General features: G+C 47.4%; 13 protein-coding genes, 2 long non-coding RNA genes and 1 other non-coding gene across 80 annotated transcripts in view; 8 read left to right on the top strand and 8 right to left on the bottom strand.

Annotated features, from left to right (window-relative positions):
* Positions 1–3,339: 3,339 nt before the first annotated feature.
* Positions 3,340–12,690, top strand: Nr1h3 (nuclear receptor subfamily 1 group H member 3). 7 transcript variants are annotated; one of them, XM_021640886.2, is made up of 10 exons: positions 3,340–3,455; positions 4,587–4,666; positions 5,493–5,675; positions 6,186–6,452; positions 6,849–7,057; positions 7,157–7,336; positions 7,513–7,612; positions 11,697–11,810; positions 11,992–12,086; positions 12,265–12,690. In XM_021640886.2, exons 2-10 carry the CDS (start codon positions 4,624–4,626, stop codon positions 12,409–12,411), a joined length of 1,338 nt encoding a protein of 445 aa, XP_021496561.1. In that variant the 5' UTR covers positions 3,340–3,455; positions 4,587–4,623; the 3' UTR covers positions 12,412–12,690. The 7 variants fall into 7 exon arrangements, with proteins under 7 accessions (XP_021496561.1, XP_021496562.1, XP_021496567.1 ...); XM_021640887.2 differs by having other exon boundaries at positions 3,374–3,523; XM_021640892.2 differs by having other exon boundaries at positions 3,386–3,455; positions 4,592–4,666.
* Positions 12,691–13,771: 1,081 nt separating this feature from the next.
* Madd (MAP kinase activating death domain) lies at positions 13,772–54,561 on the top strand. 44 transcript variants are annotated; one of them, XM_021640838.2, is made up of 36 exons: positions 13,772–13,912; positions 17,240–17,381; positions 18,255–18,851; positions 19,221–19,524; positions 19,984–20,115; positions 20,370–20,483; positions 21,525–21,605; positions 23,862–24,040; positions 24,362–24,597; positions 24,742–24,898; positions 27,203–27,306; positions 27,397–27,587; positions 27,891–28,144; positions 28,382–28,521; positions 29,394–29,495; positions 30,829–30,888; positions 31,241–31,343; positions 31,838–32,024; positions 32,120–32,270; positions 32,516–32,722; positions 34,312–34,365; positions 35,356–35,456; positions 36,358–36,441; positions 36,705–36,863; positions 38,995–39,097; positions 39,791–39,853; positions 40,101–40,221; positions 40,325–40,430; positions 42,039–42,149; positions 45,218–45,325; positions 48,701–48,865; positions 49,090–49,162; positions 49,268–49,374; positions 51,427–51,496; positions 53,239–53,285; positions 53,588–54,561. In XM_021640838.2, exons 2-36 carry the CDS (start codon positions 17,323–17,325, stop codon positions 53,690–53,692), a joined length of 4,935 nt encoding a protein of 1,644 aa, XP_021496513.1. In that variant the 5' UTR covers positions 13,772–13,912; positions 17,240–17,322; the 3' UTR covers positions 53,693–54,561. The 44 variants fall into 44 exon arrangements, with proteins under 44 accessions (XP_021496513.1, XP_060227934.1, XP_060227936.1 ...); XM_060371951.1 differs by having other exon boundaries at positions 36,358–36,429; XM_060371953.1 differs by having other exon boundaries at positions 28,409–28,521.
* Positions 54,562–55,449: 888 nt separating this feature from the next.
* Positions 55,450–73,052, bottom strand: Mybpc3 (myosin binding protein C3). Its single transcript, XM_021640862.2, has 33 exons — positions 72,992–73,052; positions 71,751–72,017; positions 71,180–71,284; positions 70,986–71,093; positions 70,758–70,906; positions 70,327–70,444; positions 69,888–69,936; positions 69,702–69,731; positions 69,491–69,544; positions 68,828–68,842; positions 68,431–68,594; positions 67,469–67,601; positions 67,251–67,253; positions 67,029–67,153; positions 66,836–66,941; positions 66,596–66,762; positions 66,208–66,373; positions 65,570–65,676; positions 65,432–65,461; positions 63,048–63,187; positions 62,726–62,806; positions 61,099–61,258; positions 60,535–60,639; positions 60,255–60,443; positions 59,238–59,372; positions 58,964–59,131; positions 57,698–57,786; positions 57,389–57,584; positions 57,070–57,209; positions 56,752–56,911; positions 56,520–56,656; positions 56,056–56,242; positions 55,450–55,872 (listed from the first exon to the last, which is right to left on the bottom strand). Exons 1-33 carry the CDS (start codon positions 73,014–73,016, stop codon positions 55,862–55,864), a joined length of 3,819 nt encoding a protein of 1,272 aa, XP_021496537.1. The 5' UTR covers positions 73,017–73,052; the 3' UTR covers positions 55,450–55,861.
* A 2,395-nt stretch (positions 73,053–75,447) lies between these two features.
* Positions 75,448–94,006, bottom strand: Spi1 (Spi-1 proto-oncogene). 2 transcript variants are annotated; one of them, XM_021640810.2, is made up of 5 exons: positions 93,174–94,006; positions 90,722–90,821; positions 77,309–77,496; positions 76,405–76,570; positions 75,448–75,767 (listed from the first exon to the last, which is right to left on the bottom strand). In XM_021640810.2, the coding sequence occupies exons 1-5, from the start codon at positions 93,216–93,218 to the stop codon at positions 75,448–75,450; spliced, it is 819 nt and encodes a 272-aa protein (XP_021496485.1). In that variant the 5' UTR covers positions 93,219–94,006. The 2 variants fall into 2 exon arrangements, with proteins under 2 accessions (XP_021496485.1, XP_021496486.1); XM_021640811.2 differs by having other exon boundaries at positions 90,722–90,818; positions 93,174–93,974.
* On the top strand, positions 75,747–81,894 carry LOC132649093 (uncharacterized). The gene is made up of 3 exons (XR_009587528.1): positions 75,747–75,851; positions 80,907–80,995; positions 81,217–81,894. It is a non-coding gene; the product is annotated as an uncharacterized LOC132649093 (long non-coding RNA).
* A 2,323-nt stretch (positions 94,007–96,329) lies between the features above and the next one.
* LOC132649092 (uncharacterized) lies at positions 96,330–106,856 on the bottom strand. The gene is made up of 2 exons (XR_009587527.1): positions 106,700–106,856; positions 96,330–99,320 (listed from the first exon to the last, which is right to left on the bottom strand). It is a non-coding gene; the product is annotated as an uncharacterized LOC132649092 (long non-coding RNA).
* Positions 106,857–120,391: 13,535 nt separating this feature from the next.
* Positions 120,392–127,936, top strand: Slc39a13 (solute carrier family 39 member 13). 2 transcript variants are annotated; one of them, XM_021640898.2, is made up of 10 exons: positions 120,392–120,734; positions 122,119–122,427; positions 123,668–123,781; positions 124,119–124,240; positions 124,776–124,877; positions 124,979–125,068; positions 126,076–126,126; positions 126,325–126,453; positions 126,600–126,699; positions 126,793–127,936. In XM_021640898.2, the coding sequence occupies exons 2-9, from the start codon at positions 122,127–122,129 to the stop codon at positions 126,660–126,662; spliced, it is 972 nt and encodes a 323-aa protein (XP_021496573.1). In that variant the 5' UTR covers positions 120,392–120,734; positions 122,119–122,126; the 3' UTR covers positions 126,663–126,699; positions 126,793–127,936. The 2 variants fall into 2 exon arrangements, with proteins under 2 accessions (XP_021496573.1, XP_021496571.1); XM_021640896.2 differs by having other exon boundaries at positions 120,528–120,734; positions 126,325–126,457.
* Positions 127,937–130,918: 2,982 nt separating this feature from the next.
* On the bottom strand, positions 130,919–136,648 carry Psmc3 (proteasome 26S subunit, ATPase 3). 3 transcript variants are annotated; one of them, XM_021640881.2, is made up of 13 exons: positions 136,500–136,648; positions 136,329–136,406; positions 135,995–136,078; positions 135,318–135,443; positions 134,843–134,947; positions 134,693–134,755; positions 134,340–134,477; positions 133,338–133,481; positions 133,087–133,235; positions 132,303–132,399; positions 132,029–132,174; positions 131,231–131,312; positions 130,919–131,100 (listed from the first exon to the last, which is right to left on the bottom strand). In XM_021640881.2, the coding sequence occupies exons 2-13, from the start codon at positions 136,401–136,403 to the stop codon at positions 130,990–130,992; spliced, it is 1,320 nt and encodes a 439-aa protein (XP_021496556.1). In that variant the 5' UTR covers positions 136,404–136,406; positions 136,500–136,648; the 3' UTR covers positions 130,919–130,989. The 3 variants fall into 3 exon arrangements, with proteins under 3 accessions (XP_021496556.1, XP_021496554.1, XP_060227993.1); XM_021640879.2 differs by having other exon boundaries at positions 136,329–136,645; XM_060372010.1 differs by lacking the exons at positions 136,329–136,406; positions 136,500–136,648 and having other exon boundaries at positions 135,934–136,071.
* A 7,952-nt stretch (positions 136,649–144,600) lies between these two features.
* On the bottom strand, positions 144,601–154,337 carry Rapsn (receptor associated protein of the synapse). Its single transcript, XM_021640882.2, has 8 exons — positions 153,895–154,337; positions 152,974–153,312; positions 148,608–148,766; positions 147,469–147,567; positions 147,272–147,394; positions 146,586–146,639; positions 145,171–145,370; positions 144,601–144,884 (listed from the first exon to the last, which is right to left on the bottom strand). The coding sequence occupies exons 1-8, from the start codon at positions 154,084–154,086 to the stop codon at positions 144,812–144,814; spliced, it is 1,239 nt and encodes a 412-aa protein (XP_021496557.1). The 5' UTR covers positions 154,087–154,337; the 3' UTR covers positions 144,601–144,811.
* Positions 154,338–161,221: 6,884 nt separating this feature from the next.
* On the bottom strand, positions 161,222–239,020 carry Celf1 (CUGBP Elav-like family member 1). 10 transcript variants are annotated; one of them, XM_021640865.2, is made up of 15 exons: positions 238,852–239,020; positions 193,771–193,922; positions 182,257–182,444; positions 179,662–179,744; positions 179,239–179,287; positions 177,504–177,638; positions 176,935–177,014; positions 175,929–176,090; positions 174,006–174,081; positions 172,529–172,657; positions 171,222–171,335; positions 169,768–169,953; positions 167,767–167,910; positions 167,206–167,372; positions 161,222–164,120 (listed from the first exon to the last, which is right to left on the bottom strand). In XM_021640865.2, exons 2-14 carry the CDS (start codon positions 193,839–193,841, stop codon positions 167,245–167,247), a joined length of 1,545 nt encoding a protein of 514 aa, XP_021496540.1. In that variant the 5' UTR covers positions 193,842–193,922; positions 238,852–239,020; the 3' UTR covers positions 161,222–164,120; positions 167,206–167,244. The 10 variants fall into 10 exon arrangements, with proteins under 10 accessions (XP_021496540.1, XP_021496544.1, XP_021496543.1 ...); XM_021640869.2 differs by having other exon boundaries at positions 161,222–167,117; positions 171,222–171,332; positions 174,006–174,069; positions 238,852–239,010; XM_021640868.2 differs by having other exon boundaries at positions 174,006–174,069; positions 238,852–239,010.
* On the top strand, positions 212,783–212,889 carry LOC132649100 (U6 spliceosomal RNA). The gene has a single exon (XR_009587534.1). It is a non-coding gene; the product is annotated as a U6 spliceosomal RNA (small nuclear RNA).
* A 10,590-nt stretch (positions 239,021–249,610) lies between the features above and the next one.
* Positions 249,611–256,663, top strand: Ptpmt1 (protein tyrosine phosphatase mitochondrial 1). The gene is made up of 4 exons (XM_021640822.2): positions 249,611–250,025; positions 250,118–250,198; positions 253,258–253,449; positions 256,068–256,663. The coding sequence occupies exons 1-4, from the start codon at positions 249,678–249,680 to the stop codon at positions 256,200–256,202; spliced, it is 756 nt and encodes a 251-aa protein (XP_021496497.1). The 5' UTR covers positions 249,611–249,677; the 3' UTR covers positions 256,203–256,663.
* A 119-nt stretch (positions 256,664–256,782) lies between these two features.
* Positions 256,783–262,924, bottom strand: Kbtbd4 (kelch repeat and BTB domain containing 4). Of its 3 annotated transcripts, none has more exons than XM_021640820.2 (4): positions 262,797–262,924; positions 261,320–261,937; positions 260,038–260,144; positions 256,783–258,345 (listed from the first exon to the last, which is right to left on the bottom strand). In XM_021640820.2, the coding sequence occupies exons 1-4, from the start codon at positions 262,813–262,815 to the stop codon at positions 257,485–257,487; spliced, it is 1,605 nt and encodes a 534-aa protein (XP_021496495.1). In that variant the 5' UTR covers positions 262,816–262,924; the 3' UTR covers positions 256,783–257,484. The 3 variants fall into 3 exon arrangements, with proteins under 3 accessions (XP_021496495.1, XP_021496493.1, XP_021496494.1); XM_021640818.2 differs by having other exon boundaries at positions 262,700–262,854; XM_021640819.2 differs by having other exon boundaries at positions 261,320–261,933; positions 262,700–262,837.
* Ndufs3 (NADH:ubiquinone oxidoreductase core subunit S3) lies at positions 262,884–271,492 on the top strand. The gene is made up of 7 exons (XM_021640821.2): positions 262,884–263,023; positions 263,122–263,187; positions 264,869–264,966; positions 265,313–265,462; positions 267,691–267,816; positions 267,944–268,063; positions 271,241–271,492. The coding sequence occupies exons 1-7, from the start codon at positions 262,960–262,962 to the stop codon at positions 271,406–271,408; spliced, it is 792 nt and encodes a 263-aa protein (XP_021496496.1). The 5' UTR covers positions 262,884–262,959; the 3' UTR covers positions 271,409–271,492.
* Positions 268,554–279,546, bottom strand: part of C1qtnf4 (C1q and TNF related 4) — an 11,084-nt gene continuing 91 nt past the window's right edge. The window contains exons 1-2 of the mRNA XM_021640807.2: positions 279,419–279,546; positions 268,554–276,461 (exon numbers count right to left, since the gene is read on the bottom strand). The exon at positions 279,419–279,546 is cut by the window's right edge and continues 91 nt beyond it. Of these exons, the coding sequence (XP_021496482.1) occupies positions 275,482–276,456 (975 nt within the window). The 5' untranslated portion in view covers positions 276,457–276,461; positions 279,419–279,546 and the 3' untranslated portion in view covers positions 268,554–275,481. The remainder of the gene's footprint in view (positions 276,462–279,418) is intronic.
* Positions 273,720–274,184, top strand: Fam180b (family with sequence similarity 180 member B). Its single transcript, XM_021640823.2, is given in 4 exon segments — positions 273,720–273,797; positions 273,799–273,857; positions 273,859–273,915; positions 273,917–274,184. Coding segments are annotated over 4 exon segments (462 nt in total).

Consider the following 279,546-nt stretch of genomic DNA (forward strand, 5'->3'; position numbering starts at 1 on the left):
ATTTTAGTTTGAATTTGCGCATGAGCTTATTCACTTATGTGTTTTATGTGGGTATGCACATGAGTGCAGACGCAGCAGAGGGCATCAGCTCTCTGGAGCTGGAGTTATACAAGTGGTTGTGAGCCACTCAACATGTTACAGGGAACTGAACTTGGGTCTTCTGCAGGGGCAGCAAGAGCTCTTAACTGCTGAACATTCTGAGTTGGGAGCATGAGCTTTTGAGTCAGTTTCTGTCTGTGATCAGTTTTGATATTTGCACGTGGTCAGTAACCTCTCCCAAGATTTATCGTGAGAATACATGAAATGACAGTATGTGTAGAGTAAGTTATGCAGAAAAGCCTAAATAAATATTACTTTTCTTCTTTGTGTCCTGCCTTCTGTGTCATGTCTGTTTAGAACATGAACATACAGGTTTAGGTCTGAACAGGAGTTCTAGATTCTTCTTTATCTTGTGATTAGGAGATTGATCAGAAGTCACTTGAGCAGGTTTCCTGGGCTCTGAGATATGATTTTCTCATTCTCTACTCATATAGTGCACTGAAAGGAGAATCCAGAAACAGTAACTATCTTAGCCCTTTTCTGCAGACCTTACTTAATGGCCTGCTTAATGGGAAGGATTACCTGTTGGGGAAAGTTATTTAATGATACATTTGACCAGGGGCTAGTGAATGCTATTTCTAAGCCTAGAAGTGACCACTGGAAGTTTGGGGTGGAGGATTCAGAGCTGGGATTAGTAAGATTCCCCAAGGATGTTTCCCAGGGATGTTGCTTCCTGTAAGAGTCAAGAAAATATTGGAAAGGCCCGTAGGACTGAGACGCCTTGGCCTTAACACTTCCTGTGGGCTGCTGGAAGCGTGCCATGAGGGTGAGGCTGGTGAAGCCCGGCATGTGCTCCTAGCTGCTGATCACCTTCGGGCTTGGGGCGGAAGTACCAGTGGGCAGTCACCAGAAAGTCTGTGGAGATACCATCAACAGGTTTTAGCCTTTCCCCACTTTCCCTCTCCCTTCTCTTTGTGGCAAGCTCCCCCACCAGCTGTAACCTGTGGTGGTGCAGTACTGACAATGCTGCCTCTCCTAGGGAAGCTGGGCCACCCTGCCTTCCTGGCTTGGAGGAGGACCCAGAACCTAGTCCGGGTCAGTGGGCTCCAGTTTGGGCTTGTGTAAGTGTGTGTGTGCTCCTGAGAAGCCCTTTGTGAAGAGATTAGGCAGTCAGGAGAGGAGTAGGATCAGGAATGTTTGAGGGAGATGATTTTTTTTTTTTTTTTTTTTTTTAATTCGTAGAAGATAATGTCAGTGGGCTTCAGGCCAACATGGCAGGTTCCTTGAAATGAGGTATAGCAGGAACGTCTCTGAGTGTACCACTGTGCTGGGACTTGGGCAGGGGGAGAGAGAGCTAGATACTTGATGGGTGCTCAGACTGTGCCCTCCCAGTCTCTGTGGCTGCTGTCCTTGGTTTCTGCTTTCCCAGGGTGGCAGGTCCTTGTGAAAATTGGGGAAGGAGCACATGAGAAGAATGGAGAGCCTTGTGCTCCTGACTCATAAGTGTCCAGACCAGGGCGGAACCCTTGGGAGGGGTTGACCTTGTGATGAAAAGGAACAAGAGCAAAAGCCAGAGGCAGAAGCTGAAGATGGGGGCTGTCAGAGGGGCTTTTTCTGAATGTGAAAAGTGAACACATGGGCAGATTTTGCAACACCCCCGCAGCCTGCCGCCTCCTCACACGTGTTCCCAGTCTCTGCCTGGTCCTTTGGCTCGCCCTGTGCTTCCTCTCATCTTCACCAAGCCCCTTTTCTACTTCAGTTTTCTCGTCCTTCCCCCATCCTGTTCCTTCTGACCCGCCCCCACCACCAAGTTCACTCTTTTTTCCCCTCATTTCCTCAGTTTTCTTCCCTTGTGTCCTGTTCATCTCTGTTTTTTGGTCCCTCTGGCTGCTTGCTTGTCTGGCCCCTGTCCTATGCTTTAATGTGGACCCATGGGAATTGGAGTTCAGAGCAAAACAGGAAGGGCCTGTGAGCAGGAAACTGGGAATGGGGCAGGGGGTGAATGGCCAGCAGTAACCTCAACTCCTGCTTCTCACATCTGAATTGAGGCATCTGCAGACCTCTGCAGCCACCAGGCTTGCCGACATCAACCCTAGCTTCTTCCATCTCAGAGCTTTTCCTTCAGACCTGAGGATGCTCTGGACTCGAACACAGGAAGAGGAAAAGCTCAGAGCACCCAGAGAAAGGACATCTGGATTCTGATCTCAGCTTGGCCACTAACTGTGTGGTCTTGGGCAAGTTCTCAAGCAAGCATCAGCGTACTGTGTAACCTTTTCTGCCTCCCGCTTGGAGCTGCTCTCAGGAACTAGAGATAGTGAGGGGTTTGTGTATGGAAACAAAGATTCAAAGGGTTGACAATGTTCAAGGTCATGGGAAGACAAACCACTAAAGGAATTAGGGAGAGAATGATAACCCCTGACCATCCTATTGTGCTGACTTTTATTGTCACATTGATCTTATGTGGCAAAACCATCATCATCATCTCCATTGATTTTATTGTCACATTGATCTTATGTGGCAAAATCATCATCATCATCTCCATTTTAAAGATAAAGAGAGGTTCAGAGACATCAACCTGCTCAATTAAGATCACACAGTTGGATGGGGGCAAAGTTCAGGCAAGAAGTGCTTCCGTAGCAAAGATGATACCCTAGGTTGTAGAGCTAGCATGGAGGTTTGAATCCAGAACCCAAAGGAGAAATGATTATACTAGGTTGAAATTAACTCAAGCTAACAAGTATGGAATAGAAGAGGGGCATTTTTTGTTTGTTTACTTATCATTCAAGAATCAGAACATAGTCTCTGCTGTTTCCTCTCTAAGCCAGCTGCTGGTCCCTTTGGGTGATTAAATTAATGAGACACGATGTGTTCCTTCAGGGCTGACTCTTTTGTCCCAGGCAGCAAAGCAGGAAAGCTATGGCTTTAGATTCAGTAGATCTTGACACCACCTCCGATGGGGCTGTTCCTAGATGAGGTAACCTGCTTATCTTGTGAGGTCTACACTAGGCGGGGCGGGGGAAGGGTAGGGGCTGGGCTTCTGTCGCTAGCATCTGTTTCTCTCACTCCTCTTCCAGGCCTCCTTTTCCTGGCCTCTTCCTTTCTCTGTCCCCCTCAGGGCACCCACACACAAACTCACTGAAAGGCCCGGCACCTGCCTGCCTTCACCCTTGGAGTTCTACCCTCTTGGCTCAGGCCTGGGGCTAGTGGGGAGAGCTTGGCGCCTTCCCAGAGGCAGAGGAGGAGGGAGGCTGGGAACACAGGCTGGGGCTTGGTGTCGCAATTCCGGGCCGTGCCGGGACCTTTGCTCTGCGAGGTGTCTATGGGGGGAGGGGGGAGGGAACGCTGACTCTGGAGGCTGCTGGGATTAGGGTGGGGGTGCCTGAGAAGCAGTCCTGTAAAAGCAAAGAGCCTCCAGGGTGAGGAGAGGAAGGAGGGAGATGGAACTGGGCCGGTCTGCGGGGAAACACGACAATCTTGGTAGAGGGTAGGGGACAGGGTGGCGCCGGCTAAGGGGGTGGCCGGCTGGGGAGGAGTTAGCCTGTCGGGGAAGCTACCTCGTGGGCGGGGGCCTAAGGAGGCCAAGGGCTCTGGGTCGCCTGCCTGTAGGAAGGACCCCGGCAGTCCCTCCCCTCAGCCTTTTCCTACATTACTGCTTCTCTCTGCTGGCCCCGGTGTGCTCAGCTCTACCCACTGGCCGCCCGCCTCGAGGGCCGGGTACTGCAACACCCTCTTCTCCCAGCAAGGGGGCTCCAGAGACTACGGAGCCAGGAGGTCTGGTGGCCTGGGGATTCCTCGGGTCTGCTGCCCGATGTGGCTGGGGGCTCTGTCCTCGCATCTGGGGTGGGGAGGGATGGGTTGGGAGGATGTTCTAGGGAAGGATCTCTGGGGAGAAGGTGAGGAATTATGCTAACGGGAGCTGGGGCAAGGAGAGAGTTTTACTAGGTCTCAGAAGAACTGGAGGGGTTCTGGGAGAGGAGGCTCTGCGCTGGTGAGATTCTTGGGACAAGAACATTTTCTGCTGGGACCTCAGAAACGGCAGGGAAAAGATTCTAACAAGCATATTCATAGAGTGAGCTTGGGTCCAGTCTTGTGGTCCTGCCAGCTTTGCCTTGCCCTACTGTCAGAACAGAGGGAAGGTCCCTCCCCAGAGCCTGGAGGTGGGTGCAGAGATGACTAACTCACACAAGCCAGCATTCTGTTGCTGGCTCTACCACCTCCATCTGTGTGGCTATAGGCCGTGTCCTTATCTTTAAAATGGACTTAAGAATAGTCTTGACAGGCTGGAGGTCTATAGTTGAATGGCAGGCCATTTGCCTAGCCTGTATGAAGTCCTGGGTTCAATCTCCAGAACTGAAAAAAAAAAAAAAAAAAAAAAAAAAAAATTAAATATAAAAAGTCCTGACTTCATAGGGATATAACAAAGAAGGCTTCGCGGGCTAATCCGTGACAAGCAAATGTCAGCTGCTGATGTGAGGACAGATAAAAGGCAGCACAGGAGGGAGCTGAGACCTAGTTCTGGAAGACAGTAACGTGGCTCATCCCCACAGGACAGTGTCTTGGTAATGTCCAGGGCTCCAGGAAGAGATGTCCCTGTGGCTGGAGGCCCCAGCGCCTGATATTTCTCCTGGTAAGCTTTTTTATTCAAACCTTCCTTGAGACCAGGTGTCTGGCTCTTCTCCTACCTCAAAAATCGGCCGCCTTCGCTACCTGCATCTGGCACTCCTCAGAAGCAGAAGTCTTGCCTGTCTTATGCTCAAACCTTTTGCCCTGTGCTTGATCAGCGTAAGCCCCATGAAGTCCTCAGTCAAGGTGTGCTTCTGGGGAGAGCTGACATGTCTCGTGCTTCCACAGCTCCAGCTCCGAGAGTTCTGTCTGAGCTAGAAGATGGACACCCTCCATCATCCCCAAGGGGACAAAGGGTAGCTAGCACCTTCTTTTAAGATCTTGATGCGCTAGCTGGGCGGTGGTGGCACATCCCTTTAATTCCAGCACTCCGGAGGCAGAGGCAAGCTTGAGGACAGCCTTGTTCACAGAGTGAGTTCCAGGATGGCCAGGCCTACACAGAGAGACCCTCAATATGCAAAGGACCACAGCTCACTAGTCCTAGATCCCACAGTCTGAAATCTACAAAATCCAGGAATCTGAAAGCATGATCTGGGGCTTGGCTACCTTCTTTTCTGGTTTGTTTCTTTTGTTTTCTTCAGGACAGGGTCTCTCTGTGTAGCCCCAGCTATCCTGAAACCCACTCTGTAGACCAAGCGGGCCTCAGACTCAAGATCTGCCTGCCTCTGCCTCCCAAGTCCTGGGATTAAAAGCACATAGCACCACCATGCCTGGCTATCTTGACTGCCCTCTCATGTTGGAGTTAAGCTTATAGTTTCCCAGCCAAGACACTCAGAGCTGGAGTCTGAATAAGACTTGAACCCATACCTGCTCCCTTCTTTTGGGTTCAGACTCTGCCACAGAGTTGTGGAAGGCAGAAACCCAAGATGCAAGAAACCAGGGAGGTGACAGCTGCATCCTCAGGGAGGAGGCCAGGATGCCCCAATCAGCTGGTGGTGCTATAAGGATGGACTTGGAGGCAGCACAGCCCACAGCCCTCCTCCCCAGGGCAGGGACCTTTCTAGAGCCTACAGGTAAGAACCACCTGGATTTGGAGAGGATGGGGCTTTCTAGATCTGGGATGGCCTTTTAATGTCACAGCTAAGTCCAACTGTTGGGCCAGTGACTTTGGTGTGAACTTTGTCTGTATCTTGGGTGTTTCTGAGCCTCAATTTCCTTGCTTGTTAATTAGAATTAACCCTTATCTCATCTTAAGGATCGATGCTTATAAAAAGCTCATATAGTACTTAGGACATAATAGTCCTTGGTAAAGGACAGCAATTGTTATAATAGATTAAGCCAGGCACTATGGCATGTTCTGGTAATTCCAGCTACTCTGGAGGCTGAGGCAAGAGCACTTGAGCCCAGGAGTTCAAAGGCTACATATTGTGAGTCAGAGAGAGAGAGAGAGAGAGAGAGAGAGAGGGTAGAGAGAATGAATATGAATGACAGAGAATTTCATTCAGTGAAAGGAAGGGAATGAAGAGTGCCTAGCCAGGAGTGGTGAAGGAAGGGAGGACATTAAGCCTTGTGTCTCTATCCAGAGCTTCGTCCACAGAAGCGGAAAAAGGGGCCAGCCCCTAAAATGCTGGGGAATGAGCTGTGCAGTGTATGTGGGGACAAGGCCTCTGGCTTCCACTACAACGTGCTGAGCTGCGAGGGCTGCAAGGGATTCTTCCGCCGCAGTGTCATCAAGGGAGCTCGCTATGTTTGCCACAGTGGTGGCCACTGCCCCATGGACACCTACATGCGGCGGAAATGCCAGGAGTGTCGGCTTCGCAAATGCCGCCAGGCGGGCATGAGGGAGGAGTGTAAGTGTCCCGGCCAGGAATTGGGAAGAGCTGATGGGAAAACACTGGTGCCCTATTGTGAATGAAGGCGGACAGAGGCTCACCCCTACAGGGATCTCCTGAGTGTGGATTAAAACTTCCTCATCCGGGCAAAGTGGCACACGCTTTGAGTCTCAGCACTCAGGAGGCAGAGGGGGATCTCTGTGAGTTCAGGGCCAGCCTGGTCGACAGAGTGAGTTCCAGGACAGCCAAGAGCTACGTAGTGAGACCCTGTCTTGGGAAAACAAACAAACAAACACTATTCTTGCTATGACACACATTTTGGTTCTGGGGCATCAAACCACCCCCTCTACCCTATCTCCGCTTCTTGTTTACCCTTACTCCAATTCCCAACTCACATCTGGTTCCATCTTTTAGGTGTCTTGTCGGAAGAACAGATCCGCTTGAAGAAACTGAAGCGGCAAGAAGAAGAACAGGCTCAAGCCGCATCAGCGTCCCCAAGGGTTTCCTCACCTCCCCCAGCCCTGCCACAGCTCAGCCCGGAGCAGCTGGGCATGATTGAGAAGCTGGTAGCTGCCCAGCAACAGTGTAACAGGCGCTCCTTTTCTGACCGGCTTCGAGTCACGGTACTTGCTGACCTGGGGAGAGGTGTCTGTGCCTGAAGCACCAGCTAACTTCTTGACCAACAGCAATTTGCCTTTTCCTTCCTTGCCCACCCTGGGTAGCCATGGCCCGTTACACCTGACCCTCAGAGCCGGGAAGCCCGTCAGCAGCGCTTTGCTCACTTCACCGAGCTGGCCATCGTGTCCGTGCAGGAGATTGTGGACTTTGCCAAGCAGCTCCCTGGATTCCTGCAGCTTAGCAGGGAGGACCAGATTGCCTTGTTGAAGACCTCTGCGATCGAGGTGGCTGGAAAGGGAATGGGATGAAGGGAGAAGCGTAGGAGGATTATCATAGGGGACCTCCAGATACCCAGCTTGGAAAGTCCAAGCCACTGGGAAAGGGGATCAACGTCCTTTCGAGGGCTGCATACCAAGACCGGCCCCTTCGCCCCCATCTGAAAGCTGCTGCTTATGTGCAGGTGATGCTTCTGGAGACATCTCGGAGGTACAACCCTGGGAGTGAGAGCATCACCTTCCTCAAGGATTTCAGTTACAACCGGGAAGACTTTGCCAAAGCAGGTGAGATCTGAGATGGCCAGGGGACTGGCGCTTTCCTTCATGGGGCCCAGCACAATTAGGGAGCCATGGTCCTAAGGTTCAGGTGCTTGCACAGTGAAGACGCCACTTGTTTTCCCAAGAGAGAAGTTTGCAATGTTGGTCGGCCACTTCAACAGCTCCAGAGCCCTGTCCACTGACGTACCTGAGGAGTTTATTGTGAACGCGTCTCCTTGGAGGAGACCAGGCAAGGCAGAGCAGTGGCCTTCATCCTTGCTTTAGTCAGGATGTGCTAAACTGCATTGTACTTATACTTAACATTTGAAAATATTGTGCGTCTAGAAAAAAAAAAAAAGAAAGAAAGAAAAGAAAACTGCTGTATCAGGTCTGACAGAAGGCAAGAAACCTTTTTCAGAGAATGCTCTTTAAGAACCATGCAGGCTCATTTGACCCTTGCTCTCTATCTGTCCTTCTTCCTGAGGAGCTGTAGAGCCAGAATTGAAGCATGACAAACATGCAGAGAGCTGGTGCTGGAGTCTGAGTCTTGCTTAGGGCTAAGCAGTGAGAGTTTCTCTCACTCAGCTGTTAGTGACATTTAAGAGCCTGGGGCTGGGAAAGGATAGGAGTCTGGAGAAGACTGAGGGGGTTTGGAACCTGAGAGAGCAGGCTGTGAAATGCAGCTAATGTTGTGACTCTGTTCTCAGGCTGATAGATCCTGGGTTCCAGTCAGAATTCAGAAAGCCTTCACTGGCATCTGGTGACTCAAGCCAACCCATGAGCCTCTTGTCCCAGTCGAGCTTTCTAGGAAGAACTAGAAATTATTGCAGGGAGGAACAAGGCTCTGTCAGTCCTTCCTGCGTTTCTTTGTTTTCTGAATGTCTAGGATCCTTGTGGGCAATGTGATGGCTCTTGCCATCTTTAAAATCCAGCCCTGTCCTTCTTTTCTACCAAATACCTTTCCCTCAAATGGTTGCTGTCTTTGACTTTCTTAACCCGCACCCCGCACCTCTGTCGGAACACCCTCTTTTTGGACACTTGCCTGCTCCTTTAGCATGTGTAGACTTGTGTTATTTGTATATATACCTATTTATAAGGTTTCTTTATTTAAGCAGTTTGGATGTCATCATGTTTTTCATTTTTTATTAGCGTGTTCTTGGAAAAAGGCACAGAAGGCTCTCTTTATTTATGTTTTTTTCTTTCTTCTCTTTTTAACCATCTTTAAAAAAAAGGTTTGTCTATCTTGTTTTCTCGCTCTCACTTTTCTTTCTTGTATCCTCCGTTTCTTTCTCTAGAGGCTCTGTTTTGTCCAGTCTCCCTCCACTGTGCACACACTACCATATGTTGTACACATGGCTGACCAACGATGCCAACCAAGCTCATTTGACCAGCATCAGACCCTCACGGGAGCACAGCTCAATTCTAGAACCTTCTCTTTTTCTTTGTATGAGGGGACTTTTTTTTTTTAGCATATTTTGGAGCTTAAAATTTTATTAAGAAGTGCTTTATAAAACAAAGCTTGCCTATCGAATAGATCAACACACAGCATTTGATAGACATCAGGGTGAAAATGCAGGAAGTGACTCATCAAGAAACCTCGAATGGAAAAGTATAGCAGATGGTTGCTGAAAGAAATGTGAGAAAGCCTAGAGAACAGTGTGGGTGCAGACTTTGACAATGTGAATGGAAGAAGTGTTCCCCGGGTGTCATGGCTGCAGGTCAGGGGGCTGCGTCTCATTGTCTTCTCTGCTAGAGCATTGGTCTATTTTTGTTAGGTTTTGTTGTTTTGTTTTAATTTGGGGGACAAATATGAGGATCAGTGGTTCAAGTCCATGGGCATGGTGCGTATCTGAAAACCCCCGTGTGGAGGAGCAGGCAGAGACAAGAATCTCTGGGGCTCACTGGCCAGCCAATCCAGATGAAATGGCTTGCTCCAAGTTTAGTGAGAGACTGTGTCTCAAAAGACTAAGGTGGAGATCAATAGAGAAAGATACCTGAGGAAGACCTTTGGCCTCCACATGAGCACAAATAGGCAAGTCATTCCCTCCCCACATACATGTACACACACACACACACACACACACACACACACACACACGTCTAATGCCATCCTTGGCTACATAGGGAGTATGAGGCTAGAGGCTAGTCTGGAGTTAAATGAAATCTTGGCACACACACACAAAACCCAGACGGACAAACAAACAGACAAAAACCAGAAACAAAAACAAAATAAAAAACAACTATCCCAAACTCCAAAATAAAAATGAAGAGAGAAGCCAGGTGTGGTGGCACACACTTTTAATCTCAGCATTTGGGAGGCAGAGGCAAGCATATCTCTTTGAGTTCTGGGCCAGCTTGTTCTACATAGTGAGTTCCTGGACAGCCAAGGGCTATGGCAAGAGACTCTGTCTCATAAAAAAAGAGGAGGAGGAGGAAGAGGAAGAGGAAGAGGAAGAAATCAGCTGAGGGGAATATAGCTCAGTTGGTAGTGTTTGCCTAGTGTATATGAGGGACTGGATTCAAGTCCCACTCAATACCACACAGACTGGTTGTGGTGGCGAATGCCCACAATAGCAGCACTCATAAGACAGAGGCAGGAGGACCAGAAGTCCAAGGTCATCCTCAGCTACACAGTGAATCTGAGGCCAGCCTGGGCTTCTTGAGACCTTATTACAAAATGAAGTTTTAAAAAACGTAATGAACACATAGTAGATACCATACATACCATTTGTTATTCTAAGAAGTTCATGAGGTAGATAGTTTTATTATTATCATCATTATTATTATTTTTATTTTTCAAGACAGAGTTTCTCTTTGCTGTCCTGGACTTGCTTTGTGGACCAGGCTGGCCTCGAACTCTCAGAGATCTACCTGCCTTGGCCTCCCGTAGTGCTGGGATTACAGGTGTGTGCCACCGCACCCAGCTGAGGTAGATGATATTATCTATATATTACAGATGGGGATTCTAGGGTCCAGGCAGGTTAAATATCTTACCTCAAGTCATCCATCTTAATAAATTCAGGGGAGTCATATCCTTGCAATCTCGAAACCTCAGTCCACACCCTTAGCCACATTGTTGTATTCTCTCCAGGATGTGAAATGTCAGTGGTAACTCTAATATTCAGATAAGGCCACTTACCAGCCCAAAAAGGTTTTTTTTATAAGCAGAAGAAAGAGATACCTATGTTTTTAGAAATGTGACACTTTTGAGAATCCTAATAATATGACGACTGCTATTTAATTTACTTTTTTTGAGGGGGTGGGGGCTGAGACAGGGTTTCTCTGTGTAGCCCTCGATGTCCTGGAGCTCACTCTGTAGACCAGGCTGTCTTAAACTCAAAGGTCTACCTGCTTCTGTCTCCGGAGTTCTGGGATCACAGGTGTGCACCATCACTGCCCATCCTAGTTCAACACTTTTTACGTGTCAGACACAGTTCTAAACCTTCTGCATACCTTATCATACAACCATCTGGATTACTCTTCTCAATTCCATGACAAGATACTTTCCAAAGGCAACTTAAAGAAGGAAGGGTGGTAATGCTCTCGGTTTGAGGGTATAGTCCATCATGGAGTGAGGAGTGGCAACAGAAGATGCAGGTCACAGGATTCACAGGAAGTCAGGAAGCAGACACAGATGAATGCGTGTGCTCACCTTCTTTCTTATTCAGTCCCTCACAGACATGCCATTTATCTGTTTATCTATCTATCTATCTATCTATCTATCTATCTATCTATCTATCTATGTATTTATTTATTTATTTATTTACCACAGGTGCTTAGGAGGTTTGTCTCCTAAGCAATGTTTTTTTTTTTTTTTTTTTTTTCATTTTGTCTTGAGACACCATCTTGCTACGTGGCCCAAAGTGGCCTGGAACTCGGAATCCTCTTACCCCAGCCTTTCAATTACATTCCTGTTCCACCATGCCCAGTGCACTCGCTCTGTTAGATTCTGCTGTGACTTGCATTTCACAGAGGAGGCTTAGAGAAAGCTTGTTCTCGCATAGCAGAAACCTGGAGACCCATTAGTGACTTCCTAGCGATTCCTCTTGTTGAGTTAGAGACGTTCTCCCTGCTCCTGCCACAACCCTCAGCCTCCCTCCTTCTCCTCCAGGGCTTCAGGTGGAGTTCATCAACCCCATCTTTGAGTTCTCCAGAGCCATGAATGAACTGCAACTCAACGACGCTGAGTTCGCTTTGCTCATTGCCATTAGCATCTTCTCTGCAGGTACGGGGCGGGGAGGGGCAGGAGGGAAACTGAGTAAGAGCCTTTCACCCGGGAGGGCTGCAGTCCCTACGGTGGCTGAGAGAGGTTGGGTGGGGCATGTTCCTATTTGGGAGTTGTGATTTGGGGTATGGAACCAAGACCTTAGCCACCCCTGCTCCTCAACTCTGTTGGTGTCCTACAGACCGGCCCAATGTGCAGGACCAGCTGCAAGTAGAGAGGCTGCAGCACACTTATGTGGAGGCCCTGCACGCCTATGTCTCCATCAACCACCCCCACGTGAGTGTCCCTCTCTGCCCTTTTCTTCTGCTCTTCAAGCCCATTTTCTGATACCCACTTTCTTTCAAGAATCCTGCCCACACCTAGCACGGACTCCTTTGCCCCTCTTACAATTTCCCTGCCCCATCTCAACTTCTCTGGGGAGGAGCAACAGCTAGACTCCCCCACCTGCCCCCAGGACAGACTGATGTTCCCACGGATGCTAATGAAGCTGGTGAGCCTTCGGACTTTGAGCAGCGTCCATTCCGAGCAAGTGTTCGCACTTCGGCTGCAGGACAAAAAGCTCCCCCCGCTGCTGTCTGAGATCTGGGATGTGCACGAATGACCGCTCTTCCTCCTGTCCTCTGTGGTTTGGGGCCACATGGCCGAGGCTTACTGACTGCTCCCTGGAGTGGAGCGGACTGAGAAGGGCAAACATTCCTGGGAGCTGGGTGAAGGAGATCCTTGCATGGCATTAAGGGAGAGTCAAAGGTTTGGGTACTCTCTGGCTGCGGCGCAGTTAGGAGCCTGCTAACACTGTGCACCATCTGAAGACCATGTTGACCCAACCGAATAAACTAGCCAAGAGGGCCACTTTGCACAGGGTTCTCCAGGGCCCTGCCCATCCTGCCTCCACCACTTCCTGTTTTTTCTCACAGGGCCCCAAAGAAATTATCCACTATCACTCTGTGGCTTGGCTGTAAATGCCTCAGGGCTGCTTCAATAGATCTGGCACTTGAAACAGGAAGGCCAAGATGAATATAGAACTGGGGAAACAAATTTCTGGATCGAGGGTGGGGGTGCTGCCGTCGTGGAGGAAGCAGATCCTAATGGACCTGCTTCCAGACTTAGTGGAGAGCAGTGAATCACAAGTGACAGCTTTTGTTGCACAGGCCCAGGGCTTCAGGGAAAGGCTTAGGCTTAAGTTCACCTTCCCCTTTAATGATCCAGGAGGAGCAGGTGCTATTTCTGCGGTGGGAGGGGCGGGAGTTAGGGCTCCAGCTAGGACTCAGCAGTCCACTCCACGTGTGTGTAAAAATGTTTTACTTTTTCCACCATCATCTGAAAAAAAAAGTACAGCCTTAAAGACCCAGGGTTGGGCAATACTTTCCTCCGGGCTCTGGGCCCTGTGGGACTTGAAGGAAAGTCCCCGGAGGCCAGTGAAGAATGACCAGTGTTTGAGTTGTCAAAAGGACTGGACTCCATTTCCCAGAGGGCATCGCGGCTCCGTTCTCGCGTTCCCCCTACCTTGGCGTAGGTGATACTCTGGAAGCGCCAGCCTGAAGTGTCCCCTCCATCCCGAATTGGTAGATTCCAGCGGCAGCCTAGCTGGCTTTCCAGCCCCAGCGGCTGGGCACGTCCAAACGGCGTGCAGGGGGACCCAGATGAGGTTTAGAGAAACTGTCAGAAAGTCTTAGGGGCATTGGATCCTGCGAAGCACTTTCAGATCAGCCATCATCTCGTCGAGACGGGCCCTATGACCAAGTGGAATTGAAAACTGTCCGAGCAACCAAAACAAAACGTACCCCATTGGGTCCTCCCCCTGACACCTACCTGCACTGGGCTGGCCCAGGGCTTCCCAGCGCGTTCCCACGCCCACCGTGCGAGGTGTGCGCGCAGCCGTCGTGCTCGCGGCGCCCGGCTCGGTGCGGCCGTGCCCCCCGGGCGGCGAATGGTACGGCCCCGGCCCCCTCGGCCTCCCCCTCCCGCCTCGGGGCTGAGTGGTACGCGCCCCCCGGTGCGGACGCGGAACTGGCGCCCGCTGGCCGCGCCGCCCGGCGAGGAAGCGACGAGCGCTCCGCGGCCGGGAGCCGTCGGGCGGGCCTGGCGGCTTCCTCCGAGCGCAGGTACGGGGGCGCGCGCCGCCGGGAGCCCCGCGCGGGGCCGGGAGGGGATGAGGCTCCCGGGGCACCGGGGTTCCGAGGCGGCCCGGGAGCAGCGAGCGCGAGGGGGCGTGGAGCCTGCGGAGAGAGCGAGGCGGGGGCCGAGCCCAGGCGCCCTCGCTGCCCCGCCGGAGGGCTGCGGGCTCGCGGTGCGGGTTCCCGGGCAGGGGCGAGGAGCTGTCCAGCAGGTGAGGGGGCGGGCAGAGCTGTCCAGCCCCGGGCCCGAGGAAGGCACCTGGCTCGTGTGCGCGTGCGTGCTCACGCCTTATTTTTTTTTTCTTTTTTTTTGATTAACGTTTGGAGAACCACGTTTGGTTCCCTAATGTATACATATATATTTACACTTCATCCATCAGCCCTGGCTTGCTGAAGACTCGCACCCCCTTTCATCATTTGCTGCAACTGCTCCCTTTCCCATCCTCCTGAAGCTCAGTTCTTCCGCGTGCTCTCCTCCTCCCTCAGTCCTCACCATCACTGGCTTCATTGCTCCAGTTCTTCCCCCCATGCTGGACCAGTCTGCTGATGAGCTTGCAAGGTCACTGCCTGGGGAGGAGGAGGAAGGAGAGGAAGCCTCCCGTTGTGCTCACGTCAGCAAAGATGTCATATCGTCCTTGGGTCGGGTTCCTGTGGTTTTTACTATCCTGCCCCAGTTGAGGGACGAACCCACAGGGTTGGTAGCATGGCCATTGTAGGCTGAAAAGGCACAGATTATCTGAAAGTCCGAGGATTCTAAATGTGGATGGAGATGTAGGATTGTAGCAGAAAGGGAAGCATTTAGAGATTTGGACGGGGGACTGGAGCTAGGGGCATTACGTTAGTCAATAAAATTGAGGCAAGAGGCAGATCTGAGTGAAGACTGAATGAGTTATAGGTGGTGTCAGAGGATTAGAGTCTGGGAAAGGTAGAGAAGAACAGCTTTGCTTAGCTCCGTATCTGAAGTATCTGAGTATCTGAAGCCAGTGGCTAGAAATTGAGGCTAAAAAAATACATTCTACCACTGTTAGCTAGGATAGTCCCAAGATCTCTGGTTCTTGCAGCTCTGAAAGATGAAGAGAACTGTAGAATATGGCAACTGACTTGAATTTGGAGAGGGACTTTATCTCACCACTACTAGAGAGGCCCCTGTGTCTAATTTACTAGTAAGAGACAGCTTCAGCACCTGCTTTTGAGATTTTAGCCAGAAAATGCTTCTGCTTTTCAGTGTAAGCCGGTATTTAAAGACTTGACCTACAACTTTGGTCCGACAAATTTTGTTTTGTGGTTCAGTGCTGTAGATAGGTCTTAGGTATAGCTAGATAAACACAGCATGGCTTTTACATATGTGCCATTTCATAGCTTCATTTCCCTCTTTCATTTTTCTTAGGAGCAGGGGAGCTAAGGGTGCCCTATTTTTGCAATATGCTCATCTCAATGGTGTTTAGGAGAACCAGAGGATTGTTTGGGGGTTATTGAGAACCCCCAGAAATGACTAAATGTGTGGCATGCTTGGGAACTTGTTGAAGAGCTATTTCTATAAAAAGCCACAAGTGGGATTTAAAAAAATGAACAAATGGATGGAAGTAAAGATAACCTGATTCTTAGTAGGTACTATCAATGGAATAGGCATTTCCAGGGTTAGGGGGAATGAAATGCTGTGGGGCATGACTGACTTTGCAGTAGCAGCTGCTAGCACTGTTCGGCCACCAAGAAGGGGAGGGGCTGTGGCTCTGCTATAAATAGTTCTGGAGCCAGAGTCGCTATGGAGACAAAACTGAATCCTATTACCTATGGGTCCTCTATTGGGAGCAAGGGGGAAAAAGGGACCAGGATTTTGAGGACACCGGAAGTATTGTAAATAGGTCTTGTTTGTGGATCGAGGAGGAAAAAAAGTTATCTCAGTAGAGCCCTCGGTGTTATAGGCAGTATCTATGCTTGTAGTATGGGAGTGCACACGGCAAATGAAGTGTGCATTTAGGTGTGTGTGTACAGCGGACAAAGTCTCAGTGGCACAGAAGCACTGGAAATACCCTAGACTGGAGTGAAACATTTTCTTTAAAAGTATATGAAAATTGGATTTTTTTTTTTTTTTTTAGACGGGGTTTCTCTGTGTAGCCTTCACTGTCCTGGACTGGATTTGTAGACCAGGCTGGCCTCAAATTCACAGAGATCCTCCTGCCTCTGCCTCCCTGAGTGCTGGGATTACAGGCGTGTGTCAATACTCCTGGCAAAACGGAAATTCTTTAATATATATATTTGTTCATTTTATGCATGTGTTACTGAGTATGTGCGCTCCGTGAGTTCAGCACTGAGAAGAGTAGCAGTTCCCTGGAACTAGAGTTACAGGCAGCTGCGAACCGCCCAGTGCCGGTCCTCGGAGCTGAACCTAGGTCTTCTGGAAGAGCCTTGAGTGCTTCTAACTGCCGAACCATTTCTCCGACCCCCAGGAAAGAATTGATTTTTAACATGTCTAGAATTTCCCTTGAACACTTCCCCTGAGCTTGCAGAAACCGTAGTATTTTCAGTATCGAATTCATAATCTCTGCAAGATGAAGAAAGATCAGGCCTCCAGGGAACATACTGTATTACCAAGACCAGGGTAGAGCAGAGCTATCGGTTCAGCACCAAGGGCAGAGGTAGTCGCAGTTGCTGCTGGGAAAACTGGTTGGAGCCGAGGCAGTTGGGACACGGACGATCTTCTTGTGCGGTCACATGAGCTAGAGTATCCAGCTGTTGTTACTGTCTGAGAGCAATTAACCGGAAAGTCTATATGATAGCCACACATCAAGCTGGGTGCTGCTCAGTGAGGCAGAATAATTAGGTTTCCATCCAGACATAAAAGCACAGACTAGTGCTGTTCAAAGAGTCTGGCTTGCTCTCGCTCACCCCTGGAGTAGTCCTCAGCCCGACATTTTCGTTATCATAAAAGTATTCAGTCTAGATTAGACTGTCTAGACCTGTTTTTCAGAAACAGAGCCCCAGAAATGAGGCCAGTTAGTGCTGAGACATTATTTCCTCAACTTGTCTTCCTTCACCTTTTTGTTGTGCTAAGGGTTGAAACCAGGTCCTTGTACATACTAAGTGAGTGCTGGACCACTAAGCTACACCCTCAACCCCTTTTCTACTTGAAATTTGACTCTGGAAGCCCATAAACCCAGACAACCCAGGCTAAGCAAGTGTCAAATTCTATCCTGAGTCCTGAAGTGGAAGGCCTTCTGGCCTCTGCCCCTTGCAAGATGAAACTGAGAAGGATGATCCCCTTAGGCATAGCAGTGGGTATTTATCAGCACTTTCCCCCCCTGATTGAATTTTCAGATTATATCGGAATTCCTCCTGGGAATGCTGACTCCTTGCTCGGTGTCCTGAAGTTCTCTGCGATGAACTGATAAATTGGAACCATGGTGCAAAAGAAGTTCTGCCCTCGGTTACTTGACTACCTAGTGATCGTAGGGGCGAGGTAACCAAGAAGACCGATAATTGTCTTGTTCTCTGGGGTGGCCACGATGTCTCCTAGTTTATTTTCATGTTGCTTTGCATATCTTATTCCTTCCTATGTTTTACCCTGATGGGAACATTGGTGTTGGTAAGAATATTAGTCTGGACAGAGACAACAGAACTCAGCCTTCTTTTGTTTAAGACAGTATTTTTCCATGTAGCCAGCTGTCCTAGAACTCTCTCTGTAGATCAGGCTGGCCTTGAACTCAGAGATCCACCTGCCCTACCTCCTAAGTACTGGTCCTAAAGGCATGAGCCACCACACTCAGCTCAAAACTCAGCTTTCAACTCACCTTTTGGTAGGTGAAATGGCTCAGTGGTCTTGCCACCAAGCCTAATGACCTGAATTAACGTCTTGGTCCTACAAAGTACCCTCTGACCTCCACTTTATGTTCTGTAGCATGCATGCCGCCTCTCATAAGTAAATACGTGTTTAAATTGTTTTAGCTGATCCTCTGTGATTTTGAGCAAAATATTCTTTATAGCCAAGTTTTCATAGTTTGTAAGAAAGGGGAAAGAGCACGGTACTCCTTCTCTACCACATGTATATTTTGTGGTAATTTTTTAGCCAAGGCGCTTTGAACGGTGCCAGTCATCTTTAGGTGTTAGTGATGATTTTCCTGTCTGAACTTTCAAGACAGTGTCTTCAGTACAGGGCATACTGCATTTAGTCCACCGACTAAACTGGGCAAGCGGTCTCCAGACATCCGAGGTCCTATAGTCAGCTTGCTCTGCTCTAAAGTCTCTTTGAGCTTTAGCTGCTGTTTGTGGTTCGAGTGTGACAGTGTGTTAGAAGTTTCAGGCTGCTGAGTGTGTGTGTCTTTGTGTCCTCCAGGCACCCGAGCAGCGACAGCGTGGCTCAGACTCCTGAGCTGCTGCGGCGGTACCCGCTGGAGGATCACCCCGAGTTCCCCCTGCCCCCGGATGTGGTGTTCTTCTGCCAGCCCGAGGGCTGCCTGAGTGTGCGGCAGCGGCGCGCCAGCCTGCGGGACGACACGTCCTTCGTCTTCACCCTGACCGACAAGGACACGGGAGTCACCCGCTACGGCATCTGCGTCAACTTCTACCGTTCCTTCCAGAAGCGAGCGCCAAAGGAAAAGGCGGAGAGCGGAGCGGCCCCCCGCGGGAAGGAAGGGCCCCATGCCCCCTGTGCCTCGGAAGAACTTGCCCCTGCGAGCTCCGAGGGCACCTCGACCTTGCAGCCTCCTGGTGCTGACTCCACCCCCGACGTGAGCCAGTCTCCTCGGGGCAAACGCCGGGCCAAAGCTGGCAGTCGCTCCCGCAACAGCACCCTGACGTCCCTGTGCGTGCTGAGCCACCACCCCTTCTTCTCTGCCTTCAGAGAGTGTCTGTACACTCTCAAACGTCTGGTAGACTGCTGCAGTGAACGGCTGCTGGGCAAGAAGCCGGGCATCCCTCGGGGGGTACAGAGGTATGGTTTGCTGCCTTTGCTGGGAAGAAGCGGGAGAGGTTCAGAGATTGCTAAGATTAGTCTGTGAGAGGAGAAGAGATTTTTCTGTGCAGCTGTGCTCCCTTAGGATCGTTTAAACAGTTGAGTCGGGCCTCTGCTATAGATGGATTGGGAGAAATGCTGAGGAGATTGATGTGGGCGTGACGCTGAGTTCTATCGCATGCGCCTTTCTACACCTGTCTCCATCATCAGGCGTTTCCTCTGGTCCCTGAGCTTAGAGGGTGGGCTTTCCTAGCAATAGTCCTCTTCCAGTTACTGCCGTGGTTTTTTGGGTGGCCGCCGTACCAGCCGCTGATCCCTCCTGTCTGAGCCTTGTTGTGTGTTCCTCAGGGACACCATGTGGCGAATCTTTACTGGATCGCTGCTAGTGGAGGAGAAGTCCAGTGCCCTTCTGCACGACCTCCGAGAGATTGAGGCCTGGATCTACCGGTTGCTACGCTCCCCAGTACCTGTCTCTGGGCAGAAGCGAGTGGACATCGAGGTCCTTCCCCCGGAACTGCAGCCGGCCCTGACGTTTGCTCTTCCCGACCCCTCTCGATTCACCCTAGTGGATTTCCCGCTTCATCTTCCCTTGGAACTTCTGGGTGTGGACGCTTGTCTTCAGGTGCTAACTTGCATCCTGTTGGAGCATAAGGTGAGAGCGCCAGCTCTGTAGAGCTTTCTAGGGAGAGAGCCGGGCAACCCGCTGGGGGCGGAGACCCGGAACCGCGTCCTTCCCATCATTCGATTCCCAGGAGGTGATGCGTCGGCAGCTAGGGAGCAGGGGTTTGGTAGATGTGAGTGTCAATGTCATGTGGCCTGCTTAGTTGAGTTATCCTCTGTTAGACTGATTCCGTCCTCTGGGGCATCAGTACTTCTGCTTCAGTGTATAGTCTGAGGACAGAGAGTGGCAGAACTAAGAAGTTAGAGGTTCAAGAGAGGATTACTGCAGAGTTTGGGTTGGAAGGGTTGGTAGGACTGCAGCTGTGGAGGTTGCTGAGATAGGCTGCAGCTGTAGGCTCAGGAAGCCTGACGTTAAACTGGAGTGCTGGGAGCTATTTCTTAGCCATCCTTGTTTCCCGCTGCCGAGTGACTTCCGGTGTGGCCACGGCAGGTGGTGCTTCAGTCCCGAGACTACAATGCTCTCTCCATGTCTGTGATGGCGTTTGTGGCAATGATCTACCCCCTGGAGTACATGTTCCCAGTCATTCCACTGCTGCCCACCTGCATGGCGTCGGCAGAGCAGGTGAGTCTCAGGGTGTCTTCTGCTGTGATGTCCCTGGCTTCTCAAGGGAGGAAGCTGTTAATCAGCGCTGGTTCTCTACCGCTTAATTTGCTAGTCTAAGGACGGATTTGAACCGGTTGTTTGGTAAAACTATGCTATTTGTAGTTTCTCTTTGTTACAGTCAGTGATTGTGGACTCCTTGCCACTATGCTGTTGGTGTTCATATGCTGAAATGTGTTCCCAATAGGTCTTGTCTTTGTTTATCTTTTCCACAGCTACTCTTGGCTCCAACCCCATACATCATTGGAGTTCCTGCCAGCTTCTTCCTCTACAAACTAGACTTCAAAATGCCCGATGACGTGTGGCTAGTGGATCTGGACAGTAATAGGGTGAGGCATTAGGTTAAGGCATTCAATAGGATCTAAGCCCAGTTCTGTCATGACCATTTTTCTGGGTTGTTTCTATCGCAACACTCATTAAAACAAAAATTTCTAATGCTGCTTTGACTTTTCTGGGCAGATAACCCCTTGGTTGTCTTGTCAGAATTAAGAGCTCCAAGAGCCATAGGATTGTTATTTTTGTATATGTCATCATAAAGAGTGTAGATAATCAGGTGCTAGTTTTTCTGTAAGTTTCAAGTAAGAAGCTGTTTTTTGGCACACATTTAAAATTATATGAACATCCTGTGACGTGAGTATATTAAAGCTCTTGCAGAAAGCCTACTGCGTGTTCACTGTTAAAGTTTAGAAAATAAATGTAGGGCCAAGCCAGCAAGGTGGTTTAGCAGGTAAAGGCACTTGCCTCCAACCCTGGCAAGCTGAGTTGAACACCCAGGACCCACATGGTGGAAAGAGAGAACTGACTCCCACAGGTCGTCCTCCGTGCTCCACACACGTGACGTGGAGTGTCTCCTTCCTCCAAACACAAATAAATGTAAAATGAAAAAAAAAATTAAAAGTATAGGGGCTAAAGAGAGAGCTTAGGGGTTCAGAGTGTGCAGCTCTCTTGTGTTCCCTGGCAGCACTCACAGCAGCAGCTCAGGACCCTCTGTAGCTCTGCTCCAGGGGCTTTGATGTGTCTGACTTCTCCCAGCACTGCACTCGTGTGCGTGCCCACCTGTAGATACACATACCTCCACATAACTAAAAATAATGAGAATAAGTCTTTAAAGTGACGTAAGCGTAAAGAGGAAAGTGGGATCCATAATCCTGTTATTTAGGGGTAGTCACCAATGTTATTTATGTATATTTCTTTTCAGGCATGTAGCTATAGCTCATACGTGTGTATATATCTCTCATATGTGTAGCAGAACATATAATAATACTGTGTTTATCAAATCTCCCTGTGCATGTTATTTTCTCTTATGTAATCAGAACTCTTGGACAGTTTGTTCTAAGTTCATGTCTCCCCCCTCCCCCGCCCCACGGCAGGTGATTGCCCCCACCAATGCGGAAGTGCTACCCATCCTGCCAGAACCAGAATCAATAGAGCTGAAAAAACACTTAAAGCAGGTAGGTGAGGAACGAAAGAAAGGAAGGGGAAGGGTCTGTATGATGGCTCAGTAAGGAACAGTGCCTGCTGCCAACTCTGATGATGACAACTGGGCCCCAAGTGATAGGAGAGAGCCTGCTCCTGCAGGTCATCCCCTGAACTCCACACATACGCTTGTGGCACACATGCGCACATACTCAATGCAGAATAAGTTAAGATGTCATAAAATCTTTTTAAATAAAGGAAGTACTAGAAGATATTAGATTGCTGTAGGAAGGCAGCTGGTCCAAGAACCTTCACGTAGAGTAGACTTTCTTTGCTTCGAATGGGCTCAAGAAGAGGTATATCCAAATTTTAAAAAGGTTTCTTGTCATATGCCAGTTATGTGGCCTTATAGCATTTCTTTAGTCTTATAAGGTGGAAGTTAGAAGTTTGAACAAACTTGCTTCTTAAATCAATTCCAAAGTCCCTATAGATACCTTTCTAAGAAATCTCTTTCTTTGAGTAAGTCCTTCTACCCATGTTTTATTAATCGATTTTTTTTCTTCTGCATGCTAAACACAGTTCCTGAAGGTAAAACATGACAGGGCTCCTTTAACCCCTCTGTTGTATGTATTATGTAGGACCACCAGTAGATAGCACTGTACTTATTAGGGGTCCCTGTCTCATTTGAGGGCTTTTTAGAAGCCTTTTTTCTGTGTTGTCTGAAGCGCCTGGTAGTTCTTCTAGAATCTAGAGTCTAGACGCCCTTGAACTGAACTGGGTCATTCTTCATTATTCCTGTCCCTCTCCACTTGCTTCATCATTGCTGATGTAATGTGATACCTGGTTGCAGCAGAGTCTGGTGAGGATTGCAAGTTCAGAAAGGTCTTTGCTTGCTGTGTTTTCATTTTTGATGCTTGCTCAAGACTGACTAATGTGGGAGCTGTAGAGATGGCTCAGTGGCCAGGAACAATGGCTGCTCTTTCAGAGGACCCTGGTTCAATTCCCAGTACCCACCTGGCAGCTCATATCTGCCTGTAACTCTAGTTTCAGAGGATCTGACACCCTTACACAAGTACACACGCAGGCAAAACACCAGTGCGCATGAAATAAAAATAAATAAATTATATGTGTGTTTGTGTGTGTGCGTATGTGTGTGCGTGTGTATAAAGAATGACTAATGTGGAGCAGGCCTAGGAGGTGCACACCTTTCATCCCAGCACTTAGGGGGCAGAAGCAAGTAGATATCTGTGAGTTTGAGGCCAGCTTGGGTTTCACAGTGAGTTCCAGGCCATCCAGGGTTACATGATGAAACCTTGTCTCAAAGAGAGAGGAGAGAGAGAAAATGACTAATGTGGAGAGAGAGTGCCATGTGAGTGTATACCAGTTTACTACTGTGTAGTCGATGGATCAGCAGTACTTAGAACATTTGGCCTTATTGAAACCGAAGAGCCACGCCAGGTGTACTGATTCTGCATCCACTGTAACACCAGCCCAGGTGATTCCTGAGCTCACCTGCATTCAAAAGTTCAGTGGTTTTCAAAGTGCACCATGGAGTCTCTTAGAGGCTAATTTAAGTTGAAAACTGGAGACTCTGTTGTTTTTGGCTTTGTTTTCTTCTTGTTGTTGTTTTTTGTTTTTTATTTTGAGTCAGGGTTTCTCTATGTAGTTCTGGCTGTCTCGAGGAGGCTCTGGCTTGTTGCTGATTTGTTTGTTTTCAAGACAGGGTTTCTATGTGTAGCCCTGGCTGTCCTGCAACTTGCTTTGTAGACCAGGCTGGCCTCAAACTCAGAGATCTGCCTGCCTTTGCTTCTCCAGTGCTGGGATTAAAGCTGTGCACCACCAATATTCAGCAAGGCTCTGGTTTTTTGTGTCCTTCTGTTTTTACAATGTTCATATTTCTATGTGTATTTCCAATTGAAGATCACTTCTTCACTAAACTAAATGGAAACTATTATTTTGGACTTCAGTTTTATTTAAAATGCCTTGAGCTTGGTTGACTTAAGATGGGCAGTTATATGATTCTGGCTTTTTTGTTTTTGTTTTGTTTTGAGACAGTTTCTCTGTGTAATAGAGCCCTGGCTGTCCTGGACTCGCTTTGTAGACCAGGCTGGCCTCTAACTCACAGAGATCCTCCTGCCTCTGTCTCCTGGGACTAAAGGTGTGTACCACCTCGCTGGCTGTAGAGACGTTTTGATCAGAGAGTGACAGAAGACCCTAAAACAGCCCTTTCCTAGCAGCTGAGATTGGCTGCCTGAGAATGTCTTAGAGGAGGACTTTCTGTTGTTCCACAGGCCCTGGCTAGCATGAGTCTCAACACCCAGCCCATCCTTAATCTGGAGAAATTCCATGAGGGCCAGGAGATCCCGCTTCTCTTGGGAAGGCCTTCTAGTGACCTTCAGTCCACGCCTTCAACGGAATTCAATCCACTCATTTATGGCAATGATGTCGATTCAGTCGATGTTGCAACGAGGTGAGACCCTGAGTTTTTAACTTAGCTTTTCTGATCTCTTGGTTTTGGGGAGACTACTTTCCGGAGCCAGATTTACTTTATATATAAGATGTGTATGATATTTGGTTATATTTTCCACCTTAGCAAAAGTAAGGAGAAGAAATAGCTCACACTCTCAGCATGAAGAGAAAGGCTGATGGTTCTTTAAGCTCTCTTCCCATGATGGTGGTTGAAAGCTATTAAATGATGGTGTTGGGAGCTAGCCTAAGACATTGGATCGTGGCTCTCCTGACGATACAAGGTATGGGTCCTGGATCATCTCACCACCCCCTTCTTTCCCAGAGTGGCCATGGTACGTTTCTTCAACTCTGCTAACGTGCTGCAGGGCTTTCAGATGCACACACGTACCCTTCGACTCTTTCCCCGGCCTGTGGTCGCTTTCCAAGCTGGCTCCTTTCTGGCCTCACGTCCCCGGCAGACTCCCTTTGCTGAGAAACTGGCCAGGACTCAAGCTGTGGAGTACTTTGGAGAATGGACCCTGAACCCCACTAACTATGCCTTTCAGCGGATTCACAACAGTGAGTCCACCTGCTCTCTGCTTGCCCCTCATTGCCTTCGCCCCTCCATGGCCCTGCCTTTGCCTTTTCCCTGCCTTTGTATTGCTTCAGACTTCCCCGCCTTCATCTTTTCTCCACTGCTGACATTTTTTTCTCTTTGGGTAGATATGTTTGATCCAGCTCTTATTGGAGACAAGCCAAAGTGGTATGCTCACCAGCTGCAGCCCATCCGTTATCGAGTCTATGATGGCAATTCTCAGCTGGCTGAGGCCCTGAGTGTGCCCCCCGAGCATGATTCTGAATCTGACCCCACTGATGACAGGTGAGCAGTTCCTCCTGCTAGGAGGCAAAGCTCAGAGCAATCACAGGTGTGAATCTTTGAAGTTCTGCATTGTATTTTAGTTGGTTTTCTTTTTTTAAAAAAAATAAGACCCCTGCACAGATGTAGCCCATGGCAGTTCAGTATCCAAGTGAGTTCCATAGTAATAGGAACAGGGACTGTCTCTGACATAATCTGATTGGCCTGCTCTTTAATTACCTCCCCCTGAGGGGGAAGCAGCATTACCAGGCCATAGAAGACAATGCAGCCACTCCTGATGAGACCTAATTGACTAGGATCAGAAGAAAGGAAAAGAAGACCTCCCCTATCAGTGGACTTGGGGAGGAGCATGCATGCAGAGGGTGGAGGAAGGGAGGGACTGGGACAAGAGGAGGGAGGGAACCACAGGGGGGATACAAAGTGAATAAAGTGTAATTAATAAAGAATTACAAAAAAAGGCTGAGAAGAGCTAGCAAATTTTGGAAACTTTAGAAATTCATCCTATAATACTTTTTTAAATCAAAATATTAAAGAAATAGAATTAAAGAGTTAACAAAACAAAAAAATGATTTAGTGTGTGTGTGTGTGTGTGTGTGTATCTAGTAAGCACATGTGTGCATGTGTTCTCTAGTGTGTGTGTGTAAGCCAGAAGAGGGCATCAGATCCCTCAGAGCTGGAGTTACAGGAGTCTGTGGTATACCTAACTATTTAGGTGGGTGCTGGGATCTGAACTCTGGTCCTCATGATTGTGTCGCAAGCTCTCCTGACCACTGGATTGTCTCTTCTTCTGCTATACCTTCTCCTTCTTCTTTGAATATTTGTATCTATTATTTGACAGTTTCATATATATGTATATATACATACATGTAGAGATATGTACAATGTATCTCGGTTATATCCACCTCTAGCTCTCCCCTCCTGCTCCTTCCTTCATTTTATTTTGTTCTTGTTCTTTGTTTGCTTGTTTTTCTTTTTTAAGATAGGATCTCATATTATCCAGACTTACCTTGCACTCAATATGTAGTTGAAGAGGACCTGGAGCTTCTGATCCTCTGCCTCTCTCTGCCTCTGCACGCTAGGGTCACAGGTTCCACTACCACACTCAGTTTATCTGGGATGAAATAAGTGCCTCCTGCCTCCTAGGAAGGTGCTCTGCCACCTGAACTACATCCCCATTCTTTGTTTGCTGAGTCACTTTTTGTGGGTTTTGTTTGTGTTTTAGTATTTTTTTTTATTTTTATGCACATAAGTGTCTTGATTGAATGTTTTTATGAGCATATTATGCATGCCTGGTGTTTAGCGAAGGAAGAAGATGACACTGGGTCCCCTAGAACTGCAGTTACAGATGTTTGTAAGCAGTCATTGGGTGCTGGGTACAGAACCTGGGTCTTGTGAAGCTGCGACAAGTGTTCTTAACTACTGAGCCGTCTCTTCAGCCCCTTGTCTGTTTTTGTACTTTGAGACAGAATTTTATTGTATAGTCTAGGATGACCTCAAACAGTTTTCCTACCTCAAGTTTCTAGATGCCAGGATTACAGGCATAAGCCACCATAATCAGCTCTGACTGCTTTCCTTCATCTTGTTTTATCTTGTACCCTGAGCTTGAGTTAATTGTGTTCCTCTTTTTGTTTTTCTACGTACTGATTATGGATTCTTTTGTCTTCCCTTTTCTGATTTTCACTATTTCTATTTTATTTTAAGAAAAGGTCTCATGTGTCCTAGGCTAGCTTAAATTTACTAAGGATGACCTTGAATTCTAGTCTTGTAAGATTTATTTTATTATGTATACACCAGGTTTATTATAGATGGTTGTGAGCCACCATGTGGGTGCTGGGAATTGAACTCAGGTCCTCTGGAAGACCAGCCAGTGCCCTTAACCTCTGAGCCATATCTTGAGAACTTTAATTCTAATCTTCTTGCCTCTACTTTCCAAATGTTGGAATTATAGGAGTGCACTGTCCTACCTGGCTTATACAGTGCTAAAACTGAACCTGGGCCTTCCTGCATGCTAGGCAGGCACTCTCCCAACTGAGCTACATCTTCAGCTTCTCTTCTTTAAAGACAATTTAAAAAGAACTTCTGGCATGTGCGTGTGTGTGTTTGCGTATTTGCACACTCCTGTTTGCATTCGTATGGCCCTGTGTGTATGTGGAAGCCCGATGACAACTTGAGGGAGTTGGTTCTCTCCTTCCACCTCGCGGGCCCCAGGTATCAAACTCAAGTTATCAAGTGTGGCAGTAAGAGCTCTGACAGCCTGAGCCACCTGGGCCAGCCCCCTCTTCTGCTTTTTCTTCTTTTGCTCTGCAGTGGCAGCGATAGCATGGAGTATGATGACTCAAGCTCTTCTTACTCCTCCCTTGGGGACTTTGTCAGTGAAATGATGAAATGTGACATCAACGGTGATACTCCCAGTAAGTGTGTGCGCCTAGGAAGACTGGCCGGCACTAACAGGCAGGGCTTGGGTTTGGGGCTGAGGTGTCTCTACCTTTCTCTCTTGGTAGATGTGGACCCTCTGACACATGCAGCCCTTGGAGATGCCAGTGAGGTGGAGATTGATGAGCTGCAGACCCAGAAGGAGGGAGAGGAGCCTGGTCCAGACAGCGAGAACTCTCAGGAAAATCCTCCGCTGCGCTCCAGCTCCAGCACCACTGCCAGCAGCAGCCCAAGCACAGTCATCCACGGTGCCCACTCTGTACGTGAGGACTTAGGGGTGGGCGGGTGCTGACCGCTGTTAGAAAAACCTTGCTGCAGCTGTGCGTTTGCCTCTTTCCTGTTCTTCCCATCCTTTTCTCTATGAGCCTCTGAGTAAAAGCCTCTGAGATGACCTGGAAGAAGGTCATTGGGCTTTAAGGCGCCATTATTATCCACTTACATAGTCTGTAAGGGATCAAGACTATCAAGACTTCTCCCACACATTTCGTAGGCTAGGAGTTTGCCGGGTCTGGTCTGCTCCACTGAACTGAGGTGACCGCTTTTTATTTAATGTGACCCCTAGGAACCTGCTGAGTCTACAGAAATGGATGATAAGGCAGCACCAGGCAGCTCCAAGCCCCTCCCTCCCGTGCCTCCCAGCATTTGCAGATCTACTGTGGACAGGAGACAGACTGAGACTGGAGAGGGGTCAGTGTGCCAGCGAACCTATGACAATCCACACTTCGAGCCACAATATGGCTCGCCCCCTGAGGAAGATGATGATGAGCAGGGGGAAAGCTACACTCCCCGATTCAGCCAACATGTCAGTGGCCATCGGTGAGAGCCTGGGGGTCCTTCTTAGATGGGTGACTGAAGGGCCTCCCTGCAGTGACCCGGGGTGAGGGTTGCTCGGAGAGTGTATACTCCGGCTGTTCTGCCATCCTGAGAGGGTAGCTCTTTGAACTGGGGACTTAGAAATTACCAGACAAGAATAGCAATCACAGTGTAGCGCAAGCCCACTCCCAAGATTAGGTACCCCTTCCTGGGACTCATAGGCGCCACTGTGCATTCAAGGGCTCAAAAGCTGCTGCGGCCCAACAGCTTGAAACTGGCAAGTGACTCAGACGCAGAGTCAGACTCCCGAGCAAGCTCTCCCAACTCCACTGTCTCCAACACCAGCACCGAGGGCTTTGGGGGCATCATGTCTTTTGCTAGTAAGTACCTCAGACTTTCTCATTCCTCCGTTCCATTTTCTTTATGCTACATGTTGTTCAGAACTTGAGCTGTAGGGCTAGGTTCGCATTAGTCCTCATTCAGATCGTTGGGGTAAGACTCAAGTATTTTTAAATGAGGTAAAAAGAAACACCAGCCAAATTAGTCATTAAATACATGTGTGTGTATGTATGTATGTATTGTGTGTGTTGTGTGGGTGTGTGTGCATGAACACACACAAATCTATCAACAGGCCACAGTATGCATGTGGAAGACATATGTGTTTCAGACATAGTCAAATATTAAACATTATAAATTGTACAATTTTACATATACTTTATGGAAACATTTAGTCAGATTTGTTTTGAATCTGCTATTTTCTTTGCCTGACAAGAAGCTTTAATGCATATGCTTGAAATATAGATGCAGCTGATTTTCATGCTTGCTTTTAGCACAGGAGGGCTAGACTCACTCACAGACTGTAGACTGACAGGGGCTAGCGAGAGCCACCACGGAGGGTGATTGTGGTGTAGGTGTCCTTAGTGGCCAGAGAGCAGTAGCACTTCAGACTAAAAGTGTATATGAACCACCAGCTTCATACAGTGTTAGCAACAAACGAGACATGGACATTACCCTAAGATGCAGCCAGAGAAAAGTATTAGTTGGTTTTGAGCAGACCTGGCTGGGGTTTCTTTAGTTACCCTAAGTTACACTCATCTTTTGTAAGCTGGAGCAGAGATGATCTGATCAAGCCATTGCGGTGCTGCTTGAAAGGAGGGAATGAAGATGGTGGGACAGTCGCCATACTAGGATGCTGTGGATGTTTGTCCTCTTAACTCACGGGCATGCTCATTTCCACACCCTACTTTTGTAGGCAGCCTGTATCGGAACCACAGTACGAGCTTCAGTCTTTCAAACCTCGCACTGCCCACCAAAGGAGCCCGAGAGAAGAGTACACCGTTCCCCAGTCTGAAAGGTAGCCAAAACCTCTCCTTTGTCAAACCAGGTTTCTCTGAGAGACATGTCAGACATATAGGTGTTTGTCAGGAGCCCTGTGTACCATGAATCATTTGACCTGGCTGTCGCCTCATATTGCTTATCATGGCCTTCACTGCACACCACAGGCGTTAGGTAGTTGTGGAGAGAAATCATCTTCGTAGCTGGAGGGACATAGTGGTATGGGATTACTGCTGTTTAGGGCAGGACTTTATCAGAAGTATATGCTAACACAGGGATAATGAGCTGCCCTCAGTCATCTTCAGATTCCTACTGTATAAACTTGGGTAAACTTCTTCCCAAGGAGCCGTCCACAGGAGGATGATTATGAGCAATCAAGCAGTATTTATAGAATCTAGCCACTTACTGTGGCTACATGCCAGCTTCCGGTCCATGAATGCTATTGATTAGCTTCTAGGGTCAGTTCAGACCAGATTTCAATTTCATCCGTGATCTTTGTAGCTTGAGGAGTTTTTCTCAATTTAATTTGACTTCTGTTATTTGGCTATCATGCTGAAATATTTAATTATAGTAGTGAGTAGAATGAGAAGCAACCATTTCATTGATACAGGGTCTTTCTGTGTAGAGCTCCTTAAACTTAGAGTCCTCTTCCCTGAGCCTCCCTAGTCCTGAGATTTCAGACATGTACCACCCGTCATATCTACCTAAAGATATCAGGAAGCTAAGGAATATTCTTTAGAAGGGTGGGGATCTGGGGTAGGTGGGTGAAAGGAGATAGAGTACCAAGGGGAAAATGAAGTGCTATTGCTACAGTGAATCCTCAAATGGATAGGTAGATTAGGGATGGAAACATGTATCAGCCTCCCTGGCTTCCATCTGATACTTTGGAGGCAAAGAGCAGCTAACTCTTCATTGCATGCCATGCTTCATCTCACGTGCTGCCTTTCTACCAATGCCCCATCCTCACTGCTGCACCCTTACTTCCCACAACAGCATCTGCAAGGCGTCTCCTCCCTGTGGGGACCTCGCAGGCCCTCCGGACCCCTGTGCTAGATACTCCACAAACAAGTGTCCCCTCTTCCATGCATGTGCCTGTTCAGTATGTGAAGGCTCTCTGTGTCATTTACCTCGCCCCTGGCTTTGAGAGGTCCCAGGCCTAAGAATGGTCTTTCTTAGAGTCTTGGTCGCCTCCTGGTCACTTGGCTTTCAGCTTTGCTGTGCCCAAGAATCAAGGTTATATGCACTTTCTGGGCTTTGAGAGAGTGCTCATATGATTTGACTTACTGCTCCAACAAGGGGTACAAGGGTTCAGGTATTGTGGTGCACCTACTAATTATGTATTTTTGTCCCAGTATTTGGGCTAAATACTCTAATGGAGATTGTTACTGAAGCCGGCCCTGGGAGTGGTGAAGGTGGGTCTTCCCTGTGAGCTGTGCATGATTTTTTTTTCCTAGCATCTTTTCTGTCTGCCTGAGGGCCACCCTCCTCATGGAGCAAGTGATGTCACACAAGTGACCTGCCTTGCCTACCCCCGACAACACCCATGCAGGCCATGGGGCATGCTGCTGGTGCATGTGGAGTGGCCTGAATCTCCATTCCTCCCTCCTGCACATTGCCATGGCTGCCTTCTACCTGTGTGTGAGGCTCCGCCACCCTGCCCAGCTCTGCTGGAGAAGGGTGTGGACCGTAGCAACCCATGGGTATGATAATCTGAGCCCCTGGACTGTGCCAATGGTCTGTCTCATTCCTACCTTCCCAATTTAGGAAACAGGAGGGCCTTGGTGGACCAGAAGTCATCTGTCATTAAACACAGCCCAACCGTCAAAAGAGAACCTCCGTCCCCTCAGGGCCGGTCCAGCAATTCTAGGTAATAAATGAAAGCCTGTCTATTTCTTGAGACAGTCTCGTGTTGACTGTGCTTGCCTTAAATTCAGTATGTAGCTGAGGAGGACCTTGAACTGATCTCTACCTCCACTAAATGCTGGGCTGAGAGGCATGCGCCACCACACTCAATGGGCAGAACAGTTTTAAAGTTCTCAGGCAGAGGTGATCATTCCTATTAAGAGCAGCTGTCAAAGCAGTAGATGTAATCAATTTTCTAGCAGCACTTCCCATTTTTAACCAGTCCCCAGGCAACAGTTGATGGTGTGGTTTATGGTGTAGAAAAGAGGAAACTGCCAGAGTGTGAGGAGTTGGCCAATAAAGATCCTTGGGGAGATGGGAGTGTGGTGGCCATGAGCATTTGGAGACTTAGCTTTATGCTTTTCCCTGGGGGATATCTTGTCTGGTGAAGCAGGGTTGGGGGAGGGGGTGCGCTGCCAAGGATCAGATGACCACGGAAGTGGTTTGTCGGCCCTCTAGCGAGAACCAGCAGTTCCTGAAGGAAGTGGTACACAGTGTGCTGGATGGCCAGGGAGTAGGCTGGCTCAATATGAAGAAAGTACGCCGGCTGCTGGAGAGTGAGCAGCTTCGGGTCTTCGTACTGAGCAAGCTGAACCGCGCAGTGCAGTCCGAGGACGACGCCCGGCAGGATGTCATCCAAGACGTGGTAAGTCTTTGGGCTGGGGAGTCAGAACCACCTAGGCAGAGGGATGCGGATGTTAGAGAAGAGTTGCTAGCCCTCGGTCCTGGCTCTTGTTGCAGGAGATCAGTCGGAAGGTGTACAAGGGGATGCTAGACCTCCTGAAGTGCACAGTCCTCAGCCTCGAGCAGTCCTATGCCCACGCAGGTCTGGGCGGCATGGCCAGCATCTTTGCACTTTTGGAGATTGCCCAGACCCACTACTATAGTAAAGGTAGGGATCATACTTGCTGTCTCTGTCAGGTTTCCCAGTACCACTATGCTTCCTGTGACTCGGTGGGATTTTGTCTTCTATGTTTATATATAGGAAATACTATCCCTACCATGAAAAATCAGGCCTTAGCTGCTCTTTCTGTGTACTAGCTCCTCCCGTATTCTGGCTTTTCCCATCTCACTTTCTTGCCTTGACCCTACTTGTTAGCTCCTTTAACCACTTTCCGTATTTGTTCCTTTCCTCAGAACCAGACAAGCGGAAGAGAAGTCCAACAGAGAATGTAAATACCCCAGTTGGCAAAGATCCTGGTCTGGCTGGGCGGGGGGACCCAAAGGCTATGGCCCAGCTAAGGGTCCCTCAGCTGGGTCCTCGGGCACCAAGTGCTACAGGAAAGGGTCCTAAAGAACTGGATACCAGAAGCTTAAAGGAAGAGAATTTTGTAGCATCGGTTGGTATGTATCATTATGTCTAATATGCCGAAGTGGGCCTGGCTTCTTAAATAGTCCTCCTCTCTCTCAATTCATCCAGGATCCTGACTTTGTCTTCCTGTGCTTGCATTTTAGAGAAGGAGATAGGTCTTTGCCCATTTCCAGTAGCAATTTCCTATGCATGTCTGGTCTTCCTGCTTGCTCCGTAGCTGCCTCACCAGCATCTTGGAGGAACGATGGAAGTTTGCTTAGAGAGCATGTGATGCAGTGCGCGGAGTCTGAGCTATATTTGCCATCCTTTTTTTATCTACATCTGCGTTTCTTCACATAGAGAAAGTATGTTCCTGGGAAGTATTAGGAAATTTATAGATACATCTTTGGGATATAAAATCATCTGGGTCTCTGCATCCAGCTTTCCCCATCCAAGCATTACACTGCTCTGGAGTGTGTTCCATTCTGGCATGTTTGGGTTATAAACTTTAAAGTCATAGATTTCTGAGCCAACTCTTCTGTCTTTCCACCCCAGACTTGATTGAAATTTTGCTATTCAATAACTCTCTGGTGTCACCTATTTGGCTCAGTCCTACTCGACCTTGAGTCCCCTAGGCTACTTTCTTTTTGATTCTAGATCCCTGGTTTCTGTGCTATGCTTTCAGCTGATACTTCTTTGCCACAACCTCTAGCCATTGTCATAAGTTTTCACAGGAAAGAAGCAGCTCTCTTGGGGCATCTCCAGTTCTCTGATTGGCAAATATCCTCCTAGTGATAAAACATGGCTTTCTCCTGTCTGCTATCATGCTCTAGAAATGTACTGGCCTGTTGTCCAGAAAGTCTTGACTCTACCTGGATAGGTCACTTCCCTAATCAGGATTTCTATCGCCTCATCTAGGAAATGAAGAGATGATACTAATTGAACTCTGAAGTTACTTCCAGGAAAAAAAAAATGCTATGACTGGTATTTGCTGTGTTTTGTTTTACCGAGAAGCTAGTCTCATTTTCTGTTCTCTATTACTTCTACTGGAAGCATTTTTTCCTAGATCGTGACTAAGCATGGCTCTCCAATTTCAGCAGGCGATAGCTCTGAGGGTAAATTTTAGGTTTTTGGTAGCAACGAGAGGAATGTTAACCGAATGCTTGATCTGGCTTCTGTCCAGTCTAGTGAGTCAAGTGATTTCTGCTCATGTTTCTGAAATTCTTTGACTGCTTGACATGAGTGTCTCTCTTGTAATTTGTAAGCATGGCCATGGCCCAGCTCATTGGGTAGAGAGATCGCCGCATGGTAGGAGTCAAATGAACTGTCTCCAGCCCAAGTAGGGTCCAGTTTTCATACCAAATAAAGGGGTTTCATGAAGAGCCCATCCAGCTCAAAGATTCTATGTTGTTCACATTGGGGCTAGGATTAGAAACTTAAGAGTCTTCAGCTCATGGTTTTGGGGGCAAATTTTGGATCTCTTGATTCCTCAACCTTCCTAACCCAAGTAAAGATATCTTTGTATCTCTTTAACTGATAATGCAATGCCTGAAACAAGCGTACGTGGGCGGTGGGTTTCCAGTTCTCTGACAAGCCTGACTCTTTCTGTCTTTCTCTCCTGCTTGCATTGCATCTGGGGTAGAATTGTGGAACAAGCACCAGGAAGTGAAAAAGCAAAAGGCTTTGGAAAAACAGAGTAAGGAACGAACGCCCCTTCCTGTCCCTCAGTCTCCCATACCTGCCAACTTCCCAGGCCCAATTGGGGCAGGCTCCCTGTGTCAGCCCCACTCCAAATTTGTTCTTGGGTGGTATTTGGAGGAAGAGTAGTAAAGAGAGGTCAGAGAGTTCTTGGGAGGAGGCTGTATTTGGATTGAAAGCAGGTAGGTGGAGTGTGAATCCTAGCCATGTGGCTTGTGAGCTTCTCCTTGCCTCTCCCTTCATCAGCAATCAGGCGTCTACTGAGTAAAACACCTAAACCTTGGTTTTCTATTGCTCTGTAGCTGGTGCGGAGAACTTCCGCTGATTGTAGTGTCCCTCCTTGGCTGATACCTCCCTCAGCGTTAGGCCTGTGGACGCAGTTGGCAGAGATGGTTGCTGTCCCTCTGTGTTGAGTCTGTAGCTTCCCAGCTCTATCTAGTGACTTGCCTAGGCCCACATTCTTGCTTTCTGTCGTTCTGTCCTTCTGCCATACCATTGTGGGTGGGCGAGTTAAAATAAGAGTGTGGTTTTTGTTTGTTTGTTTTTTTCTCAAATGCAAATGGTGTAGGGTGGGGGGTAGGCATTGCCCACAGAAACAGTGTTTCTTTCCTTCTTTTGGCCTAACCTTTTCTGGCCTCTTTAGACACATTTGTCAGGAATCACTGAGCATCCTGGGAACACTTTTATGACTCAGGCACAGGTGAAACTCTGACTTTGGGTGCCATGGAATAGGGTTTGTTTGTAGAATGTTTTGTGTTAGGATGATTTGCTTTGAATTTTCTCAGGTTGAGAAGATGGGTACAGAGACCCTTGACAGGGTCTAATATACTACTTGGTTCTTATGGCTTCTGGGAACCTTTTCTTGTGGGTCCCAGTGTTGGGGAGGGCCATCTCTGGGAAGTGCCTGGGATATGATGAACAGAACTGGAGCAGGCCCTGCTGCCCCGAGCTCCTCTGAGCCGAGTAACGCAAGTCTTCCCCTACTCAGGGCAAGAGGTGATCAAGCCTGCCTTTGACCTTGGTGAGACAGAAGAGAAAAGGTCCCAGGTCAGCGCAGACAGCGGTGTGAGCCTGACCTCTGCTTCCCAGGTGTGTGACAAGTCCTGGAAATTGTCAGGCCTAGATTACTCTCTCAGGGTGCCACACACAAACACATGCTTTTTTTATTTTTTATTTTTGGAAATGGGAATTAAGTTCAGGGTAGATATTCTAGGTAAAGACTACCACTAAGTTATACCACTAACTCTCAAAGTACTTCTTACAGTTAAAAAAAAAGAAAGAAACAATCTCAACTATAACCACAGAAATGATTAAATAACTATAATAGTCATGCAGTGCAGTACTGCTAACAATTATGTTTTCAAAATTTATCAGTACTGTATGATTCTATTTATTTATTGTGTATACAGTGTTTTGCTTATTACTCATATACCTGCACGCCAGAAGAGGGCATCAGATCTCACCATAGATGGTTGTGAACCACCATGTGGTTGCTGGGAATTGAACTCAGGACCTTTGATATAGAACAGCCAGTCCTCTTAACTTCTGAGCTATCTCTCCAGCCCCCTGTATGATTCTATATGTATATGTATATGTATATGATATATATATGAGAGGGAGGCTCTTACTGAATAGTCCTGGCTGGCCTAGAACTTACTGTATGTAGATCAGGCTGTCCTTGAACCCAGAGATCCACCTGCCTCTATCTCCCAAGTGCTGGGGTTAAAGGTGTGTGCTGATCTGCCCACCTTCAATCTAGTTTTTAAATATATCTAGAAAAGACTAAACCACTGACAGAAAATATACTAAAAGTAGAGGTTAGTGTGGGTGGTAAATTTGTGGCTTGTTTTTATTTCCTTGTTTCTTCTCTTGTTTTCCACACCGTGTTACTTTATTTATGTAAGTTACATACATTCCATGTAAGAAAAAGAAAATGAATTGCTCAGGACCGCTCTAGAAACAATACAGGCTTCCCTTTGTCTTATTTCAGAGGACTGATCCAGACTCTGTCATCAGTGTGAGTCCAGCTGTTATGATCCGCAGCTCCAGTCAGGATTCTGAAGTTAGCACCGTGGTAGGGGAACGCCACATTGGCCTCCTTGTGGGTGGGCTGCGGCTTTCTCCTTAGAAGGGCTCCTTCCCTTTGGAAGCTGTGGTAGTGCAGACCAGCGTTATCCGAGTAGGTATGTGCGCACAGGCTGTCTCCCAGCCTGTGAGGACGTGTCTGGGAAAGCAGACACACCTGTCCCAGGATTCCTTTTGTGATAGCACAGGGCTCGAACTGGCACTGGGGGATCTTCTCTGGGGACCGTCCTTACTACTACCTGTCCTTTCCAGGTGAGTAATAGTTCTGGAGAGACGCTCGGAGCAGACAGCGACCTGAGCAGCACGGCAGGTGACGGGCCAGGAGGAGAAGGCAGTGCCCACTTGGCGAGTTCTCGAGCCACTCTGTCTGATAGCGAAATCGAAACCAATTCCGCCACAAGCACCATCTTTGTAAGCTTCGTTTACCAACAACAGAGTGTTTCTTTAACGGGAGAGGAAGGTGGTTTAGCACAAAATGGAAAGTTAAGAGACAGCCGGGCAGAGAGTTCGAGGCCAGCCTGGTCTACAAAGCAAGTCCAGGGCAGCCAGGGCTACACAGAAAAACCTATCTCAAAAAAACAAACCAAACAAAAAGAAAGAAAGAAGGAAAGAAAGTTAAGAGACAGTGAGAAGGAAAAGCAGGGCTGGAGGTGTAATTCAGGCAGGACGCTTGCTGAGCACAGGCAGGGCGCTTCAGAAGAAAGGGAGAAACTGGCCACAGTCAGGCGGTAAGGTCAGGTCCAGCAGTGAAGGCTCACTTCTCTTCTCGTTCTTTGTTTCCATCTGTTCTTTTCCTTTCCTCCTGCCCTCCCTCCCTCCCTCCCTCCCTGCCTCCCTCCTTCCCCTCTTGTTTTTTGAGGCGCTCTCACCGTGTAATTCAGGCTGGCCTGGAGCTTGCAAACCCCCTGTTCCAGCCTTCCACGCGGTCCGAGTGTGCACCACTGCGGGCAGCTGAGCCAACCCCTGGGCTCGGCTCTCTCTCACCCGCCTGCTTTGCAGCGTACGGCTGCTGCTTCGCACAGCGTTTCTGCTCCGACTCGTGCACCACTTTATCAGGAGGACAATGGCTGTGCTTTTCAACAGTCCTTTTTTTTTTCAGTCCTTTTGTGCCTGGAGGAAATTGGAAGTTAGGATCTAAATGAAGTCACTTACTGCTGGTGCTCATTTCTGTCTCCAGGTCCTTCTATAGGTCTGTTCCTATTAGAGTCAGTGGAGGCTCAGAGAGAATTGAGAGTTAGCAGAGCCACTCAGGCTATGGGGCTTGACTCTCTCTGAGTCTTCATAGACTGCTTTAATAAGGGTGTTAGAAAATTCCTTCAGGCTGGGTGTGGTGGCTCATGCCTGTAATCCTCCTCCTCAAAGGGCTGACTTAGAAAGATCTTAAAATTGAGACCAGCCTGCTACATGGTTAGACCTTGTCAAAAGAGGGCGGGGGCCCAGGGAGATGGCCCAGCAGGTAAAGGCTTTTGTCTTCAAGCTTTGATAACCTGAGTTCCATCCTTGGAACTACATGGTGGAAGAAGAAAACCACCTCCTAAAGGATGTTCTCTGGCCTACACATGCATGCCATGGCACATGTGTGACCCCAGCCCCCACCCACGCCACGCATGTACAAAATGAGTAAATGTTGCTTTAAAATGTCTTTTAAAAAATCCCTTCACTGTGCTTTGATTCTGGATGTTAAAACAAATACGAATGTCATTCTCAAAAGATGCTGGTCACTGTGTGCTATTCCTGGCCCTTCCTGTCACACTGTCTTAATTGTCCTGTGTTAGTGAACAAGGAGCGTTTGTACAGTTGAGGTGAGAAAGGTTACTTAAAGATTTTTCTTGTTTGATTTGTGTGTGTGTGTAATGTAGAAAGTAATGAGGATTCCTGTTATCCACTTGGGCCCTCACACACACAGACACTTGCATAGACATGTGATCATGTACACACACACACTGCATATATACATATAGTAAACAAATAAGCTAATTAATGAATTAAGTCATTTCTCCAGTCTTGTGAGGTAGATATTATAATGTTCCTTTTATAGACAAGGAAAATGATCCTCAGCAAATAAGAAATTAACAGAAAGTAGAGATCTGAACCACAGCCAGTCTGACTCCAAACTCTGTTCTTTCTACGGTGTCATGCTACCACAAAAACTTTACCTTGCTTTGTGGGGTGAGTGTGCAAGACAGTTCCCTGTGGCCCAGGCTGGCTTGAACTTGTTATAAAGGTAAGATTAGCCTTGAACTACTGTTCCTCCTTTCTCAGCCTCCCACAAACTGGGATTAGAGGCGTGGCCGGCTTTAGGAGACTAAGGAATAGAGGCAAGTCAGAACGAAGACTTCATTTCTTGCTTTAGGAAGCAGTAATAGAAAACAGGATTATCAGATTGATTTTTTTGGCCAAACGTAGTAGCAGAAGCAGGGATAATTGTGTTGTTAGTAGATGCTGCCTACTCACTGTGTAAGTCTCTCAGGGAGGTGCCTGGTTTCCTTTGCCTCTATTAGTTGGTACCTCTGGCATCTGACCTGCCACCTTGTCTTTCTAGGGTAAAGCTCATAGCTTGAAGCCAAAGGAGAAGCTGGCAGGCAGTCCAGTCCGCTCTTCCGAAGACGTAAGCCAGCGAGTCTATCTCTACGAGGGACTGCTAGGTAAGGAGACTGGCAAGGCCCCTTGCCCTAGAAGAAAGCTGGGCTCAGTCATGGGAGAGGGCGGCACCAAACAGCTGCTGCTTGGCTTTTACTAATACCAATTCTGACATCGGATGGCATTTTAAACTTCTCTTTAGTATTTATTTATTGAATGGGGGCATGTGCTGCGCACACCCATGGAGGTCGGGGGCTTTAAACACTGACTCTGTCCTTCCTCCTTTCACCACCTGGGTGGCAGGGATTGAACTCAGGTCGTCAGGCTTGAGAGCACACACCTTTGCCTGCTGAGCCAACTCACTGTCCAGATAGCAGTTTAAAATCTGAACCAAGGGGGCTGGAGAGATGGCCCAGAGGTTAAGAGCACTGGCTGCTCTTCCAAAGGTCCTCAGTTCAGTTCCCGCAACCACATGTGGCTCACAACCATCTATAAGGAGATCTGGTGCCCCCTTCTGGCCTGCAGGTGTACATGCAGACAGAGGATCGTATGTATAAATAAATAAATAAATAAATAAATAAATAAATAAATAAATCTTGAAAGAAAAAAACCTTGAGGGAAAAAAAAAAGCTGCACCAAGGAACTTATGGGATAAGCAGGGGCTGAAAACTAGATGAAACTGGGTTTTGGTACTAATCAACAGGCTATGTCTTTCTTTCCTCTTGCTACCATTTTCCTTCCTGCTCACAAATTGGCAGGAAGGGACAAAGGATCGATGTGGGACCAGTTAGAGGATGCTGCTATGGAGACCTTTTCTATAAGTAACTGCTTTTCTTTGTGTAATGTGTTCATCCCTCCTGCTTGGGAGGGGCAGGGCCTCACTTGGAGGCCTCGGGGGTTGGTGGCGAAATATATTAGATCTGGGAGAAAGGTTTGGTTTCCTTTGCCCTGGAATTTGGAATAGCCTCATTTTATCTGGGGCTTACTATCTTTTTATTTGGCAGCTATATTCTTTCAATGTTAAATAAGCCATGTCCCCCACCCAAGCAATAACATTATTCTACACAGGCAAAGAGCGTTCTACTTTATGGGACCAAATGCAGTTCTGGGAAGATGCATTCTTAGATGCTGTGATGTTGGAAAGAGAAGGGATGGGTATGGACCAGGGTCCTCAGGAAATGATTGACAGGTATGGGCCTTAGGGAAGCCGTGAGAATGTGCCCTATTCCATTCTTTTCACTTAGTGGTGCGGTCCCCCACCTGGGGACTAACTGTGTCTGGGCTTCTGCTAGGTACCTGTCCCTAGGAGAGCATGACCGGAAGCGCCTGGAGGATGATGAAGACCGCTTGCTGGCCACACTGTTACACAACCTCATCTCCTATATGCTCCTGATGAAGGTAATACTGATATTGCTTCTGTTCAGCTGTTACTGATGCCGGAAGGACAAGGCTTGCTCTGTTGCCGAAATTCTAGAGGAGTTGGAAAGCTGTCAAAGTACCTGACTGGGGCCCTCTTCCTGACCAAAGTCAAGTCCTCTATGCCAGCTTACGCACTATTTAACGGAAGCTGTCAGGCTGTTTTGTCAATGAACATTAATGAACTTGTTCACTTTGAATTTTAGGTGTATTCCCTTTGCTGAGTTACTTTAGGATACAGTAGAGCTCCCCACAGACTGTAACTGATTCAATACTTTTTTTTTCAGTAGCGTATTCTAAAACCTTCAGGTGCTCAGAATCTATTTTTCAGCAGCAGCTCTTAGTCATGCAGAATTTTCTGTAGCTGGAAAAAGCTGCCTAGTTGAGCATGGTGGTTCATGCCAGTTAATAAGTCACATGGGAGGTAGCGGCAGGAGGATCAGGAGGTCAAGATAGACCTTGGCTGTAAGTTCAAGACCAGACAAAACTATATAAAATCTTGTCAAAGAGAAAAAAAAACAAAAAAACATACCCACTTATTAACAAGTGGTGGTAGCCCTAGTCTGAGTTGTTTGTGCTTTGTATTCATAGCTGTGGAGGCATGTGTCGCCAGTTATTAAGAAGAGTTCTTCTCTGAGAGAGAAATGTGCGTTTGGATTGGTGGTGGCAGAGAACTGAGCCTCCCTGAGTTTCTCCTGTTCTCCCTAGCCTCTAAATGTGAAGAGATCAGTGTCCCAAACACAGAGACAGTTCTGTGAGCCTTTTGACTTGATTGATCTTGTGTCTTAGGTTTCTATTGCTGCTATAAGCACTGTGGCCAAAAGTAACATGGGAGCAAAAGAGCTTATTGGCTCACTGGTCACAGCCCATCGTCAGGGTAATCGGAGGCAGGGACCCAGAAGCAGGAGCTGATGCAAACACTGTAGAGGAGTGCTGCTTATTGCTCCGGCTGCTTTCTTTTACAACCCAGGACCACCTGCCCAGGGAGGGAAATGATATGTGCTGGGCTCTCTCACATCAATCATTAATCAGAAAATACCCCACAGGCTTACCTGCAGACCAGTCTTACAGAGGCATTTTCTCAATTGAGAGTCCTTCTTCCCAGATGACTTTAGCCTGTGTCTAATTGGCAAAAAAGCTAGTCAGCTTGGCTTGTATTGTAAGGTTTCTTCTCTGCTTGAATTCCACTTCACTTCACTGGACATAGATGGTAACACTTACCTGCAGGGGTGTCTCAGTTACCTGAGCTCCGCCGTTGCTGTCCCTGTGTTATTGTTTCTAAATTATACTCTGAGAAGTCCTTTTGGGGAAAATGTTGTAATATTGGTTGAGAACAGAAAGAGGTGTCCCCTTGATGCCCCGCGCTCTTCAGAGCTGCTTTTTGTTAGAAGCTAGCTAGCGGCAGAGACAAGTCTTTTATCCCCAGCACGTGGACAAAATACACAGTTGAAAGTATTCTGCTGTAGTCAGTGATACAGTCTTTCAGATTTCCATTTCTCCCAGGTAAGCGGAAACTTTGACATTTTCTTGTCTCTGCCTCACGGGGAAGAGAGCGGATCCTTTATTAAGACACCTGTCTTGGCTTTCCAGGTGAACAAGAACGACATCAGGAAGAAAGTACGGCGCCTAATGGGAAAGTCCCACATTGGGCTGGTATACAGCCAACAAATCAATGAGGTGCTTGATCAGCTGACGAACCTGGTGAGCTTATCATACCTTCCCTTGGCTTCTTTCGTCCTGCTTATCACTCCTCCCTACTGCAGAGTTTCCACATGGAACATTGCTGGCCCTGTCACTGTGCAGCCCGGTTAATCCCTAGCTTTGCGAGTGGGGCAGTAGTCCAGGTGAGGTTCTGGCCCTTCGATTCAGGGTTGAGACTCACAGTACTCCAGTTTCCACATCAGACCTCACATGGAAACCTGTTCTTACCACAACACTAAAATGGTTCTTTCGTTCCTTTTTTTTTTTTTTTTTTTTTTTTTTTTTTGGTTTTTGAGACAAGGTTTCTGTGTAGCCTTGGCTGTCTTGGACTCACTTTGTAGACCAGGCTGGCCTCCAACTCACAAAGAACGGCCTGCCTCTACGTCCCAGAGTGCTGGGATTACACGTGTGAGCTACCATGCTAAAAGGAATTTTATGTAGACTGCTGGTGCATTACACCATGTGACATTAAACCATGTGAGCCCCACCCTTCCTTCATGCATTGTTTTATAAACCAGGCATGGTGGTGGGAGCCTTTACTCCCAGCGCTCTGAGAGCACCAGCCATGCACACAGTGCGCATAAAATAATAAAATACATTTTAAAAATTAAAAACATCCCCACAGTTTCATGCTGTATGTGCTGAGGCACACCAGTGATCCTGTACTCAGGATTTAGTTATTTGTTTTAGCCTGAAACTGGGTTTTACAATTTTAAAATTTTTATTTTTGTGTGTACCTTTTTGTCTGCATGTATTTTATATCTGTGCAACACCTGAAAGAAAGAAAGAAAGAAAGAAAGAAAGAAAGAAAGAAAGAAAGAAAGAAAGAAAGACACAGTGCCCACGGAGTACAGAAGAGTGTGTCAGCCCTGGAACCAGAGCGACAGGCAGTTGTTGGGCACCGTGTGGGTGACAGGACTCAAAACCCGGGGCCTCTGGGCCCTTGACTGCGTAGCTGTCTCTCTGGACCCTGAAACTGACCCTTTAAAAATTACATTTTATGGGGCTGGAGAGATGGCTCAGAGGTTAAAAGCACTGGCTGCTCTTCCAGAGGTCTTGAGTTCAATTCCCAGCAATCACATGGTGGCTCCCAACCATCTATAATGAGATCGGGTGCCCTCTTCTGGTGTGTAGGTGTACATGCAGGCAGAACACTGTACAAATAATAAATAAATAAATAAAACTTTTTAAAAAATTACATTTTATATAATACAAGGAGGATCACAAGCTTGAGGCCAGCCTGGCCTATATTGTAAGACTGTCTAAAAAATTATTTTTAAAAAACCCCCTGGTTCTCTGGGCTTGTTGGCACATACCTTTAATCCTAGCACTCAGGAGACAGAAGCAGAGTTTGAGGCCAGCTTGAGCTACAGAGCAAGTTCCAGGGCAGCTAGGGCTGTTATACAGAGAAACCGTGTCTCAAAAAAACAAAAAACAAACAAATAATCCCTACCAGTTTTGGGACTGGAGAGGTGGTTCAGTGATTAAAATCACACACTGTTCTTGCAGAGGGCCTGGGCTTGGTTCCCAGCACCCACATGGTGGCTCACAGCCACCTGTATCTCCAGTTCCAGGGCATCTGATGTCCATTTCTGACCTTTGTGGACACCAGACACATAGGTGTATGTATATGTACATGCAGGCATAATACTCATCTACATAAGATAAAAATAAAAAATCTAAAAGCCAGTTTCCGCTATGAATGTCCTTGATGAAGCAGTGAAAACATTACATGTATTAAATTTTAATCATTGCTTATATGTCTTTTTAATATTTTCTATAACACAATGGGAATTATACATAAAACATTTCTGCTGCAAACCCGGTGTATTAGTTGTGAGGAAAAACCATCTGAGACAGGTGAAATATTAGCTTTGTTTCTGCAATACAGAATCAAATCAAGAAGATGGAAATTACCAGGAAAAGTGATTTCACAACATATGATTTTTTTGTTTTGTTTGAGATAGGTCTTACTATGTAGCACTGGCTGGCATGGAACTCAATGTGTAGAGCAGGCTGGCTCAAAACTCATAGAAATCGCCTGCTGTTGCCTCTCTAAAGTGCTGGCACCTTATTTTATTTTATTTTTCTAATGCAAAGGGGATTTCATAGTTCAAACATGGTATGCAACAAAGAATGATCTTAAACTTCTGATCCTCTAGCCCTCCCTCCTAAGTGCTGAGATAACAGGCACCAGGGCCAGCTCCCCCCTCTCTGTCGCTCCTTTCTTTCCTTTTTTAAATGGTGTTTGCTTGTTTTGTTTTTTTCCTGAGACACACTGTAGCCTTGGCTGTCCTGGACTCTCTGTAGACCAGGCTGGTCTCGAACTCAAGGAGATCCACCTGCCTCTGCCTCCCCAAGAACTAGGATTAAAGATGTGCACCACAATGTCTGGTTTTTAAATGGTGTTTTACCATATGGCTCAGGTTGGCCTCAAACTTGTGATCCTCCTACCTCAGCTTCTTGAGTGTGTGATACTATGTGTAGCCAAAGAATGTAGCTATTTTCTCCTAAACCAAATATTAAAGAGGTTTGCAAGTACTAAAACATTGCTACTTTTTATTGTTGCTATTATTAGGAGAAATACATTTTATGAAAGGTGTGTTCTTTATCACATGCTTGGCTATCAGAAAATTATTTTTAAATGAATTAATAAACATGTAAATATTGTTAATATTTCTAGAGTAGTAAGTATAGCTATAACTCACATAAACAGAAGTTCTTGGAGATCTCCAGGTTTTAAGAGGTGTAGGGACCCTGACTCCAAAAAATTCCTTGGTCCTTCCCTGTGGCCAGCAGCTAGCACATAATATGGTGCTAAGCAGTGGGCACAGTGGCCACACCTCTAATCCCAGCACTCAGGAGGCGGAGGCAGGCAGATCTCTGAGTTTGAAGCCAGCCTGGTCTACAGAAAGAGTTCCAGGATAGCCAGGGGCTACACAGAGAAACCCTGTCCAACCAACACACGAAAAGATTGTGCTAAGGAAGCTGTTAGGAACGTAATTGCTAAGTGAGGCGTTTTTACTTCCAGATCTGTGTGTAACAGAAATGTCTGAATGTTTCCTCAGAACGGGCGTGACCTCTCTATCCGCTCCAGCGGCAGCCGGCACATGAAGAAGCAGACATTTGTTGTGCATGCGGGGACGGACACAAATGGAGATATCTTTTTCATGGAAGTGAGTTCATGTTGGACAGCCAGGAGAATATTTCAGAGACACAGGCAGCTCCTAGACCAACAATAGGTTTTGTTTTCTGCTTCCTTATCATCACAATCCATTTATCATTAATTTATCAAGTTATTGTGCTGATTATTAAGTAACTAGATGATTTCGCACCATTTCTTCTATCAGTATTGGATGTGTGGCATACTTTCATTGTCCATGAACCAGAACACCATAAAATGAAATGCTTGGGTGCTGTCTGGGTCGTATTCTAATCCTCACTTACTGTCTTTGTCCTTTGCCCTACAGGTAATTGTTGTCTCTTCTATATCTTCTAGGAGATTGTAGGCAAGCAAAAGATATGAACATAACCCAGCAATATTGATGCACGCCTTTAATCCCAGCACTGGGGAGGCAGAGGCAGGCGGATCTCTGAGTTTGAGGCCTGCCTGGTCCATAGAGAAAGTTCCAGGACAGCCAGGGAAACACAGAAAAACCCTGTCTCAAAAACAAACAAGCGGGCTGGAGAGATGGCTCAGAGGTCAAGAGCACTGGCTGTTCTTCCAGAGGTTCTGAGTTCAAATCCCAGCAACCATATGGTGGCTCATAACCATCTATAGTGAGATCTGGTGTGCAGGCAGAATGCTGTATAAATAATAAATAAATCTTTAAAAAAACAAACAAGCAAAAGCAAAACAAAGCAACAAAAGATGTGAACATAAATTATTTTCCCCTCTCTCGTGGGAAGGCAGCAGAAAGCCCCAGAGTGCACTAGAGCGCGCTGGTGTGGTTATGGCACTGTGGTTTGGTTGCCTATTTACTGGCCTATACCTTGTCTTTTCACTCATTATTTTCTGACACTCCTCTATGATAGAACTTTCTTTCTTTCTTTCAAAAAATGTGTATGTGTATCGTGTGAAGGTCAAACAACAACTTGCAGGAGTTGGTTGTTGGTTTTCTACTTCCGCCGTATGGACTCTAGATATCAAACTCAGGTGTTCAGTCTTGGTGGCAAGTGCCATTACTCATTAAGCCGTCTTGGAAGCCTGTTACCCTTTCCTTTTTTTTTTTTTTTTTGACAAGGCTTTACAGCGTAGCCCGTAAACTCATTGTGTAGACCAAGCTAGCCTCTAAGTACTGGGATTAAAGGTGTGTACCCCATGTCCATCTTAGTTTTTTGAGACAGGGTTTCTCTGTGTAGCATTGGCTGTCCTGGAACTCTGTAGACCAGGCTGGCCTCAAACTCATAGAGATCCACCTGCCTCTGCGTCCCAAGTGTTGCGTTTACAGACATGCACCCCCACTGCCTGGAGATAGATATAATTCTCTTTTTTTAAATAATTTATTTATTTTTATTTTATGTGCATTGGTGTGTAGCCTGCATGTAGGTCTGTGTGAGAGTGTCAGTCCTTGGAGTTACAGATAGCTGTGAGCTGCCATGTGGGTGCAGGGAGTTGAACCCAGGTCCTCTGGAGGAGTAGTCAGTGCTTTAAATGCTGAGCCATCTCTCCAGCCCTAGATATAATTCTTAAGGCTGTCCTAACCCATTGTCAGTTATTTTGCCGAAGAAAGTCAGTTTCTGCCTTTAGGGAATCTAGACTTTGCTGATCACATCTTCTTGAATATTGACACGTTTCTCAGTCATTTGTATTTCTTATAAACTGTTAGTCCAGTAGAAATGCTTAATTTCAGATTCAGTATTTGCCAAGAGTACTTTTTAAGCCTGTAGTTATTTATTGTGCCTTCATAGGGTCATCTCTGTGTTTATAGGCTTCATCTGGTCACCTTTTGTGTGTATGTGGTCAGGATGTTTGTGACACAGGGTCTCACCGCAGCTCAGCTGTGTGTGTGTGTGTGAGAGATGTTGCTGTGTTACCTAAAGCTCTGAGGAACACCTAGCCTACTTTTCCAGGGTGCTATATTACTTCCTTCTCGGCCACGCTGCCATAAGCACTTCAGGACAGGGGTGTGCTACTCCTGCTCGACCTGGGCACCTGGGTTGATGGTGCCATTTACCACAATGAGAGATTGAGAAGGAGCATCTGCCCAAGGGGTGCTGAGCTCTGGAGGGGTGTTTCAGGTCCTGGGTATGAGATAACCAGAGAGAATGAACGGTCAGGAGCAGGGAAAGGAGGGCTAGAGTGGAGAGAGACTGAAGAGCAGCCCTATGTTAATAATTACATAGGTTGTAATTTATTTGTTAATGTGTGTGAATGTGTGTGTTACCTGTGTGTATGAAGATCAGAAGGTTGGTTCTCTCTTCTTCCCTGTTTATGTGGGTTTGGGGGATCGAAATCAAGTTTCCAGGCTTAGCAAGCACTGTTACTTGCTGAGTAATCCCAAATATTTTGTATCATAACTAGATTGTCAAAGCAGCTAACTGGGAGCTTTCTTTGTTCGAGTACCCTACTGCTGACCGAATCCCCAGACCTATGCCTGGATTTGATTCACATTAAGAATGGTATGCATACGTGGTGCCTTCCTTTAATCTCATCACTTGGAAGGCAGAGGCAGGATTATCTGTATGAGTTCAAGGCCAGCCTGGTCTACAAAACAAATTCCAGGACTGCCAGCAGTACATAGAGTGAGATACTAATTCAAAAAAAGCATAACAAAAAACCAAAACGAATTTGTGCATATTGATACATTTAATGCTGCGGTTATGACCGTCAATGAGCCCCTCCTTAGCCACGAGGAGACATCAACAAAAGAGCTGTGCAACATGATATAACTAGGTATGGTAGAGCTAGGATCTCAACCCAAGCAGGCTGGCCTCGGCACCCAGGCTCTAACCAGCCTGCTGCAGGGTTATTATGGTAACTGAAGCTGTGAGAACGGGTGAGTTCCCTGGAGGGAACTGTTGAACAAGAGAAGCAGACAAAGAGGGTCTTGCTTCGTAGTAATTTTTATGCAATGACCACTGTTCATGTGTCACTTACGTAATTACAAAAATATTTTATAGTAGAGAAGAGCTAAGACTAGAAAATGTACTAGTCCCAACTTTCTCTCCTTGGTTAAGCCTGCCCTTTGGTAACACAGCTGATTTCTCCACATGGTTGTAAGATAGAGGCAGGAGACACTCTCCAATCCTGGTCTAGAGGGGTAGTGTGAGGTGGTACACAGTAACTGATTTGAACAATGTGCCTTTGGTACCCAGGCTCCTCTCCAAGATTCCATCTCTGTCAGCAATCCTTCTAACAGGAAGTCCATCCAGCAGTCCAGTGCCTGTGTTTCCCCCTAAGGGGAGCTTGCACATTGGGCAGAAAACAGAACCCTGGGGCCGCTCCCAGGCTCACTCGTGCCATCCTTTCTCTGTGGGACACATGTAGTGTGACCTGGGACAGGAAAGGCTGTCAGAGCAGAGCCCCTGACCTGTGCTGTACATTCCAGGTGTGTGATGACTGTGTGGTGTTACGCAGTAACATTGGGACTGTGTATGAGCGCTGGTGGTATGAGAAGCTCATCAACATGACCTACTGTCCCAAGACCAAGGTCTTGTGTTTGTGGCGTAGGAACGGCTCTGAGACCCAGCTCAACAAGTTCTATACCAAGAAGGTACTCAGGGTCTCTGTCTGGGCTGGGGATTGGATAGGCATTTAGGACTTCTCACTTCTTCCCGAGCTTCTCACTGGGAATTTAAAATTCCAAGATCCATACCTGGAGCCAGACTCTGGCCTCCACTGGCTCTGAGTCCCAGCGTTGACTTTGCTAGCCCCAGGGCGGGGAGGACGGAGCCACGGAAGGGCTGCTATCACAAGACATCCCTCCCTGTGCTGCAGTGTCGAGAGCTGTACTACTGCGTGAAGGACAGCATGGAGCGGGCCGCTGCCAGACAACAGAGCATCAAGCCCGGTGAGGGGCAGGCAGCTCCCCAGGGACCACAGAGCCCTGCTTAGGAAGTGGGGCTGTGGGATTCTCCACCTTGCTAGTCAGCTGACACCTTCCTCCTTACCGCAGGACCTGAACTAGGTGGTGAGTTCCCTGTGCAGGACATGAAGACTGGAGAGGGTGGCTTGCTCCAAGTCACCCTGGAAGGGATCAATCTCAAGTTCATGCACAACCAGGTAGGCACAAGCAGCAGCACAAGGCCTCCTGGCCCTGGTGTTTTGCCAGAAATAAGATAAGTTTCCAGGCTCTCGGTGCTCTCCCAGTGAGCAAGAGGGAGAGCCTTGGGCCAGAGAGAGGTGAATGGCTGGACCAATAGAGAATCCAAAGGGAGGGCACAGTGACTGGCGAGCCCCCCCGGCTCTGAGCAGATGCAGCAGGGAGCCTGTTGTTGGGGACTGGGAAAGAGTGAGGCTTGGTGGCTGCACTGCCCGTCCATTAGACTCACGCAGTGTGAGTGGGAGCGTCTCATCGGCCCTCTGTGTGTCTCTGCCTTCCTGTATTCCCAGGGTGTGCTTCGCTTGGTGGTTTTGCTTTGAGAGTCTAGACTGGCTGATCTCCTTGTGTATTTCTAGTGCGCCTGTGTGGGGGTGTGTGGGTGTGTGTGTGTCTGTCCGTCTCTGTCCTCTCCAAGTATGGGTGTTTGCCTTTTCCTGCTGATTCTTTATCTTTCTCTTCCTCTGGTCACCCTCCTCTGCCCTGCTCCACAGGCCTCATGCCCTTCCTTTGATGGGGGACCGCTTCAGGATCCTTTTTCCCATTGTGATTCCACCCTAGGAGCTGACTTTTCTTTTTCCTCTTGGTCTTTTAACACAGTGCTACTTTTTCTCTCAGTGGACATTCCTTAAGCTAATTCCCTCTGAGGCCAGCGCATCATCCCAGGTCCGTTCCCGGCTCTGACTCCTCACACAAGTGCCTTTTCTCTCCTCCCCTAGCATCCCCAAGGCTCTGGCCTAGGTCCCAGTATGATATCCCGAAGCCCCTGGCCAGGCAACAGAGACTCAGCGGGGGGTGGAGATTTAACTTGGATGTGGCCATGTTCCTCTTTGCCAGTTTAGCTGGGAAGACGTCTAGCTGGGAACTTTAGGTGCAACGAGAAATAGCTAAGTGGCTGCCCATGTGCCCGGTCCTTCTCTTAGTGCATTTCCAGCCTGGAACTTAGCATGGTAGCGTGCCCACAAAGATCTTAGGGCTGTCCCAGGAAGGGGCACTGTGTACTATGAACTACAGAGGCACTAGAGAGGTGGCTTCTGATCGCTCTTCAGTGCTCCACTACCACCCGCCTCCTTGTCCAGCCCTCAGTGTTCTCCATCTCCAGTCTTCTTCATTAACAGTTGCACACCATGGCCAAAGTGCCCTTCCTGGAAGGCTTGGTCTCAGAAGTAGCGCCCTACAGAGAGTTGAAGGCTGGCTTCTGGCTCTGACCCCATGATCTGAAATGATGATGGAGCACTGAGTTGTGGCCTGACCCCTCTTCTGCCATACAGCAAGCAGCTGGGGTAAACAGAGCTTCGGCTCTCCCAGTGTGGTTATGCAACTTGGAGTAACAGATGGGAAAAGCACAGACTTGGAGTCAGAATGTACTCGGATCTGAGGCCCAGCTTCATTCATGAGCAAATGTTCTGACTCTATTTCTTTCTTACCTGTAATGGAGATAAGACTGTAGACTGTACCAGGCAGATAAAAATTTGTAAAATGCCAGGTCAATGCTTAGCACACGGTAGCTGTTATTGATGTCACTGCATACTTCTTGGGAGATCCTGGATCCTGTGTCAAGGAAGATAAGATCTTCTCCCACCCTAAGAACAGTTTGAGGGGAGCTTTGCATCTGTGCCAGCCCTCTGCGCCGGAGGAGGATGTATGGAAGGGTAGAGACCTGATGGGCTAAGTCAGAGATCCTGGGGCACTATGTCCTATGAATGCTGCCCTGGGAAGAGGGTATGGGCAGGCAGCCCAGGCCAGCACAGGGGCCTTTGGGTTGGGTTTGACCATTAAAACTAATGCCTTCATTTCTCTCCCATGCTTTCTCCTCCGGCCAGGAGCGGAAGGTACTTGCCCTTTCTGCTTTCTTCGCTTCTTAGCGCTTTTGATTGTGTGTGTGTGGATTCTTATGTCCTCCTTTTGGGAACTAGGTTTCCTTGAGGGGCATGGGGCCATAGCTGGGAGAGTGGGCTTTATGGGGCAGGGGTGGAGCCTTTGGGCCTTACCCCCCCTCCCTCCCTCTCTTGCAGGTTTTCATAGAGCTGAATCACATTAAAAAGTGCAATACAGTTCGAGGCGTCTTTGTCCTGGAAGAATTTGGTAATTACACTACTTTGCTCTTAGGTCTGGACTCACATGGCAGTAACTCAAACCTTGGAGCTCCAGAGGAGGGACTAGGCACAGGGGGACAAAACCTCTGCAGAGAGGTCAGGAGGACAGGGAGAGAATGGAGCCCTGAGAAGACAGAATGGAAAGGAGAAAGACAGGAATAGCCTGTGGTCCCTGAAGAGCAGGGAGCCTTGAACAGGTTTAGAGTTTAGGATGGTCGTGATGTAGTGCCCCCTTTCCTGATTTGGCCAGTCAGTGGTCAGAAAGTTCTGGGGCAGAACAAACTGGTGATCCTCAGGCTCTATTGTGTCCATGTTGCCTGCTGCCTCTAGGAGCCCAACAGTGTCCCACCCAGCCTCCCTGGTACCACGCTGGGTTCCGCCTGGCCTCTGTTCTCGAGGAGGGCATGAGGCATCCCAGGTACTCAGCTGGGGCCAGAGAAGCCTCGTGGGCCTCAGAGGCAGTCGGGGCGGGTGTATGTGGAACCAGCCTCCCCACACAGGAACTAAGGAATGGTGTAGTGGGTCCACCCTGGGGCTTTGAGCTCCTGCTGTGTTTGCGCTTCATTCTTTTGTGCCCCTCATCGCTGCTATGAAAACCTTCGTTCTCCAGCAGGTAAAGTGACCTCGGCTCGTGCTGCCTTTCCCCAGGCCCCAGCCTCGGGCTGCAGGGGGTGGGTGGGCCCCTCCCAGCCAACCTAGCTGCTTACATGGCCAGTGGTCTCTCCTTCCTCTCCCCTTCCTCTTCCTTCCCAGTGCCCCTCCCACCTGTGCTGGCTCACTGCTCCGAGTTCTCTCTTCACTTCCCTCCTCTCTTCTGCCAGAGAGATACTTGGAGAACTCTTCCAACTCAGGAGAATGATCTGGGGCTTCTTGCTCTGCCTTTGATGAGTTGATTTCATGCTAACTCTGGGTTCTGGGTATTCTACCTGCCAGGGTCAGAAGAAGGTGTGGCCAACTCTCATTCCGCCCCCAGCCCTGGGGAGGTGCCATGCCCTCTTCCCCGTCTCACAAGGCCACACTGATGGCTGGACCTGGGGACCCTACTCCTTTCCTTCCTCTGGCCGGGTACAGACCCTGCATGGCTGGGATGGGTTGACTCTTAATCTTGCACTCTGGGCGTGGATGTGTGTATTTGCCTGATGCTCCCCGTCACTTCCACCTGGGTGCTGTACTCGCCTTTCTCTCCTGCTCAGTGTGTCTGCTCCAGAGCCCTCTGACGCTCTCCCTCACACAGGCAGGCCCAAGGTTCTCCTGCCTCACAGGGAAGGACACTTCTAAGTCTGATGATGGGTTTAGTATTACCTCATACAAACCTATGACCCTCTGTGTGGGGCTTGTGGGAGGAATGATGAATGATATGATGACTAGATTTTTGGGCTCTGTTGACAAGGATGAGTTCATGGGCATCTTAGCAAAGTGAGGCACAGGCTAGTGACCACTGTCTTCCCTACTGCAACTCCTCAAAAGCCCTGGACAGTAGGTGTGACCAGGTGGGAGAATGGCCAGCCCTTCCACCTTGGGGCACCCATAGAGTCGTGTCGACCCCAGCCGCAGCAGACTTCAGCTGTCTGTCTGAGGAGTCTGGCTGGACAGGGTGACCTCTGCTCTGTCATAGCTTAAGCCGCCACAAGGGAAGGGAGCGTGGTACCGGGCGCTGCCGCCTGGGGGAGTTTGACGCAGTTGCTTTTAGTTTTGAATTTTCTGTTTTGTCTCTTGCCCGTCCGGTTTTAGTTCCTGAAATTAAAGAAGTGGTGAGCCACAAGTACAAGACACCAATGGTGAGTATGCTGCTCAGCCACAACAGGCCACAGTGCACAGGGCTCCCTGGGAACATTCGGACAGGAGGGGTGGACCCTCTTTGGGGAGTGGTCTAGATGCCGACGGTTCAACTCAAGCGGAAATACATCTTTCATCCTGGAAGGCGTACAGTGATGAGCCCCTCTCCCAGGAGAAAAGCCTTGCCTGAGGCTCGCTCAACCCAGAGGCCTGTCCTAGTGTTAGGGCAGGCCTTGTGGTCTGGGCTGACTCTCCACCTCTGAAGGTACAGGAGGCTGATCTCCTGGTCTTCTGTCCCCTGTAGGCCCACGAGATCTGCTACTCTGTGTTGTGTCTCTTCTCATATGTGGCTGCAGTCCGTAGCAGCGAAGAAGAACTCCGAACCCCACCTCGGCCTGTCTCTAGCTGATAGAGAGGGTTACACAGCTGTCCCAGCCCTGGGGTCACCCTCACCTCTTGCTGCTCCTCAGCACCGAAGCTGCTGTGCTTGAAAGGGGGATGGTGTGTGTGTGTGTGTTCTCTGCAAGCCCAGTTTTATGTCTCAGTGTGTCTTTGCGTTCGTTCTGTTATGGGGCTAAGCTAGTCCCGTTACCTTCTCTTCCTCCAATACCAGACTAGCCTACTATCCCTCAGGGCTCCAGACTGTGTGTGTGTGTACGTCTGTGGGACCACTGTGAGCCCTCCGTTGTGTGTCCTTGCAATGTTTGCACGGTGGTTCCATGTCCTTGTCCTTATACCGTCCAGTCTAAGGGGCTTCTCCATCCTCTATGGTCTGGCGCTGTAGGGCATCTGGGACAGTTCCACTCTGGGAAGGGAGACACTTGGGGACAGCCTTCCTGGCTGAGGGTTGGGGAGGAGGAAGGGAGCATTCAAGGGAAGCTGGAGTAAATGGCAACCACCTTGCTTCCTCACACAATTCCTAACCTGCGGCTGCAGGTCATGCTGCCCGCCCCAGCTCCATGGATGGGTGTTCCTGCGTGACTGCCATATGCTGAGCTGGGATTTTTGCAGTGGTCTTCCTGGCCTTTGGCATGAGAGGACAGAGGGTGGCATGATGTGTTCCCGAGAGCACCAGCTACTCTGCCCAAGAGCCGGGAATGGCTGGGTCAGGGCCAAGTTGAGTTCAGCATGCAGGTGTGTCTGCAGGCAGTGTCTCTTGGCTTCAGTGCCAGAAGAAGGACATGGACTGGGCAGGAGAAGGATGTAAATATTTCAGCTCCACGTTATTTATAGGAAAATGTACAGCTGTGTCATGTGAAATAAATGTCTTTAACTCTGCTTGAGCTCCCGGGCTTCCTTGAATAAAATACTTCCTTTCAGCTCAAACCCAAGGAAGGCTGGGCCCAGGTCATCCACATCCAGGGTCTGGCGAACTGAGGCCCTGCTCTGGCTTTCTCCTTTCTGGGCTTCCCAGGATGCCAGGAAAGTTTCAGGCTGTAAAGGCCTGGAGTGCTCTGGCCACCACGGGAGGAGGTGAGCTGCGCATCCATCCCTGAATAGCTTGATAAAAATCACAGGAAAACACAGATGCTACTCTATATGCCCTAACACGTGTGATCGTGTGTGTGTGATATGACCCAGCCTCCACGAGGCCTGCGGTCCAGGGCTCTGTGCTCTTGGCCAAGTGTGTGTCTTACTTTGAGTAGAATGTAAAGTGGTTGCCCAGGTCAAACCATCATGGGGCATCTATGCCACAGGAAACCCTGAATACCCACTGGACCACCATGACACTTCTGAGACCTGCTGGCCACAAGATTTGTAAAGAAATGTCGTCTCTGAAGAGGAGGACAGACAAAGAAGGTTGCAATGTCCTCTGTCTGAGCTGGATGGAGTCATCCTGTCCTGTGTGAGACATGGGGTCTTAATGTAACCAGTGCAGCGCAGGACTCCACTACCCCACCCACTGTATAGCACCCAGCTGCCATGACCTGGGTTCCAGGAGGGAGGCTCATGGCTGTGCCAACAAAGGAACACCTATGGCTCCTGTGGCTTTTCTTTCCATACTTTCGGGGAGACTCATATCCTCAATAGTGCTAATCAATGTCTCACAAACACAGGAAATTGTGTTCCCCTCTTTGGACAATGGCATGCCTGCCAAGACCAAGCAAATGCCTATCTGCTTTCCTGTGGGGATGAACATGATGGACAGGAAACCTCAGCCTCTGTGACAGCACTGATCTTTTATTGCCTTTACACAATGAGCCAGCCAGAAGGGCCTGTCCCCAGTCACCATTTCTGGGACCCACACACTTTATGCCCCCAAGATCAACAGCACTCCTGAGGAGCTCTGACGTCACTCCACAGAGCCCAGCAGACTTGCTTGGCATAACTGCTGACAAGTCAGTCCTTCCTGTCCAGGACGCACACTTGCACACACATTCACACATGCAGTAGCGGAAAGGGGTGCTCCTCCAGCTCCCTCTGGTACATAGGCTGGCATCCATTTGTACCTGTAGCACAGGCTGACTTGTGAGTGAACAGAGGCCCCCTGAACCCCCATTTCCTGATAGCCCTCCTAGGCCCTTGGTCTCCGGTAGTCTGGAATACATACCTAGCCATCCCTGGGGAGCCAGCCTGGTTACTGAGGAACTGTAAGAGGGAAGGAGACAAGCCCTTTGGCTTCCCACTCTTCCAGAGGCCAAGATCCACTGAACTATGCCAGGGTCGGCGCTCTAGCAGCCACAGGTGCTGCTTGAGCAAGGCAGCGGAGCCATGCCAAGGTCCCTGCTACTGTCCTGCTTTCCCCCAGCCCCGGCCCAGAAGGCTCCTCACCTCGCACCTCCAGGCGGCACTCACACTGTGCCTCGCCCTGCAGGTTGGTGGCTCTGCAGACATAGACCCCTCCATCGTAGGGGCAGGGCTTTCTGATCTCCAGGGTCAACACTCCCTGTTTGCTGAACATGCGGAACCGGGCATCCTCTCCCAGGTCCAGGCCATTCTTGAACCAGGAAATCTTGGGCTGTACATCAAGTAAAAAGAGGGAGAGAAGGAAAGCATCTTGGTGAGCGGCAGTGGTGGGAATTCTGAGGAACTATTCTAGAGGTTCCCACTGGAGCACCAGACTCAGCCCAAGGCTGAGAATGAACACAGAGCCGACAATAAGGACGCCGGCCCCATTCAGGGGGAAGACTGAAAGAGATGGAGCAAAGATGGTATACAAATTGGGGAAAGGACTACCCAAGGGGAGTCTAGTGTGCCAGCCTCCTGTCAGGCTAGCCCAGGACCTGAGTCCTTACCTTAGGACTGCCCCGGACAGCGCAGCAGAGGATGGCATTATAGCCCGCAATGATGGAACGGTTTGCCAAGGGCTGGGTGAAGCTTGGAGCCTCAGAGAAGTCCAGGGCCTTGTACTTGGGCGGCTCATAGGTGATGCCTGTTGGCAACAGGGTTTGGTACCAACTGAGTCACCCCAAGCTCGGCTTTTCTCCCTTCCCCAGCTTCCCCGCAGTGGGAGCGAGGGTACAGCACCTGGTCTTGGGATAAAGACAGGCTCCTTGGTGGCAGCGGCTCTGTCGCTGGAACCCACCATGTTGTGGCTGAAGACCCGGAAGTAGTAGCCGTTGCCAATGATGAGCTCCGACACCACACACTGAGTGCGACGGTAATGCTCCAAAACGGTGAACCACTCCTGGAGGGCGAGAAGGAAGGCTCTCTGAGGGGCCTCTGCCTTTCTCGGGTACCCCTGGTGCCTCCAAACCAGACTAATGAATCGGGGGGCAAGAGTAAGGGGAGGGCTGCTGGACCTTAGGAGCGGATGTATGTGGAGGCCCAGGAGCCCAGGCTCACCATGGTCTTCTTGTCAGCTTTCTGCACAGTATAACCCCAGATCTCTGAATTCCCATCATCTTGGGGTGGCTTCCACTCCAGAGCCACATTGAAACCCCAAGTCTCGATGACCCGGAGATCCTGGGGAGGACTTGGCTTGTCTGCAGGAAACAGATCGGACTGGATCACTGCACATCCTGAAGCTGCCCGAGCAGAAGCGGGGGGGGGTGCTAGCAAACAGGAGCCCCTCCGTCTAGCCACCTTCTGCAGGGGTTCTGAGCCTCCTAGGCTCAGGGACAGGAGACAAGCATGCTGAAAGGGAGGCTCCAGGGCCACCTACCCACAATCTCCAGGACCAGTGTGGCCTTGTCCTCCATGTTCTCAATGCGGACTGTCACCTGGTAGGTGCCGGAGTGGGCACGGCGGGCGGCTCGGATGAACAGGATGGTGTCTGTGGGGCTGTTGCGGATGCTTACCTCCTCGCCTGCCAGCGGCTGCCCCTCTTTGGTCCAGGTCACTTGAGGCCGGGGTTTGCCCTAGGGGAGGTCAGCCAGCCCAACCCTGAGCTTCAGTCTCCACGAGGGTCCATGGCCCCAGGAGATCCTTCCTCTGTGGTTCCTCCTTCGGGATGGGGACGGGGTCAACCTACCTGGAAAGGGATGAGGAGGTTCACAGGCTCCCCAACTTTCTTCTGGATGGTCTGGCGCAGGTGTCTGGGCAGTTGGAGCCGTGGTCGTTCTGTGGGTAGGAAGGGGGGGCAGTTCAACAAGGGCCCTTCTAGAGCCCAGCCCTAATGATCCCGCAGGTCCAGTCTCTTGAGGCAGGGCCCAGAGTGCTGTACTGAAAAGGAAGCTGCCCTGGGCAGACCCTCCTAACCCACCAGCAATTCCCGTGTGCGACACACTAGATGCCATACACTGAGCCTCGGGATACTGCTATCATTTGGGGGGGGGTCATTTTTTAGATTTATTTATGTCTATGGGCATTTTGCCTGTGTTTATGCGTGTGTACCAAGAGTGTACCTAGTACTTGTAGAGGTCAGAAAAAGGCCGTGGGTCCCCTGGAACTGGAGTTATGAATGGCTGTGAGGCACACATACGGATGCCAGAGACGGAACTCTGGTCCTCTGCAAGAGCAGCAAGCACTCTTAACTGCTACATCATCTTTCCAGCCCTTGTTTTGTTTTTCAAGGAAGGGCTCACAGAGCCCAGACAGGTCACAGACGTCTCATCCTCCTGCCTCCACCTCTAAGTGCCAGGATTACGGGTGTACGCCATTATGTTCAGCTGCACTGAGCATAGAGGGTAAGGATGAGGGTAAGGTTACTTGGAGTGACACATCTTGTAAAATGTGAGTAAAGGGTGTGGTTCTAGGCTTCTGGGACATCTTCCCAGGACTTCAGTTTGTTGCTTCTTTCCAAACTAGAGAACCAATCCTTCCACCTTTGTTCAGGTAAAGAACAGGAGAATGAACCAGGCACGAGCGGCACACACCTTTAATCCCAGCTCTCTGGAGGCAGAGGCAGTCTGTAAGTTTGAGGCCAGCCTGGTCTACATAGCCCCAGGACAGCCAGGACTACATAGAGAGACCCTGTCTCAAACAACAACAAAAACGAGCAACAGAAGAATGGAAAGTGTGCCTCCCGTGACCCTAAGTGGCCCTGAGGAGCCTCGCTGTCCAGTTCTGTGGACTGTATCTGTGTGCTGGAGCTGACACTGAGGACATGGAAGCTTTAGCCTACATTGTCCCTGCTCCAGAAGTAGGGGCTGATGGGAAAACCAAAAGAGCCCAAGGCAGAGATGGAGGCTCTGACCCTTTCTGCCCCCGCCCCTGCCCACTAAAGCCCACGCCTCTGGCAGGCTCTCCTTGATTGGGAAAGGGAAAGTGTCGGGCCCGGTAGCAGGAGGGCACTCACGCAGTATCTCCCGCACGGTCACTGGCTCCTTGGTGATGACAGGGGCTCCAGGCCCTGCCACGTTGTGTGCCCGCACCCGGAACAGCAGCCGTGCCCCAGTGGGGAGGTCCTTCACCAGCAGCGAAGTGCGCTCTGTCAGCCCCTGCTGAGCAGCTTTCCACTCAGAGCCTGGGTGTGGGCACGGAGCAGGGAGAGGCAAAATCACACCTCACTTCACTAGCACCTTCTGAGGGCTGGCCCCAGGGTGTTGAGGCTGGCCCCGGGGAGTACTCACAGCCTTCCTGGCAGTACTCCACACTGTAGCCATCCAGGCCCCCTGCCCCCACACGCTCTGGAGGCCGCCACTTGAGGGACACGGTGGTGTCGGACACATCCTCCACACTCAGGTGGTTTGGTTCACCGGGGGGGCCTGCACAGAGACAGGTAAAGAGGGTCTGCGTGCCAGGCAGGGAGGATGCCACGCGTAACCAGGTCCTCAGCTGTCCGCTGATCTCCTAGCGAGGCCTTCCCTTCTGCTAGCTTCCAAGCCCTTCCAGGGAACACTCCATCTGCATTAATACACGTCTCTGGATTGACTTACAAACCAAGAGCAGTTATGAAAGGAGGACTCAAAAGAGAGGCTGGGAGCCAAGAGGACACGAGGAGGCAGAAAGAACTCGCCTTTCAGTGATACAGGAGTAAGAGAAAGCCAAAAGCTATCCTGAAATGAGGGACTTTCCTGGCAAAGTACAGCCAGGTGAGTTACACAAACCAGAAATTAGTTCCTGGAAAAAAAAAAAAAAAAAGCTGCAGGATGGTGCTGTGACTCATCCATTGTAGGGACTTGTTTCTCTTGCAGAGGACTAGGGTTCAGTTCCTGGCACCCATGTGGTGACTCAGTCTCCTGTAACTCCATTTCCAGGAGATCTGATACCTACTTGTGGCCTCAGAGGGGTGGCATGTGTTTTCAATCCCAGCACTGGGAAGGCAGAGGAAAGTGGATCTCTGTGAGTCTGAGGCCAGCCAGGGCTACCTAAGTGAAATCCTGTCTCAAAACAGGGAGAGAAGATGCAGCTAGCACTCACTAGAGTGTCCGTTCTACCAGTGAGGTGACCCTGAAGCCATTCAACTTGTCCAGCCTGAGTTCCCTCATCTGTAATGCAAGACAGGTGTGCGTGCGCGCGCGCGTGCACACACACACACCACTAGAGACCATGCCTGCAAAGGCCTGATAGAGAGGTCGCCCATCAGCTAAGAGGCTGCTACCATCCGCCCCTCGGCCCAGGGCATTCTGGGAGTTGAGCATATTCACCAATAGGCATGAAGGACTGAGAGGCAGGGCTGGGCCTGGACATGCCCACCGCGTTGACCGCGTAGACCCTCATCTCGTAGGCTACGCCCTCGATCATGCGCCTGGCCTCGTGGCTCAGCTCCTTGAGCAGGTCGAAGTTGAGCCGCATCCACCGGTAGCTCTTCTTCTTCTTGCGCTCCAGGATGTAACCTGGGAGAGAGGAGAGGAGAGCTCGGGTCTGTGTCCCGTCGCTCGGGTCTGGAGCAGCGGCCCTTGGCCGTCCCTGCGCCCTGGCGCTCACCCAGGACCGGCTGCCCCCCGTCACAGGCAGGCGGTGTCCACTGTACAGTGCAGGAGTCCTCGCCCACGTTGCTGATCGTCGGGGCTGCAGGGGCGTCTGGCACATCTTGGTGAGGAAGGGGAACTGCATCAGCTCTGCCCGAGGCCTCGCGCACCCCTTCTCTTCACCACCTTCTGCCCCCCTCCACCCCCCACCCCCACAGAGTCAATGGAATCCAGAATCGGATTATGTTTCCATCCACCATCTAACTCCTGATGGCTCCCCACTGTTCGTTTTTACCTCGTGGCCCGGCTCCTATGGGCCACATCCGCCTGACCCCACCCAGGCCTCCAAAACACAACGATTTGTCCTAGGCTCATTCCTCCCAGAGAACTGTCAGTGCCACACACACACTGACATTTCTGCACATACATCTCCCCTTCAGCCAGGGCTCCTCTCGGGCAGAAAAATAAAAGTCCCAGTCACCACCACTGCCTGCTTTAGAGTGTCCCCTTAGGGTGATAATGGTGAGTAGCGGATGGGCCCTCTGTAGTGTCGGCCTGTGCCCTCCCGCCGGAAGCTCACCAATGACCTTGACTGTGAGGTTGACCTGGTCCTCCCCGACAGGGTTCTTTACTGTGACAGTGTAGACGCCTTCGTCTTCCTTCTCCGCCCCTTCAACTGTGAAGACACTGCGGTCTTTAGTGGTCTCCACACGGACCCTGCCCTCAGACTCACACAACAGCTGGAAGGGGTGGAGAGGGCTGGGGTCAAGGCCCAAGTCAGACCCCAGCCTGCACAGTAGCCATCAGCCTTCCCTGAGAGGGAAAGTCAGTTCAGGGTCTGTGGGGGGTCTGTGGGAAGTGGGGGGCACAGCCTGGGTGCAAACCGCACCCCTGAAAGTGACTAGTTTCAATTTTTCAGTGTGACACCACAGGCACAACACAGGCCAGGAGCTCAGACTCTAGTTTTATCACAGAACGTAGCCCCTATAGGGAAACGTGTGTCAGTTTCCTTATCTGTCAAGTGGGAAGAATGTGACCCCCACAGAGCTCTTGTGAAGCTTCAGGAAGACCACCAGACCAGCAGTGACACAGAGGAGAGACACAGAACTGGGCCATGTCAGGCAGCTGCCCTGGCATCAGAGTGCGAGGGAATCCACTCGCACACAGCCAAGGTCAGGCCTAGGGACACACCATCTCAGACCAATAAGGAAGTGTCCTCCCTGCCAGCTAGCATTCAGAGAGCCAGGGGAGCTGTGCAGGTTGTTCGGGGAGAAAAGTTATCAACGGTCTTACTTGCACTGAAGCCTGCATGCCAAGATGCCAGCCTGGCAGGCAAGGAGCCCCTGGTGCCCTGGCATGGCTCTATTAGGATCTGAGGCCTGCTCCACAGAAGGGAATGCCGTGTCTGCTACCGTAATCCTGATCAAAAGCCCATGGCTGAGGAGGTCATAGGCCCCAGAGCTGAGCCTGCCATTGTTAGTTTACTAAATGGTCACATCGTCTGTCGATTGCCTTCTAAAGGTTATGACTCCAGAGAATGTATGAGCTAGGGGATGGGAGGAGCGCCGTGAAATGCCGCCTCTGGCCTCGCCACCGCTGTGGCAGTCACCTGTGGCTGCCTGCACTTGGTAAAGCCAGCTAGAAGTCTGAGGCAGCTCAAGTGCTCTCTGAGGCCCACCCTGACTGAGGCGCTGTTGGGAGGGGGTTGCTGGTAGGTTGCTCTTGCTCATGGGTGGGCACAGACTCAGGCACGTTTCGGCAGCCCAGATTGAACTCAGTGTGTTAGAGAAAAACGAAAAAGTGAGCACTCCTGAGGCAGAGGCAAGCAGGTGTGTGAGTTCTGAGGCCAGCCTGGTCTACTCGGGGAGTTCCCTGTCAGCCAGAGCTGCATAAGGCCCTGTCTAGAAAAAGAGGAGAAGGGATATCGGGAAGGGATATTGGGAGTTGGAGGGCTAAAATGGCAGGCATGCTCATCTTTCATCGTGAATATGTATTAAATTTTCAAGAATAAAGAAAAATATTACTAAAAAGAATGGGGGGGGATGAGGCAGGGATCCAGGGACCATTCCTAGCAAAGTCAAGGGCACCAACACCTTGATGAGGGGTCTGTTGGTCCCCGCCCTCTGCCCGCCTCGAGAGCCCATCAGGTCGCTCCTCAGAGTAGATACCATGAGATACCACAGGCCAGAGCCCAACTTCAACCTTACCTTCTTATCAAACACCCACTCCTCGTCGGCGCCTGCATCTCCTGGGGCTTCCGGGGGTGGCCCAGCTGGGGCCTTCTTCCCCTGGGAACAGGATGGACCAGAATTACCAACAGGGGTGCTGAGCCAGCTTTTCTTCCGTTCCCCACTGCGCCTCCCACCATGCTCTGCCTTCTGGCCAATGGGGGAACCTCTGTGCTCTCAGTGACTGGGACTTACGCCGGCAGGGGGATAGTGTCGGGTATGGTATGGAGAGAGCTTAACACTCATCTGATCCCACACACCCGTTGTACAGGTAGGGAAACTGAGGGAGGAGCCACAGTACCTGTGTGATAGTCTTCTGCCAGATTACAGTGGGAGCAGGGTCCCCAGAAATAGGGACATCCAGGCGTAACTTGTTGCCAGCCACAACCACAATGGTGTCCGGCATGCTGCCAGGACAGTCCAGGTGGATCTTGGGAGGTTCTGTATGGAAGAGTACAGTTCAGAGAAAAGGAGGCAGAGGAGGTACAGCGGTGCTTGGTGGATGCTGGGACCTCATGTCCCTGATGGTTGGTTTTTGTCAATTCCGTCTAAGCATAATTTATGTACAAGAAAAAGTGCACGTTTTAGTATAGTTCGTCCCTACAGGATTTTTGGTTTAAGACAGGGTCTCAGCCAGGCATAGTGGTGCATGCCTTTAATCCCAGCACTTGGGAGGCAGAGACAAGTGAGCTAAGACAGCCTCGCCTACATAGCAAGGGCAGCCAGAACTATATAGAGGGACCCTGTCTCAAAAGGCAAAAGAAAAGAAAACAACAACAACAAAATAAAAACCTCAGGGCCTCTCTAGTCTAGTCCAGACGACCTGCCTCAGCCTCCCACGAACTGCGCAAGGTCTATGCAAAGTCACGGAAGCAACCTGCACCTCAGTGCGGCACCCACCATCAGGACCATAACGTGTGCCATTAAACATGTGCACACGTGACAGGTGGGCGGGCGGGCCACGGTATGCATGCTGCATGCGATCAGAGGGCGTCAGTGGAGCTGGTTTCCTCCTTTACGTAGGCGCTAAAGAGTGAGCTCAGGTCCCAGGCTTGTGTGACAAGCGCCTTTTCCTCTCTGAGCTTTCTCACCAGCCCCGTCTTGAGACACACTTGTGTCTCAAGACCAACCCAAACAAGATCTAGAACCTTCCATTGCGCCCAGCAACTCTGTTGGGGAGTTTATAACATTCTGGTGACCTACGATCACACCTCGCCCACTACGCCTTCGAGAATACCAGATACCCTGCCAGAAAAAGAGGGCACACAAGTCAGGAATGCTTGTATTAAACAGGTCCAAGATTTGGGGGGAGGGGGCTTTGACACACTAACCCACTTTCTGAGGTGATCAGTGTTCAATGCTTCCAAATGGACTTAATGGTGAAGACCTCCCTACGTGGGCTGATAATGCTGAGTGACCCCATGCTGGACACCAGTGACCTGGAGGAAGCCCTAGCCTGAGGTGGTCTCCTAAAGTTAGGATTGTGAAATGCCCGGATAAATTTTAATGTTAAAAAAAATGAGTACTGGTGGTGGCGGAGGACACCTTTGATCCCAGCACCTGGGAGGCAGAGGCAGGAGGATCACTAGTTCAAGGCCAGCCTGGTCTACAGAGGGAGTTCCAGTCAGGACAGCCTGACACAGAGAAACTGTGTCCCGGGAAAACAAAGGAAGGAAAGGGAGGAAGGGAGGAAGAAGGAAGGAAGGAAAGAAAGGTATGTTCGACGAAAGGGGAGCCGGGCAAACACCTCACGGCGGTGGCGCCGTCCCTGAGAAGGACACGCTGTCATCTTTCATTTCAGTCCTGAGTAAATCAGGCCCGGAAGAGATGACTCAGTTGGCAAAATAAGATTTGAGTTTGATGCTCAGAACCCACAAAGAAAAGCCAGATGTGCACATGCAGTCCGAGCGCTGGAGAGGTGGAGACAGGTGGGTACCTGGGGCTCCCTGGGCGGCCACCTGACCTCACCCAATCAGTGGGCCCCAGTCCCAGTGAGAGCCTCAGCGTGGACAGGGCCTGAGGAATACCACCTAAGGACGACTCTGGGAACCGCAGGCACCCCCACCCCTGTGTGCATGAGTGTGAATCCACCTGCCCAGACACGAACGTATACACACACAGAGGCCAGAGAGGTTATAAATGGGCCTGTGGTCATAGGTCGTGCTGGATAGATTTCTATCCACCTGACACAGACTGTAGTCATCCGAGAGGAGGAAACCTCTATTGTGAAAATGCCTCCATAATGTCACACTGCGGGGCAGCCAGTCAAGTGTCTTCTTGGTGATTGACGGGGGAGGTGTCAGACCATTGTGGGTGGGGCCTCCCCTGGGCTGGGACTCCTCCTACATTCTATAAGCAGGCTGAGCAAGCCACAAGGAGCAAGCCAGTAAGCAGCACCCCTCCACGGCCTCTGCATCAGCTCCTGCCTCCAGGTTCCTGCTGCCTGAGTTCCTGTCCCGGCTTCCTTCAGTGATGGACCACAAGGTGGAAGTATAAGCCAAATGACCCTTTTCTCCTCAACTTGCTTTTTGGTCACGGTGTTTTGTCACAGCAATAGAAACCCTGAGACATGGGTCTTAGGTTCAGATCTTTGCCGTCCCTGTGTCTGGAGTGGGAGGGAGTCAGGGTTGGGTGGTGTGGGGAAGAAGACAAACCTGAGGTGGCACAAAGGGTCCCGAGACTCACCCTGTCTAGGCACGAAGTCAATCTTGACCTCTGAAAGAGAAGACGAGCAAGGAACTCTAAGCGAAAGGAAGGGCTCAGACACAGGGCATCCTGCTCGTGTCCCCAGCACACACACACACACACACAGTGCGAGCTCACCCATGAAGTGAAGCTTGGCAGACAGGTTGCAAGCAAACCCTTCAGGCACAAAGCTGTAGTCAGCCTCGTCGGCAGGTGTGACGTCATCAATGGTCAGTTTGTGGACCCTGAAGGGCAGTGGTAAGTCAAAGGACCCCTACTGAGTCACACATTTCTGGCTTCTCCATACACCACCCGACCTCAGGGGACTGTGCCTTGCTGTGGCTCCTTGGTGTGTGTGTGTGTATGTGTGTGTGTGTTTCTCTAATTTCATGTTCTCCAGCTCCCTCACAGGTTTTCTGAAGTCAACAGTGCAGGAGTTGGCCTGGGGGGGGTGTCAAACCCATGGTAGGGGAGTCCCTGATCTGGGTGATCTCTGTGAGCTGGAGCCCAGCACAGCCCCCACAGGCTCCGGGATGAGCCAGCACCTGCGTCCTCTCAGTGGCCTCCTGCCGAGGCTGGGCACAGCTGAGGGAAGGGCAGGGCGCCTCACCCTGTCTGTCTCGCACACTCCTTGCCTCTGTATCTCTGCCCTCTGTCTGGGGTGACTCTCCCGTGATTTCCTCCCCTGTAATTTTGTCTTCCCATCTCTCTCCCTCTCTCCTGCTGTCACGCGCCGTCTGGCCTTCTCCCCTTGGCCTGCCTCGTTTTCCACTCACCGCCCTATGTGGGACACCTTTATGCGGCTGTCAGGCACCAGCTCCTTCCCGTTCTTCAGCCACACCCCACGAATGTTCTCATCGGAAACCTCACACTTAAACACGGCCTGGTCCTTGGCGCCCACCGCCAGGTCGGCGATGCTCTGGTATACCTCCAGCTTCTTCTCTGGGGATAGACAGAGCCTATGAGCTCAGGAGGAATGGGCTCGTAGGGTGGACCTTTGTGGGGCAGGCTGGGGGGGAGGTGACGTGGACCAGGCCCACACGGCCCTCCTGACGCTTCCTGCAGTGCTCACGTCAGCACACCCATCTTACAGACAGACTGGAAGACTAGCCCAGAGCCTGTTCCTTCCACGTGGCCGGCCTCGCTGGGGCTTGGGGCCCTCACCTTGCACAATGAGCTCGGCCAGGGCCTGGCCCCCGCTCGTGCGTACTGCGTAGTGGCCTGCGTCCCCCGGGGTCGCCTCGTTGATGATCAGGTGGTGCTTCCGCCCGTCCTTCTTGAACCGGTATTTGAAGGTCTCCTCCCGAGTCAGCTCCACCCCATCTTTCAGCCTGGCCGGACAACGGACAATGTCCCGATTCTCCAGCGCCGCCTCGCCTCTCACACCCACACCCCTGCACTCACCATTTGACTTGGGCCCCTTCCTCTGAGACCTCACACTCGAACTCCACACGCTGACCCACCGTCACCAGCTGGTCTTCCAGGGCCCGCGTGATCAGCACCGGGGGCTCTGTCCAGGGAGAGACAACATGAAGGCTGGTCCCCTGTGCTCCCCTTTCCTCCCAGGGCTCCCAGGGCTCCCTGGGCCCGGGCCCACCTTTGACGAAGAGCTCCGTGCTGCACTTCTCGCCCCCCACCACACACTGGTAGGCCGCATCGTCAGCCAGCGAGCACTGGCTGATGGTCAGGGTGCGCTTGGTCCCAATGGACTCGAAGATGTACCTGGGCAGGGCACAGGGGCACGTCAGGGGAGCCCTACCGAGCTCCGTGCTCTTCATAAACCCCATGCCTGCTTCGGGCTGTCAAGGAGGACACTTACTTGCTATGAAACAGAAGGGGCCGGTGCCGTGTTCCACATAGAAGGAAGTGATAGAGAGAGAAAAAGAGAGATGGGCTAAGTCAAATGACCTAGAATTAGGAGTGGGGAGGAGATGGGGGAAAACACAAACAGGACCAGGAGCCAGAGTCAAAGAGATCGGGGGGGGGGGACAGTGCAGCTCTCTCCTAACCCCAGGGCCCAGACCCCCACCACCACACCTGCCACTCATCTGGATCTCCTGTCCATTCTTAAGCCACTTGACCTCGGCGTCTGGGTCGGCCAGTTCCACAGTAAGCCGGATCTTTTGGCCTTTGTTTACCTGGTACGCAGGCTCCAGCTTCTTCTGAAAGGCTGAACCCCACATCTCAGGCCAGCCACCCCCCAATGCCCACCCCGCCCCCAGGCCCAGCAGCCACGGCAGGGGACAGCATCTTCCTTGCTCGGCTGTGTCTCCCTGCCACACCCTCTGGGTGTCTTCTCATCTCTGTTCTGTGCCTATCCATCTTTTTGTCCGTCTCTGGTCTCTTGTCTTTTCTGAGGTTCCTCTTCCAACTGCTCAGCTCTCGGGCAGGGTTAGAGGCATCCAGCAAGATGGAATCTTATCACGAGGACTAGGAATAGAACCCATGTCCTTCTCTTCCTCTTGTTAATGCCAAGCCTCATTTTAGCATCCCTACAGCTTCCTCTCCCTTAGAGCTATGACTGCCCACTTCTCAAGGCCGTTGTCCTGGGTCTCGTGTTGTAGAGATAAAACAGGGCTTAGGGAGACATGGCGAGTGACCTAAGGCCCCAACCCTGCTAATCTGTGGTGCGGAGGAGTCTGGAGCCCAGGCCCACCTCGCAACAATGGCTCCCCTTGTAGCCGCGTTGGTAAAGCCAAGGCTGCTCAAGCCTCCGGTTACTCAGGCTGGCCTGGGTTTCCTCACTTGTTAAAGTGAACTAATACTCTCCCTGTATGGTGGTGCTGTTGGGAGAGTTAAATTAGGCAATCAGGTAGAACATGCAGTGCCTTGCTTCGATGCTAATCTGTCCTTTTCACCACCGCTGCTCCCTGTCTTGCCCCCAAGAGCTCCCTCAGCCCATACTGTGGGCTTTGGTGTGACGCTCTCTGGCCCAGCAATCGTCCTGTGTTGGGAGCTAGCTGGCACCTCCTCCTCTCCTGTGTGCAGGAAGGGCTGACCTGTGCTCTTCTTCTCGTCTCGCTTCATGCCCCTGAGTCTCTTCAGCATGCCTCGCAGGTCGGTGACTCCGTGCTGGAAGGCGATGCGCTCGTACTCCGATGGTGGGGCCTGTCTCAGGATCTCCCACACGTCTTCTTCAGCAGGGGCCTCCAGCTTCGAGTCCCTGTGTCCCACAGCCCACCCAGAAGCTTAAGGCAGTCCCTCCTTGCCCCTTCCTGGGACAGGGGTTCCTGGACACAGATTGAGGGCCTGCCCCTGCCCCCTTCTCTTCCCTCTGCTCCTCTCCCCTATTCTCCACTCCCTTCCCCTCCCCTCCCCTCCCAGTCTTGGGGGTTGAACCAGAGAGGTCTTGGGCTGGAGGTGCTGAAGAGGGCTCTGAGGCTGTGGGACACTCACCTCCGGAAACTGCTGCTCCAGATAAGGAAAAAGTACAGGGACACATTAGAAGTCTGGATGCCGTTCTGCCAAGACTGGGGCCCTTCCCAGGGCCTTCACCCCCTCGCTCTTCCCCATCCTGTGCCCTACTTTTCAAGGCCGGTTTCTCATTCTTCTCAACCAGAGATGACGGCAGCAGGCCCACCCCAGGTCTATCACCCTAGTGGGTGTGAGTGTCACCCAACCCCAGCAGAAAGGGCACCCATCCCCAAAGCTAACATCCTCCTGCCCCAGAGCCTCCCAGCCCCATTCCTTACTCTCTGGGCAGGAGCAGCAGCAGTAGCCATGAAGGGTGGATGGGGAGAGAGGGAAAGAGAAGACAGAAAAGGAAATGAAGTCAGGGGGCTGGAATAAGTCCTCATTGCTACAGCTTTGGGGAGCCTCTTCCTCCTTCATGGCATCCCGAGAGTCTACGGAAATGTTCTGCTCCAGATCCAATATGGGGTTTTGAGGGGCACACTGAGGATGGCTATCAGGATATAACTCTTTTCCACACTGGGGTCAATCCACTTGACAAGGCAACCAGCTCAGAGAGGCACCTCGTCTTGTTCAGAGTCACACAGCCGGGAAACCTCAATACCATGTCTAACTCTCTGCCCTGGAAGATGAGACCCAAGGACTCACCTCTTCTTCAGCAGGGAACTGAAGTCCAGGATCCCGGCATCTTCATGGCTGTCGCTATGGAAAGAGACCTCATGAAGCTTCACTAAAGAGCTAGAAGGGGCTTAGGGGGTGGAGTGGGAGGAAGGGACACAGCCAGACAGGGCTCCCTCCCATCTCCATCAGATACGCCCGGGGTCTGTGGATGGGACAGTTGGAGGACAGGAGGGGGTACCTGGTTCGCCGACCTGCTCCAGCCAGGCTCCTGTGAGGGTTAGACAGCCTCTTCAGTGACCCAGGTGCTTGCCCTTGCCCCTCACAGACTTCAGCTCACATTCTCGTGTGTCCCACCTAAAACTCCAAAGGGCCTCAGCCTCTCATGTTGACCTCCCCTAGTCCCTGAGAAAAGACAGCCACTCACGTGCGGCGGAAAGCCGATCTGAGGTCTACGTCTCCAGAACCAATGGCCTCTGTGTATAAAGAGAGTGACGTGATGGGGGGCTGTGCTCAAGCAGTGGGGCCTAGGACTCCATCTTAACTTTTCCCAGGGTTCGGGTCCAAACAGGTGGGGCAGTTTGTCATCTCAGTCTCCACAGTGGCCTTCCTCCTGCTACCTCCCAGTTCACAGTCAAACTGAGTCAGGCAGGGACAGCAACAATGGAAGCAGAGCCCCACCCCTAACTTGCTTCCAAGCCTCCCACGACCCTGAAAGCATGGCTTTCTTTCACACCTCAGGTGATCAGCGCTGCTATCTGGCCACAGCTAGCTACCCTCTTTAGTGTTGGGAGACAGAGACAAGTCCAAGGGACCAGGACCCATGAGGACCACAAGACCAGACAAGACCCCAGGGCCTCCCTCACCGTGGACAATGAGGTTGAAGTTGCAGCTGTCAAATTTGTCCTTGGTAGACACCTCACAGCGGTAGCCCCCCGCGGAAGTGACCTGTGCGTCTGTGATGTGCAGCTCGAACAAGTAGACCTGTGGGCAGGGGTTAAGGGAAGTCTGGGGCGGGCGAGGGCCTGCATTCCTGAGAAGGATGGGTTTGGCAAAGCCTGCTGACCTCACTTCTCAGGGCTAACACCTGCGGAGATTTTGTGTAATTTACAGAAAGGATCCACCTTTCAAGACCCCACAGCTGGGAATTCCAAGCAGGTGGCTGCACTTCAGAGCTGCTTCGTGCAGCGCCCAGCTGGCGTGGGTGAATAGCTCAGCTCCGCCCTGCTCCCCGGTCTTCCAGGCCTCCCCATGCCCCGCCCTCCTGAGCTCTCGGTGTCCCTGGCCGGGGTCCCACCTTGCTGGCTCGGTCATGGCTCTCGTGCAGCTGCAGGTGCTGGCCCACCTTGCTGCTCAGGTCCACCCACTTGCCCTTGAACCACTTGACCACAGGCGGTTTCAGGAGGCTGGCCCCGGCCACGCGGGCCGAGAAGACGATGCTGCCACCTACAGGAAAGAGGTGGCAGGCTGAACAGGTGCGCAGGGGCTTCCCACACCACCCCTGAGCCCAGAAGCCCCCACTCACCCACAGTCACCTCGCCATCCTGTGGCCGCATCAGGAAGAGGCCAATAGGGTCGTCAGCGGCTCCCTGACTCCCTGGGGCTGAGCCATCCGGAGTTCCTGAGACTGACCCTGAGAAAGAAGGCTGTTTAGACCCATCCCAGGACACCCTTCCCCTACCCCCATTGGCCTGTCCCTCATTGCCCAGTCCCCTTCACCTTCAGGACTTGAGACATTTTCTTCCAACGCAGTGGCTGGGACAGGGGCTTCTTTGGGCGCCTCTGGGGCCTCCGAAGGGGTGGGAGCCACCTTCTCTGGAGGAGCTGAGGTGGCATCATAGCAGTTTCTAATCAAAGGCCCCCCTACACACACCCTCTCTCAAACAGCCCCCCTGTGTCCCATCGAAGATGCATCTCACTTGTGCAGCAGCGTCCTGGTCTCCTTCAGCCACTGGGCCCGCTCCAAGAAGAGGAGCCAGCCTGCCTCTCCTCTCACCTCCACAGGCAGATGGCCGCATGTCCAGATTTCTGCTCTGGACAGCTCTGAGATCCATCTGCTCTCTCTTTTCCGGGCTCTGGCCTTGAGCCAGCACCCCCACTGCCACCACCACCGATCTCTTAGGATTCCCGCCAACACACACAGCTAGCCAATGTCTTATCTGGGGGTGACCAGACTCAGGGCCTGCTCGGAAAGGGCTGCAGCCACTGCTAAATGCCTAGAGAGAGCTTGGCGCAGAAGAGGGGAGCGCAGTTCATGGTGGGCCTCGGGGAGAGGTCAGCAAGCTCTTACCTGCCTCCGTGACCTTGAGGTCAAACTTGACCTTCGAGGAGCCTGCAATGACGGCGTAGGAACCCTGGTCGTCAGGGCCCACGTCCCGCACGGTCAGGGTGTGCCGCTTTCCCTCTGCTGCCAAACCATACTTGTCACTGGCACCGATGTCGCTGCCATCCCGCTGCCACCGCACCTTCACGCCCGACCGCTCCGTCTCAGCCTCGAACACAGCATCGCTGCCTGCGGTCACCTCCGTCGACCGTGGCTTCTTGCTGAAGGCTGACCCTGAAGAGCCGGGTGGAGACGGCAGGAGCTGGGCTCCCCTGTGCCCCACTGCTGACACCCTTCTTCACAAAGACTGTGGTGCGCACGCCCCGAGCCTCTCGTCTAATGCTCCAATAGGTCTACAGGGTAGGTGCGGCCGTATTTATGTCTCAGGTGAGAGTCGAGATTAACTGACAGAAGATCACAGGTGAAAGGGCTCGGGCTGTTGTCCTCACCACCACACAGGATGTTCCTACCTCATGCCCGGGAGCACCAGTGGTAGGCCCAGCCCCCTCTCCCACCGTGGGGCCCTTGGCAGGGGCCCCAGCACTCTGCCTACTTGGAATATAGCTAAATTTGTCCTCTGAGGGCTTCCGACTAAGAAGGAACAGAGATAACACTAGCCTGGGAGCAGCAGGGGGCTGGGGGCTGGGTCCCTGCCCCCGTGACCTCTGCAAGGGCACAGGCCTGGCCCAGGCCTTTAGCTACAGTTTCTCTGCCCTTTGCCTGTCCTTTCCCAGACGAGAGAGGCAGTGTCCCCCCAACATCTGGAGTCAGCCGTGGCGTGAGTCCCCTGGTTCAGGCTCATGCGCAGACACTCAGAGCTGAAAGGGATCATTACCCACCCCCACCCCCCACACAGTGTTCAGAAACTGAGACCAGAATGTGCCCAGAGACTCAGTGAGCTGGCTCCACTGTAGCCTAAGTCTGAGCTCCTTGAAGCAAGGACTCTGGCTGAGGAAGGAAATACAGGTCAAGATAGAATGGGGCGTTGACCCTGGTAACTTTGTGAGCTTCGTAGAGTCAGCTCTCAGTGGTCCTGACACTAAGTTTATCCTCGACCTCATCAGAGGGCTGGGGAAGAAAGCGTAGAATTAGACAGAGACTGCCCTGTCCCTTCCTGGGATCCAGGCTTCATCCTCCACCAGGGCCTAGCCCTTCCCACAACCTGTGAATACCTCTTCCCCAGAGCCAGCCCCAACCCACGGAGCTACCTGCTTTCTTCCCTGGCTCAGGCATCTTGAGAACAGTCTCCCCAGGCACCGGGTAGGTAAGGCCATCCAAGGAGGAACTGAACAGTAGCCTGTGTCCCCAGTATTTATGAGGACCACCCCCTCCCCAGCCCTGCTTATCTGCCTCCTGCCCGCCACTTGCTAAATATAGACAAATTCCATCCAGCTGAGGTATCTCCATGGAAAAGATAGGGCCGCTTGGTCCCTCTGGCTTCTCCTTCTCCTCCCCCTCCCACAGCACGACTGACTGGATGGCTTTTGCTTTCCAACCTTCTGTGGACCTCGGGGGTGGCCCACCCCTTGACTGAATACCCATCCAGCAGAAAACTGCACCGTGAAGGTGTTCCAGACAATGGCTGGGAGTTAGCGTCACCCCAAGGAAGTGCCAGGCACGCCTGCACATGAGGGCATGGGAGCGGATCTCTCAATATACTCCAAAGTAGAAGCCAGGAGCTTCTAACTAACGTCATGAGGACTGGCCAAAGATTAATGCCAGGAGAGTCCGAATCCCCGAACCTCCCACCCCACCTCCTCTGGTTTTGTTCTGTGACTGGACACTCAGTCATATCAGGTTGATCAGTTGTTACAGGGAGAAAAATAAATTATGGGAATTTCCATCAAACACTAGCAGAATAGGTTGTTTATCATCAGAAGGAATCCATATATAAGTATCTTCCATATAACGGGAGCTGACCAGCCATGATCTCCAGCCGATTTCAGTTACTTTAAAGCCACATGACCTGCTGTTGTGTGTGGGAGAGTGTGTATGTGAGCGTGTGTGTTGAAGCTATTACTAGTGATCCAGGTTGCTCTCAAACTACGACAACCTCCTGCCTCAGCCTCCTAGTGCTGCTATTCCAGGCATGTACCACTCTGCTTATCTTTGAGTCTTCCCGAGAACTGGTGTGGGGCTGGAGAGATGGCTCAGTGGTGAAAGCATTTGTTGCAGCCAGGCATGGTGGCTCTTGCTTTCAGTCCCAACACTTGCGAGGCAGAGATAGGTGAATCTCTGTGAGTTCGAGGCCAGCCTGCTCTACAAAGTAAGCTCCGGGACAGCCAGGGCCACACAGAGAAACTGTATCTCAAAAACCAAAAAAGCATTTGATGCTCTCCCAGAGAACCCAGGTTCTGCTCGCGGAACCCCTCCCAACTATCTGTTTCTCCAGCTACAAGGGACTTCACAGCCTCTTCTAAGCTCCACAGGCACCAGGCACACACATGGTACACATACATACATGCAGGCAAAACTTTTCTTTTTTAATGTTTGAAAACTGGTGCTTGAGCGCCACCAACAAGACGGCTCAGGTGGGTACAGGTACCTGATGCCAAGCCTGATGAGCTGAGTGCAACCCCTGGGATCCTCACTTCCTGCCTGCATCTGCCTGTATTCTCCCTACACCTTGTGACTGAAGCTAGATGGCCCTTGTCTGCCTCCCCTGGTACCAAAGTGCTGTGCCTGAGGATTCTGTTAAGAACACCTTGTGGCTGGGCTAGAGATGGTCCAGCTGGGAAAGGCTAGGCTCGCCACCAAAACCTCCAGAAGGCCCTGTGGTGGCTGGAGCTTTGGACTTCACTCCTGATTTCCAAACAAGCAGAGCCTCTGCTCTGCGCTGGCCTGATGGACCCAGCTGTGTGACATTATTGAACCAATCATTTAACTGCTACGAGCCTCGGTTTCCCATTCTATAAAATGGGGGGATACCGGGCCCCTCACCTCAAAGCCGGCGGAAGCTAAATGATCAGAACACCTGTGCCATTGCTATTGGCATCACCGCTGTCACTGCTGGATCGTGTCTAACTCAGTGCATCATGAGTTTAAGCTTCTTTGAGATTTAAGCCTCCCTGGCCTGGCTCCGAGGGAACCTTTCAATATGATCCCTGGGTCTGATAGCAGGACTTATTTCACTAGAAACAACCACTGTGTGTCTGTGGTCCCCGGGTCCAGCTTTCCATCATGTCCAGTGGATAAACGAGGAGAGAGACGTCTGTGCACCCTGGACCAGGCACACACAAACTCTTGAATGAGACTCTGCGCTGGGAGAATAGCTGAGAATAATTTTACTGTCTTTGGGAGGCTAATAGGGACGGGGGTGGGGTGGGTGGGGCGGGATGGGGGGGTGGGGAGGGAGTTGGGGAAAGCCTTAACAGGAACATTCAATATACAAAGTTGTGCTGACGCCAGACTCCCAAGGAAGCACCGTGGCCACTAAGCCAGGCTGACCCTCGGGCGGTGTCCGAGGCCCAGGCCGCCCTTGGGCCGGGCTAGAGTCCTGGTGGAAGGCGAAGCGGGACGGGGCGGGCCAGGCCGGGCGCGGGAGGGCAAGGCCGGGCCCCGAGTCCTGCCTCGGCCCTGGGAATGTCCGCCCTGTGTCCCGGCCCGGCGAGGGGTTAATGCTATGGCCGGCGGGGGCCGGGAGCCTGGCGGGCCCTGCGGGCGGTCAGTGGGGCGGGAGGCGCCGCTCGGCCAGGCCCCCGCGGCCCAGCACCTCGCCGCTGAACTGATAGGTGAGCTTCTTCTTGACTTTCTTCACCTCGCCCGTCTTGCCGTAGTTGCGCAGCGCGCGCGCCATCTTCTGGTAGGTCATCTTCTTGCGGTTGCCCTTCTGGATGCCCCAGCGGTGCGCCAGCGCCTCCTTGTGCTTGGACGAGAACTGGAAGGTGCCCTTGTCCTTGTCCACCCACCAGATGCTGTCCTTCATGTCGCCGCTGCGCAGCAGGTCCAGCAGGAACTGGTACAGGCGAATCTTTTTTTTGCTGCCTGCAGAAGAGGGGCACCCAGGTGGGGTGTAAACAGGATGCAAGGGCTTTCCGGGCATCCTCCCAGTACTTCCTCCCGGCCATGGTAGGTACAAGTACACACGTGCCCACTCCCATGTCCTCGAACCTACATGTCACATGTATCCATACGTATATCCATATCTGCTCTCACGTGTCTACATGCATGCCTACCCACAGGCCCTCACATACAGCTACTCACACTCATAAGACCTCACACATGCACAGGCCTTCACACACTCACAGGACCTTACATACACCCACAGGCCCTCACGCACTCACAGGCCTTCACGTACTCACAGGCACTCACCCACGTTAACCCACACACTCAGTCCTGCACATAAACACATACAGTCTCCCGTTTACACACTCACACAGTACTGACGTACACACAGAGACACACACACACACTTTGAAGAGATACCTGGTCACGCACAATAAACAGACTTAGAGGCCTGCACAGCTAGAGAAAGCATCCACAAACACACACACACACACACACACACACACACACACACTGAGCTCTGAGACATAGCAACTGGGCCAGCTGGCCGTGGCTGGGAATATGCAAGGGATGAAAACGCATTAGGATCAGCTGGATCACGGGCTGGACTCTATACCTGTCTCCCCGTGCAGAAGGCCTGGCCCAGGCTCCAAGCCATCAGCCTCTCCGTCAGATACCTCCAGCGGGGGGCTCTGCCTCTCCCCCTCTTCCTCATCAGAGCTCTGCTGGTGGGCTGGGGACAAGGATTGGTAAGGGAAGACCATCCGGGGCACGTAGGGAACCTGCAAAGGGAGGGGGGGCTTACAGTCAGGGAGGGACGGCCGAGGGCTACGGCAGGGGGTATGGTCAGCAGGGCCAGGAAGACTGAGAAGAGCAAGTAGAGGCCAGCCTGGACCAACACTCAGGGCTGAGGGCAGGGTGCAATGAGTTGCTAGTTACTGGGCATCCCCCCACCCCCACTGTGGCCTCTGGTTTGGGGCAGGTGATAGTATGTTTTATTCTCATGCATGCAAAGGGGCCACCTGGCCTGGCAGTGGACTAAGAACGGAGGGGAGGTGCTGGGGAGCAGTGAGCTGGTTATAAGAAAGCGAGGGGGCTTCATCAGGGGGGTGATGAGCCAATGAAAAGGCAGCAGAGGTCGGTGGTTGGGGTTGGGGTCCCTGGAGCAGAGAAGGGCAGGTAATGAAGATACTAGGGATCCAGGGGTCAGGCCAGGCTAGCATCTAGTGACTCAGATTCTGTGTACGTGAAGAGACAGTAAGTGAAGATTGCAGTCAGGGGGACCCTGAGGGCCACAACAGAAATGGGGTGGGAAAGGATGGCTGAGGGCTAGAAGATCATATGGGTTCTGTCCATCCTCTGTCAGGAGGTCAGCACAGCCGTTGGGGTACCAGCCTCCATTGGCTCTATGGAGCAGGAAGCCACATTGAATAAGAGCTTTCCTCGTCTTCCTGTGAAGCTCCCATGCCTCACCACAGGCCTGGAGGTCTGGGGGCCAGGGGCCAGCCAGCAGCACGCACCTGGTGGCTGAGGCTGGCGTGGGGCGGCGCCATGGGGGTATCAAGGACATGCATCTGCTCCAGCTCCATGTGACGGTAGAGCTGCTGCAGCTGCGGGGGCTGCACGCTCTGCAGCTCCGTGAAATGGCTCTCAGGGAAGCTCTCAAACTCGCTGTGTACGTGGTGTGTGGAGAAGTCCCAGTAATGATCTGTGGAGACAGCCGGGGAGGAGGGGGTGAGCCAGGGAGCCAGGGCAGGTAAAGGACATAATAATATGGTAGTCATTCAGACGGCGCAGAATGTTTATAGTAATCATCTCCTGTAATGTTCCTCTACCACACTGCTACTTCAGAGAAAGGACCGAGGCTTGGAGATGTCTCCTAACACGCCAAGATTAAAGCCCTCAGCAATGGGGAGGTCAGATCCTGGACCACCAGTCATGCCGGTGGGGTTCTCACACTTTCTCCTGCTTCCTGACTGGCCCCAGCGACCCAGGCCTCTGAGCCTATGTCTGAATTCTGGCTTTGTCATTTGCTGGCTGGGTGAGCTCGCATAGGCCTGGGCCTCCCTGGCCTCAGTGGACCCATCTACCAAACAGGTGGAACTGTTTTTGGGGGAATACAAGGAAGCTCACATTCCTAAGGGCTTCTAGACCCAGAGCAGGCCTCAGAAGAGCCAGTCCCTTTCCCCGCCTCTGTGACCTTCCACAGGCTCCTGACCACCTACAGTCACAGGCAAGGGTCCTTGTCACATGACCAGGGCATGACTGTAAAAGTCACGGGGCTGACATTTCTCACACACCAGTTTGTCCAAACCTGTAATGCTGCCGCTGTAAAGCCAAGGCCGGCCACACCCAGGTTCCTGGGAGACTGAAGGAACAGATTTCCCCAGAAAGCCCCCGTGGGTGTCTGGTGTCTGTGGCAGGGTGGAGCCAGCTCCGGGAGGCAGCCACTCGCCCTGGGAACATCTGTGGCGTGGTTTTGCTCAGCACCTTTTCCAGGAACAAAGGTTGTTGCCTTTCTGAGGGACTCCTCGGGCACAATTTGGGGTCCAAAAGGAAGTTTGGTATGGAACTCCCACCACTAAGCCTGACGACCCGAGTTCAGCGTGAGCACGCACGCACACATGGGAATAAATAAATGCAATAGGAAGAAAGAAAAAAACAATGCGGTGTGAAAAGGGACTACCTCATGTGACCTAAAGGAGCTTGGAAGGTGCTGGGCCGGGGCAAGTAACCAGTAACCGGGTGACGCCTGCGTACGCGCAGGCGTGCGTGCCCGTGACCTTCACTGTGTCTCACGCTAACACACCCTCACACGCACATCCTCTAAGACATGACGTATGCTTTCAGGCTGTGTACCAGATAGTACAGAACTGTTTTTTATTACAGTTATCTTTCTGTTTATTTATTTGCTTGGAGGAGATAAATGTGCTGTGCGTGCGTGCGTGTGTGTGTGTGTGTGTGTGTGTGTGTGTGTAGGTCAGAGGTCAACTTCTAGACTTCGGTTCCTTCTTTCCACCTCAGGGGTCCCAAGAATCAAACTCAGGTTGGGGGCAGGAAGTGCCTTTCACCCATCTTTGTCTTGGGTTTTTTGTTTGTTTGTTTGGTTTTGGTTTTTTGAAACAGGATTTCTCTGTGTAGCTCTGGCTGTCCAGGAACTCATGCTGTGAACCAATCTGGCCTCCAACTCACAGAGATCTGCCTGCCTCTGCCTCCCGAAGGAGTGTGCCACCACCGCCCGGCTGTTCTTTTGGTAGGCTGGTTTGGTTTTGGGTTTTGTTTGTTTGTTTGTTTTTGTTTTTGTTTTGAGACAGGGTCTCTCCCAGCCTGAGTTTGAACTTGTAATCATTCCAGACTTAGCCTCGTGAGGTTTGGCCTTTCAAGCCTGGCTCTTGCTTCCTTATCCTGCTAAGTGGTGCTGTGCTGTGCTGTGCTGTGCTGTGCTGTGCTGTGCTGTGCTGTGCTGTGCTGTGCTGTGTGAACATAGACATTTTATTTCCACTGGGCCTCTGATTCCTCACTTAAAAGATTGTTACCAAGGCTCTGTCCACATGCAATATCTTTTGAGCCAGGCACCGACAAGAAAAAGCACGTGCCTTGGAGCTGTATTCAAAGCCTGGCTGCCACATTGACTGCTACATGGTCCTGGGCCTCGGTTTCCTCGACTGAGTGGGGGTAATAATTTATACCCATCTTATTCATAGGCTGTGTGGGATAAACGAGCTGTCTAATGCGTGGGGGGTGATTAGAGCACGGCACCTTACCACTATTTACTTCAAAGAACCTGTGTTAGCACATCTGTAATTTCAGTTATCAGAAAGTAGAGGAAGAAAACCAAAGGCAAGTGAGGCATGGTGGCTCATGCCTTTAATCCCAGCGCTCTAGAGGCAGAGGCAGAGGCAGATGGATCTCTGTGAGTTCAAGACCAGCCTGGTCTGCAAGGCAAGTTCCAGGTCATGTAGATATACTGAGACCCTGATTGAGTCTGGAGAGATAGCTCAGCGGTTAAGAGCACTTGCTGCTTTTACGGAGAACTTTTACAGAGTTGAGTTTCCAGGACCCACAGGGCAACTCACAACCTTCTATAACTCTAGCTCCAGAAAATTCAACAACACCCTGTTCCGGATTGCTAAAGCAGAAACACACACACACACACACAGAGGCAGGCAGGCAGAGACAGAAACATAAATAAATAATTTAAAATGGGGGGGGGTTGTTTTGTTTTTTTAAAGTTTGAGGCCATCTTGAACTAGAAAGCAAGATCTTATCTCAAAACAAAAAGGCTGGTGTTACAGCACAGTGGTAGATCACCTGCCTCCCACATACAAGGTCCTGGGTTCAAGCCCCAGGACGGAAACCAAAGGTCACTAAGCCTGAAAGGGCATAGCGGGGCTCAGGGCTTTGGATGGCAGGCCCAGCTGCCTCTTCAGTAGACCGCCTCCAGCACCTTCCCAGCCAGCGTCATTTACCGTTCCCTGCCTACCCCCCAGCCCACTCCAGCTCCAGGGCCAGAAGCTCTCTAGGAGTGGGCTGAGGGGCATCTGACCTAACTCTGTCAGGCTCCACTCCGTATCTGCCAACTCACCATGCTAAGGTGGCATTTCCCAGAGCTGTTGTGGATGTGACAACAGCGTGAAAACACTGCCATGGGGAGGGCTGGAGAGTGGGGAGCTGGGATGGGGACTCGGCCTCCCGCTCTCAGCCTCCTGAAGGTGGTGGCTGACACCATCTGAGCTACAGCAGTTTCAAAACCTCACCTTTCCCCTTGATTTGGGTGCCCAGGCAATTATGTAACCAACAGTCTGGCAAGCCAACTCATTCCAAATACGGACTCCCAGAAAGAATGTCTGAGAAATCATTCAGAGAGCAAAGGTCAGCCTTTCAGGCCTCCTGATCTTTGTTTCTTGTGTCTCACTCCATAGCTCAGGCTGGCCTAGAACCTAGCATGTAGTCTAGGCTAGCCTTTAATTCATGCTGATCCTCTTGCTATATTATAGATTTGAACCATCATGCTTGGCTCTAGACAACTCTCTTTCCACATCCTCCTTCTCCTCTTTTCTTCCTTCCTTCCTTCCTTCCTTCCTTCCTTCCTTCCTTCCTTCCTCCTTTCTTTGACAGTGTGGCTGGCCTCAGACTTGCTGTGTAGCAGAGGATGATCTTGAAGTCTCAATCCTCCTGTGTCTACATCCCAAGTGCCAGGATTAGAGGTATGTGCCACCACACCTGGCTTGGAACTCTTCACAAATGCAGTGTTTAACTTTAATTAATTTGTCGATTTATTGTACCACTTCTGCCTAGAGGTCACCCACACCCCATTAACATAACTCTCAGCTCATCAGATGATATCATCATGTTATTTGCATATCTGGTGTGGTGGTTTGATAGGAATGTCTCCCGTAGACTCCTATGCTTGAATGCTTGGTCACAGGGAGAGGCACCACTGGAAGACGTGACCTCGTTGGAGGAAGTCACTACGCAGGCGGACTTTAAGGTCAAGCTACGCACACAGCGAAGCACAGTCTCATTTGCTGCCTGAGGATCAAGATGTGGAACTCAGCTGGGTATGAGGGCACACGCCTGTGATCCCAGCACTCAGGGAGGAAGAGGCAGGCGGATCACTGTGAGTGTGAGGCCAGCCTGGTCTACAAAGCAATTCCAGGACAGCCAAGGCTACACAAAGAGACCCTGTCTTGAAGAACCAAACATAAAAGAAGAAAGAAAGAAATGAAGAAAGAAAGAAAGAAAGAAAGAAAGAAAGAAAGAAAGAAAGAAAGAAAGAAAGAAAGAAAGAAGAAAAGATGTAGAACTCTCAGCTCCTTCTCCGGCACCTCCATGCGGCCCACCATAATGATAATGGACTAAACCTCAGAAACTGTAAGCCAGCCCCAATTAAATGCTTTTTTGTTTTGTTTTGTTTTGTTTTGTTTTGTTTTGTTTTGTTTTAATAAGAGCTGTATTGGTCGTGGTGTCTCTTCATAGCAATAAAACCCGAAGACATCTGGTGATAGCTCTATTCTACGGCCTGAAGGCACCCACCGTGCAGAAAGTCTCAGTGCTTGATAGGGTCGCTGGTGCTGACTTACAATGAATTCATTCTAGGAATGTAACCCACTTCATCTCCTTAACCCCTACTCTAACTCTGTGGAGCTAGATGCTAGAGTGGACCCTTCCTTTGGACAGTGAAGGAAGCTGTGACTCAGGAGGTTAGGTCCTGCCTTTAATCCAGCACTCAGGAGGCAGAGGCAGGTGGATCTCTGTGAGTTCAAGGCCAGCCTGGTCTGCATAACAAGTTCCAGGACAGCTAAGGCTACACAGAGAGACCTTATCTCAAAACATAAAAAAAAAAGTCAAGTCCCTGTCTACAGCAGCCTCTGGTAGTGTAGGGTCATGATCCAAACCCACTTTAGTGTGATTCCAAGGGCTTCTACTGCACTCCAATCTTTAGCTCTTACCACACCGTGCCAGCTCTGGAGATCAAGGCTATTAATGTAAGTAATGTGAGCTCTAAGAAGACCTATGGTGGGCTGGAGAGATGGCTCAGAGGTTCAGAACACTGGCTGCTCTTCCAGAGGACCTGAGTTCAATTCCCAGTACCCACATGGTGGCTCACAACCATCTATAGTGAGATCTGGTGCCCTTTTCTGGCCTGCAGGTGTACAGAAGACCTATGGTGGCCCTGAGAGCCTCTGCTGATGTTCCTGTCCCTCTGTCTGTCTATCCATCCAACCACTATCCAGCTCTCTAGCCACCCATCACCCAGCCACCCAGCCAATGAGCCCCTCCGTCACACGGTCTTGATGTAGACCCCAGGCTGGCGTCATGTGCTGGCTCACAAGTGGGTACCACTACACCTGGCAATCCATTTGTCTTGATCTTTTATTTTTCCTACCCACTCATTTCTATTCTTACTTAGTTGTCACTAGGATGAAAACAAAGTGATATTCAGATTACAAGACATCAAGACTCAAGAGTCACTCAGCTAACCGGGCACAGTGGCGCACACCTGTAATCCCAGCACTCTGGGAGGCAGAGGCAGGCAGATCTCTGGGAGTTCGAGGCCAGCCTGGTCTACAAAGAAAGTGTACACAGAGAAACCCTGTCTCAGTGTCTCAAAAAAAAAAAAAAGTATCGCTAGCTGGCCTTATCTCCTAGGGACAGAAATCCCAGCCTGAAGGCCAGGACCATGCTCAGAAGAGTCGAACTATTCTCAGATCAGAAGATCAGGGGCTGGAGAGATGGCTCATAGGTTAAGAGCACTCACCCTCTTCCTGAGTTCATGTCCCTGCAACACGTCAGGTGGCTCAGAACAACATACAGATCAAGCTCCAGGGTCTCTAATGCCTCTGCCCTCTGAGGACACCTGCACACACATGCTGACACCTGCACACACATGCGGACACATACACCTGCACATCGTTAAAAATAATGAAAACGAACCTTTCCAGAAGAGACCATCAAAGCCAGCTCTACAGGGAGCTGCTGAGGCTAGCCTGGGAGACACGAAATCATGTCGCAACGAAACAAAACAACAAAACCCAGAGAAGAGACGAATCAAGAAAAGAGGGGCCAAAAACCAAAAAAGACTTCTTGGGAATTACTACCACTGCCTCTCCCAAAAAGTCTGCAGACATGGCTCTGAGGCCTGAAGGGCAGAAGCCTCCTGGTGCGTGTTTCTCTCTACCGTGTATCCTGCTTATTGGAGTGATTGTTCGCCTGATGCAGAGTTGACTCTGGCAGCCCCTGCATCCTCTTCGCCGCCCAGCATCTGGCCCTGGGACTGGCACGGCCAAGACACTTGCTGTATTTTTTAGGTGGGAGCGGGATGTGAGATGGACGGAAGGTTAGTGGGCAGAGGAAAAACAGTCGCAAAGAAGAGTGGACAGTTGCTTCGGGGTGGGGGTGGGGAGTGCGTGAACAAGCGCCAGCCCCATGACTACTGTTTTCTAAAAACCAACAGTAACAACGGGAAATGGCAAGTGTTGTTGAGAACATGGATGCGTGTGTGTGTGTTGTTGATGGGATTGCAAAGCTGCTGCTACCGCCGTCATGAAAGATAGCACCTCGGCTGAGGGGCTGAGGAGACGGCTCAGTGGTTAGGAGCACTCGCTGCTCGTCCAGAGGCCTGAGCTCAGCTCCCGGCACCCACAGCAGGCAGCGCTTAACTGACAGTGACCCCAGCTCTAGGGTAGTTGAAGCCTCTGACCTCCACGGGCACCTTGCGTTTATTACACGTACTCCCATGCACACACACCCACTACACACAGCTAAACGACCAACAGCCTGGTGTGGTGGTGCACACCAGTGTTCTGGGAGGCAGAAGCAGGTGGATCTCCATTTGAGTTTGAGCCCATCCAGGTCTACATGAGTTCCAAGCCAGCCAGGGCTACAAAGTGAGACCCTGTTTCAAAAATAAAAAGATAGATAGATAGATAGATAGATAGATAGATAGACAGATAGATGATAGATAGATGGATAGATAGATAGATAAATAGATAGATAGATAGATAATTTTTTAAAACTCACACACTAAAGAAAGAACTACCAAAGGATCCAGCAAGTTCAGCAAGTCCACTTCTGAGTATACATCAAGTGAGTATAAGTCAGAGTCCTAGTGAGACTGTGTAAACCAATGGTCATGGTCACGCACTGTTATTCACCACAGCAGAAAGTAGAAACTACAGAAGTATACATTAAGAGATCAGCCATTTAAAAAAAAAGCATATATGTTTATATATGTATATATGTATACATATTTTAAACAAGAATTTAATGTATGTTTAATCTCCTACATTGTAGCATGTTGCTTAGCAACAACATAAGTTTGAGCTTTTTAAAATAAATATAGAAGTAAAAGTTAAAAAAGAAAAAAAAAAAGGATGAGCCATTAAGCAAAGTTGGTGGTCTGGGTCATGAGCATAGCTGTTTTCCAAAATGTACTGGACTCATACCGTGGAATATCATTTGACCTTTAAAAGGAGAGAAATTCTGGCATGTGTTATGACAGGGGTGAATCTCAAGAACATTCCGCTATGTGAAATGAGCTGGCTATAAAAGGAAAATTGCAATATGACTCCATTTGTCAAAGGCACCTAAAGTAATAAAATTCATAGGCAGAAAGTAGAGCCAGGCAATGTTGGCACACACCTTTAATCCCAACACTTGGGAGGCAGAGGCAGATGAGTCTCTCTGAGTTTAAGCCCAGCCTGGTCCACAGAGAAAATTCTAGGACAGCCAGGGAGAATTTCAGGACAGCCAGCGCTGCACAAAGAAACCCTGTCTCAAAAGAAACCAAAACCAAAACCAGAACAGAAAAAAGAAGGAAAGTAGAATGCAGATTGCCCGAGGCTGGCAGGTTGGAGGATAGGCAGTTGTCTAACAAGCACAGGGTTTCAGGTTGACAAGATGAGTTCTCGAGACAGTGCTGCTGGTTACCTAACAACGTGAATGTGTTTTGTTTGAGACAGGGCCTACTCACCCAGGCTAGCCCTGATCTTCTATCTTTGGTCTCCCAAGTGCTAGAATCACAGCATGAACCACCATGCTCACACGCTCAGCCTCTGTGGATGTATTCTACTAGGACCCAGGATTCCACTGGATGATTCGGATGGTGGCCGGATAGGGGCACTTGCCACCAAGCCTGACAACCCGAGTTTGATCTCCAGGACCCACGTGATAGAAGGAGAGGACTGACTCTGATCTCCATGCCTATGCAATGGCACATGCGTGTCCACACACATATAGACAGACATAGATGATAGATGGTAGATGATAGTGGGTGCGTGGGTGGATGGATAGATAGATAGATAGATAGATAGATAGATAGATAGATAGATAGAATAATTTTAAAAGATTAAGATGGCAAATTTTATATTATGTGTATATTTGTGATGTCTTCGAAACTTCTCCTAAATATGTATAACCCTTTGTTTGTTTTAGGTGTGTGTGTGTGTATACATTCGAATGTGCAGATGAATATGCAAACATACAGAAGCCAGAGTCTCTATCACCCTCCACTTTTTTTTTTTTCTTTATAGCAGAGTCTCTCTCTGGACGTGGTGGTGCACGCCTGTTTTGTTTGCTTGCTCCCTTGTTTGTTTTGTGAGACAGGGTCTCTCCATATATCCCTGGTTGTCCTAGAACTCACTCTGTACACCAGGCTGGTCCGGTACTCACAGAGATCCACCTGCGGCTGCCTCTGCCTCCCGAGTGCTGGGATTAAAGTTGTGGTCAACCATTCGACCAGCTGGTGGTGCATACTTTTAATCTTAGTGCTTAAGAGGAGGCAGGCAAGATCAGCCTGGTTGACATAGCAAGTTCGAGGCCAGCCAAGGCTACATCGTGAGACTCTATCTCAGAAGAAGAAGGAGGAGAGAGACTGAAGGAGACACTCACCCATTTTGACTAGGCTGGCTGAGTTCAAGGCCAGCCTGGTCCACAGAGCAAATTCTAGGACAGCCAGGGAGAATTTCAGGATAGCCAGAGCAGCATAAAGAAACCCTGTCTCAAAATAAAACCAAAACCAAAACCAGAACAGAAAAAAGAAGGAAAGTTCTTAGGATCTACGCCTACTGTTGGAGTTACAACCACTGGTAGCTACGCCTGGCTTTTTGTGTAGATGCAGGGGATTGCAACTCAGGTCCTAATGCTCACACAGCAGGCTCTCAGTCTTACTCCTGAGTCATCTCCCCAGCCTTACCCTTACATCTTAGCTTTTTTTTTTTTTTTTAAGACAGGATTTGTCTTGTAGTCCTGGCTGTCCTGGCTGTCCTGGCTGTCCTGGCTGTCCTGGCCTCAATTTGTAGACTAGGTTACCTCAAATTCACAGAGATATGCCTCTCGTGTGCTGGGATTAAAGGCATGAGCCTGTTTTTCTAAGCGCCCTTCACCCTGATCCCGTCCTTGTCTCTCATGTCTGTTGTCTATCCAGCAGTCAGTAGGACCATTTAAAACTGATCTAATTCTACCTCTTGGAGGCTGTGGCAGGGGGATAACTGGTTTGAGGTTAGCCTGAGTATGTGAGACACAGAGACAGACAGACAGACAGACAGACAGACGGAGAGATAGGGAAAAAGAAGGGGTAAGGAGACAGGTGAGGAAAGGGAGAGAGAAAAAAAAAAAGGAACTCCCAGAGAGTAAAACTGAAAAAAAAAAAAAATCTAGATTATAAAAAGAACACATGGAATGGTGCCAGATGTCATAAGGAAAAACTGTAATAACAGTCACATGATTATAACCACGGGCACGTCTGCTCAGACGAGCGACCATACCGCAGTGCTCGGAGGCCTGCAGCAATGTGAGTGTGCGTGCCGTGAACGGCTGTCATCGCACACTCCTCTTCCCAGCCTGCACGCACAGGTCCGTGTCTCCAACTAGAGGCCTGAGCTGCTCACCTCCGTTCAACAGCTAGAAGGCTCTCGGTAGAAATTAATGTTCCGGGGCTGGGGGACAGGGCTCTGGGCAGCCAGCCACGAGCACTCTAGTTCAAATCCTAGCACCCACGTAGACTGGTAGTGTGAGTGGAGCCACTTGTGATTCCAGGGCTCTGAAGGAAGAGAGCTTGCTCTGGGCTTTCTCCAGAGCAAGCTGACTAGACACAGGAGCAGAATCGAACACCCAGGGTGATTGAGGGACCACGAGGTCTCTGCGAGTGCCCCCAGCAGCAGGGAGATGGAGAGAAGGCTTTGCCTGATACGCTGTATTTCTTTCACTGCAGCACTGGCAGCTTTTAAGATGCATTTATTTTAATTTCATGTGGTTCTCACGAGTTGCCCACAGTTGTGTTGGGAACCAACCTTGGGTCCTTTGCAGGAGCAGTCAGTGCTCTTATCTGCTGAACCCTCTCTCCAGCACCTGAGTATCTGTCACTTTAATAGCTTAAAATTAAGTATTTAAAATGTATTTAAGGCTGGCAAAATGGCTCCCACAGATTGTTCTCCAACCACACACACACACACACACACACATACACACACACACACAGAGACAGAGACAGAGAGAGTGAATACGAATTTTCACCAAACATAAGGCTATTCAGACCATGTAAACTCCATGTTCAAAACGCTCCAGTGGGATTGATGTTTTAACTTAGAGGGCTAGCCTGGCAAATGTGAAGACACAGGACACAACTCGTACTCCTCCGTGGCCTTCGAGCCTTTTTTGATCTGCCCCTCGATGGCCATTTTGGTTTCATGTCGTCTTCCGGTGATCTGTAGCCCTGTGTCCTCTGCTGAGGGCTTCCTGCTCTCGGCTTTGCTGTTCTCTGTGCCCGCCCACCTTGCTCGTGTGTGGTCCTAGCTCTTCACTCAGAGTTCAGCTCAGCCGTTACCCTCTCAAAGGCTTCCCTGGACAGTGTGGGAGCCAGCAAGGCTTCTACACACTGATGAGCAAACCGAGCAAGAAGTAGTTGGAAGAAAGGATGTGTCGTGGAGAGATGACAGAGTGAGTGGATGGGTGGATGGTTGTCACTCAGGTCAGTAAACAATGACCTAACTGACCTTTCAGGGTGCCCTCTGTGCTCCTCTCCTTCCCCCTAGCTCGGTGGTTCTTGGTTCTCAACCTGTGGCTTGTGACCCCTTTGGGGATCATGTATCAAATACTGGCTTTTTTTCCCCCCGCTTTCTTAAAGTGCAGACACAGAGGACAGGCGGGAGCCAGTGGGAGGGTGTGAAGAGCAGAAGACTCTAATAGAATCTTCTGGTAGGTATCAGGGACAGCACTGACACTCAGATGGGCAATGACAGCAGAGGTGGGGAATGGACAGGGGCACCCAGAGACACTGGAGGAGTCTCTACAGGAATTCTGGGCTCATGCCTTGAGCAGGGTGCCGTGATGAGCGCCTGGGGTCATTCCCATAACCCTGCCCCAGATGCAAAGAGCCCACGGGGGACCCTGAGCCAGGGAAACACGGGCTTCCTTTGAGATACACACTTCACCGTCCCAGCCCCCGGCCCACATTTGCTTTCCAGATACTCGGGCAACTCAAGTGGCTGAACGCTTGGAGGAAATGCCTCTCAACCCGGTAACCTGAACATGGAACTAGGCCAAAGAGAAAGCAACCCTGACGTGCGTTTGCTAGGCCCGTGCCGCCAGGGGGAGTCCTTCTCAAGACCTTGGTTGTCCTCCAGCTGCCCTGGGAAAGGTGGATGGATGGGGTGTCAGCGTCGCTCAGACCTGATTCTTAATCTGGGTAAGGGGAACCTGGAGTAATGTAGGACGAGAAAGACCCTATGTTATCTGGATTTCACCCAGGGAGGGTGTATTTCCTATACACTTTGGATGTGGTTAAGAAGAACAAAAGAGGGCGTTTGAAAGCTTTCCTAGCACGGGGGAGGCCGGGGGAGGGGGGAGTCTGAAAAAAGCCTGTGCCTTTGAGGTGCCACCAGCTGCCCCATGATACACCTCACAAGCTTCATGCTGGGTGCCAGGTGAGGGTGCGCTCAAGGTTTGGCTTCCAGGCGAAACAGCCTTAACTATGTGACATCACGCAAGGGCCCTGGGTGTGGCCGTCAGGTGTGAGCCCTCCCTGAGCTGTGGTCCTCAGCGTTTCTCTGACCTCGAGCCACCAGCCCAGTCTGGAGCAGCATGACTATGCTTCCTGGATGCCAAGATTCTCGTTTCTGGTGGCCTGTTATCTCCTTGCACAGGTTCCAATCACTAAGAATCTCTTCCCTCTCCCCTTAACTTACTCCAGAACAAGGCTGGGGTTCGGGGGGGACAGTTGAGGCCAGGTCCCCTCCCTACCCCCACAGCCTGTCTGCTGAACAAGGATGGTCAGAAAAATTTGCCTGACCCAGCCTGGTATAAACTGCGGGAGGGGGTACTGGAGAGATGATTGCCATGATTGCCGGCCCTTCTGGCATTGGGCAGATTAAAAAAAAAAAATGTCGCTAAGCCTCTTGCCAATAGAACCACCAAGCCCCCAAATCTCAGAAGTGGCAACTGAGAAGGGCTGCTAGCCACACAGTAAGGAAGGGAGGCAGGCCCCCGCAAGGAGTCTGGGATAAAGGGGCATGGTAAGAACAGAGAGGAAGAGGTAGAATGAGCAGGGAGGAAAGAGCATTAGGCACAGGGTCGATGACCTGGGCCAGAATCCACGGGCCTAGTCAAGCCGCTCAGCGTCCTACAGACCCTCACTCAATACAAAGTCCCCAAGCCTGCCCAGGTCTAAGCCAGGTGGGGTCCCAGTGCTGAGAGGAAGTGGCTGTAAATAAGCCCCCCCCCCAACTATCACCAACTGATAACCACTCATGCGCGCGCACACAGCGTTCTTCGATGGACTTTCACTAGGTAGACTCTCGCTAGACCACACGTAAGGTCAGGTTTCATGCCAACACAAAACAAACTCAGTGCTGGTGCTGGAGGGTTTTTGGGTTTGTTTGTTTGTTTGTTTTGTTGTCTCACAATACTTTGTCTGAGTACTTTTTTTTTTTTTAACCTTATGGTCTTCTGGTTTTTAGTTTTCTGAGACTTGTATATGTGTGTGTGTGTTTCCCAAGTCAGGATTTCTCTGTGTAGCCCTGGCTGTCCTGGAACTCACTCTGGAACATACCAGGCTTAGATGTGTTTCTTGTGCTTTTTCTTTGGCTCTTTTTTATTTTTTTTCTCTTTGTTTATCTGTTGTATCCTATTCTGGCATGTTTTCATCTTATCTTATTATTATTATTTTTAGTGACTATTTGTTTTCTAATGAGAGACAGAAAGAGAAGATGCAGATTTGGATGGTGTGGAGAATCTGGAAGGAGTTGGGGAAAGGAAAACCACAATGAAAATATATTGTATGAAAATAAATCTACTTAAAAAAAAAAAAGTCCCCAAAGACTAAATTTGCCTGTGACACGAGGAAGATGCTGAGGGATAGGGAGGATGGTATGGGATGCAGGGAGGAGGCTCAGCATCCAGTCCAGTGCCCAGAGGGTGGCAGGCCATGCACTTACCACTGTGGCTGTCCGCATCGCTGCCGATGAAGGAGTAGAAGTCATGTGTTTGGCGTTGGTAGAGCTCTGGCTCGTAAGTGACCAGCTCGTCCGACGGCTGCTGAGAGAGGAAGGTGTCAGAGCCTGAGCTATTGGGAAGAGTCTGCAGAGGTTTTCTGCTAAGTTTGAGGCCTGCGACATTCGCTGACAGAGCCTTTGCTTAGGGTCACTGTGGGCCAGGCAGGGGTGGGGTTCAGGACAGTGTGCTGAGGCAGGGGTGGGGTAGAGAGGTCAGGCATCAGCAGGACCAGGGCTGAGAAGAGGGTGCAGCCCCTTACTCTCTTCTGCTTATTCTCCCTATCACTTACCCCCATGCCTGTGGGGGCCCGCTGCCCTTTCTCACTCACACCAATACACCCTTCCCCCAAATGTATAAATACTCCCCCCCGTGACAGTTACACCCAAACCCACGGGGACTCACTCACTTGTCCACACACTCACTCATGCCCACCCTCTCACACAAGTCTACACATCCACTCTTAGAACCACTCACACTGGCACACACATCACTGGTCACTCACCCCTGCAGGCATACACAATGCCCACCTCACATCCCAGCCATCAGTGCTGTCAGCACATTCATGCAGCCTTTCACGTAGCCAACCGCATTCCATGCTCCCCCATGCGACACTGTGTCCTTCTGCAACAACCTGCCCCTGACTCCTCCCTCCCTGTCAGCCTTTGTCCACCCAGCTCCAGGCAGACACAGACTTCCATGATGACTGTCATGTTGGTGATTCATCTGTACAAAGGCCACCCAGGCAGGTTTTGGGGACCAAGGGATAAAGGGCCTGGACTATCCTTCTGCCTCCTCCCTCAAGTGTCCTTGACGGGAGACTCCATGCCACTGTTCCTTTCTCCTCTTCACTCTCTTCCCTCTTTCTTCCTGTCTTTCTCCCTTCCATCCTCCATCTTCTCTTCCTCTCTCTTCTCCCTCTGCCTCCTCCATCTCCTCTCTCACTTGGTTGGGCACAGGGATATGCACACCCGAGCCTTCCCGACAGTCATTGGGCTTCTCCCCACCCCCGCAGAGTGTGCCCAAGGATTGCACAATAGTTCCTGTGGCCTTCAGGACCTGCTTGGTGGGCCAGGGCTGCCTTGGGAGCCCACCCACTCAGGAGACACTTGGAATGGCTTCTGGACTGGACAGAGGGGCCAAGGAGCTGTGTGGGAACTCTAGTTCTGCCCCTTGCCCATATCTGCAGGAAGGAGAGGTCAAGGGTCAGGGACAGTAGCTTCACTTGAGGCAGAAAGGACCTTTTCTCTATCACCCCTGCTTGCCCAGCACCTTCCCCATCCTAGGTGGGAGAAGGAGATCAAGTTGAAGGTGAGGACAGTGAGGTCTAGCCAGGCTGTCCACTCCACTGTGAGGGGGCCAGAAGCTGCCCCGCTTCCCTGGGCCTGCCCCTGCTGCAAGACCTTGGCTATGATGTCAGGCCTAGGGTGCCTCCTAGGCTGGAAGCTGGGTGGGGTAGAAAAAAGATCTGTCCCCAGTACGGGAAAGCTGAGTCAGGTAGGCAGGCCCTGCTTCGCCCTTCCTCACTGCCCCAACACCCCCAAAGGTAGGAGAAAGCAAGGAGGTCCTTCCTAAGGGACTCTGGGATGCCCTCTGCCTAAAGCTGTGACTGTCACTGGAAACAGGGGGATAGTGGAGAGCCGCCACCTCCTTCTGTCCCTGTCCCACCTTAACTGCAATCAGATGCTCAATCCAGGTCCTCCTACTCCAGCCCCAATCTCTGTCCCATTCTGGTCCCTTCACCCCATTTCTTATAGAGCTCAGTTCTAGCCACAAATCTAACTCCACTGTTTCTGCTGTGCTCTTGCTCAGCCCGGCCACCCAAGACCTCCAGCCACCCTTGGCCACTGCCTGGGACTCTCAGGTCCGTGCAGGCCCAAAACCCAAACATTCGGATCAACAGCCATTCCTCCAGGCTGGGACACAAACTGAATGTTGGGGACCCATGGGTGACCCAGAGTTCTAACAGTCTTTGTCTCAGGACTGTTCAACCTACAGGTCATGGGTTGAAAGCTCTCCTGTTGCCTGGGGAGCCTCCTAGGCCAGTCTCAAGATCTCACCCATGGCCTCTCGGTAGCCGCCCTCACCATCTTCAGCCCCGTTCTCTGCCCTAGAGCTCGGCCTGCTACTGAGCCCATCTATAAATAGTTGTTCAGGCCCCACCGATCACAGCCCCACCACGGGGCCAGCCAGCCAGCAACCCTCAGCCCGCCAAGGCATGCTCTAAGGAAGCCAATGGCCCCTCGCTGGGTCTCAGGCCAGCGGCTCCGGGGAGGAAACACCAACTTCCCACTGATAGGGAGCCGGAGGGCAGCGGGTGGGCTGGTGGGTTAGTGGGCAGACGGTCACACATCCCAGGGCCCCAGGCTGGGCTGCTAGTGAAGCCCCAGTACTCACAGGGGGGACGAGGGGGAACCCTTCCATTTTGCACGCCTGTAACATCCAGCTGAGCTCCAAGTTGGTCAGATCCCCTGGCCTCGGTGGGGATCAAGGCGGATCCCCTCAGGACCAGGTGCCCCGTCGGGGGGCTGGACGGTCGTGGGTCAGACGCAGGGCTCAGGCCTGCCCCCTGAGCTACAGGAGCCCTGGGTGAGCCCCCTCCCTTGACATTGCAGGGCCAGCACAAGTTCCTGATTTTATCGAAGGGCCTGCCACTGGGAGATAGTCCCCTTGGGGTGACATCACCGCCCCAGCCCGTTTGCATAAATCTCTTGCGCTACAGGAAGTCTCTGGCCGGCTGGGGCAGGTGGTTCTCAAAGGGCTGCCCTAGGAGACCATGGGGCCAGGCCCCCTGCCCAGAGGAAACTGGGGCTGGGAGGGAGAAAGGCTGACACTACCATGGAAGGCCTCAGCTGCCCCAGCCGCTAGGCTTAGCTGAGGTTGTCAACCATTCTTCTAACCCAATAATACCGACTTCTCAGACTCCTATCACGGCCAAGAGTCACCTCTTTGGGGGTCAGAACAATGACAGCTTGGGGTCCCTTATTTCTAGGGTGAATTTGGCAAATGGAGGACTTTGGTCCCAAGGCTGCCAGGCTTGGCGTTTCCTGTAGCCCTGGAATCCATGCTAGGTTGACCTAAGCCTATTAGGGCCTACAGTGGACATTGAGTCTTGCACACGTTATCTCTTTTTCTGGATCCTCAAGTGGGCTTCCCTGCTGCCCGGGAAGAGCCTTGGCTTTTTACATCCTCCCCCGTCACCCCCAGCTAAGTACCACAGCAGCTTCTTGATACCTAAGGACACTATTCCGAGCCCAGAGGTCTCAGTTCCCCCAACCCTGGAATGTTAATATCTGTCTAGTCTCCTGGTTTATAAACCCTCCTTGTATGTTCATCCTTTCTTTGTTTTCCTGTCCTTACCTCCTTCTGATCGTCTCTTCGTCTCTCCAGCCCATCATACCAGCCACGTGTTTACTCATCTGTCTGTTCATCCAACTGCTCGTTTATCTTTCCGTCAATCAACTTGTCCACTTACGCTTGTGTTTGGCGACATGTTCATTTAGCCAGCTGTTTGTCCAATGTCATCCTGTCCATCTAACAGCTTATTCTTCTATTCGTTTATCAGTCTGCTCATCTGTTGATCCAGCCAGCCGGCCATCCTCTTTTATCTACACTTACATTCTTCTCCCTACACATCCATCCAGTCACTTAATCCATATAGCCACCCATTCCCTGCCTGCCTGTCTAGCCGTCTCCCTGTCTGCCCACCTACTAACCTAGCCATCTTCTAATCCACTTTTCCATCCATTCACCTCCCTAGCCATCGGTCTGCCTGTCTGCCCATCCGCTCACCCGTACCATCTACCTATTCATTCATCTATCCGCCCAGCCATTGATTGATCAATCTGTTTATGTATCTACCCATCCATTCTTCTATCCGGGTATCTTCCCAATATTAATTGAACTCCAAGCTCTGTGCTGAGTTGGGGGAAAGTAGAAAAGTTTCCCGCCCTTTAGACATCAAGTCTAGAGAGTAGAGCAATAGCCCCGTTCTCCCAACCTGTCCCCCGCTTCAGCCCTCGAGCACACAAACCCCTCTAGCAAGACTACTCTGTTGGGGAGGACTTTTTTTGGTTTTGATTTGGTTTTTTTTTTTTTTTTGGAGACAGGATTTCTATGTGTAGCCTTGGCTGTCCCGGAGCTCACTCAGTAGACCAGGCTGGCCTTGAACTCGGAGATCTGTCTTCCTCTGCCTCCTGAGTGCTGGGATTAAAGTCGTGTGCCACCCCTGCCTGGGCAGGGAGAATTTCTTGATCATTCAGTTTCCTCCTGTGTATCCTCTAGCCTCTTGTTCTATATAAAAATTAGCCCGATCCCTCCACATACACCCATAGTTTCTCACTGACAGCAAAAAGGCAAGGATTCACAGCCTACTCACTTGTCTGTGAACCTCACCTCCATCCTCACTGTTTTCTTGTATCTGCTCTTGGGACTCCCCCAAAGGGTCCAGACCCCACAGCCTCAGGACTCCTGGGAACCTGACTCAGGCCGCTCTCTAAGAGGAGGGAAGCTACAAACCAGCTCTGTAGCAGCAATGTTGCAGTTCCTCACTTCCTCAGCAAAAAGGCCAAGCTCCAGGTGACTAGATGATAGGGGGAGAGTGTCTGGGACAGGAGAACCACGCCCTGTCTGATACGTTCATTCACTAATTCATTGCTACGGTTTGTTTTACAAGGGTCCTGCTTAAGGTATCCCTGACTGGCCTGGAATCTGCTGTATAGATCAGGCTGTCTTCAAATTTGTATCCATCCTCTCACCTTTGCCTCGACAGTGCTGTATTCTAGGTGTGAGCCCTCAAGCCCAGTCCTGAGTCCTTCCTTTCTTTCCTCCCTCCTTCAACAACTCCCTTCTGTGCTATGCCTTCAGCTGATACTTCTTTGCCACAACCTCTAGCCCTCTGACTCCCGAATCACACAGCTCACGGGTACAGGAGGGGGTGTCCCAGCAAGAAGAGGGGGCCAGTACTCCAGGAAGGGAAAGAGAAATAAGATACAAAGGTCAAAGGAGAGAAGTGAAGCTGCAACAGAAGCCTCAGGTAAGCGGGGACGAGAATAAGAGAGGAGAGGACACAGAGGAACAAGGGAAGATGGGACCTCAGGCAGCTGGTGGTCAGGAGGTGAGTGGACCTCAGAGAAGGAAGCACACCCCAGCCTCCTTCCTCTCCAGAAGAGAGCGTCCTGGACTTTCTGAAGGTCACTGGGTGCCTCTTGATGGACAGCGCTTTTGACTCACTCTTGTTGGCAGGAAATTGGTTTGGAGCCAAAAATATTGGGACCTCCAGGGAATAAAAAAGAAAGCAAAGTTTTTAATCCTTTTTATTTTTGAGTTGATGTTGCAGGCGTCTGATATATAGACTTCAAGCAGTATGAAAACGTCAGCACCATCCCAGTTTCCCTTGCGCAGGCCGCCTCACCTGTTACGTGACCCTCCCTAGGGTTGTGATTCATTCCTTTACAATTTTTACCCAGAAGGTAACACTGTGTTTATGATGGGGTGAAGATTTTGAATTTTGATCTTTTCTAGGCCAAGCAGTAGGCAGAGTGAGACTCACTCTCCTGCCCTATGCCCTGGCTGGTTCAGCTTCCACCCATCAGCTGACTGTGAATGCTGTTGCTGAGCTAGGATGGGAAACAGCTTAAATACACGAAATGCCTTTTGAAAGGGTTTATCTGTGTTACTCCGAGTTACGTGCATACGTGTAGGAGTGATGTGCACGTGAATGCAGGCTCCCTCAGTCTTCAGAAGTGGGGGCCGGCTCTTCTAGAGCTGAGTTACAGGTGCTTGTCAGCCACCTGATGTGGGTGCTGAGGCCTGAGCTCTCAGCCTCTGCAAGAGCAATACATACTCTTAACTGTTAAGCTATCTCTCCAGCCATTTAAATGCATCCCGCCCCCCCATACTGAGTTTCTCTGTGTAGCCCTGGCTGTCTTGGAACTCACTCTCTAGACCAGGCTGGCCTCAGTCTCAGTGATCAGCCTGCCTCTACTGTTGCAGGATATTTTATCCCATTTTGAACCCCCAAACTGTGAACTGCAAAGCCCTGTTTCTTGCTTGGTTTGATATCAGCCTTATCACGCACCTTTAATTCAAGAACTTTCCATTTATTGTAAACAGGTGATTATGGTGTGGTTCACTCAGCTCTCTCTCACACACCTTTAATCCAGGAGCTCTCTGTACATAGGACTTAAAAAAGTTAACCCTAGGTCAAGAAGCTGAGCAAGAAATCAGCTGACAGGGATTAAAGAGTAGAAGGGACTTTGAGTTGAGGGGTGTTTAAGACAGCTCGGAGAAGTAGAAAAGGCTTTTAGCTTAAGCTCTGGCTTTTGCTTCGGCTTCAGCTCCTCAGTTTCCTGGCTTTTGGGACTTTGAGCTAGAAAGCCTTTGGCCTTAGGTTTTTTGGCCTTTTCCTCCAGGGATGACAGCTGAGCTAGTGAGCCTTTTGGGTTTTTTTTATCCAGACCTGAGCTGAGAAGGAAGGTCAGCTGGTTACTTTCTCTGCTTCTCCGAGCTAGCAGGTTTTCACCCCAGCATCTGGCTCCAGAGTCCTTCTTGGTAAAATAGAACCCTTGGGACTTTCATTTTCATTTATAACAACACTCTGCTTCCAGAGAGCCGAGATTAAAGATGTGCGCCACCACAGCCCGGCATGCATACGCTTTTCAATGAAAACATACTGTGTGTGTATCATGTGTGCGATAGGACAGGTGTGTGTGCCATAGCGCAGGTGTGGAGGTCAGAGGACAAGGCTGAGAGTCCATTCTCTTCTACAGTGTGGGTTCCCAGGGTGAACTCAGGTTACCTGGTTTGGGCAGTGCCCTTGGCTGCTGAGCCTGCCTGATGGCCCTCTTAAATGCATTTTTAACTTTCAGCATTTCCAACTCCTGATTAGGGCGAGTGAGACAGCGCCGTGGTAAAGGCGCTTGCCACCAACTTTGACCCCCGGGATCCACATGGTGGCGGGAGAAAACTAATTCTCACCGGTCGTCCTCTCCTCTCCACACATGTGCCCGGCACACGTGCACATCCCCTCCCCACACCAATGCACACACACTACATGTGTGTAAAAAAAAAAAAAACTTTAAACTTATTTTCTTGAGATAGTGTCTTGTTATGGTTAATCCCAAAGTCCTGGGCCCAAGTGACCCTCGGTGTCATAAGCAGCAAGGACTGCAACTGCAACGAGGCCACGGGTTTGATTCCCAGGTAATGACAAGCTAAGCAAAAACAAGCAGCAAGGCCACCACGCTCAGCTGTTCATCTGCAGGTTATGGGACACCGTTCACAAAACAGCGTACACAACGTGTGTCTGTGCAGTTAGAGACAACTGTGACGTTAACACCTGCGAAATCCCTATCCAGGTCAAGACACGAAACGCTAGGGCTGGGAGCAGGGCACTGCTAAAGAAGAAGACAGGAAAGAGGAGCCCAAGCTCAAAGTGCTCTCCCCACCAGCTCCTCCTAGAAGGGACTCTACCCTAACTTTCATTATTCCCTTGATTTTTCTTTCTGGTCCTGAGGATCTCACATATGCCAGGCAAGTGCTCCTATATCCTTTTATTTTATTTTATTTTATTTTATTTTATTTTATTTTGGTGTGGGGGCGGGGTGGAGGCTTTGAGACAGGGTCTCTCTATGTTGCCTTGGCTATCCCTTGCTCTTTGTAGACCAGGCTGGCCTGGTCACAGAGATCCACCTGCCTCTGCCTGGGATTAAAGACCTACCAGCTCTTTTGCATTTTAATATGAAACAAAGTGTCACTAGATGGCCCAGCAGGCTTTGAACTTGCGGCCCACCTGCCTCCTCCTCTCCAGAAGCTGGAATTGACGGCCTGTGCCTCCAGTTGCGCCCTCTTCTTTGTGGTACTGGGGATCGAAATCAAGGTCTCACAAGTTCGAGTCCGGGGCAAGTGCCTTGAATTTCAGTTCTGTCTTGTCTGCTCTTCCTTATAAACATCTCTAAAAGTAAATTCTAGTTGTTTACTTCCGTTTATTTATTTACTTACTTATTGAGACTATGCAGGTCTGGATAGCCTGGAACTTAACTATATAACCTAGACTGGCTTTATATTATATGTGTGTGTGTGTATAATATATATATATATATATATATATATTTTTTTTTTTTTTTTTTTTTTTTTTTTTGAGATAGGATTGCTCTGTGTAGCCTTGGCTGTCCTGGACTCGTTTTGTAGACCAAGCTGGCCTCAAACTCACAGAGATCCACCTTGCCTCTGCCTCCCAGAGTGCTGGGTTTACAAGCGTGCGGCACCTTGCCCGGCTATCATTTATGTTCGTAACAGAGAGTAAACAGAGGAAACTTGCGGTATCGCTTCTTTCTCCCGTGTTGCTGCATGTTGCTGTGGCCCGATATTGCTCTGGCTGGGTAGTTGTCTCGCCGTCACACTTTCTGTAACCAGCTCTTCACCAATTTGGGTTTAGAGTCTTTTATTCTTTCTTTTTTCTGGCCTTGAACTCACAGGTCTTCTGGTTCTGCTTCCTGAATGCCGCAATTACCGGCTCACTCGGTTCTGCTCATCAGTCTTTTGCTGTTGATAAAATACAGTAGTTTGTACATGGGCAGGAATATGTCCAGCAAAACTGCCTAACACTTGAACTACCAGGTCAAAGGGCAACGCGTTTTACCTTCTGACAGGGATGATGGATAGATACTGCCCCGTTGTCTTCAACTAAATTGTACCTATTTGTCCTATTAGCAGCACATGGCAGTGCTGCTCCCCCCTCCCCCACCCCAGACAAGAGGGTGGCCTGCAGAGTGACGGGGAGATCAGGCAGCCTGATGGTTGTGTATCCCTTTGCCCCGTCCTGACTGGTGTCTGATGGGGGTGGCCAGGGTGTTAATGCAATCGCAGAGTGCAGAGTAGGCCAGCAACAGGAAATCCAACAGGAGTCCTGAAACTGCAGACCCCAAGCCCCCCCAGCCCAAAGGGCTGAATGGTGATGGAGCTCCCCTTCGCCTTTCCTGTCCACAAATCCCCGGGAGCTGTGGCAAGTCGCGTGTGAAAACACAGACCTAGCCACCAAGGGCTGGGAAAGCTGACCATAAAGAGTTGAGCCCATGTACTGAAATGGCCGTCTTGCAACTTCCTCTCACGGTTGAGACACTGAGAGAGGCTTTCTGGGGCCCCAGCCCATGTCACTCGGGCCCTTGGAGCTCTCCAAGCTTTGGTCGGAACACTGGTTTGGCTCTTGAGAACATGAAGACAGTCAACCCATATTTATTTGGGTTCTCTAGATGCCAGGTGACCAGAAGAGACAGGGATCTTTCACCCCCGGCCTCATGGCAGGGACAGGGATATGATAAACAGTCCATGGGCGGGCAGTGACCTCCACTGCCCTTTAGAAGGCAGAGGAAAAGAGAGCATGCAGCTGGCAAAGGGGCTCGCGTGCTGGAAGGCTGAGGTGTTAAAGGGGACAAGCAGAGCAGACGGGCACATTTCAGCCAGCCCTGGACACCGGTGAGGGAATGAACGCACTAGGTTCCCGAAGGAAGTGTTCCAAGCTGCAGGGACCCCCAGCCTCAACACCTCAAGACACAGGAACAGCAGAACAGCCCTAAGAAGAGAACCAATGGCCAGAGGGGGCGGGTCAGACATAGGGGCTAGAGTTGGGCCTTGAGTTTGATGGTGGGCACAGTCTCATTCATCAAAAAAAAAAACCTGATGTTGCTTCTATTATCATCCTTCTGGGAGCAACTGAGGTTCTGAAGTGGCTGCTCAGCCAAGGCAGACCAGAAAAGGCGGGATCCGGCAAGGGCTTTTTAAGTGCTGTGGGCAGTTGGCATTTATTGAGCTCCTACTGTATGCCAATGTTAACTCATACTACCTTCCTGTGGTTCTATGAGGTAGGCCTTACCAGTGCTATTTTGCAGGTGATAGAAATGAGGCCAGAGAGGTGAGGGTCATGCAAAGGGCACACACGTGCGTGGGGAGTGGGGCTGGGGGTGCCTGCAGCTCTGAGTGCCCCTAGGGCCTGGGCCTCTGCAGCTGTCCCAACTCTGGGGTGCCTGAAAGTCCTCGTTGGCTCTTGCCTGCCCAGACCTGAAGCCCACACACTGCAGGCCTGTGTTGGAGCCTCCTACACTGGCAGGCCAGCCAGCTCTACCCCATGGCAGCTGGAAGAAAGTCCCACTCCACATTCCCAGAACCTCTTTCTCAGTCTCCCACAGACTTCGCTCACAGGCTCACCCTCTTCCACACCCTAAAGGACACTACCTCTCCAAGGCTTAACTCCTCCAGACTGCCCTGTTTTCTCAAGTTTGCCCTATCTTTTTCCAAGCGTTGCCTCGATTTCTCCTCCCTGTTCTATTCCAGCTCCTGGTCCTGTGTGCTCCAGCACCAGTGACCAGAAAAAATACAAATCTCCAGATCAGCCCACACTCCTCTGAATCGTCTTCTACCCTGTCTGCTGCTGACCAGGCCTGCAGATGCGGAGCTCACCTCCTGGCCACATCACTCAGCCTCCGGCACCTCAAACCCACCGCCACCCACAGCAACTTCCGCCTGCTCACCACGGGGCAGCGCCACACCCCCAGCTTGCTCTCGGAGCACAGGAGCTGCTTCCCCACTCAGGCCCCCTCCTCTGTGCAGCCCCCTCTACCATCCCATCTCTGAGCTCCTCTGGAACCCCCTCCCCACCTCGTGGATCATCTGTGTGGTCTTCTGTTGAGTTCCTTTCCCCTCTCCAGGGCTCAGGCACAGCTCTATAGAGGAGCATCAATAGGAACCACTTCCCAGCCTTGCTCCCAGACTAAAAGTCTAATCGGTGCATGGTTCTTTCCTTGGCCTCTGCAAACGCTTCCTGAGGCCTGGAGAACAAGCAAGCACAGAGCTCTGAAGCACTCGGGTGACTCCTATCCCTCTACTTCACCCTCTACATAGCTGAGAGCAAGGAGCCCGATTCTAGGGGCCGCAGGCTCTTCATCCCCAGGTGGGAGCAATACTAGAAGATAGCTCTGGGAACGGAGGTACGTAGGCGTGAAGTCTGTGTGGGACACGCATGCCAGACATCTCAAGCTGGGAGAAAATTCTCAGTCCTGTCCCTAGAGCTCAGCATCTTGCTTAGTCCTCAGTCCTCAGTCCTCTGAGAGCCTCTGAGAAAAGGAGCCAGAGAATTAGAAGAGAAGAGCTGGGAGGTGCCTCTCTTCTGCTGGTGGACAAGTCCCCACCAACCTAAAGAGGCAGTGTTTCAGGGCCCTCTGCTCTCAGAAAGAGAAAGCCAGCCCGGAAGGCCTGGATTGGGTGGAGGACCCTGTGACTGGATAAGTGGGCCCTTAAAAAAGAAGGAAAACTAGGGATGAAGAGATGGCTCAGAGCACTGACTGCTCTTCCGGAGGACCCAGGTTCAATTCCCAGCACCCATGTGGTGGCTCACAATTGTGTATAACACAGTTCCAAGTGATGTGACACCCTCACACAGACATGCATGCAGGCAAGACACCAATGCACATTAAATAAATAAATAAATCCCTTTTTAAAAATTAGAAGAAAGAAAAAAAAAAGAAAGAAAGAAAACTAAGACTCGAAGAGATCCCGCTGTGGGCCCTGTGCCCTTGTCTTTTCAGTAAGATTTTAGGCACAAATTGCTTCTGCTTTATAAATAAACAGGGGTTCAGTTCAGGCCACACAGGTAGAACGGGGCAGGTTTGCCTCCCCTCAAATCTGTTGTTTTCCAGGAGGCTGCCTGAGGTTATGTGTTTGGGGTTTTAGTGACAGGGTGAATGAGGAGTGCTCAGTGAGGTTTCTGAATTCTACTTCCACCCTACGGGGTCTAAGGTCAGTTCATGGCTACCGAAGCTGTCCAGCCTGGGTGGGAGACAGACCAGTATGTTGGGTCTACAAGGAGTTAACTTTGTGAGGGGCCTGAGTGAATCAGACACTCCGCAGGCTGCAATGGAAATTCCCTGTGTATGGCGTGTGGTCACCCAGAAAAGGGAAACGGTGCTTTTCGGAGCAGAGGACAAAGGGGGCTGGAGCCTGGGAGCAGACGCCTGCCCGGGTGGGGCTGTCAAGAGTGCTGTGAGCAGGGAGACCTGCCTTCTCGCTCTGTTCAGGCTCTTGGAAAGAAGAGGGAGGTGAGGAGCTGTCAGGCCAGGCCTGGTCATGCAATGGTGTGTCCGAGGAGGGCCTTGGTAGGTTGGTAGGAATTCAGCAAAGTCAAGAGCAAAAGTCAAAAGGCACACAAGGCCATGGGACCCGCTGAAGCTGAAGCGCAGTGATTCAGCATGGAGAGCCTATCTGCCTTGCTTTCCTGTCATGCATGGACCATCCTAAGTAGCCCCTCTCCCCATCCCAGACAACACTCGTTACTGCTCTCTTCCTCCCACAGCCTGCTCTTGACACTCTCAGGATTTTGTAGCTCTCATCTGCCTTCCCCAATTCAAGGGTCAAAGGATGAGTCTCAGCCATCGAGATCCTGGGCACTGACACAGGGTTGGCACTGGCATGGCCTAATAACTAAACGTCTGTGAGAATTCGAGAACTAGAGGTTAAGCCTCAAAGAAGCCAGGTAGGACCCAGCCAGCCAGCTGACTGCAAATGAACCAAGTTCAATCTAGCGCCTTTCCCTCAGCCAGGACATGGTGAGGCAGGAGGATTAGATGGGCAGAGAAGGCTAGGGCTGCTGGGCATGAGTAACTCAGCCAGGGAAGGGCACAGCTCCGGGGCCTAAGGCCTGCTTCCTTCTCAGGTCATCTCTGCTTCTGCCCTTGTCACATCTGGGAAATGTCTGCCCTGCCAGAAGAAAGACTGAGGAGTGAAGGGGGACAGGCAGAGGAGAGGCCATGTCCTAGCAGCATGCCCTTAGATGCGTTAGATGCGTGGCTCCCTCTTGGGGCCTCTGTTTCCACTTTATAACGGATAAAGAGATTGCTTTGTTTCCAAGACAGACAGATAACTGTGAGCTCTGAGCCTCCGTACCAGTGTGGGGAGGCTGTCTACCCACAGTAAAGGGTTTCCTAGTTTGTTTTTGAAGCTAGTCTCCAGACTAGCCCTGAACTCGGTATTTACCAGCGGATGACCCTGACTTTCTCACCCTCTTGTACCTGCTGAGTGCTGGAATCACGCGTGTACGCCACCACAACCGCTTGTATGCGGCTGGGGACCAAGCGCACTACCTACTCAGCTACATTCTCAGCCTCCAAGATTTTGCGTTATCAGTTGTCTTCGGAGGCTTTTGAAGTGCCAACCTGCCTGTTAGTTCCTAGGCAGTGCTGGGCTATGGTCCTCACTGTCTCAGCTCAAGTATGGACCACCCAAAATGCCTGTGTCCCTCACAAGCTTGACCTGATGAGGGACTGAAATTCAATTTGAATAGAGTGATGGCCAGGGCTTCCTGCGTGTTGACCCCTTGTGTCCACTGTAAAGGTTAAGAAGGGCCAGAGAAGCCGCCCTTGGGTGGAGGCATAGCACGGTGGCGGCCATTGAGGTTGGAGCTTTTCCAAGCCTGAAAGGGAACTGAGAACTGTGGGAATGTGTTTGTGCAGGCCAGGGTGGGCTGGGGCTTGTGGGAGGGATCAGCCCTAAGAGCTCTGATTGTTGGGGTCCTGGGATGGAAAGGTGACCCCCAGGAAAGTACTGTGGAGGTCAGAGGTCACTATGAGGTACCTGCAGGGAACCCAGAGCTGACCAGGCAGTGGGAGGTTGGGGAGCTGTGCGGGGAAGGAAAGAGGAAGCCATGGGGAGAGGGGGCTGGGCCAGTGAGGATGGAGTGGGAGTGGGGGCTGGGGACCTGGAGCCAGTTTGGCCACAGCCACTTCACTTCTCCTGGTTTCGGTTTGTAAATAGCTGCTGTCTCTGGCTCCATGCAGGCGGGATATGCCCTGTCCCTCTATGACCTGTGTCCAGTGAGGCTTGGGCCCGAGGGGCTTGCACGCGCTGAAGCCCGAGCTTCGAGAATCACAGTCAGCCTCTGGTCTGAATGGGTGGGTTCTGTTGAGCCCAGCTCTGGGCAGCCCAACCTGTGGTCACTGAGGTAATGCAGCTGGACCGGAGGAGCTGCAGAACTTGATGACCTGGCCAGATGGTGCTTATTTATAACTGGACCTCCGAGGCCGGGGCAGCTGCTGTGTTGCCAACTCAGCACTCAGGCGGGCCTAGGGCACGGAATTGTGGAGGCCAGGCTGGTCCAATGGTCCCTTAGCCTGAGAGGACTCCAAAGTTTCTTCTACTGGGATTGGTCCCTCTGCTGTGGTCAGCAGATCTTGGGATTAGAGGGGCGCTTCCTGTGGGGTACACATCTTAAAACATCATAGGCTAAGAGGTGGCTAGCTAACTTAGTCCATGAACAAACTGGTCAATGTTCAGGGGCTTGGGCCTCAGCCTTCTAGAAAGATGTTCCTCCTTCAGGGGCCAGATGCTCTCTGCCAGTCACTAGAAGCAGAGTCATCCCCTCCTGTTCTTGAAATACCAGCACAGAAGCAAAATAGCTTCGGGAAGAGGCGATGTCAAACCTCAAGGCCTGCCCCTAATGGCAACACCCCCATCTCATCCCAGCAAGCAAGCTGACAAGTGGGGACAGGACTGGGTCTCTCCCCAGGCTCCTGGGTCATACATCATATGGGTCTCCATGCTCTTGAAAGACGGGAACCCTGAAATTGACTGCTAGTCTTCTAAGGAAGCATGCTAGGGGTGTGTCAGAGCCCTTTCCAACATCTGCCGGGATAAAAATGTCCTTCTGCGTCAACTACAAACCCACTTCTCTCCCTCTGCTCTGTCAATACCAGGACTGTCAGACTTGGTTCTGGCGGGTCCCATCTGCCTGAACTTACCCCTGTCCCCGCAGTTCCCTTTATGCCAAGGTCTATGCCAAGCCCACCTCTGGGGGGCTCAGCTTCAGTGCTTCCCCCAAAGCTGTGGCACTTGGGGTGTGAAGCTCAACGGATACTGGGGTTAGGGCCAGTGTGGGCTAGGGATTTGATATCATGGCTGCCATAACACTGCACAAAATCAGGAAGCAAGGGCTGGAGTGTGGAAGAGGCTGACAGTAGCATTTAAAAAGACAGACAGAACCAAACCCAGAACCATGTGCCCTCACTCCCAGCCTAGCACCCTAGGTGCTGACCTCCTGAGCTCTTAGCTTGTCCAGACCTTTCCCTTTGGACAGAAGATGTCGGGCAAGCCAAGACTGGAACTCAGTGTGGTCAGGAGACTCATGCCCAGCCACTGTCCAAATCTTAAGTCTGGGGGTGGCGGGCCCCTCAGTCCCTTCTGGGCAGGGGCAGGGTGCCCATCCTGGAGCCACCCTGGCTGCAGCTGCCCCTGTTTCCACATCGGCAGCAGCAAGGCCGGTGCCTGAGAAAACAGGAAGCGCCCGGTCACCACAGGAAGCATGTGTGCACTGCCTCCCCACCCCCTGCCCATTGCAAAACGCCAACAGCCCCATTACCACAGGCACCACACAGGGGCTGGGAAAAACGCTCCTGCCCCCGGGCCTGCCGTGGAGCAGGCACAGACCCTGGCTCCCATGGCCAGGGCTTGGGGTGATGTCCCATTGTAACCTAGAGGAGCCTGGAATGTTCTGGGCCCTCAGACCTCAGGCTGTTTCTCTTCAAAGTTCTCAGTCCAGTACCCAAGCTAGTCTGAACCAGGCCTACTGTGGCTGTCCTTAAATCAGAATATGGGGTCAGGGGTCACAGAGAAGCCATGTTTTAGACATGGTATTCGCCACTTGGAGATGACTGGTCTTCAGACCCTTCAGATTATACCCAATAGACCTTGGCCAGGGTCTATTTCTAAGCCTTACCAAGACCGTTAGGCTAGGGCCTGCTGTCCCCAGCACTCTAGGAAGGCTGCTGCTGTCAAATCGACACCCACTTCACCCTCTGACCAGATAATATTTAACCCCCTTGGTGTGGCCTGCCTCTGGAAGGCCAGAGTCCCTCCCATCCTACCATGCCTGCCCGACTCACCTCTCATTCCTGGTCCCCGTGCCCTGCCCTTGGAAAGTGATGGTAGTCCAGTGAGGCTGAGGCCCAGGGACTGAGGAGGCCTGTGTTCCTCCAACCTCGGGGGACAGCAAGGAAAAGAGAAGAGAGCAGAGCATTTCATGGCTATAATAAATCAAAGGGGGAAGTCGAAGCAGGAGAAATAACAAACTTCCCTAGCCTGGGCACGGGGACCTACCAAGCAGCAGCCTGGGGTGCCCATGGCCTTCCCTCCTGCCTCTCCAGCCAGCATCTAGAGCTCTTCTGAAGCTCAGGCAGCTCAGCTGCCCAGAGCCTCCTCCCCAGGTGTCTGTCCAAAAGCCCTTCTCACTGATCTCTGGGGCTAGGTGCCCCTGACTAGGAAACTTGGGTCCACATTTCCTCCAAGGAGGTACAGAAATCCCCAGGCTATCCCAAAGGACAGATGTCAGGCTGCATAGCAAAAGGTCATGAAGATGGGTGTCAGACCAAGAACCTCATGGGACAAAGTGAGGGTGGAACATCCTAAGAACTGTGGGCAAGATTCTTGGGGCTAGATGGACAAATGTCTGTGAGAGAAGGTGGCTATGGCTGGGAGAAGAGGCAGAGCTGGCCCTGTCCTGTGACAACAGGCCAGGTCTTTACCGTGGCCTTGTTCTTGCTCCTCTCTCAACCCTCAGTTGCCTGGGGTCCAAGGTGCAGACATAGAATATACACAGCCATAGGAGGTAGCGAGAGTGTGTGTCTCTGAACTGCTCACTTAGGCGAAAGACTGAAAGGGGAGGTTTTTTTTAGAAAGAGGGATCCCTTCCGTATTAAGAAGGATGAAGCCAGGCAGTGATGGTGCACACCTGGAACATGAGCATTCTGGAGGCAGAGGCAGGCAGATCTCTGAGTTCAAGGCCAACCTGGTCTACAGAGGGAGTCCAGGACAGCCAGGGCTACACAGAGAAACTTTGTCTCAAACACTCAAACAAACAAACAGATTATGAAAACTTGTATGAATTGTAAGATAAGAAATTTTATAATTTTTTTTTCTGGTTTTGGAGTCTCCTATGAGACACAGCTCCACCCCCAGGAACCCTTCCTTCCACTCCACATCTGCTACTGGGGCACAAGGCAAGAGGACAGGAGATGCCTCTGCTGAAGGCCTTCTGCTGCCATGAGCTCATTTGCTCCCACTGTGAGCCTCAGGCCCCAGTGCCACAGTGACATCTAGACAGCTACCCACACAGAGCTCTTGGGAAAGAGTGGCAGGAACTGGCGTTCTTTGGCGCCTCCACTTCCTCAGCAATAGAACAAGATCCCACCATTTCTCTAGCAGCTTTGTCAGGCAGTGAATCCTGACAGAGCACAGGCTAGGGAGCCAAACAGATCATGGAGCCCCTTGGTAAGAGACCGTTGCCTGCCTGAGCCTCAGATTCCAAATTTAGAAAAAGGGGGAATGCTTCCTTCAAAAGTCTGCACTGAGGGACAAACAAGGTTTGGAAAGGGGCCTCTGGTCATCCTGCGGCCAGCGTCACACCGCAGTCTCCTTCCTGCCTCCTCCCAGAAATCTCCACTTCCTCCCCCGGGTACCTGACTGACTTAGGTGAGAACCTTGGCTCCTCACTCTTCTCTGAGCACCCCAGGGCCCCTGGCCTTGCTCTGACCTTTCCTGGTTTGGGAGGATGCCAGAGCCAGGCTTCTCAGCCCTGAGCCAAGGGGCTCCCCCTGGGAACAGAGATCTCAGAGGCCTCAGCGTCTGCTGGGGGTGGAACTCCCCCTTCCTGCTCACACTTCTTGCCCACCACCTCTATTTAGGTGACCTGTGGCATTCAGCAGTCCATTCAGACATACAGCATCTTTAGTCCTTGCCGTTGAAGGATTAGCTCCATTTTACAGGTGAGAAAACGGAGGCCCAGAGCAGAGGAGCCAGGCACCACTGAAGTGGCCATGTCACTCCAGCTCTCTGCTCTGGTGGTTTGGTGCTTCTCCCAATCCTTTTGGATGATGATGCTAGAGTTGGAGAGACTGTGTCAGAAAAACGGAAATTATACATCTAGAATGAGAACCGAACATAGTGATACATGCCTGCTATCCAAGGCACTTGGGACATGGAGACAGGAAGATCAGAAGTTCGAGGTCATCTTCAACTACACAGCAAGTTCAAGACCAGCCTGAGCTGTGTGAGGCTTATCATCAGACAAAAACAAAAGTAAAAACAAAACAGGGCCCTCGAGATGGCTCACTGGATAAAGGCTCTTGCCACCAATCCTGGCAACCTGAAATCAGATCTCAGGACTCCCATGACTCCCGTGACTGAATAAGACAACAGACGCCTATAAACTGTCCTCTGACCACCATATGTGTATCATGGCATATGTACATCATAGACACTCTACATATGTATATATGATATACATATAGTATATGTATATCATACACACTCTACATGTAATAATAATAGTCAGAAAAACAGAATGGGAGGCCCAGCATGGTGGTGCACACCTTTAATCCCAGCACTCAGGAGGCAGAGACAGGTGGATCTCTATGAGTTCCAGGTCAGCCTGGTCTACAACGTGAGTCCAGGACTACACAGAGAAACCCTGTCTCAAAAAACAAAAACAAAACAAAACAAAACCCGGGAATGTGGCACGGCTCCCTTTACCTCCTCAGCTCTGGCATGCACCAGAGGAAGAGTGGCGCAGGGCTCTAGGGCAGTGGCTCCCAACCTCCCTAGTGCTGCGCCCTCATGTTGTGGTGACCCCACTCAAAGAATTGCCTTCGCTGCTATTTAATTACTATAATCTTGACACTGTTATGAATTGTAACATAAATGTCTACATTTTCCCATGGTCTTAGACCTCCCCTGTGAAAGAGCCATGTGACCCCCAGAGAGGTCATGACCCTCAGGTTGAGAACTGCTGCTTTGTAGGGTAACAGGCTGAAGAGGGCATGTCCCCTGGACTCCAGGTTTTGGTACCACACATTTGTAGTGTTTCTTTGGTTGGCTGTTTGGTTGTTTGGTTGTTTGGTTTGATTTTATGTGTGTGGATATTTTACCTGAATGAATGTTTGTATATCACGTGCATGTCTGGTACCCTTGAAAGCCAAAGGAAGACAATCAGATTCCCTGAAACTGGAGTTACAAATTGTTGTGAGCTGCCATGTGGGTGATGGGAACCAAATTCAGGACCTCCACAAGAGCTCCTGTCTGTCTGTCTGTCTGTTTTTGAGATGGGGTCTATGTAGCCCTGGTTGGCCTTTAATGCACTACATAGACCAGGCTGACCTCAAACTGAAGAGAGATGTGCTGAGCGCTGGAATTAAAGGCTGTGTCACCATGCCTGGTTTTGTAGGTTTTGAAGTCTGGTTCTGTGGCTGATAGCAGTCCTCGTGGAAGCAACTCGAACCTAGAGTTGGGAAGTGCCCAGACTGGCCTGGAAACGCTGTGGAAGAGAACCGCTGCCTCCTTCCTGCCTGCTCTCTGGTCTTCACACCAGCTGTCCAGCAGGTGCTGGCATCACGCCCCCAACCGGTGGCCAGGAGGCAGGGGAAGCTCCGCCCCTCATCCCCTGCCTGCCTGGGTGCTGAAGCCCCTTCCTGCACAGTTCCAGTTTGGTTGCACATCACAGAGGGCCTTCCTTCCCTACCTGCCCTTCTGGCCAGGAAGCCCTAAGTGACAGGGTGGGACTTGATCTTCTTCGGGACCACTGCCTGGGCACAAAGGGGACGGGGTGTGGCTGCAGCAATAGGGTGCCGCTGTCACCCTGCAGTGCGTCTTTGAGCCTTCCTGTTCAGTAACCTGGGTTAGTGAGCTCTGAAGCTCTGGGAGAGAGGCATATAAGCCCCACTAGGCGCCTCAGGGTGGTACTGCCCTAGGAAACTAGACTTGACCTTCTTTCTTAGTTTACGGGGCTTTCAGCCCCGAGAAGGGAGTCTGCAATTCTGTGTTTACGGTTTTGTAATCTTAGACTTCATCCGAAATTGTAAAACCCTGAGTCTCCACCTCTACTTGCTGGCTGTAAGTTCGGTAAACCCCTTTCCCCTCCATTCATTGGGGACCAGTGAAGCCTGACAGTCAGAAAGGTGTGGCAGGACCGGCGAGGGCCTCTGGGTACATCGGGGCCCAAAACTCAAGACCAGCCCAAACCCACAGAGGACTTCCAGGTCGGCCTCTTCCATCCCACAGAGCAGTGGGGGAAGTGAGCTCCCATCCTGCGTTTCCCAGCCGCGCTGGGCTGAGCTGAGCTGGGCTGAGCTGGGGCAGCTCCGCTGCCACTTGCCACTCCTCCGGAGGCGAGGAGACAGGGTAGGCCCCATGCCCCACTGCTCCCTTGGGTGGGTCCAGCTCTGAAGCAGGCGTGGTACCCGGCACCCCACCAAAGCAAAGGGTGCGGGGGTGGGGCCAGCCGCGTCCCGCACCGTCTGGCCGCAGGACTGACCCCAGCCTTATCTGCTGCGGCAGCTTCCCTCCCTCCGCCCCCCGACCCCGCCTCCAGCGCCGGACCCCAGGACCCAGGGGAGTCGGCGCCGCAGCGCTGCTGCCCAGCGGAGCGGAGCGCGCCGGCCCCCAGCTGGGCGGCGGAAGTACTCATCCCCTAGCAGGGACCCTCCCTAACATCCTCATGCCCCAGGCCTGCAAGGGCTCCCCAAACCGGCCTGCCCCCACTCCCAATGGGAGGGTCCCCCAAAGTCTTAGGGGACAAGGGAGCGGCGAAGGTCGGCAGGGTAATTAGGGATTCTGACCGGCACAGCCTTCGCGTGTGTATACACACACACACACACACACGCGCGCGCGCGCGCGCGCGCGCTCATGCCCAGCGATGTCTGCCCAGGGGTGGAAGAAAAGAGAAAGGTGGAGACACCTCAGAGAAAGTGAACAGAGAACCACAGACTAGCGATGTGTGCTGTGTAGCCGAAGGGAGGACGCGCCCCTGCACAGGGTCAGAACAAAAAGCAAGGAACCCAACAGAGAGCCACAGCTACAAAAGAGAAAACACGTTGTCCAGCCAACACTCAAGGGACGCCCAGCCTCCCTGGTGAGGAGGGAGATGCAAACGAACACCGTGGTGAGATGCCGTTTTACACTGTCAGGCAAGATGAACACCCTTTTGTCAGGCAAGATGAACTAGCCTATCAGGCTCCGCGGCTAACTTCGGTAATCACACTCTCCAGAGCTGAGGCAGGACAACCTTAACAGTTTGGGTGGGCTATATAGTGAGTTCTAGCTAGTCTGGGTTGCAGAGAGAGCCTCTGTCTGGACAAACAGCAACAAACAAATGATAGATAGATAGATAGATAGATAGATAGATAGATAGATAGATAGATAGATAGAGCAAGCCAGCCGAGGAAAAGCCTGACAGGTTCAAGATCTTAAGACTTGGAGCAGCCAGGCATGATCATGCACGCCTTTAATCCCAGCACTCAGAGAAGCAGAGGCAGCTGTAAGTTCGAGGCCAGCCTGGACTAGAAAGTGAGCCTAGGTCAGCCAAGGATACACAGAGAAATCCTGTCTCAAAAACACTGGAAATAAAAAAATAAAAAAAGAGGTGGGGCAACAGAATGACCATTATACCCAACTCCAAATAGCGAAAAGGAAAACCTGCCTGGCCTTCCCTTACAAAGCCGAAGTTAATGAGTCTGTAAACCAACAGATAAAGCCCTGAGAATATTGCCTGAGCTCCAAGACCACACCCCAGCCGCAGATGTCGGAACAGCCAAGCGCCATTGACCAGAGAATGGATAAATCAACTTCAGTGGATTCATTTACAGAAGCAGCATTCAGTTCAGCAAAGAACATGAATGACTCAAAATTGCACAGAATATCACAAATGACATTCTACCACAGTGTGTGGCGACGACGCTCAAAGCCAAGCTTGGCGCGTCTTTATAACCGGTGATGTTGATCCCTCCTTACACCATTCCTACCAGAAATTATCCACCAAACGGCTCAATGAATGTCGAAAAGCCAGAAAATGTCGAAACCCCAGAAAATGGGGTTAGTTGAAAGGTAGCAAAGAAATCGATTAAAATAAGTTGCCTTCTTGGGAGTGGAGAGATGGCTCTGTGGTAAGATCTCCAGTTGGTCTTGCAGAGGACCCGGGTTCGGTTCCCAGCACCTACAGCAGGTGGCTCACAACCACCTCTAACTTCAGCTTCAGGGGACCCAGTGCACACACACCCAGTGTAAGCTCATGCAGGCATACACAAACATTCAAAAACATAAATATTGAAAATAACACTGGGCACACTGGTGCATGCCTTTAGGCACACAGGACCCAGGAGGCAGGGCGAGTTGGAGGGCAGCCAGAGCTACCTAGAGAAACCCTGTTTCAAAACATCAAAATAAATAAATAACAAATCATGTTTTCTACCAAAGCTTTTTCAAAGCTTGATGTAAAAGATCCATTTAAAATGTCCTCCCAAATGAGGCTGGAGAGAGTGATGTAGAGAGATTACTGCTCTTGCAGAGGCCTCGGATTTGAATCTCACACCTACATCAAGTTGGTCGTGAACAAGGTGGGTCACAACTTCTTGTAACTCTGATGCCCTCTGGCCTCCTTGGTCACCTACCTGGACACCAGTCACATAAACTCACACAGTCACACACACATGCATATAAATTTAATAATTGTGCAAGACCCATACAAAAACATATGTAAAACTATCTAAATAATGCAAAAGAAACATTAAAATACTTTCTTCTTCCTTAGCAGAAAACATTAAATCAAACAATATCTTCCAAGCATACACATATATTTAAAACTTTATAAAGAGAAAGGAAAGAGCTGAGTCCCGAGCCCTCCTGTACCCCAGCACTGAGGAGGCTGAGGAAGGACCAGCCTGGGACTCACAGTGAGATCTTGTTCAGAGAGAGAGAGATCGGTGGCACAGTGTGTGCCTGGTATGCATAAGGTCCCGGGAAAAGCAAACAAAACAAAGCATGGGGGCTGGAGAGATGGCTCAGTGGTTAAGAGCACTGTCTGCTCTTCCAAGGACCTGGGTTCAATTCCCAGCACCCACATGGTGGCTCACAGTATCTGTAACTCCAGTTCCAGTGGATCCAATCCCCTCACACACACACATACATGCAGGACAAACACCGATGCACGTTAAATAAATCAACAAAATTGACAACAAGGCGGGCATGTTAGCACACTCCTTTAGTCCCAGCATTCAGGGAGGCAGAGGCAGGTGGATCACTGTGAGTTCGAGGCCAGCCTGGTCTACAAAGGGAGGCCAGAACAGCCAAGGTACACAGAGAAACCCTGTCTCAAAACACAAACTGGGCACGCCGGCACAAGCCTGTAATCCCAACACTCAGGGAAGCAAAGGCAGCTGGATATCTATAAGTTTGAGGCCAGCCTTGTCTACAAATCAAGTCCAAGGGGGCTGGAGAGATGGCTCAGAGGTTAGGAGCACTGGCTGTTCATCCAAAGGTCCTGAGTGCAATTCCCAGCAACCATATGGTGGCTCACAACCATCTATAATGAGATCTGGTGCCCTCTTCTGGCCTGCAGGCATACAAAGAGGGTCCAGGATAGCCAAGGCTACACAGAAAAACCCTGTCTTGAAAAAAAAAAAAAAGACCAAAATGGTAGTCATCACAAATTATGGTTACTTCAAGAAGGAGATAGAATTGTTTTTTACACATGAGAAAAATAAATAAATAAACACAGAAACTAAAGAAGGCCCTGAAAGAACCAAGATAACTTACATAAAAATGTGATTATTTTGCCCCAAATTAACATACTGGAAGCAGGAAATGAAGGGAGGCATTATTGTATACTTTGATTAATACAGGAAAAGATTTTCTTTTCTTTCTTTTTATTTTCTTGTTTGTTTGTTTGTTTTCAACACAGGGTTTCTCTGTGTAGCCTTGGCTGTCCTAAAACTAGCTCTGTAGATCAGGCTGGCCTTGAACTCAGAGATATGCCTTGCCTCTGCCTCCCAAGTGCTGGGATTAAAGGCAAACCAACACTGCCCATAGAGCTTGTCTTTCCTGTGAGGCTGTGCTGGCAGAGGAAGAGCCAGTGAGTATGAAGGACTCAGCTCTCTAACACCGAGCGCCTTCAGGACACACCTCTGAGGATGGCTCCAGAGAAGAGGGAACCTTGGGAACAGGCTGGACTTGGTTGTTGTCTCATTGTGTAGCCGTGGCTGGCCTGGAACTAGCAATGTAGATCAAGCCAGCTTTAAATTTATGCAAATCCACCTGCCTCTGCCTGCTAAATGCTGGCATTAAAGCGCATGGACAGCTAGGCTGGATTCTGATGGTGTCAAGGCAAGGTGGACGTTTCAGCACGGGCAGAGATAGAGGAGCTGGGCACCGGGAGAGGGCTGCTTCCCATGCAACAGTCACTGGGTGTGGACAGCTCTGTAGAGTCACTAGCATCTTGTGGCTCAGGGGTAAGAGAAGAAAGCACCCCAGAGCTCAAAACCGATCGTAATTCACTCTGGATAGAATGACCCAGGACAGCCCTCCAGAGAGGCAGTGTCTGTGCCCAGGGAACTCCTGACTTAGCCCCATTTCAGCTGCAAGCCAGGGCAAGGCCTTTCCCTAACACACTGCTTGCCTGCCTGCCCGTGGTGAGGGCGACTGCTTCCCAAGAAGCAGTAGATCCATGTGTTTTCTTTGCAAATACATATAATATCTACATATGTATATAATGAATATTAATATCTAAGCTTTGGGGCTAGAGAGATGGCTCCGTGGTTAAGAGTTTGTTGCTCTTGAAGAGACCTGAGTTCAGTTCCCAGCCTTAGGTCAGGCAGCTCTCAACAGACTCTGATCTGGCTCTAGGGATTCACCCTCCCCCCCTTCTGGCCTCTTCAGGGACCTGCACACATGCTCGCAAACCCCACATACAAATAGTTTTTTAATCTAACCCTTATGTAAATCTTCCCATTGTTAGGCGTCCTTCTGAGTGCAGGTCTCCTGAACTTTCACTCACTCACTCTTCACAGCAGTCCAGTACAGAAAGAGCCTGGTGGTTGCAAGCCTGCAATCCCAGAATCCAGAAGGTGGAGGCAGAGCAGAAGAGCTCAAGAGTTCAGGGCAAGCCTCACTACATAGGAAACCCAAGGCTAGCCTCATCTACCTGACACCTTGTCTAAAAATCAAAACAAAACAGCCCAAAATATCAATCCACCTACCACATTTTTCTGTTTTACAAGTTAAGAAACTGAGGCGTAGGGAGGTAAGCAATTTGTTTCAGGAAGTCTGGAATCAGAAATCTATCTACCTATCTGTCTATCTGTCTATCTATCTATCTAGCTATCTATCATCCATCTATGTATGTATTCATCCATGTATCTATCTATCTATCTATCTATCTACCTATGGATCTCACTATGTGTCTTTCTCTGGCCTGAAGCTCACTATGTAAAACAGGCTAGTCTCAAACTTAAGAGACCAGCCTGCATACACAGCCCATACATTAGATAGATAGATAGATAGATAGATAGATAGATAGATAGATAGATAGATATTACAGGAATAGGTGATAAGTACTTTCTTTTTTTTCTGTTTATATGATTTCCTGAAGGAACTTATATCATTCATACTTTTTCTTTTTCTTACTTCTCTTTTTCTTTCGTTTTGTTTGGTTGGTTTGGTTTTGAGACAGAGTCTCTCTATTTGTTAGCTTTGGCTGTCCTGGAACTCACCACGTAGACCAGGCTGGCCTGGAACTCACGGAGACCTGCCTGCCTCTGCCCAGCAAGTGCTGTTATTAAAGATGTGTGCCACTATCCTGGCATTCTTCTATATTTTTTATTCACTTATCACTACAAATAGACACAGAGACCTAATACCTCTAACTGCATATACATACACGAGCTTCCTTTTTGTCGTTATTTACCTGGAAGCTCCTGGCAGAGGGAATCTGGCCTTTGCTTATGACTCGGAAGGACTGAGAATGATTCCAGAGCCTGCTGTATGCTGACCACACACTCTGCTCCTCAGATGCACACACTGAGCCCACGATACCTTTACAAGTTATTTATGCTTTTAATTTACGTTCTTTTGTGTGTGTGAATGTTTTGCCTGCATGTGTGGGCACCACATGTGTGCCTAAGAAGGCAAGAAGAGGGCACTGGTTGTCCTGGAACTGGAATTACAGATGGCTGTGGGGTACCATGTGGGTGCTGGGAAAGAAACCTGTGTCTTCTGTAGAGCAGCCAGCGCTTTTATCCTGAGTTATTCCTTTAACCCCGTTTTTCCAAACTGACCTTTAACAACTGCACCTATTTGTGGGATGGGACCACATATCTGCTTGTATTTTGATGCTACTTACTGGCCCTCAAGATTTAGTTACTGACTGGATACACCTATCCTTGTTGAGTAAACCTGCTTAAGACATTATTCCTGATTGGTTGATTAAAAGGTCTAAAACCTGGGCGGGGCAGAATGGGATAGGTGTGGCTAAGGTTCCTGTACTTTGGGTTCAGGAGAATCATTGGAAACAGGATGAGAGGAGAAAGGAGGACACCAGGATAGGGTAATGTGGAGAAGGAACCACGTGGGCTGGGAGTAAGGACTCCAAGGATGGCATAAAAAGAACCACCAAGATGGAAAATCTAATCAAGTATTTATAAGCTTATGGATGGGAGGTAGCCCAGGTATGAATGGTTAATGTGGGTGGTATTGGATGGGGGCTGGGAAACAGATGGGGAGGTTATTGAGATAGCAAAGGTGGAAATATCTACCCAGCCCAAAGTAAATAAGGCAATTATAAAATCTGACAGGTGTCTGTGTCTTATTAATTTCCATAGAGGGTTAAAACACTGCTGAAAAAATTATAGGGCAAATAATAAATAACATTATTTAGCCCAACGCCATTTTATTTACAAAACTACACCTGGCTTAAAATAATGTATAAAATTATAAAATTTATATAAACTGAGTGTGAGAGTGTGTGTCCTGGGTCCCAGTGGAGGGATGATGAGACAGGAAGATCATGAGTTAGAGGCTGGTTTTGGCTACAATTATAGACCCTGTTGAAAAAGCTCAGCTGGGGGGCTGGAGAGGTGGCTCATTGGTTAAGAGCACTGTCTGCCCTTCCAAAGGTCATGAGTTCAGTTCCCGGCAACCACGTGGTGGTTCACAAGCATCTATAATGTGAACTGATTCCACCTCCTGGCAGGTGTAAATGCAGACAGAACACTCATATACATAAAACAAATAAGTTAAAAAAAAACAATTATAAAATAAAACAAAACAAAAAAAAGCCTAGCTGGGTGTGGTGGCACAAGCTTTTAGTCCCTTGGGAGGCAGAATTGCAGGTGATTACGAGCTAACTGATGTGAAGGAACCGAACCTCAAGTCCTCTCCAATTCTTCAAGACAAAGGGCTTACTATGTAGCCTTGGCTGGCCTAGATCCATTTATGTAGACCAGGCTGGCCCCAAATTCACAGAGACCCACATATGTGCTGAGGGCTGGAACTAAAGGTGTGTGGTATCATGACCAGCCTCATTCATTTACTCGTTTTTGTGTGTGTATGTGTGTGAGAGAGAGAGAGCCTGAGTGTATGTATGCGCACCACAAGCCTGAGGCCTTGATCACATGGAGATCAGAAGAAGGCTTCAGGCCTCCTGGAACTGGAGTTACAGGTGGTGTTGAGCTGTCATTTGAGTGCAGAAAACTGAACTCAGGTCCTCCCGAAGAGCAGCCAGTGTTCTTAATAGCTGAGCCATCTCTTCATCCCCCAAGATCAACTTTTTAAAGTCTGTGTTTCAAACAATGGATCTTTTCACCAGACCAACACTGCTCATGTTCTGTCTCCGCTTCCACATCCAATTCTCTTTGTAGAAGTTTCAGGCCAGGTAGACAGAAACTAGATAGCAAGTAGTATTTGTAGCTGGGTCTTGCTGTTGCTCTTGCTACATGACCAGAGTCCTTTAACCTTTAGAGGTAGGAATGCTGACAGTGTTATTGTGAAATCATTTGCATATTGTGAAGTAGTTTGCATAAGATGGCATGGTTTGCATATGGGGAGAAAGATATCTTTAAAGTTCCAGTGTGGCATCCCTAAACATCAACCTGTGCCAAAGAACCTGACCAGGCATTCTGCTTTACAACTTTCGTAAGTACCTAGAAGCACATCCTGGGACACTTATGGGGCTGGTGAGGAGAGCCAGACAGGAAGCATTTGGAAGGAGCTGGAAGTCTAGGAAACACAAGACTGTAGATATTAAGAGTATATTTGCCAGGAGTGATAGATGGTGCATGCCTTTAATCCCAGCACTCTGGCAGAGGCGGGGGAGTGGGTGGGGGAGCCAGCATAAAGATCTGGGTATGTGGTTCACTGAGTGCTTCCTTGGCATGCACAAGACCCTGGATGTCAACACTGCAAAAACCTATAGTCAGGAGGTCCACAAGTTCCAGGTCATTCCCTGCCACACAACAAGTTCAAGGTCAGTCTAGGATGAGACCTTATATCAAATAAACACATAAATAAACCAAGAGTAGTGGCACCCGCCCTTAATCAAAGCAGAGGCAGGAGGATCTCTGTTGAGTTCTAGGCTAGCCTGGTCTACAAAACAAGTCCAGGATAGCCAGGACTGAGAAACCCTGTCTCAAAAACACAAAACAACAAAAATACACACACACACACACACACACACACACACACCAAGAGTGATAGCACATGTATTTAATCCCAGCCCTAAAGAGGCAAAGGCGGGCAGATCTCTTTAAGTTCAAGGCCATCCTTGTCTACACAGCAAGTTCCAGGACAGCCAGGGCTACATAGAACCAATCGCAAAATAACTAAAACAATAAACAGGCACGCACAATGAAGTGAGGCATCCCCTGTGATGTGTGAGAATTCAGTCTGCTCTCAAGAGCGTCCAGAAGGAAAAAGTGACCAGCCACAGGTGTAGAGAGCTGCCATGAGAGGTGAGGACTAAGGAGAACCAGAGCCTCAAGAAACCTTGTACCCATCTGGCCTCTGCTTTGCTCTGAATGCTCTATCTCAGTTGCTGACTGACTCCGAAAAGAATGCGAAGAAGATGTCGGGCCACCGTCACAGCTGAGTTCAAGCTTAGCTATGAGGTGGCCGAAACATGCGCCTAGGTAAAAGGTACATCTGAGTCGCTCTGCCATCTGTGTGGCTGCCGGACCCGAGGTGGACAGTACCCATCTAAGAGATAAAACGAGGATTTGGTGAGCTAACACTAATTACTGAGTGGCATGTAACAGACGTCCAGTAAAAAGCTACACTAAATCAGGGCAGTCACTGCCATTAAATGCTCCACTAGCCTAAGAGTTCAGGAGGAGCTTCTGTCGGGTTAAAAGAACAGGAAGCTCTGTGCGCCCTGGTTTGGAATTCCAGGGTCTAGAAATATGTATTGGACCTCAAAGGGTTACTGTCCTGGAAACAGTGGCCTGAGGTTCCAAGTGAAAAACCAAAGCATAAAAATAATTCGATGAGTAAGAATAAAATTCCCTCTTCTGAGGTACCCGGGGCCAGGCCCCTCCTTGCGGCAGGCACTTCCCCTTTCCCGAGCTCATGGAGGAGCCAGGCTCGCTGACTCAGAGAACCACAGCCGTGCTCTTTTCCCGAGTCGGAGCGGCCTGGCAGCCGCGCGCGCCCCCGTGTGGCCGTTGCTGGGACTGCAGTCTCAGGGGGGCGGCAGCTGGCACGCTCGAGCCCCGCCGCCCGGGTGTTCGCGGAGCCCGCGTGGGTGCCGCCCTCACCCCAGTTTAGCATGGCTGAACGCGGTGCCGGTGGGGGTACCCACTTCCGTCCTGCCCACCCCGCAGTCCCGTAATCCCGCTCTAGCGGAAGTACGCTGACCGCGCGGGTCCCCCGTGGCTAAGAGGCGGAAGCGCCCCCCCGCCGCCGCTCCGTCTAGCCCCCCGGAGCCGGGCGCGTCGGGTTCCGGGCTGTCCGTGTGACGTGGCTGCGCGCCGGGGGTGGCTCCGGGCTGGGGGCCTAGTGGCTGGGCCGGGCGAGGCAGAGCCGGGGCGGGGCGCGGGACTGCAGCTGGATGGCCGGGCCCGCCCGGAGCGCTGCAGCTGCCGCCACCGCCACCTCTGCCACTGCACGGTGAGTGATTGCTGGACCCCTAGGCCCACATCGGGGGCGGGATGCTTGCCAAACCTGTCGCGACTCGTCCAGAGTTTAGGAGTTGAACTTGCCTCCTTCTGACTCTTCTTTACCCTGGTGCCCCGCACTCCGCCCCTCATCTCTCCCTGCTGTCCCGCTTCTTGTGTCTTCCTTCCATCAGACACTCTGGTTCACTTTTTTGACACTCCTTTCTCTTGCCTTCACCTTTCTCTCCGTACCCCTACTTCTCTGCTAAACTTGTGGTCCTCTCGCCTCTTCGTGACCTCCTTCCTCCCCCCACCCCGCCACCCGCAGGACTTGGCCTGGCTAGGGCCTGCCTTTATCCCAACGAAGCTTCGCTCATTTTTTTTTGTGATGCATGCTGGAAGCGGTGGTGGTCAAGGGATGTCTGACTAATTAAGACGTGAAGATCCCAACACAGGCTTCTAGTACACCAACCAAAGGCAGATGATTTCTCTCTTCGGATCCGTTAGCAGATGAAGAAACTGAGGCAGTTTCAAGGTCACAGCCAGTATCAGTCAGGGCAGACCACATTTAAACTTTCCAGACTGAACTTCTTGCCTGGTTGACTCACGTCCCCATCCGGTGATTTGTCTGCAGAGCACATTCCTTCTGGGAGAGCTTCACTACCTCCCTGGCATTCAGAGGACTTATGTTCCCTCCTCCATGCCAGTAGCTACCTGCATTGTCAAGCTCACCTCATATTCATAACCTTGTGAGGGAGGCAGTATCTCATCCATTCCCCGATAATGCTGGGATGGGATGACAGGAATTGTCCACAGTCAGTGTATAATCTAGAGCACCAAATTAATTGGCCACAAGTCACCGTAGCCTTGGCTCCGGCATCTGTGAGGCATCCCTTCTCTTCAGCCTCACCTCTTGTCTCTTGGTGCCCAAGAACAATGAGATCATTTAGGAGGAAGAGGTTTTGGACCATGACTTAGTTTCCCCACCTGTGCTCCTCAGTGCCACCCCATCAAGCTAGACAGAGTGTCTTCACAGGCATATTCTGGCAGCCGAGCCTCTCCTGGCAACTAGAGGCACCCATCAGGGATGGGCCCTCTGGTGGCTGAAGGAGCCCAGCCAGCACCTCACCCAGTCATTAAGGAAAGTTTAGCCTCAGGCGGACACATTGACACATCGGCTGGAGCCAGCTCAGAAGGAAAAAATGTGTGGTTCTTCGGAAAAGTAGTGGGGGGGGCGGGAGCTCAGTGTACCCTACCCGTGGGATTCCGTGTCCTCTGCAGAGCAAGTAAGAAGGTGATGTCATGGCCAGTTAAGAGAGAGGAGGAGAAGCTGTGCTTGCTACGTGGGTATGTGGTCCAGGAAGGCAGCTCACATGAGCAGTCTTTGTGTCTTCTAGCACCTGGCATGCCTGGATGTTCCTGCCCTGGCTGTGGTATGGCAGGCCGGAGGCTCCTCTTTCTCACTGCCCTTGCCCTGGAGCTCCTGGGAAGGGCTGGAAGTTCCCAGCCAGCCCTCCGGAGCCTGGGGGCTGCAGCCGCCTGTCGCCTGGATAATAAAGAAAGCGAGTCCTGGGGGTCTCTGCTGAGTGGGGAGCGGCTGGACACCTGGATCTGCTCCCTCCTGGGCTCTCTCATGGTTGGGCTCAGTGGGGTTTTCCCCTTGCTGGTCATTCCCCTGGAGATGGGGACCATGTTGCGCTCAGAAGGTGAGTACCCTGCGGATCAGCCAGAAGGGTAGGAAACATGCTGCTTGCTCTTGAGACACGGCTCAGCTAATTAAGAGCGCAAACTGCTCTTCCCGAAGATCCAGGTTCTACTCCTAGCACTCATTTCAGGCAGCTCACAACTGTGTGTAACTAGAGCTCCAGCGGGATCCTTTGATCTTGGCAGGCACCTGCACTCGTATACCTATAACTAAAAGAATACGCCTTTAAAAAGAAAAAGAGAGGCTGGTAAAATGGCGCAGTGGGTAGAGGTGCTTGCCTTGCAAGCCTGGAGAACCGAGTTCATTCCTGAAACCCAGGTTACACTCCACAAGGTTGTCCTCTCACCTCCGTGTGGGCACCCAGGCATCCATACACACACCCTGTAAGTAAAAATAAAGTGGAGGAATACATAGAAATGAATACATACCCTTCGTCTTCTGCCATCCGCCAGGCTCAGGGGCCACTCAGTCCTGTGGACGGCTCCTGGATGATGGTGCCTGCCTAATGGTTACTACCAGTGGTGAATAGAGCTCTCCTGGAGCCTGTCCTGCCCGGTGCAGTAGGCATCCCTCTTGAGACAGCCTAGGTAGTGAGGCAGCTCTGTGGTGGAATGGAAGGAAGGCTTGGTGTTTGTGAGGCTTGGGCAGGGTGTGTGCAGGTGCGAAGCATCTGCTCTCTGGCCAGTTTTGGAAACAGCAGGGTCCCCTGGGGTTCACACCCTACCACCAGCTGCATCTGTCCTCAAGGCCTCAGTTGCTCTATTAACTGATAAGCCGAATATGGTTGTCAGGGTACGCTTCCAAATCTGGGTGTGCAAGCCAGTAGAGGTCCCCAGGTTTCTGTCAGTTCTCTAAGGATCGTACTCGCCGAGGAGATTCCCCTTTATTGAACATTTGCTCCATGAATTGTGGTTTAGTTCGAACAAGATCCAGTTTTCACATGGGGAAACTCAGCCTCAGAAGCTATCTTCTGGTTGCCAGCAGATGGATTGGAGAGCTGGGCTTGCCAGGGCCTAGGCCCATCTCTTAACCATTACGCAGGAGTCGGTGCGTCCGCAGTGACTCTCCAGACTGTAGTATGATCCTCCTGAGCACTCTGCCCTTTCTGGGCCTGTGGACTTGGGAAGACCCAGGAGAGCAGTGCCCCAAATCCAGCCTCTAGGAACCTGCGGTCTAGAAAGGCAGTTAGATGTGTGAGCCTGGGGACCGAGGCTCGTGGACCTCACGGCTCTGCTTTGCAGCTGGAGCATGGCGTCTGAAGCAGCTGCTGAGCTTTGCCTTAGGCGGACTCTTGGGCAACGTGTTTCTGCACCTGCTGCCGGAGGCGTGGGCCTACAACTGTATCATCAGCCCCGGTGAGTGAGTCCAGGGGGCAGGATTGGCATGCAGAGCTGGTGCCCGCCCATGCCCACCCAAGTTAGCCTAGGCCCTGCCAGCTCTGCAGAGTCTGGGGGAGGGGTATGGGTAGAGAGAGCCAGAAAAACTTGTGTGAGAGGGAAGGGCTAAACCCAACACCCTATCCTCTTTTTGGGAGTCCTAGGGCCCAGCTGCTTGTTCAGCAGGCGCTGCCCCAACCCCAGACCCTACCCCACAGCGCCTCACCTCCCTGGACTAGCCCTGGTCTAGGCCCGGTTCCACCTGGCTCCCTTCTAGCCACTGGCTTGGCATGGCCTGTTAGTGCTCCCCCTGCAGGTGGTGAAGGGCAGAGTCTGCAACAGCAGCAGCACCTGGGGCTCTGGGTCATTGCTGGCTTCCTGACCTTCCTGGCACTGGAGAAGATGTTCCTGAACAGCAAGGAGGAGGACCTCAGCCAGGTAAGTCCCAAGCCCCAGAGCCTGGATATGTCAGGCTTCTTTTCTAAAGTAGTACCCAAAGCCTAGAGAAGCCAGGGTCTGAATTAAGGCCTCCCGAAAGATAGATCTCCAGGCTGTCTTTCTTGACAGCGAAGGGAGGGCAGGCCACACTTCAGGAGACTCTTGAGAGAGCGACAGCGTTAGCCTCTGAAGTAGTCTGAGCCTATAGATCAGTGGTTCTCCACCTGCGGGTCAAACTACTCTTTCATAAGTGTTGCCTGAGACCATCTGCATATCAGATATTTATATTATAACTCACAACAGTGGCAAAACCACAGGGGTCTCAGCATTAGGAAGGTTGAGAGCCACCGTACGAATGGATAGGGACAGCAGTGTGGGGTTGAGGTCTGACGTGCTGATCCAGCGTGTGGATCAGCAAAGTCTAGCCAGGTCAAAGAGGTAATCCGTGTCTCTTGTCCTTCTCACTCTCTCTTTCTGCCTGCCTGTCTGAGTGGGGGCATCTAATGTCTCCTCTCTCTCCTTCTTCTGGCCGTAGGCCCCCAGCAAAGACCCCACTGCTGCCGCGCTCAATGGAGGCCACTGTCTGGCCCAGCCGGCTGCAGAGCCCGGCCTGAGAGCCGTGGTCCGGAACCTCAAAGTGAGTGGCCCATGAGGGCCCCCCTCCTGCAGCTGCAGAGATGAATGACCGACTCAGCTCTGCCTGCCTGGCTCAGCCCGCCTTTCTCTCCCCTCATCCAGGTCAGTGGCTATCTCAACCTGCTTGCCAACACCATAGACAACTTCACTCATGGACTGGCTGTGGCTGCTAGCTTCCTTGTGAGCAAAAAGGTAATGGGGGAGGGGCAGGTAGAACTCTGGCATTTCTGGTGAGAAATATCTAGCTATTGGATCAGTCTCCCAAACAGAAGTCTGCTTCTTGCTTTTATTAACAGTACCTTGGGAAGTCCTATATCCCTATCCATCTCCTGGGTGCTGCTATCGTCTCTTCCTTGTTTCGCTTCACCTTTATTGTCCTCAAAGTTGTATTTTTATTTGCATGTTTGTGTGTTCTCGGAGCCAAAAGATTCTCAAGCTGGATTTGGGTCCCCTGGAACTGGAGTTCCAGGCAGTTGTGAGCCTCCTAATGTGGATGCTGGGAACTGAACTTGGGTCCTCTGGAAGAGCCGTAAGCACTCATAACCTCCAGTTTCTCCAAACCCCCACTACACCTTTTGTTCCAAGCTACTGTTGTTGCCAGCACTCTTCATTTGGGTGCATTTGTTGAGCTCCTAGACTTGGCTCTGGCCGCCAGTAGATGCTTCCTCTTTCCCTCCCACTGTCTTCTGTGCTCCTGCCCCAGTGGTCTGTCTACCCCTAACCCTGCCCATTCACCGTGCCTTCTGTCTGGAGTGTCCTTCCTCCCACTTTGGAAAAGCTGACCTCTCATCCCTCGGGCCTCAACTTAAATGTACTTCCAAGAGGCATTTGGTGCTCTCATCCTCCGCTTAGGCACCTGTCCATAATCTTCATCACACTGCTGCTCCCTGAGGAGCCACACAGGTGTCTGTGGTTTCTAATCCTGCCTTTTCCAAGCATGTCCAACCTGTAGTGCGGGGGTTGCACGTGTCCCCGTGTGCTATGAGTGCAGCCACCACATCTGTAGATGACATCACGTTGCCGTATTAGGTCTGAGAGGCAGGCTCTTTGTTTCCTGTAGTCACGCCTGTCTTGCCTATAGCTTCAGTGTCCTGCACAGAACAGTCCCAAAGCAGAGCACACGTTTGTAGAGGGAGTGGGTATGGGGCAGCCTCGTAAGCCAGTAAAGGCATCGTAGACTCAAGCTCCCGCCTCTGCAGATTGGGCTCCTAACCACCATGGCCATCCTTCTGCACGAGATCCCCCATGAGGTAAGTGCCCAGTGTGGCCTCGGGGCCTGCGATCCCAAGGTTCCCGTGCTCAGCATGGCTGTGGGACTTGTCCAAGGCTTTGGGGTGGGCTGGGAGGTGGGGCACAGCCTCATTAGATACTGGCCCAGGGGCGGGGTAGACGGAAGGCTGGGTAGTCATGTGATGTGGCTCTAGGTAAACCTCTGGGCCTTTCTTCAGGTGGGTGACTTTGCTATCCTACTCCGGGCTGGCTTTGACCGATGGACTGCAGCCAAGCTACAGTTCTCTACAGCCCTGGGGGGCCTTCTGGGGGCCTGCTTCGCCATCTGTACACAATCTCCCAAAGGAGTAGGTATGAGAGTGGTGGACAGTGGTGCTCAGTAGGGGTACCTTTGCTCTGTTGCTACTGGGCTAATGTCTGCCTGGTGCCCCTGTGGGAGAGGGTGGGGTACATACTGTTCCCTAGGCTCATCACCAGTTGGTCCTCCCTACAGAGGAGACAGTGGTCTGGATCCTGCCCTTTACCTCTGGAGGCTTTCTCTATATTGCCCTGGTGAATGTGTTGCCTGACCTCTTGGAAGAAGATGACCCCTGGTGAGTGACCCACTGGGACGGCCATCGAGGGGGCCATCCATCAGTGTGCTGCCTGCCCGTCCACTAACGCAAGCCCCCACCCTCTCCCGACAGGCACTCCCTGCAGCAGGTGGTGCTGCTCTGCTCCGGTGTCGTGGTGATGGTGCTGCTCTCGTGCTTCGTCGAGTAACCGTTGCCGATACCCCACTCTGCAAAGCAAGCAATAAGAGACTCCAATTTGTTCTGTGACTGTGTGTGTGTGAGGCGGAAGGTGAAGGCCTGGCCCAGCCTCTCCTTGGGCCAAGGGGCTGCGTGGTGTGCACGTGCCGCCAGAGTGTGCGTGACAGAGACTGACACTGTGATGCGTGTGCAGAGCCCACCACCCCACCTGCCTGACCACCCACTGTCTTCTGGTGGTAAGGAAGGACAGCACTGGTGCCAGCACAGGCCTCACTTCTTACTCGGCAAAGAAAGCAGCCCAAGGAGCCCAGGGCTACAGAGAGGCCCAAAGTTCCTCCTGGGCCTCGAGCCCCAAAGTATTTAAACCTCTGCCCATACATCTGGGCCCCAAGCACCTTAGAGGCAGAGGCCGCACAGCTTTTCTCTACTGTCCTTTTGCCTAGCCCTTCCTACAGCCAAAGAAAGGGGAGGTGGGTGCATTGTCACCCCAGCCCGCTCAGCACTGATGTCCTTTCCCTCCCAGCACTGAGCAGGCAGCAGCTCCAGGGCCTCTTCCTAGGGGCCAGCAGCCTGGCCAGCAAATGCCTCCGCCCGCACAGGCAGCTCTCAACCACTTAGCTGCCAAACAGCGGTCTGCAAATCAGCGAGTAGCCCCTCTCCCGATGCGGCTCTCCAGGATGCTCCTGCCAGCGCGGGGTCCAGTGGACATGCCCCCGGCAGGGAAGAGTGAGCTGCCAACCCTGCTCAGGCCCCTTGTCCTTTGGGTTGAGAATAAGGTGGGCGTGTTGAGGGCCCCACATTGTCAGTGCTCAGGAATGTGAACTGGGAGAATGCTGAAGCCATAATCCCCAACTATTTCCCTTGGCTGACACCCAGGTACTCAGCTGGCCCAGTCTACAGCCAGACTCCAGCCCTGCTGCTCAACTGTGGGTGTTAGGGAACTTCTAACTGAAGAGTCTCAATGATTCCATAGCAGTTATGCTATGGCTTTATCTGTAAATACTTGTTCTATAGAGATAAATAAATATTACTAGACTGGCTGCCTGGTCTTGTACTAAGGCAGTCAAGCAGAGCTCTGGCTAAGTGTCCCTGCCAGGTCTGTCTGTTGCACTTGCTGTGTCACTCGCTGTGTCTCTGAAGGTTTCGTACTTTCCTGCCTTGTTTTATTGTTAGCCTTTTATTCCAGTACTGCTTGAGCACCCATTTGAGCCTTCATCACCATCAGTGATCTTAAACCTACACTTTGAAAAATGGGAAAAAGGAGGGCATGGAAAGAGCATTTGATATAGTAATACATCGGGTAGAATGATGAATTCAAGGCTAGCCTGGGCTACTAAGACCCTGTTTCACTTGCGCTTTCCCACACTCCCCACCTCCCAAATACAGGCAGGAGGACTCCCTTCCTCTGACTGCACCCCAGTCATCACACACCAGGGGTCACTGCTTCTCCAGCAGCAGATGCAGGAAGAGTCCCGTGCGGTCTAACCCACCCAGAGCCAACACAGACTTCAGCAGCCCTGTGTGCTGCACAGATGAGTCCAGCGCAAGGAGGTGGGAACCCCATCAGCTGCCCCTCAGCTGGGAATGTGCAGCTGTCAGTGAAGAGGAAGATCTCTTCCACCTAGGTGACACGGCTAAGAGAACTGTCCAAGGACCTCAGGACTGAAAGGTCCAAGCCCAGTTGTCTTTCGTGTCAGCAGGTGTTCCGTCAGGGCTGCTGCTGTGGGGTGAAGGCCTGTTGGGAGGATGACAAGCACATGCCAAGGCTTACTGTCCACCACTGTACCCAGCACAAGGGAAATAGAAGGGGACCCCGTTATATTCTGAGGAAGCAGGGAAAAGTGAGGGTGGTACCCACACATTCCCTTTCATAGCCAAGAGCAAATTCCATCTGGTTGGTAAGAATGATGGCACCAAAGACCAGGCCAGAGGACAAAATCAGAAACACTAGCTACTGAGCTTCTGAAGCAAGATGTAGTCAGACTACGATCAACACGCAGCATGCAATACTCAGTAAGCCAGTGTGGGGATGAGAACCAGAAGGGGTGGTGAATCACAACAGCCCACGCAGACTCCTGGGAATCAGCCTAGACTCGTGGTGCAGATTGAACTTTACTGTCCAGTGTAAACGCCTTTAAACTTAAAGGCCAATCCCATGCTGGCTTCGAGCACCAATATGAGGTTGGTGCAACTGTAAGGAAATAGGGTAGGGTGGGGAACAAGGTCACCTTAGGAGACTTCCGTGAAGGGGAAGCAGTCACTGGTCTGGACCCATCTGAGACTTCACTAGTGTGCTGGGAGTCTCTAGAGGATCAACACTGTGTGCAGTGGATCAGGATCTTTCAAGGCATTGCAGGTGACTGACCCTTCACCTGTCATTCCCTGTGGACCTCCAAAAGGCTTATCTTGACATCCCCCACAAGCCAGGCATATGTGGGAGAGCTGGCAAGGTGGCCCTGTGGAGGTATGACAGTAAGTAGCTTGCTGTAATCATGCCCCCTGGGAAGAAGAGAACAGGCAAGTGGCAGGGCCTTCTGCCCCTTTCTGGAAATAAAATGTGATTTTGAGGATTAACTTTGAAAGACCATTCAGGGCTGCCAAAGTCAATGGTAAAACAATTCAATACAAAGTTGAATGATAGGCCAGCCAAAGTGGCACATGCCTTTAATCCCAGCACTGGGGACTAATCTCAAGAGGCCACAGGCCTCTAGTTCAAGGCCAACTTTGCATAGAAAGCTCCAGGCTAGTCACACTACACAATGAGACCGTGTCTCCAAAAACAAGAAGAAAGCAAAAAGTGACTGAGGGTCTGATTCCCTGCTTTGAAACCTCTTAATGGTGCACTTTGAGCAGTTGCTTAATTGTATCTGTAAAATGAGGGCACCCAGGCCAGTAGGACAGCTGTGGGTAAAAGTACACTGCGCAAACTTGTCGATCCGAGTTCAATCCCCAGAACCCAGGTAAAGGTGGAGAGAACTGACTCCACAAAGTTGTCTTATGGTGGCCATGTGCCCTGAGTGGCATGTATGCGCACAGTAAAAATAATACATGGACTCTGCAGTGGCTGTCTTGATTGGCATCATGCACAAAGACCTGTACAGACACCTGGACGTGTCTTATAGTTGGCCAAGTGCTTGCCTATCAGGTACTAAATCCTGGGTTCCATCCCGACACCACATAAAACTGGGAATGGTGGGGCTGGAGAGATGGCTCAGAGGTTAAGAGCACTGGCTGTTCTTTGAAAGGTCCTGAGTTCAATTCCCAGCAACCACATGACAGCTCATGACCGTCTATAGTGAGATCTGGTGCCCCTTCGTGTGCAGGTGTACATGCAGGCAGAACACTGTATACATAACAAATCTGTCAAAAAAAAAAAAAAAAACAAAACACTGGGAATGGTACTCCTGTAACCTCAGCAATTTAGACAGCTAGAATAGGACTGGCAAGACCACAGGAAAACTGAAAGCTCCATACAGAGCAGGGTGGACAGCAGAAAAAGGCTGATGGAAGGTTAGGCCTGAACGGCTTTTCGAGAGGATCTTCTTGCTCAATGGTATTTTGTGAACTAGAAGAAATAAGATGTGGACAAACAGGCAGCCCACAAGCCAGGACACTAGGGTTCATTTCAAGAACCAAAATGTTGGTTTTACAAGGCAACAAGAACTAGACTAGACAGCCAGGTGGGGTGGCACATGCCTGTGATCCCCATCATTCAGGGAGGCAGAGGCCAGCCTGATCTACCAAAAAAAAAAAAACCAACCTAGAGTACTAAGTGCAAAATTGAAAAAGTCTAGCTTCTGTTTAGGCTCTTCCTATGGAAGAGCTAAAAAAGGTCAGAGCTGGGGCAATGAACAGGGAGAGAAGACTTAGGAGACTTTGGGCGGGGACTGGAGAAGAATCTAGGCAACAGCTGTGCCCTTCACCTTCCTGCCACAGGCCTCACCAGACAGCTGGTTTGGAGCCCTTGGCCATCTGTGGGATTTTTGAGGCTATAGCTCCTGAGCAGAAGGCCTCCACGCATTCCATTCCCACCCAGAGTCCACGGAGGGTGAGAGATGGGTGGCAAGAAACAGAAAACACCTTTTATTATCAACTTTAGTCCATGGACCAGCAGGCAGACTAGAGGTGCCCCTAGGCATAGTACTGCAGGTTGGCTTTCTTCTTGGCCTGCACCTCCAGGATGCCTTCCATGTAGTCCTCATGAGTAAGTTCCGTGGCACCCCTGCGCAGTGCGATCATACCCTGCAGCCAGGACAGATATGACTTAGGGTGCCTCCTTTCACCCCAAGCCCAGCATCCAAAGGCTTGGTCCCTGATATCCAGGGAAAGGGCAAGGCTTGAAACAGTCCACTCACCCACCCTCACCACTCACCGCTTCCACACACACAGCCTTGCACTGGGCTCCATTGAAGTCGTCAGTGCAACGGGCCAGCTCCTCATAGTTCACATCAGGACTGGAGAAGGGACACAGAGCTTGGTTATTCACGGGGAGAGAACAGGAGTGGAAAGCTGTTCTACTATGTACCCACCAAGCAATAGTCAATATGCTTTCTGCTATCAGGTAAGTCTTTACCCGCCCTGACTTTTCTTAGTGTAAAAGAAGATGTTGAAGGTTAGTGAAATTAGTCTTCTAGAATCCTGCTTCTGAGATAGCAGATAGGAAGTTTTCCTGGAGAACAAGGGGTTATACAGACAAAAGACAATGTAACTCCCAATAAAGCCCTGCACCAGCCAGCACAGTGCAGCTGCCATGTCTGTCCTCACGTGCCAACCATTGTGCTTAAGACACCAGCACAGCTAATTCTCAAAGTGGAGCAAATTATCCCCACGTGTCACATAACAGAACATACTTTAGAGGATTAGGCCTTGTGCTGAAAGCTGTACAGGTCTGAGCTCAGCTCATCTGGTCCTGGCTAGATTCTCCTAAGTCATGCTTGGGCTGTGCACACCTACTTGGGCTTCGGAGATCTGTGTGTCTTCAGGTGGGAGGGTGAGGTGCAGGTGACTGAGTACCTTAGCACCCAGGAAGGCCTGCCTGGGCCCCAGCAAACTCTGCCTCAGGCAGGGGGAGAAACGGAGGCTATGTGCATGCACAGGGAGGAGAGGTCAGAGGCTGGGGAAACACAGTACAGGAATGGGATCAAAGGCCCAAAACGCTGCTGCAGCTGACCTGACATTCATCTTCCGAGAGTGGATCTGCATGATTCTGGCTCGGGCCTCCTCATTGGGCATCGGGAACTCAATCTTACGGTCCAGGCGACCTGAGCGGAGCAGAGCGGGATCCAGGATGTCTACCCTGTTAGTGGCTGCAATTACCTACAAAGAAGGGAAGCAGCGACTTGAACTGAAGAGCTGGACATCCACCCACAGGCACAAGTCATGGTAGTAACAGGAGGCAGCCTAGGGTATGGGAAGACCGAGTTAGCAGCATTTTCTTTACTCACCTTTACTTGGGTGTTGGGCTGGAAGCCATCCAGCTGGTTCAGAAGCTCCAGCATGGTCCTCTGTACCTCCCGGTCCCCTGCCTTTTCACTGTCGAAGCTGCGGTGCACAGGAGCCCGAGATGCCAGTGACATCACGGCGTAAGCACAGGCTATTCCAACTTGCCCAAGGAAATGGTTGCCTCAACTTGAGGCTCCCAGCCCAGGGACTGGCACAGAGAAAGGTGTCACCGACAGTTAACTGCAGCATTCAAAAGCTTACAGGCTTCTAGGACTAGTGCTGGGCTGGTGACAAACAGTGAGCAGAAACAGCCAGGGCTAGGCTGTGGTTCTGAGCAACGTATTACCCCATAGATCTTTACTCAGAGAATCAGGAACCCAGGCAGCCAACCCCAAGGAAGGGCTCTTGAGTCTATACATAATGAAAGAGCTGAAAACCAATCAGACACTGGGAGAGTGTCCAGGTTGGGGTGTGGAGGCAGGGTGAGACTGAAAGGCCATGCCACATATCTAGCATATATGTTAACGAGCAATGGGGTGACCTTCCAAGGGTTTAAAATAAGATCTCTGTGTGACAGACTTCGAAAACATGTGAGATGAACAGATTTCTTTTTTGAGAGCAAGGTGGCAGCTATGAGAATTTAGGAAGCAGAAAAACAGAAGCATTACTACCCAGGGAGAGGGAGGAACAGGACGGGTAAGAGATAGAATTCAGCACAGCTGGAAGTTGAGCTCCCACCCCACCCTGACCCCCAAGAACCCTTGGAAATCCCTAGCACTCCCTTACCGCTTCGTGCCAATGGCATCCAATTCATCTATGAAGATGATAGATGGTGCCTTCTCCTTGGCCAAGGCAAAAGCATCACGGACCAGCTTGGCACCATCTCCAATAAACATCTGCACCAGCTGAGGGCCCGCCAACTTCAAGAAGGTGGCCTGAGAGAAGGGACAGATCAGGCCAAAGGCACAAGATGCCCAAAGAATCTTCAAGCCTGCTTCATACAGCCTCCTCCTCACCCGACCCCACCCCGTACACACCTTGGTCTGAGCGGCACAGGCTCGCGCAAGCAGAGTCTTCCCTGTACCAGGAGGTCCATACATCAGCACTCCTTTTGGGGGCTGGATACCCAAGTTCTCAAACTTCTCTTTGTGGTTCATAGGCAGGACAATGGCTTCTACCAGCTGCCAGGAAGAAGTCCTGGGTGAGGAGAGTGATGCCCTGAGGGATCCTACAGCCCAAATCTAATCTGCAACTTTCCTACTCTATTGAAGAGACAATCTTCTCTTCTTCCATAACAACAACAACAACAACAACAAAAAACCAAACCAAAAACACTGAAGTCCCCATTTCCCACTCTAAGGGCAGCTACTTTCAAACAACAGTATAAGGACACTGGGCTGGGCTAGGTACGCGGCTCAGTGAGTAGTTGCTGTGTAAGCATGAAGACCTGAGTTCAAATCTCTAGCACCCATATGAACATCCAGGCCTATAAAACACAAGCCTATAACCCCAGTGCTGTAGGGGCAGAGTCAGGTGGATCACTGGGGTTTGCTGGCTACCAGCCAAGTTCCAAGTTCAGTGAGGGAGCACATCTTATATACAGAAAGGTGGGAATGATATTCAATATTTTCTGTGTATGCATGTACCTACACATGCACTTATACCACTACCATGGAAAGGAGGGAGGGTGGGAAGCATAGAGAGAGGCAAGGAGGAAGGGAAGAAAGAAGGAAGGAAGGAAGGAAGGAAGGAAGGAAGGAAGGAAGGAAGGAAGGAAGGAAAGAAGGAAGGCAGGCAGGCAGGCAGGCAGGCAGGCAGATACTGGGACAAAGAAGAGCCTGGCCCTTTCTGTGACCTTGGACAACCCCTCCAATCTCTGGAACCCAGGCTAGCAGCACCTGACAGTGCCTTTTTTCCCCCCTTTCCTCCTTAGGCAACTAATCTACAGGATAAGGGCACAGTAAGGGAACACCATCCAGTCAATTAGAAGAAAAAGTAAAAAGCAGCAAAGCTACTAGCAGCGGCCATGCCTCCCTTACCTCCTGGATCTGCTTGTCCAGGCCCCCAATGTCACTGTACTGCTCTGTGGGCCGCTCGTCCACCTCCATGGCCTTCACCCGAGAGTCATATTCCGTGGGCAGGGTCTCCAGGATCAGATAGGAGTCTTTGTTTACACCCTGAGGACAGAAAATGGAGTCTTTGCATTTGTCCCAGCTCTGCCTAATGGGCTGGGGACAGTTATTTATAACATAAAAGGACTAGGGAAATGCAAGAATCAAAGAAGTTGCAGACAGAATCCCTGCAGCAGCAGCAAATTCAGAGGCAACAGTAACCTGAGGCAGGGTAAGCAGCTCACCGGAAGAAGCCCTGCCTGCATTCAGGTCTCACTTACCACCAGGTCTCCTGGCTTCAGCTTTTCTGCATCCACCAACCCAATCACTGGCAGGAAGTATGTCTGCAGGAAAAGTTACAGGCAGTCTTAGGTGCTCTGAGCCTCCCCAATGCTTGCACCTGCCTCTGTCTATTACTGAGCCAGCCTTACTTGTCGTGTGGAAGTTTTGATCACTGCACACTTGCCCTTCCTCTGCGAGTCCAGGTCAATATTGGCACCATCCTCTTCCTGGTCATTGGGATCAACGTCCAGCAACTACAAAGAAAAAGAAGCCCAGTCTCTTGAACTTTCCAGAGTCCGCTGCTGTGTGGACCCAAACAGTCCCCCACACTCACAAAGCCACAGGCCCTACTACGCTCCTCAGACCAGCTTAATAAAAGTACAGTTGATAGCATAGAGGGTTGATAAAATCTTTGTTTAGGTGCTGCTTCTGTATGCAAAGCTCATCTGCCCCATGAAGTAAAAAACAAGGAACGTGTGAAACTTCTAAGATCTTTGTAGGCCTATGTATAGAAAGTATAAGGTCTAATGGAGTTTGGGCTCTATCTCTACGGGCCCCATCCCAAGATGTTTCCAGGAGCTACTGGCTCCTCCTCTTCCCCTACACACACATAAACACACACACCTCAATGACATTGGAGACAAGGTAGGGCAGGGTTTTGTTCACTTTGATCTTCTCACTGTTCTCTTTGATTTTGTCTTTCATGGCTTGGAGTTCATGAGTGACTCGCAACACTTCACTCTTCATGATCTGGGAGAAGAGAAAATGAATGTTCAACCCTGATTCAGCTTGCATTCATTAGGGCCCTATAATGGATGAGGTCCATCTAACCAGGTCTAAGGCTTTCTGAAGGCCCAGCCTGTCTGCAGAAGTCAAGACAAGAGGCCAGCACATAAACTTCCTGGTGGTAACTGTGGTATAGGCCTAGGTACTTCCCACGGGTGTGTGTGGGTGTCAATGAATGCCTCTCTGAGCCTCATTTTCCTCATCTGTAAAATGGAGATTAAAAGGATTCCGTTGTGTTATAAAGTCCAGGCTGGCCTGATATAAAGATCCCTGAGAGAACTTTGACGACCTCCCTCGTAAAGGAGCTCTGATAACTCCTAATCTCAGGGTGGTCCCCAATCATCCTGTCCCTTCTCCCCTTTTAAGGTTTAGTTTCCTTTTTTCTTTTTCTGGTCCCAGGAGACGCTCCCCAGGCCTCCTGCATTCTGATGGAGAAGAAAGTCGGAGGACTGACTGGAGTCGGTAGAGCCAGACTTGCTGGGTCTCCACTGCCTTCACCGGAGCCAGGCGCCCACCTTGATCTCGCTGTCTAACAGCCGGGTGCGCTGGATTATCTCTTCTGTGGACATCTTGAGCACCTCCTCCCCGATGCCATCTTGCTGTTTAAAGAAGGAAAGAAGTGCTTACTTACTGTTACTAAGTACCGCTATCCCACGTCGCCACAGCCCCCTCACCTCCTGTTCCCCTACCCCTAACAGGATGAAGCAGCCAGGACGTTCCTCTCCCAAGAGTCTCTGCGCCCGGTACTGACAGGCCCCGGACACCAGGCCACATTCTCTCCCGCCCTCCAAGAACGTCTCTCCCTACGGCCCCAACTCCGGGACGCCCCTCAGCTCCCCAAGCGCTCACCTCAGCTTCATCCCACACGGTCGCCATCTTCTCCTGCCGAGTCACTGGACTCTCGGGCGTCGGCAGCAGATTCATTTCCTGCATGAAAAGGCCGAAACTGGGAGTGCGCACGAGCCCCGGCGGGAGCCCAGCGCGGCCTTCCTCAACGTGCTCTCTCCACCAGGGGCGGACCTCACCGGCGGCTCCCGCCTCGACAGAACCGGCTCCGATGCGGGGCCCAGCGAATCTGCCGCTCGGACTCCGCGAACCAAACCGGGGCCCCAGGGCCCGCCCCTTCGCTCGCCGGTGGCTCCGGTTTGTGCGGGAGCGACGGGTGCGCTATTGGCCGGAGCAAGGGGCGGGGCGAGCCCTGGTGCACAACCGGAAGGGGCGGGAGGAAGGCGGGAGGCGCAGGGTTTTTCGGGAAATGCAATTTTAACCTGGCGGGTAACTGGAAAGGTGTTTGCAGGGCTAGAGGGTCAGTCAGGATGCGGATCAACTTGCAGTTGAAAGATTTGCAAACTACGGGGCTTAGTGGCTCACGCCTTTAGTTTCATCATTCGGATCTCTGTTAGCTGCAGCGGAGGCAGGCGGATCTCGGAGTGCCAGAGCAGCCTGGTCTGCAGAGCGAGTTCCAGGACAGCCAAGGCTACACAGGGGAAATTCTGCCTCGAAATAAAAAGAAAAGAAAAACGGAGGAGGAAGAAGAAAAAGAAAAGAAAGATTAGGAAAAGGATGACATTGCTTTCCCCAGCCGTAATCTACACATCCAGCCATAACCAAAGGAACAGAAAAGGGGGATGTCCTGTCACCTTTGGCCACATTTTTATAACTATGTACAAGCTTACCTCCCAGCATCAATGAGGAGAAACACTAACCATTTTCTAATTATCACTTTATCGTGTGTGTATGCGTGTGAAAGACGTTGTGTGAGTCAGATGCAATATGGCAGCCAGAGGTTGACATCGAGTCTTCTGTTGTGGTTCGAGAACAGCCTGACCACCAGACTCAGGTAGATGGAAGTTGAACAAAGACTGACCGGTCAGGGACACAGAGTGGACTCGGGAGGCAAACTATGACTCCTGTCTGTTTCTAAGGCGGGCTATTCTTAAGAAAAACCGTAAGCAGGTAACTGTTGAGTCTGAGCCTGAGGACTTAAGCTTAATTTCGCCTTATAATCAAAATGAAGACTTAAAAACAGAGTGGCCTGGGCATGTCTCAGGATTGGTGTGCCTCAACACTTCCATCGCTATACCTTGTATACTGAGGCAAGCGCTCCTGCTGAACCTGTAACTCACCAGCTTGGCTAGTTAGGCTAGCCAGCTTGCCTGAGGACCCCATCTTTGTTTCCCGAGTGCAGGAATTAGCATTTACAATGGGTGATGGGGATTGGATCTCCATCCAAATGTTCCCAATATTTTGGAAGGAATCGATAAGCCCACTGAGCCACATCTTCAGCTGCATAACATGAATCAGTATTTATAACAGAGAGAAATTGGCTGGCCATAGTAGCTCAGCCCTTTAATTCAACACTAGGGAGGCAGAGGAAGGCAGAGGAAGGTAGACCTCTGTTAGCTTGGAGGCTGGCTTACAAAGACCTGTAGCTCCAGCTTCAGGGGAACAGCCTCTTCTGGCTTTTTCAGACACCGCAGGTATATGGTGCACATAAATTCACACAGGCTCCCACACACACATTAAATTAAAAAATAAATAAATATGATTTAAAAGAGAAACTCCTTTGACCTCCCCAGCCCCCCATGGGAGGAGCAGCCTAGCTAGGCCTCAGAGGAGGACATTGCAGCCAGCCCTGGTGAGACCTGATAAGCTAGAGTCAGATGGAAGGGGAGGAGGACCTCCCCTATAAGTGGACTCAGAGAGGGGCAAGGAGGACATGAGGGAGGGAGGGTAGGATTGGGAGGGAATAAGGGAGGGGGCTACAGCTAGGATACAAAGTAAATAAACTGTAATTAATATAAAAAGATTTAAAAAAGACTCTAAACCAGGCAGTGGTGACACAGGCCTTTAGTCCCAGCACTCAGGAGGCACAGGTAAATGGTCTGTATAGGCCAACCTGGACTATGGCGTGAGTCTAGGAAAGGTAGAGCTACACAGAGAAACCCTTTCTGGAAAAAAGAAAGAAAAAAGAAAAGAAAAAAAAAAACTGCCAAGCACAATAGCACATGCCTGTAATCCCAGCCACTGGAAAATCATGGCAGAAGGATGGCTGCAGTTGAGCCTGTGTTACATAGTGACTTTCTAGCCCTCCTGGATATAGTGTGAGTCAAAAATAAAATAAAATAAAATAAAATAAGCCTAACAAAACCTGGGTAAGTCATTGCTTCTACTGATGTTAATGCAGATCCAACTGTCCACATAGGAAGAGCTCAGTTGACAATGTCTGTGCAGTTAAAAACAACCCAGGTCTGTGGTTGTTCTGTGTTCATAGTCAGTGACCTTGGTGAGCAGGGAAGCTCTCCTTTGAAGATTTACTTTATGAATATGAGGTTTTTGCCTGCATACATGTATCCAGTGTCCATGAAAGCCAGAAGAGGGTGTCAGATCCCCCAGAATTAGTAACAGATGCTGTAAGTCGCCATTTGGGTGCTGGAAACCAAACATCGGTCCTGTGCAAGAGCAGCAGGCACCCTTAACCCAGAGCCACCTCTCCAGTCTCTGCTTTGAGCAGCATGAGACTGGTTTGCTGTATTTGTGTCTGTTACAGGGGCTCTCTCGCTGGTTTGAGATGAGTCCTGGGCCCCTGTATTATCATCTACCTGGGGAGTCATCATACATACTCTCTCAAGTTGGGGGATATTTGTGCAGTGATCACCTTGGAATACAGCTGAAGGCAGAAGTCCTTTCTTTAGGTATCAGCATTTGCATTTGCCCTCTCAGACAGACCAAACACCCTTCTGTCCTTGTTATTCTGTCCTCCCCAACACGATGCCCTGTGGACAGATTCTTGCCAATTTTTGATAAGCACACAGAGGAGATGATGGTATGCCCAGGCCCATACTGAATCACTGTCAGTACTGGGCCTATTGACCTCAATTTTCTACATTCAACTGGGATCTGTGGCATGCCCAGGAGTTTGGGGACAGCCTGAGAACTGCAGCAGAACCCTTATCTCAAGTGAGAGAAAAGAAAAGGGGGTGGGGGAACTTGGGAGACGGCTTACAGGTCAAATGCATACTATGCAAGTATGAGAATCTGGGCTTGGATCCTCCAGTATGCATGTAAAATGCTAGATGTCATAGTATATGACTGTAACTAGGGAGGGGCTGAGACTGGGCAAACAAACATACTCTGAGGAATTACTGACCAGTCGGTATGGCCTAAACAAGACTCTAGGATCAGTGAGGACCCTGTCTTTGAGGATGAGGGAAGAGAGAGATCAGGAACATACCCTGTTAGATCACACACACACACGGAATACAGGACAGGGTGTGGGAAGGGATCAGAGATCTCAGCCCATTTGATGTTTTAAAGGCCTTGTCAACTGGATTTCTCATTATGAAGAATGACAGGATTGACCAATTCTCTTGAGGGGAAAAGAGTAGTGATGCCTTGGGGGAGATGGGAAAGAAAAACCAGACCGTTTAAGAACAAGAAAGCTGAGATTCCAAGCATGGCCTCAAGGAGAAAGAAACTACCCAGACGGGACCGCAAGTGCATCTGGGCCTGTAAGGGAGGGAGGGGGAGCTGAGAATAGGTATGAAGGAGGCCCTAGAGTCCACATTGGTGCCAACGGATTCTGGAGCCAGGAGGGCATCAGGAATGGCTGGGCTAACCCTGGGCTCCTGGAGAAGAGACTGGGAATGAAGAAGAGCCAGGTGTCCTTTGGCAGCTCTGGCCTCCTCATGCTGATCACACAGAGCTGTGGTTTCGATTGAAGCAGGGGATGAAGCAGGATGTGGAAGTTCTCTGAGAACAATGAGAGGTGTTTTTCTATGACAGCCCTAGGCTGGGGTGAGGTCCACCCCTTCTAACATTTTCTCCTCCAAAGAGTGTCCAGAGACATCAGGCTCAAGCTAGAACTGGCTATGGCATCCACTCAAGAAGAAAACAAGAACAAACAAAGCCTCCTCTTAGGATAAAGACTCAAGTCCTGGTCCCTGACCCACGTGCCACATTTTTCTTCACAATACCTGGGCCTCTGCCCTTTGTTGTCGAAGACCCCCCCAATAACTCCTCCCACGTCCACGTTTATATATCTATTTTCTGTGTGATGATTTGGTTGTTTGCCTTACTTCTCTGTGTAAAACTCCTTAAGGATTCATGTCCAAGTGTTTGCACAGGAGAATGCCCAGGCCACAAAACATGTATTCTTCTTCATCCCTTTAAGAGAGGGTCTGGACAGGCAGTGGTGGCACAAGCCTTTAATCCCAGCACTCGGGAGGCAGAGGCAGGCTGATCTCTATGAGTCTGAGGTCAGCCTGGTCTACAGAGTGAGTTCCAGGACAGCCAAGGCTACACAGAGAAACCCTTGTCTCAAACAAACAAACAAAAAACACCAGCAAAACAAACAAAAAAGAGAGAGAAGGTCTCACTAGGTAGATCAGGTTGGCCTTGAACTCACAGAGATCCAATTGCCTTGCCTCCTGAAGACTAAGGTTAAAGGCTGAATGTGTGTGTGTGTGTGTCTGTGTCTGTGTCTGTGTTTGTTGGGGCCTCACATCCCAGATTGGCTATGAACCCAAATTGGCCATGTAGTCCTGGATGACCTTGAAGTTCTGATTCTCCTGTATCTAAGCACTGGGGTTGTACACAATTTTTACCACAACACCTGCTTTAGCAGCCTCCTCCATGCTAGAGTAGCACTCCCCCAACTCACCGACATCCCCAATACCAGCTTGCTTTAGATTTGCAAAATTTGGTACCTGTCACACAAGTCTATTCCCTAATATCTGTCTCTCCCTTCTCTGAGACATATTCGTCTCACACATACCCTCCCTGTGTCTGGGAAATTTGCCATTTTGAAAAACTATTTTGAAAAAACATAAAACATACAAAAAGGCAAAAGAACAAACAATGAAAACCTCCATGCCTTTCACATAGATTTGCTAGTTGGTAACATTTGCCACATTTGTGTGTGTGTGTGTGTGTGTGTGTGTGTGTGTGTGTGTGTGGTGAGACAAGCTCTCACATTATACCCCATGCTGCCAGTTCTGCATCCAGGCCAGTTGTCTTGTACCTAATCTATTGTCTACATAGCAACCGGTGGAATTCCTTTGAAACTGCTCAGATCATGTCACGCTGGCTAAAACCCCGCAGCTGCTGCCTGTCTCTCCGAGTGAAAGCCCAAATCCAAAAGGCTCTATGTGTTTATACTCTCTAGTCTCCCCACCTCGAGGCCATGGTAAAGAGCCTCCGTGCTGTCCCTTGGCCGTATCCATAAAGTCCCTGTTCCTTTTTTCTAGAGTGTCCTTTACTGATAATTTTACTGCTTGGCCCCATCCTATTTTTAATTTTTTCTCCTCTTTTAAAATTTTTTTTAAGTGAACACACATGTGTCTGTATGTGCCCATTTACATGAGTGCTGTGTTCAAGAAGGCCATTAGGGGAGATCAGATGCCTGGGTGCTGGAATTATGAAACTTATGGGTTGTGAGCCACAAAAATGGGTCCTAGGAATTGAACTCAGGTCCTCTGGACGAACAGTAAGCACTCTTAACCGCTGAGCAATTTCTCTAGGCCTATTTTGCTTTTGTTTTGTTTTTTTGAGGTAGGTTTCTCTGTGTAGCTTTGGCTGTCCTGGACTCATTTTGTAGACCAGGCTGGCCTTGAATCCACAGCCATCTGCCTGCCTCTGCCTCCCTGAGCGCTGGGATTACAGGCATGCACCACTGCACCCAACAATTTTTTTTTTTTAAGTTAGGATCTCATTCTGTAACCTAACTGGCCTGGAACTTACTGTCTAGTCCAGGCCGACCTTGATCTCATGGCTGACCTTCTATCTTAGTCTTCTGAGTGCTGACATTATAACTGTAAACCAGGACACCTGTCTTCCTCACTGTTCTCCTTTTCTTCAGTACTAGGGTTTGAACCCAGGGCCTCCCACACGCAAGCCAAGCTGCATACCAAAGAGATGGATCCCAGCTCTCTTTGCTCCTTTTGAGTCACCTCTCCATATCACCTTCTCAGGAGGACCATCCCCACCAACCATGCTAATATCAAGCCTGCCCACCCTGCCCACACCCTTACTCCACTCTACTCCTTTAAAAAAAAAAAAACTGTGTTTTTGTCTTTATTTTTAAAGTGAAGCTATGGGATATTTCCTGGGATTCCCAAGCAATCTTCCTGCTTCCTAAGGAGCTGGGACTACAGGTTGTGTCATCATGCCTGGTTTACATATATGTGTATGTATGTACATATGTATATAAGTGTAATTATACGTATATATACATACATATATATATTATTTAAAACAGTCTCAAGCTTCCAGGACACTTGTAAATACAACAGTATTGACTTCTTGGCTGGGGGGAGGCTAGTTTTCAAGTCAGGGTTTCTCTGTGTAGCCCTGGCTGTCCTGAAACTCACGCTGTAGACCAGGCTGGCCTCAAACTTAGAGATCCAGCTGCCTCTGCCTCCTGAGCGCTGGAACCAAAGGTGTGAGCCACCACATCCGGCCTTGTAACTTCTTCTCATGAATCACATGAAAGCAAGCTTTGGGCTAGATGCCACAGCAGCTTGTGTACCGCAGTGACAATTTCCTGAAGTGAAGAACACGGTCCTGGGCGAGGGGCTGTAGCTCAGTGGCAGCGCTGGCCTTGTGCTCTGGACATGTTCAAAGATCACAATTGCTCTGCTGGGCCTGGGTATGTTTAAGGCTAAGGTGTTTCCCTAGCATTTCACCTCCTTTCAGGGGGTACAGTTTTCCTGGCTGGCCTCATATTTGCAGTGTAACACAGGATGACCTTGAACTTCTAACCCTCCTCCTCCTCCCAAGCCTTAGGATGTGCTATTACACTTAGTTTGTGTGGTTTTGGGGATTAAATCCAGAACCTCAAGCCTGCTAGGCAAGAGCTCCAACCAACTGAGCTACTGTCCCAGCCTTTAAAGCTCTTTTTCAAGGCCTCATCTTCAAACATACCCAGTAGAGGCTTCTTCCCTAAGGTCCCAAAGCCACATAATGAAACTGAACTCCCCATGCAGTGAGGCCTTTGGGAGGTAGTCATTAGCTCCCTTCTAATAAAAAGCGACATAGCCAAGTGCAGTGGCCCATGCCCTTAATTTCAACCTCAGGAGCCAGAGGCAGCAGGAGCTTCATGAATTTGAATCTACGTGAAGATTTCTAGGCCAGCTTGAACTACATACTAAGACACTTGTCTCAAAAAACAAACAAAACAAAAAGACAACAACAGAAAAAGGCCAGCCTAGTTTAGGACTGCATAGACATAGAGAGATCCTATTTAAAAAAGAAAAGAAAAGAAAGGAAAAAAGAAAGAAAAAAGAAAAGAAAAGCCAACCTAGTTTAGGACTGCATAGAGAGATCCTATTAAAAAGAAAAAAAAAAAAAAAAAGCCCACAGAGTCGCTTTGCTCCTTGCACGACACTAGACAGTAAGAAGCGTCTATGAACCAGAACATGGGCCTTCACCAGACACTACATCATGGGCCTCCTGGCCTCCAGAACTGTCTGCAATGAATGTCTGTTCATTCAGACAAAGGCATTAACAGGGAAAGTCTATGTGGCAGCATCTGAGCCTGATGACGCACACCTTTCATCCCAGCACTCGGGAGGCCAAAGCAGGTGGATCTCTGAGTTCCAGGCCAGCATGGTCTACAAAAGCAAGTTCCGGGACAGCCAGGGCCACACAGAGAAACCCAGGGCCCAGCTAGATGGCTCAGCATGTACAGACACTTGCCTCCAAGCCTGAGGACCTGAGTTCCACCCCCAGAGGCTGGCATGGTAGAGCAGAACTGACCCCCCAAAACTGTTCTCTAACCACACACTCACCCTGGCACATACACACAAAATGAACAGATGTCATTTTTAAAAATCGGTGAGGCGAAGGCTTACAACACAGTCCACACAAGCTTCCGGCACTTTCCGTATTGCTTGACGACCCTGATAATTGTCCGTGAGTGCCCCCTCAGCTCCTCACACCCGAGCGTGCATCTGTGTGTGCGCTCTGGCATGTGCGTGTGAGCTCAGCGGCGGGGCTCTTGTCTCCAGTTCTCGGGCCAGCTTAACTGCTAAGGTGGCTGGCTGGAGGGTCAAACTCCGCGTGGAGTGAGGCTTCAGCCTGGGGAAGCCCGCATGAGGAAGGAGGGTCGGCATCGCCAGCACCAGGTACAAACATTTTATTTTTCTGTAAAGAACAAAGTACAAAGAGGCCGGGGAGGGGAGCCAGCCCCAGAGGGGCAGCAGGCAGGCCCTAGGCCCCGAGATGGCCACGGAGGCCCAGGCAGCTACCCTAGGATTTTACCAGGGCCTCCAGCGTGATGGTGGAGAAGGAGCCAAGGGAGGTTGCGCGGAATCCCAAGATGGCCACTGGGGTCACACGAAGCCTGGCTTCATGGAGGAGCGGCGGCAGTTGGGGCAACTTCGAGTACCATTGTTCTGCAGGCATCTGTGGGGGCAGACGGCTCCGTCCCTCACCCAGGCCAGGCTTACTCCGGACCCTGGCTTGTGTCTTCCTGGCTCCCCCCGGGCTCCTGCTCACTTTCTTGCCCGCCCTGCACCAGAGGCTTCCGGGCTGGGCACAGTGGGCATGTGCTCCCACCCCAGGGCTGACCTGAAGGGGGTATTTCTGACTTCCCCTTGGGATGATGGGAGGAATGAGCACCCGGGGAGGGGTTGCCTTCAGTATTGTTAGTGTGACTTGGGGGGTGCTGCCTGCCCAGCGAAGTCCTCACCTGAGATGAAAGATGTGGGAGCAGGGCAGGGCCTGGAGCCGGCTGTTCTTCTCCCCGATGGACTCGCCACACAGGCCACAGTAGAGCTCGGTGTCCTCCACACACTCGTGAAACCTCACCACGTGCGTGCGCAGCTCGCGCTGCAGCCCTTTGCTGCGGTAGATGCCCTCGCTCAGGCAGTGCAGTTTGAGCTGGCTCAACTAGGGCGGCGGGGATAGACTCCGTGAGGGACTAGAGGAAGGGCAGGGTGGGAATGTCCTGGTCCCCCCACAGCCCTGCCTTGCTGTGGGAACTGGGGAAAAGACCCTGTCTGCTCCTAGCCTCGGATTCCCTTTGAACAGAGAGTGGGTGAGACCAGAGGTGAGAAACATGGGGCCCCACGCTTTTGTTTTGAGATAGGGTCTCACAGACAGAGCCCGAGCTGGCCTCAAACTTACTGTATAGCCGCGGCTGGCCTAGAACTCCTGATCCTCTGCCTCCGAGTCCCAAGTTCTGGGACAGGTGTGCCCCACTGTGCCGTGTTCCTAAATGATTTTATGGACCAAACCTGCTGCTGTGTTGCCCCTCCAATAACTGATTTGCTCTCTTATTGTTATTGGATATACATTTCTGATCAGCCTGATGCCAGGATAAACATGAGTGGCTGTGGTCCAGCCCAAAGCAAATATCCTTCAAGCATCCTAGCTGGGCTCTGCCCCGGAGCCTACAGAGATGCACGTTTTCTAGAAGACTCTAGGGCACACGGAGCTTTCTCATGTCTAGATACACCTGAGACATCCGAAGACAATACCTCCACTACAGGCTTTGGCATTAAGACACGCCAGCTGGTGGCTGGGCCCTGGACCGTCATCTGTGGATTGAGAACGCTCACAGGGAAGGCAGCAGCCAGCATTTTTGAAAAGACCCAGCTACCATGTACCCAGCCCTTGAGGAGTAGAAGACGTTGTCAGGGCTGTTATTTTGGTTTTGTTTTTAAGATTTTTTTTTTAAACGTGTACAAGTGCTTTTGCTTGCATATGCATCATATGTATCATATGTATCATGTGCACGCATCCATAGTGCCCGTGAAGAGAAGACATCTACCCCACGGAACCGAGAGGCTACCAGGAACCCAGCGATCCTCCAAGCTGTGAAATGCCTGCCTGGCCCCAGAACTATTCTCTGGGAGGGAGCTGGAGAACCGGGGGGTTGGGGTGACTGCAAGGACGTTCCAGGGGGCCAGAAGAGCTCAGGGCTCAGGCAGGGTCTCACGTACCCCAAGCTGGCTTCCACTCACTACATAGTCAGGGAGAACCTTGAACTCCAATCCTCCTGTCTCCTCCGCCCAAGTGGTGGGATTACAGTGCGTACCATCACACCCAATTTTCCTCCTTTAGCTCTGGACCCCAGACCCAGGAGATATAATTATGTCTGACCTTATTTCCCACCTCTTCAGCCAGGTCCTGGGCTTTCTCAATGGCATCCAAAGCCTGAAAGGTGAGCAGAGGCCAGAGCTGTGGGCAATTGGACTGCCTTGGCTCATAGCAAAGAAAGGAAAAGTGGGCCTTGGGAGAGAAGCAGGGGTGGAGCCATTGGTGAGAAGGCAGCAGGGGGGCTGTGTGAGCAAGTTACATCCTGCCTTAGTTTGTGCAGACACTATGGGCAGAACATGACTGCCTCGTGGGATGCTCCGCCACAGTAAAAAGGAATTTAAGAAGACCAGGTGTAGAGCCCAGCACTCCGGGAAGCAGAGGTGCAGGCAGATCTCTGTGAGTTCAAGGCCAGCCTGGTCCACAGAGTGAGTTCCAGGACAGCCAAAGCTACACAGAGAAACCCTGAATAAATAAATAGATAGATAGATAGATAGATAGATAGATAGATAGATAGATAGATAAAATAATGCCGAGTTGAAATGCTAGCTCTGGCCCTTTATAAACTGTGGATCTCTGGGCCTTCTCAGAGTGTGGAGAATTCCTGGGGATGTCTGGGCCTCATAAAAGGCAGATGTTAAATAAAGAGGACACGTCCAGCACTGTTCTCCACCACCACCCCTGGGGGTGTTGGCTGAGTAGTCCTAAACTGTGAGCACCAGAGCGAGCTTTAGCCACAGGAAAGGCCTCACCTTGTCCAGCACCTTCCTGGCCATCCAACACTTGGCCACGCCTAGCAGCACGTGCACCTGCCCCAGGCGGTTTCCGATCTCGGTCATGATGCTCATGGCAGAGTCGTACCTAGGGAAGGCCGTCTGCAGAGCCAAGCAGGATTGGAACTGGGGTGTTCCAGACCCAGAGTCCCCCCACCTCATCCTGGTGACCTCACCTCCAGGTCCCCACGGCTCCGGTGGATATCAGCAAAGCAGAGCAGGCAGAGTGCCTGCAGCGGTCGGTCCCCGTGCTGCAGAGCGATCTTCATGGACTCCTGCAAAGGAGGCTGGCGGCTCAGGCAAGGTCATGTGATCCTCTTACGGGGTGTCCTATACCCAGAGGTACTTCGGAAGGGATAGTTGGGATCGCCACATCCTCAGAACCTAACACACACTTGTGGTTGGTGAGGCGCCTTACACTGAATCAGTTTTCTGATGGATGGAAACTGAGGCTCAGGGAGAAGTGCCTTCATCAGGACCAGAGGAAGAAGCAATGCCATTTGAACCTGAGTGAGGGAGCTTCAAGGCTGGATCTTTCTTCCTTTTTTCTTTTTATCTTATGTGTGTGTGTGTGTGTGTGTGTGTGTGTGTGTGTGATAGAAATCATAAGTTTATTAAGAAAAAGACTCTCCTGAAAATGGTGTGGCTAGAGAGCTGGAACAGCTCTGAGACTCAGAAGCCCACCCATTCCCCACCTTTTTTGTTTTGTTTTTGTCACAAGGGCTCCCAATGAAGTCCAGGCTTGTCTCAAGCTAAGTGATCATACCGCTTGCTTCTGAGTGCTGGGCTTACAGGAAGTGACACTGTACTTGCCTCTGTTTTATTAATTTTTTTTGTTCTTTTTTTAAAAGACAGAGTCACATGTAGCCCAACCAGGCCTTAAACTGTGTAGCTGAGGATGATCTCGAGTTTCTGCTGCTGCCTCCGCCTTTCAAGTGCTGGGATTATAGGCATGAATCACTAAGCTGGATTTTATGTAGGGCTACGGATTGAACCCAGGGCTTTGTGCTCGTCGGCCAAGCACTCCGTCAAGTGAGCTTCGTGCACAGCTCTTATGATTTACAGAAGGCTGTTCAGAGTGGCCCACAGAGGCTCCTGGGGGCAGGGAAGTTCCTTGCCCTGAGGATGAACCAGGAGGGAGTGAGGGCAGTGTATAAACCAGAAGGCAGTTTATGAGAGAAATACACTCTTCAGGTGCTTGTTAGCAAGCCTCTGGGGGGTCCTATGGGCTCTTCTAGAAAACAGGGGACCCTGTGTCCTAGGCCTGAGAGCCTCTCCCACCCCCACCACCCATGTGCTCCCCAGGCCACCACACCTCACAACACTCCATGGCGCTGCCCAGGTGACCCAGCAGGCGGTAGGCCACAGCCATGTGGTACTGGCTCATGGCCCGATACTTGAGGCTCCAGCCTTTGCCATAGTCGTTGACAAGCTCTGCAGCCTTGCAGGGAAAGAACAGGGCTTTCTCATAGTCCTGCATGGGGGACAGAACAAGAGGGGGACTGAGAGGTAGGAACTGACCCAAACCCTGGTCTCCAGGCCTGCGTTCTCTGACAGCCAGAGTGCCCAATGATTTGTTTGGTTGGTTTTGGGTTTGGTTTGTTATGTTTTGTTGTTTGTTTGGGTTTTGGTTTTTTGAAACAGGGTTTCTCTGTATAGCCCTGACTGTCCTGGACTCGATTTGTAGACCAGGCTGGCCTCGAACTCACAGAGATCCTCCTGCCTCTGCCACCCTGAACGCTGGGATTACAGGTGTGCACCACCACTCCTGGCAAAACGGAAATTCTTTAATATATATATTTGTTCATTTTATGCATGTGTTACTGAGCATGTGCGCTCCGTGAGTTCAGCACTGAGAAGAGCAGCAGTTCCCTGGAACTAGAGTTACAGGCAGCTGTGAGCCGTCCAGTGCCGGTCCTCGGAGCTGAACCTAGGTCTTCTGGAAGAGCCTCGAGTGCTTCTAACTGCCGAGCCAGTTCTCTGACCCTCAGGAAATAATTGAGTTTTAATATGTCCAGAATTTCCCTTGAACACTTCCCCCTGAACTTGCAGATACCCTAGTATTTTCGGTCCCGGGAAATCCTTCTTGAGTGCTTCCCCCTCAAACACACAAGAGCCCCCCCCACACACACACAGCCAATGCCCTTCTTCCCACTCACCAGGAAAACAGAGCTTTGGAGCGCCCTAGTCCACATCTTGTACCTATCTTGGCTTCCTTCCTATGCTCCATCCGTGATGTAGGAAGCCACCCCCAGGCCCAGGCCCCTGCACCTGTGTCACCTAGGGCTCTTCGCTCAATCATCTACCACACACAACCACGCCCTGACGTCTCTCTCCTCGGTTAAAACCTAAAGCAAGGCCCAGTGTGACACTGCTCACCTGGAATCCCGGCACACAGGCAGTGGAGGCAGGAGAATCAGGAGTTCAAGGCCGGCCTCGGCTACATGTGGAATCAGAGGCTACTCTGGATACATGAGCCCCTGTCTTTAACCACCCACCCAAACAAACAAATGGACCAAAATTTTTCATCTTTGAGAAGAACGCTAGGTTTAGGTTAGAAATAGCCCTGTTGTATAAATTCCAGTTATTCCGACACGTGGAAAGATTTAGTAGCACAGAGTGGCGGCAGTGAGCAACTAGGGACCCACATCTAGACTTGGAAAGAAATATGAGGATTTCATGACTAGTCCAAAGGATGTTCAAAACGAACCTGTGGTTCTTCATTGTATCAAAACCAAACCAAACCAAACCAGACAGTAAATTAAAAATGTACTGTCAGGTGGTGGCACATGCCTTTTATCCCAGCACTTGGGAGGCAGAGGCAGGCAGGTGAATCTCTGTGAGTTCAAGGACAGCCTGGTATGCAGACAGAGCTCCAGGACAGCCAGAGCTACATGGAGAAACCCTATCCTGAAAAACCCCATAAACAAACAAATAGGAAAAAGCAGGACACCTATATCTCTAACAGCATCCTTACCCAAGATGTGTGACCTCATCTCACCAAACTCACTAGGGGTAAAGGAGGGGTCCCAGAACTTCTCGAGGAGACACAAAAGATGGGGGGAAACGAGAGGTGACATTCTACAAAGCCCGTAATCTAGTTTCTTCAAAGGGTCATGGAAGATAAAAGGGAGAACCAGAATTTTCTATTCAGAGACAAAAGACACAATAAGCCACTTGCTGGGTAGCTCTGGCTGTCCCCTGCTCTCTACAAGCCGAGGGTAAGGGAAGTACTTTAGGATAAGCAGAGACGTGTGAATCAGACGGGGCATTCAGGACTATTTCGCTGCTGTTCTGAGATTCTGATGATGTCGGTGTGCATGAGAAAAGTTATTGTGGTTATGTAAGAAACCATCAGTGGGGGCTGCAGAGATGGCTCACTGGTTAAGAACACGGGCTGCTCTTCCAGAGGTCCCGAGTTCAACTCCCAGTCAACCACATGCCGGCTCCCAACCATCTATAAGAGGATATGGTGCCCTCTTCAGTCATGAGGGCACACATGCAAACAAGAGTACCATATGTGTAAATAAACAACTCTTTAAAATTTTAAAAAGGGTCCCTGGAAAACAAATATTGTTTTCAGAGTTTAGTGATGTGCATAAAACTACGTCAGAGTGAAAGGTGGGATGCTGGGCTAGAGGGATGGCTCAGCAGGTCAGAGCACTTGCTGCTTTTGCAAAGGACCTGGGTTCAATTCCCAGTGCCCACACTGTAGACTGTCTAACTCCAGTTCCAGGGAATCCAATGCCATCGTCTGGTGTCCACAAGCAGTGCACACATGTGGCACTCAACCACACACACACACAAAGCACCCATAACACATAAAATAAAAATGAATAAATCTTTAAAAATTCCTCTACATCTGGATGTCACAATGGGTTACATAAGACCCACTAAGTCCTGGTGATTGGAGCTTTTGGCCACCAACTCTACCAAAGTTCACATCCCACCCTTCTGCATGGCTTCCCACCTCCTCACACTCCGCTCTCAGCTCTGCAGCCTCCTTGTCTCTTGGCCTGATGCGTATTCCCGGGATTTCTGCCTGGCTCACCCCTCTCCTTCTCCATCATTCACTGACCACTCTCTTAAAAACAGTATCCCTACCCCTCATCCTGGTATTGCTCACTTTTTTTTGAGACAGTTTCTCTGTGTAGCCCTGACTGTCCTGGAACTCACTCAGTCTGTAGACCAGACTGGCCTCAAACTCAAAGATCAGCCTGCCTCTGCCTCCCAAGTTCTGGGATTATAGGCCTGCACCACCACGCCTGGCCCCACTTTTCTTCACATGACGCACCATCAACTTCCTGATTGTCTTAACTGTCCTTCTCATCCAGATAGAACGGAGATTCATAAGAGACCCTGCCATTGTCTTTGTTGCTACAAACACATAGTCCAACAGTTCATGAGATGTAGTGAATCCTCAGTAAAAAGAGACAGACAGACAGAATTTCTCAGTGTAGTCCTATCTGTTCTGGAACTTACTCTGTAAACCAGGCTGGCCTGGAATTCACAGAGCTCCACCTGCCTCTGCCTCCCCAAGTGCTGGGATTAAAGGTATGCATCACTACCACCTGGCTCTGTAAATATAGTTTTTAAAAGACTTATTATTTATACAGTAGTCTGTCTGCATGTACACCTGCAGGCCAGAAGAGGGCAACAAATCTCACTATAGATGGTTGTGAGCCACCATGTGGTTGCTGGGAATTGAACTCAGGACCTTTGGAAGAGCAGCCAGTGCTCTTAACCTCTGAGCCATCTCTCCAGCCCCCTCAGTGAATATTTTAAAAACGATTTATTTGATATTAAGTGTACTATGTGCCTGAGTGTACGTGTGTACACTATGGGCATTTGGCAGCCTGACGCAGTCAGAAGCATGGGACCCCCTGGAACTGTAGTTACAGACAGGTGTGAGGCACCGTCTCAGTGCTGGGAAGCAAACTTTGGTCCTCTGCAAGAACAGCAAGGGCTCTTAGACACCACTGATCCATCTCTCTAGCCCCACCTCTATGTTAGACAAATGAATCTTTACATCCCGGCTGTGAGCCCTACTCATCCCCATTTATACACAGACAGCTCAGGGTCCAGAGAAGAGAGGCGACTTGCCCACGACCACACAGAAAACACAGATCTCCTGGGTCATCTGAGAGATGGAGGTGTGAGTCCTGGCTCTACCTTCCTGGAGTTTTGGTTTCTCATTCACCACACCCCTATCTAAAAGGAGGGCTGAGGGCGGTGTCCATCAGGTGTGTGGTTCCTAAGAGGCTCTTGGGGCTTTCTTGTGCTGGACTTGGAGGAAACAGGTGCAGCCCTAAAAACCATGCCAGTTTATGGATGCCAGAGCGTTTGTGGACCTGTACGTGCCGCGGAAATGCTCCATGACCAACCATGACCAACAGTGTCACTGGTGCTGTGGTCCATCCAGAGATGAATGCAGCTGAGGTTCACCAGAGCACAGGCAGTTCAAAACGTATGCCACCTGTGGGGCCATTTTCCGGATGGGTGAGTCACGTACAAATTCTCCAACTGGCTAAGGCTAATGGCATTGTCCCCAAAGAACTTCTGGACAGGTGAAGTCAGGGAATATTTATCCTAGTGAGAATCCTGGCCCACAGAAAAGGCTCTCCGAGAGCCCCAAAGCCCACATCGTCACGTCCTCCCCTCCCCCGAGGACCCAGACCCACCTTGACCTGGGCGTAGAAGCTGCCCAGGCTGCAGCAGACACGGCACTCCAGCATCGTGTCGTCGTTGTTGTGGGCATAGCGCAGGGCCTTCTCAAAGCTCTCGAGGGCCTTCTGGAAGAGGCTGAGGCCCAGGAAAGCATTGCCCATACTCAGGCTGACCTGGCCCCCAAGCTGGGCACCAGCCCTGGTGCCAGGCAGGCCGAGGCAGGTCTTGCAGTAGGAGATGGTCTTATGGAACTCACACAGCTTCTCATTGCTGCGTGCCAGGTTCAGGTAGCTTTCAAGCAGGAAATCGGCATCCTCCAGCTCCCGGGCGGTGTCAATCTGGACCACAGCAAACTGATCCAGGGGTAGTACGTTGACAACACTCAGCCATGGCTCAACCTGCACCCCCTAGGTGCCACACCCAGCCCCACCTCACGACCAGAACAGCAGACTTCAAAGCTCAGACTCCTAGCTTTCACAACCTCAGGTACATCCTCCCAGCCTCCAGCAACAGCATAGAAACTTTAACCCAAGCTCAGGGTAGACACCACCCTTTCACCTCCAGCCTCAGATCTGGAGTCTCCACCACTGACCAGCCTCTCCCTCCAACTTAGAGCTTGTACCTCCAGGCAGCAAACTGCAGGCTAAGGAGGTCTGGTTTTGAGATCTCCGGACTCTGGCACCCAATGCCTGAGAACCTGTCTCAGAGGCTCTGATACTGAAGCTGAAGGCCATAGGCCCAAATCTGAAGCTCCCCAGCCACCTAACGTTCATGGTCTTCCATGCAGATTCAAAAACGTCAGAACCAGCCACGAGCCCGTGAGACACAGAGGATTCTCAGACAGCTTCAAGGGGAGCTGGGAGTTGGAAGCCACGCAGCGCAGCCCTGTTACAGCACCCAGGCCCTCCCACAGCACCCGGGAAGGGTACATCTACCTTTAGCATCTCTTTGTAGCGGCCCATCTCTGAGTGTGCTGTTACCAGGCAGCCCAGTACCCGGAAGCGGCCCACGAGATCAGATCCCTTCTCCAGCACCTTCATCCACACCTGCAGTGCCTTCTCTGTCTGGTTAGACTGGTACAGCTGCAGTCCTTTTTCGATCTGTTGCTTTGTCTGGTCCTGCCCCATCCTCCCACAGCCTGGCCACTCAGGGAAAGACCGGGCTTGGCTAGGTGTCTCTAGACCCTCATGGTGCTGGACCCACAGTGCCGCTGCCCACTGATCTCGGGGAGGGAAAAGCAACACCAGGCAGGAGCTGAGCGGGGCCTGGATGGACAGCGGGCGCCACCCTGGAAACGAGGCTGGTTCAGCCCCTGTCTGCAGCTGTCCCTGCCAGTTGGGGCCACGTGGCTTCTGAGGAATGTCAGCAGCAAGGTCATGCGGGTGTCTGCCGTACCCACCCAAAGCTGAATGGTGGCTTCCCCAGGGACACAGGCACTCTGCCACCTGGGAACCTGTTTGGATGCCCCTTTGACACTCTGGCAATGGCCTTGATGCCACTGGCAGGTTAAGTTCTCCTGAAGCCTTGCCAAAGGCTGTCTGCCAGGATGTAGGCAAGCGTCAGGACAGGGGTTTTGACAGCAGGAAAGAAGCAGGCAGGACATTGGGCATACAGGCATCAGGGAGGTGGGGAGTTTGGGATTTGGATATGTATGTAGATAGATGATAGATAGATAGATAGATAGATAGATAGATAGATAGATAGATAGATAGATAGATAGATAGATAGGCTAGATAGACAGACAGACAAATAGATACAGGTAGGTAGATAGAAAGAAGAGAGACAGGGCTTCTCTGTAGTCTTGGCTGTTCTGGAACTTGCTTTGTAGGCCAGGCTAGCCTCAAACTCAGATATCTGCTGGCCTTTGCTTCCCAAGTGCTGGGACTAAAGGTGTGAGACCCCCACACCTGGCTAATGGAATAGCTTTTATCCCCCCCCCCCCCCGCCAAGATAGGGTCTCTCTGTGTAGCCCTCTCTGTCCTGGAACTCACTCTGGACACCAGGATGGCCAGAGGCCAGCCTGCCTCAGCCTCCGAGTGCCGGGATTAAAGGCATGAGCCACCACCGCCAGCTTCACCTCTCCTTTTCTTCCCAGTTCCTTCTCTCCCTTTCATTCTTGCAATTTACCCATCACTTAGACACTTAACCTGGGCACATGCCCACACTGTTCATAACTGCTCACCTTAGACAGCTGGCGCAGAGGCCTGGTTTCCCCCTAACTCCCTAAGCAAGCCACGCAGCTCTCTGGGCCTGCTTCTCCCTCTACACGGAGCGCAGTTAAACTCCCACAGCCGTGTGGTGGCTCACACACAGCATGGCACAAGGCGTGCCAGCCTGGCTCTCCTGGCTCTGTGTTAGCTGTGTGAGCACAGAGGATTTGGGCAGAGTCCTAGCCCTGAGAAAGAAGGGCAAACAACTCGTTCTAACCCCCAGCTCCTCAGAACACAGCTGTATGTGCGTTTAAAGACAGACTGTCTTTAAAGAGCTAATTAAGGTGGGCTGTGATTCAGCTCTAAGAGATCCGGCACCCTCACACATGCAGGCAAAACACGAATGCACATAGAATAAAAATAAATCCTTTTTTAAAAATTTAAGGCAAAGAGAGGGGTAACAGGGGCTGTATGGCTTTTTCTGGGGACATATGGAGTGTCTTTTTACCAGGTAGACTTGGGTAGAACTGTTTTTTTAAAAGCGTATTTATGTGGTGGTACACATCTTTAATGCCAGCACTTGAGCGGCAGAAGTAGGTCTACATAGCAAGTTCTAGATCCAAGGCTACATAGTGAAACCCTGTCTCAAAAACATGCGTACTCGTGTGTGTGTGTGTGTGTGTGTGTGTGTGTGTGTGTGTGTGTGTGTGCGTATACATACTCAGGGGCCTGCAGAGGTCACGTTTGGTTGGGACACCTCGAGTTGAAACTTCACGGTGAGTCTACCATCCCTTAGCAGTCCTCACAAGTGGGGATATTTGTTGTTTTTTTTCTGGGGAGATGCAAACAATCACCTTGGCACCCTACACGGGCCACCAGTAACTGACCAATGAAGTGACTTTCTTACGATTACTTACAGAAGCAGGGTATCTCAAAGGCAGCTCTATCACTGGACAGCCCACCCCGGCATCGGTGAGGAACTCCACATCCCTGGAGCCTCTCTAAGCACAGTCCTTTCAACCAAGCCTCAGCTCACTCCCCGCACCCGCTCGCAGGCTACGTATCCTTACTGTTTCCTTGGCTTCTTGAGTCCCGAGTCTCTCCTCTCCCTCCCGGAGGGCATTACAACTTGGAGAAAATAGCTTCATAATATTGGAGTGGGCCTTAATACCTGTTCGGGTAAGTGATCAGGACTTAGACAAGGGAGACCATGTGAAGCCGAGTATGTGGTGCACACTGATAATCCCAATACTTGGAGGCAGGAGGGTCAGTTCAAGGCCATCTTCGAGTACAAAGGAGTTTAAGGCCAACCCAGGCCACAAGAGACTGTCTCAAAACAAAACATGAACTCAGGCGGGACCAATTCTTGAACATGTTGAATTTCTAGCTTCTGAAACTGAGTGCCCACAAGTTTACCCACTTGGGACTCTTGGACCACGTACTGGCTCAGCCATGGCCTTCGGTGACTGGCTCCTTCAGGTAGCAGAACTCCTTAGGAGGGTATCAACATTCGTTTTCATTACTGTGTATTGTTTCTATGTGTACACAAGGAGAGGTATGTACCTATGAATGTAGGATTGGTGGGTGGGTGGGGGCAAGTGCTGAATGCCCCTGGAGCTGTGCATGCCACTTACATGTTTGCTTATTTCTATGAGACAGGCTGTCTCCACATAGCCCTGACTGTCACGATGAAGGCCTCGCTGGCCTCATGGAGACCCGGTTTGTCGTGCCTGGCAGCGACTGGCACCTGCCAGCTAAGGCACCTCTCCACACCTGTTTTCTTTTTAGGGTCAGTGTGACGGTTACTTCTGTCACCTTGTCACAACTTGGCCATCCTAGACTTGCTTTGTAGACCAGGCTGGCCTTGAACTCACCTGCCTCCTCCTCCCAAGTGCTGGAATCACAGTTGTGCACTACTGTGCCCGGCCCCCTCCTTTCTCTAAAAATGTTGCGAACCACCTTGTGGTGTCTGAGAATTGAACTCAGGACCTTTGGAAAAGCAACCAGTGCTTTTAACCTGAGCCATCTCTCTAGCCTCCCTACCTCCACCCCTTTTTGGGACAGTGTCCCTGGTAGCCCAGAATGGCCTCAAACTTGCTGTGGAGCCAAGAATGACCTTGGCATTTCTGACCCTTTGGCCTCTAATAACCTAGAGTATTAAGATTATAGGCAAGTGCTATCCCATGCAGTTTCTGCAAGGCTGGGAACCAAACAGGCAGGCACTTTACTAACTGGGCCACATCCCTAGCTCATTTCAGGACCAGTTTCCCCATGTAGCCTTGGTGGCTATGAACAATGTGAGTCTCCTGCCTTGGCCTATGTCTTGAAATTATGGAAGTGTTCTTCTCTCCCCTCCCCCTTCGTTTTTTAAGACAGGGTTTTCCTGTGTAGCCTAGCAGTCTTGGACTTGCTTTGTAGACTGGGCTGACCTCAAACTCAGAGAGCCACCTGCCTTTACCTCCCAGAATGATGGGATTACAGGCATGCACCACCATGCCCGGCTTGCAACTAGGCTTATGGATGCGTGTGAACTACCATGTGGATGCTGGGACTTGAACCTGGGTCTCCACAAGAACAAAAACTACTCTTGGCCATTAAGCTATCTCTCCAGACCCAGAGGAGTTTTCTTTAAAGTGAAGCACCCATCTAGAGCAATCTGGTCACTAGTAATGTGAATATTCTCTGCTGGCTATGGTGGTTTAGATGAGAAAGGCACCCGTTAAGTTCACATATTTGAATGCTTGGTCCCTAGTTGGTGGAACTGTTTTAGGATTAGCGGAGGCCTTGTTGGAGAACCTGTATGTAGGCTTACAGGTTTCAAAAGCCCACAGCAGGCCCAGTCTCTTGCTCTCAGTCTCCAACTTGTAGGTAAGATGTAAGCTCTCAGCTAGTACTCCAGCACTGTAACTGCCAGCCCGCTGCCACCCTTCCCACCATGATGATCATGGATTCACTAAGCAAACCTCCAATCACATAATTTCTTTTACAAATTGCCTTGGTTATGTTTATGCTCTTCACAGCAATGGAACAGCCAAGACACTGTAATGCAATAGCGGTGTGCCAAACGTAGCGTTTGAATACTTGAAATGTTAAGATACAACTGAAAAAAACAATTTTACTTTAAAAAATATTATTTGGGGCAGAGAAGATTGGCTTAGCAGTTCCAAGAATTCGCTGTTCATGCAGAGGGCATAGGTTCAGTTCCTGGTACACACTTGCAGGCTCACCATCTTTAACTCCAGTTTCAGGTGCTCCAACCCCTCTTCTGAGCTTCAAAGCCACCAAGAACACACACAGGCACACATACATATATGTAGGCAAAACATTCATGCATATAATACACACAAATCTTGTTTTTGTTTCTGTGTAGCCCTGGCTGCCCTGGAACTCAGAGATGTGCCTTCTCTGCCTCTGGAGTGCTGAGATTAAAGGTGTGTGCCACCACTGTCCAGTAAATCTTAGTTTTTTTAAGATTTTATGTACATTGGTATTCTGCCTGCTTGTATCCATGTGTGTCAGGTCCCCTGGAAGTGGAGTTATATAAACTGTCAAGTGCTGAGAATTGAACCTGGGTATTTTGAAAAAGTGCTCTGAAAGGCTGAACCATCTCTCCAGCCCTGAATTTTTTTCTAATCATCTTTACAGAAGCTAATGTGGAAAATGTTCGAGACAATATAGGTCTAGAGCACTGGTTCTCAACCTGTGACAGTATCAAAATAGCTGTTATGAAGTAGCAACAAAATAATTTTACGGTTGGAGGTCACCACAGCATAAGGCTGAGAACGACTGGCTGAGAGTTTCAGGATGAGGCAAATAACAGCAGAGGCAAAGGGAAGAGGATGGGAAGAGGTAGTAGACAGGTACGGTGATTTTGAAACAAGATGGAAGACAAGTTCAAAGGGCTGGGAAGGGCCCAGATGGTTGGTAGGATATTTATTGAGTAGATTTTAAGGAAAAAGCCTCAGATAAAAGGCCCCAACCTCTGTGATTACATTTACTGAAAATAACCAGAGTACACAAAATGACTGAAAGCACATTAGTCTATCTGGTTTTTGGTGCTGCAGGCCTTTAATCCTAGCACTTGAGAGGGAGAGGCAGGTAGATCTGAGTTCATGGCCAGCCTGGTCTATAGATCTGGGCACCAAGACAACCAGGGCCACAGAGAGAAACCCTGGGGGAAAAAAAAACCCTCAGCGGACAGGGGCTAGTAATATCACTATTAACGAATATGGAATGATGAAAATACCCCCATGTTAGGATGTCCAAGAGCTGAATTACTCTACAGCCCAATGGGGTAGTCTTACAGGGGCGAAATCAAGCAGCTCACCAGACATCATAGCACGAGCCTTTATACCCAGCACTGGGAAGACAGAAGACGGGTGTCTAACACAGGGATGGGTTTACAAGGTCAGCCACACCTATATCAAGTCACTGTATGGGGGTACAGGAAATGTGCCTTCAAGAAGGTCACAATGGCTTTTCCCAGCTGACAGTTCAAGTTCTTCAGCTAAGATAACTTCCATTTAGAAAAACAAAAGCCCTGCCTATCAAAGACAGAGTGAATTAAACCCCAGGTGGGAGAGGATTCCCGAGGAAGAGGAATCAGGGCTTGAAAGTGACAGAAGGTACAAGAAATTCTACATCTTTCCTGAAGGGAAATGCTATCAGCCATCAGTGTGACATTCCCAGAGGTGACGGGACAATCTGGTCTTTCAATCCTTCTTGGTAGGTTTTTTTTGAATCAGGGACTGGGGCTGATTAGGTGAGCACAGCATGTGCTGTGCGCTAACCAAGAATGTCACCATAGACAGACAATAGAAATGCACTGAGGTGGTGAACCAGCCATCTATAGAAGCATTTCATAAGGGAATACAAACTGTTTAAGATACCATCTGTATTACAGAGGCATAGGCCAGACTTAGTAAGTTCCCGGACAGTCAGGACTATGTACAAATCCTGACTCAAAAACCCAAACAGTACCAACCAGCTACAGCTCATTTGGCAGCATTCTCCTGACATGTCTGCAGGCCTGGGTCTAGGCTCCAACGTTACATGAGCTGAGTGCGACGGTATTTCCTTGAAATCACAGGTCTTGGGAGACAGGAAAAGGAGGATCAGAGGCTCAATGGCATCTTCAGCTACATAGTTTTAGGCAAGCCTGGGTTACATGAGATTTCCACCTCAAAATAAGCTAGGCATGGTGGCTCATGATTTTAATCCCAGCACTCAGGAGGCAGAGGCAGGTAGATTTCTGTGTGTTCAAGGCCAACCTGGTTTACACAGTGAGTTTCAGGAAAGCCAGGACTAGAGAACCTTTATCAAAACAAACCCCAAATAAACAACAAACCACCACCCCCCAAACAAAACATTACAACCAAACTACTTTTGACATCAGTTTTAATATTTGTGGTTCTAAGGATCTAACACAGGACTTTTGCATGTGACCTAGGCAAGGCATAGGGCCTAGGCAAGTGGCCTACTACTGAGCTCTATAGTGTGTTTACATGTGTATGGAGGGCAGGATACTATCCAGGAATCTTCTCTAATTACTATCCATTCAATTTAGAAGAATATATATATATGTATATGGGTGTTTTTCCTGTATGTCTATGTACCATGTGTGTGCCTATGCCCATGGAGGCCAGAAGTTACTGGAGTTATAGATGGTTATAAGCAACCTTGTGGGTAGGTGCTGATGATCAAACCCCTGTCTTCCAGAACAGTCAGTGGTCTTAACCATAGAGCCACCCATTTCTCCAGCCCCATCTCCACTTTATTGAACCCAGCCTCTGGTGTGGTTAAGGTCTAATGAAAAATGAAGGATCTTCAAAAGAGTTTGTCTAAACCAGTTCTGTGGACTGGCAGCAACAACTAAAGAGGAGGAAGAACAATTAAAGCTGTTTCAAGGTGTTCCCATATTGTGGTAATCTGGTAGCATGCAGACAGCTCAGGCAGGTAGTCTGGCGAGAAACTATTTTCCTTCAGGCATCTTGTCCCGGGGTTCAACTGAATCATCATCAGGAATGTCAACACAAAAGACCCCCCCCCCTTCCACTTCCCCACCACACCCCCACCTCCTAGCCTCAGCAATCAACAACTCTGAAGACAGGAGTTCTTCTCAAACAGTTTAATAGCAAATAAACAAAGGAAGGTACCACACTTGGCAGATACAAAATGACTTTTTGTCTGTGTGTCTGTGCAATTAAAACAGATTAAGGTTCCCCATTGGGACAAAAGGAGAAACACACAAAAAAAGGAGAGTCCTTTTAAACACATACTCCCTTGCTCCAAACTTTTAACAACTTTTTTTTCTTTTTTAATCCACTACACAAACTGTGATTAGGTAAGAAAAGCGACAAGGGCTCTTCTTGCCCTTTTTTTTTTTTAAACCATTAAAGCAAAATCCATAATTTTCTACAGAGTACAACACAAGTTCACACACAAAAAAAAGACATCTTTTGTAATTCAAACAGGAAAAAAGGAAAAGCTCAAACAAGGTCAAGGAAAAGCATTTCTACGGCTGAATCACGACTTTGAGTTGATTGAATCCCGTTGTTGCTGCAGAACAGACTGTGCGTTTGGTCATAGTGGCAATTTTTTCTCTTCACATTGTGAAATCACTTTACATTGTTTTCTAGTAGAAAAGGCAAAAAACTGTACAAAACCCCTAGTGTTAAATACAACGTTTGTACCAATAAAAAACTCACACAGGTTTGTCTCCAAAATGTAAAGTTTCTTTTTTTTTTTCTTTTTAAATTATTCACAAAAAGCAGCTGGAAATCAGAAAGGCAGCTGCCGCTCCAGGGTCTCAAATCCATTAAAACCACTACAGAACAATTAAAACAATCAGAGAGAAAAGGAAAAGGAAACAATGTCCAACATTTGGCATTTGGTTTTATCCACAGGTTTTCCCAGAGCTCCTCTTGGAATTGAAAGCAACTGTATTGGCAAACACAGCTTCTCAGTACACAGGGAGGGGCCTCAGCACCTCCTGCCAACAGAGGCGCTCTGTGCAGGTAGACTGTGGGGCACACAACAGGTTCGCTCATGCTAGGCCTCTTTCCATCCCACCACCCTTCCAGGACATTTAGCAGCCTACTTATAGGGCCCCCACTTAGCTGCCCTTTCTCCCTAGTAAGGTGGCCTCAAGCATAATATATTGGGCAACCTGTGGGGGCCCCAGAGTAGAACTTCTGCTGGAGTTCCTTCCTCACCAGGGTGTGGATGATGCTAGACAGTGTTTGTCCACCCCGCCCCACCCAGTCCCTTGCTGCACCTCATCACCCGTTTCTGGACAATCTTGCTTCCACTTTTCCTCCCACCAGTGCTTAAGTCTCAGTGGGATCTGTCAGAAACCCTCCCTGCTGCCTCTGCTCTACAGACCCATCCCTGTCTACTCCTTTCCTCTAGTCTCTCCTCCTCTATTCACATTCTTCCAAGACCCTGAGGCTGGATGGTGCTACAAGAGAAGAGGGTAAGTTTCCCTTAGGAAACCAAAGAACTGGCTGGCCTGGCACCCGGGGACAGTAGCTATCTGGCTCTTCACCCAACTTAAAAACAAATTCTTGCCCTTACCCCAACTCTGCTAGCTGAGTAAGAGCAGAGCAGAACCCAGTGAAGAGCCAGTGTGGGTGGGTGGTGCCCAGGGCTGTAAACAGTGTGAAGACTGTAGTATTTATTGTGCTTGTCACCTAGGAAAAGCGCAGGCAGGTGTAGTGCCGCTCATGTGCAGACGGCCTCCTCTGGGTAGTTAGAAGCATAGTGCCTTCCCTCCCTCCCTCCATGATCTAGCCTTGATGTGCTAAGCCTCCTGCCTATCCACAGTCACCTTTGGTTCTGCTTCTGCCTCTCTGGACCCCCTACACTCTCTGAGCAGAGCAGCCAGCCTCCTGGATGCCCCACTAGGACCTGGAGGCCACAAAGAGTGACAGTCTAAGTGCACAGGCAAACACTCTAAGGGCAATAGAGGAGAAAGTTGCCACTTCAAAACAAAACAATACAATCCTGAAAAAAATATATCAACCCCATAACAATTTAAAACATCTTCTTTGAAACCCCTTTAAATCAGTCAGTTTTTGCACAAACTATAGAAAACAGAGAGGTGAAGGTGATACATACGAAGGTGTGAAGAAACAGCAGGAAACATGCACAACTTGTTTTTTCTGGGCATAATCTTAGTGGAAAGAAAAAAATTCAGAACAAAAGGTAAAAACAACACAAAACCCAAAAAAATTCAAAGCATCACATTTTGCTGTGGAGACTGTAGGAATAAGCATGGATATGCGCTGCTTGAGCTGCGGGGAGGTCCCTGCAGGGCTGCTTCAGGAAGAACCACAAAAGGAAAAGAAAAAGGCTAGCTGGGGCCCAAATGTCAGCCTCCAGTGAAAAGGGAATGGGGATGGGGAGTATTTCAGGTGTCTTCTGCAGTTCAGAACTCAGAGAAACAAAAATTAATAACAACACATGCGGTCTCCTCAAGCCCCAAAACTGTATCAGCAAAATGTGTTCAGGAGCCTCAAAGATTTTAGTGACATCTTTTATTTCATTGTTCATTTCAAAGTTGTCTTTAAAACTAAGCACACAGAGGAACAAAGCCTGGAAGCGGACTGGCTGTGTGTTCACAGGAATACAAACACCACACGGCATGTGCTAGTAGGGCTGCTCTGACAGTTACAAAGAATTGGAATCACAAAATCAAGTGGTTATCTTATGAAGTTCTAGAAAAATAGATTTTTTTTTATATTCAAATGCAAGTTTAAATATTTTCCCTTCAGCAGTCGTTCTAGCAAAACCAATTTTGGCAGCACAAAAGGGAAAAAAAAAAAAGAAAGAAAAAAGAAAAAACAAAGAAAGAAACAAACATAATAAAATACACATCAGCATCAAAGGTCAACACAAGGTCAAAGGTGAGAGTTCAAGCATCAGAGAAGCTGAAGAGACAGGGATTTGGACGATGTACTTGACGCCACATCGACATGCTTTAGGCACAACGATGAACAAACGGCAGGAATCTAGAAAAAAAAACAAACCAGAAAGAGGGAGATCCACTGAGTTACACAGAGCAATACATCCAAACAGAGAGAGAAGAGGACACTCACTGTGTGCAGCCCTGAAATGAGGAGGCGGGAAGGGCAGGGTGGGGTGACAGGGACTTTTGCACATGCTAACAATGGACACAGGGAAAAGTTCAAAAGGACATGAAGGACACCAAGAGAACATCCAACTGCCAGAGACAGAAGGGAACCTAAGGCTTGGATTTCTTGCAAAGCACCTAACACATCTAGGGCCTAAGCAACAAAAGATGTTGACTAGAGTGGGAGGGAGGTTATGTAGAGCACAGGGTCAGGGTTTCTTACTCAGTCTTGGCCCTTTCTTCCCAGAAATCCAAGCCCTAAGCCTCCACATAGGCCCTGGCCACTCATGTGGAACCCAGGAGATAGTGGTCGGGCTGCACTGAAGGCAAATCAATGGCATCATATAACCCAAGGAACAAAACTGCAGCAGAGAACACACTAAGTGAAAGCTCCACACAACAGAAAAAGACTACTTAAGACTTCACTTCAGTCTTCACTCTAAGCTGAGCCCTTTCACAGCAAGACTTACAGGGGAGCAGCTTCTTCAACAAAACCATCTTTGGCCTGGGGAGAGAACTGTGCTCAAGGACAGTGCTACTGCTGTGCTGATGCACTGGGCGAAGGGGGAGGAAGGAAGTCATGGCCTCTGTAGCTGGCTGGCTGCTTGAGCAGAGCATGGCTCTGCTGGGGCAAGCACTTTTAAGAAATTACAAGTGGGTAGGAAGTTTGGGGTCTGTTCCAGAGGAGGGGGTGTGTGTGTGTCACATTTTTGCCTATAATATCATTAAGAAGATTTCTTAAGGTCCTGGAGCACAGGACGAATCTGTGGACAATCGGTGAAATGGGAGAGAGAGAGGGAAGCTGGGAGGAGGAGGGAGAATGTGGTGTTCTGGCCAGGGAGGAAGACAGAACAGCAGGTTAGGGAGCACAGCACTGGCAGCACCCTATGGGGCACAGCTCTTGCCTCTGCCAATTCACAGCATTAATGTTAGCCTTCCCCTTGGACAGGTTACCTGGGCTGCAAACGGTCACAGAAAGTCAGTAGTTTCAATCATACACAGCACCCCGTGTGTACAACAATCACATTCTGGATTCTACAAAATCCTGGCCTTTTCCAGAGATATAATTTAGGTAATAAATATTCTCCACCCCGGAGCTGTATAAAACTTCTATAAAAATAGAAACGACATTCTTAGTTCCAGCTGGTTGGGATTCAGAGCAGTGCCTGCCCAACCTAGCATTTTTTTTTCCTTTTTAAGTTTTTTTATTTTTTATTTTTTCGCATTTATTTTAAAAAAATCCCATCATTACCCTGGAAGCCATTAGAACAGTTTTATCTTGAAACACAGAACACTTTTCTCCCAGTGCGCAGAATTCAAGTTTGCGTGGTTCAGCTTAAGAAGTATATGTTTCGTGTTTCTTAAGAGGACAACAGACCCAAGTTATCACTACGAGAAGAGAACAACTGTCTCAGCTGCAATGGATTAATCCACCACTAACAATTCCTGTACAACAGCAAGATGGTCAATCCAGGTTTGTTATCCACAGGGACAGTGTGACAAGGAGTGTCCCTATCTGACTTAAAGCAAGCTAGCCCCTTCTAATCTCCCCTGCTGGGAGTCAAGACTTAACTTGTGAGGTTTAAGCATCCAAGGACCCAGGAGCCCAGGCCATGGCTGTGGCTATTAGTCATATGCTTATGGGGCTACCTCTGCTCAGAGGCATATTCCCAACAGCATTTCTTAGAGCAGACGCAGAGCCCAGAGGCTATGTGGGACACTGGCAAAGGCTGGAGTTAAGACCTGTGAAAGGCAGCAGGAAACTGTAAGCGTGATGACAAAATGAACATGGGTTAATACTGAGGTAAATGAACACTAAACTCATACGGAGTCTGTAAACTTCCTGTACTCTTCTGTCTTCAAGGGCAGAAGATGGGCTAGAAGTGGCTAGAGGAAAGGCCTGCCAGATCTTTACGGGAACACAGCCTCTAGGAACCCTTCATCAAGGAGGCCAGAATGCGGTTCTACTCAAATACAGCACCCTGGAACACCAAGCAGCAGGCCCCTCCTTCCTCGGTCAGATGGCTTTTGGTGGCTCTGCCCATGCACAGCACCCCTGCCGCTGCCAAAGAGTCTTAGGTCTGCCCTCCTGAGAAAACTGTGGCTGGGGAAGGAGGCACGATTCCTTGCTGTGGTGAACTTCCATAGATTTCTTCAAAAGAAATTTTTGGAAATGGGCAGGGTCTAACTTCACATTGAAGTAAAGTAAACACGACCTCTTTGGCTGTTTTCCCCAAACAGCCACCAGCCAGGCAGGGCAACAGAATAACAATGATGAACCAGGATAGCTAGTAATAGGTATCTCCCTGTTATCTGCGTATTTGAGGCTAAATTCAGAAGTGCTTTATTTTCTGAGACTTGCTGACCCCCTTTTAGGAAAGAAGGGCAGAAATCCAGGACAAAAATCAGAAAAATAGGTGGCTTAAGCTCAGCATATGTGCAGAAAGCAGCTAGTTATGAAGGGGCCCAGATGCCAAGGCCCCTCACCCACTCTGCCCCTGTGGCTCACTAGATCTCAGTTCTCCTTCTACCCACCCTTGCACTCAGGGAGAGAGATTTTGGGGATCAACTTTCTGTTCTGCTCAGTCCTCTCTCTTTCAGTGGTTTGGGGTACAATCTGGTCATCTTTTAAACCCATTTCCCCTTTCCTCAGGGTGGACTGGTGTTGGTCCTTCTCAACATACTGGTTACAAACACAGCAAACTTTAAATAAAGGAAAAAAGAAACAAAACAAAACAAAACAAATCAAAACACCCTCAGGATATGGCACCTAAACTCCAAAGTAAAACACTGGAAACCAAAGCACAAACTTGTCCTCTGTACGAAGCGACACTCCCACAGAAGGCAGTAGCTGAGTCTTCAGGGCAAGCTGTGCCTGCGAGAGTGGCAGGGATCAGGGTCCAGGGCTGTCAACACACAGCCTTAGGGCTTCGAATGATTAAGGGTGCTCCTCCCCCACTTACCAGAAGATCTTCTCACTCCAGTCTCAGAGGGGAGCACAATCAGTACGGCTTGCTATCATTCTTCGAACGTTTGAGCTGCACTTTAAGCCTCTTCATTCCAATCTGAAAGCCGTTCATGGACTGGATGGCAGCTTGAGCTGAGACAGGATTGTCATAACTTACAAAACCTGTATGTCCAAGCAGAAATCTAGGTGAGGGACCTAATAAGACAAGGAGTCTCAGTCCTCCTTGTATAAGAGGTTACCTTATGTTTGTAGTCTTAAATCTCACTTGTCCTCAGCATGAACACAAATTCTGGCAATAACACCCACATGAAGCCAATTAGGTTTTCAATGATACCACCTGACATTTGCCAGCACCCTCTCTCCCCTTTTCAAGCCATTTTGATACAGTACCAGAAATCACCATTTCCACTACAGACAAGAGAAAAAAAAAAAAAAATTAAAGCCCAAAAGAGGTCACATGATCTGTTGAGGTTAAACTCAAATGCAGTGTTGTCTGAATCTGTCAGCAGCCCCTCTTTTTCAATCTATTCTCACAACAGAAGAGAAGCCAACATACCGAAACACTTGCTCAGGTTTGTCTGCTTGTCTATGAAAACCTTGGCAGACACGACATTCCCAAAGGGCATAAACATCTGCAGCAGGTCCTGGTCTCCGAACTCCTGGGGCAGGTGATAGATGAACAGGTTGGCTCCTTCCGGACCTTCAGACAGCCATTGATTGGAAGAGCATCAGTGGTGAGTACGTTCATCATCCAGCGCCAATGATCTCTCATTCCCATCTATGCTAACACTAGCAAAATCTTAGTAAATTTAGTCTTTGAGGGGAACGAAACACATTTTCTAAACACAAGGCAGGAGACCTAGCAGTAATTGCAAAATTAGATCTTCCCTTGCATGTAGCCATGTGTCATGGAAGGATTAAAAACAACAAAAAACAAAACAAGCCCAAAATAAAACAAAACCCAGGTTTCTCTATGTAGTTCTGGCTGTCCTGGAACTCACTATGCAGACTCTGCCTGCCTCTGTCTCTCAAGTGTGAGATTAAAGATGTGCATGTCACCACTGCCCAGCTGGAAGAATGGGTTTCCCCAGCCACCCCCCCTTTTTTTTTTGGGTGGGAGGTTCCAAGACAGGTTGTTATTATCAAGCTATGTCTGTCCCGAAACTCACTATGTGGACCAGGCTCAAGTTCTCAGAGACCCACTGGTCTCTGCATCCCAAGTGCTAGGATAAAGGCAAGGGCCATCAATGCCTGGTTCATGGAAGGATGTTAAAGGCCCACACCTTGCCAGAGAGGGTATACGGGGATTGGAAAAAAAGGCAGATCTGCATGTACAGTAGTAAAACAGAACCTGGAGACCACAGAGAACAAGAAAAAGGGGGTGGAATGGATTGCATAGTCAAAACAAGTTTCAGCCTGTAACCCTACCCCTCAAAAAGCTAAGACAGGAGGCTTTCAATTCAAGGTCTGCTTAGGCTACATGGTCAGACTCTGCCTCAAAAACAAAAACAAGTAAACAACAACAAAAATTAGGTTTCAAAACTATGCCTAGACACTAATGGGTGAAAAATAAACTGGTAGTGCCAGAGGAAGGAATGGGAATAACAAACACATGACAATAATGGGGTGCTAGTAAACTTTTAGAAGGTATTTATATGTTCTCCCACTATGATACCTTCTAAAAACTAGCACTAGCATAAACTCAGCTTTATAGCAAAATGGGTAAAATTTGAATTTAACTATACCTAAATTATTTATCAGTTAAAAAAAAAAAGACATTTTAAAAATGTTCCCATCACTAACACTGAATTCATAGCAGAGTATATGTTCTGTACTTATAGTGTGATTTTTATATGAAGGGTGACTTAGACAAAAAAATAATCCAGCCCTTCTCTAGCCACTTATGTCTCTTAGTCATTGTCAACAGCACACGGCCCACTGTTGTTTCCAGGCCCATGTACTTGCCATTTCTGTGCCCCTATTACCTTTTTTTCTTCTATACACATGCTTGCTTTCCTTCCTCCCATCCTCCAGGTATCTTAATACTGGCTTCACACACTAAAGCCCAAAAGGTTACTTGTTTGCTTATATCAGCGCTTAAACCTTACCACTTCATGGTCATAAAACCCAGCCAAACCTGAGTACTAAGGTGCCAGCAGAAATTCTGTCAAGAAAGTCTCTCCTAAATTTAATTGCATTTATGTCAAAGGATATAATTCCATTTATATCCATTTATTTCTCACTCCATCATACCTATTGGCTACCTCAATTATCCCATTACATCTCACTATCTCATTTAGGACATGCATTTTAATCAAAAAGAAAAATGCCAAATGCTATACCTAAGAGGGATACTTAGTCCTCTGGTAGTAAGCTTCATTCTATGAGAAGCATAGGATTCTAACCCATGACACAACACGCGCCGCCCCCAACAGCAAAAGCATTGCACTTCATAGTCTTTCTCAGTCGGCTCATAGCTTTGGTTGGGAAAAGGTTAGTTAAGTCTATCTAAATTCTCTTGCCCCAAAGCTTTGCCTTCTAGTTCTGGTGCACTCACCTTCCTTCTGGCTTCCAGCAGCACCAATACTCTGCTGTGTCAATAAATTCTGGTTGTACAGAGTGGGGAGAGCAGCAGCAGCATATTGCTGAATTCCAGAATACGCCTGGGTAAGGGCTTCCATGGTGCTCCCAGTACCATTGGAAAGGCCACTGCTGCCCAGACCACCATTCAAAGCAGCCATTCCTTAGTTGGAAGAGCAAGAAGATTACAATACTAGAAAGATTCAATTGATGCTAAAGACTGATATACTTACTTAAGTTCCTAGAACGAACCCCTCCCCCTAAAAGTGCCCTTTCATCTCCCTCTTACTCACTGAGTGAGACTATTCATCTAACTGGTCACATTTCAGACACTGATGCTAATGTGACCAATACGAATTCCACACCCCATCACTGCTCTCTTCATTATTATTTCCTAGCACATGGAAGAACTGACAACACTCACAAATGCCTAGGTCCACTTTTTATCTTTGGCTATTTTCATTCTCTGTCTCTCTTGATTTTTTTTTTTTTCGAGACAAGTTTTTATGTGTAGCCCTAGCTATCCTGGAACTCATTCTATAGAAAAGGCTGGACTTGAATTAAAGGCATGCACCACCACTGCCTGGCTATCTACCTCTTTCTCTTACAGAACTAGAATATGGTAAAGTCAGCCCCAGAAACAGGGATTTACAAGATGTGAGTAAAAAACGTTATCGCTAGAATAGCACTGAACATTTACTAAGCTTGCTCTTAGGCCAGGCACTGATGTGCTCATCAGCACTTTGCCTATGTTTTCATTTATTTTTTGGTTTTTTGAGATAGGGTTTCTCTGTGTACCCCTGGCTGTCCTGGACTCCCTCTGTAGAGCAGGCTGGCCATCAGAAATCTGCCTGTCACTGCCTCCCCAGTGTTAAGATTAAAGGTATGTGACACTACTGCCCAGCTCTATGTTCTCATTTAGTATTAGCTTGCAAAATAAAGCTTTTTTTTTTTTTTGCACCTTGAAATTTTGTGTGGGTGTTTGTCTGTACACTCTATGTATGCACTGCCCATGGAGGTCAGAAGAGGGTCAGACCCTCTAGGATTGAAGTTACAGACAGTTGTGAACCATAGTGTGGGTGCTAGAAATCAAACCCAGGCCCCAGGTCAACTCTGAACTCACAGAGATCCACCTGCCTCTGCTTCCTGGGTACTAGTATTAAAGGTGTTCACCACCACTGCCCTATCTCATTTAACATCTTAAGAACCCTTCAAAGCATTTTATTACTTCTACTTCATAGATGAGACTATTAGAGTAATGGTCCAAGCAGAAGAGTCTGGATTTACCTCAGACCTGACAAAATCCCATGATTATTCTAACTTGGGCCATTCTTCTTTTTTTTTTTTGGGGGGGGGGCATTATTCTATGGCTACTTCTCTACTGGGTATTTCATAAAAGTAGCCTGATGACAACCAGGGACTACCCATTACCTGCCAAAGAGCCAACGTTGAGGCCAGCTGTTGCTCCGGCTAATGTCTGCAGGGCTCCAAGTGAGGCTATGGGGTTGACAGAATTACTGCTGCTGGAGCTCGGTGAAGACCCTGCTATTAGAAATCCAGGAGTTAAATCATTACTTGCCTTCTCTTGTGAACAGGAACCAAAGCATAAGAATGATCCTATCAACTCTTCTATTTGCAAAAAGGGTTTTGCAATTCCTGAATTGCTGATTCTGATAACCATCCTTCTAAGTCAGAATGGTGTGGGTATAGCAAATTAAAAATGATGAGATTTCAAGCTAAGTATGAAAATTACATCAGAAGGTGTCTCACTGGGTAAAGGTACTTGGTCACCAACCCTAAAGCCCTGAGCTCCATTCCTAGGTCCGAAAGCTTGAAAGAATCAGCTGTTGCAGTTGTCTTCTGCCACATGCACATGTGCACATGAATGAACACAAGAGCACAGACACATGCACACACACTCACTCACAATCATGGAGTTTAAAAAAAAAAAATTTAAACTGGGCCCTGGCTCACAGGTTAGGAGCACTGACTATTCTTCCAGAGGTCCTGAGTTCAATTCCCAGCAACCATATGGTGGCTCACAACCATCTATAGTGAGATCTGGTGCCCTCTGCTGATCTCCTGGCCCACATGCAGGCAGAGTACCGTATAAGTAAAAACGAAATAACAAAATAAAAACAAGATGGTTCTTTAAAAAAAAAAAAAAAAAATTTTTTTTTTAACTGTATACATGTGTATCTGTGTAAAGGTATATACATGTAGGCATAGACATCTGCAGAGGCTAGAAAAGGAAGTCAAATTCTCTGGCATTACAGGCAGCTGGCTGTGAGTTGCCTACCGTAGGTACTGGGAACCAAGTCCAAGGTTGCTAAAAGACTAGTACATGCTGTTAACCACTGAACCATCTCTCCTGCCTCAATAAATAGCTTAAAATTTTATTTAATGAAAAACAAAAAACAAAAAAATCTAAAAAGGGTATGAATCCACAAAATCTTTAATTCCAGCATTTGAAAGGCAGAGGGAGAAGGATCTTTTGTCAGTTCAAGGCTGGCAGCAAGTCCAGGACAGCCAGGACTCACATACAGAACCTTTCTCAAAAAGGAGAGGAAGAAAGGAATGGAGAGAATCATTCTCTTTGTTGTTGTTCATAATACAACCCTCCTGGAGATGTATTAATTCCTTTCCAAGATGGCATGCTGTGCCTGTCCCCCACCCCCAGCCTGCTACCTTCAAGAAGATCTGCTGAAGGTTCACAATGCTCCCTACTATCCCCTTACCTGAACTGGTGAGTACGCTGAGGGGACTGCTGGATGTAGTGAGAGCATTGGTACCACTTGGTGTGTTCTGAGCTGCACTAGCTGCAGCAGCCAGTGCAGCCAAATTCTGTAGCTGCATTGCATTTAACCCTGGAATATCCAAAAAAAAGGCATAAGACAGCAGATTAGGTGGCCAACACTTACTCCAGCAATGCCTGAAAACTGGTCCCAGACAAAGAGAAATTAACAACTGTATATAAGGATACAGTTATTTTCTGTATCTTCCAGGCTCTGAAAGATTCAACTATCATTTAGTAAGAATCTTTAAAATGCTCAGGTTCTAATTCAGTGGTTTAGTACATGCTCACCATGAATGATACCTTGGAATCCATCCCCACAGAGAGGACAGGAGAAGAAACTTAAAGCCACTTCCTTAGAGCAGAGCTTGCTAATTCAATAGCAACAGCATTACAAATGCACGAATACAGAGGTGAGCAAAACTGAATGAGGGGCATACCTGTGACCTATCATAGGACCAGGAGCTCAAGGGACAACGCCCAAAGCTACAGTAAAGCAAGCCCCTTAAGACACATTTAGGTGCACTGAAGGGAAAGAAGGGAACAAACAAATCTAGAAGGCTCCATGGGAAAAGAATAGTCATGTGAGAAGGGATAAAGAAAACACTGCAATAGTAAATTAATTATCAGAAGAAGACAGAGAAAAAATGTGAGAAAAAGATTTTTAAGTAAAACCTGGGCAACAAGATTATGGTGCATTTTGTAAAGAATTTTACTAAAGGACAGACACACTATCAGGACAGAAAGTGGACAAAGTAAAAATAATAGAATACCTTTCCCAAAACAGGAAACCAAATTCCCCAGGACAGAAACAATCACTATCAAAACTTTAAAATGCAGCTAACCAAACGTGTCCCTCATTCTCAATGCATATGCTCAGCTACCTGGTACAGGCACAGGCTGCTGTGGAAATACTCAAGTCTGCCTCTTCACACTTTTCTGATAGCCCCTGGCTCTTATCCATCTTTAGAGTTTCATTTTGATATAAATCATGGATTTGTTATTTACATTTTCCATGAACCCTAACAGCAACAACAGCATGAATTCAGAAACACAAAAATTTCCTTGGTTTTAGCACCTTTGGGGAAGTATTTACACATAGTCACTAAAAATTACTTTACTACAGGATTTTTTTTTTTTTTTAAACATCTGAATGGCCCAATCCTGGTTGTCCCTAAGGGTTCTTTGTCATTTTCCTTCCCCAACAGTGACTTAGAATGAAGAATTCCAGACAACATCAGAGCAACATGGCATCAACCAACAATAGGGCTGCTAATAGAGAAAAGAAAATTGAGTCCTGAAATAGTCACCTTATGTAATGAGTGAAAAAGTTTTGGCTCAAATGGTGCAAAACTCTCAGCCTGAGGAAGCTGTCTCCTGGCCTGTGCGCTGCTGCTCCTCTGCAGCAGTGATGCACTTACCTCCCATTGGGTGGAGGCTGCTCAGGGTGTTGAGGTTCCCAGAGGAGGCAGTCTGCTGAAGGAGCTGCAAATAAAGCTAGACATTACACCAAAAAACAAAACAAGAGTGAGAGTGAGGGCTGGTTCTGCATCTGGGATAACTCTACAGCATAGCAAAGCAAGAGAGCAGAGGCCCCAGAGAGAAGAAAGTCAAAGACAAGATCCCAAGCCAACAGAAATGTAAGGCTATGACCACACAGAACAAGGGCAACACAGCTAGAGTCCTGGCCCAGAACACTGTTTACTGGTTAATGAGCTGAGCTCAAAACAGCACTAGATCCAAGCACCAGCACAACTGATAAGTTACATGCATCTCTAGCTTCTTTCTTTCTCTCCCTCCTGTGAGCTCTTACACATCACATTCTTTAGGTTACAGCCATCAACCAGTTTTATTATGATATTATTTTTTGAGACAGATCTAACTATGTAGTCCTACCTGGCCTCAAATTCAACATGTAGACCAGGCTGGCTTTGAACTCAAGAGATACACCTGCCTTTGCCTTCCCAGTGCTAGGATTAACGGTGTGCACCACTACAGCCACCCTTCCACTTAACTATTCCAAATGATCACACTGGATAGTACTGTAGTATTTCAGGTGTGTTTGTCACACTGCATCATACTACACTATTTCTGAGCTCTGTGTGTGTGTGTGTGTGTGTGTGTGTGTGTATGTATGTCTGAGACACATACTGTCTGCCCTGAAACTCACTTTGTAGACCAGGCTTGTCCTCAAACTCACAGAGATCTGCCTGCCTCTGTCCCCTGAGTGCTAGGATTACAGGCATCTACCACCACACCTGGCTAGAGATCATTTTCAAAGCATTGTTCTGGTGAAAAGTACACTCCCTTCAATGCTCTTAGCAATAGGAAATAATCTATTGAAGTAGATAACAATCTCTTGCCTTTCCCTGTCTCATTTTCAAGGCACACTAGCTAAAGTAAACTGGTAGTTCTAGTATCTTACACATAGAGACCCGCGGACACCAAACTATGCACTGACAGAAATTATCTTCCCTGATTCCATGCAAAATTAGTATTTGAAAAAACAAGGAATGAATGACAGCGTCAGTTATTCCTACACGAGCATTTCCAAACTATCCATACAGACTCAATGGTTTTGCCATATATAGCTTCAAAGAAAACCTCTTTCTCTGAGTCAAAGTTTCAGTGTGGCCAGGAACTCATTGTGCATCACAGGCTGACCTAGAACTCATGGTCTTTCTGCCTTGGTCTCCCAAGCACTGGAGCTATAGTTATGTGTTACTATGGTCAAAGATGCCCTTTGCTTTGTGACTCACAAATCTAATAATCTCCTATGAGATTATGATAAATTATAACCTAAGTAATAGATTAGAGCGAGACCTTCTTTTACACTGTATGACTCAAAGTTATTAACAGAGAAATCAATTAAAGGAAACTTATTTACATTTGGGAAATGTAAATATGCCCCTGTAATTTTCATTTAATAGTATATATTTTAATCTCAAGATCTTTTAGTGTGTGGAAACACACATTTGTCATGCTTTTAGGGAAAACTTCATAATAAAGACTGTGACAATGATCTCCTTGTCTACTAGAAAGAGACATGGAAAATGATGCTAAATAGTGAGGATTTTCTTAAGAATTTCTCCTGGAAGCAGAAAAATGGGATACTTACAATTCTTTATATTAAAAATCAAAATTTCACTTTAATTGTAGCAAAGCCTAAATATAGAACCATAAAGGAGACAGACCAGCATGACTTAATAACATTGGCTAGTTTTTTTATATAAAATTTCTACATGCCCAAAGTTGCAAATGCCAGTATTTGTTAGCTAGAGACAGCAGAAGAAGAAACAGCTGGGAGCTTGCACAGTCTGCAGAGAGCAAACCACAGAACTCACTGCTAAGTACTGGGGGCCAAGAGTGTTCAGACCAGCCAGGTTTCCCCACACTGATGCTGCGCTGATCTGCTGCATCTGTTGCTGGAGCTGCTGGGCCATTCTCTTCTGTTCTTTGTCCTTTTGGGTGTCAGCAAACTTTACCACCATGGGGGATGAGCAACCCTATGAGAATATCAAAATCAAAGGCTCAATTTCCTTCTTTTGGGGCCAGGGAGATGGCTCAGTGAGTAAAGGTGCTTGTTGTCAAGCTTGATGACCTGAATTTAATCTCTGAAATCTGCACAGTGGATGGAAGGGGCAAACAAGGCCCTACAAATTGTCCTCTGACCTCTACAGGCATGCTGTGGACAGACAGATGGATGGAAAATTTAAAACAACAACAACAACAAAAATTTCTTCCTGGGCTGGAGGAGGAAATACTTTTTGTTGATATGAAGGCTGGATTCTACTTTTCACCATCCCTAAATAACTCTTCTGATAGATAACAGTGGCAAAAGGCTATTTCTTTCTAATAATCAATTTCTGTTTATTATTAAAAGGGGGAGAGCTTACTATGTTGCTCAAGTGATCCTGTCTTAGCATGAATTTGCTGGGGCTATAAGCACGTATCATCATACAGGACAATATGTTGATTTTTAGAGATTTATTTACTTTATTCTATGGGTGTTTTCCCCACTTGTATGCTTATATGCACCACACACATCTACAGTGCCCAGAGAGGCCAGAAAAGGGTGTTGGATCCTTAAAACTGTAGTTACAGATAATTGTGGTTACCCTGTAGATGCTGAGAATCAAATACAAGTCCTTTGCAAGAGCATCTGGTGCTCTAAACCACTTAGCTCCATAATTTTAAATGTAAAGGTATTTTACAGCCTAGGACAGATCGACTATTTTAAATTTCAGAGTGATCTTGGGGTTGTTTTGATTGGCAGCTATCCCAGCATTGTCAGGCAAGAGACTGTCCAGGCAAGGGATTTTTCTTCTCTTCTACCTGTCTGTTCCTTACCTCCATGGTTTGTGCTTGGTGCATTGCTTTGATAGCCGTCTGTGCCATGGTTCTTGTTGTAAAAGTCACAAATGCACAACCTGATAAGGAAAGAATCAATATTCTTTTGTTTAGATACTGACTGAACATCTAACTTATTGTGTTAACTACCATGTTAGCAATACAAATATGATCCTACTTTTTAGTGGTTCACAAGCTCATTCAGTAGATAAATATGTCATGATAGGACACTACTACCAAGGAACCACAAAGAGGAGGTTTTTTGAGGGAAAAGCAAAGAATCCCAGTTCATGCTGGTAAACAGATGTGAGCAGAAAATGGGTCCACTCTGGACAACAAGATACTCGGTAAACATCAAGAGAAACTGAGGGGACAGAGTCCTTAAACAACTAGAATTCAAAAGGGAACAGCTGGTGAGAGGAATGACAAGATTAAGGTGCACAGCAGGAGGTTAGCAGCTCCAACCTCTTCATCTGTGTGGCTAGGGATCTGTCTTTCACTAGTGCAGTTAAACGAGAGACTGCAATTTAAGAAAAGTATCTTTTTTAAAAGCTATAAAAATGTACCACCTCGGCTCAAGCCATCAGGTCCCCGCAATATCCGGCACTCTTCAATCTGTCCAAATGAAGAGAACATGACTCGGATGTCATTTTCAGTACACTTCTTGGAAATCATACCAATAAACAGCTTCCTGTCTTCCACAGCTAAAAGAGTAAAAACAAAAGGCTTGGATATTATCACTAAAAGGCAGCATAGCAGTGTCAAGAACCAAATCTCTTGGGTTTAAATCCTAGCCATGTCTCATAGCATCTACCTCACAGACTCTAAGACACATTTCTTCCTCCCATAATTTTATATCAGTGGTATAAAATTGTATAACCAGTTGTACAATAATGACGTAATAGTAACTTAAATTTATATATATTTGCATAAGATATGGAGAATTTGTGCTCTTGTTCAAGTTATTTCATCCATCTGTGTTTGATTGATTGATAGGCAGGTTATTAAGTGCAAAGTTCTTAGCATCTTCTCTTGTACTGAGTATGCTTGCTCTTTCCAGCAAATATGAAAACAAAAAGGTTTATGTTTGATGTGACTAGTGAACAGAAGACACCGAAGTGGGAACGTTCTACTTTCCTTTTCCAACATTTAAAATTTTACTTATTTAAAAATATTTTCCTTAAACTGTGAATAACATTTGGTCATTTATTTGTCTGTGTGTGTGACTCCTGCCTCTCTTCCCTCCCCCAGCTTTCTTTGTTGAGACAGGGTTATCTCTACATAGACCTGGCTGTCCCGGAACTTGCTACATAGATTAGACTGGTTTCAAACTCACAGAGTTCCTCCTGTGTCTGCCTCCTGAGTCACTCATCTATCTAACTGAAACTCGGAGGATTTAAAATTAACACTCGGGCATCTGAGCTTTTTACAGCATTTTTCTGTTTTGTCTGGTTGAACCTTTATGGTCCAGCTGCTACCCAGCTTCCAGTGGGTTCTACTGAGGAATCTGCACAATTCCCACAATTTCACTCAGGAAGACCAAGTCCTCAAGGGTGTCAGTAGTAAAGCCCCAGAAATGGTCTTATTAAACAATCAGACACATCTTTTTCCAGGATGGTTTGGGACAAACTCTCCTCTGAGCTTCCTGCTGAAATTTTTGTTCAGCTCATGACCTGCTAGACTTGCATTTTCTCAAAGAGTTCAGTTCTGGGAGTGAAACAGTATTTTTAGGTTTCTGACCATCAACTTCAGTTTCTTTGGCTGCCATTTTGTTCAGCTTCTATAGAGGACATAAGTGTGAATTCATCCCAGCTCTAAAAGTACCTGGGTCACAGCTTGTTGCTGGACTGCAGGACCTTGGCAACTGCACCCATCATAGACTTGACCCTCCAGAGCTTAGGAAGCTCTTTGCTAAAGCACAAAAAAGGTCTCTTTCCCAGATGGCCCACTTTCCTTCTTAACCTTGCCCATAAGAAATTATCCTTATCAAGGATATCCAAGGTTTTCTGTTTGTGTATCTGACTATTTTTGAAATAAGGACTCATGTGTGATCCAAGCTGGCCCCAAACTCTAAATGCTTGAAACTACACTGTATACTTCCATACCTGGGAAATTCATCCTAATATGTATTATTTCTCTATTAACTTTCTTTTTCTCACTCATTTATTAACATTGAGATAAAGATTTTTATAGCACACACACACACACACACACACACACACCCTAAGTATAACAAACATGAAAAAAAGAAAGAAAAAAAAAAAAAGAAGCCTCTTGCAGAGCAGACGTGATGTGCTGGCTTACCGTTGTTCTTTTCACTGTCAGCAGGTTTCATCTGTATAGGGTGATGCATCTAAAAAGGAAATCCACTTGGATTATTCTCCAAATCCATTCATGGCTTTCAAAAATATAGACTCTAAAGGTATACTAAAACAACAGCCTTTAGAATTTGCTCTGAATTCACTTCTGCCCAATGATCTTAACTCACAAATACAGAACTGGACAAAATCTGAGTCATGAAGTTAAAATACACAAGACTCTTGGCAGTGAGAACTTCTTTTGGTCTATCTTCTTTGAAATGTTCCCTTTATAATCTTCTTTTCACAGTTATTCCCACAGCAATGAATTTCCTCCAAAATGCTTTCCAGTATATGACTGACATGCATAAGTATAGCCCCTGCACAAAAATTAAAACAATGCCATTTTTACTTATAAAAAGCTTCTTACCCCAGGGAGGACCTTCATGTTGTGAAGAGCATTCTGAGCTTCTAATGCAGCTTTACGGGTGTAAAATGTAACAAAACAGCACCCTGAATAAACAAGATTTTACAAAATCAAATTCACTGCCTTGAAAACAGACCATTTTTAGAGTATTTCTAATGCTACACTACCACACTTCAAGGAATTAGTTTATTAAAAATGAGAAAATGAGAGGAGAAAAGGCTGATGAGTATTACTTTTTTTTGGGGGGGAAGGGGTAGTTTTGGGGGATTATCAAGACAGGATTTCTATGTAGCCTTGGTTGTCCTGGCCTCGCTTTGAGGACCAGGCCTGCCTCTGCCTTCCCCAGTGCTGGGATTACAGGTGTGTGCTGCTATGAAGGTTTAAGCATCTTTCTTTGTTGTTCTAGTCAGTTCTAGGAATAGGCTGCATCTCTAGCTTCCTTGTCATTAGAAGCCTTCTTTTGATGCTTTGTTAACTTGGAAAAGGGCTTCCTTTTAAAACAAAACAAAACAAAACCTTGAGACAAGATCTCATGTACTACAGGCTAGTTTTGAGTTTGGTATGTTAGCCTTTTAAGAGCTTCGATTACAGTACACAAAATCATGCCTGGCTACCACGCTCCCTTTACAAAAGCTATGTGCCATTCCATTTAGTCTGCTCTACCACCAACTAGGTAATATACTAAGAAACAAGACCTAGTCACAAGCAAGCTAGACACAGTTATTCTACAGCTATTCTACAGTACTCTGTAGAATACTCTGACAGCCTGGGTTTCTGGAATTCCTTTTCTTTCTACTTGCTTGGAACAATTACTTCCTCTATCACAGCCAGTTTTTAAATTTTTATTTTATGCATATGGGTGTCTGTGCATATATGTGCCTGGTGCTAAGAATGCTACAGAAGGCATTGGATTCCCTTGGACTGTATTTACAGTGCTGGGAGCCACCGTGTGAATGGTGAAAAATGAACCTAGATTCACTGGAAGAGCAGCCAGTGCTTCTAATTGCTATACTATATCTCTCCAGACTCTCACAGCCAGTTTCTGCCCATATGCCTCAAACCTATCACTTACAAAATTATAAAATTACCTAAGAACAAGAACTTAGAATCCTTTCTGAGTTCTATATTCTCATCAAATAATGTTACGCCTCACTGCTGGGAATTTTTCTAGACTCTTGAAGGTTTTTTGTTTTGTATCTGGATTAGAGAAAAAAAAAAGAGTCTCAGAAATCTTGGGCTTCAGTGTTCTGGTACTTGTATATTCTCATGAAATACAATACTTTCCTCTCAAAATTATATAGCATGTAGGACTTTAAATTAGTGTTGTATGGTGCACACCTGTGATACCAGCACTCAGGGAGGCAGAGTCAGGTGGATATCTGTGAGTTCGAGGCCAGCCTGTCTAGGACAGCCAAGGCTACACAGAGAAACCCTATCTTGAAAAGAAGCCAAAATGGTTAACTATGCGATGTGGGGAAAATTCTTCTATTTCTAGTTCCTTAACTTATTAACTTCTTGTGCAAACATGACAAACATGCTCCTCACATCTGTACTGTAGAATAGCTTTTCCAAAGAATCACTCTAAAATTGGTGACTTGGAAAATGGCGTATGTGTGTATACAAGCAAAGCTAATGCTGCCTACTCACTATCAGTCTCCTGAATTGCACATGCTGCTGCAGTCTCTGAAAAAATCCAATCTTTCTTTCCCTACCTATTTTGTAGGCTACTGCCACAAGGGGCCTAAAATTCAGCCCTTGTCAGCTGATAAGCCATCCTTTAAGGACTTCTGTAACCTCATCCTACTCCAGTCAGAAAACGGCACGTGGCTGTATTATTTAGATTTTCAGTGTTCCATTCAAAAATAGGATTACACATAGTTCTGTGAGCACCTACACAGGACTTCCCAGATACGTCTTACAAAACATCCTCACATGGTCACCATAGTATTTTATTTTTAGGGCCAGGCATGGGGGCACACGTCTTTAATCCCAGCACTTGGGGAGGCAGAAGCAGGTGGATCTCTGTGAGTTGTGAGTCCAAAACAGCCAGGGTTCTGTCTCAAAAAAAGACAAAATTATTTTTAAGGCATTAAATGTATTTGGATTAGAAAACATAGCTAATGTAAAAGGCTACCTTCCCATACAACTACCGAAATATACTGATAACCAGAGATGGGATGTATAGTATATATAATACAGGAATTAAAAACACAAACCCAGACATGTGTGATAGTGTATGCCTTTAATCCAAACACTCAAGGCAGCAGAGGCAGGAGGGTATCTTGTGTTGGAGGCCAGTCTGGTTTATACAGCAAGTTCCAGGACAGCCAGAGCTATATAGAAACTCTACCTCAAACAAAAGCAATAGCCACCCCCCCCCATCACCTGTACTCTGTTAAAAACATAAAACTCCCCTGGCCAGTAAGCCTGTTCAACAGGTAAAAGTGATTGCTAGTGGTAAAGGGGCCCCAGCCAAGTCTAACCTGAATTCAGTTTAGAACCTAGTATTTCAACTTGTCCTCTGACCTCCACATGTACGAAGCATAATAAAAAATTAATTAAAATAAAATTTAAAAGAATAGAATAAAACTACCTCACCTTTGCTCTGAGGAGGGTTTTGGCTCCTATCCCTTAGGATGTTGATTTCATAGACAGCACCGTACTGTTCAAAAAGCTCCCTCAAGTCTTTCTCAGACCAGGTCCTTGGAACCTGGCCCACAAACATCTTGATAGCATCAAGATCTGGTTGGTCTGGGTGGTCCAGGGTGCCGTTCATTTTCTTTGAGCTGCATGACATAAAGTTACAGGTTACTTATACTGAATATGAGAAGAGGTTCTTTTCTCTAAAGATTTTCAAATACTTTCTGAAGCACAGAAAAAGGAAATCTGCTTAATTCACTATTTCCACTGGTTTTACCTGAATTCCCAAAGTTGTACACTGTACTAGATAAAACTAAATTCACCATTCTGATTAAGACATACTGATTGTAAAGAACTAAGAAATGTCATATTAATCTTAATTAATGTCATTAACATATTAACCTTGTCTAATAAAAATATTCTCAGAATTTACAAAGTAAAGCTTTCAAGTTTTTTGATTGTTTTTGTTTTTCAAGGTAGGGTTTCTCTGAATAACCCTGGATGTCCCAAAAAATCCTCTGTGGACCAGGTTGCCCTCGAACTCAGAGATCCGCCTGCCTCTGCTTCCCAAGTGCTGTGCTGATATTAATTAAAGGCATATACCACCTCACCTGGCCCTAGATCAAATTTCAATAATATTTGAGTACAGTTAAACAAAATAAAGTTGTATCTTTTTAAATTTTATTGTTTGTGTGTGTGTGTGTGTGTGTGTGTATGTCAGTGAAATGGGTATTCCAGCCAATGTGCAGAGGTCTGTGAAGTCAGCTCTATCCCTTCGCCTTTATGTGGGTTCTGGGGGGTTGAGTTCTTGTTGCCAGGCTTGTGGGGGCAAGTATTTTATGTACTAAGTCATCTCATCAGCCTAATAAGAATTTTTAAATGTCTGCACAGTAACAAATCCAAACTAAGAATTCCTCAGAATACTAGCTTCGAAGGGGGTTGTCTTAAACACAGTGCTTACGTTATCTCTAACTCTTACCAAATTGCCAAAAACGACTGTAGTGGAAGCTACTATCATCCTAGGTTTTTTTTAAAATTATGTACCTAGTGCTCGCTGTTTCTCTGAAACTTTGCATTAGATTCTCTACCAACTACAACCATTTCAAATTCTATGAATTCTTCCAGTCCCAAACACCCCTACTTTAAGAGCTGTATTCCTACCCTGCAAATTGTTAACAACTTAATGGCATTCTTGCATCACAAGTGTTTCTTCCAAAGAAACATTTCCAACTTTCCCCACTATTTCTAGGATTTTGTTTGTTTGTTTGTTTCTCGAGACAGGGTTTCTCTGTAGATCTCTGGCCTAAGAGAGACCCACCTGCCTCTGCCTCCCTGAGTGCTGGGGATTAAAAGCGTGCGCCAATGAACCCAGCTGACACTATTTCAAGATTTTAAATTTAACATCTAAACCTAACAACTTAAATTCTCAAAAACTAGCAAGTAATACTGAATCTGTGAAAGCCATTTGACCGTTATGCTTTAATCTATAAATCTTTTGCAACACCCATAAACAGGTATTTCTCATATCACGTTTGCTGACTCTAGCAATAGTTATCAGGTGTGGTGTGCATGCTTGTAATTCCAACAGCAGGACTGCCTCAAATTCATGGTCAACCTGGGCTACACACAAAAACAACAACAAAAACAAACCCAAACAACAACAAAAACCAGAACGACACAGAGTCAACACTTGTTCCTGGTCTATGGTTGTCTATAGTTCTCAACTACTCAGGAACATTCTAGGATACAAACAGCACTAAATTTCCATCTGTTTATCTTTTGTTAAATCTTTTGTTTTAATTTGTCTCTATCCAAGTCTTCCCAAGAACTGATAGCTAACTCTTCAAAGGTAGTAATAATTTTAATTATCCCCCCCCTTAAAAAGATTTACATTGGAATTTAACTCTGTAGATAGGGCTGACCTCAAACTCGGATCTCGATCTGCCTCTGCTTTTGACTGCACTACCATGCCCAGCAAATCTTATTCATTCCCCGGCCCCCCTTTTTAAGGATTTGTTTATTATGTATACAGTGTTCTGCCTGCATGCCAGAAGAGGGCACCAGATCTCATTACAGATGTTTATGAGCCACCATGTGGTTGCTGGAAATTGAACTCAAGACCTTTGGAAGAGCAGCCAGTGCTCTGAACCTCTGGCCATCTCTCCCAGCCCCTCTTTATTTCCTTTTTAATAGCAGTATTGGGAATGGAACTGAGGCAAGCATTCTACCACTGAGTTGTATCTGCAGTCTTACTACCTTTTTTTTTTTTTTTTTTCTGGATACAGAGTTTCTCTGTGTGTAGCCCTGGCAGTCCTGGACCTCCCTTTGTAGACTAAGGTAGGTTTGAACTCACAGTGACCCACCTGCCTCTGCTCTCAAATGCTGGAATTAAAGGCATGTGCTACCACTTCCAGCTTCCTGCTCATTCTTGTAGCTACACCTGGTATAGTAGGCCTGGTTCATAGTTATGTGAGATGAAGAAATTTCTTGCTAATGGTTCCAAGAAATTTCTATTTTTATGTGTAGGAATGTGTAATGTCTGCCATGTATGTCTGTGTACCACATGTGTGCCTGGTTCCTGGAGGGGACACAAAAGGGCATCAGATCCCCTAAAACTGAAATTACAGATAGAGGACTCTCAAATTTGAGCACAGCTACACTCAGGTATAGTGGAACATAGTCATAATCCTGATATTTGGAAGCGAAAGGCAGGAGAATCATGAGTTCAAGAAGAGCTTTGGCTACATAGAAAATTTGAAGGCATTTCTTATGATTATACCGCTGCCACAGGATCAAACTATCCTATTAACAAGTTATTTTGGAAGCAAATGGGGAGATGACTCAGTGGTACAATACAAGCACAGGGACAGAGTTTGCGTATTCAGCACCAACAGAAAAGGCCTGGCACACCAACACTGAAAACAGACAGGAAAATTCTACCCTGCAGGCTTGCCTGGTTAGATAGTCTGGCCTAATTGACAAGCTATAGGTTTAGTGAGAGACACTGTCTCAAAATAACAACATCAATAATAATGATAATTGCAGCCAGGCATGAAAGTGCAACATTTAATCCCACCACTTCAGAGACAGAGGTCAACCTGGTCTACATATCAAGTCCTTGTCTCAGTAAGTTAATTAAATTTAAAAAATTAAGTAGAGAGTGACACAGAAACCATCCTCTAGCCTCCACCTTAGTACACACATGCTGAAATACACTGTTTTACTGGTTTTCCTTTATGCTGTTAATGTAAAACTGTGAGTGGTGGAGGCTGGTGGTATACACCTGAATTCCAGCACTAGGGAGGCCGAGGCAAAATCCTGAGTTCAAGGAAAGCTGAAGCTACACAGGGGAACAAAGAAAGGAAAGAACAGGAGAAAGTGGAGGGGAGGAAGAAATATGGCAAGTCACTGTAAAAATACAATGGTTTTTAGCATTTCAACTTTACTGTCTCAAAAGAAACCAGGCTTCCATAGTTAAAATGAGAAGGCAGCATTCAGTAGTGAAACAATGGTATCATTTCTTACAACAGGACCCTAACAACTTTATCAGTTTTAGTAGTGTTTTGTTAAAATGCTGCTAACCTTTATGTTTCTATTTGAGAGAAGATTAACAGAACCCCAGTAGCATGAAGATCTGTATGAATGATAAGCTGACAGCTCTGTGCAGAGGCAGAGGTTCATTCATTAGATCACACAGCTTCAACTGCATGGGTTTGTCCTTTCCCCCATATGTGCAATGCCATTTCTAACTTTATCTTTGGTTCAGTGTGAAACAAAAACATGGATGATAGACACAAATTACAATTTAACTAAAACCAGTGGAAACTCAGGATTGTAGACAAATCTTTTTCTCTACAAATTCTCATCCTCTTTTGGGGGGTGATACTGGGAGGACTGAACCTACAGCACTGTAAAGCTAGGCAAGTACTCTGCCACTGGACTATATGCCTTCTTTTTACTCTTTACAGTCTCAGTAAGTTGCCCAGGATAGCCTTGAACTTACTATGTAGAGGAGTAGTTCTCAACCTGTGGGTCACAACCCACCTCTTTGGGGGTGGGGGTGGTGTCAAAAGACCCTTTCACAGCTGTCCCCTAAGAGCATTAGAAAACACAGATATTTACATTATGATTCATAACAGTACCAAAAATTACCGTTACGAAGTAGCAACAAAAATCATTTTACTGTTGGGGGTCACAACATGAGGAACTGCACTAAAGGGTCGCAGCATTAGGAAGGCTGAGACCACTGCTGGTCTCATGGTTCATGGCTGGCCATGAACTTGTACATTTCTCCTGACTTAGATTCCCTAGTGCCTGAGACTACAGACTTTTACCACCAAGATCAGCTTCAAACCTTTTATTTCTTCAAGTCTACTCCCTCTATAAACTAACCTTTCCCTTTTTGTATACCAACTCGGTATCTGTTAGAATTATCTAGAATGTGAACCAAGGCCCAGAAATCAGAGACAACTTTCAAGTTTTTGAGAATTTCCTTTTCACAGAAATTGGATTAAGCCATTATCAATCTATTGAAATTGATAATAACAAATAAAAAATAAGTTTACACCTCACTATCTATCTATCTATGCATCCATCTATGCATCCATCTATCTATCTATCTATCTATCTATCTATCTATCTATCTATCTATGCATGCCCTCCCTCCCCTACCCCTAGCACCAGAGAATCTCTGTGTAGCCCTGGCTGTCCTGGAACTCACAGAAATCTGCCTGCCTCTGCCTCCCTAGTGCTGGGATTGAATCACCTGGTCACATCTAATTTTTTATGAGGAAATAATTTTTACTGTATTTTACCATGGAGTAAAAGATGAGATGGTCCGTCAGTTTGAAAAGCACTACCTATATGCATCAAATTTTCAGACAGGTTCAACATGCTGTACTGTTCATTAGCTACCATCACTGACTCCTGCTTCCAATGAACACTGGGCACTTACATAGGTCAACACATTGTTAATCATGGTATAAATTGGTAAACAACAAAGGCATGGTATAATGAATAAAACATTATTGTACATGTTAGAAAATGCCAAAATAAATTGAAATTTTTAAATATAATTGAAAGTTTTAAAAATATTTATATTATGTTCTACATGTGTGGGTGCTCCAGGAAGACAACAGATATAGGTGCTGGGACCTGAGCTTTGAGTCCTCTGGAAGAGAGGCAAATTAACAGCTGAGCCATCTCTCCAGACCTAGTTAGAATTTTTTAAAAAAGACTGGGGGAAAACAGTGGAGAAGAGCCACTGGGTTAAAGGCCCTTGTTGCCAACCCTGCCAGCATGAGTTTGATACTCAGGGTGCACGCAGTAGAGGAGAGAACTGCTCCCACAGGTTGTCCTGGGCCCACCACAAACATGGTATGCATAGACTTCCAATCCTAGCACTCAACAGGTTCCCTAATCTCTGCCTAATTCTAGGTCAGCCAGAGCTACACGGGGACATCCTGCACCAAAGAGTTAATTAATTTGATGAAGCATTTTTAAAAAGGAGGTCAGTGAGCTGACTCAGCAGGCAAAAAAAAAAAAAGAACCTGCCACCAATGTGACTTCAAACTCCAGAATTCTCACACAGTAGGAGAACCATTTCCCATCACACACATGCCTACATACACCTACAAAGACACACCCACACACAAATGCATTAAAAACTTTTTAACGTGTGTGTGTGTGTTGTGTGTGAGAGTGTGCCCTCAGTGGGTTAAAGGCACTTGCTGTCCAGCAGGGTACCGAAGTTCAATCCCTGGAATCTACATGTGGGAGAGCATTAGCTCCAATTTCTGCAAGGTGTCCTTTGGCCTTCACACATGTGTCCCCATGAAACTAAAACAATAAATGTAAAAATATGAGATAAAACAAGAAAGATGGGATATTTCCTTGGCGCCTATGGAAACAGTTAAAAAGGAAATTGGGTCACTTAGAGATTTAAAAACTTAAAGAAGCAACCACATAAATATCTATATTCAAATAAGTAGATTCAAACTTTTTTTAACTGCCTTTGATGTGAAGGGATGAGTAATAGTAGTCTTTTATTCTCCTAGCATGTATACTTTGAGTACACATATTATCCATAAGTAGGTAATCCCTGATGGTGAAGATGGAGCTTAGCGCTCTCCTAGTATTATTTCTAAGGCACTGGGTATGTTCCCAGAACCATAAAAGAGACAGATAGGTGACAGACAGACAGCTATTTCCCTGTAGTTTAATATCTCCAGGTAGAATACTACGCTAGCATCCTGAAAACCAGGATTCAATCCCCAGCACAATTTAAAAACAAAAAAGAGGTAAAGAAAATAGATCAGTAAAGTTGTGCAAGGATAGAGACCTGAGTTCAGATCCCTATTCCCATGTAAAAAAGTTGGGCACGCCTTCTTCCTTGGCACCACCTCAGCTGCCATTTCTTTTGCAGCATCACGGCTGCCCTTAGGCCTCTGGCGAAACCCAAGAGTATCAAAAAGAGGACCAAAAAGTTCAGACACCAGTTACACCAATATGTCAAAATTAATTGAAACTGGCAGAAAACCCAGAGGTGCAAAGGAACTTCAAGGGCCAGATTCTAATGCCCAACATTGGTTAGAAGCAACAAGAGAACCAAGCACATGCTGCCTAGTGGCTTCCGGAAGTTTCTGGTCCACAGTGTCAAAGAGCTGGAAGTGCTGTTGATGTGCAAGAAATCTTACTCTGCTGAGATTGCTCACAATGCTTCCTCTAAGAACTGAAAAGCCATAGCAGAAAGAACAGCATAGCTGGCCATCAGTCACCAATCCCAACCCCAGGCTGTGCAGAGAGGAAATGAGTAGATGGTTTGCCTGCATGTTTTGTGTTTAAATAAAACCACACACACATACACACACACACACAGCTGGGCATGGCAGAGCACTTTTGTGACCCCAGCACTGGAGAGCAGACAGACAGACTCTAAGAGCTTACTGTTCTTACTTGCACAGCCAAGTACAACCATGTGTGCATGTGCATGTACACACACAAACACACACACGTTCACACAAGCATATACACAGGCACAGCCCCCAATAATTTTCAAAAGCTTCCATTATTCATGTTGCCACTCACCTGTCATTAGTAGTTGATTTCCCTTTGCTCATTATACAAGTAGAAAAAACTTTTCAGACACCAATCTATTTACCTTTTTAGCAAGCATTAATCTGTTATTCTAAGTTTAGTTATCACCCAGTCTCAGCAAGCCCCCCCAAGCTTATGCTCTAGCTGTGGGAAAGGAGTTACAGAAGTGCATGTAAACTTAAAGGCTTGGAGATAGTTGGTGTTACTTACCAGGCACTTCTCTAGTGAGAACAAGACAGAAAATATCTACATTGTGTAGAAATAATTTTAATTTGAAAAAGGGAGACCTTTATTATACTAGAAAAAGCTACCTATAAAGATTTGTAGGTCAACATCTTGTAACAGCACAGCTAATAATCCAATTTTAAAGTAGTCCCCTTCCCTAAAGTTTGAAGAAAATGTCAAAGTTTTATTTTGTAATGATCTTCCTCCAACTGCCCCCACCCCAAAACAAACAAACAAAAACCTCATGCTCTTACTATGGTGTCAGAACACCATCATTATACATACGGTCCTCTAAAAGACTGAGTAACAATCTGCCTGGGAGAGTAATGCAAAATAAGTGAGAACTCTACAACATTCAACAAACTATTTAGCAAACATAAAAAAATCTGTGTTGCTATGTATGGTGGCTGAGCACACCTTTAATCAGCATTAGGAAAGGAGGAGGCAGGCAGTTTTCTGTGAGTTCCAGACCAGCCAAGGCTACCTGATGAGATAATTGTCAAAAAAAAAAAAAAAACGTACAAGTAGAAGAGGCAGACAATGACTTGACTTGACTTGGAGAAAGGAATTTAAGATGAACTAGGAGAAACAATTTGTGGCATGCAGAACTCAAAAGTCTGAGAGTGACAAAGGATGGAGAACAGAAAGAAGAGGAAGGAGAACATTAGAAAAGAAAGAAAATGCACCTGGGGGTTAGAGAACAGAAATCAATAGAAAAGGAAGAAGAGAAATGATTAGGAATAAAGATAAATAAAGGGGCAGGTTGGAGAGACCCAGAAGCTGGATTTTCTGTGATACACTAAAGAGCTTGGATTTTATTCCAGTATCCTTTTTTCCCTTCCTTCCTTTTGTTTTTTGCCTTGAACTCCCTATGTTGCTGAGGATGATCCTGAACTCCTGATTCTCTCTCTAGTTTCCAACTGCTAGGATTACAGATATATACTACCATTACCTGCTGTCCTAAATCTTAAATGCCCTCTTCCAAACATGGGTGTGTGCACACACATGTGCATGACCAGCAAAAGGAAAATGCTGTGAATAAAGTAAATTGGGGTAGAGAGAGAACATGGAAACCAGGGGGCTTCTATATAAAGTTGCTCCCATTTTCATTTTTTGGTCATGATCCCCTAGGATGAGGAGTTTAAGGAACTCTAAGGAGGGAGGAAAAAAACTATGAGTCATGGATTCTAATGCAGAAAATTTGGAAAATTGCTTTTCTGTAAGGAAGTCACCAAACAGAGATGTCCAATAGACAGGTTTAGAATCAAGCTATGGGGCTCAGGACATTTAAACAATATAGAATCCTGAGAAACACAGAAGCTAGGAACAAAGATTAATCAGTAAAAGAGCCAGAGGCTAGGGACCTAACCCGTGGAGAACACCTATCTTAAAGTGTAAGCAAATGAAGAGCTGCAGAAGGGTTCACCACAACCCGAGAAGAATCTGGGACACTGAGCAGAAGAACAGGAAGCAGGATGTCTGGGTTCCCTGGAGCTTTCAGGGTCCTTTCATCACTTCCTAAAATTCTTTTCGTTACAATTCACTGACTCAAGATCCAGTTAAAAACTACTACTTCAGTGAAGAATTCAAGAGGTGGAGAGCATACATTAGTTTTAAGAATTCTTTATTCTGGGGCTTGTCTAATGTGTACAAGGTCCTGGGTTTAATTTCCAACAACAATTTCTCTCCTCTACATCCCTGCCCTCGCACCCTTCTTCATAAGCTCCATTTTGTCACGATGTATCTATTATTCATATGGAAGTGGCACAAGAAGTTTATGATACTCACTGATAGCTGGTATAGACCCCTGCTCCCCAAAAAAGAATATTAGGGTCAAGGTCTACATCAATCATTTTTTAGCAAATCGTGGCCTCTCTCAACTGAGTTCCTCATCTGTAGCACAGGGGCGATAGCCAAAGCAGTTAACCTTACAAAGCTTTGATTAAAACTGGTCACAAAAACAGACGCAAATGACTCTAGATTAAAACAAAACAAAAAACCATGACAATAGACCCTTGATTAATTCAAAATACCAACATTAAGTCCATTTGCTTCAAACTTCAATGTACATTAAAAACTATACATTATACTTAAGAATACAGTCTTGAACCTTACTTTAACAAAAATTAACCTGGATTTTTAAATTCCAGGTGATGTTCACGCAATGGTTCTTTCACGGACTTTGTAGAATAGTGGATAAGCTCAACCTCTTAAAAGATAAGAAAACTGGGCTGAGGTTGGTAATTCAGTTGGTAGAGTGCTGGGAAATGCCAGATTTGATCCCCAGCATTGTATAAACCGGAAGTAGAAGCATATGACAGTCATCACAGAGCTCAGGAGGTAAAGCCGGAAAGACCAAAAATTTATCAGCTGTGTCTACACAGAAAGTTAAGAAACCAGCTTGAGATACATAAGACTCTATATGAAGGAAAAAGAAAAAGGAAAGAGATTGAATGACTGGAGTGTAGCTCAGAACATTTGTTTACTCAACAAGCTAATTTCTAGCACAAAAAGAGAAGGCCAGAGAAGGGGGCTGGAAGGAGAGCTAAGGAAAAGACTAGAAGGTTCAACACGAGGCAGTAGCAAAGCACAAAAAGAAACTAGTAGAATGCAAAGATAATTTGAGCCACAAACTCCAATTTTAGCTATCGTATATTCTGAAATATGGGCACTTTGTGTGCTAAATCTTTATAATAATACAGTAATCCATCCTTTTAACTACTGCTAAAATAATATCTGGTAGTAAAGAACTGTCATAAAAGCACATCTAAATTACTATTTGGAGGACTATAGAGAAGGCATACAAACCATTTTAAAAGAGCAATATAGCTAACTTAGAGACTCCCAAAACTATCTCACAAACTATCTGCTATTATTCAGAGTGTGAATTCAACAGGGAGGGCTAACTTTAAAGATTCACACTAATAGCTTTCTTTTACCTAAGTAATGGTAACTTAACATCCTTGGTTTTCAACAAATGTGCATTTACTTGATGTTCAAGGTATTTTGAACTTGGTTGAAGCAGATAAAATCAAGGAACACTGGTTGAGGTAACTAGACCAATAAAGAATTCAGGTTTTGATGGAAATAAGGGTGTTGTGTGGTGTGTGTGTGTGTGTGTGTGTGTGTGTGTAAATGGGATCCTTCTCTACAAAGTCCACAGATCCCCTATAAGCTCCATCTCAGGGTCAAGTTAACATTTTGGCTAGTTAACAAGGTCTTCCATTTCTGCACCCCAATTTATTTAAACAAACTGCTAAGCAAAACTGATGCAATTTTGTTTTACTGTTTTGTTTTTAAATGAGGATAATCTGATTATTACTGAAATTACATGCTAAAATGTATTTTCAATTAGGATAAGGTAGGGTTCAGAATTATATTAAGGTTCAGAATTGTGATACTTCACAGGTCAATATACTACCAGTTTTCTCTGTGAGAGGAATTTAAGAATATAACAGTTAAAGGCAAATCGGGCATGGTGGTGCGTGTACATAAACACAGTACCTCAGCAGCTGTGGCAAAAGATCATGAGACCAAGCTGAGCTGTACAGGAATCCCCTGCCTCAAACAATAGAAACGGGCTGAGGATGACAGGTCCTTGCCTAAGCTATACAAAGCCCTGGGTTCTGTGCCTGGCAAAACTGTTTTTTTTTGCATGCCTGCCACCTGGGAAGTAGAAGCAAAAGGATCATGAGTTCAAGGTCCTTTTTGGCTACCAAGGGAGTTCCAGACCAGCCTGGGTCATATGAGATGCTGTCTCAAGAAGTAAATAAATACGTGAAAAAATTAAAAACAATGAATAACAAAATCCTCAATCCCCAAAGAATTATTTACTATTGCACACCCAACCCAAGGCAGTAAAGCCAGTTAAAAAACACCATGCAATCTGCCACGAGTAAACGCTCTACAGTTTGAAGAGATGAACACCAGCATACTTGAAGTGATGTTGCTAGTCATCTATCAAGTGTACCCTCATACAAAGAGCTTAGTACATCCTGGAGGCAATTTTAAGAATTAGACTAAGTAATGAAGAAAATTAAGTGTAAGCTTTCTAATTTTTTTCTCTCTTTTAAGGGACCAGTTTCACCAAATAATAATAAAACAGCCCAGTTCCCTCTGCTTATGATAAAATTAGACAACAAAAATACTTACACAGGACTGGAATTCAAAGAGCAATGATCCACCATCATTTCTGGAAGGAAATCCAACTTAAACGCAGCCATCACCTCACTCTCCCCTTCAGAAGCCAATGATAATAACTTGCTGCACTTGTCTGATCCACAAATACACACAGCTTTAGCTTCCTGGGCCCCACAAAAAACACAAAGTGGAAACGGAGCTCAGGGAAACCAGCAGTAAGTGCCACAGAAAGAGGCAGGTCTGGGAACGGGGCAGGGAAAGGGTGTACTAGACTAAAATGGGGGCGCGACCATGTGAAGGGAGCTCAGCACAGCACACAATGGAAGTGCTGATGCACCAGGCTTGTTTTGTATGATTTTCCCTGGCGAAGCAGTACTAAGTGCACTGTCAGATAAATAGTGTGTCAGATTCATGAAGATAGTGTAGCCAACAAAGCAGAAGAAACACAAACTTGTTCCACATCCTCCAAAGTCCTCACTATAAATCAGTATTTAAGGTCCCACAAAGCTAAAATTACCTGAAGGAAAAAGTAAATAGGCAAAACAAAATGACAACAAAAAGCAACCAACCAAGAAAAAAAACCCCACCTCACCTCATGTGGGTAAAACATTTTAAAAAATGTCTTTAAACTCAGTTTTCCATGTGTATAAGACAGCAATGGGCACATTGAGTCCAAATTAACCCCAGAACAGTCATTAAAAAAATAATAGTGAGGCCAACAAAAGGCCAGAGGCAAGCTACTGGATGAAGTGGTCATCTAAACCCCATTGTTGCCCAACTACTTCCACTGGACTGGCCCTGTTCTTTTTAATAGTGTTGAGGGTAAAGTGATAAATCAGTCGCTCTTCAGGCAAGCCTTTAAAAACAAAACAAAACAAAACAAAACAAAACAAAACAAAACAAAACAAAACAAAAAAAACCTTGGTTCAGTATCACTCATTAGATAGACAAAGGCAAAATTTCTTTACTAATTCCGAATCTTAACTTACCAGAAATTAAAAGAAAAAGTAACAGTCTGCCTTGGTCTTAAAAGAACACTAGGATATAAATTCCTTCCCCCCCTCCCCCCCCCCCATTTTATGCCAGCCTTTTTTCCTTTCCTTTCTTTTCTGTGAGAGAGAATCTCAAATATAGCCTTGGCTGTCCTGGCCTCAAACTCAAGAGATGCACCTGCCTCTGCCTCGTAAGTGCTGAGAGTAAAGGTGTATGTCACTACTCCCATCATCTGTTGGCCTTTCTAATGAAATAAAAAACAAAAGCCAGTAACGATCTTAATGAAAAAGGTATCTGTCTACTGGTGACACAAAGTCAGAAGAACGGCAAGGAGAGCAGTGCAGGATAACTCTCTTCACTCCCTTCCATCCTTGAGGGGTGGAAGCCCAGTGGCAGACTTACCTAGCATGTGTAACATCATGGGTTCAATCCCCAGTGTCAAAGGGTGAAAACACTGCTGCTAAAACCAAGACTGATGAAAGCAAGAATAAAAATTCTATTATGAGTGAGCTGTTGAGATGGATATACTTAGCAACCAAGGCAGATGTGTCCTCCCTTCTCAATTTAGCCCCCTGTCCCCCTAAACAACAAATGGTGGCATTTCATTGTTAGGCAACGATTTTAAAACTTAGTTCTGAAGGGCCTCAAATTTCACAGGCTTCTTTTCCATTTTTATCATCAGGGTTGTCTTATTTCAAAGACTTTACTTCATCCAAGTTCAGGCCACAATACACGAAACTTTGAAAAGTGTTATACCCAGCTTATAATAGAAGTAAAATAAAGTGGAGCTGGTGCTACATGCCTGTAATCTCAGCACTTGGAAGGTAAAGGCAGGAGGATCAGCACAAGGTGAACCTCTGCTCCACAGCACATCAAGGCCGGCTGGGAATAACAAGACTCCCTGTCTCAAACAATCGAGCAAAGGAAGAAAAGAACAAATTCTTAAACCATAGAGGGAAGGACAGTATATGAGGAAGTAGACTAAAACTTCTAGTCTGTAACAACCTGACCCAGAAAAGTAGGAGCGAGATTTTGTCTCCAAAATCCACACAGCTGTAGATCTTTAATAGAGAATTTTTCTAATTTGTCAAAGGGCTCTCTCAAGATCAACTTTGGAGATGAAAGTAGCAGAAACATTCTTTCAATTCCATTAAAAGAAGAAGCACAAACATCAACTGAGAGAAGGCTACAAACAATACAAAGTTCAGTTCATCAGCCCTGTCAAATTTCAGGTACTAACACTAGCTGGGACTGCTTAAGTTACTGGCAGGTTTGTCCAAGTTGCTTATAATTGCTGAAGCTGGTTAATATTCCTTATCCTATAGAAAGCCATATGGCCTAAGAAATAACTTTATGAGTCAAAGATCAAATTAGACCTTTTTTAATTTAAAAATTCAAATCAAAAAAGAAGTTTCAAAAAATCCTGCTGGTTGTTGTTATGTTTCTATAATTCATTAAAAACACACAAATCCTCAGTTCTAGGATAGTCAAAGCCAAAGCTACACAAAGAAACTCTGTCTCAAAAAAACCAAAACAAAACAAAACAAAAAAAAAAAAAAAACAAAGCAGAACAAAAAAAAAGTTTGTGTCTTTACTTTAATTAGAATCACAGTATCTATTAATAAGAAAAGTATTTAAACATGAAGATGTATTGAACCCCTAGGCACTGCTTAGTGTATGAAAGGATATATATTTCTTAGGATACTTTCATTAAGCCACAGGCTAAGAAACACTGATTTTGTTCTCCCCAAACAGAATTCTTATTCAAAAGAATTCTCTAAAAGCCTGTTTAATAGAAGTTTTTAAAGAAAGCAGAGAGTAGACATCTTACAATTTCTTTGCTTATTACACTGCTATAAAAATCCATTTTATATTTAAAAAAATCCATTTTATGGGCTTCGCAGTTAAGAGCACTGGCTATTCTTCCAGAGGACTTGAGTTCAATTCCACACAAACGGCAGCTCACAAAAAAAACTCCAATTCCAGGGGATCTGACACTCTCACACAGACAGGAAGGCAAAATATCAATGTATGTTAAAAAAAAAAAAGAATAAATAAATCATTTATGATTTACAAAGCATTATTGCTCCAAAAACCTCTAATATAGATAAGATTATCTCTTTAGGGCAGTCCCAAGAGCTATTAGCTCAATGTAAACACAATGAACTTGTGGGAAAATAAGGCAAATAATTTTCAATTAATACAGTTTAAATAAATGATTATAACACTAGACAACAGTAAAGGCTTACATAAGTATAAAAATAAAGATACCAATGAAAATTAAAAACTAAAAGTCAGTTGTTCTCAAAAAACTACCCTTAATTAAGAAAAAAAAACATCTTTACTTAGATATATGTTCATTAGAGACAAGGCGGTGGCAGAAGTGGTTTAGCTCAGAATTTTCTGTTGAGACAGTTCTAATTTTTCCCGATTGTCTCCTGTTCCTTTCATTCTATACATATTTTATCCTCCCCACCAGCCACAGTGCTTCTCTATGTAACAAAGCCCTTCTTGGAATTTGCTGTACATATCATGCTGGCTTTGAACTCAGAAATCTGCCTACTTCTGCTTCCCTAGTGCTGGGATTAAAGATGTGTACCTCCCCAGGCCTGGCTTATTTCCTCATTTATATCTCTGTATTGTCTTAAATATTTTTCTACATTTTTGTTTGTTTGTTTGTTTTTCAAGACAGATTTCTCTTCTTAGCCCTGGCTATCCTGTTCCTGCTCCCCAAGTGTTGGGATTAAAGGAGTGGGCCACCATGCCATTTTTTTGTTTTGGTTTTTAAAGAAAGGGTTTCGGGGTCTTTTGAGACTTACTCCAACCAAGGACCAGGGAGATAACCAAAACCCCAGAACAGATGTAGCCCAGGGCAGCTCAGTCTCCAAGGGGGTTCCCTAGTAATGGGAACAGGGCCTGTCTCTGACATGAACTCAGTGGCTGGCTCTTTGATCACCTCCCCATGGGGGGCAGTCAGCCTTACCAGGCCACAGAGGAAAACAAGGCAGCCAGTCCTGATGAGACCTGATAGGCTAGTGTCAGATGGAAGGGGAGGAGGACCTCCCCTGTCAGTGGACTGGGGGAGGGGCATGGGAGGAGAAGAGAGAGGGAGGGCAGGATTGGGAGGAGATCAGGGAGGAGGCTACAGCTGGGATACAAAATAAATAAATTGTAATAAATTTTAAAAAAAAAACAGGGTCTCACTGTGTAGCCCTAGCAGTCCTAGCACTCAACCTGTAGACCAGGCTGGCCTCAAACTCAGAAATCTACCTGCCTCTGCCTTCTGAGTTTCCACCACAAGGCTTCTAGCGTTTTTGTTTTGTCTTTTTAAACCCTGATTACGACACAGCTGGAACAAGCAGCATGCTATATAACATTAAGAAGAAACATCAAGGGGCTGAAGAGATGGCTCAGTGGTTAAGAGCATTGTCTGCTCTTCCAGAGGTCCCGTGTTCAATTCCCAGCAACCACATGGTGGCTCCCAACCATCTACACTGGGGTCTTACTTTGCCAGGCACATATACATGCAGTAGACACACATTAAATAAGTAATCTTAAAAAAAAGAAAAGAAACATCAGAAGCCAGGAGTGGTGGTGCACAGGACAGTCATGGCTACACAAAGAAACCCTGTCTTGAAAAAACAAAACAAAACAAAAAAAGCCTAAGTAACATTAGTAAGCATGAACAATAAAGATAAGGAAAGCGGATTCTAAAAAACAGTATCCCCCGAATTTAGAATATACAAATGGATAAATTTAGTATGAAAATGTAAAACTGGATTAGTAGAGAACATTTGTTTTGCCAAACAGGTATAAAAGCAGAAGAGCATTACTGAGCAAAAAAATGGCCATCTTGATCGACATAAATAGAGTATAATGATAGGTGAACATATTTTATGTGCTTGCTCCAATAATGTCTTTGAAAGAGCAATAATATGAAGTTTGGTTACATAAGAGCAGAAGAGCTCTTTCTGCCATCTTTGCATGCCGTCACCATGGTGCACACGAGTGTCTTGGTGGATGCTCTGGAGGGCATCAGCAACGCTGAGAAGAGAGGCAAACGCCAGGTCCTCATTGGGCCATGCTCCAAAGTCATCGTTCCGTTCTTGTGATCATGAAGCATGGTTACACTGGTGAATTTGAGATCACTCATGATCACAGAGCTGGGAAAATTGTTGTGAACCTACAGAAAGGTTGAACAAGTGCGGAGTGATCAGCCCTAGATTTTATGTACAGCTCAAAGACCTAGAAAAAATAGCAGAACAATCTGCTCCCATCCCATTAGTTTGGCTTTACTGTACTGACAACCTCAGTTGGCATCATGGACCATGAAGAAGAGGAAAACTCCTGGGATTTTTTTTTTCCTAGAGATGTAAAACATAAACAAAAAGACTCCAAAGACTCCGTGAACTAAAAAAAAAAAAAAAAAAAAGCAGAAGAGATTATAGACTGATACTGAACTGTAAAAACCTACATCATCAAAAACCACAACATATATCTAAGGAAAGCTACAAGTAAAAACAGCCATAGGCTCAGACTACTACGTGAACTGTGTATGCCTGCCCCTTCCCTGACTGCTGATCACAAGAGGGATACAGAGAAGCAGCAATCGATGTTCACTTCAAAGCAACCAGCCAGAAGAGCTTAAACTCTTAAAACATTCAGACTAGAAAGAATTGCCATCTCAAAAACTGAGTGCTTCTGGGGTCTGGAAAGTAGCTTAAGAGTACCTGCTGCTCTACAGGCTGCAGACTGCTTTCCAGCACCCTTGTCTGGCAGCTCTCAACTGCCTGTAACTCCAGAGCCAGGGGACCCCATACCCACTTCTTATTTGAGTATATGTATGCACAAAGGCACAGACACTACCTTGTTTTTTTTTTAATTGTATACTGTTAATATAATTAGTGACTCTACTTGAACTCCCGACCTAGTTACTTGCATATGTTAAATATGCTGACCTGAGTTGTAATTACTTCTGTGGCATCTTTTTTATTTTTTGCAAAATCGTGAAAGAATGACTTTTTATTTTTGTGTATGTAGTTTTGTTGTTGCAAAAGTGCGAGAGAAATACTTTAAGTGTTTCTTATTTGGTATTTAAATACTTTAAATACCAAAAGGCTTTAATGAGTTTTCAACAGGAGTCAGACAATGGTGAAATTCTTAAGGGGAGTGTGTGTCAAGTAAAAAAGAAACACATTTAAAAAATTGCCTGGGGGCTGGAGAGATGCCTCAGAGGTTAAGAGCACTGTGGACTGTTCCTTCCAAAGGTCCTGAATTCAATTCCCAGCAACCACGTGATGGTTCACAACCATCTATACTGGGATCTGGTGCCCTCTTTCTGGCCTACAGGTATACATGCAGGCATTATACTTCATACTGTATAAACAATAAATAAATAAATCTTTTAAAAAGTTGCCTCAAATTTAAAACAATGCACTGCACGAAGAAGCAATGTTCGGTGTGCAAGCTGGTCTGTATGTAAACTTTCCATATATTATATACTGAGAAAATATGAAAAAGCAGAAGGAAGAATAAGCAGAATTTATTTTGAAAATGATAAAGTTTTGTTTCCTTGCCGATTTTAATCGTTCCTCTCCTCTTCCTTCTTAAAAAGTCAAATATGAAAACCAGCAGAAAGACCCTGTTCTGTGATAATCTTACTCAAAGCAAAATCAAACAATCTCCCTTGGATAGTCTCTCCCCCCTATCTTCTCCCCCCGCCCCCGTATTTGCTTCATTGTTTTTCCAGACAAGGTTTCAGTGTGTAGTCCTGGCTGCCCTGAATTCTGTAGAGCAAGCTGGCCTCAAACTCAGAGATCCATACCTGCCTCTGGCCCCTGAGTTCTGGGATTAAGGTGTGTGCCACCAACACCCCAACACAAGGCTCATTTTAAAACATCAATTGAAAGTTGGAGACTTAAAGCACTAAGTGGCTGAAAAGATATTTGCCCCCAAATCTTACAACAAATAACAAAACAAATTTCGAAGGTTGAATTTCAGTGCCTTTAGGTAATCAGAACATTCATCAAAATAATCATTTTTGTGGCCTTCTTTTTGTCTTCTGTATCAAAGGCTGGCTTGTATTGAGGAATGACTTTGAACTCTTGACCCTCCTGCCTTCACTTCCCCACTACTGGGATTACAAGCATGAACAACCATGTCTAGTTTATGTCGTGATGGGGATGGAAACTAGAGATTCACAGGTTCTAGGCAAGGCCTCTTTCAACTGAGTTATATCTCCAGGCCCAACCAAAAAGCAAACGAATATAATTCTCTGCAACTAAATACCATGTTATTAATGTGGAGAGGAGACTTATTTCCTCCAAAACAAATTCCCTAACTAGGTAGGTGTTGGACATAAACTTTTCAAAGGCAACCAAGTCTCTGACTTTGTAAATGCATCTTGGTGGCCCTATGGCGGTGGTGAACCACTAAAACCAAAATAACTAGAAGATGAGGAAGTAATTGAAGGTAAGAGCAAAGTGACTAACCACAAAACCCATTTGCTTTATATTTAAATATTACTGAACAATCTATCAAGTAGAGATTGATTCTGTAACTTCCCCAATTCTTACAAACTTCCATTTATAACTTCTCCAAGCTGTACTTTTTTCTAGCTATAGTCAAGAGTGCTGCTCAGTCATCAAGGACAAGGTCTACCTGAAAAGTGTAAAAATCCTGAAAGATCAAGCTGGACTTAGAACTAGTATCTCTGAGACCTACCTTCACTGAAAACAAAAACTTTTCAACTAGCACAAAATAAGTGCTCAAGAAGGGAGAAATGGCTCAGAGGTTAAGAGCACTGTCTGCTCTTCCTAAAGGTCCTGAGTTCAATTCCCAGAAACCACATGGTGGCTCACAACCATCTATAATGAGATCTGTTGCCCTCTACTGGTGTGTACACATACATGCAGGCAGAGTACTGTACAAATAATAAATAAATCTTTTTTTTTCCCAAAGGTGCTCAAAAGTCTTTTTAACTTTTTTTTCTCAATGATCCGGACTTACCCCAAGCAACATGCATGCTAGGCAAGCAATCCACTGAGCTGCTTCTTTTTTTTTCTTAATGTTTAAAAAAAATTTATCATTTATAGAATATTATGCTTGCACGCCAAAAGAGGGCAGCAGATATCATTTTTTAAAGGGTGTGAACCACCATGTGGTGGCTGGGAATTGAACTCAGGACCTTTGGAAGAACAGCCAGTGCTCTTAACCTCTGAGCCATCTCTCCAGCCCTCCACTGAGCTTCTTGATTGTTTTTAATTATTTTATTTTTTATTATTTACAGTTTATATACTTTGTATCCCAGCTGTAGCCTCCTCCCTGATCTCCTCCCAATCCCGCCCTCCCTCTCTCTTCTCCTCCCATGCCCCTCCTCCAGTCCACTGACAGAGGAGGCCCTCCTCCCCTTCCATCTGACACTAGCCTATCAGGTTTCATCAGGACTGGCTGCATTGTCCTGGTACAACCCCTTCGTGGGGAGGTGATCAAAGAGCAGGCCACTGAGTTTGTCAGAAACAGGCCCTGTTCCCATTACTAGGGTACCAGACTAAGCTGCCTTGGGCTACATCTGTGCAGGGGTTTTGGTTATCGCCACACATGGTCTCTACTGAGCTTCTTTAAAAAAAAAAATTGAAATACAGTTTCAATACATTATTCAGCCTGGCTGAGCATGGTGGTGCACACCTATAATCCCAGAACTCAGGGAGGCAGAAGCAGAGGCAGCAGCAGGCAGATCTCTGAGTTCAAGGCCAGCCTGGTCTACAAAGTGAGTTCCAGGACAGCCAAAGCTATATACAAGGAAACCTTGCTTTAAAGGGGGGAGGAGGGGAACATTAAATGCTATGGAAGATAATCTGCACACAGTATCTCCTAGGATCCTCCAGATGCAAGTGAGAGTCTGTCTTTTTGTTGCTGTTGTTTCTTTTTTTTCTTTCTTTCTTTTTTTTTTTTTTTAGAAATGCAACCATAATACAGTAGGTCCTAACTTTGGTTGAGATGGTGTGTCTGGAGAGAACTCAGCAGTTACCCAGAACAGTGGGAACCAAGTTAAATTTCCAATGCTAATGATGTTCCAGGGATTTAAAGAATCCCTGAGTACAATAGTTTTAGATCACAGTGCTAACTATGTAACTTTTTCTTTTTCAAGACAATCTCATATTGTATCCTGATTGGCCTTGAGCTCAGGACCTAGCCCAGGATAACCTCCAAATCCTGCCTCTAATTTTTACAGCATCACTTCTTCCACATTATGACATGTGTGTGACTTATCAGACTGCATGCTAGTCAGGAAATCTCTAGGACATCTAGAGCAAAAGCAAAACTTCAGATGCTTAAGGCCAAAATATTAAAGTGTATGGGACATATACTGGGACTTATTTATTTAGGACAGGGTTTCTCTGTGTAGCCTTGGCTGTCCTGGAACTCACTCTGTAGACCAGGCTGGCCTCGAACTCATAGAGATCCACCTGCCTCTGGCTCCCAACCCCCAGCACTGGATTGATTAAAAGCATGCACCATCACCACCCTGGGTACCTAGAGATCTTAGCAACTCTTATGACATTAGAAACAGCCTAATTGTGTAGCTCAGAGAAAATCATAAATGAGTTCTTTAAAAAGCAGCAGGGTCTCTCGGAGTACCCATAGCTCAGTGGCAAGGCAGCTGCCTAGTATGCATGAGGTTCAATTCCCAGTATGATTCCCCCAACTGATACTAAGACAACAAACGATTTTGGGATTTTGTTGTTGTTTCCACAGCCTACACCCCCTAGGACTTACAAAGATCTCACTGTTTCTACCTCCCAAGGGCTGAGAATACAAGCATTCATCACTATGCCAGGTTCCAAGGAGTTGTTCACATTTGAGAACTAAAGCACCACCACAGAAAGAATGAAAACTGTCTTCTTCTACAGTGGACCTTTACCTGGAAGGTAAGGACCGCGCCTAGTGTCATACACTAAAGGCATTTTATTGAAAGTTTTGTCTTCCCAATTTTTTAAAAAGCTTTTTATTTATTATTTATACAGTATACTGCCTGCATGTGTGCCTACAGGCCAGAAGAGGGCAGCAGATCTCATTAGAGATGGTCATGAGCTACCATGTGGTTGCTGGGAATTGAATTTAGGCCCTTTGGAATAGCAGCCAGTGCTCTTAACCTCCAACCCCTTGTCTTCCCAATTTTGATCTATCACCTTTAAAGAGGGAAACAGCCAGGCATAGTGATACATACCTCTAAACCCAGCAGTGGAGTAGAAGCAAGAAGATCAAGAGTTCAGGCCAGCATGAACTACGTTAAGACTCTGTTATAAAACAAAGCATAACAAAAAGGAGGATGCCAAGGGATAAAGGGCAAGTAAGCTGTGAATAACAGCTTATCTGCTTGTAACAAAACAACAACAACTTAGGACGCTGAAAATGAGATGATCTCTGAAGTTTTTAAAACAACTTGACTAATACTGAAAACTTTCAGGTATCCTATTTGCCTTTTCTTAGTAGACTGATATGTTTTATTTTTCACTTTCCTCTGTATGTCCGTATTCTGAGTAAATGACTTACCAATATATAAATCTATAATTATAGAATATGGTGTTTAAAATTTACAAACTGCAATTATGAAAAACATGGGGAACTGTCTAGACATTTCCAAAATAGCAATAAATAACAATTTAGAGCCCACTTCTTTTTTTAAAAAATTATTTATTTATTTTTATTCTATGTGCATTAGGGTGACAGTGTCAGATCCATTGGAATTGGAGCTACAGACAGTTGTGAGCTGCCATGTGGGTGCTGGGAATTGAACCCGAGTCCTTTGGAAGAGCAGACAATGCTCTTTACCACAGAGCCATCTCTCCAGCCCTAGAGCCCACTTCTATTTGGAAGTTTTATATTTCATTCTCACATTTATTCTGCCTCTACTTTTTGAATGAGTAAAAGACACAGAGACATAAATACCTTCAAGGTCACAATCATCTAGACAATAGTGTTATATACAGCTGGCCTTCTAGACAAAATGCTGCTTCTTGTTAGAAACTCATTCTGGGCACCAGGTAAGAGATTTCGCTCAGTCTCAGGTGCAAGCCTTAGGTAAACATCCACAGGAGAATGTATTCCATCACCTCCAACATGCAACACCATCAAAAGCTTGTTTCTATGGAAGCTCATGCATATAAAGTATCAAAATACCATGTAAATACCAAAGGCCATAAAATTGAGTCTAACCAATTTTATTTTTCTTTTTTAAGACAGGATCTTGCTTTGTAACCCAATCTCGCCTGGAACAGAAGCTTTGATCCTGCCAAGACAGAGTTCACAGGCATATTCCCACACTGAGTCTCATTTTTCTAGGGCAAATATTCTAGGTAAAAAGTTATCTAAAGTTTCAACTGGTGCAAGAGGCTCTTCAAGAAATATGATTGTGAGTGGTGTGATGATACACACCTTTAATCCCAGCAAAGGCAAGTGGAGCTCTGCGAGTTTAAAGCAGTATGGTCTACACAGTGAGCTCTAGGACCAGCAGATTCTAAGTAGAGACCGTGTCAAAACAAAAGCAACAAAACAAAATAACCCTGAGGGCTGGAGAGACAACTCCATGGTAAAGAGTACTGGCTGCTCTTCCAGGACATAGGTTCAGTTCTCAGCATCCACATGGCCACTCACAACCATCGGGGACTGGGCTGCTTGTTAGTGCACACAGGGTCTGCCCAGACATTAGGTGGTGATTCCTAGGTATGAAGGGACACACCTTTTTCTCTTAAAAGCATTGCTTTGAAAAACTTGAGACCTAGAGTTCAAGGACAGCCTGAGCAACATAGCATTTATGCATTTACTTGAAATATAACTTTATTTGATGACTAATAGTCACCAAGTATACTTCCTTTGAGTCTTGGTAAGAGGAAAGACAAGCATAATTGCGTTTGTAATACTAATTTTTCTTTTTTGGTTTTTCAAAATGGGAGGGTTTCTCTGTGTAGCTGTGTCTGTCCTGGACTTGTTCTGTAGACCAGGCTGGCTTTGAACTCAGAGATCCACCTGCCTCTGCCTCCCCAATTGCTGAGATTACAGGCATGGGTCCCCATACCCAGCATAAAAAAGATTTACAAAAAGAACTCTTTCCTTTTCTCTTCCCCATGGGTACATGCATATATGTAAACACAAACTGACATCGGTAGGTGTTCACACACTCACACAGAAATTAGGGAAAAGTTCCTTCGTGGGCCAGTAAGATTCACTAGGTGAAAGTACTTGTCATCACAAGAGGTAAAACCAATGTGAGTTTTAATGTGTAATTCATGTTTAAAAAAAAAAAAGATGACAATGAGGTAGATGGTGGAGACAGGAATATCAGCAAGGAGAACTGACCCACAGGCTGTGTGCTGGAATTCAAGAAAGACCCTGCCTCATGAGACAAGATGGACAGTGAGAATGAACCTCCAAAAGTTGTCCTCTGACTTCTATGTTTACACTCAAACTCATACATCACAAACACACATACACATAAGGGGAAAAAAAGTTAATTTAAACCTTTGCCTATCTTCAATAATCCTCAAATTAATTGTCAAATCCCATTAATTAGTCTCTTTCAACCATATACAACTCCATTTGGGATTGAGGGACATTAAGTAAAAAAGGAAAGAAACGTTTTTTTTTCTTCTATGCCTCTTCCTGTTTCATGATAGCACTCTCAGTATTGGGCAAAAAAAATGTTGGATGCAGCAATTTACATCAATGTCTAAGCTAAGTTGCACCTCTTCCTGGGCAGTGTTCAAGGTACGAAAGAAGGGAAGGTTCTTCACAGGGATTCTAATGACAAACAAACCCCTAATCTAAAAACAAGATTGTCATTTGACTTTTCCACAGTATTCAGTATTACTCACTTGATGTGAAATGCTCTAAGACTACCAATTTTTTTAACATCACTGTCCTGCCAGAAGGCCACATCTACTGAGTCACTACTGCTTTTATCTCCAATGTATTTATCTCCACCTACTCGTGAAGCTCATCAGAACTGTACCATATGTTAGTACCAAGTAGGCAGAATAGGAATAAATTTTTTTTTTTTTTTTCATTTTGGGTGGGCAGTCAAGACAGGGTTGGTTTCTCTGCGTTAACAGCCCTGGCAGTCCTGGAACTCTGTAGACCACACTGGCCTCAAACTCAAGAGAGATCCTCCTGCCTCTGCCTCCCCAGTGCTGGGACTAAAAGGCTGTGCCACCACCACTGGCTAGAATAGTTTTTTTTTTTTCCTTTCTTCAAAACACTGTCACAGTTGCTCTCAAAATTACCTTATAATCCTGATGTCTCTAAGGAACTATTATCATACACAATCTTTTGGAAATGGCAGTATAGTTATTTTTCAGTAGAGTCAGAGAAATTTTTCTTTTCCATCTATATATTTATCTGACAGGATATTACTATGCAGCTAAAAACTAGACTTCAAGTGTGTGTTTATTTGCAGCTTAGACCTGACTTGAACTTGAGATTCTCCTGCCTCGGCCTTCCAAGAGACTGGAATTACATGTGCTAAACAGTGCTGGCTTCAAAAACAATTCTTCAGTATTTTTACTCCCATTTTCCAGATAAGTAAACTAGAGAAACTGAATTCAGTGACAAAAGAATACAGTGACACCACAACCAGTCACTGGAGCTGGGCATTCTTGAATCACTGTATTATAGATATAATGTATAATTTAACAAAGATTTTTATTAAAAACACTACATTACTTTATTTTCTTTTTTTAATTTATAGCAATCCACCTATCTCAAGAACTGAAATTACAAGTATGTACTACCAATCAGGCTTGCTTTTGGAGAGAATGGGGATTTGCTATGAACCTTGGCTGGCCTTGAATTTGTATCAATCCTCCTACCTCTGCCTCCCACATTCTGGGATTACAAGTGTGAACCACCATGTATGTCATTACATTTACTTTTGGTTTTGGTAGGGTTTGTTTGATTTGAGATGATTTCTCTGTGTAGCCCTACCTGTCCTAGAATTTGCTCTGTAGACCAGGCTGGCCTCCAACTTAGAGTTCCACCTGCCTCTGCCTCTCTAGTGCTGAAATTAAAGGCATGCTTCCCAATGGCCGACTTGCTTTTACTTTTTGCTTCTTTCTTTTGGTTTTGCAAGACAGGGTTTCTCTGTGTGTAGCCCTGGTTGTGCTGGAATTTGCTCTGTAGACCATGATGGCCTTGAACTCACAAAGATCATCCTGCCTCTGCCTCCCAAATGTTGGGATTAAAGGCCACCACTTTTATTTTCTTAAAGTCATTAGTAAACTTGAACAGGACATGGACACTAAATATTTTTCAAATTACTAAGAATCATAAATGGATAAAATTAATGGAGGTATGATTTACAGCCCTAAGAACCATCATCAAATTCTTCAGAAGTTTAAAAGTAGAGCAAGTGAAATGACTGAGCCAGGGAAAGCGCTGTGATGTAAACCTCCAGATCCCCAATCTCTGAGACCATGGTGGGAAGAACACAGTGGCTCTCCACATCTGCCCCAGGACCTCCACATGCAGGTATGGGCAAAGGCTTGTCCTCCTGTGAACGTACGAACGAACAAATGAACGAACTAAAAAAAAAAAGAAAAGCAAAAAGTTTCAGAGTGGCTGTTCCTACCTCTCTTCCAAGGGAATTGTCACTTCTCTGATTACCAGATCTGTAACTAAGGTCATTTCAAGAAAGTTTTTTGGGCTGAAAAGATAGATGGCTTAGCAGTTAAGAGCAGTGGCTATTCCAGAAGATCCGGGTTCAAATCCCAGCACCCATAATGGCAATTCACAACTGTCTGTACATACACAGCCATAAACATAAAAATAAATAAAAGTTTTAAAAAGAATTTTTTTTCAATTGTCCAAATACTTTCAGATCCTATATTCACTCTAGTAATTAAATGCCTACAAAGTGATGCTTTGATTATTATCACATTAAGACCTCCTCTCTTGGGCTGGAGAGATGACTCAGTGAGCACTGGTTGCTCTTCCAAAGGTCCTGAGTTCAGTTCCCAGCAACCACATGGTGGCTCACAACCATCTATAATGAAATCTGCTCTCTCTTCTGGTGTGCAGGTGTACATGCAGACAGAACACTGTATACATAATAAATAAAACCTTAAAAAAAAAAGAGAGAAAAACAAAACAAAAAAGACCTCCTCTCTAATAATCTTTCATTTACAAAACTTTTACAAAAAACAGAAAAACCTTTACAATTATTTATTTTATGTGTGTGTGTGTATTCCCAGGGTCAAATTCAGCTTGTCAGAACTGGCAGCTCAAGTGATCTTAACCACTGAGCCATCTTGCTAGCCCACCTACTGATAATATCCTTAAAGAATACTATAATCTGTAAACTACAAAAAGGAACTTTGAAAGTATTTGACTTTTAAAAACTAGGCATGCTTTTTGAATCTAGCAGTTCTGGTTCTCTTTTGTTGTTTTGGTTTTAGGTTTTTGAGACAGGGTTTCTCTATGTAGCCTTGGCCGTCCTGGCCTTGAACTCACAGAGATCCACCTGCCTCTGCCTTCCTGAGTACTCACTGGGATTACAGGCATGTGCCACCGGACCCAGCTTGCAGTTCTGGTTCTTGAAAAATAGTCTGGAGCTGTGAGCAGTGCACCCATGGCCAAGATTAAGGCTTAGGACCTGTGTGACAAGGAGGAGGAGGAGCTGCTGAACTGCTGAACAACGGGACCATCTGGACCAACTGAAGCTGTCTCAGTTTCCCATCACCAACGTGACAGGCAGCAACACCTCCAAGCTCTCCAAGATAGAGAGTTGTCCACCAATGTCCTCACTGTCATTAATCAGACTCAAAAGGAAAACCTCGGGAATTCCACAAACTCAGGAAGCACAAGCCTCTGGACCTGCGACAAGAAGACTAGAGCTCGTGTAGCCAGCTCACCAAGCACAAAAAGAAGCTGACGACCAAGAAGCTAAGCGGAATTAGGCTGTACCTACTGTACAAGTATGTGGTCAAGGCCTGAGGTGGCAATGACAATAAAGTGCAAGACTGGCTGGGAGTGGGGGAGGGAGAGAGGGAGTCTGCAAATAAACTTGTCTTTGATATGTGCAAAATATGGACAGGGGCATTCAAAAGAACACTGTCTACAACAGCAAAACCTAGAAAACTACCATCAATTGAAGTGTGATAAATAAATTGTAGTATAACCACAAAACAGAACATTCTGGGGCTATTAAAAAAAAAAGGTAAGCAGGATCCATTTATATAAATGAAAAAAGAATCAAACATGGCATGAATGGAGACAGAATCTCGGGAAAGATAAATAATCCATCTGTAGAAGTAGACTGGGGTTGAATTATTTATAAAAGTGCATATATGACCTAGTCAACAGATTTGTGTATGTATGTGTGAAGACAAGGTCTAGCTAGGTAAATCTGGGATGGCCTACACTCACAGACTTGCCTGGCCTGGATCTCACGGAGATATGCTTGTCTTTTGGCTCCCAACTGCTGACACCTATAGAAAAATATTGTAAGATTCTATAAAGCATAGGGTTGGCAAGATGGCTGGCTGCTTAGGAAGTAAAGGCACTTGCCACCACGCCTGATGACCTGGTACAACATGGTAGAAGAGAATCAGATCCTCCAAGCTGTCCTCTGGCCTCCACACGTATTGTAGTGCGCGCACACACACACACACACACACTTGTGCATGTGCACCCACATAAACCTCCCAACTTATTTAGTGCTCCAAATAAACATTTTAGTTTTATACTTTTTTCTTGCTTTGTTTTGCCTAAAACTAATTTGTAAAAATAGCCACTGTCCCAATGAGCAGCAATAATGTATCACATTTGAACCAAACAACTGTATCACATTAACTGAAATTATTCTAGTAATTCACATGACACTCAGGCAGCCTGAACTACAAACCTTATATCTTTCCTATTTTAAAAGTTTGGAGCTATTTTCAATCACTCATTTGTGTATTTACGTGTACATTTCCTTCAGTCTTTCCTCCAAAAGCAGAATGCAGCATTAGCTGAATTCCAGTAAGGAATAAAGGAATCAAAGGGGCGTGAAGTTTAAGAGAAAACGCTGAAAGTACAGAAATATCATACTTGACAGCCCTAGAGAACATAGGAAACCAGGGATCTGGAATTCTGTTTCTCACACTGCATCTTGCTTTTGTCTCCCTAATCTCAGAGGGAGGTTTAGAGCTAATTGTAGGCTTTGTCATCCAAGTCCCTGCTTTTTCCTTTCCTTCCCCCCCCCAACCACCCATAAAACAGTATGGTCTCAATACGCTTGCTTATTCACCTTTTTAGCAGGTATGTATAAAACAGACAACACATACCCGTACTTCCATAGAACCCAGCTTGGAACTTCTACCATCTCCGAAACCTTGACCAAGCAACAGCAGAGAAAACCCTGTGTACCACCTGACCCCAGACCCTCCCAAACAAGGGCACTCAAGCAGAACACACCCATATGGTCTTCTCTAAGGATGATTGTCCTGTTTTGCTGAGAAGCAGGAAACCTCAGGCTTTCTACTTGGGCCCATCTCTGTAAAATACAAATAAATGAATAAAAACTCTCTTTCCTGCCTTGCCTCCACACCTTGTGCTTCATACTAGTCTAGGTAGGGTAGAATAGTGAGTTCTAAGACATGCTAGGCTTTAAAGAAACACCTTGTCTCAAACAACAGCAACCAAAAGAAAAAAAAAGTATAATTCCGTTTTCATTAATCAGTGAATAGGACGCTACTAAGGACAAACAATCTCTTTTTCTACACTATTACATTTTTAAAACTAAGTTCAATTATCATGCTTCCATCATTTTCTTATTGTGTTCCTAAAAGAGAGCTTCTCACATTTAAATACTCACTTATAGGATTTGCAACACCTCCTTCAAATCACTCCTTAAAATATCTTGACTGTGTCACAGAATTAAAGTTGTCAGTGATTTGGTTTCATTTTCAAAAAACAAGTTCTTTAGAAAACAGAAGCTCTGTAAATAAGAAGAACCCAGGGCTGGAGAAATGGTGAAGATTAAGAGCCCATGGGGCATTTCTAGAGGATCTGAGCTTGGTTCCAGCACTCACATTCCAGGTGGCTCATAATGGCCTCTAGCTCCAGGGATTCTTCTGGCCTCCACAAGCATCCATATATGTGGATATTTACAAACAAACAGGAGGGGGGAAAACCTTTAAAACAAAATCCACTTCTTTAGAACTAAGGAGAGCACACATAAAGAAAGGGGCCTGTCCTCTGTCTTATGTTGTTATGAACATGTTAAACTATGACTTGCATTAGAAACAAATCAGAAAGGAAACCACATACATCCAAGAAAAAAATGGCAATCATTAATATGGAACTCAAAAAAACTTTCTGCCAGTTGGTGGTGGCACATGCATATGCCTTTAATCCCAGCATTTGGAAGGCAGAGGCAAGCAAATCTCTGAGTTTGATGCCAGCCTGGGCTACAGAGAGAAACCATGTCTTGAGAAAAATACACAAACATCTCAGGTTGAAGAGATGGCTCAGTGGTTAAGAGAACTGGCTTCTCTTACAGAGGACCCAGGTTCAATTCCAAGCACCTACATGGCAGCTTGTAACTGTCTCCAATTCCAATTCTGGGGGATCTGACATCATGTATGTCACACAGACAAACATGCAAATTAAACATCAATGCACATGATATAAAAATAAATAAACGTTTTAAAGTTTTCACAAGTGAGCTGTTTGTGTCTAGCTGAGACACGGTTATGCCTGAAACTTGATGCTTAGTCCAGACTGCTGCCTTAGCCTCCCAAGCACTGAAATCAGTCATGTGCCATCATGCCTGGCTATTTGGGGTTATTTTGCTCATACTGTTTAAAAGAACTGATTATTTACCTGTCTAAATTCATTCTTCGTATTTATTTATAATGTCCAAGAGTAATATTTTTGTTATTCTTGATAGCAATGGCATGGTCAACCACAAACTCAGTTAGGATAACTTCTTGTGAACAGATCCCCTCTTAACCTGACTAAATCCATAGTTCTGGATAAGACAAAACTTGCCGTGCTCGCTTCGGCAGCACATATACTAAAATTGGAACGATACAGAGAAGATTAGCATGGCCCCTGCGCAAGGATGACACGCAAATTCGTGAAGCGTTCCATATTTTTTGGGATACAGAATTACAAAATGTAACTAATGAGAAAAATAAAATTATGGAAAAGGAAAAAAAAACAAAACTTGCCAGTCCTTCCATTCCATGGGCATCTCCAAGAGATGTCTATTGTCCTGTCCGAGGCAGGATGGGAGGGGATTAAAGAAGAAAGCAGGGCTGGAGTGATGGCTCAGCGGTTAAGAGCACCATCTGCTCTTCCAGAGGTCCTGAGTTCAACTCCCAGCAACCACATGGCGGCTCACAACCATCTACAGTGAGATCTGATACCCTCTTCTGGCCTGCAGGTACACATGCAGGCATAAAAAATAAATAAATCTTTAAAAAAATCATAAAAAAAAAAAGAAGAAAGCAAAGGACATACAGCTCAGTTGATAGAGTGCCCAACTAGCATGCACTAACCTCTGAGTTCAATCCCCAACATCCCACAAACTCAACATGGTGGCACATACAATCCCATCATGAGACAGACAGCAGTAATAACAGGATCAGGTACTAATGGCCACCTTTGACTACATAGTGAATTTGAGGCCATGTCTCAATGAAAAATAATAAATGAAGGTGTAGGTGTACATCACAGGTTATAGCTCAATGGCAAAGCACTTCTCCAGTGTGCATGTGACCCTAAATCCAATACCCCACACAAACCAAACCAACACCGCGCCACGCCCCACGGTGCATCCCACCAACTCCAGAGTCTTTATTTACAGTTTTGGTACTAACCAGGTAACTTTGTGAACACTGATTTTTCTTTTAAAAACTGTTCATGAGCTAGAGAGATGGCTTAGTGGTTAAGAGCACTGTCTGCTCTTCCAGAGGTCCTGGGTTCAATTCCCAGCAACCACATGGTGGCTCACAACCATCTATAATGTGATCGGATGCCCTCTTCTGGCATGCAGGTATACCTGCAGATAGAGCACTCATGCCAATAAAAATAAAATTTTTTAAATGTTCATTATTACTGAGAGAAGCTGCATGCCATGCATGTGTATGGAGGCAAATGAATCTGTGGAATTGATTCTTTTTCCACATTTACATGGGTTCCAAAGAGCAAACTCAGATGCCAGGCTTCTGCAGCAAGCACCTTTACCTGCTGAGTCAACTGAGCAGCCTCTTTTTTCTTCTTGAAACACAGGCTCAACAAACCCTAGCTAGCCTTTACCTCATTTGACTTCTTATCCTTCTATCACTACCGAAGTGCTGGAAGTACAGGCATACAATATCATGCTTAACTTATGGGGTGCTAAGTAAGCAATGCCTGGGTTTTCCTGAATGCAGCTAAGTATTCTACTATATAGCTACACTCTCAACAGCTTTGTGAAATTGTTAAACATCTTTATGAATTTTCTCATGTAAATAATGGTTATAAAACCAGTTATCTACCATACAGGATGTTAGGATTTGTACGTACAACATGTAAAATATAGAAAATACTCACATAAGCATTTGCTACTATTATTCTTCTAAACATTAAATTTGGTGCCAATGGAAGGTTGTACCAGAAAGCTCTAGTCTTTAGCCAGATGATTTTATCTCTTCAAAATGGTTACATGATTAGAAAGAAAAAGGATGCAAATAAGAAGTAAAAGTTCCACTATTTGTAGGGAATATGATCCTATACTCTGAAGACTCTATCAAAAACTCTTGGATCAGCTGTGCACTTAGCAAAGTTAACAGGACACAAAAATCAACATGAAAAACCAGTAGTGTAAGGCTGGAGACACGGGTCAACAGCTACAAACACTAGCTGCTCTGCTAGAGGACCTAGGCTCATTTTCTAGCACAAACATGGCTCTCAAATGTCTATGTAATTTCAGTTCCAAGGGGTCTTACACCCTCTCCTGGCCTCCCCAGTTCCAAATGTTTAAAATTAAAAATAAAAGGTCAAAGCCGGGTGCGGTGGTGCACACCTTATTCCAGCACTCTGGGAGTCAGAGGCAGGAAGAATGCTGTGAGTTCAAGGCTAGCCTGGTCTATAATGAAAGTCCAGGACAGCTAGGGCTGTTACATAAAAAACCTGGTCTCAAAAGAAAAAAAAAAAAAAAGTGAGGTCAATAAATTCAGTGATAATATTTCTCATTTAAAGGAGTGAAGGGAAAGTGGGTAAGTAGGCAATGCTTAGATAACAGAGCAGCCCCCAACTGGTCCAGTTAGCATCCAACAGGTACAGTGTTTCTCATCAATATTGGACCGCTGGTTTCAGTTAAAAAAAAAAAATTACTGTATTTCATGAGCATTCTGTCTATAAGTGAACATGTGCATCATGTATGAGGCTGGTGCTCATAGAGGTCAGAAGAGGGTGTCAGATCCTCTGGAGCTAGAGTTTGTGGGTGCTGGAAACCGAGCCCAGATCCTTTAGGAAAGCAGCCAGTTCTCTCAATCACTGAGCCGCCTCACCAGTCTTTCTCTTCTTCCTTGAAATTTATTTATCCCTCTCTTCATAACAAAAATAAGTTTGTGGAAGCTTTCAAGTTGATACACATAAATAAGACTAGGAACTGGAACATGCCTTTCATCCCAGCACTAGGGAAGCAAAAGCAGGTGGATCTCTGAGTTTAAGGCCAGTCTGGTCTACAGAGCGAGTGCAAGGACAGCCAGGGCTGCACAGAGAAACCTTGTCTCAAAAAAAAAACCAAAATAAAGACAAGACAACTTATGAAATTGTTAAAAGAACAAAAACAAAGAAAAAGCTGTAACATAAATGTGCTAACCATGGCATCAGTTACTGAGGCTGAGTTGTAAAAATCAAGAGTTGTGAGTTGGAGGCCACCCTGGTCTACATAGTAAATTCCAGGACAGCCAGGGATATGCGTAGTGAGACCCTGTCTGAAAAAAACAACAAGAAGAGCTGTCACTGATTTTGATCTTTAACAAGATCCCCTAAATAACAGGAAAATGCAATGGGCACCAAGAACTGCCAAGAGGAAGAAGATTAAGCCAACATGTGCTAATAGTACTTCTAGGACATTCTGAGGTATGCAATACGCAGAGTGCCTACAGGACTTAGTCTTCAAAGATAAAATACACACCACTGAATGGCCACAGGATTCTCTATCTAGACAGACAGACAGAAGTCGCCTCAGTAAAGCTATTTCTCCAGCATTTAAAATCTTTTCATCTCCGAATGAGCCATAGTTATAAACATGTACAGCAAACTGTTTCATCCCCACTCAGCTGACAAGTTCTATTCCCAGCTCTACAGCCTGTGACTCACAGGGAGAAGGTGGGAGAAGGAGTAAAAAGAACCAGTAAAATGAAGCACTTTACTTTAGGTAGGGTGATCGCGATTGAAGTTACCTAATTTTCTCACAGCAAGCCAACAAAGTCTTCTTTTAAAACAGTATCAAGTTTAGTAGCTTGGAAAATTGCCTGAAAGCTATCGATCATGTCCCTCTACACCCTAAATAGGTATGATATCACAAGACATTACAAGGCCTGTTAGGCAAAACTTTACAAAGTATTGTGAATCCAGACAACAACATAGGTTGCTGCAAAACCAAAAACCAGGCATTCTCCACAGCTCTTCTCAACAAAAGGCCAAATCAGTAGCCCAACTTTACCCACCCCCAAAGATATGCGCAGAATCTTTTTGAGGGCTGGCTTCTCAGCTTTTTAAACTCAAGATTCACATAAGAAAATGTGTTCAGTTCCACTCTTAAGAGCTGATCTTTGAGAACGGTTTAAAAAAAACAAAACAAAACAATAAAGCACCTCTTTGGTGAGTCATGTTTCTAAGGCAGCTAAGAGACCTCCTGACACCAGATCCACCAGCCCAGCATCTGCTCCTCAAGATACCATTAGCTGACTACAGATCTTCCCTCCACCCAGTTCCGAAATTCTCAATTTTCTACAATTTTAACTGACAAAACCTAAACAAATCAAACCGAAAAAGACAAACAAGTCACCTCTTTTACTTGAAAAACCTTAGTCCTCCACAGAAATGTACACAGACAGACAGATGGACGCACGTTAAGAACACAAACTTCAAGCCCTGGCTGAATCCTGAGCAGGTCTGAGGCAATGTGGAAACACAGGCTAATGCACTGCCTAGCTAGTGGGCTGCTCCTGCTGTTGCTGTACAAATATAGAAAGCTGCAAAGTGGAGCAGTAGCTTCCGCAGATCTGCACTGAGAGGGAGGGGCAGGGAACTGAGCAGCTTTACCCATACATGGTTGCTGAAAGGGGGCCATTAGTGGAAGGGCAATTATCTCTCTGGCATTCTGTTCACACACTCCAGATAAAAAAACAGGAGCACACAGGCTTGAAGGAAGGTGTCTATGTCAGTCAAGGAGGGTCCCAAAGATTACAGTCACTTATTCCAAGATCCTCAGCCTCAGTAATGAAGACTGAAAAAAACTTTACTAGGTCAGCAACAGCTAAACAACTAAAACAGCAACAGCTATGAGGCTCAATTTAATCATTTAAATCCTGAAATGTGATGCGCAAAAACAGGCTCCCTGCCATACTTAAGTGAACACTCTAACCTGTACTACCCTTTGCTCACCCTCGTAAGACCGTTACAAAGGGTATGAAATATATCTCTCAGGATGCTCACTTATATAATCAAGCCAAATATCTGTTCCCAAAAGCATTTTACAAAGCAATTAAGATTCACTTTTTTTTGGGGGGGGTAGAGGGTGGCTCAAGACAGGGCTTGTCTGTGTAGCCCTGGCTGGCCCAAACTCAGAGATCCACCTGCCTCTGCCTCCCAAGTGCTGGGATTATAGGCGTGTATCACTGTCAATTTCTGACAAAGTAAATTTTTCAAAAATAGGAAATGCAGCAGCCAGATTAGGCAGGTACTCAGAGTGTAGTGCTAATGCAAACTGAAACTGTATTTACTAACAGTGACTGACCTCTGTTCCTGGCTAGCACCTGAAAAAGATCAGTCAATATTAAAGATAGTAATGGCCGACAATATTTGACTAGTGCCAAAGCATGAGGAACAAACTGTCAATATTACCCACATTAAGAGAAAAGTGCAAAGGCAGACTTAGAGTTCATTCCATGGAGCCAGCCTACCTCTATGCTTTCACTAAATTTACCTACAGCGTTTTCAATGTGGGGAAGGAAATGCAGATTTGGAATAGACCCAACTTCCTTTTGTTCCTGGAATTTTTTTGAGTGCAATTTCAACCTAAAATGTTTTATATGAGATTAATCATGGCTTGCAATTTGTCTACTTTAGAGAAAATACGTTCTAAAGAAATAAAAATAAAATTGGTCACATCTACAATCCTAGCACTCAGCAGTACCTTATCCCCACCACACACAAAGACAGCATTTCAGCATTCACTCAAACATTTCTCACCTAACATGTTCAAAAAAATATTCTTCCACTTCCAAAATTACTAATTAGTCTTTTGAATAAATTTTAAACCACTATTTTAAACAAAGTGAAAGACAGACTTGGGAGGTAGGAGGATCTGGAGTTCCTAGCTGTATCAAGTCAGGAAGCCAACCTGAAAAGAGAAAAGTAGGACTAGAGATACTGATGACTTGTGGTCCTTAGTTAGGCCCACAAAGGAACTGCTGAGAAGAGTACTAGCTTCTTGCCACAGGTAAATGTATGCTAGGGCTATCACAAAAATTCTAGGTAGTACCCCAACCCAACTCTCTCCCTAAAATTTATAAAGAAAAAGTCAAATTTTTAAAACATAAATGGCTCTACATATTTACTTTTCTTATTTCCAAAATACTTTCGGAATTTTGAACTTTTCTTTTTCATTCATTGACAACTTAATGAAATGGAACAACAGCAAACCTGAATTCTCAATCCCACTGATGCAGTCTTCCAGGGCAAAACAAAGCCTTGATCTTGCTACTTGACATAAAAAAAAAAAAAAAAAAAAAAAAAAAAAGCACACTCCAGCAGTTATTTGAAAGAATATTTATATTTATATCCCACAAAACAGACATACTAAGTGTTCAACAAGTCATTGAGATCACTTAATGATGTATAGTGGGTTATGTATTTAATCTTTAAAAATTTGAACATCTTTGTTTTAACAACTTTGACTGCTTTCAGCAGCTTATGGTGGATATGCTATATTTTATGTAACAGCTTTAATCACTACATACTTTGCTATGTGTAAGCAACTAAGCAAAAATAAACACAAGAGTCCATAATTACATAGTCAAGGATAATTAAAATGTAATCTCAAAATAAAAATGGCTATAAACCTCTATAGCACATTGACTTGGCACAACATTTCTTCTCCCTGTGGACCTATTTCCTCAAGTGAAAAATAAGATATTCAAGTATTCAAAAGCTCCCTTATATTATGCATAAAATTAAACACACGGGGGGGGGGTTGCTGAGGGTGTGGCAAGAGACTTACAAATTAGGTTTCAGAACCTTCGGTGGAGCTCGGGTAAGACGGGAACACCTATAATCCCAGCAGACTGGTGGTAAAGGCAAGGCAGCTGCTGACATGGTCTGCCTTAACTATTCTACTCTTGCTTTAAAGCAAACAAGTAAACTGGGAATAGTGACTGACCCATGTCTGTAATTTTCTCAGAAGCAAAAAGGAGTGCTGAGATTATAAAGGCTAGCATGGAGGCTGGTCATGATAGCGCACACCTTTGATCCCAGCACCTGGGGAGACAGAAACCTGTCTCCAAAAAAACAAAAACAAACAAACAACTTTGTCTTAAAACAAAATAAGTAACACAAGACAATACAGTGAGGGAGGGAAAAACTAACATGAAAACAAAAGGAACAAATAAGAAACCAAAGCCAGGCAGTGGTGGCACAGGCCTTTATCCCAGCACTAGGGAGGCAGAGGCAGGCAGATCTCTGTGAGTTTGAGGACAGCCTGGTCTATAGAGCTAGTTCCAGAACAGCCAGTGCTACACAGAGAAACCTTGTTATGAAAAGACAAAAACGAAACAAAGAAACAAAGAAGTTATTATCTCATGAGCAAGGAGAACAATCTATGAACACATAGTTATTCTATATTTCAACTACTAAGAACTATTAACTGGGCATAAACACACCTAGATCTCAGCACTTGGGAAGCTGAGGCAGGAAAATCAGGAGTTCAAAGCCAGCCTTGGCTAGATACCAAATTTGGATCAACCTATGCTCTTGAGACTCTGACTCTAGAAAAATAGTATATTTAAAAACAAAAAGAAGGTCAGGCATGGTAGCACAGGCCTTAGGAATTTGAGGCCAGCCTAGTGTCTAAACAGGAAATTCCAAGATAGCCAGAGCTATATAATAGAGAGAGATCCTGTCAAAAGCAAACCAAACCAAACCAAACCAAACCCAAAGCTGAGCATGGTGGCACATGCCTTTTAATCTTAGCATTCAGAAGGCAGAAGCAGGTAGAATTCTGTAAGAGGCCAGTTTGGTTTACATAAGTGAGTTCCAGGCCTACTGCAACCATGTAGTGAGGACCCGGGGGAGGTAGGAATGGGGACAGAGAAATGACAGGGACTCCACGCAGCACACAACAGGAGACAGCAGGGTACAACAGGGATAACAGGGACAACAGGGATGCAAAACTAGCAAAACAGTTAAGAGGAAAAAAAGAAAAGTACTTAATGATTTAAGCCTTAACATTTTTTGGTTCTCATAGCAACCTGTCAGTATGCTGAACATACTGTATATAAAGCACATATCTGGAGGCTTAGCTAGTAAATTCAAAATATGACATATGTGCAATGTGGGCGACATTATTCCGAGAACTTTAAAATCTTCTTTTATTTTGTAGTCCCAAAGATGACATAATAGCCAACTATGCAGAAGTTGCACACTCAAATAAGAGGTACAAAGAATATAAAAAAAAGTACAGAGATGAAAGACAAGAAAATTCATACTATCAGAAAAACAAATTTCAAATATGGTTTTCTTCAATGGTGAATCAACTTGTAAATGGATGCTTCAAGTGAAGGCTGCTGAAGGAGATGGTATCAAGATACCATTTATGATACTCTTCAATGTGGGACCAATCGAAAGAAAACACAAAGTCCAGACAATATAGCAAATCTGGCTAACGTTATGGTACTCTAGAGAATATGGTGTTTTCTCTTTTTTTCTAGAAGCTCATAGCATATGGCTGTTCAGAATTCAAACACAGGATCAGCTGGGCCCGATAATAGAACACAGAAGTAAGAGCTCAGTCCCCAGTAAAGGAAAATGAAAGGGGAAGGGGGAAAGACAGATCTAGAGCTAAAGAGTAAGAACACCAGTGTGGGATGAGGACTATCAAGCTTTAAAGAACTGGGGAAGGCTGGAGAGATAGCTTGCAGATAAGAGCACTGGCTGCTCTTTCAGAGGATCACAGTTCAAATCCCGGTACTGACCAACAACCTCTGTAACTCCAATTAACTCCAGTTCCAGGAAGTCCAATGTCCTCTTCTGGCTTCAACAGGTGCTGCACATACATGGTACATAGACTTACATACAAGCAAAACAAATATTCATCCACATACATTAAAAAAACAAAAACTTAGAAGGGGAGGAAGAAAGAAGAGCCACGAACAGCTTAGGCTGTAGCTCAGTGGTAGAACGTTTGCCTAACAAGAGGCCTAGGGTTCAAGTCCCAGAACTTCCCACTACCAGAAGAACAACTCAGACTACAAAGACAGGAGTCAACAGATGACAAACCTAACATATTTCACTAAAAAAAAAAAAATCAAAGTCACAACTCTCAGTGCCCCTCCATATTCAATGAGAGGTAGATGTGGTAGCAGATGCCTGTAATCATCTATAATCCCAGCATCCAGGCAGAAACAGGAAGATAATAAATTAGAGGGCAATCTAAGCTACGTAGTAGGTGTTCCACGCCAGCCTGGAATACACAGCAAGTCTCTGTCTCAAAAAGAAAAAAACAGTAATAAAAAGAGGTAGATAGTTCCAGCCCAGCTTATTAGGGAGATCTTGTGTGTCCAAAAGAGAATTCATTGGTCAAATAAGACCACTGATATTTTAAAAAGTTAGAGAAAGGAACACCTTAGGAAAAGGCTAGGTTGTAAGATTCACAATTGCGTCTGACATCTAAAGTATGTAAGACTAGTGCTGTGTTCATCAACTTCTGCAATCTTAAAAATTAAGAGTCAGAAGTGGCACTTACCTATAATCTCAGCACTTATGAGAGGAAAACATTTGGATCACGAATTCAAAGTCAGCCTTTACACAACAAGTATAAAAAGCTACCTTGGGCTACAAGAGACCCTATCTCAGAAACACAAAAAAACAGAAGCCAGAACTAAGAAGACAAAAAGCAGAAGGAGGCTCTCAAAAGTCTGAGGCTTATCTGAGGTATAGAGTGATTGCCCCAGGTGATCCAAAGCTAGAAAATGGAAGCCTGGATCAAAAAGATCCATAAAACCAGGGGCTGCAGAAATGGCTCAGTGGTTAAGAGCACTGGCTGCTCTTCCAGAGGACCTGGTTCAGTTTCCAACACCCACATGACAGCTCATAACTGTCTACAAATCCAGTTCCAGAGCATCCAACACCCTCACACAAACATACAATACAGGCAGGCAAAACACCAATGCACATGAAGTAAAAATTTAAAAAAAGAGGGCTGGAGAGATGGCTCAAAGCTTAAGTGTGAGTACTGGCTGCTCTTCCACAGGTCTGAGTTCAATTCCCAGCACCCACATGGTGTCTCACAACCACCTATAATGAGATCTGGTGGTGCCCTCTTGCCTGCAGGTGTACATGCAGTCAGAACACTGTATACATAATAAATAAATTTTTAAAAAATTAAAAAAAAGAAACAACTTCAAAGCTGGGTTTGCTGACACACACCTATAACTCCAGTCAGTTCTCAAAATGCAGAGGACAGGAACCTCCTAAGTGGGAGGCTAGCCTGGGCTATATAAGCAAGACACTCAAATAATAAACTATCATATTTTCCCTCTTTTTTATAGAACCGGTGGTCCAACCCACCGGTTTATATTCTAGATAAATGCTACAACCATTGAGATGCATTCCTAAATTTACTACATTTTAATTACAGCGTTCTCTAGTCTGTTGAAGACAGCAGAAAACTGCCAACTGCATTTTCACTTTGGTTTTCTGTAAAAATAAATACATGTCAGTGTTTACTTAAGTTTAAAGATGTAAATAACTTGAATATTTACCTACTACAACTTTCCACGCAGCTCTAAACTAGCATGAATTATAGCTGAAGCTCTCACTGACCAGGGTATTTGATGACTTGCATAATGAATAAAAGACATTCAAAAATAGGCCTGAAGAGTCTTCCTCACTAGACAAGTGTAATTATCCGGTGTTAATTTTTAATCAAACTTTTAAAAATAGATGTACCTACTTTAGTTTAATTTTTGTATTCCTTAGGGGGTTTTCATGTATGTCAGGCTGGCCTCAAACTTCCTATGTAGCTAGAGTTGGCCTCCAATTCCTTACCCCCCTGCCTCAGCCTGCCATGTATTAGAATTTCAAGTGTATACTACAATATCCAGTCTAAACATACCCACACTTTAAACAAAGATGAAAGCATCCAAATATACCACAAAAACACAGAACAACTTGTCTGTTTGGTTTCTGATTCTGCTTTAAAGCTACTTCAGATCCAAGTGTGGTAGCAGACACCTTTAGTCCCAGCACTCAGGGGGCTGAGGTAGGTAGATCAAGGCTGGTCTACAGAGGGAATTCCAGACCAGAGAGAAGTACACTGTGAGAAGGTTGAGGTGGGGGCTGGGGAGGAGTCAGGAGTAATAATGTAATCCTATAATTTTGGTAGAACAGCAGGAAAAGGAATTAAGGCCCATTTCCACTATATAGTTAAGTTTGAAGAAAGACTGGGCAACATAAAACCAGCTCAAGAAAAAACAAAACACGAGGCTTTTTTTTAGGGAGTGGAGTTCTTCAGTTCATAGTCATCTCATTTTATTAAGTATAAAAGAAAGTACTTTAAGCTCAATACAGCATTTGTTATCTCATTAAGACTGACTTATTCCAAAAATGGCATTATCTTTTCAAAGTTCTAGGGTTAAGGCATGACATAACTCCTTTACAGAATTATCTGTCTTCTCATGACTGACAAGCCTGACTTAAGTAGAGATAAACTGCCCTAATTTAAGAAAGAGAGAATTATTCTGATCTACAGAGTAAAAAACAAAACACCTAGCTTTAAATGGGAAATCCAGCCGGGTGTGTTACTGCACACCTGTGATCCTAGCACTCTGGGAGGCAGAGGCAGTTGGATCTCTGTGAGTTCAAGGCCAGCCTGGTCTACAAGAGTCCAGGACAGACAAGGGTGACACAGCAAAACCCTGTCCCCAAAAACAAACAAACAAAAAAGAGCTCCAGCAGTACACTCAGCAAAATGGCTCAATGGCCCTTTCCACTGGGCCTGATAACCTAACACAGAACTCACAGGCTTGAAAGAATGAACTCTGCCTTTCCTCTGACCTGCATAACCATCATGCATGTGTGCATACACAAACGTGCACAAAATAAGCAATAAAGACATTTTATTGTTTTTATTAATGTTTTAAAAAGGGAGAGCCTCCAGCAATGGAGCTTTTGTCATGCAGACAACCTCAAACTGAAGGGAGAGGTAGCAGCATTCCACCCATGACCCTGCAAGAAGGGATTCCTTCACTATGCAAAAATGCATGATCTCTCAAGTCTTCGTAACCTCCAAAACTGAGATTTCATTATGAAAAGTAAGATAATGAGCAGACAGAAAGCACAGACTAGAGAGAGGAGAAAGGTAAAAAAGGCCTGGGCTGCAATCCTGCACTTGCCTCTATATAAACTTCAGTATGGCATGTGTTACTTCCTCAGTTGCAAACTTAAAGAAAAATTTCTAACCTTCTTGTGCCACCCACCCACTTCCCACTGATGCACCTTACCATAATTAGGCAGCTTTTTTTTTTTTTGAAGCTTCTAGTTAACAGAACAAAGGAATTAAAACCTTAAACTTTCTTTTCTATTTCTGGCACACTGCAAATGTGCAACAGCATTTTATTGGTAGTTAATGCCACACAGTTCTTGATACTGGCTTTTCTTTGAACCCCGGTGACAGCTACACAGTGACAAGTTGTAAGCAAGGAGGTTGTTACCATGGAGACTCACTAGGATTCCTGGGGGTGGATCCAGCAGGCTTTTTTCTTTTGTGAAAGCATTTTTTGATGTTCTGGATTTTGCAATTCAGAATGCTGATCTAACTTATCTTCAGTAAACTGCTTTAAGAAATAATACCACATAGCATACAATTCTGAATACTTAAAATTATCATTAGCTTTCTTGAAAGACTCAAACATATTCAAGACTCAATCCTTCTCTGTTCATAAAAACAAACTGGGTGTGGGGTAATGTCACATAGCTATAATGTAATTCTAGCACTAAAAAGGCTGATTCAGAATTACTTCCAGCTTTGACCTAAGCTATATAGCAAGACCCTAACCCAACGCCTGCAAGACCACTCCAAAAAAAAAAAAAAAAAAGAAAGAACTAATTCAATATTTCAACAATTTATGTTTCCATTTCCTTTCACACACGTACGTACAGTGTGCATATTATGTAGGTGTCAGTATTGTAATTAAGAGCTTAAAGATCAGCCAGGTGGTGGTGGCCCATGCCTTTAATCGCAGCACCGGAAAGGCAGAGGCAGATGAATCTCAGAGTTCAAGGACAGCCTGGTCTATATAGTGAGTGCCAGGGCTACACAGAGAAACCTTGTCTCAAAAGAACCAAAACAGGGGTTGGAGAGATGGCTCTGTGGTTAAGAGCACTGCCTACTCTTTCAAAGGACCCGGGTTCAATTCCCAGCACTCACATGGCAGCTCACAACTGTCTGTAACTCCAGTTTCACCGATTCTGACACCTTCATACCAATGCACAGAGAATAAAATTAAATAAATTATTAAAAAAACCAAAACAAACAAAAAACCTAAGAAGAAAAGGTTTAACATTCTCCCAACTTCAAGAAACTTCAGGTTCTTTACACTATTTTTAGAAATTTTTTTCAGCCTGTCAGATAATGGTGGTGCATGTAATCCCAATATTTGAGGTTTACATTACATGAGATAAACTACCACTCTCAATCAATAGGTGATGCCATTTAGCTCCCAGAAGACCCTTTTTGAGAGTTTTTATTTTAGCTCTTGTGGTAATGGGATTTGAACTTAGAGATGTGTATGGTAGGCACACATTCTATCAACCCATTCACTCAATTATTATTCGTCTTTATTTAGTGTGTATGAGTGTCTGCAGCGGATAGAAGGCAGCACAGAACTGGAGTTACAAAGGTCTGAACCAGCCTGTGAGTGCTACTAACTCAACTCAGGTCCCTCCCTATAACAACAGCAAGCATTTTCCACCACTGAGCCATAGACCCAGGGCCCTTGTTTAAAATTTTAGTTGTAATAAGACTTAACTTGTCCCACTACCTTTGAACTTGTGGTACTCCTGCCTCAGTCTCCTGAATAGGTGGAATTACAAATAAGTACCACTAGACCCAGACTGTTTAGATATCTTAATAAGACCAGGGTTTGGAGAAATGGCTCAGCGGCTAAAAACACAACTGCTCTTCCAGAGGACCCAAGTTTAATTCCCAGCACCCACATATCGACCAACAAGCCTGTAACTCAAGCTCTAGGAGATCCAATGCCCTCTTCTTCTGGAGACACCATGCACGCACATGCTGCAAAGACATACGTTAGGCAAAATACACACCCATATACATAAATTTTTTAAAAAAGAAAACCATTTACAAATCTGTTCTATGGATGTAGTTTGTGCAAAAGAACAAGGTAGTCAGATTTGTAAAGAAAACATTTTGCTAATCTCTAAGTTTCCTGGAACACTGAAGCTTTCTACAGATGTCTCTTATTTCACAGCAGGTACACTAGATAAATGAACGTTAAGGTTTAAAAATCACAGCAGGGTATGCTGACATACACCTTTACTCCTAGCACTTGGGAGGCAGAGGCTGGTGGATCTTTACGAGCTCCAGGCAAGGTTACACAGTGAGATCGTGTCTCAAAACGACAACGATTTAAAATAGTACCTGATTTCACAGTCTTAAATATCAAAGCTACAATGACATGAAAGCTAGAAAAATATTTTGAAGAAAGGTTCAAGAAATGTCCTTCTGTTCATAAAAGCCTGTCAATGATCTCAAATACTAATTAATAATTTTAAAGTCTAAATATAAATATTACCAAGATATGCTGAAAACAAAAACCTTTATAAAGTAAAACAACAATCTCAAATTTACAAGCTAAAAGCGAAAAAAATGGTTCAAAGGAAATTATGTCAGCTAAAAGGTAGAACATTAGGCATTCAAGAAAGGCAGTTCGGAATCTAGTTTGGGTTCATTTACTCACCTAAGTTCTGCTATAGCTGAGTTCACAGGTTCTGTTTTTAGTTTTCCAACTCCATCTATAACCCAAATTAGTTTAGTAGAGGTCTGTAAACTGTTTCTTTTTAATTGCCCTTGAAAATATGTCCAGGAGCTAGTAAAAAGAAACCATGTACAATAAAAACAATGAATATATAATAAAGTGTCTTCTCATAAACTTGAAAAGGGAAACTGAAAGACAAGCTTAGAGGATAGTTTTGCTACATTAGTTTAATAGCACACAATTTAGAAACAAAAAAAAAGATTCAGTCTATAGGTCGTGAGAGGATACAAACTCGTATGGTCCTTTTTTCATTTTTATTAATGCTTTACACTGTCCTTAGAAAATCCTATCTTGACCCAGAAAAGCAAAAGAACACAGACTACCAGCTGTGTGTCAAATTTTCTTCTTTCATACTACAGAAAACAGTGAAAATCACAATTATCTTTGTTAAGGTTGGTATACAATGTTTCAAAATTATAGAGCCTCACAAAGCTTTTATGCCAAAAATTCTAGCCAATGCAGTACCTTTAAAAAAAAAATGCTTACATTATTTTCAAAAAGTTGCTTCAAGCTTTAATGTACTTTATTGTAAACAAATGACTTAAAAGTCATAGAATCTCAATATTTTCTTCCTCTTCCTAGTCCTTAACACTGAACTGTTTCAAACAGAAAGTGCCATTCTACCAGATAATGGAGTATTCAGCAAATATTATCTTTATGCAAGGCCCTGATATGAGTAAACGCTGGAGACTGTTGAGCTTCCTTTACGCATGGCATCCAGCTCAATACTGCGTACACACACTATACCCAGGCATAAGGAAAAAAGAAAACACTTATATATCTGCTCTATCGATGTAGTTTATTCAGAAGAACAAAGTGGTCCTCAGCACAAGCATATACTTAAAGTAGCACTCTGGCCCAAAGGCCAACATCTTATAATTTTACAAAACTTTGTTTTACTCACTGTATACAAACCCACTTGTTTACTTCTAATTCCTGTTTATTAAAGTTAAAAGGAATTTTCAAAGCTGGGATATAGCGGCACATGCCAATCTCTATGAGTTCAAGGACAACCTGTTCTAATGAGTTCTAGGACAGCCAGAGCAACACAACAGACCTCTTGAAAAACAAAACAAAACAAACAATAAAGATATTTCCACATTTCTCTGGCATAGTCTATTTACCAAAACCCAAATGATTAAAAGAGTTAAGACAATCAAATTAGAAGTGTTAAAGTATCTTTTTCATAGCTTCCCTCTGTTGTATGAGGTTTTTCCTCTCTGCTCCAAGCTCCTGGAATAATGATACATGAGACTCAAGATAATTATTTACAAATGCCTAGACCATATAGCTAGGCTCTTCTCTTATTAGCTCATAACTTAGTAACTCATTTTATCTACATTTTGCCACATGGCTAGTTACTTAAGTTCAGGCACCATGCACCCATCCTCTTCACATCTTGGTTACTGAATCTTGAGCACCTATCTTTATCCCAGAATCCTTTCTGCCTACCAGATGTTCCACCTCCTACTTCCTGCCTAAGCTATAGATCATCAGATTTATTATTAATAGGTGCTACACTCATACAATACACAAGACGGGCAGTGCTGGTGCATGCATTTAATCCCAGCACTCAGAGGGAGGTGATATCTGTGAGTTTGAGGCCACCCTGGTTTACAGTGAATTCTAGAAAGAGAAACCCTGTTTCAGAAAAACAAAAATTAACAAATAAAATGTAATGCTTCCTTCTCTTACTACCTAAGAAATGGGGACCTATCAAGGCTTGGTAGCCAAGGTTTGAAATCCTAGCTACTCCAGAGAACTGAGGAAGGAGGATCAAGAGTTCAAAGCCAACTTGAAAACTTGGTGAGACCCTGTTCCAAAACAAGGGAGGGCCTGGGATATTAACTCAATGGGATACAGGCCTACCACATAGCCAAGACCCTGGGTTCCCTAAAAAGAAAGAAAGAAAAAAAGAGAGAGAGAAACTGAAACCTAACAAATACTCTTTTACCACATAAATGGATCCCAGTGAAATATTCTTGAAGAAAGCTTCTCATGCAGTTTTTAAAAACTCTATGTCCACAACCAGCATTGGTTCATCATGAAGAAATCATCAGCTGGCTAACAATGTCAAATGATTATAAATTTCAAGTTGTCACCCTATCCTGTTATTCTTCTACTCCTTGATTCCTACAAGTCTCTTGCTCAGATCAGTCAGAATAAGGCAAATGGCTAATAAACAGCGAGTGGTTTCCCCATGGTAATAGCCCACTCCAACCTAGCACAGAAATCAGCAGCAGCAGCATCAAGACAGACAGAATTCACCCAGGAGAAAAACACTGAGCTATGTGACTACAGTGGGGGTGGGGGCTGCAGGAGATTAGTGGAGAAGAATGTATCCTACACACAAAAGATGTAAGCACAAGAAACTGGGGAAAGCCTACAGTAAATTATCAGTTTAAACCCCTGTTTAAACTGGGTGGTGGTTGCACACACCTTTAATCCTGAACTCTGGAGGCAGAGGCAAACAGATATCAAGGCAAGCAGAGTTCAAGGCCAGTATGTTCTACAATGTGAGTTCCAGGATGGTCAAGGCTACACAGAAAAACCCTGTCTCAACCCCTCACCGCCCACAAAACTGTCCAAAATTAACTAGCAAAATTTTAACATACATCCAAATAAGGTTGGATTAAAAAAAAAAAAAGAAGACTACTCAGAATGGACTATTATCCTACATTATCACCAAATATCACAAAATCCCCTACTCTCTGCTAGAATTTGCTTCCACCTTACAGGAAACAAAAAGTAAAAGAGTAAAGAAAAACTTGCAATTCCTAAAGATTCTGTTGCTGGGGGCTGGAGAGATAGCTTTGTGGTCAGGAGCAGCATCCGCTCCTCCAAAGGTCCGTCGACAGGGGTCACAGTCAGCTCTCCCACTCTCACTCTCACTCTCAGGGCCAATTCCCCGGCACCCAGAGTCAGCTCCACTGTACTGCCTAGTAGAGGCATAAGGCCCACTCTCCCGAGTGCCACAGCAGGCGAGGGGCTGGGCCAGTTCTCCTCAGCTTTCTCACCCTCCACGGCTTCTCCATCAGGGCTAACTCTCCGTTGTTGCCCCAGCCAGGTACAGGGCCCACTCTCCTGAGTGCTATAACCAGTGAGGGGCAGGACTAGCACTCCTGCTCTCATGACCTTGGGGCTAGCTTTTCAAAGACTACCTAGGCAGTGAGAGCGGGAGGACCTCACCCTCTCACCCACTCCACCTCACAGGCCTGCCGCTCTCCAGCTGCAGGTGAGGTGAGCTGGAATGGGGTGATGCATGGGATGGTCCATGTGTGTGTCAGCCCCTCCTCCCACCTGAGGCAGTCAGGCTAGCTGGCCCTGCCCCCACTGGCTGCAGCACTCTGGAGAAAGGACCCTGCACCTCATCTGGGCAGCACAATAGAGCTGTGCCCTGGTGGAGGGGTCAAGGGTGAGCCAGCTCTTGGCCCAGAGAGTGCAAGAGAGCTGTCCAGCTGTTGAGTTTTTAATGTTATGCCTTTAATTTTGTAAGGTCAGTTGTTTGGGTTTATGTAATATTGCTGTTCTTCAGCAACAGAATCTTTTTTTAATTTATTTATTTTGTTTTAAGTGCATCAATGTGAAGGTGTGAGATCCCTTGGAATTGGTGTTACAGACAGTTGTGAGCTGCCATGTAGGTGCTGGGAAATAAAACCCTGGTCCTTTGAAGGGAGATGATGTGAAGCTCAAACAAAACGAAACAGAACAAAAAACAACAACAAAAACACCTGAGGGTGCAGTGGCGCATGCCTGTAATCCCAGCACTCCAGAGGCAGAGGCAGGCAGATTTCTGTGAGCTCGAGGCCAGCCTGGTCTAGAAAAAGAGTCTAGGACAGCCAAGGCTACACAGAGAAACCCTGTCTTGAAACAACAACAACAAAAACTGAGCCAGGCACAGTGGCACACTGTATATAATCCTAGTACTCAGGGAGGGAGAGGCAAGCAGATCTCTGTAAATTTGAGGTAGCCAAGAAGGTGCAAAAAAACCCTGTCAAAAAAAAAAAACAAAAAAAACCACAACACCGAAAAAACCTTACAGCTCTGAGAGCTGGCATTGGAATGGAAGTGCAGTGCACACCTTTAATCCCAGAATTCCTGAGGTAGAAGCAGGTGAATCTCTGTGGGGGAATCTAGTCTATACTGCCAGTTGCAGGTCAGCCACACAAAAACTAAATGAACGAAACTGGGGAGAAAAGTTAAACTAGTCAGCCCTCTTCATTTCATTAGAGATGAACACAGCTGCCACAAATCAGTGAACAGACTGTGAGCACATCCCAGAAGAAGCACATTATAACCCATTATAATCCCTTCAGCTTCAACAGAAACACTAACTAAACGACTCTTCAACATTTGCCACCATGAGTTGTAAGTGTAGGAAAAGAAAAATCAAAATGGTACACCCCAGAAGCTGTTCAGAAAAATCAGTCCTTTTCTTGAAAGGTAGGTACAAAGTCTTTGATTTGATATCACACAAAACTAAAGCCATGAAATTTTACATTTAAAATTAAAGCTGAAATGTTTTAAATCAGGCAATGCAATATAGTCACATAATTTTTTTAACTAGGCTTTCTCAGTTTTTGAAAGGAAAAGTTTCTTTGAAAAGCCAAGCTCTCCATATTCAAGTTGGAAAACCCCCAAGTATGGCAGCGCACCTGTAACAGACAACTCTTCACAGGCTGAGGCACAAGGCTTCAAAGTTCAAGGACAGCCTGGACTAGACCAGACTGTGCCAGGAAACACTGTTTTTAAGATTTATTTATTATGTATACAATGTCTGTCTGCATGTACACCTGGATGCCAGAAGAGGGCACCAGACCTCATTTTAGATGGTTGTGAGCGACCATGTGATTGCTGGGAATTGAATTCAAATTTTCTGGAAGAACAGCCAGTGTTCTGAACCTCTGAGCCATCCCTCCAGCCCAGAAACCCTGCTTAAATTAGAAGGGAAAAATAAATAAATAACACCCATGTATCCTTTTGCTTAGAGAAAAAAAAAATTGCCATTCATCCTTCTAGCTTATAGGGGGAAAGGGAAAGTTGGTTATGGTGTTTTTGAACCAGTCTTGCTATGTTAGATAGACTGCTGGCTTAGAACTCACTGAGATCCAACTGCCTCAGCTTCCTAAAATAAATACGGGTTTGTTTGTTTTTTAAGTTTTGTTTTTTGAGACAGGTTCTCCATATGAAGACCTGGAACTGACCATGTCAGCCAGGCTGGCTGCAAACTCAGACCCACCTGCTTCTGCCTCCTTCTGCTGGGATTGAAGGTGTGCACTACTATGCACTACTCAAGCTCTAAAAAGGGTGCTATCATACCCTCGTAAGCTGGGTTTGACTCCGGAAATCCACATAAAGACAGAAGAGAACCAACTACGACAAGTTGTCCTCTGACCTCCTTGCTTAAGAGGTGGCACACATGCAAACATATGTAAACACACAAAAAAATAATAAAGATTTTTTTAAAAGATTTATTTATTACTTATACAAGTATTCTGTCTGCATGTGTGCCTGCACGCCAGAAGAGGGCACCAGATCTCATTATAGGTGGTTGTGAGCCACCATGTGGTTGCTGGGAATTGAACTCAGGACCTCTGGAAGAGCAGCCAGTGCTTTTAACCTCTGAGCCATCTCTCCAGCCCCAATAATAAATATTTTTAAAGCTAGGAAATGGTTGCCAGCATTTGGGGAGTAGACATCATGATCAAGAGTTCAAAATCATCACTGGCTACATACAAAATTGGATGTGAACTACCTCATGAGTACTGGGAACTGAAACTGGGTCCTCTTAACCCAAGCCATCTCTCCAACCCCAGTATCTTTAACAATAGGAAAATAGCATCAGAGAACACAAAGGCCACAACAATGGTAACTTTTTAAGCCTAGCACACCAGGCTATTAAGATTTTCCTCCCAAGCTGTATCCCATGCAAGACAGCATTTTTTCAAGCCATTAAGTTTCCACGTTAATGATTCTACAATCAAAGAATCAACTCTCGATTACAGAAAGTCTCAGATTTTTATCACACTTTTGTTTCTACTTTACTAGACTGCTGGCTGTTCAATGTACCAAGGCATATCAAGAGAAAGTGTGGGTAAATCAACAACAAACTTTGGGACCTGTTAGAAATTCAATTCAGGGCCTGGAGAGATAGCCCAGTGGTTAAGAGAACTGGCTGCTTGTCCAGAGATCCTGAGTTCAATTCCCAGCAACCACATGGTGGCTCACAACCATCTGTAATGGAATTTGATTCCCTCTCTGGTGTACATGAAACATATACATAAAATAAACAAATCTTAGAGAGAAAGAAAGAGAGAGAGAAAGAGAGAGAGAGAGAGAGAAAGAAAACTCAGAAAGCCAGTAAGATAAGAGATTCAAATAAGTTTAAGGCCAGTCTAGGCAAGATAATGAATTTTTGAAACAAGGTCTCTCTAGATCTATGAAAAGGCATTGATGATTTTACAACTGAACATAAGTGAAGTTGCTAAGTTATACACTTAAAAGTAGTTGAAATAATCCCAACACTCAGAAGGCAGAGGCCTACAGGTAGATCTGTGAGTGTGAAGCCAGCCTAGTATACAGAGCAAGTTCCAGGACTGGCCCCAACAAGAATGTAAGAAGATTTGATTTACAATAAAGTAGGGGGCCATTGACCTAGACATAATGGCACACCTGTAATCTCCATGTTTTTGTTTTATTTTTCTGAGGCATAGTGGCACACATCTTTAATAATACTACCTAGCACTTGAGAGGCAGAGGCAGGTGAATCTGAGAATCTGAGTTCAAGGCCAGCCTGGTCTACATGAGAATTCCAGGACAGCCTGGAATATCGATAGAGACCTTGTCTCAGAAAGAAAGGAAAAGAGCGAGAGAGAATATGAATATATTTGAACTTAAGGTCATCTTCAGCTACATATAGTAATTTGAGGCCAGCCTGGGACACACAAAATCCTGTCTCAAAAAACAAAACAAAATCTAATGAATACATAGATCTTAGAGAAGGCACTGATGATTTTACAACAACTGAATATAACCAATGTTACTAAGTTATACACTTTAAAGTGGTTAAAAATAAACCAGTTGTGGTGGCTCATGCCTTTAATCCCAGCACTCAGGAGGCAGAGGCAGGTAGAGTTTGAGGTCAGTTATTTGGTGGTCTGTAAAGCAAGTCCAGGACAGCCAGAGCTGCTAAGAGAAACTCTGCCTTGAAAAAACAAAAAGTGGTTAAAATAATCTCAACACTCAGGAGGCAGAAGCAGGTAGATCTGTGTTCAAAGGCAGCCTAGTCTACAGAGAGAGTTCCAGCACAGCCAGGGCTACAGAGAGAAACTCTGCCTTGAAAAACAAAACAAATTAAACAAACAAACAAACAGAATCCAGGCAAGGGCTGCACCAGTAAGTTACAACCCAATCCACATAATTCAAAACTATGAACAGTGAATAAGCACGGTGGCAGCAGCCTGAAATCCCACCTCTCAGGAAACGGAAACATTAGGATCAGCTATACAGCAAAACTGTCAACAACAATGGGAGGAGATGGAATTAGCTCAGTTGGTAGTATTTTTCCAGCATGTATAAAAGCCCTGGGCTCAATCTCCAGCAGCACACACATATGGTAAGGTACACACCTGTCACCCCAGCACTTGGGTGGTGGAGACACATTAATCAGAAGTTCAGGTCATCCCTGGCCCTAACACAAGTTAAGACCAACCTGGGATACAAGACTGTCTTGAATCAAAACAAAACTTAAAGGGGAGGTAGGGGACAGACACAACAGAGACCAGTTTAGGCTATGTAGCAGCACCACAAACAAAAATAGAGGCTAGAGAGGTAGGTCACCAGTTAAAAGCACTTGCTGTTCTAGAGGACCTGGGTTCAGTTCCTAATACCCACATGGCAGCTTACAATCATCTATAACTCTAGTTCTAGGGGATCTGACTACCTCTTCTGACTTTGGTGCACAGACAGGCAGGCAAACACACACATATAAAATTAAATAAATTTTAAATTAAAAACAAAATAACCCTAGTTGCACACCTTTAACCCCAGCACTCAGGAGGCAGAGGCAGGCAGAGCTTTGTAAGTGTAAGGCCAGCCTAGGCTACAAAGTGAGTCCAGACAGGCAGTCTAGGGGATGGAGGAGAAGGGGGAGTACAGAGCTATTTGTTGGGAAGACCCAAATCCCTGAGCAGAAGAGCCTATGCTCTTGCTTCCTCCAAATGACAGCTGTTTTTCCCACCCCAAGGCATCCACTACTGCTATCATCTAAGAACCTACTTCCTTATTAGGTCCAGTCTCCCAGGAAAACAAAGCTACAGTGCAGTAAAAGGAGGGGGTACCAAATTTAGTACACTCTACATTTGGCAACAGAGCCCAAATCTTCATTAAAAAAAAAAAAAAAATTCACACAATGGACATATATAAACTTTCAGGCTCTGTTAATTTCCTGTCTCACTCTCTGACCCACATGTTTAAGAGAGATTTCTCTGCTTCTTTGCTGGAGTATCTACTGGCCTATCTCATAAGCAGAAACTACTAAATACAGATCATTATTTCAAATTATCTGAAGTGTGGGTGGAAGTTTGAGAAGTAGCTCAGAGAAGCAGAGTTTAAATCACAGCTCCTACGTGATGGCTCACAACAATTTGTAGGCCCAACTCCTGGGAGTCCAGCACCCTCTTCTGACTCCCCTGGACAGTACACACGTATGTTTTACATACAAACAAGCTGGCAAAACACCATATAGTTAGGAATAAAATGTGGTTGGTAAAACAAATCAAGCCTACCACTAACTATTAAAGTTTAAAAACATCACAGCCAAGTGCTGGTGTAATTCTAGCACTTGGGAGATTGGGGCAGGAGGTCGATATTCACGATTTTGGGGGTGGGGGCAACACCCAACGAATCAGGATAAGCCTACATTGGTTAATAATAAATGCATATACATCATGTACCATGTATAAGACAAGCATAGTGACACACACCAGTAACCCTGCAATTGAGACGCTGAGACAGGAGGACTGCAGTGACTTTCAAGTCCAGCCTGAGCTACAGAAAATGAGCACCCTGTCCCCAAGGAAAAAAATGAAAGCATGTGGGCTAGTGAAAACTCAACAGTGGATAGCATGCTTATCAACGTCAGGGTGCCAGGAGCTTATTCCCAACACCACAAAAAAGCAACAAATATCAACAAAAAAGGCTGGTGAGGATAAAGACAATTTTTTGAAAGATGTGATTATGTACATAATAATCCCAGCACTTGGGAGGTGGGCCAGTCAGGACTACACAGGAAGACCCTGTCTTTTGAGGGAGGGCAGTTGTAAAGTTATACCCCAATTTAACAATCTCTGAAAGGAAAGATTTCTTCCCATTTTGACTTACCTGTGAGTTTTATAATTAACCTGCAACTTCTGTAATAAGAAAAGCATACAGATATCTTTAGAAAAATAAATCATTCTGCCTCTGATTTTCACTATCTGCCCATCAGCCCACAGGGAAGAGGAGCCCATGTGAGATGGGCACCAATTCTTAAAGGATTTTGAAGATTAAAATAAGGGTCATAATGAAAAAGTGACTTGACCAACTAGTAACCAACTGCAAAAAGATTGGTAATGTAGGCTAACTTCAAGCCCAGAGTGCTTCCCATTCCATCCCATCTCAAACGGCAAATCTGTGTCATTGCTTACGACAGTGTTAGTTAAAAAAAAAAAAAAGCAACCCAAGAAAACCTTTGATAAAAGAATGTTTTAAGAACACTCACTAGCCAGGTGCAGAGACACACACACTCTGCGAGGCAGAGGCAGGCAGATCTTTGAGTTCGAGCCAGCCTGGTCTGGTCTCCGAAGTGAGTCCAAGACAACCAAGGCTATACCAGAGAAACCTTGTCTCCAGAAGGAAAAAAAACAAACAAAAAACACTTGCTATAACAACCTTGGACAAATACTTTTTGAGGGCATCAGAAAAGCGAAGGAACTGAAAAGATGTTTCAACTATCTGTAACAGCCTCCTGCTAACGGATCCTTAAAAAAGAAAACCCAAAGGGTAAGAATGAATGAGAAGGGCTGGAGAGATGGCTCAGAGGTTAAGAACACTGGCTCAACAGTGTTCAGCCTTAACCTACAGGTCCTGAGTTCAATTCCCAGCAACCACATGGTGGCTCACAACCATCTGTAGTGAGATCTGGTGCGCAGGCAGAATAATTAATAAATAAATAAATCTTTAAAAAAAAAAAAAAAAGAATGAATGAGAAAAGTGGAGACCTATGCTTTGGAGCCAAGAGCCATTCTTAAGAGAAACAGGTGGTGGAAAAGGAACCAAGAGGAACCATAAGCTTGCCGGCTAAAGCAACAGCTGAAAGTTCCAGCTTTGCTTTACCACAAGCGGCAGAGCAGAAACTGCCTTCTCAGTCAATAAAGCTACAATATCAAAACTGGCACGGAGGAAAAAAAAATCCGTGTAGCTGCAGTCTGTCCATTCTAACCTCCATGATTTTCCAAATAAACTTGTTAATGGCAAAAACGGAAAGAACTCTAAGCGATTCCATTTGAAGACACTGTCATTCTCACTAAAGATTTAAAGAGAAACAAACTGTAGAAAAGGTGAGAAAGTACAATTAAAACCTCAATTCAGAGAATCGAAGACAGAGACGAGATCTTTTAAAGGTTAAGTTCCTGTAAAGTGTGCAAAGGGTGTTCATAACCTCTTAAAAGTGCAGACATTATTAACAGACTCCGAGCTCATTAAAACTGTTCAACAAGCTTTATACAGCATTAACTCTGAGGACCAGAAGAGATTCCGTTTGGCTAGAACAGGCTCTGACCATAATCTAACACCTTCACCCGGGAACCAGTCTCTAAACCCAATGAGAAGCTCCTTAAAGCATATGCAATGGTCTGAAATAATTACAACGTCCTGCCCGACCACAACCGAGACACCGACTTTAAACCCAAAGCCTGGCACCAAAGCCTAGCGAAGAAAGCGCATTTCAAGAGCTGCCTGAGCTCCTGGGTGCGAGGTGCGAGCCCTGCTACTAGGCCCTGACTGGGTGAGCACCTGATGTGGGGGGTAGGGCGAGGCAAAGCGGACCCAGGGGCGAGGACCGGAGCAGCTCCGGAGCGCTACCTTCCAGGGGCGGGAATCTGGGGCACCCCCAGGGGTGGCCACCAAGAACACGTGGGGCGCCCGGGTCACAGAACAGGCATCTGCTCGGGCAGACAGCTGGGATCTCGCCCGGCGAACCCAAGGAGGACGACTCCGGTGCCGCGCAGGAACCAAGCCCTCGGGGCCTGGATAGTGAAGGCAGAGGGCAAGGGAGCCACGGCAAGGCCACGAGGAGGGCGGGTCTCCCTGGGAGCAGGGGCACGCGCCAGGCGGACGCGAATGGGCCCCGAATTTCGAGCAGTCCGCGGCCTCGTCCCCGGGGTGCGGGGGACCGGGAGCGACCGCGCCCGGAGGGCCCTGTGACCCGTAGCCGCCCGAACCGGACCCGCCCCGCGGCGCCTCCCTCCAGCCTCCCTGTTCCCTCCCTCCATCCCGCGGCCCGTTATCCCGCGGCCGCCGCACTCACCAGCGGCTGCACCTGAGCCCGCCGCTGCCTCAGCTGCTGCCTGCGCCTCCGCAGCCGCCGCCGCCTCGCTGCTGAGGCTGAATCCCGGGGGAGCCTCCGCGTCCCGCCGCCGCCGCCTCTGCCGCTGCCGCCAGAGCAGAACACCCCAAAATGGCGGCACTTCCGGCACCTACCACCGGCGGGGAGGGCCGCGGAGGAGGGGGCGGGCGGCTAGGGGGAACGTACCACCGCGGCGCCGCCCGCCCGCGCCGATCTGAGCGGAGCGCCGCGCAGGGGCGGGCCGAGCGCCGGCGCCACAGCGCCCCCTCCGGCCGGGGAGGGGAGGAGCAGCCGCTCTGAAACCCCGGGGGCCGCGGGCGGAGCCCTCAGCCCCGAGAGCTGCAGGGGTGCATCTCTTTGTCTCAGAGCTGTTCTGGAGGGAAGACCCCGGGCTGCAAATCTCAAGTTCTTGCTTCTGTGCACCTCCGATGCGGGACCTGTGGCGGGCCAGCAACGCTGCTTGGCAGTGAAAGTGCATATAATAAAAAGCTGATGAATGAATGAATGAATGAATGAATGACCTGAAATGGTGCACTAGACACGGGGCACACCCTCCTTTTTGCACACCAGCACACGGACAACCGTATCCAGGCCTTCCTTCTTTGATGGCATATGGAATGCGTGTTGCAAGCTTTCAGAGTTAGGGAAGAGCCTTGTACAGAGATGAAGACCAGCGCTGTGCCTGTGCAATCTGGCAAAAATCCCTGAGGCAATAGGAAGCGCTTAAGTATTCTATTAAAAGACTACCCAGCCCAAAAATTCTTAGGAAAAGAGTTAATAATAAAAATATTTTGAAGATTCACAGCCACACACCCCCCTCAGAATTCAGGAGTCCTACTCTGGGTCTAGATGGATTCACACATTACAAATTCTTGTTTATCCCACAAAGTCTAGACAGTGAAATGTGAGACAATAAAATGCAGATTGAGAAATAAAACTTAGTTGGGGGAGGTCCGGGCTCCATAACTTTACAAATTACTCATGGGTAGGCAATTACTTCTTTTTATCACTTGTCTTCCTAGAGCAAAAAATTTACACACCCACAAATGCCGATTATATCCTACTTCACACACACAAAGGCAGGCCCCCAAGCAGCAGCCAAGGGTTTTCCCATGTGCTGGGGCACAATCATGTAGAGCAAAACAATTAGCCCCTAAATTGTACATTATCAAATTATCTAATTGTACTGTAAAGCTTTGGGAATTTTGAAACAGAGTTTCTATGTGTAGCTCTGACTGTCTTAGAACTTTGTAACTAGGCTGGCCTCCAACTCAGAGATTTGCCTGTCTCTGCCTCCCCAGAATGTTGTGATCAAAGGGGTGCACCCCCACACACACACACCTCACCTACTCCCCCACCTCACCCCACCCACTCCTCCCACCTCTCACCCCGCCCAACTCCCCCTCCCCCGCTCAAATTGCCTTTTTGTCTTCCTGTTCTTGGTTGCTAGGAATCAGGTTAGAGATTAAAGTGAGTTAGTTGCATATAAATGATTAGATTAGGAAAAACTAGAGTGGCTACAAAAGCTGGAACAATGATTTTTTTAAATCTGTTCGTTTGTTGTTTTTCAAGACAGGGTTTCTCTGTGCAGCCTTGGCTGTCCTGGCCTCTCACTTTGTAGATCAGACAATATTTTTAGCTAGTTCTTTTTCCTCCACTTCAGAGACAGGGTTTCTCTGTTGGGCTGACCTACAACACTGAGATCCACCTGCCTCTGCCTCCCTTAGTGCCTCCTGGCTGGCTGCAGGGCAGTGGCGGCACACACCTTTAATCCCAGCACTGGGGAGGCAGAGGCAGGCAGATCTCTTCAACTCTAGGACTGCCAAGGCTACACAAAGACATCCTGTCTCGAAAAACCAAAAAAAAAAAAAAAAAAAAAGAAAGAAAGATAAAAGAAAAGAAAAGACAAGACTCTTGGCAAAAATCCTGTTAGGAGGGAAGGTTAGTCCTGCTAGTAATAGAAGGTTTCTAAGAATGATTATGGTTACTACAGAGACTTTATTTCTTAGGAGGTATATTGATGAGAGTGATGTCAATATAGAAATAGTTAGGAGTGCCTCCGTGGTAGCACACGCCGTTAATCCCAGCACTCTGGAAGCAGAGGCAGGCAGATCTCTGTGAGTTTGGGGCCAGCCTGGTGTACAAAACAAGACCAGCACAGCCAGGTCTCCATAACACAGTTATGGGCTGAGCCAGGCAAGGTGGCAAAGGGAAATGGATCTCTGTGAGTTCCAGGCCAACCTAGACTATGTAGTAAAAATGTTAAAAAAAAATAAAAAATAGCACCTGAAGTCATAGTCCAGTGAATAAAGTAAGTGCCTGTAGCATGACCAAGAGGACTCGAATCCAATCCCCAGATTACTTCAAAGGCCAGGTAGTTCCAGCACTGGACTCCACTGGCAAAAACAAGCAGCTCCCTGCAGCTTGTAGCTAATGAGTGAGTTCCAGGTCCCAGTAAGAGACTCTGTCCCAAAGAGTGACACCTGAGGTTGACCTGTGGTCTACACATACACAGAGAGAGACAGACAGACAGACAGACAGATAAATATAATAATAATAAAAAAATAAACAGCCAGCCAGGTGTAATGGTGCACACCTTTAATCCCAGCACTCAGGGGCAGGGGCAGGTAGATCTCTGAGTTTGAGGCTAGCCTTGATCTATGTAGCCAAGTTCCAGGGTTATGTATGAGAGCCTGTGTCAAAATAAAACAAAGTAAACAAACAAAAACACCTGGCAGGGCGTGATGGTGCACACCTATAGTCCCAGCAACTGGTAGGCAGAAGCTCTCTGTGAGCTCAAGGCCAGCATGATCTACAAAGATGTCCAGGACAGTCGAGACTACTCAGAAAAACCCTGTCTCAAAAAACAAAAACAAATCCGGACATGGTTGATGTACTCCTGTAATATCATCACTTGGGAGATAGAGGAATATAGGAAGGAAGATAGTTCAAGGACATCGTAAGCTATGTGAGATGCAGTCTCAAAAAAAAAAAAGAAAGAAAAGAAAGAAAAAGAAAAGAAAAAGGAAAAAGTTGGGGGTTGTTAGGACTTGCCTTGTAGGATTCCCAGAACTCACGTAAAAAAAAAAAAATACCAGGCACAGTGGCACATACATGTAATCTCATCTACATTAAAATGGGAGACAAACACAGGCAGATCCTGAAAGCTCCCTGGCCAGGAGCTTCACTTTGCGAAGTTCCGGGCCAATGAATGACTCTATTTCTCCATCTCTGGGCTGGAGAGATGATGACTCAGGGGTTAAGAGCCCTGCCTGCTCTTCCCCGGCACCTTAAGAGCATCAGGGGACTCAGGTTCAATTCCCAGCACCCACATGGCAGTTTACAACTGTCTATACACATACATATATGCACAGACATGTACTTGCCTACACACACAAAAGTATTCAGACTAAGCCAATGTAAGTCTTACCACATTGGGAAGTAAATAAAATTTTTTTAATCTTTACTAGCTTATTCTAAACGATATTACAAAGGATACAGATGAACACACAAAGAAAAGAAAGCTAGAGTAAGGTTTGTGGGAAGAGTTGTGAAACGTCCATTTCTTTTCTAGCAGGCTACACTCTAGGGATCTCCACATATTCAGGCCTCTGGAAGCTCTTAAATAATTAAACTTAAAAGGCTGATCAAGCTGTGAGAAGCAGACATCCCTAATGCATACAAATATAGCCATATCAGAGGGACTAACCATTAACATTAAAAATGTTCACCTTGAGTCAGTCAGATGGCTCAGCAGGCAAAAGCCTTGGCCTCCAACCTGATGTCACTTTAGACTATCTACATTTACATGGGTTGTGATTTGTCCATACGCTCCTCTCTATACTACACACATATACTACACATAAAAATTCCCATCTATGGGGGCTAGAGAGATGGCTCAGAGGTGAAGAACACTCACTGTCCTTCCAAAGGGCCGGAGTTCAATTCCCAGCAACCTCATGGTGGCTCACAACCATCTATAGTGAGATCTGGTGTGCTGACAGAAATCTGTATAAATATAAATAAATAAATCTTTAAAAAAAATTCACATCTAGTTATATTAAATTCTACAAAAAGCTCATTAATCAGTAGCGTATTTGTGGTTAAAGAGATTCAAGAAGAGATTAGTGAGATGAGGAAATAAGGGAACTTTGGGGAGGAGAGACCGCAGAGCTCTGCTGGTAAGGTCAGAATCTGGCATTTCCGGATAGCCTCAGAGCTCCGTCCGTGATGACGACAGACTGCCTTCTCAGTGGTCTCTCGTTGCCTGATCTGGGGAATCTCCTGTAAGGAGCAGCATCACACAGTCCTTAGGGAAGATTACAGGCCTGACCCTGTTCTGATAAGAAAACCTGTTCGGCAGGCACCTGGACATTCCTGGAAATACCCACCCTATGCTAATGAGGTGTCTTGGTGTCTAAGCTTTTCACCGGTGACCTTTAACTGCACCTGGAGATTCTTCCCCCACCCGTAGGATACTGTGTTGTCTCTGTCTCTCTCTCACTCCACTTCTCCACCGTGCCGCCAAGCTTCCATGCCTGAATCGGCTTTCCAGCCCTCTGGAAAGCTTCACCGGGCCTGTGTTTCAGCCGCAAACCAACCAGGCATGGGCTTTCGCCCGCACCTCTGCGGTTAATACGGTGGCTTAATCAAAGAGAGGGCTGTAACACTTTGATGTCATCACAGGCTTTTGGAACTCCAAGTTTCCACTGCCATCGGATAGGACAATCTCATTTAAAATAGCTGACTGTAACAAGTGGTAAAAAAAAAAAAAAAAAATCATTTCCACCTTCCCCAGTGAGACCAGGAGCCTGGAGCAGAGGCCTCTCCCAAAATCGCTTTAGCCTTTCCTTAGAGAAATGGAGCCTCTAATCTCAGGGTCTTCATCCAGAAGCCTACAGCCACATTCCAGACTATCACTGGAAGAACAACAAAAGACTATTTTCATTAGGATTGTGGTTTCACAGGTATGCACACATATCAGAATGAATTAAAGCATATATATATATATATATATATGTACACACACACACACATATATATATATGTTTTTTGAGACTAGAGTCTCACTATGTAGCTCTAGCTGTCCTGGAACTCACTTTTGTAGACCAGGCTGGCCTCAAAATCACAGAGATCTACCTGTCTCTGCCTCCTGAGTGCTGGGACTAAAGGTAAGTACCATCACTTCTGGCCGTAAAGCATATATTTTAAATAGGTGCAGATATTTAACTATTTACTTGAAAGACAGGCCCTCATATAGCCCATGCTGGCCTCCAACTTAAATCCAGCAGCTGAGGGTGACCTTAAACTCCTGATCTTCCTGCCTCTACTCTCCCCAGTGCCAGTTCTACAGGTGTTGTGCCACTGTGTCCACTCCATGCAGTGCTGAGGATCGAACACAGAACTTAGTGCATGCTGGGCTAGAACTTTCCCAAGTGAGCCATGTCCCCAGTTTTCTTACCAATCACTCTCCCCATTCTTCCTTTTTATACTTAGGACTTGAAGAAACTGGGTCAGTTATACCTGTAGAGCGTCCTGAATTCTGTTATTTGTCTGTTGCTCTCCCATGATGACATTTATCCCTCTATCCTCTCTATTCTTACAAATGAATGTTGGACGTCGGCTGGAGGGCTGGAGAGATGGCTCAGCAGTTACAAGCACTGGCTGTTCTTCTAGAGGACTGGGGTTCAATTCCCAGAAACCAAAGGGCAGCTCACAACTGTCTATAACTCCTCTTCCAGGGGACCCAACATCCTCATACATATATCCATGGAGCCAAAAAAATAATGTATGTTAAAACATTAAAATAAATTTTAAAAAAGCAAGTTGGACTTGAAGCCTGATTATATTTCCATTCAAGTTTTTGAGGATGGTATCAAGCAACTCACACACTGCATTCTATCACGAGGACAGTTTGTGTGTGTGTGTGTGTGTGTGTGTGTGTGCTGTTGTGAGACACCCTTTCATTGTCAGTGTTTCTTCTACTCTTATCCATTGAAGATTACTGACTGGATCAATTATTTTACTAAAGAACACAAAATACTGAGTTTTTAATATTTTTTTAAAGTATTTTTTTTTATTGTGCATTAGTGTGAATGTGTCAGATCCCTTGGAATTGGCATTACAGACAGTTGTGAGCAGCCATGTGGTTGCTGGGAATTGAACCCAGGTCCTTTGGAAGAGCAGGCAGTGCTCTTAACCACTGAGCCATCTCTCCAGCTCCCAAAGATTTTTTATTTTATATGCATGAGTGTTTTGCTTGCATGTACACGGTGCTCACACAGATCGGAAGAATGTCAGATCTCCCCTGAACCGAAATTACAGATTGTGACCTGCCACGAAGGTGCCTGGAACTGACCCCAGGTCCTCTGCATAAGCAACAAGTGCTCTTTATCACTGAGCTAATGCTCCAGTTCCAAATGCTGAATTTTGTTCTGTTTTAAGATTTGTTTTAACCTGACGTGGTGGTGGTGTGCACCTTTAATCCCAGCATGCAGGGAGGCAGAGACAGGCAGATCACTGGTCTACAAAATGAATCCAGGACAGCCAAGGCTACGGAAAGAAACCCTGCCTCATAAATAAATAAATAAATGCATAAAGGTTTTATTGTGTGTGTGGGTGTTTTTCTGCATGTATGTATATATGTACGCCATGTACACCCTCTGGAGCTAAGGTCAGGAGCCGCCCTATGTGGCTATAAACATGTTTTTGTTTGGGTGTGGGATGTGGGACCGATGCAGATGGTCCATAGCAGCAGACTGTTTGCTCATGCGGCCTCTAAGAGCTCTTTGCCAGCTATAGGTAGTTTAAATCTGAGAACTCGAGAGAGAGAGAGAATGCCAGAGCCCAGATAGAGAAAGAACAAGCCTTCTCCTGTTTCCTCCTTTCTGCTCCTGCTTGCTGTTGAGACAAGAAGACAGAGATCTCCTGAAACAAGGATTGGACTGGCTCCAAGGAACCTGACAACCCTAACCAGCAGGAAGCAGCTAAGAGAACTGTGGCCCTTCTCCCACTAACCCTTTCTCTTTCCTACCTGGTATTGGGGTGCTGGAAGGGATTGGAATGGAGTAGAGAGAAAAAGAAAAAAAAATGTGAGTAAATGTTTTTAAAAAAAGTATGCCAACAACCATGAATGCTGAGAATTGAACCTGGGTCCTCTGAAAGAGCAGCTAGTGTTCTCCACTGCTGAGCCATCTCTCCAACCCCAAATGTTGAGTTTGTTAATTGCGTCATTTCTTCTTCCTTTATAAAGAACTTTTAGCAAGTTAAAGGCTCATGCCTTTAATGAGCCACCTTTAATCAGCACTTGGGAGGCAGAGGCTGGCGGATCTCTGTAAGTTCCAGGTCAGCCTGGTCTACAGATCTAGTACGAGGACAGCCAAGGCTACAGGGAGAAACTCTGTCTCAAAAAACAAAAACAAACGAAAAATACAAAAGAGAACTTTTCATTAGCAAAATGATATTTAATTATTCTGAAATGCAATTCAAAGAAGAAAAGAGGGCAGGAATCTTTTTCCATTTTGTTCACTGATAAAGAAAAAAAAAGGTATCTGAAACATTCAGACTATGCAAGAGATTTTTTTAAAAAACTTTTTATTGGGGCTGGAGGTATGGATCGGAGGGTAAGAGCACTGGCTACTAGTACTTCCAAAAATCTGGAGTTCAATTCCCAGCAGCCACATGTGTGGCTCACAACCATCTATAATGAGATCTGGTGCCCTCTTCTGGCCTGCAGGTGTACATGCAGATAGAATATTGTATACATAATAAATAAGTAAATAAATCTTAAAAAAAAAGAACTTTTTATTGATTCTTTGTGACTTTCACATCATGTGTTACATTCCCACTCATCTCCCCATCCCTTCATATTCACCCTTGTGCACTTGCAACCTCCTCCTCAAAAGAAAAACAAAAAATTTTAATATGTAAAAACAAAATAAAGCATGAAAAACATCTCATCTTGGAATCTGTAGTGCGTCACAGTGTGTCCCACAGTATACCCCTCTGTCCACATCTTTACTTGAAAGTGTTCATTGCAATTAGTCATTGGTCTGGTTTTGCTACACCATGAATTGGATCTTCATGGGACTCCTGTCCGTTATCCTGTTGTTGCCCTGTGTCGTGGAGATGCTGCAGCTTTGGATCAGCAGGACCAGCCTTTTTATGCATTCTAACAGTTCATAGAGAAGCTAGCTTTTGGGGTGGGCCAACTGTAATCCCGGGACCTGGGCATGGATGGTAGCTGAGTTGGTCAGTCTGCTAACTCTCCTGCACCCAAACCACCAGGGCAACTCTCCAGCACTGGTTCTGGACTAGCTCACCCAACGCTTCAGCTGGCAGGAAACTCACTTTCATGCCCTGGAGGGTGGTCACCCACACTCTACCACCAGAGCTAGCCCCACTGTCCTGCCCAATGGAGGTTCAGGCCCCGCTCTCCCAAGTGCTATAGGCCCCAAGAGGTTAGTTTCCTGCTCTCATACCCTCGGCCAGCTCCACTGAGAATACATTTCTTTTTTCTTCCAACCTTCCACACCTGTCTTTCTTCCTTGGGGTTTAGGTAGCCCAACCTGTCCTCAGACTCATTATACTGAGGATAATGGTATGATTACTTTTTTTTGAGAAAGAAAGAAATATATATAATATATTACACATAATATATTATAGCTGAGGATGATCTGTTTCTTTCTCCTGCCTCTGCCTCCCAAGTGCTGGTATTACAGACTTGAGCCACCATGCCCAGACCAGCCTTTTAAAAACTATATATCTGCACTGAAATGGCACACTATTCATGAGTATCCTTGATTTAAAAAAAAAGCAGGTTACTAAACAGTAAATAGAATATTGATTTTTACAAAACATATGTATTTTAAGTGCATTAGAAATAGAATGGGAGGACTGGAGGGATGGCTCAGCGATTGAGAGCTCTTGTGTTCTTGGAGAAGACCCAGGTTTGGTTCTCAGCACCAAATCATGGAAGTCATCCATAACTTCAGTTCCAGGGGTCCAATGCCTTCCTCTGGTCTCTTTGGAAACCAGGCATACATGTGGCACACAGACATACATGCAGATAAGACACTCATATACATAAAATAAATAAAATTTAAAAGAATAATATACCACCAGCTGGACATGCTGGCACACACTTTTAGCTACAGAGCTAGCTGCTCATAAGAAAATGCTGGAAAGTTCTGTGGTACAAAAATCTCTGAGGAGGTGGTGGCACGCACCTTTAATCCCAGCACTCAGGGAGGCAGAGGCAGGTGGATTGCTGTGAGTTCAAGGCCAAGCCTGGTCTACAAAGCGAGCCTAGAACAGCCATGGCTACACAGAGAAACCCTGTCTAAAAAACAATTATTACAGTTATTTACATTTGTGTAATGAGTATGCATCAACTATATATTACCTGAATTCATGTATATGCCAGAATAGTCAAATCCACAGAAAGTAGGTTAGTGGGTACCAGCAGATGAGGAATTAGGTATGATTGCTAATGTGTATAAGAGTTCATTTGAAGGTGAAAATGTCCTAAAATTACATAGTGCTGATGATATAACCACAAGAGTGTATTAATAATCACTGAACTGAACAGATTAAAGACAGGATGGCTGCGGCCTTTGGGTCCCTTGGAACTGGAGTTACATATGGTTGAGTGTCTTCATGTGGGTGCTAGCAGTCAAACCCAGATTTTCTGGAAGAGCACAAAGCACTCTTGACCACTAAGACATCTCTCTTGTCTTTAATTTCTGGAGTCAAGGGATTCTTTTGCTTCAGCCTTCTGAATATCTGGGACTACAGGCATTTGTGTGCCTGGCTTATACTAGAGTTATTTCCTGTGTGTGTGTGCATGTTTCGAGACGAGATAGGGTCTCACTATGCAGTTCTAGCTGTCCTGCAACTCCCTATATAAACCAGGCCAGCCTCAATCCCAGCTCAGAAAGGTCTGCCTGCCTCTGCCTTCCAAGTGCTGGGATTAAAAGTGTGAGCCAGGGGCTGGAGAGATGGCTCAGAGGTTAAGAGCACTGGCTGTTCTTCCAGAGGACCTGTAGTTCAATTCCCAGCAACCACATGGTGGCTCACAACCATCTGCAATGGAATCTGATTCCCTCTTCTGCTGTGCACCATAAAACAGTGTTCATATACATAAAATAAGTATAGTTTTAAGATGTTTCTTCTAGTGAAAGAATTGGGAATACAGAAAAAATAGACAATAGTGCTATGAAAAAATTATTTTTAGTATTTATTTTTCATACTATGTATATTCTGCTTTGGTTTGGATGAGGGGTGGTGGTGGATTTAATGGTAAGAAGAGGAAGGAGATTCTCAGAGTGGTGACGAATGTCATTAATCCCAGCACCAGGAAGGCAGAGGCAGGAGGATCTCTTTCTTGTGTTCTGGGCCAGCCTACTTTACAGAGTCAGTAGAGGCATTTAGGGCTACACATTTCGAGACCTGGTCTCGAAAAAGAAAGAAAGAAAAAAAAAAAAAATAAAAGACTAAACTGTAGTCATCACCACGGCAGACCAGGTCCTCACTTTACATCATTTACATCATTTTACGTCTCTCCAGGGCCTCCCCCGGCTTAGAGGAGCCGCTCTGCCCAGCTTCCTCTTTGGTGATGCGTGCTCCCGGGGTCACGGCCCCTTCCTGAGGTCAAGGGTTGGAGAGAGGGCCCTCCTTCCTAGGCAGGGTCACAGTTACACATTTTCTCTCCTTGCTGTTCCAGTCCCTCACCCCACCCTCCTCCGCCCCGTCCCGCCCCACCCACGCGGGGTTCCCCCTCCCAAACCATGGTTCCGGTCCCGGAATTCCCGGAACCCGGCCGGGACCGCGGGGACCCGGCTTCGGAGGGTCGGCGGGAGCCGGGCGGCCGGCAGCCCTCGTCCTCCGCGACCTCCTCGCGGTGGCTGGCCGCGAGCCCGGGGGCGGGCGGTTCGCCGCTGGGCCTGGCGGGGTGGGGCGGGATGGCGGCGTCCGCGTGGCTGGAGGCCGGCCTGGCCCGGGTGCTCTTCTACCCGACGCTGCTCTACACCGTGTTCCGCGGGAGGGTGCGCGGTCGGGCGCACCGGGACTGGTACCACCGCATCGACACCACGGTGCTGCTGGGCGCGCTGCCGCTGCGGAGCATGACGCGCCGGGTGAGAGAGGCCGCCGGGTCGGGCCGGGAGCGGGCCCCGGGCCCCGGCTGGCGCCCTTCGGCCCTCGCTGAGCCCCCTCTTTGCCTCGGCAGCTGGTACTGGACGAGAACGTACGCGGGGTGATCACCATGAACGAGGAGTACGAAACTAGATTCCTGTGCAACACCGCCAAGGTGAGGACCCGGGCCCTCCAGCCTGGCCCGGCACTCGGGCCTGTGAAAGCTGGAGAAGCTAAGGGGAGGGAGGGACGCAGCGGGTGACCTTGTCTCCGAAGACCTGGTTGCTTTCTCAAGCACTGAGTATGCGCGTCCAATTTCAATGGCTGCAGGTGGAAAGCAGCTGAAGTTGATAAACCAGAAAGAAGTCCTGCGAACCTAGGGCCCCGGTGACTCGGGGGGCTGAGGCAGGATCTTTTTGATCCCAGGAGTTCGAAGGGCCCCGGCCACTGTCAGTAAAAGAGAGCGAGCTAACCCGGGGTGTGGGTGGCCCACTCCTGCAATTCCCGCACGCCTAGGCAAGCGGAAGGATCGCTGGGAGTTCCCGGCCGGCTTGGCCTTATGTAGTGAGTTCCGTGCCAGTCTGGGTACAGGGAAATCCTGCTTCAAAATCGGTACGAGGGGTGAAGTCTTTAGGCACATAATTGTACACGTGTATGTTACTTTTGTTTATTTTGAGGCAGGGTCTTGAGTCGATGATGAATTTGATTCTCCTGCCCCCGAGTCCCAAGTACCGAGATTACGGTCATGTGCTAGTCCACCCATCTTGTATTTGTGATCTTGGTCACTAACCTCAGTAACTAAAATTGTGGTTTATGCACTTTGCTGATTTCACTCATCGAGCAGATTTTAGCATCAAATATGAATTAGGCAATGCATTAGCCTTTGGAGATGAAGGCCAACTGTAAGGAAAGCACTTCCTTAAGGGGAGTGCCTCAGACCTGAGTGAGGGTGGGAGGAGCGAGAACTTGAGACCTGCCACAGTTGTGTGGAGAGGCCGAGGCCAGCCTGGGCTGCGGGAGCCTGTATCTAAGAACAAAACCACACAGAGGAGAAAAGCACATCCTCCCTCCAGCCAGGCATAGTGGTGCAAGGTTTTAACCCCAGCGCTCTGGAGGCAGAGGCAGGCGGATCTCTGTGAGTTTAAGGCCTGCCTAATCTACACAGTGAGTTCAAGGTCGGCCGCAGCTACATAATGGGATCCTGCCTTGAAACACTGCCAGCACACCCCCCCCCAAAAAAAAAAAGTAAAAAAGAAGAGCGACCCCATTTTATTTATCGTGTTAGTAATTATTGAAAAGCTATAGAGTTGGGCTCAGTGGCTCACACCAGTAATCTCAGCGCTCAGGGAGGCAGGGGCAGGCAGAGCTCTGAGTTCAAGGCCAGCTTGGTCTACAAAGTGAGATCAGGACAGCCAAGGCAGAGAAACCCTGTCTTGAAAAGCCAAAAAAAAAAAAAAAAAGTCAGGTATTCAAGCTCATCCTGGGCCACATATGAGTTCCAGGCTAACCTGGGCTATATGAGGTCCTTTATAGTAACGGAAAAGGGGGTGGGATACATCAGTGATACTTGAATTTCCCAAAGTATTGTCACAGGTCTCGAGGGGTCATTAGCTGTCTAGTCTAAGCAGAGAGGAAGCCACATGGACAGTGCTTGGTCTCTCCATGTGAAGCACAAGGATCTTCTTGTAACCTTCCCGAAGTAGCAGATCCTGCCTCCAGCCCCCAGACGTTCTGACTCAGGACTTACCTGAGTTTAACAACTCTCAGACTGGTTCTGGTTCAATTGATACACAAGCAAAAATGTGCTTTCAGGTTTTTGTTATGGGGTTAAACTGGCCTTTCTGCAGTCATTACATTTCAGGGACTAGCTAAAGGTATGGAGGGCTTGAGATGGAGGAGCACACCTGTAATTTCAGCACTCAGGAAGCTGAGGCAGGAACATCAGATTCTAGGTTTCCTTGGCTACATAGTGAGAACTGAGATCACTCTGGTCTTATGAAACCTTATTTAAAAACCACCACCAACAAAGCTAGTAAAAGTAGCTAAGTGGATTTGAAGTCTTAAAGCGAAAACACTGTTGCCTAATACGTCAAAGGCTTTATTTATTTCTGTAGTTTCTCAAATAATATTACACAAATGCAGGTAGGGCTTTTTTTTGCGTTTTTTTTTTTAAGGGGTGAAAGGAGTCCTATTTTGTAGGTTAGACTAGCCGTGAACTCCACTTACAGCATAAATCCTCCTGCTCCAGTCATCCTAGAATTGAGGTTTTAGGCATGAGACTCCACTCCTGTCTAAAGTGTGTTGTTTTAAATTTTAAAATAACCCTATTTATTTTACTATCTACCCCTCTAAAAGGGGGTAAAGATATTTATGCACTTAGGGTCAAATGTATTACCTTGCCTACAGCTTGGTCACTGTGCAGGTCCTAAATAGGCAAAAACACAGCTTCGTACCGTTATTGGAGTGATGGGAATCTCAGGACTTCCTTTGCCAGGCACCACGCCACTGACCTACAGCCTTCAGCCCCATAGCTTGTGCAGATTTTTTTTTAAAAAACTTAATTTTATTGTTCTGGTATTTGTTTTGTTTTGTGAGACTGAGGAACTCGTTCTGTAGACTCAGATTCCTAGAGATCCTGGCACCTTTGCCTCCCAAGCGCTGGGCTTAGTTTTGCAAGCAAGCCTGACTGTGGGTCATTGCTCACAGATGACTGTAAGCCTACCAGTGGGGAACTGGAAACTGAATTCAGGTGGTCTTTTTGCAAGAGCAGTAAGTGCTTTTCCCCACGGAGCTGTCTCTGCAGACCCACAGCTGATTTTATGGAGCTATTATTTTGCAACTAAAGATTGAAGCATCTAGAGAATATTTGAAATACTTTAAAAAATTATTTAACTTTATTTTACGTGCTTTAGTGTGAAGGTGTTAGATGCCTTGGAATTGGGATTACAGACAGTTGTGAGCTGCCATGTGGGTGCTGGGAATTGAACCTGGGTCCTTGAGGGGAAAGGAGATGGTGCTCTTACCTACTGAGCCATCTCTCCAGCCCTCCTTGAATGTTCTTCTAATAGCATTGTGTCTGCTTAACGGAAGATTAGCTATTTTAAGAGCATTCCTGTTTTTGAGAGTAACCCCTGGAGCTTGCTTGTTGTTTGCTGCCTGGGAATCTCCTCTTCAAACCATTCACCTCAAGCTTCTTTGATTTTCCTTTTTATGCTGGTGGACCTGGAATTCTAGGAATGGAAGAAAGCAGGAGTTGAACAGCTACGGCTTAGCACCGTCGACATGACTGGGGTTCCTACCTTGACCAACCTCCACAGAGGAGTCCAGTTTGCTCTCAAGTACCAGTCGCTGGGCCAGTGTGTCTACGTGCACTGTAAGGCTGGCCGATCCAGAAGTGCCACGATGGTGGCGGCCTATCTGATTCAGGTGGGGAATGTCGCCGGAGTAGCCTTGCGATAGATTTCCCGGAGCTCAGGAGCATGGTTTACTGGCAGGCCTCTGGAGAGCCATTACCCACTTCCAGGCTTTCAGAAGGTAGTGTGGCTTCGTGCCAGACCCCACGCTTTGTGCCTTGGTTAGCTTCTCCTTCTGCCCTGCCCTTACTAATCAGGAAAGATAAATGTGTCTTTTATCTCCTTTCTGATGTTTCCTTAGCTTAAATATGACAGGAAACTTAAAGGAAAAGGTACGGCAACATGCTTGCCTACAGCAGATCTACAAAAATAAAGGAATTTTAAACAGTGTTTGACCCAACAGAACACGGAAAGAGCCATATTTTTTGTTTGAGATAGTGTATTGTTATATAGCCCTCACTGGCCTGGAATTTACTGTGGAGATTATACTATGTAACTGAGGCTTGCAGCAATCCTCCTGCCTCTGCCTCCTATGCTGGGATTACAGGGGTTACAGGAATGCACCACCATACCTGGCCAGAACACTTGCTTTAAGTAGCACGGCAGGATGCTAGTTCAAGAAGTAGAGGGCTCGCCTAGTGTTCATGAGGCAAAAAAAAAAAAGTGTGGTGACCTGCACGTGGCAGATGGAAGCAGGAGGGAGAACTTTGTCATCCTCAGCTACAGGGCTGTGTGTATAATGAGTTCAAGGCCCAAAATAGCAGGTCAGAGAATTCGGGGTTACAAATACTAGTGCTGATTCTTCTAGCTTTATAGCATTTCAGGGTAAAGTTCTGAATACATTAGTTTTTGTTGTTTTACCATAGTTACTTATTTTGTGTAATAAAACTGGGGCTATTGCTCAGCAGCAGAGTGCCTGCCCAGCATGTGTGAGGCCCTGACTTTATTCCCTGATAATGGGGAAAAAGAATTATTCAACCAGGGTGCTTTAAAAAATATTTAGAAGCAAATGCTTTATAGACCTTTATCATTCTGTACTGCCTTTTCCTGTCCAGCTTGACTCATTTTTGCTATTCGTCTGGTTCTTGCATAGTATTTCCAGTCAAGTGGGTAGTTTAAGGAAGTATAATGGACTATATGTGACTGAACTATACCAAAGCTATTAAAAGATTCTGCTGGAAGCTGGGTATGGTGATGCACACCTATGACCCTAACATCTGTGCAGTCAGAGGATCTGCAAGTTTACGGCCAACTTTTCTACATAGCCTGAGTTCCAGGTCAACCAGGCATATATAGTGAGACTGTGTCTCAAAGACCATAAAGAAAAAAAATCTGCTAGAAGTAATCTAGGAAGGTATTTGGTCCAAATGAGAACTGACCCAGCAGGCTAAAGCTGTTTTAATCCTGTTGGGTTCTAAATCAGTATGTATCCTTAAAATACAAAGGTAACCCTCCTAAATTTAAAAAGTGCTAATTTTTCTAGCTATTGTTATGAATTACAGAAAAGCAGCTACCATATGCTTTTTTTTTTTTTTTAAGATTTATTATTTATACAACATTCTGTCTGTACACCAGATCTTACTAGAGATGGTTATGAGCCATCACGTGGTTGCTGGGAATTGAACTCAGGACCTTTGGAAGAACAGCAAGTGTTCTTAAACTCTGAGCCATCGTTCCAGCCCTACCATATGCTCTTAAAAATTTTTTGTGTGTGCGCTTTGTCAGGCTCATGTATTGTAGGATGGTCTCAAAGCCAATTATGTCAGTGAGGATGACCTTGAATTCTAATCCTCCTGCCTCCCCTCCCAAGTTACACACTATGTCAAGGTACCCAGGGTATAAGGTGCTGGGTCTTGAACCCAATGCTTCATTCAAGCCTGGCAAGCACTTTACCACCGAGCTACACCAGCTTCCATACATTCTTAATAAAATCCCAGTTTCAAAAGGACAGAGTAGACCTGGGAAATCTGGGGTTTCAGCTTCATTGGTTCGACTCTTCACTATTTGGCAGAGTAAGAATTAACAGTATTATAGGCTTGGTTGACTAAAGTAGTTAAAAGTGCTCTCAGAGAACGTGTCCTTTTGTTTTGTTTTGAAACAGGGTTTCTCTGTGTAGCCTTGGCTGTCCTGGACTCACGTTATAGACCAAGCTGGCCTCAAACTCATAGAGATCCACCTGCCTCTGCCTTCCAGGGTGCTGGGATTACATGCCTGTGCCACTGTAGCCTACCTGGAGCAGGAATTTCAAAGCCCTCTAATATGGAGTCCTCATTTACCTGGAAAAAATTTGATTGCATATTATTAATTTAATTTGTATGTGCAAGTGCATGTGGGCATGGCACTCACGTGGAGGTCAGAGGGCAACTCACAGGAATTAGAATTAGTTCTCTCATTATAGCAATTCCTGGGACCAAACTCTGGTGATGGTTGTCATGCTTGGCAGCAAGTACCTTTACCAACTGAGCTACCTTGCTAGCATAAGTCTTTTTAAAAATTAATTCCGAATTGGGAGGGGAGGAGGGAGAGGCTTATGGGGGGATACAAAGTGAATAAAGTGTAATTAATAAAAGTTAAATAAAAAACTAAAAAAAATATTAATTCCGAGAGTCCTTCAGCCCCTACTCATAGGCCAGAAGCATTGTTATGCCTGCTCCTTCCTTTCTTGGCTGATTTTCTAACCTTGTACTTCAGGTGCACAACTGGAGCCCAGAAGAGGCTATAGAAGCTATCGCCAGAATCCGGCCACACATTTCCATCAGGCCCAACCAGTTGGAAGTTCTCAAAGAGTTCCACAAGGAGATCGCTGCAAGGGCAGCAAAGAACTAACTGCTGACATCTCTCACGCTGACATATTAAGAATATGAAATCTGTGGATGACAAAGAACTTGGCTCTCCCTGCGATACAGTAAGAAGTTTAAAGGACAAAGCCAGGACAACACTGCAAATGTGCTGAGTAGTAATGTGCCTCCTTTGCCTTCCTTCCTGAAATAACACTTGGATGGCTACAGAGAACAAGATTGTCTGGCTAAATGTTACTTTCTTCAACAGGGTCAAGGAAATATTAATTTTAACAGAAATCTACTGTGTATCTAATATTTTGTATAATGGTACCGTAACTCAAAGACATTTAATGCTAGAAAAGGAAAGAAATACTTAGATCTATTGTTACTGTCATTCAATTGTATGACTTGGCAAAATGCTTGCCCAGCATGTGTAAGTCCCTGAAGTTGGTCCCTAGCACTTCCAAAAATAAAAATAAAAACAATCCCTGTGGGACTCCCCTCACACTTCTGGAGCAGTGGTCAGAATGTTAAAGGATGTATGGGGTACAGGCAGGATTGCTGGCTTAGCAATGTAGACGTCTATAATCAGTTTCCCTTCAGACATCAACACAGACACACACATATAATTTCAAAAACTTTTATTTGTATGAACAGTTCCTAACTCTTGATTTAGCTTAGAGTTTTTAAAAGACCAGGGATTGTATATATTTGAGTTTGGAAAACAGTTTCTGCTATTAATCAGAAATAATTGTTTCTACTTTCTGGCTTATCTGTTTATATAAGCCAAAAATCAAACCACAGTTTCTTTTCCCGACAAGAGATGAGAAAACATTAGAAGGAACGTCCTGAATTCCCGAGTTGATTCTTGCTGGTGAAGTACATTTTTAGCTTAGTCCACCATCCCATCCAAATCCTGAAGGAAAACTCTAATACTTAATTCTTTGTGGAAGAGTGACAACTGGCCCTTTGCTGGCTACAAACAAAAGGAACGGGCCACTTTCTTTCTGCATGGGAACCAAGGTGCTTCTTTTTAACACTGATCTGGTAAGGGGAGGCCGTGCCTAAATCTGAGAAGAGGTTGGCTCTAAGCAGTCTGAAGTGAGGCACAGGATCACAGGGGATAATGGCAGAGTTCAAGCAGCAGTAGTGTGAAAAGCCCTAAACAGAGCACCCCATGAGCCTGGGGGCAGGCTGAGGGGCTGCCTTCCTCACGTATGCCCAAACTAACACATTACTCTGAGCTGGGGTGGGGGTGCTTCAGATTTGACCAGGTATGCACAGAAGAGGGGAGGGCGCAGGGGTTAGCTGATCTTCCCATCACTGTCTCAGGCCAGCACAAACTGCAAGTTGGTGAGCAGCACCTTAACGCCTCTTGTGACAGTTACAGCTGAAGTGGCAGGGTCGAGTTTATAGGTGTTGGCATCCCCCTTCTTATAGCGATCCCTGAAGACATAGATGCTTCCATTACAGCTGGCAATCTTCCAGAGGGATGGGGCAGAGCTCCAGGCCTCGGGAAGACAGAGCCGGGTGAAGCTGTCTAAAAGGGGATTATAGCACACCAGAGAGTCCCCCTCAGCCACAATGAACACCAGATCCTTATGTACTGCTGCGTGCATGCGGCCTGCAAAAGGCAGTACATAGGGCTTCACATGGCACTTGTCAGTTTCTGTGTCAAAGCACTGGATGAGTCGGGAAGGTTTGGTAAAGAAGTCTAGGTCATTCTCCTCGCCCCCTAGTAAGTAGATGATCCCGTTGAGGTTGGCCCCAGCAGCCCCAGATACAGCCACCTCTAGCTGGGTGGTCTCCGTCCACACGTTGTCGCCTACCCGGTAGTAGATGACTGCATTGGAAAGGGTGTCCTGGAGGGTCTTGCCACCCAGTGAGTATATGGCGTCCTTCCCGGGCACAGACACCAGGGTGTGCTGGAGGCGGTCCCGCGGCAAAGGGGCACACCACTCCCAGTCAACGGTGGCATTGTTACATTTCCACATGCGCCGTGGGATGGACCCTCCCACCACATACAAGTCTCCACCATGCTTGCAGGCTGCAGTGATTTGGTGGCACAAGCTGTTTTGGCCACTTACACTGATGGAGTCATCTTCTGCACAGTGCAAGGACACAGCCAATGAGTGGGTGCGAGATGACTCTTTCCCGATAAGGTAAATGTGCACATTCTCCCCAATTTCCTGTTGGCAAAATTGAAATGATGACATCAGCTCATATGAAGACTTCTAAGACAGGTATCCTGAAAGGTCCAGGCCTCACGTCTTGACTTTCCCTTAACTACTCTCTTCTGGGCATTTTATGCTAGGGCAGAGAATCTGTTTTGTTCATCCCTACAATTCAATTTATTTACATATTTATTCAAATAAGATCTTTCTATGGCGCACAAACTGTTCATACTTAGATTCTTCTGCTTCAGCCTCCAAGGGGGATTATAGGTATGTATCACATCTGTTCTTACTACTTTTTTGTTTTTCTTTTTTTTTTTAATTTTTTATATTTTATTTTTTAATTTATTATGTATACAATGTTGTGTCTGCATGTACACCTGCACACCAGAAGAGGGCACCAGATCTCATTATAGATGGTTGTGAGCCACCATGTGGTTGCTGGGAACTGAACTCAAGATCTCTCTGGAAGAGCAGCCCATGCTCTTAAACTCTGAGCCATCTCTCCAGACCTACTTTTTTGATTTTCAATATTAGAAATCAAAGCCAGAACTTACATCCCATATATATATATATATATATATATTTTTTTTTTTTAATACAATCTTATATAGCCTATGTTGGCCTTGAACTAAGTATGTAACTGAGGCTGATCCTCCTGCCTTCATGTCCACAGTCCCTATCCCATGGTAATGTGAAACTTCGAGCTGATGAGCTGATGATTTGTGAAGTGTCAGACATGCATCAGCTGACATCTCTCTTTGAGTAATGTTCTCGGTCTTTGGCACGCACAGTACAAGTGGGAGACTACCTTCAGGTGATGTGGCTGGCAGACAGGCACAGCGATCCTGAGCTCTACACTGCTGCACCGCTGAACCACCACATCTGACTGAAGCTTAACTTGATGAAAGCAGTTATTTCAAGAAGGTAGCATCAGAGAAGACAGCAAAAGCTTTGAAGCTTTGAAGCTCATTAACTGATGGTTTGTGGGATAAGAAAACACATGTTGGGGTTGGGGATTTAGCTCAGTGGTAGAGTGCCTGCCTAGCAAGCACAAGGCCCTGGGTTCAATCCTCAGCTCTGGGGGGAAAAAAAAAAAAAGAAAACACATCTGATTCCCCAGTTCTTACTAACTTCAAACTGGTACTCATTGGCTATCACAAGAGGCCAGGTCAGAGGCTTAGAAGATGGCTTAAGGAGTGAAGGGCACTTGATGTACAAGATGAGGACCTGAGCACCCCTACAAAATCTCCAGCATCCACAGAAAAAGTTGGACATGGTTGTACATGCCCGTAACCCCAGCTTGAGGGATCAGAGAGAAATAGATCCTGGAAGCTTGCTGACTGGCTAGCCAGCCCAGCCAAAATGGTAAACTTCTGTAAGAGACACTGTCTCAAGGAAGACCCCTGATAGCCTGCTTTCTGCACATCTATACCTCTACACACTTGTGCAAACACACACACACACAATCACAGCCAGGTTGGGCTGGTGAGATGGTTCAGTAGGTAAAGCCACTTGCCCCAAGCCTGAGCACCTGTATTTGATCCTCGCGACCCCCATAGTGGAAGAAGAGAACTGACTCCTGCAAGTTGTCCTCTGACCCCCACACAAACACCAAGAGACACACATTCCCCCCTGCCAAAAAAGAAAGGAAAAAAGGCCACTGAGGGCGGGAATACACAGAGATTATGGCACCCCAATCCCTACCTTCAAGCTAGTCCTGAGTGACTCTGAAAAAGCTTCTCTTTCTTCTTTATTGAAATTGATCCAGGCTTCTATTGCCTCTGTTGGGTTCTGGGAACATGGAACCCCATCTGTGAGAGCCAAAAGAAAAGTATGGTCAATGACAATATTACTGGGTTTTGTTTTGTAATTCTGTAAAAAATATTTTATATATGAGTGTTTTGCCTGCACATATCTGTGCACCACATGCATGCCTGGTGCCCATGAAGGTCAGAAGATGGCATCAGATGCCCTGGAACTGGAGTTACTGATGGTTGTAAGCCACCACATGGGTTGTGGGAATTGAACCATAGTCCTCTGTAAGAATAACAAGGGCAAGAGCAACAACTGTTTTTAACAACTGAGCCATCTATCTAGCCTTATCAATGACAATCTTAAAGGAACTGTCAAGACTTGAGCCATAAGCTAGCTGTAGAAGAGCATGCCTTTAATTCTAGCCCTTGGGAGGCAGAGCCAGGCAGATCTCTGAGATTTCAAGGCTATTCTGATCTACATAGTGAAATACATGACAGCCAGGGCTATGTAAAGAGACACTGTCTCAAAGGAAAAAAATAAAAAATAAAAAAGGACTTGAGCCACTTTATTAGACCACCATTAGTGTGTCTGTTTATGTATGTATCCCATACAGACATGAAGTTAACTTGAAATTGCCCTACCACTGGCATTTGGCAGTGTTGGGATCAAACCCAGGGTCTCATGTACACCAGGGAAGTGCTCTATCACCACTAGTGGTGATTTATACCACTAGCTCTGCCTTGCTTTTTAAAAGAAAAGTAGATGGCATAATAGGCTCCCATATGCCTCAGCAGTCACCTACCAGGCTATACAGTGCACATCTAAAGTATAGTTCCACCTCACTGGCAAGAGCAGCATTGTTACCTAAAGCTGATTCCCAAATGTTTTCCTATTTCAGATATCTTGATTCATAAGCATCTCCATCAGCTTATTTAAGTAACTAGTCCTATAGGCCTTGAAGGTCCAGGATATCTTGATGAAGACATCAGACACTTGACTTCCTATTGTGGGAAAGTGATGCAGCCTTTATTCTTTAGCTGCTGTGAAGCATGCTGTCTAAACAGCAACTACACTATTCTCAACACTGAACCTCCACCCGCATCTGAATCTCTGCCCAGAAGGGGATGATAATATAAACTGACAACTGTTAGTTACCTAAACTTGAGGTTCTCCTGAACCCGAACATCATTTCTTGCATAGTTGGGTATGATAAGACCCTCTATGAACTTACCTGAGATGATATCTGTGAGTAGATGGTGGGGCAAGTGGAGGAACTCCTCCGTGCTCTGCAGCTGGGCCAGGTGGGTCTTGGCACAGTGCTTGGCAGCAGTGTAGAGCTCAGGATCGCTGTGCCTGTCTGCCAGCCACATCACCTGAAGGCAGTTTCCCACTTGTACTGTGCGTGCCAAAAACCGAGAACATTCCTCAAAGAGGGACGTCAGCTGATACATGTCTGACACCTCATAAATTTCCTGCAGCTCATCAGCTCGAAGTTTCACAGTCCCGTGGTATATATAATCAACCAGGAGCTGGAAAACAGACTCACTGACATCTTGTAGCACAATCACCCGGTTGTGAGCCTCCTTCAGGTTAGAAGTGAACATGGATCGGAAGAAGCAGCTCTGAGCTGACAGGACCAGCCGGTGGAGCTGAAACTCTCGGCCTTCCACTGAAATGGTGACATCAGCAAAGAGCTCCTCCTCTAAACACAGTTTCATAATGCCCTGAGCGACTCGGCCTGAGTGAGAGCGGTCTTTGAAAGTATAGTTCACAAAGTAGTTTTCATCCATGGATGCTCCAGGCTCCTCTGGTGACTCCATGGTAGGCAACTTCTCTCTCTGCCAACTATCTGCAAAGCAATACCACCCTAAGTATTTGGGTAATTCACAGACATAGTCCATAAATCCAACTGTCCAACTCAAGATAGGGGGAAGGAGGAAATGAGAGCAAAGTGGATCCAGACTGGCCTTATTCCTGGCCCTGCCAACATGGTCTATTGACATTCCTGCAGTTTGTCCTCGCCTCCAATGAATTCAATTAAAGTTCCATCTCTGTTATTTTTCCTTGAGGGAAAATCTGATATTCTTGATGATAATGTAACAAAAAACTTGGGACTTGGGTCAGCCCATGAAAGAGATGAAAGAGGAAGTCTATGAGCTTAAAACCAAATCATTTGGATATATAACTAGTGAGACTCTGAGGAAGCATAATTAAAGAAGAAGAAAGTAAATAAAACAAGACATCCAGTTACTGTGGTTAATTCCCTCCTTGCCCGGACACAATAGTGCAGACATTCCGATCCTGAGGCCTGGGCCTGGACATCCATTACTTCCACTTCTACTCTTTTCTAAGCTGCTGTTCCCTACTTACCTACTCGCCCCAATGAGTTCCTAAAGAAGCTCGGGAGTGCCCAGCCGTCCCAGGCCGGGGGCACAAGTAAGTCCATAACCCTGTGCAACCTGACCGCGCCACCTAGAGTCGCCTAGGAAACGGTCTCCAAGGAAACTGTCCATCGTCTCCCCCCACCCACCTCATCAAAAGCTTAGTTCAGGAGCTGGGGAGCGGTGTGGAAATTAGGACCCAGAACGCCCACCCTGTCCCTTTCTCTCACCCGTACGATTCTTTGCGTCTTCTTCTCTTCGGCCACCGCTGTGCCCTGCTAGGGCTACGTACACTTCACGGTTTCCCCACCTGCGGGTCTTTCTTACCTGCGTTACTTCCTTTCATGCCAGTACCCAGATCCGGAACCTCTGCTTCCCGCCCCGCGACTGCCCGGAAGAAGATCCATTGCACATTTCCACTTCCGGTCCGTGCCCTTGAGGGTCCGTGGCCTGTGCGTTCTCCCGCTACTTTGTAGGCACCTTGCGGAATATGGCGGCTGCCGCAGCCAGGGTCTGGTGGCGTAGGCTCGGGGCGGCCGCTTCCTTAGCTAGGGGTGAGCAAGGAACTTCAGGCTGAGACCATGGGCGTACCTAGCACGGAGACCTCCTCGGGTCTTACCCGCGCCTTTGTGCCTTTTATCTCCCTGTGCAGGGGCTGGGCGACCCTCTGTAGCGTTGCAGCGAGTGAGGAGGGAGAGTGAGGCAGCTGACACGCGCCGTGAGTATGTGCGAACAGCGCTTTTCTCTGCAACGTTAGCAGGGACCTTTCATTGTTTCTGTCTGACGTTTGTCCTTGCCCTGGAATGCCCTTCCCTCCTGTCAAATCTCTTCTTGTCCTTGGAGATTGCTATGGTCTCCACCTTCTGTTAGAATCGAGAACTTCCTGTGTGCTAGATACTTGTTCCCTCCCGATCTTGATCGCCCTCTGCCCGTTTTCTTGATTCTTTCTCCGATTAAACTGTCAGCTCTTTGAGGGCAGGCAACAAAACTTTTGAGACCCAGAGTCCAGAATATTAGGAGCTCACATCAATTTAGTACTTACTAGGTACCTTCAGGCGTTGAGGCTTATAGTGAATGATCTCCTTTGAACTTCATAACAACCTCGTGAGACGCATAGTATTTTTCTGTCCATATAGATGTATAGATCGTGAAACAGTCCAGATAATTAGATTTTTCAGTTCACAGCTCCAGTGACTGACAAAGCAGGTCTGCCTTTTTCCCACTGCAGAAAATACTTATTGATACTGTGATGTGTGGGTGCTCAAGTAATTGAATGACCATGTGGTGATTTTAATTTCAGTCAATAGAATCACACTGGGAAACCGAGAACCTGGATTTTTTCCACTTCTGGACATCTATTTTCTTATTGATACACAAAGGGACTGACAATGGAATGTGGGCAATGAGAGAATCTTTCAGAGTTCTTCAGCACTTTAGTTCTTTGATTAAGAATGTGGTATAAGCAATTACCAAGGAGAGAAAGAGAAACAGAAGTCTGGTTCCCATCTTTAAAGAGCTCTGAGTCTGATAGGAGAGCTGAAACTGTTGCTTTGTTCTCATGAATACAAGAAGTGTGAGAAACAGCTGTGGAATTGTGTAGAAAGGAAGCAAAGATCCCCAACTACAGTAACAAGAGTCTCTCTGTACTGTGAAAGAAAAGTGCTGTTTCCCCCGAGTTTTAATCACTTCCTAATCCCTGGAAGGTACTTTGTACCTGTGCCTCTAAGATTCTTCAGGGAGGGCTTGAAGGGGCGGCCCAGATTTGATTCCCAGAACCCACATGTCAGTTCACAACCATCTATAACTACAGTCTCAGGGGATCTGACATTCTTCTGGCCTTTGTGTGAGCATCAGGCACTTGTGTGTACATAGCCATATATGCGGGCAAAACACCAAAATGAAAGTAAGCTGTTGTTGTTGTTTTAAGATTTATTTATTATGTAGACAATGCCCTGTCTGCATGTAGACCTGCATGCCAGAGGGCACCAGATCTCATTATAGATGGTTGTGAGCCACTATGTGGTTGCTGGGAATTGAACTCAGGACCTCTAGAAGAGCAGCCAGTGCTGCTGAGCCATCTCTCCAGCCCAAAAGTAAGTTTTGTTTTTTGTTTTTGTGTTTTGTTTGTCCATTGAAGACAGGGTTTCTCTGTACAACCTTGGCTATCCTGGACTTCCTTTGTAGACCAGGCTGGCCTCTAACTCACAGAGATCTGCCTGCCTCTGTCTCCCTAAGCAGTTTTTTTTGTTTGTTTATTTGTTTGTTTTAATGAAGATTCTTTAGAAAGTCCTATTGAATGCAAATCCTTTTTTTAAAAAAAACTATATATCTATTTATTTTAAGTTTGAAAGACTAGAGGCTGGTTGCTACCTTTTCTCTTTATGCTTTTTTCTTTCCAGCCACTGTCAGAACCTGGAATGCTGTGGCCCATAAGCAGCTCTCAGCATTTGGAGAATATGTGGCTGAAATCCTACCCAAGTATGTCCAACAAGTTCAGGTAATGCTCATTGGCCTCAGGTCTGGGTCAGGAATCCACCATGTCACTTATTTCTTCATCTTGAGCCAGTGGTTCTTAACTTGTGGGTTGTAACCCAGTTGGGATTTCCGAAGACCATCAGAAAACATTTATGTTTCGATTTATGACAGTAGCAAAATTACAGTGATGAAGTAGCAACAAAAAAATAGTTTTATGGTTGGGCTTCCCACAACATGAAAAACTGTATTAAAGGTCACAGCATTAGGAAAGTTGTAAACCACCCACCTTAAACTATGTGACTCCAGCTGAAATCAGCTACTCCATAGCAGCTACTTCCTCTCTGCACAATGCCTTTCTGTATCTGCAGGTGACCTGCCTTAATGAGTTAGAAATCTGTATCCATCCTGATGGAGTCATCCCAGTGCTGACTTTCCTCAAGGACCACACCAATGCACAGTTCAAATCATTGGCTGACTTGACGGCAGTGGATGTCCCAACCAGGCAGAACCGTTTTGAGGTCAGTTAAATATGAGGTTTGGGATGCTGGGTGTGGTGATGCACACCTTTAGTCCCAGCACTTGGGGAGACAAAGGTAGGTGGAGCTCTGTGAGTTTGAGGCTAGCCTGGTCTACAAAGAATGTTCCAGGACAGGGCTGTTACACAGAGAAAAGAGAGAGATTGAGAAATTTGGGGCTAGGATATGTAGCCCAGTTGGTAGGGTCCTTGCCTAGCACATACAATGCCCTGGTTTGATCTCCAGCAGTATTGGTGTATTGGTACACATCTAACTTAGCCCTTGGGATGTGAGGACAGTTCAAGGTCATCTACATCTACACAGGATCAAGGATAACTAGGGCAGGATGAGATGAGATACTAACTTAAAAAAAAGATAGGTGAGATTTAGAGTTACGGTAAGAAAGGGCATAGATTTCCTGAGTGACAGCTACCATGGAAACCAGAGTCTCCTCATTTTCACTTTCAGTCTGGGTTACATAGAGCACAGCAGGATTTCTGTTCATTTTTGGTTATTCCTTCTTTTCATTTTCCATCTTTTTCTTTGTTTTTAAGGCAGGGTTTCACTATGTTGGCCTGGAACTACTCATCTTACTGAATAGTTGGAACTATAGGTCCATGTCATCATGCTCTGCTTGGTTTTATAGAAATTAAGTTTATACTGGGTGTGGTGGCATATGCACCCAGCACTTGGGAGGCAGAGGCAGAGGCAGAGGCAGAGGCAGAGGCAGAGGCAGAGGCAGAGGCAGGCAGATCCCTGTGAGTTTGAAGCCAGCCTAGTGTACATAGCAAGTTCCAGGATAGGCAAAACTGGTCTCAAAAAAATAAATATATAAATAATGTTTACACACATGTGTATGTGTGTACACTGGGCATTGACCCTGAAGCGTTATACTTGCTGGTCAAGCACTCTACCATTGAGTTATACCCACAGTTGGGGATTTGCTATTATATGGTTCAAGAAGATCTTTTTTGGCTGGTCTTGGATTTATTTTTCTGTTAACTAGTAGAACTGGAAGATCATATAATATTAAAGTAGAATTTATGTTGGTGACTTTAGAATGCTCCTTATCGTTGCAGGTATAATTACTCAAAGCAAAGAACTCAGGAAGGAGTTGTGAGAGAAGCAATTGAAAATAAGTTTGGGGGCCTGGCAATATTGCTCAGTGGCAGAGCACAAGCCTAACATGCACAGAATCTTGGGTTAAATCCCAGCACCACGAGCACCAAAAAAAGACACTATATATTAGCGTATTTAACCTTGACCATAAAAAACAAACATCAGCACAACAACAACTAAGCAAACTTGTGTATAGGAAATTAAAACATCTCTGCAGTCAACATGAACAAAGCTGAGCCCATATGAAAACCCTCAGTGTGTTACAAACTATAGTCTATTTTAAGGTAATAATATGCTTTACTTTAAAAATCATGACAGGGATTTTGTTTAAAACATGAGCACTGATCTAATAGCCAAACAACATACCTATTAAAACCAGGCATAGTAACATATACCTTTAAGTTTGAGGCCAGCCTAGTCTACATAGCAAGTTCCAGAACAGCCAAGGTTACATAGTGAGACCCTATCTAAAAAAAAAAAAAAAAAAAAAAAAAAAGTACATATTAGATGAAAGTTATAAAATAGAAGTGCTAATAAGTTATACTACAATAACTCCTGGCAAGAAGTTAAATTGGAGGCTAGCAAGATGGCTCAGCAGATAGGCATGCTTGCTTTGCAAACCTGACAAACTTTTTCTAGCCCCAGAATGCACACTGTGCATTCTGAACTGAACCAAAGCTGTGCACACACTCACATCACCACACTTACAATTATAAAGAAGATCAAGCATACTCAGAAGGACATGCAGCCTGGGAGGCTCCTTAGATACAGAGAACAGTTGTGCCTTATATCATCCAAACTGACCTTGAAGTAAGCAGTCCTCCTGCCTCAGCCTTCTCAATTCTTGTGTTGGATCTTAACAGATGAACAGAATAACAGAAATTAACCTAGTGAGGATTAGGATTAGGGCAAGTGGGCAGGGAGAGCTTCCACAGGGAAGACACAGTGACTAACTTACAGAGCCGCGGTTGTGGCCCAAGCCTTTTTGTAAGTCTCTGTAGAGAATGCAGGGTGACTGGCGGAATCTGACTGGTTTTATCTTAATAACTGAAGCTCTCATTCAGACCCCCATCCTATAGCCACCTTGTTCCTCCAGCTCCTTCTCACCTTAGATTGTCTACAACCTGCTGTCTATGCGCTTCAACACGAGGATCCGTGTGAAGACCTATGCAAATGAGCTGACCCCCATTGAGTCTGTAGTGTCGGTGCACAAGGCGGCCAACTGGTATGAGAGGGAGGTGAGTTACTGGGTGTAGTGGGCCCTGCCTCTGGGTCAGAGGCGCAGCACTGCAACTACGCGTTGTGGTGCAGGACAACTCCTCTGCTGCTGGCCCGGACGGGTCTCCAAAGAACCCTCTTTTTTAGGTCTGGGACATGTTTGGAGTTTTCTTTTTCAACCACCCTGACTTAAGAAGGATCCTGACAGATTATGGCTTCGAGGGACATCCTTTCCGGAAAGACTTTCCTCTCTCTGGCTATGTTGAGGTAACAAACCTTAAAACTGGGCAGCAGTCACAGAGCCTGGGAGGCCATGAACAGGGTGGGGATATGCTCAGTAGGCTACGGTGGTGTAAGAGCCTGAGCTGCCACCCTAATTTCATTTTTGTAATGGGATGCAAGTTATTTGATTTAGCCAAGGGACAGTTTTCTCATCTGTATAATGGAAACAGCAAGCACTTAACTATGTGGTGGCATTACGTGATATATAAAGCCTGGTATATAGTAAATGTTAAAGTTAGCCACTATTGTAATTATTATTGCATTTTATTTTTTTTTTACTCATGTATATGATTTTGCCTGCATGTATGTATATGTGTGTTTGGTACCTGTGGAAGCCAGAAGACGGTATGCCAGATGCCCTGAAACTGAAGTTTCAGTGAGTTATAATCCACCATGTTGGTGCTGGGAATTGAACCTGGGTCTTGGAAGGATAGTGGTGCTCTTACTGACCATTTCTCTAGCCCCTTGTTAATCATTTTTCTGTCTTTTTTTTTTTTTTTTTTTCTTTTTTTTTTTTGTTTGGTTTTTCAGGAAAAGGCAGGGTTTCTCTGTGTAGCCTTGGCTGTCCTGGACTCGCTTTGTGGACCAGGCTGGCTTCACAGCGATCTGCCTGCCGTTGCCTCCCTGAGTACTGGGATTACAGGCATGCACCACTGCACCCAGCTTCATTTTAGTTTTTGATGGTGGGTTTTTATTTTATTTTATTTATTTTTTGGCCTGGCTGCAAACAAGATTTTTTATTTTTAATTTATTATTTTTTTTATGTTTTTGTTTTTTGAGACAGGGTTTCTCTTTGTAGCCCTGGCTGTTGTTGAACTTACTCTGAAGACCAGGCTGGCTTCAAACTCATAGAGATCTGCCTGTCTTCTGTTTCCTGTGCTGAGATCAAAGGTCTACACCACCACCAACTTGCAAACAAGGTTTATTGATTAGAATAAATGTCTGAATCAGGGAGGGGTTCTCAAAATGGGTTGCCTTGTAATGATCATTTTATGATTGAGGCAACCTCAAAGATACAGTCTGTCCCAATTTCTAAATTTGAAGAACTAAAGATTTGGCAGAGAAATTAACATTTCAGCCTTTGAGAATGGCAACTTAAAGTCGGGAGGTGTTGGTGCGTGCCTTTAATCCCAGAATTCAGGAGACAGAGGCAGGAAGATCTCTGAGTTCAAGGCCAGCCTAGTTTACAGAGTGAGTTCCAGGGAAGCCAGGGCTACAGAGAGAAACCAAGTCTCAAAAAAACAAAACAAGGGCTGGAGAGATGGCTCGGTGGTTAAGAGCACTGACTGCTCCTCCAGAGAACCTGGGTTCAATTCCCACATGGCAGCTCATTCCTGTCTATAACTTCAAGATCTGACACCCTCACACAGACATACATGCAGGCAAAATACCAATGCACATAAAATAAAAATAAATAAATTAAAAACAACAACAAAGGAATGGCTACTGCGGGCCAGGTACACTGGTATGTTCTTATGATCTCAACACTAGGGAAGCTGAGAAGGATGTATTTAAGGCCAGACTGGCCATGGCAAGGACCTGTTAGTAAGTGGAAGACTGGAAGATGGCTCAGTTGGCAAAGTGCCTCTTGCATAAGCACGAAGACCTGAGTTTGGATCCCAACATTTAAAAAGATAGATGTAGACCAAGCATGGTGGTGAATGCCTTTAACCCCTGGACCTAGCCAGAGGCAGGCAGGTATCTCTTGAATTCTAGACCAGCCTGGTCTACATAGTGAGTTCCAGGCGACCAGAGGCTATATAATTAAACCTTGTCTCAAAAAGGAAAAAAAAAAAAAAAAAAAAAAAAAAAGCTGGGTGGTGGTGGTACACGTCTTTAATCCCAGCACTCAGAGACAAGAGGCAGGAGATCTCTGTGGGTTTGAGGCCAGCCTAGTGGGGATGTATGTAGGCAGGGTGTTTGTAGCTCAGGCTGGTCCCAGACTCAGAGATATTCCTGCCTCAGGCTTTCAAGTTCTGCAATTATAGTTACAGTTTTGGTTTGGGTTTTCAAGGGTTTTTTTTGTTTTTGTTTTTGTTTTCAAGACAGGGCTTCTCTGTGTAGCCTTGGCTGTCCTGGACTTGCTTTGTAGTCCAGGCTGGCCTCGAACTCAGATATTTGCCTGCCTCTGTCTCCTGAGTGCTGGGGTTAAAGGTGTGCACCACCATGCCCGGCTAAGATTTTTTTGTTGTTTTTGTTTTTGTTTTTTTTTGTTTTTCAAGCCTGGGTTTCTCTGTTTTGTTTTTGTTGGTATTTTGTTTTGTTTGGTTTTTTAGACTTGGCTGTCCTGGAACTCTCTAGACCAGGCTGGCCTCAAACTCACAGAGATTCACCTGCCTTTGTCTCCCGAGTTCTGGTATTAAAGGCATGTGCCACCACTGCCCAGTCCGGCTAAGATTTTTAAAGTGTGTGTGTGTTGGAATGTGTTTGTATTGGGGGAGAGCGCACAGAGATGCTCTCAGAGACAGAAGATGTCTCATTTCCCTTGGAGCTGGAGTAGAGGCAGTTGTAAGCTGCATGTAGGCTGGGAACTCAGGTCTCTCCAGAGTAGTAAGTGTTCTATCTGTTGAGCCATCTCTCCAGTCCCTACCGCTTTAGTTCTTCACAGTGACAGTGCTAAGGCCACAGGGCTGAAGTTGTGTGGCTGTTAGTTATTTATTTGTTTCTTAATCTGTTTTTAAGACAGGGTTTCTGTGTAGCCTTGCCTGTCCTGGAACTATGTAGATTAGGCTGGCCTCAACAGAGATTCTCACCTTCTGAGTGCTAGGACTAAAGGAGAGCACTATCACTCCTTGCCTAAATATATTTTCTGCAGCCACTGACTGCGCCTAATCTGAAATCAGTTCTTGCTGTTAGCTTTTAAGGTGTACGGTTGGGTGACTAGCAAGTCTAGTAGCCAATAGTTCAGAGCTCAAGTTGTGCTGTGGGGGAGGGGGCAGAGGTATGTCAACAAATTGGCAGTATGTAAAAAGTAAAGGCCATTTGGGAATCCCTCAGTTAGTTTATGAGAACGTCTGAGCAGATGGTAGTGTGTATGGAGGTGGAGTGACAGCCTGTAAAGAGTACTGGAAGTCACAAGGAGAGGGGGAGGGACTACAGGAGTCGCCCAGAGCCATGTGGAGTGAGCTCCTCAGTCATCAGTCCTAACTTCTGCTCCTGCAGCTCCGTTACGACGACGAGGTGAAGCGGATAGTGGCTGAGCCAGTGGAGTTGGCCCAAGAATTCCGCAAGTTTGACCTGAACAGCCCCTGGGAGGCCTTCCCTGCCTACCGTCAGCAACCCGAGAGTCTCAAGCTTGAAGCTGGAGACAAGAAACCTGAAGCCAAGTAGCTCCAAAAGCATGTGTCCTAGAGGGAAAATTCCTTATCTATGCTTGTCTGTATAAATAAACTCCCTAGGGACATTCACCACTTCCTCTGTGGTAGGTTGTTTTGTTTTTTTCAAGACAGGGCTTCTCTGTGTAGCTCTGGCTGTCCTAGAAATAACTCTGTAGACCAGGCTAGCCTCAAACACGTAGATCCATCTGTCTCTGCCCTCGAGTGCTGGGAGTACTCCACCACCACCAAGCCTGGCAGCCCATGACTCTAAAGCGGCAGCCAGGACAGCCAAGGCCACACACAAACCCTGTCTCAAAAAACAAAAACAAACACACAAAAAAAGTCATGGGCCACCAGTGCTGGGCTTCCTGTGTGTATTTTTAGAACATTAACTTATTTGGTGGGATGGCTACATAGGTGAGGTAAGGGTGATTTTCAGGAGTGTTTCTCTCCCATAATTTGGATTCTGGGAATTGAACACAGGCTCCGCAGCAAGTTCTCTGATCTGATGAGCCATCCCTCTTCCCCAGTTCATGTGCTGCTAATGGGTAGAAATGGCACACTCAGGAGAGGGCAGGTAAGAGGTGGTGTTCCCTGCCACAGCTGTGTATTTAATGGGGCTATGTGCTGCAGTCACAGACATTGTGATCTGTGGGCCCAGATGTATTTCTAGAGGGGTCTGGAGCTGTAATTCAGTTTTCACAGTCCTTAAGGTTCAGAATAGTCTCTAGTGACCACTGGAGGGCCTTGAAACTGCTGAAGAAAGCCCTTATCTCAGCAGACTGTGTGGCGACAGCTGATAGATCCAGGGGCCTGGGTGGGGCCAGGAAAACCCCAATTTACTGTCCTCCCCCCCAAACATTCATAGGGTTTCATAAGTCAAGTGTAAGACCCACTTACTCTTAAGCTAAAGGAATCTTCCCGGTTTCTGGTTTAAGCCTAGAAAGTTGTTGTTAGTAAGTAGTTATCAAAGCTGTGGCAAAAAGCACTGTGGAGCTCGAGTTATCTGTGTGTCCTCTAGACAATGCTCCCTTCTCCAGTTGCTCTAGAGTCTAGTCCGTTGGCTTTGTGCTGAGCGCCTCCCATGGGCACTCCTGTTCTACCCGTGACGCAGCTGGAGACCCGGACATGCAGCTGATGCTTTTGGCAGCTGAGGAGCCCAGAGGCTGGGCTGGACGAGGTGTCAGGTCGGACTGAGTGTCCGGCTGGCTTCTGCAGTAAGATGCTATCGTGAGAGAGCAGACAGGGAAACAGCATTGCTGCCTCTGATGTATCCCATACATCACAAGGGTCAAGCTGAAGCTGTCGTCTTCTTAGCTACATATCTTACCCATCTGAGCAAGATGCTACTCTGCCAAAACTGAACAGTCCCCATCTCTGAGGGGTGAAAATAGCCACCAGGAGGTGAATGAGGCCATAGGCAGCCCTTCCCTACTCAGCTTTGAAGAGTGACACGTAAAGGAATGCAAGAGGAGCCTGCAGTGGGAAGTTGGAGCTGTGGTAGGCAGATGAGGGAGCGGGGAGCTGCTGCGGGAGTCAGAGGACATGGCTGGGACACTACAGTCCTGCCTTGTCTAGTGGTAGCCCTTGGTCTCCTCGCCTGGGTGACTTCAGGATGATGCAGCTACAGGCTTCAGGATGGCTGTCTGGGAGCCAAGAAAAGGCTGCTGACTGACAGCAGGTGCAATTGGTTCTTTTGATCCTCACATGCCAGAGGAGGAACTGGGGGCCTGGTGGGTACCAGACTAATGTGCATTGTGGTGGGTGGTGGTGTGGGAAGCCTATGGGCATTGTGCAAGTCATAGGAGTTAAGTTAGGTATCTGCCAAGAGGGCAGTCAGGCTTGGCATGCCTGGAAAGGTGACATCAGCATACATACATGTGTATTTGGAATAGGGAAGGGGCACGAGATGGCATCCTGCACTTTTCTGATAAATATGCCTCCTGGGCAGCAGAAGAGCCTATCTGGGAGGCTGGGTGTTCAGAGTGGTAGACAGCAGGAATCTGATTCCTCTCTGTTGCCCCAGGGCAGTCCATGGACAGCACCATGGAGAGAGGTGGCTTGCAGGAGACAAAGGACCCAGAAGTGATGCTTGAGGTTATTTTTCCTAGCTTGGACTATGAGGTGCGAGGGTCCAGGTATCCTAAATTCAGGGTTTAGAAGGAGACAAAGAAGGGTAGAACTGTCCAGGGTGGGGAACAACCAGCATGGGTCCCACTACTAGCTTATGGCCTCCCCAACTCCATGCACACTCTTGCTCCCATGCCTGATCCCTAAGGACAGCCCACCCCTTGGCAGCTGCTCTAGGCTGAGAACTGGAAATCATGGGAAAGCTGTACATTGAGGATGAGGAGCTTGGATCCACAGATCCAGGCCATCGACTTAGGCTTGACCTGCAGCACCAACATGCCCAGGGACTTGAAAGGTGCTCAGCAATGATGGCTTCACCAACTCCAGGATCTTTGGGCCTTCCCTTAGCCCTCGGGATTTCAAGCACCTGCTCCTTTCAGGCTTGTCCTGTCTATTGGCTCCATAGGGCTAGTGAGGCTGAGGAAAGGGGTCATTGAGCCCAGGTCTTTGCCCTCTTGGCACAGGAAACATGCTGGGACCTTGCAAGGGTTTGTGCCCCAGGGCCAGCCCCTTCTTTGGGGTCTTGGGTCTCCATCCTTGACCATATCCCCCTGACCCTTCCCTTTTTCCTCACCCTCCCCATCCCTGGCAGGGGCTCCATCTGGCTCCTGGTTCCTCCTTTTCAGATATCTGAGCCTATTGTAGTCCCTGGCTCCTGACCACCCATGCTTATTCCTATCCTGTCTTGTTTCCTACACCCAGCTAAGGCCTGGGTCTAGGCAATAAGCACAGTGCTAAGGGCAAGACCGGCGGGCAACGGGTTCATGCATGTCTGTCCGGAGGTCAAGGTTGAAAAGTCTGTTTAATACACACTAAAGAAAAGCTGCCCCCAAAGTAAAATCAGGTCAGGTCCTCTAACTCCTGTCGTGGCAGTACTGTGAGACACAGGAACCATGTATGCTGATTGTCACCCAGTTCTTTTTTTTTTTTTTTCTTTTTTCTTTTTTGTTTGAGACAGGGTTTCTCTGTGTAGCCTTGGCTGTCCTGGACTTACTGTGTACACCAGGCTGGCCTCGAACTCACAGCGATCTGCCTGCCTCTGCTGGGATGACAGGCGTGAGCCACTGCGCCCAGCATCACCCAGTGTTAATATACTCATTTCAAAGTTAACAAAAGCTCAGTGGTCTCTGAGCTTGCTAAGTCCCCTCGTGGCCTGGGAATAGAGATTGGATTTCAACAGCTCTATTTACGGAGGAGTAAAGGGAAAAGTGGGAAAACATCACCTCTTTGTGAAGTGGATAGAAAAAAAAATGTGTTGTCTCAAGCCAGCCTCACATGTAACGCCTCTGAGTAAGGAATGAAGCTGGGAGAAGTCTGGCTCACGCACTTGTATATGGTTAGAGCCCCGATTCTGTTTTGGCTCCCAGAGCCCATCTTGTTTTTGTGCCTAAGCCCACTTACACTGACACGTGTTCTGAGCAAATCACTCACCCCATTCTGGGAGGGCAGGAGGGAAGTATCAGTCCTTCATCTCAGTCTTAAGCCCTACTGAAAGAAGGAACATGCCATTTCCTTGAATCCTGTGTTCCTAATGGGTTAGAGTGGTAGGATGTTGCTGCTTCTTACAGAAAGGCATAATATGGGCCCACGGGTCAGTGAGAAGTCAGATGGGGAGATGCACTAGTCGTGGACATGAAGGCGAGGTCTACTTGAATTTAGAATAGCGTCAATTCCCTAACTTCCAATTCTCACAGGCCTGACCCCCAGCTAGGCTCTATGTGCTGTCCTAGTCATTGCGGTCCTGTCTCATCCTGGGGAGAGGAAGGGAGGAGGCAAAGGCTTCACAGTCATGACACAGGGCAGGGCCGTAAGGGCTGACAGGGGCAGCCCCACTTTATTGGCAGAGTCCAGGAATGCCGGGCAGGCTGTCATGCTCTGGCCGGTGGGGCTTTCGGGCCGCGGTCCCGGCTCGGCATGCATGCCCCATGGCCCTCCCCAGCTCCTTCAAGCAGAGGCTCAGAGCTCGGGGGGCTTGAGGGCCGGCGGGCCGGCAGCGGCGAGGTCGGGGTACACCAGGAAGCCGGAGAAGGTGATGTACTTGCCGTGGTTGCTGTAGGCGCCGTAGCCATCGTGGTCGTGGCTGAGCAGCCAGACGGCGTCGCCGCGCCGCAGCGCCAGCATCACGCTCTGGCTCTGCATCTCGCGGCGCCTCGAAGCGCCGTCGTCGTAGATCATGGCCTGCACCTCGTCACGGTTCTTCATCAGCTTCACCGACAGCGTCTTGCGCGGCAGCTTGCCCAGCGTGAAGGAGAAGAAGTAGGCGCCGGGGAGACGGCAGCGGAACACGCCGGCCGCCGCGTCGAAGTCGCCGCCGATGTTGACCAGCTCGGTGTCGAAGGCCACCGGCCGGTGGCGCGGCCCGGGGCCCGCGTCCGAGCCTACCAGGCTGCGCGTGCGCGCCGCGGAGAAGGCCGAGCGCGGCTCCGGCGGCGCGGGCCCCTGCGCAGGCGCGTCGGCGTCGGCGTACACCAGGTAGCCGCTGAAGGTGGCGCCCGGCGCGCCCAGCGCGTACTGCGGGGCTCCGTGCAGCCGCAGCCACACCGTGTCGCCGTAGTCGAGCTGCAGCATGGCGCTCTGGCTGGCGGCGCGCCGGGCGCCCGGCCGCCGCTGCTCGTCGAAGGCCAGCGCCTGCACCTCGTCGCGGTTGCGCACCAGCATCACCGACAGGCTCTTGTGCGGGGCCTTGCCCGCGGTGAAGGAGAAGAAGTAAGCGCCGGGCACGCGGCAGCGGAACCGCCCGGTGGCCGCGTCGAAGTCGCCCCCGATGTTCACGTACACCTTGTCGAAGGTCACCGCCATTTCCGACGTGCCCTCCAGCGGGGTGGTGCGAGCCGCCGAGAAGGCCGACCGCAGCTCCGAGGAGCCAGGGCCAACCTGGCCCAGTGCCCAGCAGGCCGCTGGGCTTAGGAAGCCCAGCAGGAGCAGCAGCATGGCACCTGGGAGGGGAGAGAAGACCCGGGCAGGGGAGGAGGGTTGGGCAGTTGCTGCTGCCACCTTCCGCTCCCAGCCTTGCTCTTGACCCATGACTTGCTCTCCGTTTATTCTTCATGCTTAGGCTAGGCCATTACTTCTCACTTACGGTGCCCCAGTCTCACCTGGAGGGCTTATTACAGTCTCCTGCCTTTGAATTTATTAAGTCAGGACCGAGGCCTGAGAATTGGTATGTCTAATGGTATCCTTAGCTGGTCCAGAGTTCACCTTTTCATAACCATTGGATCAGGCCTATAATTCTACAGACTTTTGTTTTTAAACATGAGAATCCTTTTGCAGATAAGACCTGGCGCCCGCGTCCTAGACACGCTGAAGTGTTCTGGGTCATGAGGCCTACTGCCCTGTCCTCTCTCCTCACCCCCTCTTCTCTGGGTGTTACAGTCTAAGTTTCCAACAGTCAGCACTTCTGATGCATTTCCTCTGGTCCCCGGCCTGCCCTTCACAATAGACACTGGCTCTTTGTGTCAATTTCCATGACAGCGTTTTAAGTCTTGTCTGGGAGTGACCAGAGAGAGAGAGCTGCTCTCTAACCTTTCCTGGCCTCCTACCCACAGGATCTCTAGATTTCCCTGGGGTACTTCCTGCACTGCAGAGGTCTGGCCGGGCTTTGAGTTAGTGCCTTTTCTATGAAAACAGAATGAGGTAAGGAGGAGCTGGAGAAACGGCTCAGCAGTTAAGAGTTTAGCTGCCATTCAAGAGGACCCAAGTTTAATTTCCCAGCACCACATGGTAGCTCACAACCATCAATAACTCTAGATCTGATGCCCTCTTCTGGCCTCCAGTAGCAGCAGGCACACACACGGTACATAGACACACATGCAAGCAAAACACCCGTATACATAAATTTCTTTTAATTTTTAAGGGAGATGATAACTCCCTTTGTGCATTTGTGCTTGGAGGCTGGCTCCTGTGGGAAAGAGAGAGCCACAACTGCCGAGGCTAGAGAGAACGAAATAAAACTGGCAGGGCTTTGGCAGGATGGTGAAGTTCAAAGTCATCGGCTCTGTTTGGTGGTGGTGGTGGTAGAATGGAGTGGATGGACACTAGATCTGGGTACCAGCCTCAGGTAATAAACCACAAGCACTCTTGACACTAACTCATGCCCCAGTCACCTCAGGCATTTTTTTTTTTAACTCTCTGAGAAAGACTTCATCCATGTAACTGGAATGGTGGAGGCCCTCCCACGAGCTTGTGGTAAGCATACCCGGACAGTAATTGTGAACATGGTCTGTACAGGGACAGAGAGTCCCAGGTGTCCAGATGCTTCTGTTCTTTCCCCTGGGAAAAGTGATGTGATCAAGTTAATGACGTAAGCGGTCAGAGCCTCAGTAAGTGGAGAGCTTGGTGAAGGCATCCAGTCCCTGGGGGTCACTCTGATGATGGGACTCAAGTAGGGCAGAGGCTCTGAAGCCTGACCGCCCGAAGGCTCCAAAGTGGAGGCAAGCAGGAAGGAAGCTAGCGACAGCTTGGGACACGGAGCTTTTCTGGGCAGTACCCTGGGAGTGTGTGTAGCCTTGTGTCTCTTAGAGATGCCAGGGCAGCTGTGCCCCACACCTGGATGTGCACCTGAGGATGGAATCTAGCCTGCATTCCACCTGCCCAGATGTTGGAATACAATGCTCTGCCCTTTGAGCCTCACAATAAAGACCTCGAGTCCAGCCGAACAGTGCTTCCTTCCCGAAGGGTACTTTTCTGATTCTCACGAAGATGTCCTACCCGTTACTTGGTGAGGGTAGGGAGGAGGAAAGGGGCCCATCTGTAGTGGTGGAAACCACATCTGGCAAGAGATTGGTCTATTCCTTTCTTACAGCGCTCTTTCGGACATACAGATACGCCCTGTCCCATTTTATGGGTGAGAAATCCAGTGCCTAAACAAGGGGCCACGTTTTGGCTCAAGGTCACCCACACAGCACTAAAGTAAGCCTTAGACAGTTTTGTTTTTTAAATTTCAAATTCAGTGTTCTTTTCACCAGTTTTCCCTCTTACACAAAGGCTTCTCCAGCCAATGTGTTTCCCGCCTCAGTGACCCCTTTTGCTAAAACAGAAAAGACAAGGGGAGTGAGTGAGTGTTGGAATCTATAGTGAAGGAGGAGGCTAGCAAGCAAACAAAGGCAAACCCTCTGTCATTTTGTCTCCCGGTGGTAGCTGCTCTCCCCCTGCCCCACAGCTTTCCTTGCTCGTCTGCTCCTGAAGCTCCTGCTCACCCTATCCTTTGCCACCTCCCTACCAAGTCTGATAGAGCCCTCAGTGCCAAAGGGTCTTTCTGTGTGTCCAGTGACCTTCCTTCCTTTCATACTCGCTGCACCTATCCCGGAACCCCGGATTCCTGCCCCTGACCACCTCTTTCCCCAGCAGGTCAGAGGGGGACGGTAAGGTGTCAGGTGGGTGTCAGAGCTCCAGGAAAGGAAATGGCTGCAACAAAGCTCTGTCCAGGTGAAGCTCAAAACAGTCATCTTCAAAGAGAAAAACTGGGACACGGAGCTGGCTAGACCCAGAGCCCGGAACCAGTGGAGACGGTGCAGCGATGTCCGGCTGAGGGCACGTCCGAGCCCCCAGCGCCTTGCTGCCCACTTAGCCCTGCTCTCCGGCAGCGCCAGAACCCCCTTCTCTCTTCCTTGAAAGTCCGGCATCATTCCAAGAATGCGAGCCCCACTTTCACAGAGGCAGCCAATAAACCCTTCCTCGTGGAAAATAAAGAAGCCCTAGAATGGCCCCAAAGCCATCTTTCCGTGAGACCTGCCCTCCACCCGTCTCTTCGGAGTAAAAGCCCTTGAGCCTCTTTCATGAAAAATCTCCCAGGTCCTCCTTTCCAGGAAAAGGGACCGGGTCCCTCGTGCCTCCCGCCGCCCCCATTCGCACGGAAGAGAAGCCTGCGCCCCCGCCTCCTCCGGGCTGCTCTCACCTGGCTGGCGGCGGGCGGGTGGCTTCGGTCCGAGCCGGCGATCCTGCTCCGTGAGGTCGCGGGGTTGAGCGCCGGGCGCCCGCGCTGCGGTTCGGCCGGGCCTGCGGGGGCGGCGAGGGACTCGGGCA

Source organism: Meriones unguiculatus, chromosome 18 (genome assembly GCF_030254825.1).
Source record: "Meriones unguiculatus strain TT.TT164.6M chromosome 18, Bangor_MerUng_6.1, whole genome shotgun sequence".
In the NCBI taxonomy this organism is placed as follows: domain Eukaryota; kingdom Metazoa; phylum Chordata; class Mammalia; order Rodentia; family Muridae; genus Meriones; species Meriones unguiculatus.

What these genes read in the sequence shown, in the direction of transcription:
- Nr1h3 (XM_021640886.2), top strand. Translation starts at nt 4,624, where the DNA reads ATGTCCCTGTGGCTGGAGGCCCCAGCGCCTGATATTTCTCCTG. An exon ending in TGAAGACCTCTGCGATCGAG is followed by an intron (nt 7,337 to 7,512) that starts GTGGCTGGAAAG and finishes GCTTATGTGCAG; the next exon opens with GTGATGCTTCTGGAGACATC. An exon ending in CATTAGCATCTTCTCTGCAG is followed by an intron (nt 11,811 to 11,991) that starts GTACGGGGCGGG and finishes GGTGTCCTACAG; the next exon opens with ACCGGCCCAATGTGCAGGAC.
- Madd (XM_021640838.2), top strand. Translation starts at nt 17,323, where the DNA reads ATGGTGCAAAAGAAGTTCTGCCCTCGGTTACTTGACTACCTAGTGATC. An exon ending in AGGATGTCATCCAAGACGTG is followed by an intron (nt 32,025 to 32,119) that starts GTAAGTCTTTGG and finishes CTCTTGTTGCAG; the next exon opens with GAGATCAGTCGGAAGGTGTA. An exon ending in TTGATCAGCTGACGAACCTG is followed by an intron (nt 42,150 to 45,217) that starts GTGAGCTTATCA and finishes ATGTTTCCTCAG; the next exon opens with AACGGGCGTGACCTCTCTAT.
- Mybpc3 (XM_021640862.2), bottom strand. Translation starts at nt 73,016, where the DNA reads ATGCCTGAGCCAGGGAAGAAAGCAG. An exon ending in CTTCAACCTCATTGTCCACG is followed by an intron (nt 69,937 to 70,326) that starts GTGAGGGAGGCC and finishes CTTTATACACAG; the next exon opens with AGGCCATTGGTTCTGGAGAC. An exon ending in CGGGGGGCAGCCGGTCCTGG is followed by an intron (nt 60,444 to 60,534) that starts GTGAGCGCCAGG and finishes CCTCTCTCCCAG; the next exon opens with GTTACATCCTGGAGCGCAAG.
- Spi1 (XM_021640810.2), bottom strand. Translation starts at nt 93,218, where the DNA reads ATGTTACAGGCGTGCAAAATGGAAGGGTTCCCCCTCGTCCCCCCT. An exon ending in CGATGCGGACAGCCACAGTG is followed by an intron (nt 77,497 to 90,721) that starts GTAAGTGCATGG and finishes CTGTCTCCACAG; the next exon opens with ATCATTACTGGGACTTCTCC. An exon ending in ACGCCAGCCTCAGCCACCAG is followed by an intron (nt 76,571 to 77,308) that starts GTGCGTGCTGCT and finishes CTCCCTTTGCAG; the next exon opens with GTTCCCTACGTGCCCCGGAT.
- Slc39a13 (XM_021640896.2), top strand. Translation starts at nt 122,127, where the DNA reads ATGCCTGGATGTTCCTGCCCTGGCTGTGGTATGGCAGGCCGGAGGCTC. An exon ending in CAACTGTATCATCAGCCCCG is followed by an intron (nt 123,782 to 124,118) that starts GTGAGTGAGTCC and finishes CTCCCCCTGCAG; the next exon opens with GTGGTGAAGGGCAGAGTCTG. An exon ending in TTGGAAGAAGATGACCCCTG is followed by an intron (nt 126,700 to 126,792) that starts GTGAGTGACCCA and finishes CTCTCCCGACAG; the next exon opens with GCACTCCCTGCAGCAGGTGG.
- Psmc3 (XM_021640879.2), bottom strand. Translation starts at nt 136,412, where the DNA reads ATGCAGGAAATGAATCTGCTGCCGACGCCCGAGAGTCCAGTGACTCGG. An exon ending in AGCCCAACACCCAAGTAAAG is followed by an intron (nt 132,175 to 132,302) that starts GTGAGTAAAGAA and finishes CCTTCTTTGTAG; the next exon opens with GTAATTGCAGCCACTAACAG. An exon ending in TCTCGGAAGATGAATGTCAG is followed by an intron (nt 131,313 to 132,028) that starts GTCAGCTGCAGC and finishes TCCCTTCTCCAG; the next exon opens with TCCTGATGTGAACTATGAGG.
- Rapsn (XM_021640882.2), bottom strand. Translation starts at nt 154,086, where the DNA reads ATGGGGCAGGACCAGACAAAGCAACAGATCGAAAAAGGACTGCAGCTG. An exon ending in GCTTCTACGCCCAGGTCAAG is followed by an intron (nt 148,767 to 152,973) that starts GTGGGTCTGGGT and finishes TCCCCCATGCAG; the next exon opens with GACTATGAGAAAGCCCTGTT. An exon ending in CCAGGAAGGTGCTGGACAAG is followed by an intron (nt 146,640 to 147,271) that starts GTGAGGCCTTTC and finishes CTCACCTTTCAG; the next exon opens with GCTTTGGATGCCATTGAGAA.
- Celf1 (XM_021640865.2), bottom strand. Translation starts at nt 193,841, where the DNA reads ATGGCTGCGTTTAAGTTGGATTTCCTTCCAGAAATGATGGTGGATCAT. An exon ending in ACCAAGCACAAACCATGGAG is followed by an intron (nt 176,091 to 176,934) that starts GTAAGGAACAGA and finishes ATATTCTCATAG; the next exon opens with GGTTGCTCATCCCCCATGGT. An exon ending in TTGGCCCCCAGTACTTAGCA is followed by an intron (nt 174,082 to 175,928) that starts GTGAGTTCTGTG and finishes TGTAATGTCTAG; the next exon opens with CTTTATTTGCAGCTCCTTCA.
- Ptpmt1 (XM_021640822.2), top strand. Translation starts at nt 249,678, where the DNA reads ATGGTTCCGGTCCCGGAATTCCCGGAACCCGGCCGGGACCGCGGGGAC. An exon ending in TGCGGAGCATGACGCGCCGG is followed by an intron (nt 250,026 to 250,117) that starts GTGAGAGAGGCC and finishes TTGCCTCGGCAG; the next exon opens with CTGGTACTGGACGAGAACGT. An exon ending in TCCTGTGCAACACCGCCAAG is followed by an intron (nt 250,199 to 253,257) that starts GTGAGGACCCGG and finishes CTGGAATTCTAG; the next exon opens with GAATGGAAGAAAGCAGGAGT.
- Kbtbd4 (XM_021640820.2), bottom strand. An exon ending in ACTCACAGATATCATCTCAG is followed by an intron (nt 260,145 to 261,319) that starts GTAAGTTCATAG and finishes TGGCTCTCACAG; the next exon opens with ATGGGGTTCCATGTTCCCAG. An exon ending in CACTCAGGACTAGCTTGAAG is followed by an intron (nt 258,346 to 260,037) that starts GTAGGGATTGGG and finishes TTTTGCCAACAG; the next exon opens with GAAATTGGGGAGAATGTGCA.
- Ndufs3 (XM_021640821.2), top strand. Translation starts at nt 262,960, where the DNA reads ATGGCGGCTGCCGCAGCCAGGGTCTGGTGGCGTAGGCTCGGGGCGGCC. An exon ending in GGCCGCTTCCTTAGCTAGGG is followed by an intron (nt 263,024 to 263,121) that starts GTGAGCAAGGAA and finishes CTCCCTGTGCAG; the next exon opens with GGGCTGGGCGACCCTCTGTA. An exon ending in CCAACTGGTATGAGAGGGAG is followed by an intron (nt 267,817 to 267,943) that starts GTGAGTTACTGG and finishes CCTCTTTTTTAG; the next exon opens with GTCTGGGACATGTTTGGAGT.